Genomic DNA, 288,358 nt, shown 5'->3' with positions numbered 1-288,358 from the left:
TTCAAAGTGGGGGAGGGCCTCCTAGAAATCTACTCCTAAATTCATGACACACTCAGGCCTTTATTGCATCCAGGGCAGCGTCAGTGTCTCTACAATAATTCTACATCCTACCTACATTTTTAAACTCTCAAATAAGCTACGCATATCTTCACAAACCAATCACCCGCAGTAAAGTATGGTCAGCAAATCACTTGGTAGTAGTTTTGGCACCATGGGTTGGTGCTATATTCTGCTGGAAAAGGATGCTGGCATCACTGCATCACTGAAGCATGATGTGCACTAAATTCTGCAGCATTGACGCAGTCGACCAAGCGCCACCAACACCAGCAGATGTCATGAGACTCCAAATCATTCACTTCAATGGAAACTTCGGACGTTTTGGATTCTAGGTGTCTCCACTCTTCATCGCGATCTGGGACCTTGATTTCCACATGAAATACAACTTTTAGTGTAATCAGAAAAGAGTCCTTTGGACCGCTGAACAACACTCCTGTTCTTTTTCTCCTTGGACCAGGTAAGGAGAATAGGCTGCCTCTCAAGGTTGCATTCATTGCTTGTTCACTTTTTCCTACCACACTTTTCCCTTCCAGTCAGCTTTCCAATAATATGCTTCAATACAGCACTCTGAGAACAACCAGCCTTTTCAGCAATGACCTTCTGTGGCTTACCCTCCTTGTGGAGGGTGTCATAATCGTCATCTGAAAAACTGTCAAGGCAGCAGTTTTCCCCATGATTGTGGCTGCTTGTGCACTGAGAGAGACACACAGTATGTATATGGGTTGAACAGCATTTCACTCAAGCTCAAAATGGAATATTCTAATAATTCGAGATACTGGATATCTGATTTTCATGAGCTAAAATCATAAATGCAAACAAAACCTGAAATTTCATGTTATGTGTAATGACTATCTAATATCTGAAAGTATGCCTTTTTGAATTAATGAATGAATGAATCAATGAAATACTGAACTTGTCCACAATATTAAAGGTTCCCTTTCAGTCGATTCACTCGGTACAACACATAAGTATGGGATATCACGCCCTCGCGTGTCCTGGCTGAAGAAACCTTTATTCACGCCTTTACGGCAGATGACGTGTGATGACACGCGCAAGGCCCCGCCCGCACATATAGCCGCTGCCATCACCGTCATCCCTCAGTTCTTACGCTCTTCACCTCGCTGAGAACACCTCTGCTGAGTTGGGCTAGCTAGCTACTGCTAGTTAGCTCCGTTGTCTGCCAACTTGAACCTAGCTTAACTGCCCCTGTTGGTGTTAGCCTCCACCGCCCAGCTGGTGCGTAGGCTGCCCGCGGAGCGCTATTTTCAAGTTTTTCTTGTGCAGCGTTTCGCTTTGCGTTTTGGGAATGGACTCCAAACCGAAGCGAGCAAAGCAGAAATCTTCTGTTCGCCCCTGTCCTCAGGGATGTGGTTTCTCTTTGCACGACAGTGACCAGCACGATGCCTGCCCTGTCTGCCTGGGGATCGTCCACGCTAGGAGAGCGTTGACGGAGCCCGAAGCTTGTGCGTTTTGTCGCCAGCTCCGACGCTCGACCCTGGAAAGACGGGTGACGTTTGTGGAAAGAGTGCTGGGACGCTCGGCTGTCGCACGGCATGACCCTCTTCTTTCCGAGTCTGGAGCCCCGGCTTCGTCCGAGTCCGAAGACGAAAATTTTCAGGTCGATGTCCCCGCGATTAGCTGGGCTGACCACATGGAATACGTTGACGGGTTAGCCGATGACGGACCGGAACCATGCAGGAGCGCTGACGGGCTTCAGCCTGGGTTGAAGCCCGCCAGCGCTCCCCAGGAAGACGATGACGTGCTGGACATCGGCCTGGACATCCATGGTTTGTCGGAGGATGAGCAGGAGAGCTCATTGTCGACCCAATATGCCGCCGCTGCTGCGCCGGTCGGCCACGATGACACCTCTCTTTTCTCCCTGTTTCGCCGTGCCGCTGAGAAGCTGCAGGTGGACTGGCCCTCTCCTCCACCAGCTCGGAAGCCGTCGCGGTTTGCGGGTTTTTTCCTTCCACCGGAGCCCGCAACGGCCAAAAACTGCCTCCCCATGTTCCCAGACTTTCTCTGCGAGCTAACAGCGTCATGGGACAAACCTCTGTCTACCCGCGTCACTGTGCCCGGCTATGGACAGTACATGGAATTGGACGGCGCCGAGGGAGCTGGTTTAGCTAACCCACCCCCTATGGAGCCGTCTCTGGCTGCTTATCTGGCCCCGTCCCATAACCATGGTGTCGGTGGCCCCGCAACTCTGCCGTCCAAGCACTGCAGATTCTCGGCCTCGCAGCTGGAGAAGATTTATCGGGCTCAGGCCGGCACCGCTCGAGCCATGAGCTCCGTCACCATGCTCCAGACGTACCAAGCAATGTGCCTGGCGGAGCTTGGATCGCTGGTTCCGGAGGACAGCCCGCTGTCACCTCTTCTTAACGAGGTTAGAGTCACCACGGATTACATCCTCCGTGCGTCTCGCTGTGCAGCGCTCTCCCTGGGCAGAGGGATGGCTTCGACAGTGGTGGCGCAGAGGCACCTGTGGCTGACCCTCTCCGACGTCCCTGATAGTCTCTGTGTATCTGGACGCACCAGCGTCTGCGGCTGGGTTATTCGGACATTCACTTGAAGCCATTCAGGCTAGATTCGATCTGAGGAAGAAGCAGACGGAAGCTCTGCGCGACATCATCCCCAGACGCCAGCCCAAGCCCACTGCTAGCTCTCACAGGCCCGCCGCTCCTCTGACAGCTGGCAAGAGACCGGCGCCCACTGCTGGAGTGGGAGGGCCGCCGGCGAGAGCACGTACTCCGGCCCGAGCTCCACGCCAGTCGGCCTGGGGCAAAGGCCGGGAGACGCAGGGAGACGCTGCTCTTACCCCTCTGTTGCCGCACAAGAGGTGCCGCTTAAGTTCTGTTCAGGTTGTCAGCCCCAGAAGGCGCTGCACTTCCCTATCGCGGTCTCCCAAGCACATAACCCCTGCACACGGTTCAGATGTGTTGAATGTTCAAGCGACCACATCGAGTGTTCCCGCTGTTTTTCATTGTTATGCCCCGGAAAAGGTGCACCCAACAAAATGTATAAATGTACATGTTCCCATGTTGCAATCAATAAAGAGTGTTGTTTACTCTCAAACAATCTCAAATGCTCAACCTGCAGGCGAAACGAGCCAGGTCAGGCAGGGGATGCAGTCCCCTGCAGACACACTGGGGGGCGACGGCGCCCCGCCGTCAGTGCTGCAGGCCAGCCGGCTGGCTGCTCACTTCCCTCAGTGGCGCGCTTGCGCCCCCTCTCCGTGGGTGCTGCAAACCGTTGCCATGGGTTACCGGTTGCAGTTCCGGGTCAAGCCGCCTCGTTTCCAAAGAGTCGTGAACACGATTGTCAACCCCGAGGCAGCCTTGGTACTCAGAGAGGAAATACAGGCGCTATTACAGAAGAGAGCAATACGGGTGGTCCCCGCTTCGGAGACGGACAAAGGTTGGTACAGCCGTTATTTTGTCATTCCGAAGAAAGGGGGAGGGCTTCGTCCCATCCTCGACCTGCGAGTCTTGAACACGTACCTGCGAACGTACAGGTTCAGGATGCTAACACTCAGACAGCTCCTGAGTGCAGTCGGCCCGGGAGATTGGTTTGCGACAATCGATCTAACAGATGCTTATTTTCATGTCGCTATACACCCGAAACACAGGCAGTTTCTGAGGTTTGCGTTCGAGGGCGTAGCCTACGAATACCTAGTGCTGCCGTTCGGGCTGTCGCTCGCTCCCCGCACCTTTACGAAATGTGCCGAGGCAGCGCTAGCGCCCCTCAGGAAGAGGGGCATCCGCATCTTGGCCTACCTGGACGACTGGGCTCTCGTGGCTTGCTCCAGAGAACAGGCGGAGACGCAGCTGTCGCGGGTTCTGTCACACATTCAGACACTGGGGTTCTCTGTGAACTTTCAGAAGAGCTCGCTAATCCCAGGTCAACAGATCGCTTTTCTCGGTCTGGAAATATGCTCTCTTTCCAGCCGCGCACGGTTGTCAGAGCACAGAGTGGCCGCGTTTCATCGCTGCCTCGCTCAATTTCAGCTGGGACGCAGACTGCGTTTCCAGACGATATTGCGCTTGTTGGGCATGATGGCATCTATGATCGCCGTAGTGCCGCTTGGGCTGTTGAAAATGAGAGCGTTTCAACGCTGGACTCTCTCTCACCGTTTGTGTGCTTCGCGTCACCTCCGGAGGAGGCTGCCGGTAACTGCGTCTTGCATGCTAGCTCTCCGTCCTTGGAGGGAGCCCGGGCTACTGCACCAGGGCTCTCGGATTGGGAGGGTGTTGTTTCGCAAGGTGGTGTCCACAGATGCTTCCCTAAGTGGGTGGGGAGCGCTGTGCGAGGGTGCGTCAGTGAGAGGGATCTGGTCCGCGGCTCAGCGCCAGCTGCACATCAACCACTTAGAGCTGTTGGCAGTGTTCTTAGCTCTAAAGCGTTTCCGTCCAGTCCTGCAGGGCCAGCATGTCTTAGTCAGGACGGACAATTCAACAGTGGTGTCTTATATAAACAGGCAGGGAGGAACACGCTCTCTTCCCCTGTTGCAGCTGTCTCGCTCTCTGCTGTTATGGTGCAGTGTTCATTTTCTGACTCTAAGAGCCACCCATGTCCCGGGCCACCTGAACCTGGGGCCGGACCTTCTCTCCAGGGGGGGTCCTCTGGTGAGAGAATGGAGGTTACACCCTTCAATAGTGGCTCAGATTTGGGATCTATTTGGCGAGGCGCAAATAGATCTTTTTGCTTCCAGGGTGAATGCTCACTGCCCCCTGTACTTCTCCATAATCGACCACGATGCACCCTTGGGCTTGGACGCGCTAGCGCACCAATGGCCAGACGTGCTCCTGTATGCATTTCCCCCAGTGGAAATGATATCTCCAATTCTGGAGAGGGTGCGTCGGCATTCCCTCTCTCTGATCCTGGTGGCCCCTTGGTGGCCCGCGAAGTCGTGGTATGCAGAAATAATCAGCCTGCTTGCAGCAAGTCCTTGGCAGCTTCCTCTCCGCAGGGATCTCCTCTCTCAGGCGGGGGGGGAAGTGTTTCATCCGCGCCCGGATCTGTGGCACCTTCATGCTTACCTGCTGAGAGGTTAAACTTGGTTGCTAAGGGTCTGCCACCTAGTGTGGTAGCGACGATTCAGAGCGCCAGGGCCTCGTCTACTAGAGGCTTGTACGCTTACAAATGGCGAGCCTTCGAGCGATGGTGCCAGGACCGCCACACTCTCCCATTTCAGTGCTCTATTGTGGATGTTTTGACATTCCTGCAGGAGCTGTTGGATAAAGGCCTTTCGTTTTCAACGATCAAGGTTTATTTAGCGGCTATATCTGCTTGTCATATCGGTTTTGACGGGGTGACACCAGGTGCGCATCCCCTCGCCGTGCGTTTTCTGAAAGGGGTTCGCCGGCTGAGGCCCGTGCTTAAGTCCAGTGTCCCGGCTTGGGACTTGTCTTTGGTGCTGGAGGCCCTTTGTGGCCCTCCGTTTGAACCCGTTGAGTCGGTAGATATGAAACTTCTTTCGTATAAGACCGCATTACTTCTCGCTTTGGCCTCGGCGAAGCGAGTGGGGGACCTTCATGCGCTGTCTGTGCATCCTGCCTGCACACAGTTTTCTCCTGATGGCCGCAAGGTCGTATTGCGTCCGAATGCCGCCTATCTTCCCAAGGTCATGCCTGCATCTTATAGTTCAATGGAGTTTGAGTTGCTGAGCTTTTGCTCCCCTCCTTTTGAATCTGAGGAGCAGAGGAGGGTGCATTCTCTTTGTCCGGTGCGTGCGCTACGCACCTACATTGAGCGCACTCGGGATGTGCGTTTGTGTGACCAGTTGTTTGTCTGCTTCGCTAATCCGAATAGAGGTAGAGCTCTGTCCAGACAGAGGCTGTCCCACTGGATTGTGGAAGCTATCTCGCTGGCATACAGCACCGGAGGTTTTGCGTTGCCCCACGGGGTGGGAGCTCATTCCACCAGGGGGATGGCGACCTCATGGGCTCTTTTTAGAGGGGTGCCTGTGGCTGATATTTGTGCAGCGGCTAATTGGGCGTCGCCGCACACTTTTGTGCGGTTTTATCGGTTGGACGTTACAGCCCCTTCGGTGGCTCATGCTGTCCTTTCTGCTGGGTCTACCACTCACTAAGGATGTGGTGGTCCCGTTCCGGTTCGGTGGCTGCTCTGCGGGGCGTGTATATAGGTCCCATACTTATGTGTTGTACCGAGTGAATCGACTGAAAGGGAACGATTAGTTATGTCTATAACTTCTGTTCCCTGAAGGAGAGGAACGAGGTACAACACAGGGTGGCCCCACTGAGCAGTTGGCTCGGTGAAGAGCGGCTATCGAACTGAGGGATGACGGTGATGGCAGCGGCTATATGTGCGGGCGGGGCCTTGCGCGTGTCATCACACGTCATCTGCCGTAAAGGCGTGAATAAAGGTTTCTTCAGCCAGGACACGCGAGGGCGTGATATCCCATACTTATGTGTTGTACCTCGTTCCTCTCCTTCAGGGAACAGAAGTTATAGACATAACTAATCGTTTTTGTGATGCCCTAATATGTTATGAAGCTATGACTATAACCTATTTAGATACCCGTGCCCTGCCAAAAAACAGTCAGGTACATAAACCTCAACAGAGATTAATCAGCAATCATATTGTGTTAAGTTCTAATATGTTGACAACATTATGAGATGAGATGAGATAGCCTTTATTTGTCAGTTGCAGGTCTTTTGCCCACAACCGAGATGACAGATGATTATGGTAGCTGCATTGTCGTTCCTAGAGATAGACTTCATGTTTACCATTAATCATAGCCTTAGAAAAGTTATTTTTCAGCATCTCTAAACATAAAATTTTATCAACGCACGTCTTCTATTCATAAAAGCACTGAAGAAGAGCTCCTCATCACCCTTTGGCTTTCCTTGGAGAAACTGCCATTTGGCTTTTAGGAGCCTTTTTGCAGCAATACATTCGTACAAAAAAGACTGATTAAAGCACAAGTTCTCGTATTTACTGTAGAAGACTTGTAAGTAAGCCAACTTTACACTGCCAGGGTTTCAGTCTAAAACTGGCAATTAGAATCATTGCCTAATATGCTGGATCCTTATAGGTCTCACATTTTTCCACTTGTGGGAAAGGTGTGGCTGAACTGATCGAGACCTCTCTATGTTTGCTATAGTTCATCATGAACTCTTTTACCTGAAAACAGTTGGGGGCTACATTTGTAAAACCTGAGCTGAGTTAATAACAACTAGTGTGACAGTTAATTAACAATATCCTGAAGATTCTACGTTTCTTTTATAGTATAGGTGTCAGGTGTCATGTAAAGAAACAAATACACAAAGAAAATCGAATCTGTGAGTAATCTGTTTTTGATATTGCCATTAGTTTTGCTCTAGCTCTCTGCAGGCAGTAGAATAAAAATGTCACTGCAGCACTGACCCCCTTTAAGTGAACACAACACTAATTATGTCATTATATTTAAAGCCTGAAATCTGTTTGTAAGAACAGTTTTCTAGCGCTGTGTGTTTCATCCTGTGTTTTCTCCTGTTCTTGGATTATCAAAGATTCCTTCTCAAAAGCTATGAGAACAGCTACAGGAGGTTATGTTTTTTCTTAAATTTTAAATGCACCATTTCCTTTTCATGTATCAAATAGACCTTGAAATTGTATTTCCAGTGGGAGATGTTATGTTGATAATATAGAGTTTTTTGATTTAGTGTTTAGGTTGGATGGAGAAGGCTGCTTTAATGTTGTAAAAACAATCTCCATCACTGTATCCTCTCAAGATGTTCCTAAATTAGTGATGTGCGATACCAGTGATTTCCTTTTCGATCCGATACCAAGTAAAATTCAGGGTGGTATTGGCGATACCGATCCGATACTTTTTAACATTAAGTTTTTCTACATTGTATTTCAAATTTTAGCTTCAAATTGATTACAGAACATCAGACTACTTTTTTTTTTTACTGTTTAATAATGCAGAATTATTATATACATATAAAAAAACCTGAAGTTGTGTGCTATTTGAACACATAATTTAACATGTCATTTAACGTTTATCTTGTCTGGACATGTCAACAAAAATATTCAACATAATTTAACATGTCATTTAACGTTTATCTTGTCTGGACATGTCAACAAAAATATTCAACACAATTTAACATGTCATTTAACGTTTATCTTGTCTGGACATGTCAACAAAAATATTCAACATAATTTAACATGTCATTTAACGTTTATCTTGTCTGGACATGTCATCAAAAACATTCAACATAATTTAACATGTCATTTAACGTTTATCTTGTCTGGACATGTCAACAAAAATATTCAACATAATTTAACATGTCATTTAACGTTTATCTTGTCTGGACATGTCAACAAAAACATTCAACATAATTTAACATGTCATTTAACGTTTAACTTGTCTGGACATGTCATCAAAAACATTCAACATAATTTAACATGTCATTTAACGTTTAACTTGTCTGGACATGTCATCAAAAACATTCAACATAATTTAACATGTCATTTAACGTTTATCTTGTCTGGACATGTCAACAAAAATATTCAACATAATTTAACATGTCATTTAACATTTATCTTGTCTGGACATGTCAACAAAAACATTCAACATAATTTAACATGTCATTTAACGTTTAACTTGTCTGGACATGTCATCAAAAACATTTGACAGTAACACTTTCCCTTATTCACAGGTTTTTGTTTAGGAACAACAGCATATTTACAGTTTTCCCTCTAAGTCTGCTCCGTTTTTTGCTCACAACCTCTCCTGCTTTTGAAAAGATTCTCTCTGCAGGTACAGAAGAAGCAACAATTCCTAGGTATCTCACTACAAGTCTGCTTAGGGATGGGAAGGTTTGTTCATGTTCTTGCCACCAAACCAATGGATTCTTATCTCGGGGAATCAGTTTTTCCTCTGAGTACCGGCGTATTTCAATGAGTACATCACTGGAAGCTGACCGGTGATGTTGGCTTGACACAACCTGCATGTCAAAATCTGTCCATATCCCTCCTTTTGTTGCAGCTGGACCTGCGGGTGGAGGACTCGGGATAGACCCTGAAGTAGAAGGCCCTGAGGCAGAGCTAACAATAGGCGTTGAGCTTACAGTTAGAGTGGGAGCAGACTGTCCTGTCTGATAGACTTCTTGCATTTCAGTGTGGAGACGTTTCTTTAATACTTCAACATTGTCTTTGTCACGAAAACCAAGGTGTTTAAACCTAACATCCAGAAATGTACTTGCAGCTAGACAGTGAATGCTCTCAATACCCCTGAATCTGCGCTGGCATTGCTGTGCCAGCTGTGTGGCAAGGGAGCTGCCCTGATGTTCACAGGCTGCTACAGCCCTGTGAATGAGTGACACAAGTGGAATCACTTTGGAGACTGAAACATGTTTTTCAGATGAAACTTCCTGTGTTACTTCTTCAAACGGCCGTAGTACAACAACTGTTTCCTTGATCAGGGATAATTCTCCCGCATTTAAGCATAGTTGATTCTTCCGTAAAAGGCAGAGGGCTGTGGTCACGGCTTCATTTTGCTCACAGAGCCGCTCCAACATGTAAAAGACAGAGTTCCAGCGGGTATCTACTGACTGAATTAGCTTGTGCTCTGCCACTTTCAACTGTTGCTGAATATCCTTAAGCTTCTCAGTAGCCTTTGTGCTGTGGTGAAAAAAGGACACAATCGCACGGCATTTTTCCAGCACCTGCACCACTTCTGGGACAGCTTTTACACTGTCCTTTACAACTAAATTCAGTGTGTGCGCAAAACATGGAAAATGCCTCCATCCAGCTTTGTGCACTGCAGCAACCATATTTGCACCATTGTCTGTGACAACTGCAACCACCTTCTCAGTTATGCCCCATTCTTCTGTGATTTGCTTAAGTGCTGAGCTGATATTATCTGCTGTATGCTGCCCATGGAAAGAGTGGGTTTCCAGGACAAATTCTCTCATTTGCCAGTTTTCAATGAGATGGCATGTTACAGTCAAATATGCCTCTGTGGACACTGAGATCCACATATCAGTGGTGAGAACAACACTGGAAGCATTTTGCAAAGATGCTCTTACTTTGTCTTTACATTCATCAAACAAATTTACAAGATGAGTCTCAGTCAGTGATTTTCTTCCTGGGAGTTTATATTTTGAGTCAAGAGCGCTCACAAATCCCTGGAAACCCTGGTCCTCCACTATGGACAGAGGCTGGAGGTCCTTCACAATCATCTCTACAAGGCATCTTGTGAGTGTTGCTGCTCTTGGGGAATCATCTACAAAGAAAAGAAAATACAAAGGGCAAAACAAAAGATGGGGTATACTGCACTGAATGTTTAATCTTTTTAGAGTCATGTATGCAGTCTGTTAAAATAGCCTAAGGGGAAAGGAATTGATAGTTTACATATACTTGCTGTTTTACATAGAATGCTGTGTGAATGAAATTGTCAGTATAATACATAATTAAAGGAATAAATAAGTTTGTCAATACCTGCATTTTAAAATATTCAAATAACTCAGCCAAAAAAATTAAACTGAGTGAAAATAATAATAAAGCTAATAGATAATAATAGTATCTATAAAACGTTTCTCTTATCTATGAAATAATCTTCAACTGAATTTTTATGTTTTAAAGATTACAATGCCTGTTTTACTGCAAGTACTCTGTATATTTTAATGCGACCTAGCCTGTGTACCCAGCATTTTCCTCCTCTGTACCTGGATAGTACCTGCCTGCAGCACTAAAGGACTCCGCGAGAGACGTCTGTCTCGCCCTAGCAGCACCTGTCCCTCTCCTCTCCTCCTCTTCGGTTCGCCTCAACATGACCTGATCATATTCTGTGTTATGATTAATTCTGAGGTGTTTTACGAGGTTAGTGGTGTTGCCACAACACCTCACTGTCTTGCCACATACATCACAAACCGCGTCTTGGCTGTTTGTGGAGGTAAAATATGTCCACACATGACTTCGCTTGCGTTCGGCCATTGTTTTGAGTGCGCAAGTGCGCACGCCAAGGGGCTGCGAGACATTTATACAGCCGTATTTCGCACATGACTAAGAAAGGCGGAAGAGGAAGTAGTTCCTTCAAATGTAGATAATCCGAATGTTATAGTTTCTATCCACTGTGTTCCTGTTGATGATAAACTAGATATTTACCCTAAATTACTAAAATATCGATATTTTAATGGGAGAATCGATTCTAGAACATAAATGACTGGTATCGGAGGAATCGATATTTCAGGATCGATCCGCACATCACTATCCTAAATAGCCATCTGTGTTGCAGCACCACAAAACTGTCAGTGGTTGTTTAATCATAGAAAATTGGACGTTTTTATTAGTCAAACTCTAAATTTTGGATGACCCGGGGTGTAAGTAAAAGGTGTGAAAGTTTAAACAAGAAAAGATTGGAGCTGCTGATGCTATCGTGCATGAATGTATTACACCAAACTTCTCCTTAGATCACTGTAAATAAGTTATTGATTCCTGATTTATAAACATTGTGGAGGGAGTGAATTTTTAAAACCTCTGAAAGTGGGCATGCCAGGAAAAGTTTGGGATCAACTAAAATAATCAATGTTGATCCTCTGACCCCAGACTCTTTAAAATGTGATATGGATCGCTGTGACATTTGCTACTGATATTTTCCTCCAACAAATGATGATAAATCAAATACGCTGCAGTTATATTTGTCAAAGTGATAAAGAGATACTGGTTAAATTGGAGTAAAAATGGTGGCTTCACGGAATTTATCTATATTCAAGTAGTTGGAGTGAACAACTTTGGACTGTGATGTGATTGGACAAATCTGATGGGACCAACCTGTCTCCAAATAATGGTGGCTCTAAGACAGTTTGACCAAGGTTTGCAAATAATTTCTGTGACATGGACGTTAGCTCGAGGTTTCAACCTAGCTGGTTACAAAAATTGAGAGCTGCATCAGAAGAAATAACACCAAAACGGTGGCTTGCACCAGCAGATGTAACATCATTCACATGGAAACATGCAAGAAAAATATTTATATAATGTATTTTGTTATACAAAAGGAGTAAAACTTTTGCCAATGAACACCCTCGAGATGCATTTTGCACTCAAGCGACGCACCTGACTGTTTCTGGTTGATTGCAGGGAGCAGATATCTCGGCTAGAGGCACACTATTGTGTGAAGTGTATGCTCGAGCTCGATTTTTCCTAACCTCAGGCAAGTTAGAACCATATTTGGTGATTTAAATATACATCGAAATTGGCCTCTCAGTGCGTGGCTCTGAGATTGTGGAACCACATGGATTTTCTCTATCCAATCATTAAAGATCAGACTATGTGGCAGCTGACCAATCAGCAGTTACAGTAGATTAATTTTATGAAACATAATGTTTTAAATTTGTGCTAATAAATAAATGAAGTAAAATAAACTGCATCAGTGATTCATATGGCAACAAGATGGGCATTTCATGCATCATAAGGAAGAAAAATGTTTATAACACATATTGTATTTAACTACAGCTTTTGAACTCCCAAAGGAAAGTCAAGCTTTTCTTCTCTTATTATCACTAGATCTCTTCACTCCTCACTATTTATTTTGCATTCAAGCAATAGGCTACATGTCTGACTGTTTCTGGTTGACTGCAGTTAGCAGACATCCCAGCTAGAGGCATTCTGTGGTGTGAAGTGTATGCTCGAGCTCAATTTTTCCTAACCTGAGGCAAGTTATAACTCTTTCTTCTTTCGAGTTCCAGTGAACGTGACTTTTTATTTTGCAAAGCTGCCTTCCTAAGTCCCAGTATTTTTTGCCAAACTTTGTGCATATCCTTTATATCAGTCTTGACCTCAGCAGTGCTTGTTAAGTGAATCTTTGTCTAATATCTCTTCTTCCTAACTGTCCTCAACACACTGGAGCAGAGCAGAAAGGAATCAATTTGCTGTTGACACTACAAAGCATTCAAATTTAACTAATGTTGCCTGTTTTGTCCATGTTTGCTAATCCTTTTATCAGGTCTGAATTAAATCATCCAGTCATTTTAAACTAGAGCTGGGCGATATGAGATTTTTTTCATATCACGATATGTTTTTTTCATTTCAGGCGATAACGATATCTATCACGATATAAGCCAAATAACTATATTTGTAAGATTTAAATGTGCCGTTGCTCACAAGTAAAATGTGAAATAATCAGCAGCTTGTTTTTATTTAAATATTTATTTCCCATAATAAGTTCAACAGGGTAGATGTACTTAAGGAACATGAGACTTTTTCAGATAAATAAAGGCAAATATTACAAACTACACAAAAGGCAGCCGCTAAAGCGTTTAAGTTTCAAAATAGAACAAACGAAACAGACTAAATTGTCAATTCCACTTAGAAACAAAATATTAATTCTAAAAATAAATCTTAGTTTGTTTTACAAAAGAACAGACAAAACTGACTAACTTTTGTCAATATCAAATAAACTGAGAACTAAAAGGAAATTCTCAATCTCTCCTTGTTGTATAGCTGAGCTTTTCAAACAGTTTTAACAGTTACTTTAGTCTGACAAAAGCCGAATGACGAATTAGCGCTTCCAGTCAGAGACTGAGGCTACGTCCACACGTACACGGGTATTTTTGAAAACGGAGATTTTCCGTTTTCGTTTTAAAAAATAATCTCGTCCACACATAAAGGCAGAAATGAAGGAAAACGCTGCTATGAACATGCCAAAGCAGCAGGTGGCGCTAGATTCCTAACCGTGCAGAAATGTTGGCCAATCAGAAGTCTAGAAGCCTCGGTGGGAAAAAGTAAACAAAGCTGGGGCATAGAAGCAGAACCGAGTCGTATGTGTGGAGGGACAGTAACTGTGTGTATATGTAAGCATTTAAACACTGCAGAGAGTAGAATTAACAGTATTGTAGAAATTCATTTCACCGAAACAATAACGTGGCGCACAGTGTGACGCATGCACCAGTTTATTGTATTTCCAGACTTGCTTTCGGCACAATTTACAGTGCACGCTACTCTGTTTTTTGTCAGACTTGAAATAGCCGAAATACCTTCACCCTACGGAACTTCTATGGCTCTTCCGTTCGACAATCTCTCCGGCGTTGGAACCATCATCTGTTTTCTCTTCGGTCACGCTCGGTTGATTTTTCTAGTCGGCACACTCATTTCCTCCATTACGCGCTGGCTCCATTACCCGCTGGCTGCTTCCCAAACAAACACACGTGCGGCTTGGCACTTGTGCTGTACGTAACAAGTCACGCGACGTGACGCTGCGGCTGTGATTGGTTCAGCTCTGCGCTACTTAATTTGGATTGGCTGACCTTTTTTTTTTTTTTTTTTTAAGAGGACAAGAGCGGCGAGGTCTATCGCGATAGCTTAATTTCTCTATCGAGTAAAAGTTATATCGCGATACATATCGTTATCGTTCTATCGCCCAGCTCTATTTTAAACTTACAGGACACCAACATGGATAATTCAACAACATATACTGTATAATACCTACAGTGTATTTCTGTTAATGAAAGCCTCTTTACATCAATGATTAGAAGGGAAGCGATAAACTGAGGTGTCAAAGACCCCAGCATTGCTAGAACTTAGTGGATGGTTTGTTGATGCCTGGAAGCATTGAGTAAAAGTAGCCATTGTTTAATAAATGACCTGTTCTTTGTTTTTACTGGCAGCAATCTGTCTGGCCCTTGGCGTCTTGCTGAGGTGCCTCCAGCCTCGCCCAGGGGCTTTTTTTGTTGCTGCTCTGCCAGATTTGCACTTCTGAAAAACTTTTAATTATACTCTGTGGTATGAAAATACACCGGTGGTGGTCTAACAGTACTTGCAGGGTAAGTACCAGTTAAATATAATAACCGTGTGCTTTGGCCCATATGTCATAATTTATGCCTTTTTATTTTGAAAACAAGATTTGTTGAGGAAGCATGATTTCCTGCTCTAAACAGGTTGATTCTTGAGGTTTTATTTCATCCAAGCTCACTGGCACATCTGAAATACTCGCTGATGACTTCGAGAACAATAATATTAATGGAGTCAATGATAAATAGCTAATCAGTAGATAAAGAATGAGTGATGATAGTCATTAAAGTTTCATGACAAGGTTTTGACATTAGGAGATTTCGTCTATTGATTTCAGAGAGGTCAATGACATTAATTATGTAAAAAAAAAATCTAATGATTAAAATCACACCACCGAGCATGATAAAATTTGAATTAAACCTATATAGGTGAAATTAAATGTAGTCCAGTATGTGGTAGAGAGCGCTTAGTGTCAAGACTCTGGAATATTAAACTTGGATAACCTATAATATTCATTAAGATATTGGACAGCCAAATGCAGACAACTGATACATTTATGGAGACAAAACTAAAACCCTGAGAAAGTGTCTTAATAAGGTTCTTTCCAAAAGTTATGCCATCATTTACTGTTTATATGGTGGTGGTGGAATATGCTGTTGGTCCAAAATCCTTTCTGGTGTGCATTTAATGTGAGAAATGGCAACTGACATAGGCTAACAATATATTTTTATTACTTATGGATGAACCATTCTAAAATAAACCACTCCAATGAAGATAGAAATGTTTCCTTATAGCTGATCAGTCAGCAAAGACATGTACCCCTCACTGCAGGAGTCAAAGTGGTACATGTTTCCTTTAATTTGTCACCCATCTGTAGGTTTCATGTGCTCTTATAATTATGTTTCCTCTTGGCCTGTCATCTCTTACTGTAGCTCAGCTGTTTTTCAGTCACATGTGTTTTGCTGCCAAGACTACATTGCTCATATGGTGCACTATAGACATTTGGGTGTCTGCCTTCATAAAGCCATGGATCATAAAACTTAAGAGTCCCCTAAAACTGTGGCTGTTATTTAATTAAGATTTTTTAAAAAACAGCATTCCCCTTCGGTACAAAGAACATTGCTGCTGACACCAAATAGTCCAGACAGTTTTACCACAGATGCACTGCACTGCCATTCATTGTTAAAATAACTGTTTTTAACATTTGGTATGGGGGAATGCGTGTTTATGAGCAAAAGAAGCAAAATCAGGGTATAAGGCTTTTCGATTCACTTGAGTTAGAACTCGAGGTATTTTACCTTATTTGCAGCTCTCTTGGCAAGAAAACAGTTGCACAAATTAGATGCCATCATCACCGTGGACGGCATTGTAAATTCAGGCAACTGTGTTGGTTTACTGGAGGCTAATGACAAAACTGTGTCACTTGAAATACGTTCAGCAGCTAGGGTTCTATTATGCACCGGGTAATAAAAACAAAAGGCAATATAGCTGTTTAAACTTCATCATTTATCAATGAAGGGGCACTTATTGAAGCTTTAGGAGCAAAGTGGCACAACAAAGACACGGGGCTAAGAGTGAAGAAAAGAAGACTTCTTCAGTTACTTACTTCATTCAAAGGCATGTTCCATCATCAGCAGTGTGTGATGGAGGCAGATCTTTATGTGTGTGCATGTGTCTATTCATATAGTTCTGCCATACAGCATTGTGCAAAAATCTTGACCACACCTCTATTTTTCAGACTTTTGTAATATTTTAAAGTAGTACACCAGTAGTTCTCCAGGTTTTCTGAAGGTGTTTTAAAGTTCTTCTCTTGACGCTGGCTACTTTTTCACCCATTTTCATCCAGTCCCTGTACCAGACTATTTTCAGAGAAAAATGTAAAATGTAAAGGTTTCTTTTTGTGTGTGTGTGTGTGGGGGGGGGGCTGTGTGTGCCTGTGAATCATTCAGAAGGCACTTAATTTAAGGGATGAACCAGATTATATCTACACAGGACAAACAGCTTAGCAAAGAGCCCTTTTAAATTATGTCATTTGGCACTTTGTTCCTGATGCAAAACACATAATTTGTTCCAATGTCCTTAGTTGAATCTATGAAAAAGCAAAACTATCATCTGTAGAATGTATACACCATGTTTGACAGAAAAATAAAACTACTTTTCCACCAATGAGGTGACTTCCAAAAACGTATTAGCAGAATGCTGGCATATCTCAGAAGAGTGTGCCATGTGCCCTTAAAAAATTTGAGGAAACTGGACAAGTGGAGGACAAAAGAAGACGTGGAAGGTGTAAAAAAAACTATCTACAGCAAAAATGGGGAGAAAAAAATCCAAAGATCTAACATGGACCTAGGAAATGCATGTGGGCCTTCATTTGATTCATCTACTGTTCACTAGAGTCTCATCAGAAAGGGTCTCATTAAAGGATGACTGGCAAGAAGTTATTCTTAAGGAAGGGAAACAGGCAGAAAAGGCTGAGGTATGTCAAATTACAAAGAACTGGATTGAAAATCAGTGACAATGGGTCTTATGGTTTGATGAATACAAGTGTAAATTATATGTATTTTTACTCAAAATGTTGATAATATATATACAGGAGGTTGGGAGAGGGAGTTAGTGTTTAACAGTGAGTGTTTACAGCTATCTGTAAAACACAGTGGAGGTTCTGTCATGTTTTAGTGAAGTCTGATTGGCAACAGCTTTATTTTTCGGTATGACAACGATCCCAGACACACTGCCAACGCAGTAAAAGCACACCAGAATAGAAAAACATGCATTATTCTATATTTTTGAAAATTAAACATTAATTGAAATCTGAATAGCTAGTAGTAGTCATACTTCCTAGAGGAGCAAATAACCTATATGAAACACTTTCAATATCTAAAAGACAAAAAGACGTAAATTATGATCTGAATGTTATTCCAGATGTCTTTCCAGGCATAATTTTATAGAATTAAAGTGATCAAATGTAAGGTTTTTTTGTATCTATATTTGGGTTTTAGACTGTTGTAATTTCAGTCAGAAAATACTGGTGCTTGTTTGCGCTTTCAAAGGCTTGTAAAGGTCAGACTTTAACTTCTGAATTCAGTTTGTGGTACGCCACTCGTCTGTGTACGACACAGAGACTCACACCAGGCTCTTATCAGACTCAGTATGCAGAACTATAGCCAACAGTGTGAGGCATCCTCCCTCCTCAGAGATCAAACAGGATGTGCCTATTCCTCTATTCTTGCCTTCTGTCGGGAGGGCACATGCCTTTATCTACCCCCTCAGCAACCCAGACAAGCCGATGGGCTGTGTCTGTTGACAAATGCTTCACTTGTTATAGATAACAAAAACATGTAAACAGGAAATGGCCAACGGGCAAACCATAGAAATTCTTGAAATCTTGGATTCATTCTTAGTGTGATCGTAATGTGATTGGGTCAACAGGGAAACACTGCTTTACAACATATTTCCCAACGCAGTCGCCAATTACATGATCTGCCACTTGTTCAGAAATGCTCAGAGTCTCTGTCTGATGTTTATCAAAGAAAAATTCTTAAAATTAGCATCTTCCAAACAGATCTCGGGATGTGATGCATTTTTATGTTAGAGCATCGTGAACGGCATATCTCGAAGTTTGAACTGAACTGGAAAGACAACACTGATGTCACTTTTGGCTTTTCAGACTGTCACATTCGGCTCGTGTGAAATTCGAGCCAGTGTGTTTTAAAGTCTATTTAAAACACACTGGGTATACCTATAACATATATGCTTCTTGATATTTCAGTGTTTTTGTTAACACTATGTATCAGATGGATGGAAAATGACATACAACTAAAATACAAGCCAGGATATCTTTTTAAGTAAGGTAAAGCTGTAAATTATCCTTCTTTAATATCATGAGCCTTTGGCTGTGAATAGGTGATATTTGTGCATCCAATAAAAATAAGAAGGGCTTCATTGATCAGGTAAATAAAGTCATATTTATGTCTGCAAACAAACCAGGATTTAGTTGCATGGATATTTTAGCCTCATGTGAGAAATGACAAGTACATATTATGGTGTAGAGCTGCTCTGGCCAAAACAAACTATACGTCTTAAATTAAAATGTTATATATATTTTTGGCCAACGCACATCTGCAGTATGCTTCATAGTAGTTTTGAAGTGGGTTTGAGCAATACAACCCTGTCCCCTCGAGTCTTACTGCAGCATTGAAACTCTGGGGTTTCAATGCTGGGAGTAAAATGTAAATAACATATTTTGTATTCCTACAGAAAATCCTTTGATAGCATTTACATCAAAACCTTTTTCTTTCTTTTTTTTCCATGTCACTAGGCAATACTTAGACGTGTCATTACACAAAAGGTGGCGGCAGCCGGGTCTAGTGCTCATTGTTGCCTGAGATCAGAGAAACCTGTGACATAATGACACTGCTACAGAGAAGGGCTTAGAACACCTGGTGTCTTTGATGGAGATGATGTGATTGCTGCTACTATAATGCAGGCAGCACAATGATGGCTGCTGAACACATTAACCTTAATTAGTGGGCTGACCAGGGCTTACCGGTATAAATGAAGTAATTACAGGTGACACGGTGGTGATTAATGGTAATCAATGGTTTTAATGTGAGGCATCTGTCAAATACATTTGAAGTTCTGAGCTGCTGTGTCCTTTTTGACTACATAATTTTCCATCCCAGAAATATTCCTGCTACATATTTACGACGTGAAACAGCAAATCAAGCTTTTTATTCAGGCTGATAATCAAGTAAGGAACAACAACAGTGAAAGATGTGTGTTGGGAACAAAATTAAAATAAAGCATTTGCATACACCCCCTTGTCATATCTGGTCCTTCCACAAGACGCTGCAATAATAGTGAGAAAACCAGAACAACCAAACAACCTGCTTGAGAAAGCACTTGGTGACAGTGGGAAGGAAAAACTTCCTTTTAACAGGAAGAAACCTCCAACTTCAAGGAGGGGCAACCCTTTTTAAATAATATTATTTTTGCTGGTATTGATTCGTGCAAAGTTTGAAGCTCTTTTATAACATCTGAATTTATGTGTACACAACTCAAACGTCCTCTTCTTTTCAAGCATAGAGTTAAAAATGCATGGAGGACTTTCACACAGTCTGTTTTGATTGTAGTGTTCCTCGAGATTCTAGCCAATTTAAATGGCTAATAAATGTCGTCTGAATTTTCATCAGAATACTGAATAAATGTTTTTAAATGGGAATGATTTTAATGAAACTTTTCAAAAAAATATTTTATAAAACCTGCACAAAACACCCGACAGGCAAAAATGGCGAGTGATTCATGAATGCATTGAAGAATTTAACTGTCAGAGATCCAGATGATTCTAGTGTTGGTTAGGAGAAAAAATGTAAGGAAGGACAGAAGTAAAGAAAGTGAATACTGGACCTATATCACTCCAAATTATTATTTTTTTCCTGAATCTGTCATCAACAGTAGTTCTGTGTGGAGTTTGCATGTTCTACCAGTGTCTCCATGTGTTATCTCCAGGTTTCCTCCCACAGAAATGGTAACTTTAAACTGTTGTAGATGTGATTTCTCTTTAAATCATTATTTATGCAGATTGAGGATCAAAGACTCATTTACAGAGTAATCTGCTTCAGTCAAACCATATTTAAATTACAACAATAAAAGAAACAATAAAATGGCTAAATCAAAAACAGCCAAGTTCCCAGTGGTGATTTTACAAGGTGTGTAAGGATTGTAAGCATAAAAGCTTGTTTGTCCTCTGTGTTGGCCCTGGGATAGACTGTAGACCTGTCCTGGATGTATACCAATAAGTCAGGCTTCTGGTTCAGAAAAAAGACCCAACACGTGTGTTTGGTTTAACATTTATTGACATGACAACTAAAAAAAACAATGGTCTTACCTCCCAACTTCGGATTCCATATATTGTCATTACTATAGAGCAGGGGTCCCCAATCCCAGGTCCACGAGGGCTGGTGTCCCTGCAGGTTTTAGATGTGCCCTTGATCCATCACAGCTGATTTAAATGGATAAATGACCTCCTCAACAAGTCCTGCAGTTCTCCAGAGGCCTGGTAATGAACTAATCATGTGATTCAGGTGTGTTGACCCAGGGTGAGATCTAAAACCTGCAGGGACACCGGCCCTCGTGGACTGGGATTGGGGACCCCTGCTATAGAGTTTCCACCTTCTCTTTTACATAAACTATGTTTACTGAAATATCTGATACTATCTATCTTTTTGGGAGGTCATTCTCTACCTGAGTACATTTCCAATGAGCATTGTCCTAGCAAAATTGTGTTCTAATCAAAAATGTATTTGGCAAGAGAGATTATAGTAAGCCTGCAATAATTTTTTTCCTAGTAATCCTGCTGTCTGGGCATTTTAATTTTCTCTCTACTTTAATTGTCTCTGAATTTATTCTCGACACATAAAACATAATGATGTACAGTTAAAATTCTGCCCTCGCTGCAGAAAGAATGCAGTTATTGTCATATCATATTCAGATATGCAGGCAAAATGCTTGCGACTCGATTTTCCATGTGATGCAATAGCGGTGAAACATCGCCAGTCATGGTCGTAGTGGGTGGTTGACAGTTATGTCCATTTTGAAGTATGGCACCATTAAGAACAAAAGCTCCACTCTGCCAGAAGAGACATGACAACAGTATCGCCACAAATCTGACTGGAGCACACATCTTTCCAATGTCATCTCTGACCTCTATATCTCTTAGCTCAAGACAGATGCATTTTCATGCCTGGCTTCAGGCGCTAATAGTCAGTTGATTCATTCACAATATGGCCCAGAGCAGCCAGGTCTCTGATTATTTATTTTCCCCCTGAAAACACTCTCCCCTCTCTCTCTCTCTCTCATCTATCTTATTAAAATGTAATGGCAAACAAAACCCCAGTCTCTCTCTATCTGATGGTGCAGAGAAAAACAATTTTAAGGGATTCGTGACGGTTTATAACCCATGGCTCCAAGAGAAGAAAACACTCAGAGGTCTTTGATGAGATAGACCTCTAAATCAATCACTACCGCAAGAAGATTCCTCAGATTGATGTCGGTGCTGATTGACAGACTTCAGATTCTCAGTGGCTGTCAAACAAGCTAACCTTGACCACCTGCTTAGGCAGTCTAGACTCTGCACCCTACTGAGAGCAAGGTACTGAGGGTAGTGTGAAACATACGGTTTAGAGCTACAGTATTTATTTATTTTTTTAAATGTAGGGAGAAACAAGAAGTTAGAGTTATTATAGTATATACTCTAACTTTTACCAACCATTAATTGTGGTGTGGACAAACTTCTGTGCAATGTAAGACCATTTGAAAAGACTATTTATATCTCTGTCACAAGTTTCTGCCAAGGTCATTTTGGTCTTTTCCTTGGAATGTTACTTATATAATCAACTGGCATGTGATCTGAAAATCTAAAATGCATGGCTTTTCCAGACTACGTCTGCAGCTGGTGGTGCGGTTTAGCGTCATTATATTTAGGTGGGGAGGGGGTGATAATAGTTGACCACATTGGTAGGGGCACACCCTGGCAGTATTGAAATAACAGAGGGAAACCTGCCCCATACATTGAACGAGCACAATGTAGGGTGGAGTTATTTAATGTAATTGAAAACTTAAATTGTTCAGACAGAAAAAATTGGAATAGACTTTCATTGGCTTGAAAGTCCCGGGAGATGCATTGAGTCTGGTTATTTAGCCTCAGATGCAGTTAATGCTACAAGGAGAATTCACACAAAATTGCCACCACTGCAACCACCAAGTTGATGTGTAGCATGTAGAGAAGACCAAGGAACGATTCAGTGGAACCCTATTAGGAGGAAATATGTATACATCTGAGCCTGCATGTACCCTTTTGATGCTGTGGGGGAAATATAAAAGTACATCAATGCACCCTGGAAAGAGAATAATTCAAAGAAACCACTGGAAGCTCAAAATTACCATGACGTTCATGTCCATGATGAGTGTATGCAATACCACTACCACAAATGTAGCTATAGCAACATGGTAGTTTAAAATTAGCATATATTAAATGCCTCAGTTTTACCACTTATTTCAATTCTAATTTCAGCAGTATCAGAGCTAACCCCAATATAGATTTGATCAAAAACTACTTTAATAATACTTCTTAATTACTGTAAAATATTCACACTGCTTTGCAGTTTCTCATGTAAAATCAAACCGTTATATCCATCTCTCTGCTAATGGCACTAGATAGAAAGCTATGACAGGTAATATGATATACCATCAACCTATACTTCATTTTATAGAAAACTACTTGGAGGTTTAGTAAGTACAAATTACAGCATGTTGAGCTTTATTTAATAAGAGGGAACAAAAGTAAGTAAGTAAAATCACACGGTCAGTAAAGTTTCACTGAGCACCTTAAAACTTGCTCTAAACATCATGGAAAAGAATTACCTTTGTATCTTGTCTATCCAGCAATCACTCTGAAGTAAGAACGACAACATTAATGTGTCATTAAAGGAAACATTAGAATGCTACCAAAGACACTTTGCATATCATTAAGGTCTGTGCAGATGTGTGTTCAAAGTTTAATAGCAAAGTAATTGTGAAGGAAAAGCAGCCTAGACCAAAGTGGTGGCTGGCGAATCCCTGGAGAAACGTTTACTTACTTGACTAAGGATTATTACATACTGCTTAATTGAAATGAATGAATTAAACATGCAGTGTAGTCTATCTAAATGTGAGCACCATTAATGACGTTTACTCACTAACTGTGCTCTGGGGTTCAGAGTATATCTGGCTGTTTTTGATTACTTTTGATTTTACCTTTATATTTCACCTTTAAAAACTATTTACCTTGCATTGTTTGGTATCATTCTTTTAAGCACAATCTCCCATGTCTGAATTCAAAGTTATTTTTCCATTTAGACATTCTGTATTAAAACAGTTTATCTAAAATCACACAAAAAAAACCATTAAATCTAAGTAGGAAAATATTTTTTTACTGTAAAAACCACAAAAATATAAATTGTACATTTTAAAAACTTCCACTCAGAAACAGCTTTTACATTGCAGTCTGTCTTTGGTAGCTGTTGGACTAGCAACTGTGACATTCAGTAAGGCCCAAAATAAATGACTACACTACACAATCACTACACAAGACAGCACAACACACTAACTATACACTCCAAACATGCTACATGTCACAAGTCTCTCACATCTCAAAACACACTATTGCTATTGCTCTCCATGATTGTTCAACATTGTGCATTTTTCCACTAATAGGAAAGAGGTGTCATGTTTTTGTTGGGGTTTTTGTGAGCACTTTCCGTACTAAACGGCAGCAGTTGGGTTCCATCTGCTGCAACCCAACTGGTTACCCGGGACTCTCCACCATTTGGTCTTAGAACTGCTTCTCGGATGAGACGTAAAACATCTTAAAGAAACTTAAACAAGTCCAGTCACCTTTCTTTCCAAGCTCCTTAGATTAACATGACCCAAGAAGCTTTAAATTTAGTACAAATTTGAGGAACTTCTGGGGGGGGCAGTTTAGACAAGAAGCATGATGAATGAAAAACTCATGAAATCAAAACCAGAAGGGTACATTAACAATCGACCAAATTATTAATGGAAAAAATAACCCCAAATTTTTATCCCTAATCAATAATCAGTTTTTGTTCAAACCGTTGTTGCCATCAAATGCAGAACATTTTAAAATGAGCTTCTTGTCTTTTATCCTGTCTTCCTTCTCTCACCCCAACTGGTTGCAGCAGATGGACGCTCCCTCCTGAGCCTGGTTTGGTTGTTTTGGTTTTTCTCTTATGTATCTTTGTAGGGTCTACCTTACAATATAAAGCACCTTGAGGCTGTTGTTGTGATTTGGCGCAGTATAAATAAAACTGAACTGAGTTGAACTCCAATCATCCCTAAGGAAATTATCGGTAAATTAATAGTTTTTAATACATATGTTGTGTCAAGAACCGAAGTTCAACACACAAGCTGGACCCAGGAGCAGAACACACACACAGCGGTACGAGAGAAAAAATAAACTTTATTATAACTGAGAGTGTCCCGGGAGAGTAGAAGGGAGAAAACGCACGGAACCAGAGAAACCGAGGGACCGGGAGAAGAATCGCGCAGGAAACGCCGAGAGCGGGACCGTGGGAGGCTGAAACAGAAAAAGAAAAAAGGATTATTGGGGTGCGGGTAAACCGGCAGCATACGAGGGGAGGTAGTGTACGCGTCTTACGATGATAGCGGGGCCAAGGGAACCGGAGGGAGGGGTGAGGGTCCGTGGGGAGAAGCTCCAGAAAGGGCGAGGCGGCTGGGGTTGATCGTGATCCAAATTCTGGACAGGCAGGTGGACAGGCTGGTGACTCAAAACACGCCGAGCAGTGATCTGGGTATACAAGGCAGAGTTAGTACTAGTTCACACGGATAGGATTGCCTAAGGACTTTCCCGTAGGAAAGGACGATTACGGACTGGCGTGGAGCAGCAGGCTGGGCAGGATTAAATGGTCCACCTGGTGATCGCCTGGGATGGGATGCAGGTGTGGAGTCAGCGGCCACGCCCACGGGAGTGGGCATCCCATCAGCACCTCAGACGCCAGGCCGCGGACCATGACAGTACCCCCCCCTCAAGAGTCGCCCCCAGGCGACAGGCCGGGACCCCGCCTGCGGAGAGAAGCATGGAAAGCAGAGACGAGGCGAGGGTCCAGAACGAAGGAGCGCGGGACCCAGAGGCGGTCCTCGGGGCCGTACCCCTCCCAATCCACGAGATACTGCCAGCCGCGCCCGCGCCGGCGCGCATCCAGGACACGCCGGACCGCATAGGCCGGATGGCCGCCGACGAGCCGGGCGGGAGGAGGGGGCGCGGAAGGAGGGCACAGGGGGCTGAGGCGGACTGGTTTAAGCTGAGACACATGGAACGTGGGGTGCACACGCCGGGAGGCTGGAAGCCGAAGCCTGACCGCCACCGGGTTGATGACTCGGCCCACCTCGTATGGCCCGATGAAACGGGGAGCCAGTTTGCAGGATGTGCCCCGGAGTGGGATGTTCCCAGCAGCCAACCAAACCTTCTGTCCCGGCTGGTAGTCAGGGGCTGGGGCGCGGCGACGATCGGCGTAGTGCGCATGTCGTTCCTTCGGAGGGCGCTGCGAACGCTGCGCCATACACGTTGGCAGCGCCGAAGGTGGTGTGGAGCCGACGGGACGGAGAGAGTCAAGTCCTCTTCAGGGAAGAGCGGAGGCTGATATCCGAGAGACGCCTCGAAAGGTGATAGACCGGTGGAGGACGAGGTTAGAGTGTTGTGGGCGTACTCCACCCAGGGCAGGTAGGTAACCCAAGAGGAGGGGTTTTGACTGGCCACGCACTGTAGCATAGTCTCCAGTTCTTGATTGAGACGTTCAGTCTGTCCGTTGGATTGCGGGTGGAAGCCGGAGCTTAGGTTAACCTTGGCGCCGAGAGCGGAACAGAAGGTCTTCCACACCTGTGAGGTGAACTGGGGACCTCGATCGGAGACAATTTCCAAGGGGATTCCGTGGAGCCTGAACACATTAGCAACCAACGACTGGGCAGTCTCAGCGGCTGAGGGCAGCTTGGCTAGCGGGATGAAGTGAGCGGCCTTGGAAAACCGATCTACAACGGTGAGAATGACACGCTTTCCGGACGAGACAGGGAGACCGGTAACAAAGTCGAGGGAGATGTGAGACCAGGGCCGGTGGGGTGTAGTGAGCGGGTGGAGCTGGCCTGCGGGGCGCTGGGTGGATGACTTATTACGGGCGCAGACGGCACAGGCAGACACATAGTCCCTCACGTCCCTTATTAGCGTTTTCCACCAAAAATGTTTCTTGAGGAGGTGCGTCGTTCTGTTCACGCCTGGGTGGCACGTGAATCGTGCTGTGTGGATCCAGTGGATGACAGCTCCACGGGCGGCAGCAGGAACGAAGCGCCGTCCGGGTGGTCCGGTCCCTGGATCGGGGTCTCCCGGGAGAGCTCGGCGAATGGTCTCCTCTATTTCCCAGGTGAGGGCGCCCACCACGCAGGTGGCGGGTAGGATGGTGGCGGGGGGAGTCGCTTCGCTGTCGGAGGAGTACTGACGGGAGAGCGCATCGGGCTTGGTGTTCCGCGATCCTGGACGATAGGAGAGCGTGAAGTTGAAGCGGGCGAAGAATAGGGACCAGCGAGCTTGGCGTGGATTCAACCTCTTGGCGGTTCTCAGGTACAGGAGGTTCTTATGGTCTGTCCAGATGAGGAAGGGCTGAGCGGCCCCCTCCAGCCAGTGGCGCCATTCCTCTAAAGCGAGTTTAACGGCTAGCAGTTCCCTGTTGCCGATGTCATAATTCTTCTCTGCGGGGGTGAGTCGGCGTGAGAAGAAGGCGCATGGCCGGAGCTTATTCAGAGGCCCAGACCGCTGGGAGAGAACTGCTCCCACTCCCGCATCAGACGCGTCAACTTCTACAACAAACTGCTTAGCAGCGTCTGGGTGGGTTAGGATGGGTGTGGAAGTGAATAACCGTTTTAACTTAGCGAAGGCTGCGTGGGCTTCAGGGGACCAGGTGAAGGGCACTTTGGGTGAGGTGAGCTGGGTGAGCGGCGCTGCCACCTGGCTGTAGTTCCGGATGAAGCGGCGGTAAAAGTTCGCAAACCCCAGGAAGCTCTGAAGCTTCTTCCGTGACTCCGGAACCGGCCATTCCAACACTGCCTTGACTTTCACCGGGTCGGTCTTCACCTGCCCACCTGCTAGAATGTAGCCCAAGAAGGAGATGGATGAAACTTGGAACTCACATTTTTCCGCCTTGACGTACAACCTGTTTTCGAGCAGCCGTTGTAGTACGCTTCTCACATGGATGTGATGTTCTTCGGGTGTTTTGGAAAAGATCAGAATGTCATCTAGGTATACGAAAACAAACACATTTAGGAAGTCCCGTAACACGTCGTTGACTAGAGCTTGAAAAACCGCCGGGGCGTTGGTTAGTCCAAATGGCATCACCAGATATTCGAAATGCCCCAGTGGGGTGTTGAAGGCAGTCTTCCACTCATCACCCTCACGTATTCGAACCAGGTGATAGGCGTTCCGCAGATCCAGCTTGGTGAAGACTGTGGCTTCCTGGAGTGAGTCAAAAATAGAATTAATTAGTGGGAGGGGATATTTATTCTTGATGGTAATGTCGTTAAGACCCTGGTAATCGATGCAGGGGCGAAGCGTCCCGTCCTTCTTTCCCACAAAGAAAAAACCCGCAGCGACAGGGGAGGACGACGGCCTGATTCGTCCTGCCGCTAGCGACTCCTGGATGTAATTCTCCATGGTTTCTCTTTCGGGGCGAGACAGGTTATACAGTCTGCTAGAGGGCAGCGAAGCTCCCGGGAGTAAATCAATGGCACAGTCATAAGGACGGTGAGGAGGTAGTGAGAGCGCCTCGTCCTTACTGAACACCTGCCGAAGATCGTGATATTCGGGGGGCACGGAAGAGAGGTCCGGTGCGGGTGGCGGGGTTGAATTTCGTTTCGTTGAGGCGGAGGGAACGGCCGACCCCAAACAGTTCGCCAGACAGAACACACTCCAGCTCGCGATCCTCTTTCCGGCCCAATCGATGCGAGGGTTACGTTTCTGTAGCCAGGGGTAACCTAAGATAAGCGGGGTGTCAGGAGCGGGAAAAGTGAAAAAGGAAAGCTGCTCCTGGTGATTCCCTGATGTGACTAACTGTACGGGTGCAGTTTGGTGGGTGATATAAGCAAACACTTGATTATTCAACGTGGAAGCAGGGATGGGCGGCTCGAGTGGCGTGAGGGACACAGCTAATTTCTTAGCCAGTCTCTCATCCATAAGATTCTGTTCCACCCCGGAGTCTACCAGCGCGGAGCATGTAAAGGTCTGGTTATTAGTTACGAGGGTAACGGACAGTAGTAATCGGGGTCTAGTAGTGCTTAACGTGCTGCCCACCCGTATCCCCGGACTTACCGGTGGGCCGGGTCGTTTGGGCGGACCGGGCAGACAGCGATGCGGTGACCGGGCCTCCCACAGTACAGGCATTCTCCAGCCCGAAATCGGCGTTCCCTCTCCTCCGGAGAAAGCCGAGAGCGTCCGATCTGCATGGGTTCGGGCGGGGGAGGCGACGGAGAGCGCGCACACGCAGCCGTGGGCGGAGAAACACTGATCCCGGGGCGCAATACGGAGCCCATAGGTTTAAGCCGCCGCTCGGCATCCCTCTCCCGCAGGCGACTATCGATCCTACGGGCGAGGGAAGCCAATTCTTCGAAGGATTTAGTCTCTTCGTGAAAAGCTAGTTGGTCCTTCATCTGGTCGGTTAGTGACCGTAAAAAAAACCCACGGAGAGCTGAATCGGGCCAACCCACGGCGACCGCTCTGGTACGAAACTCGACTAGGTACTCCGCGATACTGCGCCGCCCCTGACGGAGCCCCAGCAACTTCTGTGTGGCGTCATCTTCCGAGACCGGAGGGGAGAACGTAGCCCGGAACTCCTCCAGGAAATCATCGTAATCGCAATCACGAATGGAGTGAGATGTTAAATAGGCCTCAGCCCACGTTAAAGCACGTCCCCGTAATAAACCTACAAAATAGGAGATTTTAGCTGCATCCGTGGGGAAGGCGTGTGGCGTGCGGCTGAAGAACAGGGAGCATTGAAAAAGGAACCCCCCACACAGGTCTAACTCCCCGTGGAAGGGCTCCAAAGGCGGAGGCGAAACGCCGTGGGGCACGGGATCGGGCGGCTTGGTTCGCAGCTGTTCCCGAGTGTCACTGAGCTCTTGGTAGCGGTCCTGGAGCGATTGAAGCTGCTGGTCGATACTGGCCAGTCCGTACTGTCAAGAACCGAAGTTCAACACACAAGCTGGACCCAGGAGCAGAACACACACACAGCGGTACGAGAGAAAAAATAAACTTTATTATAACTGAGAGTGTCCCGGGAGAGTAGAAGGGAGAAAACGCACGGAACCAGAGAAACTGAGGGACCGGGAGAAGAATCGCGCAGGAAACGCCGAGAGCGGGACCGTGGGAGGCTGAAACAGAAAAAGAAAAAAGGATTATTGGGGTGCGGGTAAACCGGCAGCATACGAGGGGAGGTAGTGTACGCGTCTTACGATGATAGCGGGGCCAAGGGAACCGGAGGGAGGGGTGAGGGTCCGTGGGGAGAAGCTCCAGAAAGGGCGAGGCGGCTGGGGTTGATCGTGATCCAAATTCTGGACAGGCAGGTGGACAGGCTGGTGACTCAAAACATGCCGAGCAGTGATCTGGGTATACAAGGCAGAGTTAGTACTAGTTCAGACGGATAGGATTGCCTAAGGACTTTCCCGTAGGTGTGCGTTACCGCTGAAGGACGATTACGGACTGGCGTGGAGCAGCAGGCTGGGCAGGATTAAATGGTCCACCTGGTGATCGCCTGGGATGGGATGCAGGTGTGGAGTCAGCGGCCACGCCCACGGGAGTGGGCATCCCATCAGCACCTCAGACGCCGGGCCGCGGACCATGACATGTTGGGGCCCAGGGCAAAACTTCACAGCCCTCCAGCTGGCACCAAATATTGTGTCCTGTACAACAACAGGTAAAACATTGCTTTACTTAAACACTTTTACTATAGTAAAATTTCATCTAGAAATTAAAAAAAAATACTGAGATTTTTTTTTTTTTTTTATCCTAAACATAATTTAGAAATTTATTTTTTGGTTATTTTATCTAACCTTCATGCCACTAAATGGATTAAAGACCATTTGTTAGATAAAGTTGACATTTTATTGCTGCGTTTTGAATTACAGGTTTCATATTTTATTACAATCTGCCGATTTCTGTGTGAGGATCTTGCCAAGCATGACTCCCATATGTTAAAGAAAAGTATGCCGCCTGTTCACCAGGAAAATAATAAACAAAAATAGATCCGAATTTCTACAAAGCATTAAATATTATGAAATGCAGATGGATTGTACTGGCAGCACATCAACACGTATTGGAGAAAATCCTTTTTCAGTCATTTATTTCTCTTCCAAGAGCAGTTTAGAATTCCTTTTTTCTTTTATTGCATTGATTATATTTTATATTTGAATTTTAATTAAACCTTTTAAATAAAATTTGCACCGTCAGTCCATATCTAACTGCCAATCTGTTTAGTATAATGGCAAATTCTGCTTTCTAATTACCCTTTGGGGCTGAACTTGACATTTTGCTTCATTGGATGCTCTTGCAACTGCCATGAGAAGGACAGGGCCACAGTAATGATTGTGTTCTAATAGGTCCAGGAGTGCATACGGGGTTTCTGTTTGTTCGTTTGTCTCCTTGTTTGTAACCCATTTCAGAAGAAAGGTTAACTACCATTCCATCCAATCAGAGATGTTTAAGTTGGCCAGACACACCAACAAAAAGAAAAGAAAGTATTGCTTCAATCCTAATTTCTCTCTCTTCTTTCTCTTTTACGTCTGTGGTGCGACATGATAAAAAGAAAGTACGCCCTCCTGCAATTTAAAAATGTGTCAGGATGTAATAAAAAAAAAAAAATCCAGCCCTATTTAAGGAACCAGGGCTAACTAAGAGCTTTGAGAGTGTTCGCTCTCAGTCAGTTACTGGGGTAACAGATTCTGTGAACTTGCTCACTGACTGGTTTTCTTCAACAAACTCCTGGAGCAAATTGATTTGCAGAAGTTTACTTTTTTTGCAGACATTTAAATCCTAGTTAGACATTTGTTCTTTTTTAAAGTTAACAGGAGTGTTTTTAGAATGGAGACAATGATTACACCATGTATTATCTGATCAGACTCTATATCTTTGTAATTCTGTAACTTGTTGGATAGTAATGCAGCTGCCAGGCTTTCAGCCAGTTCCCTTGCACTGGAACCAGCAGTCACTATTTAAATTAAAGTTATCTGTAGAAATATTTAGACACATAACACATTGATCAATGAGCAATCATTTGTCGTGTTGTAATTGGTCTCACTGATGGAAAAATAGGCGTATGTCTATGGACTGTGGATGTCGGAGTACCCGGACAGGACTCACGCAAACACCGGAAGAACATGCTCCACAGAAAGGCTCCAGCCAAGTGGTGGATTGGACCTTCTTGCTGTGAGGCAACAGTGCTAATCACCACACCACCATGAAGACCTTGTATGTTTGTATGTCTGTTCACTAACTCCTAACTTATTCTAAAAACAGCCAGGAAATATCAGCATCTCTATGGGTTATGGAAGTCGTCATTGTAACATTATTATCTCATGCATGTATGATAACACAACAGTAATGTTAACAGTGCCTGTAATTGTTTTATTTGACTTATACTGTGCCATAAATATGTAGCGTGCAAAGAATAAGAAAAATAAACATCATTAATAATTTGTTATTTAGATGGCAAAAAAGTCTGTTTATAATCTCACTATATACAGTGATACATAATAAATGAACATACATGTCTGTGTTTGCATAAATGAGCAAAGTGAAAAGGCTCTGCAGGCCTGGCAAAAAACTGCCCGGAGGGTGGAAATGTTCAGAGCAGAGTTGTCTGCATAGTGCATATAAAAAAGCCACTTTAAAACACGCTTTCAAAAACCTGCATTCAAAACGTTGTGTGATTCAAACGTTAAATGATGTCAAACCAACTTTTTTAAGGTGCAGTGTCTGAAAGTCAGAGCCTGAATAACAACCTATTTTCCACCAAAAATCACCTGATTTATTATCAGTGGGTCTACCCACTGACTCTGAACCCGATCAACCCAAGAGTTATAGATTCCACAATGGATCAGCAAACTTGGTCTGCGATTTGCATCATTTACCAGCTCATCCCGTCCATATCAGTTTTGAATCCATTCATGGTGGCATATTTTGTCCTTATTCAAAATATCTCATCTTTTTAAATTTATAAAGACACAGCAAAAGCTTTCTGACCAGCATATGGACAGATCTAAAAATATTTGCCTTTACTGAAACAGTTACTGTTTGTGAACTCTTACTATGAGTAGTAGCTCAGAAGACATCTCTGCTATGTCTGTGAAAAAGCCATTATCTATCAGTGAGGGCTGGTATTAGTTCAAATTATAAATGGTGAAAAACCGAAGCAGAGTTTTTCTTTAAATCTCATGAAGGATTTTTATCCAGTAATGGCTGAAACAATCAAATCGTCTATAGGAATGAGTTTGATACAGCCCATCAGTACAATAAATGTTTACCGAAATTATGGAAAAATGCGACTTGAGGGCAGATCTGCCTCTGGAGTCTTTTGCTATCCGGGTAGCCAATATGACAGGTCCATTAGTAAATGATGTGTAATCTGTTTCTCCTTATTTTTATCTCCAGTTGTTTTTTCAAATGTAAAATGAGGATTCCAGCTTCTAATGAAAACTGAAGCTGGCTATATATTGAAAAAAGACCATATAAAATAATTGTTGAAATACTTGCCAGAAAATTCTAATTTCTTGAAAATGGAAAAAAACAGAATAGCAAAATATTAATTTGCATATATGAATTTACATTAATAAATATTTTACATCAGTATTTTATTTTGTGTATGATAATTTCAGAGAGGTCCCAGCTAATTAAAATGACTCTTTTCGTCTCCTGCTGTTTCACTGTTTCATAAAGTTAAACTTTATGACCCACACTGACACACATTCATATTCCTCCCTCCACTGGCTTTACCGGTTGCTGTGGTGAATCCTGGTGTTAGAGTTCCATCGATAATGGTTTTCCTTTGCCTCTCGCGCACGTTCTTAACTCTAGGTGAACTTATTAACTTGGAGATGTCACGTTTAATCAACCCAGAATTGATTCCAGGAAGCATGTTCAACATCTCGGAGTTTAAAATCTCGGAGATGTTGAACATGCTTCCTGGAATAGTGTCCAGCTCATAAACTTTGGTAGATACAACCACAGATGAACAACAACAACACACACCACAATGATCTTAAGCTACTGCTACTCGCTGCCACACATGATGTAAGATATATTAAGCTTCATTATTTATATTTTAACATATTTTAGTACTTAAGTTTTTAAGATTTAGTTTAGTATTTTTAGTAGTTTTTTTTATAGTATTATACCTGTTGTTTGGTAAAATGTGACAATACCATAACCTACGAATCTGTGTTTCATTCACATATCAAATAGTTGAACGAAAATAAAGCTGAGTCTGAGTAGCTGCTACTTACTTTCTTAATTCACGGGTTAAATTAGTTATAAAGTCATAAGACTGTAATGTAAGACATGATTCTTTCACAAGTGAGTGTCTAACAGGAGTGAGGATGTGAATCCCTGCAGGATATGTTTTATTACTGTAGCTGTGTGTTACAATGTTGCCATGCAGCATCTATTTATTTATTTATTTATTTATTTCACTCTCCAATTTTGCATGCCCATAGGAAATATTCTCACTATGTAGAAAACAGATATTTGTTCATAAACTGGGTACAACAGAAAATATGTTTGTGGTTTTAAAACAAAGGTGATACCAAATAACACCTAGAACTAATGAGTTGACCAAGTATACAAGAAGCCCTGGCCTGCAAAAGCACCAAACAAAAAGACTTATAATAAAAATGGCCACTCTGCTCTCCTAGCTAGAGAAACGTGGTTTTATGAGTCAACATTATATACAATTTTCTATATGGCAACCTTGGTATTCCACATTCTGCAGTGAAAGGTTCAAAGGAATATTCAGTGAACAATAAACTGGCTGCCAGTTCAGGGTTATCTATGGTTATCTTGGACTATTATGGTAAATGGCCTGCATTTGTATAGCGCTTTACTCAGTCCCTAAGGACCCCAAAGCACTTTACACTACATTCAGTCATTCACCCATTCACACACACATTCACAATATTATAGGTTGGGGTAGGCGATTCAACATAACAACAAAACAAATGTAAATAAAACCTGAAAAATGCAAGAAAAATTAAATTACTTGTAATCTAAACCTGAATGTAGAATTGGGTTTTTGTTGTCAGCCTGGCTGCCAGCGGCTGGAATTACTGCTCTCCCTTTGAGACATTCTGCCTCAGGCGAATTAACTCTGCAGGACAATGTTAAGGAATACAAGAAACACAGGTGTCCACCACTGTAGGCCCCCTTCTTCATATACAAATTGCGATAAAGCGGCCACAGTAAGAAGCACCTGTTGCTAAGACCAGTTTCCTGCCTTGCAGAGAGCTGACATAAAACTTCAGTCTTCTGTAATGGAAGTAAAATTACAAACACAAAGACCTGAATACACCTAGGGCTTATTGGGACACCCGCTTTCGAGCAGACGTTGTGCTGCCGGTGGCACTTTCTCTCCTAATCAATTATCTGAACCCCCAGGTGGCTAACAACTGGGGTAAAAATGTCCTCAGGCTCGTCTGAGTGAGTTTCCTAATTTACAAGAGAGAATTTAACACTAAGGGTAATTTATCGTGTACAGTAAAAGGAAGGAAAAAAAAGAGGGCAGCAAGTAAAGGACAATAAAGCTGGCAATTTATCAAAGGTGGACCTGACTGCTCTGCCAGACCTCCTATTAATGTTAGCCCGAAGCTCAGTCCTGACAAGGATTTTGTTGGATATCAAGCCTTAAAATTGTTTAGTTTTTGCAACCCTGCAGAGGGTTATAATTACTATGGCACCATCACCATGGGAGGCAAATGGGATGTAGCTGAAGGTTAAACGTTTTTCCACATGGCTGTGCATCAGCTAACAACAAGAGATCATGACTGAAAATAACCCACATATGTAAATGATTAAAGATCAAGTTATTCACTGTCAACATACACAAATCCTAATAACGTCTTGTATGGTTGAGGGAACAGCTTCCCACCAAACTGAACAAAAGACTTTCGGGTTCTTTCAAATGGAAATATCAGTGTCTCTCTCTCGGGATTATTTCTTTCTCTGCACCCCTATTATACAATATCTATCTATCTAATTCCTAGTAGGTGGATTTAGGCAGCCCCATCCACTATAAGGACACTCACGTAATGATAAGTAAACATAATCTAAAACACCAAGATCAGCAAAGCCCTAATATACACAGTCTGGATGAAATAAAACCTGACAAATTGTTGTTCCAAGTTTTTGTGTTCATTAAAATATTCCATATCAGTGACTTTACCACCACTGGTACTGATACAAACTCACCCACTGAAAAATCAAAGCTTTTGCTTACTGACAGATTAAAACTTGCATGGCTAAAGCTCTGAATGCGACCAGCACACATGTTAGACATTGCAGAAATGCCCAGAATGTTTTCCTTTCATTGAAATTATCAAAACAAGCATTCAGGTAGTAACTTGTGCTGTGGGGGTGTATGTTAGAGTAAAGGTGGTGGAGGTGGAAACTGGTGTGGCAATGATTTCACAAAGCAGTAAGGTCCAGCAACTTAATTAAGTATAGACTTCAGCAAAGCCAGGAACCTTGAAAGGTACTTTTTTTATTATATGAGTGTGATGATTTCAAAGCTTTATTAAGCAAGGGCTCTATTGTATCAGCTGTTATGGTTCTTATTTTTATTATTATGTAAGTAAGTAAGTGCTTATAAATATAAAAATGTATCATGGGTATCCCAGTTGGAAATCCTAATGCCTTAGTGAGGCCAAAAATGCAGAAGACTGGAGGTAAACTAAAAAACAAGCAATTTATTCAGGCTAACAACAAATGACAAAATTAAAAAGAGTCCAAAAATGTAAAATTAACTAAAATCCAAAAAAACATGAGCAGTCACAGCAGAAAACTGTGAACCAGACACTTTAGAGGACAGTTTATACACAGAGGACTGAGGAAGTAAGAGTAAAGGAAACTACCTATCAGAATAAAACAGGAAGTACCCCAAAGATACTAAAGATGAAGACACATTAAAGATTAAGAGCCACATTAAACAAGAAAATAAAGAGTTAAGGAAATGAATACAGACAGAGGGAGAACGAAGCCAGGAAAAAAAATCAAGACATGAATCAAAAAAATTACAAAACCAAAGCAAAAACACTAAAGCAACTCAAAAGTCTGAAACAAAAACCAGACATCATGACAACATTTTACACTTTTGTTTATCTTTATTATTATTATTAATTTATTTTGTTGTGCAGGTAGAAAACATTGTGTGTGGAGGAATAGTGGGATCACTAGTACTGCCAACTTGTTCTTTTACATTACTGGGAATATTGCGTAGCAGTGCAGTTACTATCATGAAATATCTCCAGTAGATTACTTACATTAAGAATATTTTTCATTATATTGCAAGTTTTCTGGAACAGTATGCAAATTAAGTGTCATATAATATAACAATAAACCCTAAATTCAGCTATTCAGATTTAAAATTGTTGCCAAAGAAAATACAAAAGCCAAAAAGAGACCAAATCCATTTTTTGCCTTCTATAAAGGCTCTGAATGAGTCTCTGAATGATATATGAAAAACCTTGTTCTATAAAAGCCTTCAGGACACAAAGTGATAAAGTTTTCTTATGTAAGTGTTACAAAAGAGGAGATTTGTGGACCAAACTATGAGTAAAAACTCAATTTGAGAAAACAGCCTTAAGAGTTCTAGCACGATAGAAGAAGACAAAAAGGACAAGACAAGAAGATTTTCTCTGTACTACATGAGATGCACAATTCCCCATTCACTCGGAAGTTATATTTAACCATGGTGCTGCACAAGTCAACCAGTGACAAAAAATGTCATGTGTTAAATTAAACACCCTTTTCAGGCTGTGTTAGAGACACTTGCTGAAAACGTTCACTTTGCAGCGGGTGCACCTTCACCTTTCAGCCTGCAGGATACTGCTCCAGCATGTTGCTTGATAAGGAAGCATCTACATTTGGAGGCTGGAGGTGTTTTGGTGGCATAAATCAAATGAAGACAAGTTCAGTACTTTGCACCCCATGTACTGCCACAGTTTTAAGACTTTGTTTTTTTTGTTTGTTTGTTGTTGTTGTTTTTCATTGCTTACTGTTTGGCTTGGTTTAGGCAACCAAAAGCTTGTAGAGACACTTATACAAAGTTAACTTCTTTATTCTTCTGCCATTTGCAGCACATATCTCTGTTTTCTTCACCACTGTTAAGAGTTCTGTGTCAGAGACATTGCTAGCCTCGAATTTCTGGCTGCAGTGTCATGTCATCCATTTAAGTCACTAAAGGGCTTCTATTGAAGTCCACTGGACCATTCTTTATGTTTAAATATGATGCTAAAGGGGTACATAGTGTTTTCAAGCATGATTCCCCACCAAATGTGAAGAGTTCAGAGTGAGAGCGAGTTTGTTATACTGTGTAATTTGACTGAGAATGGTCTCCTGTTTGAGGAGCTCTTAATGAATGAGCAGCTGAAGGGATGGTTTTGCTGAGAGAGTTAATCCTTCACTACAGAGTAAGATACAGAAACACATGAACATGAGCTCAGCAAGGCAATGTGAAAGCTTCAGTAACATGAGAAGGAGTATCTGTGGTGAAGGAGTTGCGAATGTTAGAAAAATAGCAATAATTTGGTAATAGTAGAGAAAGCATGTAGAGGCTGTCTATTTATTTATATTTGGATAAAATGTTGACATATGAAGCATTATTAACGTGATGCAATAGTTTGAGGTAATACTAATTTTCTTTTCCTTTATAAAGTCCATGCTAATAAGTTTTAACTGACCAGGGACACAGGTCAAGATTTTTTTGCATGGCGCTTAAAAGCCCCAAGAAGAACTAGGTCATTCATAATCAGCTGAGCTGGTGATGTTAAGCCAGTGTGTTTAGTTAATCAAACACAGGATAATTAGTTGAGCCAAGAAGGATTCATTAATATAAGACTATAAGCTAAGGTCACAGAGATGTGCACATTTAAACATAGGATGTAGAAGGTCATTCTAAAACGTTTACTGTGACAATGATGATTTAGTTCTTTTAACAGATGGAGGGTGGATGGATGGATTAATAGATAGCTGGGTGGACTTTATTGGATACACCTGCTTACATGCTCGTTAATCCAAATATCTAATCAGCCAGTCACACGGCACAAGTTCAATAAATTTAGACATATAAACATGCTTAATATGACCTGCTGAAGTTTAAAATTAGCATCAAAATGGGGAAAAGGTGACTTTAGTGTCTTTGAACATACTGTAGGAAGGTTGTTGGCTGGTCAGGTGAATTTCAGAAACTGCTGATCTAGGATTTAGAACTGGAATCTCTAGGATTTACAGAGAATGGCTGGGGAAGGAGAAAATGTCCTGTGAGTGTCAGTTCTCTTGGATGAAAATGCCTTGTTAATGCCAGAGGTCAGATGAGAGTGGTCAGACTGCTCTGAGCTCATAGGAAGACAACCGTTGCTCAAACGAACACTCAAGGTATGCAGATCAAGGTATGTAGAAGAGCGTTTTTGAACACACTACACTTCAAACCTTGACGCGGTTGGGCTAACAGCACGAGAAGAACACATCAGGTGCTGTTTTTGTCACCTACACCTACAACAAGATACTGAGGCTACAAATCACTTGGGCTCAGCAAAACTGGACAAAAAAGAAGATTGAACAACAATTCCTGGTCTGATGAGCTTCGATTTCTGCAGCAACATTCAGATGGTAGGGTAATAAAAAGCATGAAAGCATGGATCCACTGGTCATGCTGGTGGTTTTGGTGTAATTGGGTGGGAAATATTTTCTTGGCCCATTTTTGGCACCAAATGAGCATTGTTTAAATACCACAGCCTACCTATAGTATTGGCGCTAACCATGTCCATCCTTTTATGAATACACTGTACCCATCTTCTGACAGCTAATCCCAGTAGGACAATAGACCATGTGACAAAGCTTAAATCAACTGAAATTTGAACATGAAGTGGGTCCACTGTATTCAAATACCCTCCACAGTAACCAACCCTCAATCCAATAGAGCATCTGTGGGGTGTGGTGGAATAAGAGAGTCTCATGATGCATGTGCAGCCAACAAATCTGCAGTAATGTTTTGATGCTATCATGTCAAATTCTGTGAAAAGTCTCTTTCTAGCATAATTTTATCATAATTCTGTAGGCAAAAGGAGTAAGGTATAGCTGATGCGTATATACAGGTATCAAAATTCATGATTTGCAACTCAACTGTGACTTGAAGAACATCAAATAGGAGGTTGCAGCTGAAGAGGTAGTAGAGGACTAGATGGAATTTATGAAGATGATTTGTGCTAAAGGTAATATCATCAAAAACACCAAAGAAGAGGTGGGAAAAAATTAATCTTCCAAGAAATGCATTTATTTTTAATGTGTTTTTCTACAACACAGCAATCACAGTTAAAACGGTTTAACTGTGATTGCTGTGTAAAAAGAGACGGAAAACAGAAAAAGAAGAAAACCGTGTTAGATCACTCACCAACTCAACCAGAAAAAAGAAAAGAAAATGAAAGAAAAAACAGAAATTTAAAAAAGGAAATATTAGAATCTGAGTAAAAAGAAACTGAGTGAAAAATGAGTGTCCTTTTAAGTTAACTCTGTAACTGTCTCAACCTTTGTTTGCACGCTGTGTAATGGTCTTACCATTTATATAGGCGTAGCATTTATTTCTTAACATGTGATGCTTCTTTATACTTGTTATCAAAATTAAAAATGGAAAATAGAAAAATGGGTGTGTGTTATTTGTATAATAACTATATGATAATTTTGGATAATAAGTGACACACTTAATGTTAGTTGAACCATTGAAGCAAATATGAAGAGGACAAGGAAATAAATATACAATAACTGCAGAAGGCTCAGCTATGCCAGATATCCTAGTCCCCACTGAAGAGCTGAGTATTCACCAAAATATAATCAGGTGGAACTCTTTCTCTGAGCCACTGGTGGAAAGCAGCACTGACTTCATTTCAGGTAAAGCGAGTTTGCTGAACATTCCTGCTGTTCGTGTCATCACAGACCTTCTGGTGTCATTTCTTTAGTTTATTCAGGATTGTTTTGGGGCACTGACAGATTGCTAAATAGAATTGCACACGTAAAAAATGGCAGACTGGCTGTGAGCACACAAACCCGCTGTATGGAGCGCATCCTAAAATTACATATCACCTTATCACAACAACCATGTCGAATGCAGAGTCCTAATGTTTGTTATATTGCATGCAAAAATTCCATGGCTTTGTGAATACTAATGTGCTTGGATGCCGGGGTGTTGTTACACCATGGAAATAACAGACAGCATCGCTGGCAAGGACTTTTCCTATCTGTCGGTTTTACCCATAAAAAAAAAGTGAAGTAGTAATTGTGCAAAATTGGGTAACTTAATCACATCTATGATGGGTCATTTACAAGTTACAGTTAGAAAATGGCGCTTTTCTTTTCATCATCTGAGAATAAATGCATTAAAAGTAAACCCGTCTACAAAAACAGCTTTAGAGAAATTGAAAATTTTTGACACCAAAATTGTTCTGAGTCACCCATGAGAAATTCCATATGCCCTCCAAAGAAAAATGCCACTTTCTCGGCAATAACCCTGACACGCACCACTGTTAAAATGGGAGGCCTTTAGGTCCAGCCATTGTCCTGCAAATACACTGAGATGACAGATAATGTGTTTCAGTCAATGCACTTTGACACTGACACAAAATGAAAAGGTACCGTCCTTGCCTCCAGGCGAGCAACAACAAGACGGACTGAAACTAGAAGCTTTCTAAGCACATTGTAGTTATTGTGCTAGTGTGTAGTCACATATCCAAAGGAAACCTAACACTATATCTAACGATATATGCACAAAGATACTATTTCTGTTCTGTGAGCGATTTTCCTCAAATTTGTCAGTACAGAACTGTAAAGTTTCAGTTTTGACTTAATAGCAGCTCAAGAAATGGAAAGCAGATCAGTTCACAATGGTTATGTTTCATTTCATGTTAAATGGTTGAATTATCATTACTATATTCTCCCAAAGGACACTAACTTTGATTTATCCCTTGACTTGTCATTTGGCATGAAATGTCTCGATAACATCTGGTTGCAGATTTTTATGGTGTCATGATGCAAAGATCATCAACTTCAATATCCTCTGTGATTCCTGTAACATTCCCTGTAGCATCACCATCCAGCTGACATTTATAGTATCTTGGATGAACTTCATGAAGTCTTTTATACACATTTGTGCTCCTTTCAGCCCGACTGATACTCACTTTAGCTGATTTGAAGATATATTTTTATCTAATGCCATTAGATAAAAAGCTCATATATTTCACTTTTTTACGGTCCAATACTCTGGTTTATAATCAAAAAATTATTTTCTCATCAACCTCAGTTGAATTTTAGTCTTTTTCATAAAACTAGCATGCTAAACTAAATTGTGATGGTAAACACGGTTAATTGTATGCTAAATGGTATGCTAAGGCAAAGATTTAGTTTAGTAAACTAAAATTGTTTTGTAGCAGTTTTTATAAAACCCAACTGCTTTGTTTTTGGTTATTTTCACACTGATATGAGTCAGCTGAGTTTGTAAATATAACGCTTTTCCCCCCAGTTTGGTTTCTTATCACACAGAGCACCAACATGCAACACTACAAATCATGTGAGAACATTTAGTCCACTTATTTACCAGACACACATGTACCAGATGTGTCTGGAGTGGAAGCAACAAAAGTAAATACAGGGAGAAAGTGCTGTGGTCTTTGTGTAGCAGCTAACAATTTACTCCTAGCATTCGTCTTTATCTGGGGAATATTTTAAAGTTTGTGTACTCTGAAAGGTTATGGCAGAATGGCAAAAGGCATATCTGGTTACAGGAAGGCATTCAGCTAAGCATTGCAGCACACTCCTAGTAGCTGGGATGAATTGCTGTCGGATCACGTTCTCACCATAAATGAACCTCTCTGGAGTTGACTTGGAACCAGACCCATACCACCTCCTCCAAAGGATCTATCTGCTTCCTTTAATGGTCCGCACCCCGGTGTGGTTACCATGTTCACATCTGCACACACAAAATGCACCAAGAAAGAAACCGAGGAAAGTTTAATTTAAACAGACAAAACAGTGAAACTGTGAAAATGTAGTCTAACAGAAGTTATTAATTAACTTATTTTTCTCTCTCTCATTTTTCTTCATTACTAGAAAGCAGGAATTTAAGAGCTTTTTGCTTTAGTGGAAATAGTGTTCAGATTTGCAACCTAAAGAACAGACAGTATGTGGCATTGCTTTACAATAACTGAAAATTTAACCTCTTATCAAATCCCATTTGACAGCTTTTCTTTGAAGTAGTATTTCCTTTTTCAAATCTCCTTGGTTTACAACACACACCAGTTTTTGACTTAATTGCAAAGACCCAATGGAAAACAACACATTTTCTGACTCATTTTTATGTGCAAGCCAGTATTTCTGCTGAACCAAATAGGATGAAAAGAATGTGTCTGGTACATTGGCTCACTAATGAATCTTTAATGGGTATTATATTTGCTGCAAATAACTGTACTCACACACTATTTGGGTTCCACACACTCAACCTGAACAAAAGAAAGGCTGTTTCACACACATCACCAGGTCTCTCTCTTCCAATGCACAGTGATTCATCACACTGAGTATTATGATACTCGCTCATTTGCATATTTGATGCTAATGTGGTGTTTGTTTACGGTAATGAGTACTTGTAATTGGATTTTAATTAATTACACAAGGAACGGGCTATTGGTAGAAAAGTTTTTTTTTCTTAAGTTTTTATGTCAGTGATGGCATCAATCGCAATCTCGGTGTGTTTCTTCGGCTCAGAGATGTTTATCATTTCCAGAGAGGCCTTTAACTAATCCGATATCAGTGAATGCGGTAAATGTTTTAGTAGCTGTTGAGGGTTGTCTGTGACTCAGTTCAATCAAATTGTTCAGCTCACGCGTTAAGTATGCCCCGCTTTGCGTTGAAACTCATGCGTCATTTGTAGATACAATAAACCTTTCTGTGCTGCTCAGTCGATGTAGCCAATCAGCTTCCAGCTGGTGTCAGATGAATGCCTCCACATGTGACCACCGGAGTTTCCACAGCATGGCAACAAAACCAGCAGAGATGTGTTGTTTTAAGAAAATAAAATCATTTTCTACTTTCTTTGGTCACCAAAGAAACTAAATTGTGTCATATTCAAATGAAAAAGTTTGAATATGACACAGTTTTTACTCATCTGGTATCAATTATGTGATCGAAATCATAACTGCAAAAAACAGAACAGTGAAGCAACATGTTACACTTTGGAAAACGTGCATATGTGCAGCCGGTATTCATTTTCTCTACATTTTCTACCTGAATTTTAGTGTGAAATTTTCTGCACAGACATAAAAACAGCACGAGTCTTATTTACTTTGGAGGAAAAAAAGTGATGAAAAATATCTCCTAAAGTAAGAAAATAACAGGAGAGCTCCTGATGTCCCATTTGAGAGACATCAGGTGGAGTAGGGAATAATGGTAAAAAGAAAAATGGAAAAATTATGACCTAATATTGGCATAAAAATCCAGGTCCAGGCACTCCCGGTAGGGTTGGACAAGTAATAAAAGGCCTTTATTTTAGTGGGCCAGAGACATTAATTTCCAAATATACATTGACTGCCTGGACCTGGATTTTTATGAAAGTTTTCTTGGACATATTTTTTACATTTATCTTTTTATATCTCCAAAAATGTCAGAATATTAGTCTTAAGAAAAAGTGTTGGTGCATATCATTGCTTTAGCTATTTTTATATCTTCATGTATATTTTCCTTTCATTTTCTACCAGGTCATCCTGGAGCACTTTGGCTTGATGGTGATATTTGATTCCCTGGGTGCTTTATTTTACAGTTATGCAAGAACTGAACTGTATATAACTGAGGTGCTTTTATGCTACAGCTCAAAAGTTTGGGGTCACTATGAAAATGAGTTTGAAAAGAAGTATTTGTGCTAAATTAATACAAGATTACATTGATTACAAATATGGTACAAGGCAATTAATGATTGTTCATTAATCATAAATCACTAATGGTTTTTAATGGAAATAGCCGCGTGCAAATGATTTTCAGCAGCTACTATTGTGTTCCCGTGGTACACTGTTACCTAAAGTAAGTTTATCATGTTAAAAGGCTAATTGATGATTAGAAAAAACCTTTTCCAATTATGTTAGCAGAGCTGAAAACTGTTGTGCTGATAAAAAAAGAAATACATTTGGTTAATTGAGTGTCTGGAGCACCAGCCTTTGTGGATTTGATTAGTCTCAACAAGGCAAAGAAGAAAGAAAAAAAGTTCTGAAAACTTCTTTTGAAACGTGTCGTTAGTTTGCCGCGAGCGTTCTTGAGACTGGCCAATAATGGGGAAAAAATTATGTCTTGAACAGTCGAGCCTGAGGTATTTGCATTTAGAAGACAATGATTTGGGAGAACAAAAGGAAATGCATTGAACAAATGAAAAGATGCTATCTGTGCCACCTGTCAAGAAAATTGGGGGTGATTTGGTGATCACAATTTTACAGAATAAAACGAGACTGTGAAGAAAGAAAACGTTATATCTCTATATCTATGTTGTCCTTCATCAGCTTCTCTTAGTGAAAACGTTGAATTCATTTTAAATTTTGGTTTTAGCTTTAAAGTCTTCTTTTTTTTAAATTGTCTTTATTTTTCTCTTCACAAACAAACAAGTTTCAAAACAATTTAAGATATAGAATGCAATACAATAGAATACAATAGCACAGAATAGCACTTTATTGTCATTGTACATGTACAGTGGGGCAAAAAAGTATTTAGTCAGCCACCGATTGTGCAAGTTCCCCCACCTAAAATGATGACAGAGGTCAGTAATTTGCACCAGAGGTACACTTCAACTGTGAGAGACAGAATGTGAAAAAAAAAAATCCATGAATCCACATGGTAGGATTTGTAAAGAATTTATTCGTAAATCAGGGTGGAAAATAAGTATTTGGTCAATAACAAAAATACAACTCAATACTTTGTAACATAACCTTTGTTGGCAATAACAGAGGTCAAACGTTTACTATAGGTCTTTACCAGGTTTGCACGCACAGTAGCTGGTATTTTGGCCCATTCCTCCATGCAGATCTTCTCGAGAGCAGTGATGTTTTGGGGCTGTCGCCGAGCAACACGGACTTTCAACTCCCGCCACAGATTTTCTATGGGGTTGAGGTCTGGAGACTTTCAAATGCTTCTTACGGAGCCACTCCTTTGTTGCCCGGGCGGTGTGTTTTGGATCATTGTCATGTTGGAAGACCCAGCCTCGTTTCTTCAAAGTTCTCACTGATGGAAGGAGGTTTTGGCTCAAAATCTCACGATACATGGCCCCATTCATTCTGTCCTTAACACGGATCAGTCGTCCTGTCCCCTTGGCAGAAAAACAGCCCCATAGCATGATGTTTCCACCCCCATGCTTCACAGTAGGTATGGTGTTCTTGGGATGCAACTCAGTATTCTTCTTCCTCCAAACACGACGAGTTGAGTTTAGACCAAAAAGTTCTACTTTGGTTTCATCTGACCACATGACATTCTCCCAATCCTCTGCTGTATCATCCATGTGCTCTCTGGCAAACTTCAGACGGGCCTGGACATGCACTGGCTTCAGCAGCGGAACACGTCTGGCACTGCGGGATTTGATTCCCTGCCGTTGTAGTGTGTTACTGATGGTGACCTTTGTTACTTTGGTCCCAGCTCTCTGCAGGTCATTCACCAGGTCCCCCCGTGTGGTTCTAGGATCTTTGCTCACCGTTCTCATGATCATTTTGACCCCACGGGATGAGATCTTGCGTGGAGCCCCAGATCGAGGGAGATTATCAGTGGTCTTGTATGTCTTCCATTTTCTGATGATTGCTCCCACAGTTGATTTTTTCACACCAAGCTGCTTGCCTATTGTAGATTCACTCTTCCCAGTCTGCTGCAGGTCTACAATACTTTTCCTGGTGTCCTTCGAAAGCTCTTTGGTCTTGGCCATGGCGGAGTTTGGAGTGTGACTGTTTGAGGCTGTGGACAGGTGTCTTTTATACAGATGATGAGTTCAAACGGGTGCCATTCATACAGGTAATGAGTGGGGGACAGAAAAGCTTCTTACAGAAGACGTTACAGGTTTGTGAGAGCCAGAGATTTTCCTTGTTTGAGGTGACCAAATACTTATTTTCCACCCTGATTTACGAATAAATTCTTTACAAATCCTACCATGTGAATTCATGGATTTTTTTTTCACATTCTGTCTCTCACAGTTGAAGTGTACCTCTGGTGCAAATTACTGACCTCTGTCATCATTTTAAGTGGGGGAACTTGCACAATCGGTGGCTGACTAAATACTTTTTTGCCCCACTGTACAATGAAATTGTTGTTTTTTTGTTTTATTGTTTTTTTAGAATAGAAGTGAGAAAAATGTTGATGGTGTGTTAGATACAGCAGATTACCCCCTTAAATACCAAACAAAATAATAATTTCTAAGCGTACTAAAGCTGCAACACAATTCTTTTATCTAATAGTTCACAGAATAAGATTTCACATAAAAATTTGGATGTGCTTTTAAAATAACAGACACCATTATATCTGGATCACCCAGAATAATATAATATCTCAAAGCAGCTGCACCTAGACCAGAATGACCGCTACATACACTACATGAATAAAGTCTACTGAAAGCACACAGTGTTTTGGATTCATGTGTTTTCAGTCCCATGGCCACAGGTGCATAAAGTCAAACAGCAAGCCACGCAGTCTGCCTTTACAACCTCCTATGAAAGAATGAGTCATTCAGAACAGCTCACTGAATTTTAGTCTGGTACTGTAAAAGTGTTTTCCACTGTTGCAAAATAAAAGTATTGAGGAACCACAGCAAATTATACATGAAGTGGAAGATTGTGCCATCACAAGGGTTTCCATGGCTGAGCTGCTGCTGTAGTTATAAAGTGTAAGTCACAGAGTACTTTCATGCATATTGTGTCTTATTTCAACTGTAATAATGTACAATAAGAACATTACAAAGGGCATTTTTTATGAATTATCGTACTTTAATACTTTAAACAGACTAATTAGTTATTTATTTATCACGTGAGTATTTCTTTCACTGCTGACAAACACTCGCCCTGTTGTAACCAATGGCTAGACACTCAAGTTACAAATCTGAAGAAGCTGAAAAGTAATTTATTTGAAAAGCGTGTCTTGATTTTCATTTCATAAGTTTTAAAAGAGTCGAGCAAATCCTGTTTCTAGCATGAAAAGCTGCTCAACCCAGGGCAGGATGAATTTTCTCAAAGCAGAGATGACACGTGCCGATGAAATCCACCCTTTTAAAAAATCGTAACTGGAATCAGCTTATTTGGAAAACCTCGCAGTCTCTCATAGCTCTGATCATATCTCCTGGAGGCTTGCCCACAATACGAAGCGATGCTTTTACCCCCCATTTTCAAGAGAACACAATGGTCTGAACTCCCATCCTCTTAACAAGAGTGAGCAGGAGCTCACTGGAGTGCAATATCAAACCGGCAGCTCACACTCCCAGCTCATGTTGCCATGGCGATAATGGCAGAATCCATAGTCTCCTCTTTGCCATGTCGGTAATTCGGTTATTTTAGCGTGAGAGCTAGACCTCGTCAGTGATACAGCCGAGCTGCAGAGACCACAATGAAACGGGGAATTAAATTCTAATGATGAATGTGTCCGCTTACTACATTCAGCATGATTGAAAGATACAGCGAGAGTGAAGAAGTGTAAATGAAGGAGCTTTAGAAATAATACATTTAAAACTTCATAAATCAACTTCATATCTTCTCATTATGTTCGCTCATACCGCATTTATTGCGGGTAGAAAACACGCATCTCTTCAACTCATACATTTGCAACGGCTATTCCTTCAAATCCCCTGATACAGCACAGAAAACCGTGTTAAAATGCTGAAACTAACTTCAACTTTGAGAGCAAAGTGCTCCTGTTAGAAGTGGCTGTTGTTTGTTATGCATATACACTTTCCTTAAGCAGAGTTATAAAAATAAAATCATTGCAAATGATATTATAGAGATGATTTATGTTCATTACCTTAATGAAAGCCAAACATGCATTAGTACACTGGCATGACTATCAACATGTAGCGAAATCTAATTCTGGCCCAATTATATATAACCAGCTATCTGTGTGTAATCTAATCTTGGAGTTTATCACACCAAGTGATAAACTCTTAAATGCAGCAAATTCCAACTCAGTGTTTTTTAACTGTATATATATGAGGTCTTTACTGTTGAATAACGGTGCTTCGTGATTTACAGCTCAGTATTAGAATAGTTTCATGCACTGGCTGCTTTGTCTTTGTCATTCCCCTAATTAAGAATCCTATAGTTCTGTATTTCACTGTATTCAGTAAACCATGCCAACTTTTGACCAATCGTAAGTGAAGAGTTTAAATTCAATCGCTTGTGAATCTATACAGTAGTACTCACATATTGTATATCACGCTGAAACGTGTCAGGTTATATCAAGCTCGTCTTCACTCTTAGGCTTTCTTTGCCTTCAAACATTCTACACGCTAATCGACTCTTCTGGCAGTGCATGCACATTTATGCTTGGTTTGTGTGTGATTGAGTGATATTCCTTCATCTGCAACAGCCCAACAAGGTAGTCTGTTAAACTGCATGTTCCTCTGGGCAATGCGGCATATGGGAAAGAGGAGCCCCAGCGGAGCACCATATGCCAGGAAAACAAGAAATGCTCATAAATGTTGAATGTATGGATGCAAAAGTTCTGTTTAAATCTAAATGCAGCAGCGTTGGGGCCCCACGGCTACTTCTGTCATACTGTAGATCTGTATGTGTGTGTTCTGTGAGGTACATAACCGCTGTGTGGTTGGTCTGGTCATGCAGGGTCAACATGCTGCACTGCTCAGTTATCCACAAGTCTCAGTGATTGAGAAAGGAGTCGTATTCTTGCAACACTGTAGGAATATACCATACAAGTGAAAGAATGAGAATGCTGCATCCATATATGCAAAGTTCTTGCAAACACTTGCCATGTAGTAGCCTCCCATGAGATGCCTTTGGGCACTTATTTTGGAAGCTATTTAGAGTAACTTTAATTTCAGATTATTTTAGTGCCATATCTCTTTTTTGTAATGTTTCTAATAAATTTGTACTCTCAAGAAACCATCTGACATGTCAGAAGTTTGCATTGCATTGCATTGTTGTCCCTAGTACATCCATCCACCCAACCATTATCTTCCACTTCACTAACGTTGGGGCACAATGGCAGCAGCATAAGCACACATTTTTCAGTTCCTTCTGGGCAAGCATGAGGTATTCCCAGGCTCAGGCCCAAAATATAATCTCTCCAACTGGTTCTGGGTCTTTCCTGGGGTCTCTTTCTAGTTGCTTTCTAATTACTGAGCTATTTTGACTGGCTCCTTTCGACACCCCTGTATCACCAGCTTACCGTGGTGGAGGTTTGTGCTTCCTTGTAATCCCAGGAGGTGTGTTGTCTGGGTCAGTAGCCTCTGGTAGGGTCTCAGACAAGGAGAATTCCTTTGACTTTGGTTAACCTCTCCCAGGAAACCAGAGCCCTCTGCTGGAGCCAGTCCCAGGAAGAGACACTCAATGGCAAGTATCTGGTGGCCAGGCATGTGTCTGAGGGGCGTCTTGAGGCACAGCCCAAATAATAATATGGTTCCACTGCTCTGTTGGCCTACCAACCACAGGAGCAGGTATTAGGTGCAGTGTGAGCTGGGTAACATGTGAAGACAGCGGCATGGACATGTGGACCTACAGCAACACAGACTGGTTTAAGTACAGTGCAAATAAACTGACCCACCCATGTTTTACTGTTGTAGCTCATTTGGTAACACTTAGGGGTCCCAAAGCATCCTGTAATTTCTTCTAAGAAACTGCAGCTGTGAATTCATCTGGAGGTCCTTTGGAAGAACTATGTAAAATAGTACTAATTACAAATGAATCTGGTAGATAGATAGATAGATAGATAGATAGATAGATAGATAGATAGATAGATAGATAGATAGATAGATAGATAGATAGATAGATAGATAGATAGATAGATAGATAGATAGATAGATAGATAGATAGATAGATAGATAGATAGATAGATAGATAGATAGATAGATAGATAGATAGATAGATAGATAGATAGATAGATAGATAGATAGATAGATAGATAGATAGATAGATAGATAGATAGATAGATAGATAAGATAGATAGATAGATAGATAGATAGATAGATAGATAGATAGATAGATAGATAGATAGATAGATAGATAGATAGATAGATAGATAATCCAACATTTTGAACACATGAAATAATCCAACATTTTGAACACATGATATTTTATTTTATAAGAATGCATTATATTGTCATAAGTGATAAATTGAGGTGAATACAGAGTAAATGCCTGCAATAAACCTACAATACCTGCAATAAATATCTGGCTCAGTTGCAAAATAAGATTTGAATGTAAAACATCCAACAATTGTAGGTGTATTACAAAAATCTAAACACAGTCTTTTATACTGCTAGATGTTGTTCTTACAAGCACTGACTAAAGCTGCAAAGAGAAGTGAAACACAGTAACCGAACAAAACGATAAAAAGATGTTATCACTTTCCACTTTCTTAATTTACAGTGGCAGCCCATCTAAACCAATAACCATTTCTGTTACAGGACTTGCCAGTGATGAGGCTCATTAATCTCCACTTTCCTTTCCAAAACTGTCTAGATGATTTAAATACACACTGACTGCAGATCTTACAATGAGCATTAGTATTCAGACACTTGTGTGTTAAATCTTATTTTAGCTGTACATGTGGTATTGTGGCTAGGTTCCAGATGTACATTTCATTTCCTTAAATTGAATTATAATAATTCAGTGAATGAAAAAAATTGATTTATATGTCACCAAAAACTAAACCTAAATGAATACCCTAAAATTAGTCAGCGTATCACAATTTTTACTCTACAAGTGAAATTATAAATCAAAAGTTGTGAATGAAAGATTTTGATATGAAATAGTTAGTGAAGCTGTTTGAAGTGGCCTCCTGCTGCATGCTCTACTGGCCCTGTGAAGCAGGCAGCGAAGGCAGTCCCCTTCTCCCTCGATGCACTTAAATCATCCAGCCTGATGAAGACAAAGCAGCATGGAACCTCATTGGAATTTTAAAACTGCAAGGTCCACAACCATAAACAAGGGGCATGGTACTTTTAGGGGTGTCAGTGGAGACGCTGCGTGAGCTATTACTCTAGGGTCCACCACTAACTGGCCAGCAAGTGTGGTTTCTCTTCAATTATGTTCAACCCTGAACCCTACGCTCCCAGCTGGGCGACAGCAAAGAGGATTTTACTCCAAAAGACTTAACAATAGAGTGCTTGCATACATCACCACACCATTCTTACATCGGGAGTTGGGCATTAGCAGCAGACTGCAAATGCTTCACCGGAAACCTCTGCAATTTTGATACAAGGTGCAACATTGTGATAGCAAAGAGAAGCCAACAAAGATGCTGCAAACGTGACAATCTCCATACGAAGCTGCCACCTTGACTGCACGGAATTAATGCGAAATAAATAAATAAAGCTGGTGTTTCGCTCGCAACCTCGCCCCCAAGGGACGTTATCTGTGCGACAGGCCCGGCTTCACGTTGTTCTGAAATGTCAGACACGCAGACTCCAGTGCTGTGGTCCATTCTTAATGATTCAGGACACCAATCAGGCTTGCTCTGTATCTGCCAAACTTCATATTCTTCCCCTGAAAACACACAATAGGCGTAGAGCGGCTTGCTAGCACAGGATAAAAGGAGAGAGAGTGCTAGTTTCAGAGCTGACATAAAATCTAGGAAATTGCCTCTATCCCACAGATCCCCTCAAAACAAGGAGGACCAGATGCAGACTAGGACAGCACTGTCACATGTTAAGTGCCTGCCTCTTCTCTGACATGATATGCTTTTGCAGCCCAGTCTGTGTGGTTTGAATGCATAAACAGGCAGTATGATGTAGGACTGCTAATTTGGGCAGTGTATAGAACGTCTGGGACAAAGCAGGGACAGTAATGAGAGCTGTCATAAATTGACTGAAACTAGGAGATGAAGCATGGGTTTCCTAGAGCTTTAATCATTCCAATTTGTCAAGATTGGGGTGCATCCTGCCGGATCTGTGACTCCTCTTTAATTTAGCACTATTGAAGGAAGCGCTTTTGGATGCTATTCCTGTCAGACTAAGCAGAGAGACTGCGACAGCTTGGCTCAGAAACAGCTGGATTAAAATTATGTCAGAGGGTCCTCAAAGCCTTGAAATGACCAAACTCGAGCCTTAAATCATGAATTACTCAGATGAAGCACACTTCGCTCACACCCACATGATAATTTATGCTTGCAGATGATGTGTAGCGTGGCAAGAGTGAGTGTGGTAACAGTGTGGCCTAATAATTAATGGCACAAAATCCAAAAACAGGGTCCTACTCTTTCTACTTTAGATCAATCTAGTCTAAAAGTTTAATGTCAGTGTGTGTTCTGTTAATATGACGATATCGCCAGGAAATAATCTGTTTATTATAGACGGGTCAAAAATCAGCAGCCTACCAACACGAATCTTTCTAAAAAGCTTATCGTAGCTGACGCTTGGAAAGAGCCTCATCGGTCTATGACACAGTTACTGTCGCAGACAGAAGGCAGCTTTTCTCACCAAGATCTAGACCTGTAGCCATTTTATAATCACCAACTAAATTAAATTGCATGTTTTTAGACTGTGGTAATGACAGAGAGCACTCAAGCTCCACACAGAAAAGTAGCAGGTTTGAACCCAGAATCTTTGTTCTGCTTTGTAACACAGTGCTAACCACTATGCAGTGGTGCAATAGAGTCATTTAAATAAATTATTAATATTTATCATTAAAATTATATCACTAGATTTCAGTTAGATACTTATTTGTGTATATATGTTTACATGTTTTTGCATGAAGGCATTCTACTCTAAAAAAATGTGTGTGACCTCGTTCTCACTCCTGCTTGCGTGCGCATGACCCAAGGGGAGAGGAAGAGAGGCCATGCTGCTTAATCCAGTCAGAATAGCAAACTAGCAAAGTCAGTCAACATTGTCTCAGAAAACAGTTCCAGCACAGTTTAGCTCATTTAAAGTTTATCTGTGGTCCAAGCAAGCTCATTCAGTACTCCATCGTTTCCTGTCTTCTCCTTTCAATCAGTGGCTGCAGCTAAGCTAAATAGCATGTTTTTTACCTTTGTAAAGAGACAGACTCCTGGTTGTATCGACAGACTGTGACTGACAGCTAAGGCACGCTGTGCAAACGATCGGCGCAAGTTGGGCTAAACAGCACCAACGGTGATCCAAAACAGTGTGATTCTGTTATTATTGATTTTGTCTGATGCTCTAAATAGAAAAATGATCAGATAGGCCACTTTCAGGGACTGTATGGTGCCTAATTCTAAGAAACAAGAACATTTAGGATGGCTTTGGTCAACATAGCTGATTAATGGAGGTGCATCTCCCCCACATGCCTCACTGCTCAGGCGCCTGTGTCTGTCAGCACCCCCACCACTCTCCCCAACCCCACTGTAAAACACATGTTTTCTGGTTACTGTAGCCCAAGAGATAATAACAGGACTTTGAAAAGTACCAAGCTGATTTGGGAGGCATTACATCAAAGTCATGGCAGTTGCAACTGTCTGAAACATACTTGTGTTGTTATTACTATTATATTTATATCTATGCATTTAAAATGAGGCTTTGAGAGAGGAGACATTTGGGGTTAACTTTCACCCTGCTGAAGCGCTGTTAAACATGACATTTAATTGCCTCCCTGATGTACGGCTACACTTCTGTAGCTCTTCTGACTCTTACCTCTAAAGTGCAATCTCTGCAACAAAAAGTGAAAGCGACAGGACATATTTAGCTCAACTGACTCTGCTGTTTTAAGCCATCCAAGTATACTACGACTTTACCTATCAGGACATTTACTCACCGGCATCATATCTGATACTCTGTGTGTCAGACTGGCGTTCAGATATTCTCACAATTCCCCCGTTATTATCAGAGACATTGCCAAATCTTGTTTAAAGCAAACCGCTCAGGAGGAATATATATAAATATGTCTTTAGATGAAGCAAGCGATATCTGAGTCTTTGAACATATTATATAAATAAGCAGCCTATTTTTGGAGACTGCCTTCCTCACATCATCCTTTCAGGTGCCCTCAAACAAGAATTACTTGTGAAAGTCAAAGGTATTCTCTGATAGAAGTACAAGGTGCAGTGTTCAATGAGCAAGGCGGCAAATGTTAGACGTTTGTTTATGAGAAAAAGTAGAGGAACATCAGTGGTCTTCTGCTGCCTTTGACTGCAGTATTTTTGTACTGGTACTGTGGGAGCACCGCGGTGCTGGCAGGATCAAATAAAGGGATTTTTAACATGCAGTGTGAATGGCATATTTGTGACACTTTGTGATCACACACACACCTGAAACGTAAAAGACATGACAACCCTTAACTCCTTTCCTCAAGCGTATTTTCTGCACGAGGAGTTATTTCAGGAGCTCGTTTCCCAACACAAAACACAAAGGTTGAATTCTGGCACTTTGGAATAAATGCGTCATATAAAAAGTCAACAGCGCTGCGATTTGTCTCATGCAAATGCACAATGTCAAATTAACAGTCTGCAGATAGGATTTTCCTTTTGGAAAATATGTAAATGTTTGTATTTAACACTCACACAAACATAACCGGAGATTTATGTGTATCAAATTCTGCTTCGGTACTAGCAGATCAACGCTGTGCAAAAGAGTATGTTTAAAAATTCCTCTCACACTGTCTGAGTGTAGCTTAAATTTCAAGCGCACTGTTTAGTGTGACTGTGAGACAATGCAATAAACACTGCAAGGTAAACACGTTCCAAGTCCAGAAATAAGTATTTGCAAATATCTGTTGTTTTTCTTTGTATTTTATACTTGCCTATTACTTCAGTGCAGACTCAAATGCTGCCATTGGGATGTCCACAGGCAGTAAATCTACAATCGGCCGTCTAATATACACTACAGTTGACCAGCTGGCTGCAAGATTGTCAAAGTCACTTTTTTGGCCAAACAAGACTTCTGCACTGCTTCACTCTAATCCGCCTGGCCCTTGTGTGTGCTCCTTGGCTTGAAAAATGGGCATGTTATCATTTCTCCTCAGACCGCCGACTAGCTCTGCAGTCCAATTGGAGCAGGATCCCAGGGACCAACAGTGCTCCAAGTAACGCTACTAATGAGTGTGAGGAGGCTTGGTAGCAGGGATCAATGGTCTGAGCTGTTGTGTCGAGAATCGGCTGCCCGAGTCTGACCGTCTGCCGCCCTGCATGCACCACAGCCCTGCTGACACCGGCACTGTTGAGACCTTCTGGGTGACCCTTTGGGCCTGCAGATGTGTATGCTTCTATAATCACCTGTTATCTCTCTCACAGCAGCACCTGAGCCATTGATACACTTTACAAGTAGAAAAGAGGATTTCACATACCTTCTTCTCTCAGCTCTGCTGTCATTATCTACAAAGGAAGTTGTGACACAGTTTTGTTACAGATGTACTCGAATAAGTTGTGATACTGCAGAAAGCTGACAAACCTGTCCTTTGTAAAGGATTTTGTTGTTGCTCAAAAATTGGCCGTCTTGAGTGACGACTTTAAATGGAACAAAGTTTTTGTTTTGGCAAAGTGGTGAAAGGATGCATTTGCACAAGTTAAAAGGATTTCAACCTGAATGGAAAAACTGTGTCTCCGAGCTTTTTAAATCTGCTTTGTAACACTAATTTGTCAAGAGGAAGAGGAAGTGAGACCAAAGCAAAATAACATAAAGGAAAAGAACAAAAAGGAGAAAAGGAGTTTCTAGAGTTCTGGGCTCTGTTAGAAGTGATAGTCAGGTGAGTGACGCAACTTACATATAAATATATAAGTAACAATAAAATATTTCTGCAGATAAAATTTATATATAGCTTTCAAAAAGTCTTGAACCTCCCCTGATTTCTTTAGATTTCGCTTTCAAGGAGCTAGATGTGTGTAATTTTTAAACTTGTCTTGAGCAAAAGTTCTCCAGGCCTTTTTCTTCGGATTTTGGCTTCTTTTCATACATTTTCATTTCAGTCATCGTACCTGAAAGAGAAATATGCTTTGCTGCCTGACACTGGCTTATGAATCATTTGAGAATATTAAAGGTACCTGACCTCAGGGGTGAACAGTGTTGTGTCTTAAAATAAAAGACAACTTAGCTAAGAACCTGTTTTAAATTGTATCTTTAGGCTCTTTGTTGCCAGCAGCTTGTCAGAGCTTCCATAAAAAAAATGAGAAAACTGGACACTAGACAAGAAAGATATGTACAGGTGATGAATAATATGTGAAAGTCATGTCTTTAAGAAATAGGATAAAATCCAGAAAAGACCTGATACAGGACCTGGGGGATGCATATGGACCTTTAACTGATTTATCTATTGAAGCCATTTTTAACGAAGGGAAACAGATAAAATGGCAAATTACACAAGAGCTGGACAAGAGCTGAAAAAATTCATGGCAACAGATCTCATGAAGTGATATACATTTGTAAAAAAGACATGTGGAGGCACTGTTGTGATTTAGGGCTGCATTTCAGGTAGTAGTGTTTGGAGCTCTTGAAATTATGAACAGAGAAAAACACCATGAGAGTGGCAACAGCTTCATTTTTCAGCATGACAATGATCCCAAACACCCTGTAAATGTGGCAATAACACACCTGGATTGAAAAATTATACAATGTAACACTATCAGTCATGGATTGGCCTCCACAGAACTCAAAATTTTTTAAAAGGCAGCAAACACCCAATAAGAAACTCTTTAAATGTCCTTCAAAAAGCCCGGAGAACTATTGCTGCAGAGAAATTACAAGAATTTAGATTGTGTTGTAGAATAATGGTGGTTATACCAATTATTTACTTTCAAGTTCAACAAAATTGTACACTGTTTTTTCCTCTTATTTATGTTACAATAAATGCCTGCACCTTTTTCCCATTTTTCAAGCAAAATTGGATTGTGTGATTGTAACGCTGCAGTAGAGATAACAGAGATAACAGTTTGTCGTGAGCCTCCATCTCAGGAATGCTTGCAAGTGCAAATCCATAATGCATTAAACAGAAAACCTTCATCTCTTCATATCTTCTGACAATTTTGACACAAAATCCAAAAACCTTCAGGGGAAATAAATGCACAAGGAAACAATAACCGTGCAGTGGATCTATTTTTCGTCATTGTTGCATCATGTGCTGTCCAGGGAATTTCGCACAAAACAAACAAGTGACTTTAAAGTGCAGTTTGAAATCATAAACACATAGTTGGTCACAGCATTATGTAAAAGCAGCCACTTGCATCAGGCCCAGTTTCAGAATGGATTAAAAATCTTTAAGCGCCTCTCAAAAACAGATTGTGATTTCACTGTGTAACGCCACTGAGTCATCGAGCAGCTCGAGCAGCTCACATGAGTGGGTGGACGTGGACTGCATGAGTGGACTCTCACATAGAAATGAGAGGGAGAGAAGCTTAAAACAGTGTGGAGTGATAATTGGGTTGTCAGGTCACCTTTGTTCAGAACATTTGTTTAATTGCATTATATGATGTACTTTGACATTTCTTGGCTGTATTAGTTGGATATGTTACTAACGACAGCATAAAACTCATTAGGAGATTTAGCAGAGTGGAAAACCGATCTGGATATACTGTGCTGAATCTCTTTATTGTTAACATGCTACAGATTTTGTTTTCTAACTAAATTTGATTGTTTTATTAATACATAAAAAAGTATCAAGGTTGATTAGCACACCGAATTATTTTTGTATACATTTTCTATTGTGAAGTCATCTGCACTCATCAAGAGGTGCACCACATGAGAACTGTAGACTCAGTTTCCTGTACTTAGCTGAGAGACGTGGCACAAGGTGTGGTCTTCTGCTGCTGTAGCTCATCTGCTTCAACGATCGACGTGTTGCGCATCAAGACTGGTTGAGTTACTGCTGCCTTCCAATCAGCTCAAAGCAGTCTGACCATTCTCCTCTGACATCAACCAGAGATCCGCAGCTCACTGGACAGTTTTCATTTTTTGGACTATTCTTTGTAAATCCAGGAGAAGTTAGAGTAGGACAATTTCTTAAGCTCAGCAGATTCTGAAATACTCAATCCATCCTGTCTGTCGCCAACAGAGATGTGAATTGGTAATCCGATTACTTTTTTTTCAAGTAACGAGTAAAGTAAGGGGTTACTATTGCAACAAAAAGTAATTAGATTAGTGTTACTTTCCCGTGAGCACGCTGTGTTACTGTGTTACTGCGTTACTAAACTGTTGTGATTTTGTTTGTGAGAGCGTTTCTACGGCCCGGCCCGGCCACCGAGCACGCCGCCACGGGAATGTGAAATCCACAGCGAAACCCCCCGGATCCCCCCACTGACATGACCGCTGAGGTACCTGGCAAACATCCACACGCCCCACGCTACTAAACAGGTGACAACAGATTTAAGAGCAACAGGACTCAGTGTTGCTGAATCTTTGATTTGATTGATTTTTTGCTGCGTTTAAAATAAATAAACAATTTTTTTCAAGTCAAAGACTGTTGCATAAAATGTAATTTTTGTTTGATGCAATGTGCATAAAGTTAAAAGATTAAAACTAATAAAACAAGTTTTACAAAGAGACTTTTTCATTTGATTACATTTTATATGATGGATTATGCAGAAAAAATACAGAATTGGCTGAAAGGTCTATTGCTTTATTACGTATTAAGGTTGTTTATCATGCTTTTTAAAGACTAAGTAACTAATTACTTTTGAAAATAAGTAATCAGTATATTAATGGGATTACTTTCTTGGAGGAAAAAAAAATAGTAACTAATTACTATTTTCAAGTAACTAACCAACACTGGTCACCAACAACCACGATAGAGTCACTTAAATTAGTTTTCTTCCACAGTCTGACGGTCAGAATGAACTTCAACAGGTAGATTTGATGGGTATGCACCTGATCATGTCCATCATCCATTAATTTGACATCACAACCAGTTCAATGATATATACAGGGAGTGCAGAATTATTAGGAAAGTTGTATTTTTGAGGAATAATTTTATTATTGAACAACAACCATGTTCTCAATGAACCCAAAAAACTCATTAATATCAAAGCTGAATGTTTTTGGAAGTAGTTTTTAGTTTGTTTTTAGTTTTAGCTATTTTAGGGGGATATCTGTGTGTGCAGGTGACTATTACTGTGCATAATTATTAGGCAACTTAACAAAAAACAAATATATACCCATTTCAATTATTTATTTTTACCAGTGAAACCAATATAACATCTCCACATTCACAAATATGCATTTCTGACATTCAAAAACAAAACAAAAACAAATCAGCGACCAATATAGCCACCTTTCTTTGCAAGGACACTCAAAAGCCTGCCATCCATGGATTCTGTCAGTGTTTTGATCTGTTCACCATCAACATTGTGTGCAGCAGCAACCACAGCCTCCCAGACACTGTTCAGAGAGGTGTACTGTTTTCCCTCCTTGTAAATCTCACATTTGATGATGGACCACAGGTTCTCAATGGGGTTCAGATCAGGTGAACAAGGAGGCCATGTCATTAGTTTTTCTTCTTTTATACCCTTTCTTGCCAGCCACGCTGTGGAGTACTTGGACGCGTGTGATGGAGCATTGTCCTGCATGAAAATCATGTTTTTCTTGAAGGATGCAGACTTCTTCCTGTACCACTGCTTGAAGAAGGTGTCTTCCAGAAACTGGCAGTAGGACTGGGAGTTGAGCTTGACTTCATCCTCAACCCGAAAAGGCCCCACAAGCTCATCTTTGATGATACCAGCCCAAACCAGTACTCCACCTCCACCTTGCTGGCGTCTGAGTCGGACTGGAGCTCTCTGCCCTTTACCAATCCAGCCACGGGCCCATCCATCTGGCCCATCAAGACTCACTCTCATTTCATCAGTCCATAAAACCTTAGAAAAACCAGTCTTGAGATATTTCTTGGCCCAGTCTTGACGTTTCAGCTTGTGTGTCTTGTTCAGTGGTGGTCGTCTTTCAGCCTTTCTTACCTTGGCCATGTGTCTGAGTATTGCACACATTGTGCTTTTGGGCACTCCAGTGATGTTGCAGCTCTGAAATATGGCCAAACTGGTGGCAAGTGGCATCTTGGCAGCTGCACGCTTGACTTTTCTCAGTTCATGGGCAGTTATTTTGCGCCTTGGTTTTTCCACACGCTTCTTGCGACCCTGTTGACTATTTTGAATGAAACGCTTGATTGTTCGATGATCACGCTTCAGAAGCTTTGCAATTTTGAGACTGCTGCATCCCTCTGCAAGATATCTCACTATTTTTGACTTTTCTGAGCCTGTCAAGTCCTTCTTTTGACCCATTTTGCCAAAGGAAAGGACGTTGCCTAATAAGTATGCACACCTGATATAGGGTGTTGATGTCATTAGACCACACCCCTTCTCATTACAGAGTTGCAAATCACCTAATATGCTTAATTGGTAGTAGGCTTTCGAGCCTATACAGCTTGGAGTAAGACAACATGCATGAAGAGGATGATGTGGACAAAATACTCATTTTCCTAATAATTCTGCACTCCCTGTAAATGTAGAAGCTCAGATATTTTTTTATTAACACTTCACTTTTTAGGTTCCATGTGCTTTAGTGGTAATACATACAAGCTACAATTAGCTTTGGTCATTATAGTTTATGCATTGTGACGTATTATGGTGTGTTTTTCTATTAATTCACAGTATCTCAAACCCCCTTTGGGATGGTCATATATTTTCACATAACACAAAACAGAAGTTCATCATCACCACCATCATTATCTGAATAATTATTGTGCTACAATGATGTTGTTTTTTTCCTCGAGTCTGCAAAACAATGGCATTAATTCAGTGTAATTACTGTTCAAAAAGGGAAATAGCAGATAGTTGTTAAAAGGAGCACTGACAAATAGCAAACACTCACTGCAGTCTCTGAATCTGGGCGACCAAATGGTGAGCCAGTTGAGTACATAATTGAACCAACAAGAAACTTGTATCTACATAGGCTGAAAATGTCACAAGCATCTGTGCTAGATTTGTATCAGTTTAAAAGGATAAGAACTATAAATGGGCTTTAGACATCTGCTCACACGAAACAACGTACAAGCAAATATCTAGAAAATGTCCTCCACTGTGGTAAACAGCCATGTTAGTTGACATTTCTGATCCATTGATTTCCATCATTGGTTCAACCTTTTGGATGTCTTCAGTCTGACCTACACAGGCTCTGCCGGGAGGCACAATGCCACTGAGATTTGCACAAAGCTGCCTCCTATCGATCAGCGCGAGCCTAAAAATAAAGTTAGGGCCCAGCAAAGAAAGAGGCAAGCAAAAAGCCTGTGTCTGCTAATCAATGGTGACCTAGAATGTTATGTCCCGAATCAATAGATCATGTTTTCTTTATGTTTTTTCAAATGATCTAATGATCTTCTGACCGTGTCTGTCTCTGACACTCTCAGGAACTGTGGAGACAAAAATGTCAGGTGAAAACATTAGTGATGTCTCTTGTATCAGCAGCGTTCTGACGTATGGATTTCTAGTGTGGTTCCCCAGCTGCACCAAGGCCGATCAGCAAGCACTCCAGCGGGTGGTGAAGGAAGCTGGCAGAATTATTGGAACAAGTCTGCCAGAGATCAGTAATATCTTCCCCACTCGCTGTCTGAGGAGGGTGCACAGTATCCTGCGGGACCAACATCACCCTGCGCGCCACCTTTTCCATCTGCTGCCCTCAGGGAGAAGGTACAGGTCTATACAGGCCAGAACATCCAGACTGGCCAACAGCCTGTATCCACAGGCTGTGAGGCTCCTGAACTCTCTGCCCCCCTCTCACGGACAATAACCATATCCAACTTCTTAATAGCAATGAACTGGTCTGCATTGGTGCATCATATCTTTATTCTCTTCCCCCCCTGCCCCCCCCCCCTCTTTCTTAAATAGATAACTATCATATCTGATATCATATCTCACAGTACAATAATATTGAATGGGTTGCATTGTTGTATTTTGTCATGTTTCTCAGGTCTTTGTCTGAATTTCTACGAACATTATTGCTAAGGATTGTCTTATTGCATTGGAGTCACACTGGGTTAAATATGTACACTTGGGTTTTAAGGGGTATTTATTATTTTCTTCTTTTTTTTTGGGTTGTATGGAAGCCCCAAACGCAATTTCATTGTTCTTGACAATGACAATAAATAAATAAATACTAAATACTTGTTGCAGCTTTGCCGACTTTGACAGCAAACCGTTGTGCTCCAATGTCTTTGTGAGTGTTTTAGGGACACATGAATTTCCTGAACTTTTTTGATAAAGTTGCAAAGACATGTGACCTTTTGAAGTGACATAAATATTCACGGTAAAGTGACAGATTTACAGTTTGGAGGTGTTACTCGCCTACTAGTCATTCTTTCATCCACTCATTCTTTATCTGGTCTTCAATAAATCTCTTTTTATATTCCCTCACACTCTCTATTTTTCCCAGTTTCACCCCAGCTTCCTCTCTTTCGCTATCTCTTTCTCTCTCCCTGTATCTCGCAGCAGGAGCCCTGCTCGCTCAAGGCTATGTGCTATCTCCCCATATTTCTCTCTGGTGAATATTTCATCTCGCCTTTCAAGTATCATTTTCATACCGAAACAGCGTGTGTGTGTCCTGCCGTGGTTTTTCCCGCAACCCTTCATTGTGAAACATCTCTGTTTCAGCCGAGGTGACGATCTGTTTGCGCATTTCAGGAGGGCTTTTGATCAGAGAACGCAGATACAGATTATGAATTTTTATCAAGAAGACCTCATGAAAAAGGCATGAAGCCACAGAAGATTTGGGGCTTAATTTTAAATGCTGTTCCTATTTACTAATGCCTTTGTGGTCACATAGATGAAATAGTACTAAAAAAAATCTCATTAGTTCTTCCCCTTTCTCTGCCTTTCTTTTCTCCATCTCCATCCTGTCCTTCTTTTCTGTGTCATTGCCCACAGTGACAGTGATTTAAGCTGTCAGACATTTCAAGGCTCCAAATTCTCAACTTAGTGACTCACATTTAGGATCAGGGGATTCCACTTGTTTGCATTTGACCAATTTATATCCCCAGGCTGCGTTTCCTGAATGCATGATGATAATAGTCCAATTCGTTTTTCGCAGATAGCAAAGGAGTGAAATGGAAAAAGAGATGGAAAATATGCTAACGTCAGTGTCTATGGAATAATGGGTAAGGAGAAAGGAACGGGACAAAATCTCGAGAGCAATCTATGACCTATTCACGGTTATATTTAAATCAATATATGCCTTTATTCACAAATGTTTTATTCATCCGATGCATTCTCCATGGAATCGAGGATAAGCAATAACTTGCATTTGGCAATGCTTCGACCTGTGCATTAATTCAGTTTGACACTGCACATGTGTGTTCTTCTCTATGTGTACTTGACTGCATGTTTTCATATGTCCCGCCAGGAATACATGCCAGGGCTGACGCGTGTCAGTATTGTGCGAGAGTTGATTTCACAGACATCCAGCCTCTGATCATTCATATTTCCTCTCTGGGATCACACAGGGCTTCTCAGAACTTATAGCATACATTGTTATTATCACTGAGATGACTTCTGAAGGGGAAAGCAGAAGAGACAAGCAGGGAGATCAAGACAGCAACAGAAGCAGTGACATAAATAAGATTTGGGTAAAAAAAAGAGAGAGAGAGATGGGCCATAAATCATTTAGTTTCCCACCACTCCAAGAACTGATAAATCACCCATTCAGCATTCTGTGGAGTGGCTAGCCAAGACACCAGATCTGGGTTGGGATTCAGGAGAGACCAAATCTGGGTTAGCAAGTAATTTAAAAATGCTGAAACCAGTGGAAATGGGCCTTTGATAGAATCACATGTTCAGCACTTACTGCTGGAAACTGGGATACACACATTGCCTTGCCATAAACTAAGGAGAATAAATGACCAAATAGATCATCTATTTTCATTCACACACTGACGTGTTGGGGCTGAGGTCGCCACTGTGTTAACGCTGACTTTACCTTTGGTTTGCTACAGCAATGGTTTCCAACTTTTTTCTAGTTGGCCATCTGTTGTCAGATAGACTAAAAAAAACCTTCATAACATGTGCTGTCTTAAACTGGCTCTGCACAACTTTCAGCTCAGTGCTTCTCAGTTACAGTTAGGTCAGCATTTCAATCATCCATAACTATTAGGTTTAAATTGATATAACTTTTGACTAGTATTACACTTAACCTCCAAAGTGACTAATTTCCCCCATCAATTTGATATGTTTAACTAAAATTTATGAGCATTTAGCTAATAAAGGGCAATATTTGTATATTTTAAATTAGCATTTCAACTGTTATTACATATTGTTTGTCAACAGTTTAACTGGTAGCAACAGTTATATATAATAATTTTAGGTAGCTACCAACAGCTGCTTATCTAATATGCTAATAAGCTAATAATTTAATTTATTTATCCATACTATTAGCTAATAAATTCAACTATTTCTACTTCCAGACCCTAATATTATTAAAATCATCCTCTTTTTGTGGGGGGTGGGGGGGGGCATTTAAGACATTTATTACATGAGTAAATGATGCATTTTGTTCATTAAGTGTTAGCATTTTGCCAACTGCTATAGTAGAAGTTTGAAACCAGAAGTTACCATGCTTTTTTTAAGGAGTGGGTAGAGTGCTAACCTAACTCTCAGTTAATATTTGCAAGCTGCATGCATGAACTGCAGAGATGCATTAAACAGACACGTATCTGCAAAGAAAAAGATTAATAAATTGCTAGAATTCCACTCACCAAAACAGAAGTGACAAACACGGCAGAGATCCCATTCTGTGACTCCCATGGGTGGAGACGAGGTCTGACAGCTATCAATCAAAGAAGGCATGAAATTTAAAAAATAAAATCCCTGCCTTAAAAAGTTATGTGGAAATAAAGTTTTCACAGGGCTCTGCTAGGCTTCCAGAGGAAATAAGCGCTTAAGTAGCAGCCAGGTGTCACTTATCATGTGCTTGATTAATTCATCATCACCAAGTGTGAACACTTGTTGACATTTTAGCAGTTTGCTGATCTGGTGCTTTCAGCTGCATGTTGCCACAATGCCTTCCCACGAGAGGACATTCCAGGGAATGCCCACTGTCAAATTGTGCTAATCTGATAGAATTTGCAAAAAACCCAAGAGCTACATCTCAAAATATAAAGGCCTCAGTTGTCGTGTTAATTATTAAAGTTGATAACAGTACACTCAGAAAAAGAGTGAATAAGTATGGTTTGTTTTGAAGGTTTGTCAGGAGAAAGCCTCTTCTCTGTAAAAAGAGCATGGTAGCACAGATTAGATTTGCAAAGTTGTGACTGAGCAAACCACAAGATTTCTGGAAAACCTCTGGACAGTAAGAACCAAGGTAGAGATGTCTGGCTGTGACTCGACATCTGTAGAAATCCAAGAACAGTGTATCAGCACAATCATCAAATATCAACTGTCAAGCGTGGAGGTAGAGGGGTGATGATGGGTGATGGGTTCCTCCACAATGAAGTGAGAGACTGATAAAATCATACAAAGAATAATTACTTCAATTATCAATTACAAGGTACTGAAGGTGGCAAAGTTTTTTTGTTTTGTTTGTTTGTTTGTTTGTTTGTTTGTTTTACCAGCCTATACTGGCCTATTTGTTACTCGTCTTTCCATTCATAAAGAACTACAGGACAGGAGTCATCTTTTTGCCGAAACACATTTAGAAATGTGTGTTGCTGTATTTAGAAATCTTTTCGATGTGCATGACATGACATAAAATTGCATGAAATGGAGACACAACAGTGAAGTACATTACCTCGAAGATTTTTAAGGTTTTAAAAATTCAGTATTATTAATTCCAACATTTGTCGCTCATTTAATCTAGTATGCGGCAGTCATGTTGCCATCCTGTCAGCCATGTTTTTTAGTTATGTCATGTGAATGGAAGTCTTCAGTCACATCCAATCATGCGGTTATGTGATAACTGCTGAGGCTGTGAAAACCATCAGCAGCGGCCACGCACAGACACACAAAGATTACAGCTGATATCTGCTAAAACCTGCTGCTCAACTTGACACAAATCCAATCTCTGGGCAGTTCTGTGACTGTGAGCATACACTGATGCCATCAAGCCAACCGGCAGAGCAGCCAGCCCACGCCTGATGTTCCCTGGATACAGCGTGGAGCCGGGCTGAACGGCGATGACAGATGGGTGCTGAGATACCAGAGACCTGTGAGGCAGTCACTTTCCCCCCACAGACAGTATGTGGTGAGAGCAATGAGACACTTATAAAGCAGGAGGAGGAGACGAGGGTGGGACATGTGAAAAGAGTGATTGGTGGGATGTATAGTGCTAGGCAGCAGGCTTATGATTCACCCAGGGCTATCAGTTTCATAAGTCTCAGGCAGAAGCCGACTATAAGAGATTGTGCTTGCTGAGAGTGCCCTAATGTGAGAGATTTCCCATTTTGACCTGATTAACCATCTTTTCACACTAATCAAATCTGATCAAAATCTGACTCATATTATATTACAAAGCTGCTATTTTACCTCTCAGAATCAGAGCTGAAATTGTCTTGTTATCTAAGAGCTGGTAATGATAGTTGGCCACAGGGAAATCATTGTGTGAGGTGACAAAATCATAAGGCAGCGATGTAACACAATGTTAGAACAGACTTTTCCTGTGTGCCGCGCTTGTGTCCATTTAGCTATTTTGCTGTCATCTGACAGTTCCCTTTGGGATTTGCAGTGATATACAATGTGGCGAAGAATATTATGTGTTTAACAACAAAACAATCATCTGAAAAATCAGTGGTGCATCAAAGTGAATTAACCCGATTAAGAACCAGATATTTCTGTGTTATGCTACAGTCATGCAACGGCAATCAGTTTTTGAAGACTTCGACACAAGAAGAATTATTGAGACTGCATCCAATGAACTTGGAATCATGTTGCTTATGAAATAGTTGCTCTGAGGATGGGGACAAGTCTGCAACCACTCACAGATTAGCGTTAGTGGTGATAAAATGACAGTAAGATACATGGAGTGACCTGTCAGTCTGCTCACAGTTTGCAATTGCGTGGGGTCCAGGTGCAAATTAGGCCAATGCCTAGCATAAGGTTTATGCCACAACTGCCCCAAATGAATAGTCTTGGTAACTGTCAAAATCCTTTTTTTATTTTTCTGCAATGGTTAATCCACCAGTATGTGCAAGCTCTTTAATCGAAATTACATTTTTAATGTTCCAGAAAGATCCGCCTTTACCGAACGCTGATCCTGCCCATTCTACTATACGGCACCGAGACGTGGACAATGCTCAAACACGACCTGAGCAAGCTCGAAGTTTTCCAAATGTGTTGCCTTTTGATGCGTTCTCTGCATTTCCCTTCGCGAACGTCATTTGAATGACGCCATCCTCACCAGCTGCGGCAGCCAACTAACGATCGGCGACCTAATCCAGCGCCGCCGACTCCGTTGGTTTGGCCACATTTGTCGAATGGACCCGAGCCGCTGCCCCCATGGCCTACTCTGGTTGACCCGCTCCACTGATTGGAGGATGCATCAAAATGCACCAAAGAAGACATGGATGAAACAAATTCAGGATGATTTGAAGGCCCTTCGACTTGACCTCGAGCAGGCAAGAACCATCGCCTTAGATCGAGAAGCGTGGAAGATAATCGTTGGTCAAGCAAGACAACCTGCGGCACCTACAGCAGCGTACTGGTTGCGCAGCCGACCACCGCCGCTGGACGCCCGCTAAGGACAAGAAGAATGTTCCACAAATAGTTACATCCGGTTAGCAATTTAACTGCAAAATGACTGACACTCAGCAACTTTACTTGTGTATATACTGTAGCAATACAACCAGAGTACAACCAGTTGGCAGTTAGTTGAGTCGTGACCCTATTGAACATAGATGCTTACGGCAGTCTGCATTTAACAATTATACACCAATTATTTGCCAGTGTGTCTGAGAGTGACTGCACTCAATCTGCATCAGACCACAAAAAGTTGGTCACCACAACTTAAGGTAATTGGTCACCAGTAGCAAAAGACTTCAATGTCATCACTGGGCAACCACAGAGTGTTTTTTTCCTAGTTGCAAGGACAACGCCAGAACTTGGGTGTGTGAGATTTAGAGTAATGGCTCCGTGTCAGATCCAATCAGACTTGAAGTATTACACTGTATATATTCTATTTCATGGCCACACCTAGTAATTAGTGACACCTACAGACATCAGTACAGGTTAAGTATATGATTAATTACCTCTGTCAAAGCGGTTATGTTTTTGGTAGCATTTGCGTGTGTGTCATTCTGTCTGTAAACACAATAGCTTGGAAAGTTTTGACTGTATTCTGTTAAAACTTTGAATATCAAAAAAACCACTGATTTATTTTTACAGGAAAAAATACATCTTTACAAATATATCACATCACAAATGTTTATTTCTATCTAAAAATAAAAATGCTAATTATAGCTTTCAAACACATTTAGACAAAAATTAATGACAATTTACAGCAAAACAAGTGTTAGCTTTGAGTTTTAAACAGATCTGCTTGTTAATTGGCAGAAATCGCCCAGCTCTAAGGGATTTATTGAAAACAGAGTCTTTGCACTGGCAACCGTTTACAATAAAGGTCTTGTTAAAAACAAAATACATTTCTGTCCACTAAAAATAACAAACAGTTTTACTTTTGAACATGTACTTTTGTATTTATTTAGAGTTTGTTCCCTGGAACTTCCCTAACAACACTCATGTCCTAATGAGATGTTCTGTTTGGTCCATATTGTTTACAGTTTCTTCATGTTGTGTTTTATTTAAATACAGCACAAATTAGATGACCAAAGCTATGAATGCGGTGCTTTGCTGGTCTGAAGACCTCTCACCAACCAGACGTATGTGAGCAGGCTGAAAATTAAGTCATTTTACAAAGAATCTCGAGCAATCTCATTTGTCTGTCTAATGGGTGATTCATCACTTGTTATGGTATAATGAGCATAAGACTTTAATTGCATGGACATGACCAATTGCTCTAGTCAAACATTGGCACTTAAAAATAAATGCCTGCCTCTAGTACAATAGATGCTTTGAATACAAGTCTGGTTAAATAAAGGCCTGTCATTTTTCTTCCGATGAAGAAAAAATGCCCAGGATACCATCTGAGGCAGTAAAGGAATAATTGCACTCTCGTGTGATTCTAAACCTAATTATTTTTATAATAGTGTCTGACAATACGACTTTATAGGTGTTGTTGCACTTTTAAAAACCCTTTAGTACACATTAACGATCTGAAACAATACACAAGATCGTATGTAGAAATTGCACCAACACACTGTTATTGAATTATTGAATGATTTTTTTTACAAAAGATTTTATTTGCAGTATTTTTTCAGTATTTTTGAAGGGCAGCAATATGGTGTTTTTTTTTTTTTACATTTCAGCATTTACTAACTGTGGATAAATAAGTGCATTCACGTTTCACTTTTCTCAAGAAATGTATTCCTTTTTTCTTTGTAGTCCATGCACACTGCTTGAATATGCAATGCCCTTGTGTCAGAGATATACAGTTTTTATATTGTAGTTAATGACTGGCATGTATATGAACCTGCTTTGTATGCCTGGACTCAACACTTATGCATGTAATTAACTACTATACTCTTTGTCAGTTTTTTTACCACCTAGTAGCATTTCAGTCAGGTAGGCAGTGGATGCTGCTTTCTTTTTCTTTATATTGATTTTTCTAGGTTTTGTTTGTCATCCAGTTCTGTTCTGAGTTTAAGGTTATTTTGTATCCCTGTAGTTCCCAAAGTGTTCTTGCCTTACATTCCTGTATCTGGTCAATTTGTTGCGTTACATCTGGTTATACTTTGTGTCGTTGTTTCCTGTTTTATTTTTTGGTCGTTAGTTTTGAATTCACTGTGTTTGGTTTTGCTTCCCTTGTCTTGTTTATCTTGATTTGTTGCCACTGTGTCTTCCACTTCTCTCATTGTCTTGTGAGTATTGTCACATCGTCCACTGTCCCTGTATCCTCTTTAGTGCTTTGTATTTCCTTTGTTCAGTGTTTCTCATGGTTCTTATTTCCCTCCATGTATGTATTCCCTGCTAGTGTATTTCTGTTGAACTTGTTAAGTTTCATCAGACAGCAATAAAGGCTCACCTTGTGTTCTAAACGTATGTGCTGAGTTCTGCATATTGGGTCAAAAACCTGCCTCCGGCACAGGTTGATATGCAACATATTCGTTTTGTTAGTGAGTATTTTGACAGCAATAAGCTTTGCCAAATAGAACAGTTTTATCCAGGTCTAAGACTAAAAATGGCCAGTAGTAAAAGAGACTATCAGTGCAATAAGCCAAGTAAAGCCTCAGAATTTTCTGCAATAAAAAGTCTCAAATACTCACATTGTTTTATTACACTGCACCCACCTTGCAATCCTGGACTAATCTCCAAGATCAGTTAACCACCCAAATCATACAAAGCTTATTTTTCCCTGTGCAATAACCTGTAAAAACAGCCATATTAAAATATTGATTCTTTTTTGTTTTGTGAATTGAAGCAGAAGCGCACAAAGAAACACAAAGTTTTCAGGCCATGAATGAATTTAGAAATAATCATGAGTTATTCAGTACAGACCCTGCATGGACAGCCTTCAGGTGCTTTTTTTAGATATAATAAAAATATACACTGTCTGAGGAAACAGGCTTCTGGATGAATGAGAAGGGAGGGGAGGAAGTACAGTGCATCCTAACTCTCCTATTGCAGCTTTTCATATTCCAAAGTGTCAGCAAATTCACGGTCCCAACTCCATCAGTGTGTTTTATAGCTACAAAAGCTAGAACAGATCAGTGATAGCTCATCATTACACCCCTTGAATGATTTCACAGCCCATAGATTCATTTGGTCCAGTGACTAATGCAGCTGTATGTGCAGTGGAGCCAGTAAAATTCTTGCTGAGGCACATGGTCCGACATTAGTGAAGCAGATAAAGTAGATGCAAAGTCTGTGTGTTTGTGTGTATGTGATACAAAAGCCAGGATGGAGGATGGAAGAGCGTCATATCCGCTGTGAACACAGAAAGTGTCACTATTCACTCATCAAGGTAACATGGGGGCCTTGCAATCTTGTGCCTTTAAGGATTTCAATGAGAGAGCAGGGCGTACGGTGGTGAGAGTTAGAGAGTGCTTGTTAGCCAAGATAGAAACATTTCATTACTACTGACTGGGACCACAGCTTAGACACTCCACTATTTGACACGGAGGAAGCAGTCATCATCGTGTTTATCTCTTATGAGCACACTGCTGTCTGGATTTCTGAATTCAAGGCAGCAGACACATCTCCTCCACATACGCTTAGTTTTTGACTTAAAGCAGTGTAGCATAGTTTACCGGAGCTGCTGCTTCAAGTCTTTCCATCATCAACATTTTCTACGTTTTTGACAGAACGCAGTCTACAAACAGACAAAAGCTTCACTGGCTGCTCTTCTTTGACAGCTGAGTTATGAGAAATAGTTTCTAAGCTTCTGGAGCCGTGCAAAGAAAATGTTCAAATTTTTACAACAGTAAGCTTCAGTTCTAAATATGGACATGAGTAATGCAATGTTATGTGAGCAACGGATCACATGGTGAGAAAATGATGTCTAGTAATGAGCCTATAGGGACGTATCAGCTGACAGAGCAGCTCTCCTCAACCATCTTTATGCTCGTTTCATTAATCTGAATCATGATATCACGAGTTCAGTTTAATCTCACTCTTCTTGTGTTGTTACTTTTGAGCACAGCAGCCCTAATGTCTAATAAAAAAATGCAAAAACACCTTTACTTTTTTTGCCTTGTATCACATGCCAGACATGTTACACCATTTGAACCTACAGTCAAAGCAAAGAGTGAAAGCAAAGAGAGAGAAGAGAGAGTTTATAATTTATTTGCTTCATATAAATACAGCCAGCAGCGTAATATCACTCCATGTGTAATGTGTAAACAAATGTCTAATGAGATCCCTATAAGCCTAAAGTGTGATAATCCGGTCGTTAAGTGATGACGTGACGAATCCTACTTCCGGGCCTAAAGTAGTCTGCGTTTAATATGGCTTTTGTGTTGTTAACATGTTTAATGTTTTGTATTTTCTTCTATTTAATCTCAAAAAGCTCCTAAAACAGTCAGTGATCACTGTTGACCTCCCTCAGCTTTTATTACCACTAATCATTTATTTAAGCTCAGTTTTTAAAACCTTAGGATGTAACTACAGCCCAGCCCATGCAGCAGTATATGAATGACTAACCTCGTATTGTGAATGGATTATCTCAGTTGTTCTCCTGGCTGAAGTTTGGTCCGTTTACAGCATCCTGCCATGCGATTACATTTGTTCCTGACCACTGAGAACAAAAGTTAGCTTGTTTATATTATGCTAACATAGCTGTGTCGCTAGCATTCACGTAGCACATCATTAGCTACAGCTAGCCAAACTTCAGTGACCCTACAAACGTCACTGCTGTTTAGTTTTCTGTCTTCATTTATGTTGGAAGTGATAACAGAGCTGTACGTTTTCATATGTTTCCAAAACCCCGCAGTCAGGACATGCTATATTGTATTTAGATGGAAGCTAGCGAGCTAACTTCCTGCTAACTTCTAACTCGTTAAATGTCATAAATTCCGTTTTCATGGATGCCTGGATGTTAAACTCAATTGTTACACCTGGTAGAGCAGAACGCTGATCATTTTATTAAAGATGAAAGACTTTAGACAGTTTTTCAACTCTCAGTAATGCCATAGTGATCGTTTGATATATGGACCTGCAGCGGAGTTTAGGCCCAGACACGGCTAGTGACGTCAGACTTAACGACCGGATACTAAAGGTACGCTTATACTCATTGGGCACCTGCTCAGCTGCTTTTTAATGTAGTTATCTAATCAGCCAATCACATGGAAGAAACGTAATGTTTTTAGGCATGTAGACGCAGTCAAAGCAACCTGCTGAAGTTTAACCGAGCATTAGAATGAAAAAGGAAGGTGATTTAAGTCACTCTGAAAGTGGCATCGTTGCTTTGTCTTGGTGAAGCTTAAACTTGAGTGAAGAAAAGTGAAGAGTGGCAAGGACACCACTCATCTCAGAATCAGAATCAGAATGGGGTTTATTGCCAAATGTTGAGCAGGTTTACAACATTAGGAAATTGCTGCGGTGCTTCAGTGCAAACATGCTGTCATAAATAGCACTTAAAATCTATCTATGTAATACTTCTATGTAATACTTGCTTGACAGTCATCATCACAAAGATGATGTTCTATTAAATAATACTTGAAACTAGAGGTGAAATAAGGGGTTACCTATTAGGAAAGGGTTCATATATCAAATGAACATCGGGGTCATTTTACTATAGACTTCTATACAATCAGACATCTCTTTGCAGTTGCTAATCATTGTGGAAGAAAATAATTAAAAGCAAAGTGCTTGCTCATAGGGGGTCATATGATTGTTGGGTTTTTCTCTTTATGTATTATTGTAGGGTGCACCTTACAATATAAAGCGCCTTGAGGCTTCTGCTGTTGTGATTTGGCGCTGTATAAATACAATTGAATTGAAGAATTTAATACGTTTACTTCATGTTACATGCATAATGAATAAAAGCTGCACATTTTACTCCCTGACAACGTTTAAAATAAAGAAAGGCTTTCTAACAGTTTCACTAACAAGAGTGAAAAAGCTTTTAGCTGTTAACAGGTTTGGATTTTTTCTCAACAAAAATTCAGTTAGCACTTTAAGTTTTCTTTTCCGAGCCCATTTCTATTCACTGCTTACACACAAGTTCATTTTTGCGCATTCCTCGCTTCTTTCACCTGAATTAACACCATTCCTCTGCAACTCATTCTGCTTCACTTGCCCCTTTATTTGCAGCTTTTCAAGCAATAACCAAGATCCCCCAGGAAGCAAACTGCATGTTCTTCAGAAAATAGCAGAGGTGTTTCTGTTTTTAATCAGTGTTTTAATATTTATAAATGCTTAAGATTTAGTAAATGTATTTTTATTTTAATATGTAACTTGCATGTAACCAAAAATGTGGCAATCTAAATGTGCAAATTAAACTTTACTGGCTGTGCACTCCAGTGCAGACAAACGGTGAGGTTGTGTTCAAATGCACATCAAGGACTCGCGCTTGACAACATGAGTAGTTGATTCCGGGTCATCCAGCTGAAGGTCGCCACAATCCTGTATGTCACGCTGCTGTCTGAGGAGACTCCTGGTGTGAGGTTAGAATAAACAGAAGGTTATTCAAATGTGACTTCCTCTATTTTGAAATGGTATCAGAAAGTGTCAGTCATGGTAACTGTTTAATCTTTGATCCTCTTGAGATTCCGACAGTAACTTTAATAACTGTTTATTCACATGCAAAATAGTGGCATCCCTCCTGCATGCTAATGGGCAAAGACGAGCAAGTTTTCAGATTCATTCTGATATCAGGCGCTGTTGACAGAAGCAAAAGAGATATGGTGGAATAAATTACAAGGACAAAGAGTGTGTGCGTGTGTGGGAGTGTGTCCATCTGCACTCGTGCGTCAGAGAAGCATTTTTTGAAGTTAAAGACGACAAGGTTGTCTGTTAAAAGGGAAATAAAGTAATAAAAATGTCGTTTTTCTAGAGTAATAAAAAATGCCATCCGCCATAAACAAAAGAGAAGTCTCCGTTTGTACCTGTGTGAATACAGAAGCTACGGCGCTTTCTGACCATGAAAATGGACAATTTTGCTTGTGCCACACTCAATTTAGGAAGCCATAAATCATATTAATAGTTATAAATTTGTGACTTTACACTGACTCTGCACCCCAACATTTTCCATCCGCACGGGCCACCTCACTGACAGCAACACAGCGGAGCAAACAACGTGCATATTTTTAGGAAACTGTGAAATCTATTTTAATTGGCAAACTTTAATGGGTACAGCAGGGCTGTCAGCCTTTGTTCCTGTGTCAGTAAATGATCGTAAAGACCCGATGGGAACAAGCCAAATCACATAAGATTGCTGCCTCTTGCTTGTTGCACTGAGGGAGACGACACTGGCTGAGGAAGGAGCTTTGTTCTTAGCAACCGATTTGTAGTGAAGCAAAAGGCACCTTCACAACAGCTGCTGCTCAGAGTATTGCAGTCAACTGAAAATCAAGGCAGTCTTCATATCTCTGGTGTGGTAAAGCCAAACCTAAACTTTTGACCTCTACTTTTATCGCCCCACTAGACTGTCTCATGCGGCCTGGAATCCTAGAATGTCATATGGAAAATGAATACCATCAACCTCATCCAAGGCTTTGGAGAAAACATCATTGTTTCACTGCACATTGCTGTGATGGAATCTGTTGCGTAGCTTTTCCTTCTCTGCAAAAGATCTGGACATGAGTCCACACTAAAGAAAGCACAGCTCCTGAACTGGTTTGTAGCCCTGGCTCTTCTTCTGTTTTTTATTTACATGTTTACCATTTACACACAGGCTCAAAAAATAAGCAGCTGCTTTAACCCTCTCAGGCTCAAATTAAACTTTTTGTTGCTAATGCACAACCAAGTCCTGCAGTGGTACTTCTGAGTAAAAAAAACTCATAAAATATGTATGTGGGGTAATCAGGTTGTTAGTTTTTAACTGTTGCAAATCGGCAACGCCTGCCTTGAGAGGGTTAACTAAATAAAGATGCAGCTAGCATCGTTTGTGGTCGACCATTGTTTACTCTTCTACTAAATCTAAAATATCTTAGGTATGAGAAGAACACACCCAATATTGTTTTGTTGGCTGCATGAAACTCTCAGTGATGAATGACTCTCAGTCATCCAGGTCGTGGTAGTCTTAGCCGACTGAAAAAAGAAGGCAACTGGACTTTTTTATGTTTGTAAAGACGTTTCACCAGTTCTTCAGTCATAAAAACAAAAAGGTGGACAGTCCCACATTTTTAAATCCTAGTGGGGGTGGCCACTTTGGAGGTGGTCTGTGACCCCCTATTAATCATGTGCCTAATCACATGAGCTAAGGTGTGAACACACGCATATGATCAATAGTGGGTCACTGACCACCTCCAAAAGGGGAAACTCCCCACTAGGGTTTAATGCCACGCACCAGTTGGACCTCAGCACTGTGTTCCAGTCAAAAAGTCGTGGATTCATTCATTGATAAAGACTAATATTGCTCTCATTACATGGCTGAAACTGTCATGAATCTCTATTGCATCGATACACGATCATGAGTGGGTAATATGTTTTCTAATTCAGCTGTTGACTGGGTCAGCAGAGAGAAACTTGCATCAAGGGGTTGGCAGCTTGGATGAGATGAGTTCAGGTATAGTTTAAAGATGGTAATTGATATCTGGGACTGGAGTTCTTACTTAGAGAATCCAGGACATGGGTCCATGGATAGTTGAGGCCATTGGAAGGTGAACAGGCTAATATTAAGCAGACCTTTCCAAATGCAGTGGGCCATTTTCATGGATACAGGTAAGTAAACTTTGCAGGTAGTGAGCTCTTTTGCTGTCCCAGAATTACACTCTACTATTGATAATAATCTGGTGGAAAGGGAATGCTGGACATGGTCCTTAAATTCAGGTAAGTGAAGGCAGAGGAAAAACCATGAGCCAGAATCTGAGTCGTGTACTATGAAGCAGGTTCAACCTAAAAAGGGTATCTTTCTGTTATTTGGGTTCTTACTATGAACTGACAATCAGGATAAGCAGTCACACAAAGCTGATTATCAACTTGCTATGTTAGCTCGGCTTTTCCTCTGCGTGTTCACGTGAAAGGGGCTGCCAGCAGATTGGTGCACTGGCATCAGAGCGGCTCATTTTAGAAAGGAAGATAAAACTGCTCTAAAGAGAAATTATGAAGCAGTAAACACATAAAAGAGGTTGAAAGTTGAACAGTGGCTGCAGACAAAGCAGCAATGTGAATGTGTGTGAGAGGAAAAAGCATTGTAGAGTAATCTAGTGTTAAGAGTGTGTGTTTTAAGCACTTTGGTCAATAAGAATGGAAAAGACCGACTATATTAATAAAGCTCAGTCTATTGGAAGCCACGAAGGAAAGCCAGAAGCCCCCGTGTAAGTGAACTGATTTAGCAATATCACAACTCCATCAAAACAGCAGAGCAATCTGATTATAATCAACTATTTCATTAAATTCATGTTCAAAAAGGAAGATTTTTGTTTTTATTCTTTCAGCAACAGGCGTGGTGGTGTTTTAGGGTTTCAGGTTAAAGATTAAATATAAAAACCGAAACCAAACATAGTCTCAGTCTGCATACAAATTTCATATGACATCACATCTACAGTGTGGACGTGCTGTTTGAGGATCATATATTAACATTTATGGAACAATAAAATCGTTGCTAAATTGTTTGCTCTCAACAGAAAAAACTAAGGAATAAAGTCACAGAGGTTCGTGAGATCTTTCGGGAATTTGACGCTATTTTCTTTAGATTTGATTGGTCTGTAGGAGGTGATTTCAAATCACAACATAAGTTACCATGGTGATATACCCTGCTAACAAGTGAACCACAATCAGAACAGAAAAGCCAGGGTTATCTCCAAAGTTACCTAGATAAGATGAAATCCTGCTTCTTAGTATAGAGCTCAGTACAGGAGCATGGCATGTCTACCAGCATCTTTGTCCTCTCATAAATTTTAATTCAGGATCCTTTCAGTAGTGTCCTCTCTCTTTCTCATGTCTCTGTTTTCATCTCTTTTTGTGTTTGTGGTCACCTACACTATTTTTAATTTGACTGAATACACAATAAACCTTTTGCAATTCACAAAACAATGAAATACAATGCAGTGCAAAGTCCAATAAGACTCACGTCTTAATGGGCCTTACTGCTAATTAAAGCCCATTGAGAGTCTCTAGTGAGTTCACGCATAATAACCTGCAAACCTGAGGCACGCCCACCATCATGCATGCACACATGTGACTCCTGTATCGCCGCGTTGTCTGCATATTGATCAATCATAGCAGCCTGACCCTCACAGCTATACAGTAGGAGCAACATAGGAGTGTTCTTCACAAAGAGGGCAAAAAAGGTGCTGCAGCAATTTTCAGTACAAAGAATATAAAAGCATTAAGCCTTTTGTACTACACCACCAAAACATTATTACAAAAGTGGAAATGAGTACAGTGTGATCATTTTTAATCTGGGCCACTAGTAGGCTACTTATTGTGCAAGCACTGTGCTCTGAAGCTTACATCAAGCAGTCACTTTGAGACAAAAGAGCTGCAGTGAAAACAATAGGTTAGCATTATGTTGGGAGGGGGGGGGTAGCTAGCGTTTGTTATAGCTGCATTTGAGAAAGAGAGAGAGAGAGAGTTCAGAAAACAGAGAAAAATGTAATTTACAAAGAAAGATAAATGGAACAACAGCTACAGCATTCATCATTTTGTAAGGTTGCCCACTTAATTGTATCATGCTTTATTCCACATAACACAGAGATGTGCAGCTCGGCGGTGCCAGGCTCTCCATTCTCTTTTATGTCTTCCTCTGAGACATGAATAAAATGTCAGTGTAAAGAGCAAATTCAAGGGACGGGAAAGTAGAAATGATGCTTTATTTCTTTGTTAAAGTCAAATTTAACCAGAGAGTTACAGCGTTTACCATTTGAGGAAAAACAACTTGCTCTGACAGTATGATTACTGCTATTAAAGTGGATCCGCTTATTCTTGAGCTATGATTCAATGGCATTTATTTTAAGTTGGAAATTATGTCTTCAAATCTGACTCTCAGACCCTCTGTGATGGATTTCAGATTGAAATTCATTGACAGATGAGACAAAAAGGACAGCTGATTACAAACTGCCTGTGTCTCTAATGCCTGCTGATATCCTATGTTCATATTTTTAAGGCAAAGACAGATGCCATCTGTTTCCCTTTCTGTCTCATGTTGCTGTCAGAAAAAGCTGAGTGATAAAAAAAAAAAATGGTGCAGCAGAGGACTCTCTCTAACAGGCAATGCTGGCTCTCAGCTCCCTGTTCTTTGCCTGTGACAAATGTAGCCTCTAAGTGGATGTGGCAGGCTGTGATCCTGTAGGACCCTTGATGTTGCGTATGAGCGTTACATTTCTTTCATTAACTCCAGGTGTTCCATCCCATCTTTTCCTCCTCTGTCATCTATGGCCAGAGCTGAGATGCACTGCCCGCACCGAGCAACGCTTTCACTTTCCGCTCTGTTTAAACCGAGAGCAGAAGGGCGGAAACGCATGACAGACAATCTCTGTCCTATATGCAGCTACAACACATGGGCACAAACATCAGAGAAATGCATAGGACTGAAACCACAGAAGAGAACCCACTTAGGGAAAAAAACAAGGCTGAGGGCCAGTTCTGAATATGCCTGTGACTGTCCTTGACAAACCTCCGGGCCAGATACTCCTGGGTGGTCCAAGCAGTGTGGAGCACTGAGAAGATTTATCTGGATTGTTGACAACTTCTGCAGCACTTATCCAGCCCGCTCATGTCTCCAAAGAGAGTGTGTGTCACGGCTTTAAAAGTAAAGCTAGTTGACAATGACATGTGGGGTTGTTTCATCTGGTTTTTCACTTTAATTTGGAAAAGTTTTGAGGAAGCACACTTGGAGCGTTGAGGTTTCTTCTCTGCCGAGCTGCAGATTTTCCAGTTCAAGCTACCGTTTTGTTTGTTTAAATACCCATTATTACAGCAGCTATTCTTTCAGAGAGCAATAAAAATATATAAGCGGCAAATGACTAGTATGTAATGAAAATGTGACACTCAGCCACCGAACTTACGACACTTGAACAGCTGAAATGAATGCTGAAAGCATTCTCATAAAACTTTTGCACAGCCTCTGATGTAAATAAATAACTACATGATGGAAGAAGGCAAATATTTAAATGTATCAATATGAAAAGCTTCACACATCTGCTACAAATGTATCAATATAAATAAGCTTCTCTTTTCATTTACATATACAAAGTAACATAAAATGAAGAAATTCAATAATGGGTGAAAGTCCAAGCCAGACTTTTTTTTAAATACATTTTAAACCATAGTTCTCCAGGCTTTCAGAAGGTTTTTCCTTGTATCCGACCATTTTCAGGGGAATCATTTGGTTTGTTTGTTAAGACCTTTTGGAATGATCTATGAATTATTCAAACATAAAAAACGGTGTGTAACTCAAGGGATGAATCATTGTTGTGTTTACATAGAACAATTCGCTACTAACAGTGTTTCACAAAAACACAATTTGTTCCCATCTGTTTAGTTGAATGTCTGAAAAATGCCAAAGATAACAGAAATAAAATATTTTTTGGGAATCAAGTGGAAAAAAAGAGTTATTAGCCAAAAACTTGGACTGTTTAGTCCAAGTTTCATGCTGTTAGTGTGTCCTTGGAAAAATTGAAGAAACTGAACAAGTGGAGGACAAAAGAAGTGACAAACCTAAAAAATATATCTAGACCAAATGAACAGTATATGAAACTCATGCCCTCAAGAAATAGGACAAAATCTAACAAAAAACTGGCACAGGACCTGAGAGATGCATCTGATCATTCACCTGGTCCATCTAATGTTCACTTAAGCTTTATAAGAAATGCTCTCAGTGGAAGGTTGGCTCTCAAAAGGCCATTTCTTAACAAAGTGAAACAGTCAGAAAAGGCTGAGGTATACCAAATCACACAAGAACTGGACTGAAAAGCAGCAGCAACAGGTCTTATGGAGTGAGTAATCCAAAATGTTGTATGCAGAGAGGAGGTCAAGAGGGAGTGAGTGTCAGTGAGTGTCTACACCCATCTGAAAAACACGATGGAGGTTCTGTCATGATTTCTGGATCAGGTCAAAATTGAAAAAATGATGAACGCAGAAAAGTACAGTCAGAGTTTGATCCATCATGCAATACCATCTGAAAAGCCTTGTAATTGGCAATCGTTTCTATTTTCAGGATGGCAGTGACTGAAAAACACAATGCCAAGCAGCAATTTTAACAGAGGATGGAACAAAAGGAGCCGACGTCCACATCGCACATTTTTCAAAAAAAAAATCAAAAAATTATAAATTATAAAATTATAAATAATTTTCTATTTTCCTAGCAAAACAAGAAATAATGAGTGGCAAAGATCTTTACACACTACTGTAAGATCATCTAAAATATGTAAAACTGTCTTCTTAACATCTTGTGTGAATAAAAAAAATTAAAAAAAACATTTTTTAATTAATGTTTTACCAATATTTATATTTAATTACTCATCCTCAAACATTTGATTTATCTTCCTCCTTGTGAAACAGTTTAACAGTTATTTTGGTTTCTTATGTAAGATCGAGATATACCAGTCGCACCTTAAAAATGAGTCGGGGACCATTTTATTCAGGTACTTTATTTCACACCGATCATTTAAGGCTCCTTTAGTATTTTGTCCTTGGAATATTTTTCCCACAGTCAACAAATACTGAAGACGTTTTTCAGCATAGCCTCATGCAATAAAAGTAATTCAGTGCATTACAACCCAGAAGCCCCAAGGAGTCTGTTAGACTTTGTTGTTGTGGTCCTTACAAACAGTAATAATCCTTGGGCCTCATTATTGCTTGTTTTGAATGCGTTCCTAAGCCATCTACTATCAACAAAAATGCATTTTAAGAGATTAGTTTGTACCTCTAGGTCATTTTAAACCAAATAACTCCTCACAATTATGTTTCCCTAATTATGATCATTTCATGATTACATTGCAGAGCTCCCTCGCCATAGAAAACACAACATGGTCCTGAGGCTACTGAGGAAGAGAGGTGACAGTGTCACTGAAAGCAATTAAAAAGCTATCAGAGGGAGCTGAAAAGGAAACATTTCCTATTAGGTTGCAAAGTTAACCACTGGCCTGGGCCAAATGTGACCACAAGAGCAATAAGATGTTATTACTCTCTGTAGGCTCTATGTGGCTATTCCTCTGTGGTGCTGGATGCTAAAGTGGACTCAGTAATGACCACTAACAGCATTTTGTGTCGCTCTTCCAAAGACTAGCACATCAGGAGCAGTTGTCTGTACTTGACTTGTCATTGTTCACATCAGATCTCAAAGGCATCTGGTAAGTTTTAAATGCTTGATTTTTCTCTGGTGCCGCACTGATGTAGGGGTTTCTGCAGAGCACCATAGTTGGGATAGTGGGCTGTTTATTGTGCTCATTTCTAGCTACATATTTTTATTCCTGGATTCTGAAATCAAAGCCTATTACGAAACTGATACACCAGGTGTGTGGGAGTGCAGTGCAAAGACATTTCTCAAATCCCAAATCTAGGTGTATTAAACATTGCAATGACACTGGAAAAGTGCCTAAAGCTTGAGCATTTGGCACACATGGGTTTTACAGTCATTCAGTCCTTGACCTTTAAAATCTTGGACATGTTTGTCATGAACATGAATAAAATAACAAAATTGTTTGCATTCAACAACTCATTAAAAGCAATGAAGTACTTATGAAGAGAATAAATATAGAAGCCTGCTCTTTCAAGCTGCCTGTTATTGCAGTTAATCATACAGAACAACTCAGATAAGTGCATTTCCTCCTCAATAGACTAAAAAGATTCGGATTATCCTTTGAACACTCTTTTGGAAGGCTCCTCTGTGTACAAAGCTTTATCATAACTATCTATATAACTATCTATATTGTCTATTGTTGCACATTAGTTCTCCAACAAATAATGACATTTACAAGAGAGCAACTAATAGGAAAGTAGTGCGTACAGCTGAGGTCAGATGTTTAGATACAGTACACACTCATCACGGGCATGAATGTTGTGGTAAACCTGGGACTTTCATGATTTGTTTGAACTGTTCGTTTTCCAGTGTGGCATTGTTGTACAGCATACATGTTTAATGATTTTTAAAAACCAGAACAGGATGCAGAATTTGGAAACTATTTTGGATTTTCTCTAATCCACACAGGCTCGAACATATACATGCACCCTCATTAAGTTTGGTCCTTTGGCAAATTGCACTTCAACTAGACGTTTTTGCCTTCTGGCATAATTCTGGTTGAATAATCGACCACCCTTCTTAATGAAATTGGTAGAGTTCATTTAAATTATTTGGTTTCCTGGCAAAACAGCCCCAGAGCATGACGCTACCACCACCGTGCTTGAGAGTTGGTACAGTAATCTTAAGTTTAAAAACATGACCTTTATCCCTCTAAATATCCCTCTTGTGCATAAATAGCTCAATAATTGTCTGAACATTTTGGCAGCTACAGATTTCAGTCAAGCCTGACTCTCAGGCCATGGCCATGTAAAATTCACTTCAGGCAAGCTTGAGACTTGGTGGTTCCTGGGTTGTTCATGAACATTCAAATCAATTTCCTCTAATCCAGAAATGACAATTTGGATCTTCTTCCAGATCTGGTCGCAGATGCCAACAGACTTAATAAACTGATCCGTAAGGCCAGCAATGTTGTGGGGATGGAGCTGGACTCCCTCAAGGTGGTGTCGGAGAGGCGGATGCTGTCCAAGATAAAGACAATGTTGGATAACACCTCCCACCCACTCCATGACATGTTGGTCAGTCACAGGAGCTCGTTCAGTGAGAGACTGAGATTACCGAAAAGCACCACTGAACGACACAGGAAATCATTCCTGCCTGTGGCCATCTCCCTGTACAACGCATCCACTTAACACACTGTTTGCTGCTACAACTACACATGTTTCTTTTCCAAATATTTATTTATAAGTGACTTATGTATGTATGTATATATATGTATATATTGTACTATTCTTAGTTAGCGTATTGTCTGTCTTGTCTTAATGTTGGTTTAAAATGGAGCACTGTAACAAAAAATAATTTCCCCCAGGGATCAATAAAGTATTCTGATTCTGATTCTGATTCTGATCTTGGCAACGTATTGACACATTAGAATAATTTGTACTCGTGCACTTGACTAAACTGATAGTCCTGGAATTGGCAGTTGATTAGAAATGCCCCGTTAAGTTTCTATAATGGATTTCCCTTGGCCCAACCTCAAACATATTGTAAAGCAAACATAAGCAAAGCAAATCAAGTCATTTAGGTTTGTTTTGCTGAGATGGAAATATTCGTAATCTTTCGATGAAACAGTCCTGAATACATGTGTGAATCCATGTATTGTATTCTCCATATATATATAGCTACTTCTTTCTCCTCAGCTATTGAACCCACCCATTCGAAATGTTCTAGGCATGCCTGTGAAAGGATTATCATGCAAAAGCCCTTAACTTAAATAAATCCCACTTTCTTTACAGAGTATAGCACTTAGCTTCTTATACCCGGGTAGTATTTTCTGAGATATCCGGTTTTTAAGAGTTAAAGGGATTCAAAGACTGCTCCCACAAGCTTCCTCCAGGTTGTTGCCTGAGCTTCAGAAAGTCCCACATAAAGTGTGTGTGCGTGTGTGTGTGTGTGTGTGTGTGTGTGTGTGTGTGTGTGTGTGTGTGCGCGCAGTAAGGAAGAGTGCATGAGTGTGGAAGTGTTGTTGACTGTACCATCATTGACACCCAGCTGGCTACAGTCACTATAAGGGGGCTTAGAAGTAAGCTCTGGACCCAGCAGTCGAGACACATAACGTCCCTGAACATCTGTGTGAAGTAGCGCAGATTAAACACACAAAGGCTGGGACACACATATACGCACACACTGCTTGCACTCATTCATCTGTTGATGAACCTGTTTTGCGCCTTGAATGTGAAGGCTGATTTTTAAGTTCTCTCGATAATCAGGTTGGAGGACGGAAAGGAGCCTGTGGCAGCGGTTGGAGTGACAGCATTCACAGCTACATTTGGGCACATGTCACCTCCTCCAGAAACAGCTGCATCTCAGGTACTGTAAGTCACCAAGACCACCCTGAGGGGACAGGTCCCTTCAGTAAATGATCACGACCCAGGAAACATCATTAGGCAACTGCTGTGTGGCAGTGGCCCATTGGTAGAGCGATAAGGAGAAAAACACCACTGGGAAACGCTTACAGTGCTCTTGGCAGGGGATAATATGCACTTGTTATTCTCAGCAGAGATGTGCATCATTTCAGCAATAAATAAAAAATTGTCACAAACTGGAATACGGAAAGAAGTTGATTTATTTGTCACGATTTTAAATGGACCATTTTTCCAACAGCGACTGCACATGGCAGGTCTGTTAAGCTTTAAATCTCTCCACCTTATAGAGGGGCGCATGTGGCTCTAGCAAGAGCAGCATTTAAAAAACATCATTTACAGGTGCAAAACTGGCCTGATATCAGACCAAACTGTCAGGCTGTCATACTCTGCTTCCATTTGTGGAATCGATTTAAAGGTATGGCAAGAGCAAAGCAGCAATCATCAGCGTGCACGTCTAAACGCCAAACAGTTTTTAGTATTTAGGGCTTATGTCTCATGTCAGTAGGCAAGTGTGAACTTATCTGAATGTAGAGAAGGTTATACTCCAGCAGCTTTGGCCAAACGCATTGCTTATATTCATTCAAAGATGGGAGTGGATCAGCATGGACTCTGAACAGAATAAAGGGTTTTATGTTTGATAAAAATACTTAATAGAAAATGTCAAATTTGCCTTTTCATTTAAATCTTTGTAATAACTCACCTGTTGAAGCCCTGTTAAGGCTTACACTGCTGTCTGGCTTCTTTGTACATGATTAGCCTACTGCTAGCTATCTGCTAGCTATCTGCTAGGAATCACCTCAGCTAACTTCTATCAATTTTTGTGGTTTCGCCTTTTGGACAATATTTCATGCAATTATTATTGAGTTAACTGTACTAACAGTCTGTCCAATGTATCTATATGTTAATAAGTAAATATCTGTGCCTGTAAAATGCATCCATACAGTTTGAAAATGAATCTTTGTAGCATGCTGGCATTAGCCGACAACTTAGCACTCCACTCTCTAGTCTGTGTACGGTCATTTATAGCTCCAAAAAGAATAAAATGTAAGCAGACATAACGCTGAATGTAGAGGCTTCAAAATGTTAAAATAAAGAATTAAAGTTGTTTTTGTTTATAGATTTTGAAGAAATATAGCAAATCAAAATATCTGTTGTGGGATGGACACCCAAACACTGACTCTAGTTCTTGATAACCTACTTTAACTTCATACAGAGCACCTTGTTTATTAGCTTCCTGTTAGCTGGAGAGAATAGGAACCTTAGGATGGCACATATAAAGAACTGAGGAACATGGGAGCCTTTGATGGGACATTTGAATAATCAAAGTGACCATGAATCTAAATCCAGTGTCCAAATGAATCACTTATGAAATAATACAACCCCCGCCCCCAGCTGTAGTTTATTGCATAGCCATGGATTTACCTTTTTTTTATTCCAGAAGATGCTGCTTAGTCAACCATCATGGACTGCAACAATAAAATACCAAATTTTAGATTAAAAATAAACACCCGAGCAGAGAAAACAGAGCTTGTGGAGCACAGGATGCAGAGGTAGCACACGCGTCCATCAGGTTGAACATGAAATAATAATAATATAATAATAAATGTAGTTTAAAAGTTATTTGGGTACTGTTTTTGATACAGCTCTTAAATAGTTTGTGTACAAGAACATTCTGTGATCTTTCAACGCATACTTGTACACCTGTTCAACTGTTTGTTAATGCAAATATCTGTAGTCTGAAGGATGACCTGCATCTCAGATGAGAACAAAGGTAATTTTAAGTGGCTTTGAATATGACATTATTGTTTGTGCCAGATGAGCTGTTTAACTATTTCAGAAACTGCTGATCTACTGGGATTTTACTGCACAGCCATCCCTGGGTTTTACTGAGAATGGTTTGAAAATAAGAAAATATCCAGTGAGCTGCAGTTCTCTGGGGACAAAAGCAGCTTGCTTATTTAAGAGATTAAAGTAGACTGGCCAGACTGCTTTGAGCAAAAAAAAAAAAAAAAAAAGCAACAGTAACTGAAATAATCACTTGTTACAACCAAGGTATGCAGAAGAGCATCTCTGAACATTGAAGCAAGTGGGCTATAGCAGCAGAAGACCACACCAAGTGCCACTCCTGTCAGATAAGAACATGAAACCAAGGCTTCACACAGGCTCACAGAACTGAACAAAAGAAGATTGATAGAAGAAAAACATTGCCTGGTCTGATGAGTCTCGAAACTGGATGGAACCGTCCGGCTTTGTGTGAGCAAATGCCAGCGCTGCTGTTGGTGTTGAGGATATTTTCTTGGCACGCTTTCGGCCCCTCAAGCATGTTTTAAATACCACAACCCACCTGAGTATTGTTGCTGACCACATCTATCCCTTTTGAGACCACAGTGTACTCATTTTCTGATGGTTGCTTCCAGCAGGATAATGCATGGTGTCACAAAGCTCAGATCATCTAGAACTAGTTTCTTGAGCATGACAACAACTTGGTGGCTGTGACTGTGAGATCAAGAGGAATGTTTGAAGTATGTTGTTGAATCTATGCCACAAAGCAGTTTCAATTCAAAAAGGAATCCAATCCATCAATAACAAGGTGCAACTAATGAAGTGGCCAGTAAGTGTAGAGTATGTGGAATAGACGGACTTAAGGAAGAAAAAGGCACACGTGCATAAGTGGGTTGAAATCTTTGTGATGATTCTGTACCATAATGGGTGAGATCTAATAGTGTTCAGACATCACAAACTAAACATAGTTTCTTTACCACGTCCTGTGTGTTTCAAAAACAGGGTGTGTTTGCTGCTCTAATGCGGAGTTCTTATCTCAGCTTCTATCTGCAGTTACCATCCCCTGCAGGAGTTTGCCTACTTGATGCTTTTTATTGCAGGAGAAGTTGTAACAGCATTGATGGGCAGCAACCATCTTTGCAGAATCATTTTCACACAAGCCCTGAAGAAAAGTTTGCCAAATTGTCAGAGTGCACAGAAGAAAACGGCAGCAACGAGCACTGTCTATCGACTGACAGGCTGACAAGTGCCTATTAAGCCCAGTTGAACTGTTGAGGTAAAGTCGGATCCCCAAAAATAGTCATAGACAGGGCTATGAGAAAGGATGTAACAGCTGATGATTGAACGAAATAAACGTGCACACACACACACACACACACACACACACACACCGATTCACTGAGAGGAGGTGAGATATCTCAAAAGGGCAGATTTGCCTACATTGTTTGTGTAATTAGGCATTGAGGTATTTTTCTATAGTGGCAGCAAACAGATGGAATCGGGCAGCTGCAGCCATCTATCAACCATACAAAAATAAATGAATAAATAAATAAAATACTCTTGTTTCTAACAGGATTTGCAAAGACTCACAGAGAACAAGTGTGGGCTGGTTTCCATGGTGAGCAAAGTTAATCAGCTATTTCTCATCTTGCTACTGATTGACACCAACTGAGCTCAGACTACACTCGACATGGAGGGTTGAAGCATTAATGGAAATAACCATCTATCTTTCCTTCTTTTTTATTTTTTGCTTTGACCTTACATGTGAACCTAAACCATTAAACACCTCCCATGTGAGTCAGAAATGAGATGATTACTATCTCGCCTTAATTTGCCATTCCAACATAAGACAGACGTCAGAACGAGCTTCAGTGTGTAATTGCCCTTGTCTAGCGCGCCAGACTGTTGGTACTTTGGGAAAAAAAGAGAGAGAGAGAGAGACACCAGGCCTCCTTCATTTAGCACACGATGAAACTCATTCTCAGAATATAGCGCGAGGTAATTGAGCGATGAATTACTTTTTGCATCAGCACCACTCAATGACACTGATTCTGATGTAGTAATATATTATCTCCCCCTATGTGGTAATTTGTCCCCAAAAAGACATCCGCTGGAAAATTCTCTGACTTTATCAGACTTGAAAACAACCAATCAAACTTTACGAAAAGCAACACTTTTTTTCCCCCTCTCAAATCATGTGAGGGAAGTATGCTGACGGTGTGCTTTTTCATTATGTAAAGTCACGTTTCTGAGTTTGACTTGAGAATGTCGTCTTTCCCTAAAGAGAAGAAATAAATGAGTTTCACATCAAGGAAAGCAATCAGCCCTGGTTAAACCTAGATCTCCAAAAATGTGATTATATCTGCCATATGTGAGTACACACCTCTGCCAAGGATTATAATGGTGGAAGTGGGGGGAAGAAAAAAAAAAACACATTTGTCTGTGTGATAATTGAAGCTTGGCAGAGAACTATAGTGTGCAAAAGTCTTGAAGCAGCCTTCATTTCTTTATGTTTTTCAAAGATCGTGGCTATCGTGGCGATCGTGGCTCAAGAGTTGGGAGTTCGCCTTGTAATCGGAAGGTTGCCGGTTTGAGCCCCGGCTTGAACAGTCTCGGTCGTTGTGTCCTTGGGCAAGACACTTCACCCGTTGCCTACTGGTGGTGGTCAGAGGGCCCGGTGGCGCCAGTGTCCGGCAGCCTCGCCTCTGTCAGTGCGCCCCAGGGTGGCCGTGGCTACAATGTAGCTGCCATCACCAGTGTGTGGATGACTGGATATGTAAAGCGCTTTGGGGTCCTTAGGGACTAGTAAAGCGCTATATAAATACAGGCCATTTACCATTTACCAAAGAAAATACGTGCAGTGATTTATTCATTAGTACAGAAGGAAATACAGAACATAAGGAGTTTGTATTATTCTACCAGGGTTTAAAGTCAGAAGCAACACCTGCTGCCATTTCTTTTTCAGTGTAGATGTGTTGTGATTTGCCAATTGTTGATTAATAACTCTTTGGGAATCACTTTGTTTGTACAAAATTACTATTTTATGTCTGTCAGATTCTGTCATCTTTGGCATTTTTCATACATGCAGATAAAGATATTCAGTGTGTTTTTCTGACAACCTGCTACTAACAAAGCACCTACAACTGTTTTTTGTCTGGTATGTGTTGGTGTAGACCTGGCACTGGTTCATTCTTTGAGTTAGGAGCCTTGTTAACCGTAACAGGTCAGTTACATAGCTTACCAAACAAAATCATTATACTGAAATACTGTGATACTGCTACCCCTCAGCCACCTATAGTATCAATTACAAAATCCTACATCATCTTGTTATTGCATACACAAGATGGTCAGAAAACTTACTTTTGCTTTCAGATCAAGGTCCCTGAGACACATCCAAAATTTTTAGGACATTCACCAATGGCATTAACTGAAAATCTTACTGTGTTCTCAGTGAAATTTACCTCTGACTTTGAGGTCTAGGTCACTGAGTTTTAATCCTGTCCAAGGCTTTTAGTAGATACACCTTTGGTATCAACTTGAAGCTCCTATTTCACCTCATTCTCGAGTTACCAAATTCACAAACTCAATGTCCACGCCGCCTACCCACACTGCTGAGGGGAAAAGGCATCATGTCCAAGATCTTCAAAAAGCCCAGAGAACTACTGCTCACAACCACTTTTTAAAAATTTAAAGTAACTCTGGCGCTTGGAAGTAAAACAAAGATGTGAGGACCGGCTCAAGACTTTTGCACAGCACGGTAGCTGGAAGATTGACAGACCTAAAAGAAAAAACAAAAAAGGAAACCTAACAACCCGACATTACATGATGAAAAAAAGAAAGAAATTCCAATGAGCAAGAAAAAAAGATGACCATCTTTATTTCAATCTTTCAAACCTGTAATAAAATGTGACAAACTCAATTCAAACCCTAACGGGAAGTTTGGCAGATAGTGGTAGGCAACTACAGACCAGAAGGCAAGGCGAGGGCATGGCTCCTTTAGCGCAGCTTCACAGTAAACCACAGATAATAACAATTTTCTTTTAAAAGAGAAAAGGTGTGCTTATATTGAGTCGAATGGGTTACTGAACTAGAACCGAATGGTGAAATTACTGTTATTCCTGCTTTTTAAAGGAGCTCTGAGGCAGCTCTTTGGACAGAGCCGGGCGAGCGCGGCCCCAGTTTCGTCTTTATGCTATAAGCTGCCTACCTGCTGACGTAGACACATGTCAGCAGCATCAACCATGTCCTCTAACTCTTGGCAAAAAACAAGAACATTAAAGAAAATCTTATATTGAAGAAAATTGATCTTTATTGGAAAAGGTGGACGCCACGTAACTCGCCGTACCAGCTGAGAGTAAGAATCTATTTTACAGATATTCAAGTTGTGTTTTCAGATGCTTTGAGGTCTCTGCCTCATTGCACCCTAAATCCAGTAAGGTACACTGTACTGTGGAATTTTCATGAAAATGTTATTACACTGGGTGTAGAGGATTTTGGGAACACTCTGTCTTTTTATGAAATAGATTGGTCTGGTGAATTAAGGAGGAATCCATTATCCCTACTTGATTTCAGCTATTACACACACTTTAGTCACAAGGAGAGGGTATACAGGATCTCTATGCCTTGAGACCAACAAAGAAAAAAAAAAAAAGAACAACAACAACTCAGCAGCATAAAGACAATCCTAACGTTCTACATGCTCTGTGTACATCTCAGGGCATTGGGATGTAAACTTCAAATGTCAAATGAATTGAATATAGAAACCGGTGATGGGGGATAGCCTGAAATATGGAAACAGACAGAGCTTGTCTGTCTGAGGAATATGACTTGTTAAGATCCACAGGAGCTACTGGTGCATGTTATGGCTTTTGCTAGACAGGTACAACCTGTCTATATAAGGATATTTTTTATTTGTTTTTACCCAGTTGGTCATGTTGGAAGGAAATGGGTTAAAAATGTCCATCTGCCGTGTGTCGGTATCACAGCGAGTGATCCCGATTATTGTCCCCAGTCTTTCTTAATGACAGCAGATGGCTGACAGAGAAATGCGGTGAAGTGCAGAACTGTCTGGGCACTTTGTAACCCTTTATAAGAAGAAATATTTTTAGGCAATAACACAGAATTAAAAACAAAAACTGCACATTTCAACGATGGCAGATTTTCCTTGTTGGGCACTTCTTTTTCATTCTACACGCGTCAATAACAATACACAAGCCTACACAATGGATTGAGGGCAAATTTAAAGGCAACATCAATCAGTTTCTACTACTGTAGGATAATATAGAAAATGAGAATTAAAATGAAAAATAGTTCGGTATGCGACAAAAAAAAAGTGGTTTCAAGACACTGACCTATGAAATCAGGGTGTCACACGTCACATGGAATTAACCACTGGTTGGTTGGTTGGAATCATAATAAATAAGATGGTATGTTTGGTTCGCAGCCATCCCTTCTTCATGTGAACAGTGTTTACACTCCATCATTAAAGAGGCTGTTTGCTTTCAACATAATTCAGTGGCTTCGCCAAGCAGCCGACCTTACACGCAGACAAAGAACTCAAAGATGGAAGAATAGTCTGTGCTAGAGGGGCTCTGAGGGGAAGTGAGATGAAAAACAAAGCACAACAGTAACACATTGATATGTCTTTGAGTTTCATGTCACTGCATTTGACTAGGCCTATGATCCTCTATCCAGCAGGTGCCCCTGTGTTAATCGGTTTTCTTCTCTTCAGGATCCTTCTCTCCAACGTCCTCATCCTCTTCTTCTGGGCCCTCCAGCGCCGCAGCACGTTGCCTCTCCTCCTCCTCCTCTTCCTCCTCCTCGTCAGTCAGGCCCTCTCTCTTCGGCGCATCTATGTCATCCGAACCGTCATCAGACTCAGCTGTGCAGATGCCATAGCACATCAGGCTAATTACGCCCAGCGGTAGGCCAAACAGGAAGCAGCCCAGCAGTGGAGAGCTGCGAAACACCGACTGATGAGGGAAAGAAGACAGCGAAAGATGAAAGGAAAATTAAGAACGCGAAGCACGAGGGGTGAGGGAGAGTATAGGGAGACAAATTTGTAAAAGACACTAATACAGTAACTTGAGGAAAACACTGAAATAATCCAGTGAGAAAATACAAGAGAAAAATATATAACCTTAGTTTTATCTTTCAGCAACCAAACACCACTTTAAACACCATTAACTGCAAATAAAAGATTGATGAATATCTATGAGGGAAGAAAGTTCACAAAATAACTTTTCGCAATAGTGGCATCCTCTTATGGTACCACACTCAAACTCTGTTAGCGCATTAGGATTACCCTTCCTCCACAAATGTTTGTAAAAGCAGACAGCATGGCCAAGAGCTCGATTTTATACCCCTGTGGCAACAGGTCGAAAAGCAACTGGATTCAGTGATTTAGAGGTGTGGCCCAATACTTGTATCCATACAGCATACCTTAAACTTGCATTGTTTCTAACAGCTGGGGGGGCAACTCTCTGGTTTCGAAAGGTCTCACAGAACAGAAGTCCACGAGGAAGTGATCATTGTTTGTCATTTGATTTAAAAATTTGAGTGAGAATTATTTCCAGATAGGTTTCTAATTACTCAATCGCTATTTCCAGTGTTGTTTAATATATTGTGAAGTTAATATGGAAAATTAAATTATGCTGAAGTGTCTTGAACGTGCACCAGATGGCGACAGCTGTGGTTGCAAATAGAGTCCTGGCCCTATAGAAGTCTATATATAAAAAAAAATCTGTCTTGATGTCTGTGAACACTTTCAGTCACCCATTTATGGTCATGCTGAATAAAAACTAATTTTTAGTGTGTAGATTTGGTTCAAATCTACACACTCATTGGCGAACGACTTGTCATTAATGGTCTCATCCATCACCATGCTCTTGATCTATCTGTATGTCTGTCTGTCAGTCAAAACATTTATGTGCAAACAATAATATTATCCAAGAAATCTGATTTTTTCTTCCTTCACTAACTGATCATCGTTCACAGGATTAATTTTGTTTTCCTTTCTATGGGGAAAAAAATCTGAAATCCAGCTAGCTTCTCAGCAAGATCCACGCATGACACAGACAAGAAAATGGGGAGTAAAAATTAAAATGAATACATCTGTACACAGTAATCTGAGGTCATTCGCAGAAATAACCAGCTACACTACTAGCAAATGGTAATAAAAGGAAAGTAAAAGGGATGTCAAGTGAGTATGAGGACTGCTTAAGACAAAACAATCTGCTAACAAGAGGTAAATGTCAGGCTAAATCAATATCCAGCAAAATGTCAATTCGGTCCGATTGTCTGTCTACCACGACTAACAGCTAGTAGGAGTGATGGTTAGTTTATGAGCTCGGGGCAAAATATAATGAAACTGCCACATGTACTTTGACATGTGCACACATTATCGGAGACTACAAGGGAGGAAATATGATAAATAAGACCCTAAAGCTCAGTTGTGGTCCAGAGGTCCCACAATGAGTCAGTGCTGCAGTTTCTTAAATTCACACACTGAGACTTGCTTACTTGTAACACAACCTGTTCAGTCCAGTCCCATAAAAGCATCACATTGCTCTCAACAACCAGTGTTTGTAGTAGCAAAGAGCCTGCCTTTAGCTGCAGAAAGTTAAGCAAATTCAAATCAGATCTGCAGATCAAAACACTTTTTCGCCAAGTTTGTAACTTATTCATGTATTCTATCATTTACACTACATGTTGTGTAAGTTTTTAAAAAGCTGGTCTTGAAACATTTCCATACACTCACGCAGGGTTTAATGTTTTAGTATTAATTCCACTTGTGTCCTGTAATTTTCAGATGCTTATAGTGTGTTAAACTATTTGTATCGTCTGCTGTGCCGCTTGTTTTGTTTTACACCAAATGACCATATTGGAGAGCGTTGGCCTTCAATCGAACATCCTTCATGTTTCTTTTACTTTCTCATTTTACAAACTCAACTAAGATGAATAAAGAAAAATCAAACACGAGCACAGGCCCACCGTTACGCACTAGTCTTTCTGAAGATACTGCCTGCACACACACTGCCCTGCTTATTACGGGCTCACCTCCCACCTCCCTCGGCTTTAGTGCGTGCGAGCACATTAAAGCCGAAATTATGCTTCCATGAATATGAATGTAAATCTCTGCAGACCTGCACAGAGCATGATGCTATAGGTAACTACAGGTCACAAGCTGGCTAATCTCGCTTATGAGACGAAGATGAAACGGAAATGAGCAAAAAGCTGCTGGAGGAACGTGACGCAAACCTCTGTGGACGCTACATTTGTCGAGACTGTGCTTTCCATCCTAATTACAACCTTTTCATTTTAAATTAAACCAGCGTTAGTGACAAATTTGCACATTTATAACAACTACATTTATCCTTGAGGATCACTTAAGAGAAAAATCAAAGTAAACACGCAGAGCCAACAAGTTGCTCTCTGGTAATAATTAAGGCACCCCTCATTTCACATCCATGTTTTCCACTTTGATACAATTTATTTCTAATATTTCTTAAGCACTCCAGTGTAATTAAATCTGTTTTTTTTTTCCTTTCAGGAACACGTGAAGCACAATTCAGATGATCTTAATGTAGCAAACTGCATCAGAGAGAATCCACCTAAAAGGGCACATTCGGTCCCAACTCCTGCCAGCCACTGAGCTGAGAAGAAGAGAAACACTCACGTTCCCTTCAGTCGTTGCCACAGGAAGAGGAATGGTAATTGCCGGTGCTCTGTGATGCTGGATGAGGGAAAGGATGGGCATGCTATGCTAACACAGCTGGCTATGACTCATTGGGCTTAATGCGCTTGCTTCTTCATGCTCCTGTCAGACATGAATTTAAATAGGCTCTCTAGGGGCAAGGTGATGGCTGTTGCCTATCTCCTCTATATTATATCATGTCACTGTAAGCAAAACTAGACTGGTGATACTTCCAGCTTGCTAAATTTAGGAAAGCACAAGTCTCACATTTCATTTCTCTTACAGATGTAAGTCAGACCCTTGACACAAGATTTTTACTTTTAAGCAGCCAATAGAAGAAGTCAAATAAAGATCCTGCATTGTTGCTTTTTTAGCTCAAAGAAATACAGCTTTTCTTTTGCACTGAAACGTTTACCCATTGCTCATCTGGCTTACTTTATCACTGATTTCATTTAATAACCCGAGAGTCAAGCCTGATCTGACGCACGAAGAATTAAACCTTCAATTAATATCTTGTTAAAAGGCTCTCGTTTGAGCTTTAAGTCAAACCCTTTACTTCAATCTAACATTAAAGCATGCGATTCTCATTTAGACATGCTCCACATGGCTTTAAGGACACTGTTATGGGCGGAGCAGAGTGTTAGTCGTGGTTAAAGTTCAACCATGCCTGCTGAGAGGTATTATTCACAGCTGTATTTACATTCCTATCACACCCTTGGTAAAATAAACACTAGTTCTCCCAAAAGAACCAACTACTTAGAGTAAAAGAAGGAGGAGAAGTTCAGCCGCCTGACCCTCTCCTCCCTCAACACTCCACCTCCATCTGCTCTGCTGTTTTTCCCCCCCTCTCCCTACGGACTGTTTACTGCCTGTACTGCATATTCTCAGTTGTACATCCAATCTTGTCCTCTAAATGTTGTTTTTCCTCAAAGAGGAAAAGTGGAGTGCACAGGGGCATTTGTTTGACATTGTTGCAGAGCAGCTTGAACACAGAGCATTAACCCTAATTTAGCAAACGCAGTCAAGGTGAAGCACATTTTGAAACACAGCAAGAATATTATTCCATAACAGGGGCAATTTGATATTGTGCAGCACGATAATGCTGCGCTTTAATTGTAGAGGTGAAGCCTGGTATCCTTAAACAGGAGAGCGTCCTCTGAGTAGCATGTCGCATAGTAAAATTACCCTGAAGTAATATTAGCTTGAAAGCTAGATTGGATAATCATCTGCAATACTCTTATTTGACAAACAGTAAGTGTTGTATGTAATGTGAGAACCCACAGAACATTGTTCCAACTGTATACAAGCCATTAGTTAATAGTTACAATTAGCTGGTGAACACAGAAAAACACATTTCCCCATGAAGGTGGTGGAGACCAAAACAGAACCAAAGCAGTGCAAATATTGAACTTTTGGCCACTGTATGCTTAAGTCAACTTTAATACAAATCTACGATACCGTCTGTCAAAACTGAGAAAATTTGTCAAAAGGTTGTTTAAATCTCAGAAATGTATTGTTATTTATTAAATAAACTGAATTACCAGTTTTATACCCAAATTTCAGCCGGCATACTGAGTCCCTCTGAGAGGTCAGCATAATAATGAAGCATAACATTCAACCACTTAAATTCATTTTTAGGAATGCAACTATGCAACGAAATAATAACAACAATAATAATAATAATAATAATAATATAGTTTTGGAGCTTGATTCTTCATGAACAGGGCACAAAAAAGACATGATTGAATTTTAGTCATATTGTTTCTTCAGTCCTGAGGAACACTTGATGCAGACATCCTGCAGACTGAATTATTTTACGCTCTTTTGTACATATTTATTGCTTTTTGGTGGAAATCTTAGATGATGTTTTGTATTTCATTTCACTTTGAACTTGAGCTACATCCTGCTTAGGCAATATTCTCTGATTGAAATCTCACCAACTTACCATAATGGTGGACCTGGCATCAAAGGCAACACGTTTGATCCTCTGAATGATGCCGTCACCTCCATATGCCTGCAGGAAGACAGAGTTTAATGGACACAGATAAGCTACTACGTGTAGTCTATCCCAGTTCTATAGGACATGCGCAGGGTTTCATGCACTCTTCAGCTTGGCAACAACAATTTGATGCAGTTACCTGGAAGCATTCCCTAAACCACAAAACAATCAATAAATCAATAAAAACTTTGCAAACAGCAACACATACTATACACAGACTGAAATATCCAGGTTTCAGTTCTCCAGTCATGTGCTTAGTACATTTCAGACATTTTAAATAATGTTTAATTAACCGCTTCCTTGCACAAAATTATCTAATGTGCCTGACTCTAGTTTGCTCACAGTGCAGCAGTTCTGCTCCATCTGAGCTCATTTATTGGCAAAAAGCACCGGGGCAGCCAATGAGTGATTTGTCCTGATGCTAATTCATCAGGATGGCCAATTAGTGAGCTCCAACTAAGCAGGACTTCTGGAAATAAGCTGAAGGTGGGGTATGAGACAATCTTTGTGGATGCAGCTGCTGAACAGACTAAGCACAAATTGCATGACAACTACGCAAGGTATCAGACATCCTTATGCAAAAACAACATATAAAGAAGTTGTAGCTTTTTCTTCTTAATTGAAACGAAGCAAAGGAACGAGGACTTAAATATGGCAGCAGTGAGTTTAAAAAAATAAAATAATTATTCCATGAAAACCAGGTGTAGCGATGTGACAGACTGCTAAGGTAACTCTGTTCTTGAGGCTGGTTCATGCTTCACAGGAGGCGAATTCCACAAAAAACACACCCAGTTTTCATGTTTTTTATACTTCCATTGAAAAAGCATTAAAGATTCACAAAACTTGATCATGCTTGGAGCAAAAAAGCTCCCTACACTCCACAAGAAAATCCTTGAAATCCACTTCTATTCTATGGTAACATTTTTTGTGGGGCAAAAACTTTATTTGGTGCATTTCTACATGAAGGACAAACGGGCCCTGAGACACCACATGGCTGAGATTACGAGCCTGACGTGTAGAGGCTGAAACTGTCCGGGGCTTGGCTAAAACTGGACTGCAGAAACATGGTGGTTTCTGTTGCTGTTTATTTGGTGGGAGGGTGGTTTGTTTTGCCAGGCGAAAAATAGCCCAGACCATTCTCGGAAAAAGGAAAAAGACCTTTGGGTGTTTGGCTTATGGTTTCATACATCTGGTGACTTTAGCGTAGAGTAGAGAGAACGATGACATTTATTTTCCAGATTAGTGCGCACACTACAATACAAAGTCATGTAGTAATCTCAGTGTTTGGCTCAGAACATAGAATTATTGCAGATAATCTATTCAAAAGGGAATGCAATATGAAATCTAAACATGCAAAAAGGAGATTGGAAAAATATCTCATCTGATAAAAAAAAAAATTTTCTGAGTGGGGACTTAAAATGCAAGGCAACATGCTTGATTAATGAAGATTTGGTGTGATTACAACAGTACAACATAAGGTGAAGGGGAGCGAAGGCTACACCAGGCTGAATACATAAACAGAAAGCAGGAAAGGGAGGCAAGGGAGGGGAGAGGGAAGGATTTGGACCTGTGCAGAACCGTTCAGAACACTGCTGATGAATTGGACCAGCTGCTCCATGCTTTCGATCGGCTCACTGGGCAGGAAGTACTGCTCGTTGGATGTGTTGAGGATGATAACGGAGGGAACTGTCACCTCGCTGAGGAAAAAAACAGGAAACACGGCTTTTAATCTTCTTAACCCCCACACCTCAGACTGCCATTATCAAAGAGCATCATTAGATGGGAACAAATTGTAGTCTTAAAGAATAAATTGCAACACAGAGAATACAATAGTGAGATAAACAAACCCTTTGTACTCTGAGCAACCCAACTTTTCCCATGGGTTTTCTTTCAAACAGAGACTTTTTCTTTCCCAAGGAAAAAGGCGATGCAGTGTGGCCCATTTCAGAGTGGCATTTCTTCCATCTTTTATACAAAGAGTGTGCAACTCAGGGGTTTTATGGGTCTGTGCCGGTCACAGTTAAAGAGACCTTTACAAACTAAAACTGACAAGTGAAGCCCAGGGAGTCCAGAGGAAGGCAGCTCTGCATCCACACCGAGACACGTACAAAACATATACTAACTACTCCAGTGATCTTACAGGCTTTGTTTTAACAGAAAACACAGAAACAGTGACACGCTGTACGCTGCCAAGCCGGCTCATTTCGACAAATCAGCAGAGGAATTACAAAACTCAGTGAGATAGGGAATAAGGTCATACAAACAACCGATCCCTCTTCCACACGTCTCGCACAACACCAAAGCCTGGCTTAGATAAGGTATCCTAGTGCTTAGATACACACATGCACACAGGCGCACAAACAGTCCATCACGGCGCTGCCACCTTACATCCCCGCGGTGTTACTCAACCCAGCAACAAATTGCACACACACGCACGCATATCCATCACTGTCCCAATCCACCACCCCGCTGAAATCAGGAGTGCAAACATATACGCCTGTGCGGTAGAGTCATCAGTGCCTCACTACTCTGTCCAGCTGAGTTCTGCAATCTCTCTCTCTCACACACACACAACCACACACACATTATGAATGGGTATTTCCATCTGACATCCAGCCTACTCCAACAGATGGCACCCATTTAAAATAAATATGGATTAGCCTAGGTGCCTCAGTTAGTGGGACTACTGGGGGTTCGCCACCATAATTAAGGGTCATATATTCTACCATTTGCACACATTCTTCTTCTACTGCAAAAAATGGTTTCTATGCAATTAGGGCCAGTGGTTTTGTTGTTGTTTTTCTTTTATGTACCATCCTACAAGATCTGTACAAACTGCTAAAGGAATTAAAGTAATAGTGAGCTAATTTCTAGTCTAGCCAAAATTCACTATTCAAGTAATAACTCGGGATTTGGGGGAATTTGCATATTAGATAGAAAGTTAGACGATAAGATACCATTACATGTCTTTGGATTCACTATGGAGCAGGAGCTGAGAAACTATTGGTATTCATTAGAACTAACACAAGAAGCACAGACTACATGTAGGGATGGGTAGATGTGCTCGGTGCTCGGTCTTGCAGCAAGCTATCAAATATGGTGATTTCTCGGCTTTTAAAAAAAGGCTATGCGTCGCCAGGTGTTTCATCAGATTCGAGGTGTTACCTCCTTTGCACAGTATCACCTTAAAGCACTTGTTGCTGCTGAGTTTGCATCTTTTGCTGTGAAGTACAGCCAGACTTTTGACCGCTTCGCCTTGGGCATTTTTAATCTGTAGCTCTGCTCTAAAAGAGCATACGTACCTGGGCCCGCCTACTATCCTTGGAAAGGTAAAATGATTGGCTAGAATCCAAAGTGTATGACATCTCAGGAAAAAAAGCACTGAAATAAAGCACTGAAATAAAGCACCGAAATGTGCGCTGCTTTTCGGTCTGGTTACTACCGTTTATGTCAGAACCGGTGCCATAATGACACTGGATACCGGTACCCATCCCTAACTACATGAGAGTCCCATCTTGAAGACTTGAGCCAAGTTTTTTGTTCGTCAGCGTATTGGAGCCACTCTACAGGCAGTCTGCTAACAACCAAAGCAATCACAAGGAGGTTTTTGGTACCTCTTTACGACTGCCAGCAACTATTCGTCATTCCTCCTTTCTCTGGAGGCTGGTCAGTGCTGGGGGGTGACTGACCAGTCTCGATGCCTGCCTGATTAAAGCTTTAGCAATCAATTAAACAATGACTTCTACCTCCAACCTCCAGCAACCACTAACCAACAGTTGTCTAATACTGATTTATCAGAAGCTGTTCCTTATATTCTGAACAGGGTTGTTGTTCATTAAAAATTCAGCAAATGAATTTTAACAAACTAGTTATTAATTTACTGTGAATACAACCAAAGACTTCACAACTGTCTGCTCAGCTTTAGCATGTACTCGCCTACATGTGCTGCAGCTCAAGCTGCTCTGCTGGGCACAATGTGATTACACAATTTCTAAATTATGCAATTTTCGGCATGTCTTGTGCTTTCCCATTGACCCTTTGTGCACATTGGACAACATATATATTAATACATTTTTGAAATATTGACTTTAATGCACTAATGTTAGTTGGTGTTAAAAAATGAAAATAGAAGTGAACAAATTGTGCACAAATTATGTGCAGTTTACACATTTGAGGGCTTCATGTTATTTTATTTCTTTTTTTTTTTTAACAGGACTCATTAGCAACAGTTCATCAGTTCGTTTTTCTCAAAGTTTCCTTTTGCGCTTTGTTACCAGAAGCATTTTCTGAGCATTAATTATTGTAAGAAGGCCTAATTACTAATCCCAGCTGTAAACTATGATAATCATTATCACAGTATGTCCAGAATATACATTTAGGATGCGTGCCAACATAAAATCTGGATAAATATCAATTTAAAGTTATCAGAAAATGATGTTTGCTGACATCAGGAGGTCGTTCATTTGGATGTCCAACTGGAGAAATGCCTTTCGTAATCATTCCCATTCCGATTACAAGTCCTCCCTCGATATTGCCAGTTTTCAGTCAGCTCACTTCTTTTCACGTTTTTCACAGCCTACAATGCATCCCATATAAGGGGTTAGAGATAATCCTACATTTAAACAGAAACAAAGACGACCTCAGACTTTGAGTGGTTCTCATCTGGTATGTGTGTATTCCTGAGTGTGTTTGTGTGCCTCTGGTGAAAGCAGAAGCAGCCTTACGCCAGACAGACTGCTGCCAGAACACAGTAATCGCTGTGATGACAGAAAGAGGAATAAAAAGCCATCAGATTTATTTCCATGGCCCTCCTAAGGGAAAGGATTAGTGGACATTGACAGGCCAGGATTTTATTCCTCAAAGGAGGGCAATTAATCCTGCGCTACAGCAGCTAAATTCAGTCCCCTAAAACCCAGGAAAAATACATATTGTATGTGCTCATACAAAATTAGGAAGGCTAATCACCTCTTTTATCCTTAAATATAAACACCGCCTATTTTCAACTGTGCACCAGAAGCCTGCTGGTTCAATGTAGTTATATTTCAAGCCATAACTTCTACTGTACTCAGTGACACACTGACTAAATTACACAGGACTTGGGACACCATGTCTGCTATAATCTTGCTCATACAAACAATAACATGCTCAAATTAAAATAACATCCTGCCGCGGTCGTTTTACGCATGCAGATTCTCACACAAAATTATACAGACACACATAATTAGATGCTGTACGTTAGTAGACACAAAACAGACATGCCGACTGCGACGGCCATCCTGGTCGTAGTGGGGTTCTGCCTAATTAAAAGGAAGGGATGTCAGTTTCAAGGCCTCCCTAAGCATGACACCCTAACAGCCAGCCTCAGCTTGGGCACAAAGTTGCTGCAGCAAAGGGTCTAACTGCATCATTAGCGTTGCTCTTTGGCAAGCTATTAGAAAAATACATGACCGCTATAGATTTAATCCACGCACAGCCCGCTTTCCCTAAACTCCTCACATATTCATCTCAATAGGCTGCACTTTCACAACCAGATTTGCATGAGCTTGTGGATCTTTGTGCTTTTCCTGGGTGTATGCTGGATGTAGAGGGGGGGAAAGGGGGGTTTAAAGTTTCCAAGAGCACTAAAAAAGAAATGACAGTCTGTGTAATTGACTTCTCCACAAGAGAGCATCTTTAATGGCAGAGGCTGGCATTACAAGTCAGTGCAGACCTGGATAAGTAGCTGACAGAAGGTAAAATGAAGCTGAGAACGAGGAGGATGACACGAGAAGAGAGAGGGAGGCTGAATGTGAGACACTTACCCCATAATGAGGCTGTTAATGTAGTCATTCCCGTCCATGTGGCCAAACTGGAAGTCTCTGGAGATGCAAGAGAAATCAGTGGCATGAGAAAGCGAAACATTGCATCCAAAAAAAGCTGAGTGAAATGAACTCTTTTTCCTGTCTCGGTGGACTGCATGACACTAGCACAAACTGGGACACAAACTTCAACGCACAATAGTATACAGCTATGAAAACTTGGTGAATGAAATTACATGTTCTTGCTATTGGAAACTGGAGAACGCTTTAACAGAGGAGGGGGGGGGAATATCCCCAAAGCTCCATTCTGTGCCATCTCCTGTTTCTCCTCATCTTTTCTAGCACAGAAAAGACTCAGGTGATTTATCTAAACGATAAGGTAGGAGGAGGAATTCAATTTGTATCTCATTGTGCTGCACAATGTCTGAGCAAAGTGTATTGTGGGCAGACTAGGAAAGGGGGTTGCACAAGTCCAGGAAAACTAGGAACTTTCTCTGAATGACTGATTGTGGAGGCCTCTAGATATATATTATATTCATTCTGAATCACAGCAACATCTAGGGCATTGGTCCCCTGGGTGCTAAACAATACTGCTTGTGCTTGACATGATTATGAAGAAACTGAACTGTATAATATAACCACTGGATGCAATATAAAAATCAGTCTGGGTTACTGATAATCTTGCTGACAATAGTGGGCCTGACTGGGAATAAAGCTCATCAAAAAGTCAGCTTATAACTTCAATGCTATAAGACACAGATCAGGCACTGTTAGAAACGATCCAGATCTCAAAGACTGGCAAAACAACCACTGAGATACGAGACTGAGGCACAGAAAATATTAAATTAAATTCCATTCCAGTTTTACTTTGCTATTATTAGTACTTTTCAGATCCGATAAATTAAACATTTACAAGTCTCTTCACCATGTATGTATATCTTTCCACTGACTCTCCTGGCTGGAGGAATCATGGAGCACACTGGCCAAAATAGTGAGTAACCTACCGAGAGCCTTGTATATGTGAGAGTAGAACAAACTGAAGGTAAGTGTGTCCAAACTGTTTGCGTTTTTATAAAATATTCCCTTTGTGGCAAGGTTTTCTAATAAACTTTTTTTAAAATCCTGGTTGTCTATATTGACTTTATCTGCAGTTCTCACTGAGTATTTTCAAAAGTCAGAGCACAACCAAAAAAAAAGAAATTCCAAGTAAGGTGGGCGTATTTTTTCACCTATCTAAACTCATCATTCTGACCATCATTATACTTGGAGCCAAATCCCAGAGGGTGTTTTTATGCTAGGTAATGAGTAATCATAAAATAATCTTGTGGCCCCGTCATCTCATGGCACACAGTTCTTAGAAATGCTTTAAAAACAAAATGTTTCTGTGGGCTGAAATTAAAAGATGGGACAAGCAGTCAGGGTTAAAAAACAAAAAACAAACAACAGTGAATTCATTCTGGATCAGAAGCTCCACCCACCTTCAAAGCGTTCTGCTTGTTTGAGCAGCCAATCAGAAGACAGCTGGCTTTAAAGGAAAGGGGAAGGGAGCTCAAACAGCTTGTTGCAGAGAGTGGATGAACTGAGGTGCTGCACCAACACCCAGTGCAAGGTCAACAAGGATTATTTTCAACAGTTACCATGAAGCGTATGTGCAAGTTCAAGAAGGAAGATCTGTAATCACTCAGCCGCCTGCTTTCCCGGGTACTCGGCTGCTAGTCTATTCCTTTACATCACTTCCACTTTCTCACGCTGTCAAACTTAATGATGACATCATCGAGGCTGTCCAATCATCTTCTTGCCTGCATTTTGCGTACTTTAAATCTCTGTGCTTTTATGTCTTTCTGCCTTTTGTACAACCCACCTCCTCCCCATCACCATCTTCATCTTCACCACCGCCAGCTTCTAGACTTCAAGGGGTCCTTCACTCCTATCATAGTCTAATTGCCAAACAGTCTGACTGAATTCTGTATCTCAATAAAATCATGTTAATTTCTTCCAACTGATTCCTACTTATTGAACAGAATAGTTCGCCTAACAAGCAAAAGACCCCATTTCGATTGAGAAAAGAGACACAAATCCCTTGGAGGTTTTGTCAGGAAGGACATCCCGCATAAAAATGTGCCAAATCAAACATGCAGTGCTGCCCGCTGTGGCGACCCCTTAAGAATAAGGGAGCAGCTGAAAGAAGCCACACAAATCAACTCTAGTAGAATGAAATAATAAAAATACAGGCTGCAAATGAGCATAACAGGGTCACTTTTAATACATTCTTATTATGTGATTATACTAAATGTGTATGAGTAAATGTTTTCATCTGTCATTACATTCGCAGTTCAGATGAGGGTTTAAGAGGTAGGATGAACTGCTGTTTACTATGGTCTTTTTTGAAGACCTTTTTTTAAAAATTCATAATACTTGCATTAATTTAGTTTTGCCTATTTACACCAACTATTCATAAGTACTAACCTGGATGTGTTTCTGCTCTCCTAGTGAATTAAAGATCAATGCTTACTTCCGTTTTAGTTTCTTCTGCAGCTAAATTCTGCTCTGCGCTTTCTAGTAAATAACTTGTGCTACGTCGCTGTGGTTTGTGACAGTCAAAAGAGTGACACTTCAGAGTTGGTCATTTTCACATTATTTTTAACAGCAGGGTTTCTTGAAATTAGAGCTGGGCGATATGAGATTTTTTCATATCACGATATGTTTTTTTCATTTCAGGCGATAACGATATCTATCACGATATAAGCCAAATAACTATATTTGTAAGATTTAAATGTGCCGTTGCTCACAAGTAAAATGTGAAATAATCAGCAGCTTCTTTTTAAATATTTATTTCCCATAATAAGTTCAACAGGGTAGATGTACTTAAGGAACATGAGACTTTTTCAGCTAAATAAAGGCAAATATTGCAAACTACACAAAAGGCAGCCGCTAAAGCGTTTAAGTTTCAAAATAGAACAAATGAAACAGACTAAATTGTCAATTCCACTTAGAAACAAAATATTAATTCTAAAAATAAATCTTAGTTTGTTTTACAGAAGAACAGACAAAACTGACTAACTTTTGTCAATATCAAATAAACTGAGAACTAAAAGGAAATTCTCAATCTCTCCTTGTTGTATAGCTGAGCTTTTCAAACAGTTTTAACAGTTACTTTAGTCTGACAAAAGCCGAATGATGAATTAGCGCTTCCAGTCAGAGACTGAGGCTACGTCCACACGTACACGGGTATTTTTGAAAACGGAGATTTTCCGTTTTCGTTTTGAAAAATAATCCCGTCCACACATAAAGGCAGAAATGAAGGAAAACGCTGCTATGAACATGCCAAAGCAGCAGGTGGCGCTAGATTCCTAACCGTGCAGAAATGTTGGCCAATCAGAAGTCTAGAAGCCTCGGTGGGAAAAAGTAAACAAAGCTGGGGCATAGAAGCAGAACCGAGTCGTATGTGTGGAGGGACAGTAACTGTGTGTATATGTAAGCATTTAAACACTGCAGAGAGTAGAATTAACAGTATTGTAGAAATTCATTTCACCGAAACAATAACGTGGCGCACAGTGTGACGCATGCACCAGTTTATTGTATTTCCAGACTTGCTTTCGGCACAATTTACAGTGCACGCTACTCTGTTTTTTGTCAGACTTGAAATAGCCGAAATACCTTCACACTACGGAACTTCTATGGCTCTTCCGTTCGACAATCTCTCCGGCGTTGGAACCATCATCTGTTTTCTCTTCGGTCACGCTCGGTTGATTTTTCTAGTCGGCACACTCATTTCCTCCATTACCCGCTGGCTGCTTCCCAAACAAACACACGTGCGGCTTGGCACTTGTGCTGTACGTAACAAGTCACGCGACGTGACGCTGCGGCTGTGATTGGTTCGGCTCTGCGCTACTTAATTTGGATCGGCTGACCTTTTTTTTTTTTTTTTTTTTTTAAAGAGGACAAGAGCGGCGGGGTCTATCACGATAGCGTAATTTCTCTATCGAGTAAAAGTTATATCGCGATACATATCGTTATCGTTCTATCGCCCAGCTCTACTTGAAATGTTGCAAAAGTTTCCTTTAAAAAAAAAAAAAAAAAAAAAAAGGAGCGCACAGAGTCGTTTTTGGATAAAAACCTCCAGTTGAGGCAGACATTGTGACATTGCTTGTCATCTTGTCATGAGTGCTGTAAAATATAAAGGCATACACAATGACTGGTGTAGAGTGACAACCCAGCCTACACGCCCATCAAAGTGACAAAAATCAAACTCCGCCACACAAACGTGGGCACGAGTCCTCCACTGCCCCACACCAACATTTCAAACGGCACCAACTCATTCAAATGTCAGTCACCCCCTATGCTCTGTTGACTCTGTATGCTGGCTCCACCCACTAACAGGGGCAACACTCGGCAGCTTGTAATTACAAGTACCGTTTAGGTGTGTCTGAACGCGGCAGGCAGCTCTGATCTCAGTAGGGATCTCAGACTCTGAAGCCTTCAAAAACAGCGCTGAGTAGTGTGGCAGACAGTAGTATAACAGATGATAGGGATCTGTGTAATTCAATCAGTCTTAATGGGCATGCCTGCAGAGTGAGAAGCACTTTTATCATTACGGTTTGAGACACACCTCTTCATTCAAAAGCAGAAATGTATCTGATGAAGCAACGCGGTCAATGACAGGACACAGCGAGGAACTAAAGCACTGCATCATTATGCAAATGTATTGGACTTTTTTTTTTTTTAACTAATCTTTTGTGGCAATCCACCTGGTGACTGACTCCCTGCTGACAGTGATCAGAAATGAGGGTCACATAAAGAACAGCAACCTTTGAGCTCATTTTACCTGAAGCCACTTCAGCAAAAAACCCCGTTTGCTTCCACCTGGGTGCTGTAGGGGAAGGATGACCTGCCAACTATAGCGCACTTGAGCAAAAATAACAATAGTGGCAGTGTGAAATTATGCATTCAAGTGTTTTTTTATCCTTTCATTTGCCTTGTTACGCTGGCTCCTCTCCTGTAAAAGAACAGGTCGAGCAGCACAGCGCGTAACATAAATACCCCATCTCCAGTTGTTATCGCACAATTGGAGGCAGAGAAAACAGAAAATTATGCATTAATACAAGCCGAGTTGTGTTTCTGAGTGACAGCTGAAAAGAACACCTATATTTGGAATCTGACATTTTGCATAATTACGTTCCTACTGAACCTCAACAAAAACAGACGTGCCCTGACAAAGGTATAACTTGCTTGTGAGTAGACAGGCAGCGTTCCCCAGTGAGCGCAACATCCTAGAATAAATGTATAAATTGGATCTCCGTCTTTGACCTCATCATTTACCCGTGCCTTACCTGTTAAAGTGTTCCCGGTATTCCTTTGCCACCCTCTGCATCAAGGTCTTTAATCTAAAAGCAAATTAGAAGACAGAGAAATACCACACGAGTTGGAGTCTAACCTTTTTTTAGCTGTTGGCTGCAATTTGTAGGCAGATGCAAACAATAATGGTCTTATCTGTATTTGAAAGCCATGCACTTAAGCTCAATTATTGTGGTGAGAGTGGGAGTAATTTATAAGAGTCATGCTTTTTAATTTCAGTGTTCTTTTGTACCTGCCACTCTCCTCTGTGGGGTCCTTCTCATCGATGATTGCAATTGCCACCAGTTTGCCTGAGGTGGAAGACAAGGATTACAAATCAGTCAGACACACAAAAAGGACGGTGAAAAGACAATGGTGGGAGGGTAAGAGGTTCCGGAGGAGATCTATCACCTCTCAATAGGGGAAGAAGAAAGGAAGGGACACGGCGAGCACTTTGCTCATTCATCACTCAAACATTAAGCTAGCTTAGGCTTTCTGCTCGGCTGAATAGGAAACAAGTGGTCACTTTGTGGTGGGAGAGCTATTTCAGTGCCATTCAAAACCCAAACCCACAACAAATAGATCTGCTTAAAAAGCACAACAAAAAACTGTTACACAACTTTAAAGGTTTGTTCTCGGCCTGATATGCTTTGATGCTACACGTCCCTTGCTGCTTGGGTGAGAGTGCCAGCCTGCCCCCTGGTGGTCACTCACTTTGATTAGATGCCAAGAATGAGGTTATATAAAGAAAGTTGCCAGCTTTGCATCAGGAGAAGGAATAATATTTAACATGTATATTCAGTGAAATTATACTGTATATCTAAATAACTTTGATTGCAGATTTTCTGTAACTGCTGGTGGAAACAGAAAATCAGAGAGGAAAAAATGTTAATTTATGGTTCAGTTGGTGTTTTTATTCTTCATGGGAATACAACCTGTGGAAATGTGTATAATTAACTCTGTGCTGTGTTTGAGCATGAGCACAGCAGCATCATTCATCTGTGTATTTCCAGGAAGATTAGATGGATTCTGCACAACTCAAGTTGGAAAAGGACAAATTAAGTTTTACACTAAAATTGCACTACCATGCAAGTATTATTTAGACATTTATGGAGTATTTTTAACAATGTAGCCAATTTAATAATAATTTACTATGGCAAATAAAGCCACTCAAGTGCAGCAGTGTTCAAAACCTCTTTGTTTTTCAATCCTCTACATGTGGCAATTTCACTAGTTACATATGCTGATAAGCATCATAGGCTTCTTATTTTCTATGAAGGTGACAACAAGGTGTAGTAAGTGCAATTATAAAAGTGAGTGCATTCAAGTGATTAATGAGGGATTTCTTCACATAAATATCAAGTCTGCAGATTTAAAAGGAAAACAGTTAATAAATTGACTTTTGGTTCAGAAGCCTTGCGGCTCTTTCCAGAGGATCGGATGTCAAACATCAGATTATCCGAAAGGGTCTGTGGGGTTAATTAAAGAGCTAAAAAGACTAATCCTATGTGAAAGGTGGGTTTTTCACAATCTGGCAACTTAAAAAAGCTGAGCTTGTGACCTACTCATAATTGATCCAGAATGCATTAAATAGATCTAATATTAATAAACGTATTAGTGAAAACTTACAACCGGCACACCCATCGAACATTATATTTACCGTGTTTGCACTGTGTCGTTATTTATTCAACCACTTTTTGAAACCACTGATGTTTCTCAGCCTGCTACCCTCTGGCATCAAAGCCCCTCGTTCTGTGAATTTAGTTGTAATTTTTGACCCACAGATGAAATGAAGAACCACTGGTGTTATTTTCTACAGCTTCGACATCCAATACTTCCAAGCTCTGTGATCATAGGGTTGTTATTATATCTTTTAAACAATCTCCAAGCAAAAAGATCAAAGCATAGAAAAGATATTTTTCATGGCTTACATGTAGACAGAATTTCTGAATCCCTTACTGCTCAAGTCTCAAGTCCTTTAAATTCCAAGATTTTGTAATAATAGCTTTAAAAAAAAGAATTCACATATTCTAAAATGTCGTATTACATTTCTATCAGGTTTCTATTCATGTTTGACCTGCAGAAGTTGTTTATTCACTAGTTCACTGCCTCCATCCAATAACGTGTGAAGCAAGTTGGATTCTAATGGGTTAAATTAGAAAATCTGCAAATTAACCGCACTATGAAAGCGCTTGCTTACTATTTATCTTCTATCCCCAAAGAAAAACCTTCAATGTTTCTTTACACCGCAAAGAAATCCAAACTGCTGCCTTTTAATTTTAAAATCCATGTGTTGCATGTTTTTTTGCTTTCAGTATGCTACCAATATAGGTCTCATGTGCTCTAAATCTTAGCCCATAAATTACAGTTTCAAACTTTTCAATGGTTTGGTCACACTGGGGCTGTCGCGGGTACCAAGTTCTGTGTCAGTGTGACTTACGATGTGTTGGAGCAGGGATTTTACAGCATGAAATGTCACTCCTACAGCTCCGCTGAGCCCAAGAGCGTGAAATCTGATGCTTTGTTGAAAAGGCTTCAAAGACAAGGCTGGCAAATTCACAGATACACATCAAACTTAACAATGTAGCCTTTAATCAGTTACAGTGTTTATCCAATTAAGATGCTATGGAGACCGTGTTATATGCAGAACTGTTAAAACTAACTGGAAAGCCTGCTATATGGATGGGCCAGAAACTAAAACTGCACACAGTAACACATTTAAGCAACATTCAACTGTTGAGCATCACTGATCTCAGCAACATCAGCATAAAGGAGGAAAACACTGTATCTAATATTAGAAAGCACAGCTTTCTCTGCACAGACCATCAATTTACTGCCGTTTAAGAGGCAGTTTGTATTTCACTCTTGAGCTTAAATTTCCTTTTAGAGGAGAAGTGTATGTACATTTAAACAAGCAGAACATGGGCTATATCTGGAGGGAAGGGATACTCTTTGCTACCTTAGCCCTGGATATTTTTACTGGATTTTTTAAAAACAGCAGCTCTATGTTGTTTGATTCTTAAATATAAAGTTGTTAAGTGGAAGACATGTTTAGAGATTCTAAAATATTAAGGGGTTTTACAATGTAATAAAATGAGGCAGGCAGTCTGAGCAAAGCCATGTATAAAGTGCTGATGCAGTTCAAATGATATAAGCTGGTATTCAATCTGTAATCACTTTGGTTCCACAGTCATAAAGATTAAAAAGGACACACACATAAAAAAAACACATTAAAAGTCCCACATCTTAGGCTCACAATTAACAAAATACAGCCCTTTAAAAAACAGTCATTCTGCAGAAAATTGATCTGTATCTATTCTGATAATAAAGCAAAGACATAAAATGTCCCAGTGCTGGGTTTTTAAAAGTGATCATTGGCTGCATGTCTTGTTTTCCATGAAAGGAAACTGAATATTTTGAGGTTTTCGGTTCATTCTTCTATTTCTCAGTGAAATTTCAGCAATTAATCTACTAACCAAAAAAACAAATGAAACTAGACCCAGAAACTCACGATTCCATACATTTTGAAGCAGGATATTACAGTACTGTGCAAAAGTCTTGAGCCACCTGTCATTTTTGTAAACTTTGCTTCTAAGGAGCAAGACTTTCTCCAAATCAGTTTTAAAGTCCTCTCATGCAATAGTTCTTCAGGTTTTCTGATTATTATTGTTACGTCCCTCTGCAGCCTCTAATCTGCTCAGTGTGTTCAGCTGGTGCTAATTGGCCACACCTAGTCAGGTGTGGATAAAAGCATACCTGAGGCAAGCTTCCCAGGGAGCTCACTAGTCTTTGCCCTGGTGGCACCAGCCATTTTAGCCAACCTGATAGTCCATTTTAAGATAAAACCTCTTTTCACCTACACGCTGGTATTCGTCTCCTTTGTTATGTTGCGGCTTTTGAGCCGGGTCGTAACATAAGTGGGGGCTCGTCCGGGATATTTGGACATTTTAATGGAGACTGAATGTCAGTTTGTTTTGCTTTTAAGTGGGTGAGTGATGGTGTTCACTGTAATTGAGCAAACTCCCTTTTAGTAAGTGTGTTTCAGCTGGGTGGCTGTGCTGCCCTTCCAGCGAAGCACTTGTTTGTTGTTTTGCCTTGTTGTTTTAATTTGTGTTTGGTGGCTATCCTGGATGGGGGTACGCTTCAGAGTTTGGTAGGAGACTATATTTCTGGTCTGCTGCCTGCTCTCGAGCCCCCCTTTAAAGTTGCCTCGAGCCTGGTACACCACTGAAGACTAGGGTAGGTAAAGTTAGGGTTTTGTTGTTGTTGTTTTTTTTGTTGTTGTTTTGTTGTGTTTTAGGCTGGGAGTTGCACATAGTAAATCAGTGGCCCCAAACTTGGTAGGGGGTTTGAGACCATTCATGATTATGGTCTGTAGCTGAGGCAGGTAGGCTGTTTTTAAGTTGGCATTGAGTGTACACCATGTGTGTGCATATGTCAGTGTTGATGGATGCTAATGAGATCCTCATGAGGTGAGTGTTTTGTGCTGTGACCTTTAGTGTTGTGGGGAATATGGCTATTTTGTTGGATCACTTTCGAGTGTTGTTGGCCAGGTGATGGCAATAACACTGTGGGGTGCTGAGCCACCCTTGATGTGATCATTGTGTGGCCATAGCTCTCCATTTTGTGGTTGGTCACTAGTGTGCTTGATTTACTGAACTTTGTGGATTAAGTAACTTGTTGTGGTATAGGGCCACTGTATGTGACTGTTTGTGTGGTGGAGACAACAGATCACTTAGTTGTGATTATTTGTTGCTACTTTTGGTTTTGTGTTGTAGCAGATCAGGTAATCATTTTGGGTTTGACTGTGCTCCTTCGTGTTGGTCACATGTTACTTTTTGTGTGTTCAGTGTGGCAACTTCAAATCCTCATGCCCATCCATGCTTAGAGATGCCAACTATAATGTGAACACTGTGCTTCTGTTAGCTGTAACTTTTATTTCAGGTTTGTGGGTCAAGGACCTGAAGGCTTCAGAGGGGCTTTTAATAAATTTAGGGGTCTTAAAGGAACCCTTTTAAGGGAGGAGGTATTACGTCCCTCTGCAGCCTCTAATCTGCTCAGCTCAGCTGGTGCTAATTGGCCACACCTAATCAGGTGTGGATAAAAGCATACCTGAGGCAAGCTTCCCAGGGAGCTCACTAGTCTTTGCCTTGGTGGCACCAGCCATTTTAGCCAACCTGAGTCCATTTTAAGATAAAACCTCTTTTCACCTACACGCTGGTATTAGTCTCCTTTTTTATGTTGCAGCTTTTGAGCCGGGTCGTAACAATTATTCAGAGGAATGATTGTTTGTTAAGCTCAAAGCCCTAACATATAAATAATTCAGGCATAAAAAGGCCACCTAACTCAAGGGTCTACATATGACAGTTAACTTGGCAGGGAATCTTAACTGTATTTTCATTATCTTCACAGGTTTCAATAGATCACTGCATCTATTTCTCATTTTCTTAGCAAAATCTAAAGAAATTAGGGGTGGCTCAAGCCTTTTGGACAGTATTCTATTATAAACCCTAACTAAAGTAAAAACAATGTGCAAAGGAAAATGAAATTCAGGAATAAATACGTTATATATTGAAAAAGAGCATACGCCACCTGTTTCCCCCAGCTCATACAACGTAAAGCCATCAATCTGAAGGTATCCTTGGAAGCGCTCCTTGTTCACCCACAATGATAAGCTACTGTCCTCGTACTCTGCAACACAGACAGGTAAAATCTTTCAGAAACAGAAGCACAGAGCTAATCAACATTCAGCCCAAAGACTGCCTATAATAAAAAGGGAAAGCAGAAGAGTGTATTGATGGCTGGAATGTAAGAAGATCAGCGTTTGCCACCTGTATGCATTCTTGGGGAACAAAGAGCAAGACAGAAGCTGAGCAGTCACAGCCATAGGTCAGATAAACAATGACCAGAAACTGTTTTGACAGCCAGCTGCCTCTGGCTTAACAGTCAGGCAGGGTATTCAAGATCTGAAGCAGCACAATGATCTATGACTCAGAGCGAACAGATTGGCAATCGATGGAGATGTAAACAATCAAACGCAACAGATGGCCAAGTCATAAATCAAATAACAGTTTGTTTAGCCTTGACTGTTCACAGTCACATTTCCAGATTAATTACTATTTATCAAATAGATGGCTGTCAAGAACATTAAGAGGAAAAATACTGTAATTTTCATTCACAATTGATGCCTTTTCCCCCAAAATGCTGGCTAACCTGACCTAATTTTAACAGCTAAGGAAAGAAAAACATCACATTTGGTTTGTAAATGATTCTGCAACCATACATTTATTTTTAACACATCTGGAGCAAATGTATAATTCAACAGATGCAACAAGAGAAGAAAAAAAATCCTATCAAATGCACCATATAAATAAAAAAAAATAAACAAAGACAGAAAAATAAAAAATTACTTCCTGAATGCGAGCCACATGTTGTTGCTCCTCTAACATCTGGAGGCAACACGCAAACAGGAAGCAGAGAATGTCCCTGAAGGGTATAAATAGGGTGTAACGAAGCTGCTTAAACAACACCGTTTTCTCCAGCTGAGAGGCTACAGGACGCTCATAATTGATGTCAAATGTAGCCGGGACCTTATTATGACACGTTAATAAGTTACCGTGACCTTTCGCTACCATCATAGTAATTACAAGAACACTGATGACTTTTAACATGATTCTCATCCTGCAGGGCTCCAAGTGAGCTGGAAGCATAATACTAAACATGACAAGCTAAAACCTGGAACACACTTTTAAACCCCCCCCAAGGTCGTAGCTTACAGTAGTATTAGAAACTATTCCTCAGTGATTATACTGTGCAAAGGGAGCGGAGCCTTGCTGTTAAGACTGCTGAGTCAGTGGATAGGGCAGACATTCCAGAGAGTTCTTTCCACAGATGTTCTGGCTTTACAGACAGCATGCAGCTTCCCAACTTTACCCCAGAAGCAAAAGAAAGCTCGGAGGCCCCATACTGGGGTTGTACAGCCTGATCCACCTCTACACCGACTGAACCTGCTTCACCTTGAAACAAATTAGAACTGCTTTCTTCCCGGGCGCCACCCTCACAATCTCCATACTGCCCTACAGGAGCCCTTCAGCCCAGAGTTCACACAGTGGGAGGTGAGAGAGAAAGATGAGGGGGAATATAAACAGACAGTGGGTGGAGTGAGGATGATCCAGTGTCAGAGTTTGGAGCAGAGGGAGGAGGCAGCTCTGACACATTTCAAGGATGAAGGTTAATGGCACAGAAGACCTCCAAGACAATGCAAAAAGTGTAGAAACAGAACCACAGGGGGAAACGCATAGAGAGGGGAGGAAGCTGCTTCATAAAGATAACTCAGACAGCGTACGATCCAGGAGAATGACGTGTTGAAATGTGACACAAAGCTCGGTGTAATGATGGGTAATTTGCTATTATAAAAAAGAACACATAAGGTTTAACAAAGAAGATGCGTTGGCTCAACTGCTAAAAGGAAATAGGAATACAACAACAAATAAAAAGAGTGTGATATAAAAATATTTTATGTATTGCTCAGTTATAGGATCGGGTAAAGATAAAGAAAAAAAATGATGCTGTCAGTAGCTAGCAGCTCATATTCATGTAAGGTAATGCTTGAGCAATCAAATCAAACAAAGCTATATCGGTTATAGTTAGTTATATTATTTATAGTGAAGAAGAAGCCACTGTTGGTGACAAATGCCACATGAATAAAAAAATATAGAAAAGTGGACAAGAGCCATGTAGTAAGTAGACTTACTACTAAAGTAAATTCACTGAAGTACTTCACTGTATTCCTACTTTAATTACTCCACTGTAATTTGCATGCAACTGCAGAATGTGGAACCCCGACTTACGAATACCCCATTTAACGAAAAATTCAAGTTATGTAGGCACCATGCCCGCATAACGAAATCCGCTGGCTCTGTTTGGCTGAGCCCAGAATGCCTACAATGCCTTCCGGATCATGTGAGAACCCCCTTGGCTTTCGTACTTGCGCTTCGCTATTCCACTTAAACGGTGTATTGTTGTTGCAGTTAGCAATTAGCCAATAGCCTATCGGTCACTCAAAAGGCGCGATGGGTGCTTCGACTTAAGAAAATTTTCGACTTACGAAAGACCCTTGGGAACGAATTAATTTCGTAAGTCGGGGTTCCACTCTACATTATGTACTTATAGCTCAGCAATAAATTAGTAATTAAACATTACACCAGCAGCTGGAACAATAATTTGATCATTTTGACCTAATAATTTGACAATAATTAAACATTTGACTTATGTTAATCATGTCTAAATACTTTTGTCCACTTTCCAAAAACAATTATCCAAAATAAGATCGTGAAATCCACGGTCACAATTTACATGCAGCATCTCTGCCTTTTTTGCACTTCATACCCCATCTCCCACCCACCACTCCTCTGTCCAAACAAAGTAAAAACAACAACCAGTTTCCATCAATGTCATTCACGCTGACCTTGCCAACACTGCAGATTGCAATAACCAGTGAAATGAAGGCTGACCGTGTGCGCTGTACCAAAATGTCATCATTGTGTTATCACCTGTTTAAGTGTGATCTTTTCTGTCATCACATTCACAAACTGTTAATCATCCTGTCATTTACATGATCCCAATAAACATATGCAAACACATTCGGCCTCACAGCTGGCAGCATTATGAATGTTTCCATACAAGGAGTGGAAAGGCCAAACCATTAACCACTGAGTCAGATTAACAGGAAGCCTTATGTGGAGCTCTGAGCATTAGGAGGACTCAAAGACCCAAAAACGTGTCTAAAGACTGTTGGCAAGTGAAACAGTTACAAATGCCATACTGTGCATGCTGACATATATGCTAATTATATTTTTCTGCTTTCTTACATGTTGCCCAGTAGCTTTCAATGCAGCTACACAATGATCAAAACCACTTGGCCTTTGAAGCACAATAGCAGAGCAGACCTGTATAACTGTATGAAACAGAGGATTTGGATAATTAAATATGTATGAGCTTCTGTGTTCTACTATATCTTAACAGTGCTCTTCAAAGGGGATGCCGCTATTTGTGATGCGCACTAAAGCAATCAAAGCTAAACAATAACATGTCAAATATCATTTTACACAAAGCGAGAGCTTGTGTTTGGACAGTGTGGTTGTGCTCAGTGGGACCCGTTCTTTAAAAACAAGAGTGCACAGCAAGAACAGCAAGTGTGCAGTGAATTTCTAATGAGTACTTTGAATCTGTGTATTCGGAAAATACATATGAAAGCAAATAGTTGGCGGGGGGGCATGATCAAAGTCGTTAGAATATCTTGGCAGCTGTCGGCCTCTAAAGCTAGAAGATAAACAACAATGCAGCAAAAAAAGAACGTGTCAGTTTCACAGTATAATACTCACACGCTTGACTAAACGTCACAGCCTGCCATAAAACAGTGTCACTAGGTGCCTATGCAAATGGGCTCATAAGTTTAGCCATATAAAATTTTCTGACTGAACACCATGCAAAGTGAGGGCAACAGCAAACCATATGAGGTGTGGTTGACTCATTTATTCCTTCATCCAACATTTAGCCAGAAGACCTTCAGGGAGACTAGAAGCATACTACAGCAGATGGACAGAAAGCCGAGGCTGAAGGCTATAAGTCTTTAAAAAAGCGAGGCAAACCACTTTCTTAAATTTCTCTTTTGCTATCACTTGAGGTAAGTGTCTAATGCTTAATGACTCAGTTTCTGTGTTACTATACTAAATAATCAAAGTTTTTTTCTTCTGCAGTTTCCGAACGACTGAAGAGGACAAAGAAAGGAAGGACACAACCATGTCATTTTGCCATGCTGCTCCTCTCCTCAGTCCTTGACAAGTTTAACACACCGTCACCATGGCAATGCTACAGATTCATCACATCCTCCGTATCAGAGTCCTAGAGGACTCTGCAGAGTGTGGAGTTTTTGTGGTTAACATCTACTGTGGCGAGCCTCTTCTGCTGAGATTCTGGTGCGTGAAGCCCGCCTTCCGAAATGGTCAGGTGGAGCAGATGGATGCAAACGCACAGACCGCAACGCAGATGGATTTTGTTCTCCGGGTCACACACCGTGCGCCTGACCTCCCTAACAGCCACTACTGGGGTCCGTTTGTGTTGTCGCTGTGCCTCGACGCTCTTCGCTTCCGGTTCCGCCTGCCAACTCAGGCCCAAAGCGGCAGAGAAATACAAGAGATCATGGAGGAATGCGGTGAACTCATGTTACTGCGCTGAAAGCTTTCAATTATGACCTGAAAAAGCAGATCCTCTAAAGCTTTTACGCATCGCAAATGTGATTTTCTTTTTTGTCTGCTTTGACTCGATGGCTGATGCAGCGATTCACCTCTTGGCTTTGACTGTATACACACTACCAGCTCTGCGCTCTTCTTTGGTCGAATCTGCGGTCTCGCACGCCCACTCAAGCCAGTTCATCCACCCTGGCCTGCTATGTATGTCCGCCCAGAGACAAACTGCCACAACATCACTGGCCTAACCACACACACAATAGTGGGCAGAGCCTGGGGTGCTTTATGATGGGCCAGGCACACCATAACTCAGTGTGGTGAGGATGAAAGAGCAGCGGCAGGAACGGGAAAACTACATGAAGACAGCTCTGGTTACAAAGTTTATGTGAGAGGCGAGAAGGAGGAGGGAATAGCAGGCGGGAGCAGGAGACAGCATGGCACCCTACTGCCCTCTAGTTAAGCTATTAAACTAAACCAATTGAAAAAAACAAGACAACAGTAGTGGACAAAGCCTAAAGAAAATAAAATACTTACCATCATAGGTAAAGTAGCCTCCATCTTTAAAGACTACGACAGCAGGAAGCTCTGGCAAAGATACTGACTGTTGAAAACACAAAAACACCACTTTAGACAAAGATCCATAAATCATATAAAATATGTGAAAAACTCTTTGTACTGGGAAAAAAAAACATCAGAGCTTGTAACGTGTGCAATCCCAGGGCAAGAGACATGCTCAAAGAATCTAAATACATTATCTCAAACTAGGAAAATATAACTGCATGTGTCATTCCCAAGTGCATTAATGACATGTTTGTGAGTGTATCTTTGTGAAATTAATTTCATACTTTCTAAAGACGAAAGATGATCGCCTATTCAAAGCATTACCTCTGGCAAGGCTTCCTCTGAAGCAGAGAAGAAGTAAGTATAGACGATGAGCTCAGAGGCAGCGTCGTTGTACTTCTCCTGCAATAGCAAAAAAAGAAGGAAAAAAAAAAAAGGCTTTCGGTATTCAAAGATTGTAAATTATCACTTGAAGGTATTGCATAGAATTAATTCTTTCTTATATTATGTCAATGCTGCAGCATAGCATTGCCCCTATGATGCAGACTTTTGTGTGGTTGCTAAAGAATAAAAGAATGAAAGTGTATTGATGTAGGTTGCTTACTTTGAGAGGAGAATCCCCACCAACATACACAAAAAGCACATCGTGCCGTTTCATCATGTGCTCAAACATCTGCTTGCTGGGAAGGGCTCGGACGGCTGGTCTGATGGAATAAAGAACAAACAAACAAACAAACAAACAAACAAACAAACAAAACATAGACAGGAGTTCATTTTGATAAGTATTTAAACCTCACAGAGTACAACAGTGATGTGTAACGTCCTAATCTTGGTTTCTGTGCTGCTAGCACCACCCAGTGGCAGTTCAAAAAACCACTGCAGTCCTCAACCCGTCTCCGAGCCAAGCTTTTGATCAGCCCCTCTGTCACGGATCTAGTTTGATTTCCCTCAAGGAGGGGAGAAATCTGTCAGGCTCACTTGATACAGTGGTTTAAAGTGGAGCATCAGAGGCAGAAATCCATTGAGCTATGAAACAAATATGGCCTGGGTTGATAAGCTGCCTTAGATGGTTTTCATTTAGCTTGGCATGTCTTCCTGTGAAATAAGGGAAGTTCTACTCGGCTCTCAGTTTCTCCTCATGTTGATTTCCAAGTGTTGTTTGAACCCTGTAACTTACCCTGCCACCCTGTTGGCAAACTCTACAATATCATCTTTTGTCCTCGGTCCCTTGTAATTGTAGGCAAGATCACCCTTTAACCTGAAAATAATAAGAAAAAATAGTGAAAGACTGAATATTTCATTGAAAACCCATTCAACACCTTTCACTGTTTTGTGCCAACAGAATGACACCGCTTGCATATTTATGTGAAACTGAATAAAACGGGAATTAACTGCTTGGCAGTCATGCATTCAGGATTTGTATGAAAAAAGAATATTATGCAAGAGGTGTACGTCGAACTAAATTTTCTGATTGGACCGCTCTTTTGACATTTTAGAGTAGATTATTTTTGCTGTTTAAGCAACACAAATATTTTTTTCCTTCTACTGGTTCTTCCTCATTTTATATAGCAGGTGCCAATTTTTTGTATGCTTTTCTAATGTAGTGTTGGACCCACCTTTGCCCACTTAAAAAATCCTAAATTAATTGGTGGCATAGATTCAGTATAATATTGGAAACATTCCTTACAGATTGTTTACCATGTTCATATAAAACCAGTACACGATGCTACAGAATTGCTGGCTGTACGGCTCTCCCTTTCAACCTCATCCCAAAGGGGGTTTTGGTCGAGAGCCGAGGCGAATGGAACATACAAAACCCGCTGGCATGTCGATGGAACCGGCTTCAGATCATGTGTGCTTTGTGAAATGGCGCCTTACCCTGCTGGCAGTGGCTATCAAGAGATGCACACGGTCAGCAACAATACTCGGCTCGGCAATGGCATTCGAATGATGTTCAGTTGGTATTAAGGGCCTTAATATGCGCCAGGGAAAAGCATTCCCCACGCAATTTTACCACTAACCCAGCCTGAAGCGTTGACACAAGGCAGCTGGATGCCAAATCGTGACCCTACCATCTGCGCATTACAGCAGAAATCTAAAGTCATCGTACCAAGACATGCTTTTCCACACTTCAGTTTTGGTGAGTCACAGGGAGTGAAGCCTGGTTTGGTCTGGCCAATCAAGTTTCAGCGTGTTACGCATACTGAGATACTGATCTGCAAAGCAATCATGCTCAAAATAGTTGCAGTCACTTTTCTTTTTTGGGGGGGGGGGCCTTAACCAATCAAGCAGTTCTCCTCTGACCTCTGTCATTGACAAGAACAGCCCATCACTGGATGTTTTTGTTTTTTATATCTAATTTTGTAAACTATGGAGACAGCTATTGTAAGTTAACAGGAGTTAGCAATTTTTGAGAAACCATTGCAATAAGCAGTTTTATAAATCCACCTGTTCCCTTTCATGTTATAGGTGTCTCATATGTTATACATTGAATATAAGATATGTGGTATATGATGTGAAAAGAAAACAAATTGAAAACCTAGAATTTAATGCCAGATTAAGCCTTTCTTTTACAGACGTTTCCATCATAATTTTGAAACTCTGCCCATGTTTTATATTAACATCATACCTTTACATATGAAATGAATGCCTTTAACAATAAAAAGCAAATTATCTCACTTAAAAGTCTGTGACCAACATCTGAACTTAAAAACAACAACCTGTCATACAAACAGCATGTTCTGGTGAAACAGCACCTACCAGGAAAACCCTGTTCACCGCAAAGGTCAACTTAATCTAAATCATTACACCTCCAATAGGGGAAAAAAAAAAGACAAATGACTTTACCTAATTGAGTTCCAGCCGAGAAAACTGCTCGAGTCGAGCTCTTACAACAAGCAAAATGCATTAAGGATTGCTAAGGTTGCATCAGCCCACGGCGCTTAATGAACTCAGGGGGAAACAGAACTCTAAATCAAGTCTCCTTCTGTCACCAAGGGAGGTATCTCGTGTTCTTCGATGGATGTTTCATCACTTGCTTGGTTTAATGTTATGAACCCTGCAGTGATCTTGTGGCACTTTCCCAAATGAGCTTGATGAAACTAAATGGGGAGCCCATTATGTTAGTGTGCTGATAAATGATTCAGCTTCATATAAATGGAGGGAACTCTGCTAAGTTGCAAGATCATTTATCTCATGTCAACATGAGCCCTGCCGTTAAGCAGCTGGTGTCTACCTAAATTCATTCATTTTATAATAAAAAAAATGGCACTTGAATTTTAAGAAATGATTTGAAATAAATTAAATGGAAAGTATGCGCTAAAACATTTGGACAACTGCATTTGTAGTTTCACAGGTACACTCAGATATACTGTAAGAAAGGCATACGAGTGAAATCAAGAAGCTATTGCTAATTCCAATGATTAAAGGGAGTTTTGCACAATCATCCCACAAGAAATGTGTAATTAACAGCACTCTGAAGTGCCAAACTAATATAATTTTTTTTCAAAATGTGTGAACTGACTTTGTTACTTGGTTATGCCTTAAGGAGAAAGCAACAACACCTTATTCCCTCTTGAATAATTTATCTAAGGGCATCTCCAAAGGCAAGGCAACAAGGGAAAAAGCATCTTTATAATGACACAAAATACACGCAGGTACACTTAGATACAGGAGGTTACAGTGGGGGTGGGGTGGCTGAAGCAATAGCTAGAGTATAAAATATAAATAATGCAACAGCCACATAACAAATTACAGTCCAAAATTACTACATGTTGGTGAAAAAAAACGCTCCTCTGATTAAATAGTGAAAGGAAAATTACTGAAGCTTCACAAAGACAGTGTTACCTGCAAAACAACTTTAATGGAATAATTAAATATTGTGTTCAAATTTAATTAACCTTTTAATAGCATATTACTTTTTCTAAGCGCTCAAGTATAATAACTTGTTTTTAAAAGACTGCTTGGCATTACTTCCCATAAAGTCTATAATGAGTGTGGGATATATTCAAATCATTTAACTTCATCTTGCATCTATACCAAACTAAAGAGTGGTACTTACAGTTTTATTGTGGGGTAACCACGAACACCAAACTCTGATGCCATTCCTGCAACACAGAAAACAATACAAATCATACTTGCTTTTTTTGAAAGGCTTAATCTCCACATCTTGAAAGACGTCTCTCTCTTTGAAAGATTTTAATACCCTCTTGTAATCGTCTTAAAGGATTCAAATGCTCTCCTAATTTAATCTCACTGCAAAAATTAAGTATATCTCTCTGAAGCATTACAGATTCAAAAAGAAAGATGCTTTCCTGTGGCTGGAGAATACGTGTCCATAGATTAATCTTGCAGTTAGCAGCTGCTTAATAAGACACAGAACTGTTGCATTTGTAGAGGTATAATTTTTACTCTAACACACTTGTAATATTGCTGTACCAACATCCCTACACGTCACACAAATGTCACAGTAACTGGCATTAATACTCTAATGTTTATATTGAAAGCATCATGATGTTGAACAACATGGTCCATTACAGAGAAATGTTGTCTCTAGCACATAAAGTAATCACCTGGGGGCACGCAAGCTCCAGGGGAAGACATTAAACTGCTACATGATTTACTCACCAGAGTAAGCCGTAGCATCCATCTTTCCCACACGAACCGGCGACCCTGAGCTCTTCAGCTCAGCTCCTACCTCATGCCATATTGGCTCTAGTTTTTTACAATAGCCGCACCACGGAGCATAGAACTGAAAGAGACCACAAGAATTTTAAAAAAGCATTCTTTAGATCATGTACAACCTACTGTGAAGTCTTTCATATAATCATAAACTATATTAATAGCGACCTTAATATTGCGCTGTCAAGATTCACCCCATTGTTGAAAGGACAAACACAGCTGAGTTAAAGCATTATTGTGTGGATGCTTTAAGCATCCACACTATTGAGTTCCTGTTTCTCTTTATACTTTATTATTCTTCAAGTTGCTCGTTTTTCGTCCGCTAACTACTTCCACAATTTTCAGCCGATTTTCACCGTTCAAATTTTAAACTATTCTGCTATTTTTGCTAATTCCTGCTATGACTTTTGCTATTTTTTGCTATTATACTTTTTAAAATATTAAGCTTTTTTCCTTTAATTTGTCCCATTGAAATGAATGGGAAACTTCCAAAATTCTGCTAAATTTTGCTTGTTTTTGAAACTTAACTACTTCCTCATACTTTCACCTAGAACAACCATTCAAACTTTAAAATGTTCTCAAATTATTGGGCTATTCAGGTATAAAGCAGCTTTTTCAAATCTTTTACCGTTTTACTTTTATGCCCCTTAAAGTTTTGAGTTTCAAAATTATGATTTTTCACAAAATACATGCGTTGTTATGGTTGCTATGCTCTTGGCTTCCAGTGTGTCACTAAAGGTTTTGCAATTTTCACTTCATGTCCGAACAACTTCTTGCTACTTGCTCAATTTTCACTCAACTTCCACAAATTATACATCAAAACGTAGGTATTTTTGCTGGCTTTCAGAAAATGTCACTATCGTTGTTGTGGGATTTATAGAATTTTGGCAAATCTCCTCAGACCAACACAAGGTCTCAAAACTCTCCATATAAAGTCAATGGAGAGTTTGTTCAAAATCACCGCTGCATTTCTGTAATGAGAGGCATATTCGAATCGTCATATCTCCTTAACGAAGCAAAGTTAAGACATGAGGCTTGTCCCGGTATATCTTCAGACACTCCTGACGCTCACAATTCAAGAATTTCTTTCTCAACTATTAACGTTCTGAAATGAGTTGGACTTGTTTGAGGGTAGGAAATTCGTCCGTCGCTCAGATTTCTTCAGATTTCAAACTGTGGAAATGAACCACTTTTTTCTCTCGTCATAACTTTTTGTTGGATTTCCACAGAGACCTGAAAATTTCCATGATTGTTCACCAAAGCCTGCTGTCTCTTACGGTGAAAGAATGATATCGATACTCCAAATAGATTTCAAGTCACAAAGCGTTGTTTGAGGGCAAGTCAAGGCAGTTTTTGCTTCGCTCTACTCAGTTATGGTGCATTAGAAGTCAAATATCTTTAATAATTCATATTTTAATGATAAATTGTAAACACTGGAAGATTCCCCCATCTCTTCTGAACAAAACGGTGTAAGAATGACCGCTCTAGCCCCTACGGTTTGGAAATTATGGTCATTTGTTTGAGGGGAGTCCTCACTATGAGAAATAGGCTGCAATAATCCTGTGCCTCTCTGTGCTGCGTGTGTAAAAAGAGGCACATGTTTTGGCGGGAAAAAGTACACAGGCTCTCTGATTGGTGGATTCAAATTCAGCAGCTCCCAGGCTGACCTAGAAACTTACTTCTCTCTCCCTGTGCATTTTTTTGCTGATTTTTTCATTTAACAAGTATATTTGAGGGACCCTCAGCATGTTCAGCATTTTTTCAGCTGTCCATTTTGCTTTTCCAATTTTTCTATTTAACTTATTACTATTGTGCTAAATCATACTGTTTCTGCTATTTTATAAGATTTGTGCTTAATATAGTATTTCTGCTTTTAATAGGATTTGTGCTTAATATAGTATTTCTGCTTTTTATAGAATTTGTGCTTAATATAGTATTTCTGCTTTTTATAGAATTTGTGCTTAATATAGTATTTCTGCTTTTTATAGGATTTGTGCTTAATATAGTATTTCTGCTAAATTATAGTATTTCTGCTTTTTATAGTATTTGTGCTAAAACATAGTATTTCTACTAAATGTAGTATTTATGCTTAATCATAGTATTTCTATATATTTCTGCCAGGTCCCCAGGCAGCCAATCCTCTGTGAGGACTTAGACATTCAAATTTTCAAATCAGGGCCTGCACGGTTTCCCAGCCAATCATATATGTGTCCTGAGGCATTCAAATTTGCATATTGGGGCCTTCATGGCTTCTAAGCCAGCCAATCATATCTGAGGGCTGAGGAATTCAAATCCACAAATCAGGGCCTGCACGGCTTCCCAGCCAGCCAATCATATATGTGGCCTCAGGCATTCAAATTTGCATATTGGGGGAATTCGTGGCTTCTAAGTCAACAAGTCATCCATGTCGTATATCTCTAAAAATTCACATTTTAATGATAAATTGTTAACACTGGAAGATTCCCCCATCTCTTCTGAACAAAACGGTGTAAGAATGACCGCTCTAGCCCCTACGGTTAGGAAATTATGGTCATTTGTTTGAGGGGAGTCCTCACTATGAGAAATAGGCTGCAATAATCCTGTGCCTCTCTCTGCTGCGTGTGTAAAAAGATGCACCTGTTTTGGCGGGAAAAAGTACACAGGCTCTCTGATTGGTGGATTCAAATTCAGCAGCTCCCAGGCTGACCTAGAAACTTACTTCTCTCTCCCTGTGCATTTTTATGCTGATTTTTTCATTTAACAAGTATATTTGAGGGACCCTCAGCATGTTCAGCATTTTTTCAGCTGTCCATTTTGCTTTTCCAATTTTTCTGTTTAACTTATTACTATTGTGCTAAATCATACTGTTTCTGCTATTTCATAAGATTTGTGCTTAATCATAGTATTTCTATATATTTCTGCCTGGTCCCCAGGCAGCCAATCCTCTGTGAGGACTTAGACATTCAAATTTTCAAATCAGGTCCTGCACGGTTTCCCAGCCAATCATATATGTGTCCTGAGGCATTCAAATTTGCATATTGGGGACTTCATGGCTTCTAAGCCAGCCAATCATATCTGAGGGCTGAGGAATTCAAATCCACAAATCAGGGCCTGCACAGCTTCCCAGCCAGCCAATCATGTATGTGGGCTCCAGGTATTCAAATTTGCATATTGGGGAATTCGTGGCTTCTAAGTCAACAAGTCATCCGTGTCATATATCTCTAAAAATTCATATTTTAATGATAAATTGTCAACACTTGAAGATTCCCCCATCTCTTCTGAACAAAACGGTGTAAGAATGACCGTTCTAGCTCCTACGGTTAGGAAATTATGGTCATTTGTTTGAGGGGAGTCATCATTATGAGAAATAGACTGCAATGATCCTGTGTCTCTCTGTGCTGCGTGTGTAAAAAGGATGCACCTGTTTTGGAGGGAAAGAGTGCACAGGCTCTCTGATTGGTGGATTCAAATTCAGCAGCTCCCAGGCTGACCTAGAAACTCACTTTTCTCTCCCTGTGTGTGTGTGTGTGTGTGTGTGTGTGTGTGTGTGTGTGTGTGTGTGTGTGTGTGTGTGTGTGTGTGTGTGTGACAGAGAGAGAGAGAGAGAGAGAGAAAGGCTTTTAATGGGATGATCTCATTCTAAGATTCAAATTCAATATATTTAGACTGGTTGACTGAATTGGATCTTGTGTGTGTGTCTCTCTGTGCATGTGTGTTTTCTTATGTGTACATATTTGTGATTGTGTGGCTGTTATAGATTTTTTTGCTGATTTTTTTCATTTAACAAGTATAGTTGAGGGACCTTCAGCATGTTCATCATTTTTTCAGCTGTCCATTTTTGCTTTTCCAATTTTTCTGTTTAAGTTATTACTATTGTGCTAAATCATACTATTTCTGCTATTTTATAAGATTTGTGCCAAATACCGTATTTCTGCCAAATATAGTATTTCTGATTAATTATAGTTTTTTCTACCAAATCATAGTACAGTATTTCTGCTTTTTATAGGGTTTGTGCTTAATATAGTATTTCTGCTAAATTATAGTATTTCTGCTTTTTATAGTATTTGTGCTAAATTATAGTATTTCTGCCAAATTATAATATTTGTGCTAAAACATAGTCTTAATTTAAAATTACAATATTCATAGTTCATCACAGTGTCTCTGGTAAATCACAATATTTCTGCTCTGTTGTACTATTTTTCTAAATCATAGTGTTTCTGTAATGTTTAAGTATTTTTGGCTAAATATATTCTTTCTGTTATCTTATACTATTTCTCCTAAATTCTTGTATTTTTGAGAAGTTATCATGTTTCTGGTAAGTTACAATATTTCTGCTAAATTCTGCTATGCTATTGTATTTCTGCCAAGTATTATGTTTCCTCTAAGATATTGCAGTTCTGCTAAGTTATTCCATTTTAGCAAACTTCTTTTGCTTCTGCAAAGTTTTTACAATTTCTGCAACTTTTCAGCTTTTTCAGCTAGTTTTTGCATACAGCTTCAGCTTTAAGCATCCACACTGCATTTTCGCAGGAAATGCAAATTTTTCTAGTTGGTAATTAACAGCAGATAAAAAAGGAAGAACAATTGCAGTTGTTTAATTTTAAGCTAAGCTTGAAATAGTGGTTCAAGAACTGTACTCATGTCATCCCATTTTCAAAGAACAGAGAAAAGAGAAGGTGCTTTCAGCTGGTCCTTTATTTCCCAACGGTTCACCACAGAGGATGGATCCGCATATTTGATTTGACACAGATTTTATGTCGGCAGTCCTTCCTGATCCATCCCTCCCATTTATCAGGGTTTGGGACGCTAGTATATTTTCATATTTTCTACATTGCAGAAGTCTGAACTTCATGATGTCACATTAACAGTACAGATGCAGTGTCTTTAGTACCGGGGCAAAACAAAGGCAGAGTTGTGGTAAAAAAAAAAGGCACACCCTGCTTTTACTAATCAAATGCACTGGTCATTAGCAAATGTGAGCACTGCCATAGAAACAGACGTTTTTCCTGTCTGGAGCACTGACACTTGTTTGCCAGGAAGGAACGACATCTGCAATGCAGTGTCTAACTGTTCTTAGAGAAGGAAAAGCTGCTGTCCATCTGTGTTGGAGAGGCTATATGACCATTTCCAAATAATTAAAAGTGCATCATTCTACAGTGAGAACATGGAAAATTCAAGACAATTGTTAATCTTGCCAGAAGTGGACATCGCGGCAAGTTCACCCCCAGAGCATCTCAGACTCTACAGGCCTCAGTTAGCATCTTAGATCTTAACATTAGTTAACAGGCTGAAGTATGGCTAGTCGTTCTACAAGCTAGTAAATCAGTAGACACTGGGGTGTACTTAATTTTTCCACAAACTGCTTCTGCATTTTCATGATTTACTGATAATGACACTGTGTGATATGTCACGTGCTGCTGTCCATCTAAGGTTATATTTACCAAATTTTAAGACTTGGTAAGGAGAGCATTACTTCTATTATGTCCCAATATAAAAAATGTAGAATTGGCAAAAGGTCTAACTTTCTTTTTGCCATGACGACACATTAGCTACCTCTAAGGGAGACTATAATTAAATGTTAAACTCTCTCTTTTTTAATATCTGTCTGTTTGCTGGTAAGATTTATAATACATCAAGGGTTAATGAAATATCCACAGATAATCCTTATGTACCCATATGTCTTCAAAATAAAAGCTGTTCTAACATTTTCAGCACATTTATAGAAATATGTCAAGGTAAAATATATGCAAAGGTACAGGACTTTTAATTTAACTGATTGAGGAAAGGTTGAGTTTATGTGAACAATGTAATGAAGTCTTAAGAGCTTGAAAAGAAGGCCACTGGACTTCTTTTATTGAAATGTTATTACAAGTCTATTATATTATATGTGTGACTATTACATGTCTTATGTAACTGGTTACGATTCTTTGTATACTTAAAACACTGGTTTGTATCTGCTCTCTTGTGCAAGTTATTTTTATGGCTTTTTCGGTTACACCATATTTTTCCTGTACTAATTTTACACATTGGTGCTTTATTGTTGATTTAATGGCTAACCTAACATGTGACCATGGGTAACAGTTACAGTGGTCTTTCTCCACTGAAAGCCAAAAGGATTACAAAACAGTTATTATGGCAATAAAAGACAAAGATTCAGTGTTAAGCAGAACTTGTTGACTAATTTTACGTAAAAGCCTTTTGCTCCAGTGATTGTCTGGTTTGTTTGAATTTCTTTTTAGGAGCTTAGTTTCCACAAATTACACAACATATAACAATTTCATCAGTATAAGAAAACAACACAAAAATAAAACTAATGTCACAATTCACCATGGAGCCCATAACGCGCAGCAAAAGCAACTTTTGCTACTTTGGGTGTCGACACAAACCCTGCTTTAAAGCTCTCAGAGCCCCCCGGCTTTGCCGTGCATGCATGACTTCTCATTCACTAATCACAGGGGACTGTTTGCACGACCCCCTCCCTTATGACATCCCACCCAGACTCCCATTGTTTCCGCAAGGGATGATTCAGACAGTGGCGTGCTGGATATGAAGTAAACCATAGCTCAATGGACCCAGATTAGAGTGTGTGTTTGTGTGGGTCCATAATGTCAAACTCACATCAACCAGCCAGACGTCATTCACTCTGGTGTCTTTAAATCTATGGAATAGAGAAAAAACATAGTTGTAACCATTCAGCTGAGACTAGACAGAAATGACAAGTTCTGACAATCAAATAAATCACATTAAAATTAATGAATAATAAAATCAAATGAAATACCACAAAAGACTGTGAGTATACCATATGGGTAAATCTCCCCACAGCAATCCAAACTCATATTTAACGTAAGAATCATATTCTCACATTTAAACTGCTGACATCTGGGGGCCTGAAAAAATCAATTAAAGCCTGTGGCGTGCAGACTACTCTCTGCCCATTGATGAGCTAATGTTTAAATTGTCATTGGCAAAATCATGAAAAATGTTCCAATACAAAGACAGGCTTATTACACACAAGAGAGATAATCTACAGAGACTTTTCACCACAGGCATCCAATTAAAAAAAAATAAAGCACTGTGCAACTAGAAAGAGAGGAAATCAGCATCACCACCATGTATTTTTTTCTGCTAATGCAACCACTGCAATGTGGGCACTTTTTACCATACAGGGTTTAGAGCATTGCTAAAGTACAGGAAGTAGGAGCAGTGAGCCACTTTGCATCCACACGGAGCATGATTTCTAAACTCGGAAGTTGCCGTAGCAGGAAGCTGAATTGGTGAATCAGTGAAGGGGGAAAAGCACATAGTAGTGCATCACTTACGTGTCATCTAGGTCTTCAACAAATGCAAGCACCGCTGAACTCAGGAAAGCCGCTATAACTGTGACGGTAAAAGAAAACACTGAAATCAGACAAGGTGTTTATCTCAATGTGAAGCTTTACAGCTTTAAGGTTTCTTTTCCTCCCCAGCATTAAACCTCATGACTGCTGGGGAAGCATCACCAGCTAAAGCTGTCGCCCCTCCGGCTAACTGTGCTTCAGTTTGAGCCGCATTTTCACCAACGGCAGCTGCTAGGGGCCTTTAAACTGATGCTGGGATAGCGTGTGTGGTCCACTGTTATTCATACAGGAAATACAAAAGCTGAACATACCTCCACAAGCCAGGGAAGCTTTTACTTCTGCCATTGCTTCGAGTGGAAACAGCAAGCAGGAAACAACCGCTAAATCGACCTCCCTCCGCGCATGCGCCGGGTTGCGCAGCCTCCTGAAGGGGTTACCAAACAAAACGGTTCCTCCTTTAGCTTTTTTTTGTAGTTTAATTTTGTTTTAATAGTATTTAAATCACTTTTGATCTGTACCACTTACTACATTTTTTACAGAAGATTTTCATCGACGTTTACGCCATGTTTACGGTCTATTTTTTCCACTTTATGAACGTACACAAATGCAAAAATATAAGTATTTATACTAATGAAACTGCAAGTCAAGGTTTGTGATGCAGGTCGTCCTAATAAACAGGTGGTTAATAACAAATAATTAATGAATATTTATTGTGTTATGTTCAATTTAGTTTTTTCTTTTTACATTCCGTTGATAGAACATTTTTTCCACAGTTAAATAGAATAACAAAGATTATCTAATGAAAACAACACAAGATATTGATGTTGATCTTTCTGTTTGTTACGGGGGGCCTGGTTGCTGTAATTATTTACTTCATCTTGTTGCAGTTTCTTATTTTACAGTTTTCCCCCTTTTTTTAAATCAGCAACCTTTTAACTGTACTGAATTTTGAAGAAGCGACACTGATGATGACTACCTGTACCCACCATCAGGTGTCGCTCTAAGATAACGGGCAGCGGGCCAAGCACCTCAATGCCTGTGTACTTCCATAGAATAAAGTGATCATATACAATAAATATCATCAATATTACCATACATCTCTGTCTTCACTTTCTTTTTAGTAGCATCTTAAATACATAAACATTAAAATACTACCAGAATAAGAGAATTTTCCAGTGATTGCCGTCCAAATTTGTGCACTGCTTCCAATAAGGCTCCAGCAACTTGGAATATTTGCTTCTGATATTCATATTTACAAATCATGATTTCCCAACCAAATATTCTCCACTTCTTTGAGTTTGTGGATGAGTATTGTGCACTTATCACTGAATGCCTCTGAATCTCATATCCAACACTAATGATTGTAGCCACCTTGCTTCTCAAGTTACCCACAGTCTACATCTGCCGTTCTATGACCCTAAGGTCCAATCACTTTGTGCACAAAAGACATCACAGGACCATTTGTTTTATTGAAAACGTTTATTTGTTTTGAGAAGGTTTTTTGAATAATAATTTGTAACCAATACTGAATATCTTTAAGGTTATCAAACATGTTTGCACATAAACTTCATCTTAGAAGTTTATAATTAAGATTCATATTTACAAACCAAAGGTTCATCTCACGTATGACGCACACAAGTAAATATACAATACATTACAAGGCATAGAATGGTTGGCTTCACAGAATGTGGCTGAAATTTACAAAATAAATAAGAATATTTTGTGTAACTTTATTTTCCTATTGTCTTCACTTGTCTCTCTTCAAACCTCTGGCTGGCACACCAGGCATGTAGCTTTGTTTCAGAGTTTCACTGGCACTGGAGTACCAGCGTTGTGTTTTTCCTCATTGCATTGAATGCGTTGAGTACCATTTCAGAACTTCATATTCAAAATAAACTGAATGCCATAAGCTTGCAAAAGAGTCGTAAAGAAGGCAGAGGTCTTGCTGGAGTTTTCATTATTAAATATGAACGCCTATGCTCGTTCATCAATATCAGACAATTTCATGTAGAACAAAATCTTGGTCCAGAAATTTTAGTGGGAAATTCCAGTTTTTTTTCGCACCTTAGACAGAAATGCTTATATACAAAATCAGCACGTCATTCTTGTTCAAAAAACAAGAAGAGAAAGCATGAAATACTTTTGTATCCTGTGAAAGAGCTGTACTTTCTCACGGGGTGAATAGTGATCATGACTGTGTTACTAAACAGATTCATGTGGAGGATCGCCATGCTGACGGCTCATGTGCCAAGTTTGTGGAGGGCTGAATGCCTTTGTATTTGGAAGGGCAGGAACCTGGACACAAGCTGTTAAGTTACATTGTAAGGCCACGGTGACTCCTGCAGTGACAAAACCGCTGAAGCAAAGACAGCTAACACAACACAAATATACATTTTTAGCATTTGGGTCACATTCAAAGCCTCTGCAATGCACCACTGAGTTCTCAGTTTCAGAAGTAAAAGTGCCCTCCTTATAGTACAAACATACAAAGGCGTGAATTTTAACCAATTGTTTGCCTTGCTTCACAACTTTTCCTATAGAAACTTGTAGTACAGCAAAGTTGTTTGTCTTCTTTACATAAAGAGAGGACTTGTTCTGTAGACTCCCACACTCAGCTGTCTGACTGAACCCACTCATGTCATCTTACAAAAGTGACCTCAATGGAGCCTTTAAACAAAGCTTTCTTTGCCCCATTTTATCACTCATCAGAAAACAACAGCAGAGACATGATTCTGTTTTCCACAGGCTACACTCACTCTTGACACCAAATTATTCCTTTATGGGCAAAAAAAATGAGCATTTTTATGAAGCTACATGTCTAACATCACAATTCATAATTCAGACAAAACTAATACAAAAAACGTCTCATCAACATCAAACTCGGCAGCATTTATCTGAACACAAAGCAACAACATAACAACCAAACTTTGTATTTTCTTTATATTATTTTAACTGACAGCAGTCCAAGGCCCAACTGAAGCATGAAAAGGAATCTCCTGCTGATGTTTATGCTGCTGGAGGATAAGATAACATAATTCTTGCTCAATTCACCATCATAATCAAAACCTCTGTGGTTCAGTCCTGGGACAGATGCAAAATTGAAAACCTTGCCCCCCAGTTTGTGGACTGGTGTTTGCTTTGACTGGTCAAATAGGACTCAAAAAGCACTGCGCACACTTCAGTGCCTTTAATTTAGCAATTGCAACAATTTGTCACAGGTAACATCTCCAAGACTAGCTAAATTCCACAAGTGTCTATCATCAGAGCCCATGTTTTCTAGTTTCATTCAGCTTTCAGTGTACTGTCATACCAAAGATCCTGCTGCATGACACAGCAACAAAATCAGAGTTTTCCTGTGAGTTTTAAGCTTTTACAAAAAACTTAATGCAGGTGGAAACTGCACCACACAACAACAACAACAAAAAAATCCTATAAAAATCTCCTTAACTGTTTTTTGTTTTTGTCTTTTTTCCTAAGTGGCATCACTTCAGGGATCAGAGAACATGATAAACCTTAAAGATCCATCTCTTAGGTCCATGAGAGAAAATCATGAATGTTTCCATAAATTACTTTTGCTTCTTAATTTCCACTGTTGCGTAGTCGCCACTACAATCACACCCCAACCTACAGATTTTAGTTCTTTTAAGTTGCCAAACAGCACGTTAAAAGTGTCACTGAGGATCTATACTGTGTGGCTGCCTCAGGTACATCATCTGAAAGCCTTTTGAAGTGGGAAAAAAAAGTAAGGCTCTGGATGAGGCACATCGGTGATGTCACATAAAGTGGATGAAAACAAAGGCGTGCTGCTGTAGCGCTCCTCTAATACTACTGTGCAAACTGTACACCCAGCCAACTCCAAAATGACCAATGCTTATTTAAAAAGTTCTTAAAGTCGCTGGAATAAGCAGCAGCTACGTGGTGTGCAGCATTGCATAGTTGAGTTCCACTGAGGACTACATATTACAGCGTGACAAGCCATCATCGACAAGCATCTGGTAGATCAATGCTCATTCCAGGATGTCTGTTTCAAATGGGACCAGATGGTAGTAGGAGAGGTTGGTGACATATGCTTCTGTTTCTTCATCACACACATCTGTTTCCAATGGCAAAAACTCTGTTCCATCTTCATACCTGGCAATAAAATGAAAGACATACTGGGTTAACCCAGGCCTGTGTAGTTTACCCCAGGAATCAAAGGTGTGATGTAAGTGTCAACATCAAAACACTGACAAAACCTTAGAACTGTGCTGCCATTTATGGGTGATTTACATTGTTTTTGTGTTTCTGTGAAGTACCGAGAGGAATGTGTTCCTCTTTTGCTTTCTACACACACCCAGGGAAGGAAGAGCTGCACAGACACACTTCCTGTGCTATGTGAAGCGGGTGGAGGGTCCTGGGGTAGGTTCACATTCTAGGACCTCTTTACTCACCAAAGCATTTATTGTATACACTCAAAGGCAAGCATGGAAATCCTCACATTTGTGAGAAGGCAAGTAGGTAGTTTCTTACTCTGAAGTGGCCTTCAAACCTACAACTGTGTTAAACTCACTCTGGCCCTTAATGTGATTTTAAACATAGCTTTCTTGCTCAGTAACATATGCAAAGGCAGATAGAATTAATGACTGAGCGATCCTTATACTCACGTATGTTCTACAGAGTCGGTCGATGAAGGTCTCTCTTTTTCTTCGGGGATACTGTGATCGAACACGATGGTTTCTGTGTTGGCCAGACAAAATCCATTGGACCGCATGATTTCTGGAAAATGCAGAGAGGAATATTACATCATCCTTAAAGAAATCATGAAAAATAACTGAAATGTAGTTATATTCACATTAAATAAGTATATGAACCTGATATCTTGATTGGACTGTCAAAGCATGGCTGGATTCTGTGGACTTTGTCGTTCCTTAGCACCTGATCCAGGGGCGACCGCTCAAAGAAAGTCAGCATCACCTCTGATCTGGAATACTAAAGAAAGAGGTTTTTGAGTACAGAGCTGATGTGCTCATGTAAGAAGCTTTTATAAGTCTATATGACATGCCATCAGATGAAATACCAACCTTGCATGGCATGTTGATTGCATTCTTCAGTAGCCTTTCCACTTCGTTTAACTTCTCCTCGATGTCGGTCGCTTCTTTGATTTTCACCAGCCCTGAAAGAAACAAAAAGAACTCTAAATGATTGCGGTACGCTGGATTTGGCTGCTGATTTGAATTGCTGTCAGTGAAATAAAGCTCTATTAACTTGATTCCTTCGATTTAAAACCATCCACTGGATCTCCATGAAGTGTTTTACATCCGTTCATGTCACAGGCCGCCGAGGCAGACCATGTGTGGGTTAGCGTTGAGGACCCAGGAGCAGACAGAGGCGAGGGGATGAAACTTTAAAGCCCAAAAATAACCTTTATTTTGCTAGTTGCAGGTGATAACATACAGAGTTAACTGAGAAAATACCGAGTCAAATAAGACCTAGAACTACAACTTAAACTGCGACAATAAACTATGATCAGACATGGGGTAAGAAACACAGACAACACGACGCTGAACACAGGAAGACTGAAGACTTAAATACACACATGAGGTGATCAGGAGAAGTGGAGACACATGAGGACACAGCTGACTCGAATGAAACATAATGACAACACAGGGGAAAATTACACAGGACACACTAACATGAGACACGGACCTTCAAAGTAAAACAGGAAACATGACAGGCACAGACTAGACACTGAACTAAACCTAAGAACAAACCCTTAACCAGAATAACACTGAAACTTAGGATTATAATGTTCAAAACAGGACAACTAAAGAATCAGAAAACAAACCATAATACAGAAAAAACACCAAAATACAAGAAACTGAAAATACTGGGTCAAAATGACGCAGAACCATGACAGTTCAAGAGCCCTGGATGATAAATAGTCTTGCTTTTAGCCTTTGAGCTTCCTTTGGGGTCAAACATTTTCCTTAAAAGCATTGCATTATTATGACCTATTCAATGTTACTCACTTCACCTGTCAGTCTTTTTAATGTTGTAAAAAGTGTATCGCAACAACTCTAAGACACAGTGAAATTTGACGCAGCGGTGCCTTTAGTATAGATGTTTTTGGTGAGCCCTTATCATTTGTACATAGAGACGGATGTACAAAGAAACTTTCCCTCCATGAAAAGGCCAAGTGTAACTATTTCTGCACCTAGAAAATGAAAGAGGGCAAGCTCTACGACCTTTACAGCCATCACTGTGTTAGCTTTCTGTAGGTCAAAACACAAAAGCCAGACAGATTTTAATTCATCCCAACTCTTGAAAAAGACTGGCTCAAATGCAAGAGTCCTTTTTATTTCGGTAACCTTTTTCCTCACAATGCCCCATGATATTTACCTCTCGTAGGAGGAGAGAAAAACAGACCACATACCATTGTCCTTAGAGCAAGAGCAGGGTGCACACTAACACTGTAAAACTGCCACCGCAATTGCTGGCATTTGTATAACAGCAGTAATAACAGAGGAAAGTAATAATAGGTGGTGGAGTGGCTGTAGAACAATGTCTGTGATAGCACGCTAATCCTGCATAAAACTAGGAATGCAATTTAAGAGGCAGTGGGAGCGTAAAATCAGCACATTTGGTAATAGAAGGCTACCGCCGATATGAGTGAGCAAGTCAGCAGAGCATCATTTACAGCCAGCCTGCTGACAAAGGGATGTGGTGAGGAGAATAATGATGAAGACTGCAGCCACAGGGATGTGGCTCTGTCTGAACTGACTGGGACAGATGAAATGTAGTCACACAGTGGTTACATGGAAGCACTGAGTAAGACGACCTCTATGCACACTCACAGGCTCATCCATTTATAATGACCCACAGTGATGACATCACATCCTGGGGGATGTGAAGAGTGATGCGGCAGTTGAATCATGACTAGGTGCCCAATCTGAAGCTTGTGTTGTGCCCTCCTCCTGTTTAACTTGCAAAGTCCTTTCGATATCCGTTTGCCAGAGCGCGGTGCAAGAACAGATACGAGTTTTAGGGGAAGGATGTCAAACTCATTTTATATCGTACAGCCCACTTTGATCCTAAGTAATGAAACTCCTGTTTCTGTTAGTGTAAAGAAGCTTAATTACACATTTATTCTCTGAAATATCTCAATATAAGGAAGTGAAGTACAATTTCAATCCTACGTCTCAATTTTTCTTCGCGATAAAGAAATGCAAACAAAATCTGTCAGCATCTTTGGACTCAAATTGTAAGAAATAAATGTGCAATAATACAGAAAAATTCTGGTAGTGCATTGCCCAGCCTGACTTGTGATTATAAAACAGAAAGTTTTTGTTCATTCACAGAAAGTTATTTTAAACTAAAACAGAAATTTCCATCCATTCGCTTCCGCTTATCCTTTTTTTCAGGGTCGCGGGGGGTGCTGGAGCCTATCCCAGCTGTCATAGGGCGAGAGGCAGGGTACACCCTGGACAGGTCGCCAGTCTGTCGCAGGGCCAACACACAGGGACAGACAACCATTCACACTCACATTCATTCGCACATTCACACCTAGTGACAATTTGGATTTTCCAATTAACCTATCCCCACAAGCTTTAAAACAGAAATTTCTGTTGTAAATAGACACATCGGCCATTTAATTGTTTCTCACTTAGTTACATTGGTATGGTATGAATGGCCATAGGGGTGTTCTTTTTAAGTAGAGTTAAAATGTGTTCTTGACATTTTAGTTCACTAATTTTCTTCATAGTTTTCTTCAACGATCTTTTTTGTTCTTGATAAAAACAAGACGATACCTAAATAAGTACTAACGCACAAGGAAAAAGCAATGATGAAGTTTATCTACACTTTTGTCAAATAAAAAGAAGAAAATGTTCAAGAGAGACAAGATCCAACCAGAACTAATTAAGATGTGTAGAAAGGCGGGGCAAGTTTGGAAGTGATTCAATCAGAAGTAAACTCCTTATGCAGTTAGGTTAGACACACACACACAATTTGATCTGGCCCCGGGAAACAGGGTGGGAACAGGGGTTCAGCTAACTCCCGTGCTCCCTGTTTCTCATGAAAATGTGACAAAATGTCAATGTTAAAAGTAGACAAATAGACATATTACAAATTTAGATGCACTTTAAGATGTTTTACTACTAAAGCTAGTGATAGGTTTGTGTCAATATTCAGTGTTGTAAACATGCAAAAATTAGATAAATGTGTTACAGATTGGTCCACTCGACCAGAAAAATCAGGGAGTAGTGTCAGTAAATAAAAGCAGCTCTATGGAGAGCAAGTAAAAATTGTTTAAAATATGTAGCTGAAGTCAGAAAATAACCTCTTGGATTAAACAAGACAAGCTTCACAATGTTGGAAATGTGTCCATAAAGTTCATTAGGTTGTGTTACAGTTGTTCATATTAATTCAAAACCTCGGGAGGTTTCAAGTGTGAGTCAGCAGTCAGCAGTTAACATCTTAAACGGAAACAAAGCCTGGATGACAACGTCACTGCGGAGACTTCAAACCACACCCTGTCTTGTTAGTTGTTATCCTCGGGGACAGATTTCAAAGTTTGTGTCCACTGATGTAGTGCAGTAATGTTATAAATTAAATGAAAAGAAATACACTTTATTGCATGCATGCACGCAGTCCATCAAGGAATGAATTATGAGGAATAAATCATAAGCATTTAATCTTAGAGATTTGGAGCGATCAAGCTCACAAATTGCTGTTCTTTTCTTCACAGTCTGATCTTGGCTGTGTCTTTGCACATAAATATTTTCAAAGTGGGAACTAGTGGGTAGGGGTGACAACGATGGGACGTTTTTCACTGCATAATCTGGAAGACTGCGTATAACACCAAGACTCAAACGTGTGTGATGTGCCAAAGAGAAGTGTGTGCGTTTCTGCCAGTTGTGCAAGTTGTAACCACTGTTAATCTGGTGTGTGTAGCTTGATTATGTGTCTAATTAGAGAGTGAAAATTTCAGCACGCAACTGCTGCTATCAGTTGGCTTCATACGGTGTTAATCAGTCATAAGGCCCAATGTCGTGTAAGCATGTTATTGTAGATGACAAATACTGATTAATGTTAATTTTAAATCACACAGCAAAACTTTTGGATGAGAAAAAAAATATTCATTAAAGAAAGTTTGGGGATTTTTCGGGAGCGGATTTTGTGCCATAGCTTTGGAAATCACTCTAACACATCAATATTAGAGTGCTTCGCTAGATTACTGACATGTGTCTCATGAGTTTAACCCAGGATGTCTAATTTTCTGTGTTGGCTAGAATTACATGGTTGTAAACTGATTTTTCTGCTTGGACTTTCTGGTTACAGTGGTCCATGCACTATAAATAATTAAACAACGCTGTCATTGGTGGTATAGAGCAAATTATTCTACAGTGAAACCATTTTCACTTTACCCTACAGTGACCTCACAACCAGCCATTTTGGCTCTTTTTAGTTGTCTCTTAGTAGCTTTCACTTTTGATTACTGTACTTCTATTTTTAAGAAGAACATGTGACTGTTTATTTACCTGGGGCTGCTAGTTGGTAAAATGTGATCAGTAGCACTAATTGTAGTCATTATAAAGGTAGATTATTATAAAATGCCATGGTGACGAGAAGCTCTGTAATATTACAAAAAATAGAAGCATGTGTACAACAGGAACTCAGCCGTCCCCACGTCTTCCTCATGCACATTATCTAGTCATCCTATGTTGTAAGAGCCACATTTCACAGTTATCTTCTGCAGGGATCTGATAAGCTGCAGTCAGCAGCACAGTACTTAATCATTCAACCACTAACATGCCGCAGTTTGTCAACACATTATTCCCGAATACTTCTGTCATCAAGCCCCAGGCATGGTCAGAAAGAAGATGTTACTTTTATTAGCAAGAAGTTGGCCTGCAGCAACAACTTGGTGCAGGCCATTTTAATCTTTACACATGCACACTATATTTCCTGTAAAATCTCTATTTGCAGCCGCTACGTGTATGCTGCCATTTGTTTGGTTTCACAAAGCTGCTTTGTGAAAAGCTGAAATGGCTCAGCTTGATTCAGCTGTCGTTAAGCTGGAAGTTAAAAGAAGACTTTGGCATTTCGAGGAATTTCGTTTCTTGAGTTATGCTTGATGTTGATAGTGTTGCACGTCCAAAGCTCACCTGCCCCTCCGAGATCATTGATAAATGCAGCAATGTTGTTTTGTATTGAGTTTTCTTGATTAGATTAAACAACTATGTTAAATAGCGACGTTTACAGATGACATGAGAGCAGATCGTGTACCTTTGAAAGGTGCTAGGTTAGGTGAATTCTCCTGTCTGTAACCATTCTGAGCACATTAATGATCAAATTGCCTATTTTCTTCACTCTCATCTCTCATCTAATGCAAATTTTGAACAGACAATGCATGCACATCCCATTTTAAATGTCAAATTGCATGAAAGTGATGTGCACATATTCCTTTTGCATTATAGGTAGTCTGCCAATTTAATAGCCTCTCCACAGTGTCAAAGTGTCACCTTCGCTGCCTACAGAGTAAAAATTGAGGTTGTATTATATTGTTTAGCATTCATATATTACTGTTAAAAAAAAAAGCCTAAAATAGAGAAACTGCTTGAGTAGGCAACAGAAGCTGACAGTTTGTAAGAGTGATTTCAACGCTGTCTGCGTCTACATTCCTTGATCATATCTAGCTCACATGGAATGTGAGCAATCGCTCGCTGTCTGTATGCTCATGGGGTCACATGTAAGGTAAGTGTGATGAGGCCCTGGCAGACCAGCGGTACTAAATATGGGAAGTCCACTCCTCCGCAGTCGCCCTCTTTCTCATCATGACATAAGTCTGAAAAGCTCTGCACGCCTTCCTTGTTGCCTAGACGCAGCACAGAAACAGGAAAACATGACCAGAGCCAGAAATTGTGGCAAAATAGACTGAGAAAGGGCAGACCTATGGTTTTGTGTATTTTCTCCCCTCAAGATCTTCAATCAGGGCAGCGATTAGATGGCATGCAAAGGAAATATTAAAAAGGGATAGGAATTCAGGAATTCCTCAATTTCTTTTAACCCTGTGGCTCACAATCCGTCAATGAAATGCTCAAACCAGTTTCAAACACTAAAATGGTCTTGATGTCTCCTTCAGCTTCATTTATCATTGAGCTATAATCAGCATGAGAGTGACAGACGGAATAAAGAAGTGAAAAGTGAGTCATGAGATCAAAAATGTCTCGTCCCAAAATGCATTCCACACTGCACTGGCTGAGGCGAAGCAGCTAGCTGTCAACAACTCTGTCAGCTATTTTAGTGCCTGAGCAGGAAGCCAGCCTTTCCAGTCCCAGCTAAAGGGATGTCTCCAAAACACTGGTATAAGCTCAGCAAGTAGACACGAAAGCAAAGTGCCGAGGGGGGGGGGGGGGGGGGGGGGGGTCCTCTCTCACACAGGAGAGGCTGGGAGTTTTGCCAAATTTGTGACAGTTGTGGGGTATCCAAATCCTGAATGCTGGAGGTTCACACATAGTATACCAAAAGACTGCCGTCTGCAAAGCACTGCCTTATATTTTACTGTTTAAATTACCTGATATCAGTAGCACAAAATCTTTCACATTCAGTTTTGGACGAACGTTTTAGTTATATTTACTCAAAATTAAGTGAAGTAATTTAAAAAACAAAAAACAAAACAAACAAGTTATTTCTGCAGTAGTTTGTGGCTGGATGGCTCTCCCGCACTTCCATTTAAAAATAAATAAATAAAAATAGAAAGTGGAAAAGAGTGCGGGAAAACCACTAAAAAGACCCCTGGATTAAGCCAGACACAGGTGGTTTAAAGTGACTATGAAAGGCAAATATTGCAACATGGTCAAAGACAACGTAAACAGTATGCTTTGGTTGGATGCTCAGACACAGTAAAGCCAAGCTTTAACTTGAATACCCCGCTTGCTTTTGAAGGAAAAACCTTCACTTTCATATCTTTAAAAGAATCACCAAATCTGGAGACATGCGATGGCAAAATAGTGTGTCAAATAACTGATGTTAACCTAAAATGCTACCATCTGGACTAACTGTTTATATCTCAACAAGTTTATATTTCAGCACCCATCTTCTGCAAAACTGTGTACTTTTTATCCCTCATAATAAAAAATGTGCATAAGCAATAGAAATATTTTTGCCGTGGCCTTTGATCCAAGTTTTAAGCTACCAGAAAAGACTTGCTCCAGCAGCAAGCTTGTGATGTAAGATGTAAAGAACAGATTTCCACACTGAAAGTCTGCATTGGTACTTAAGGATCCCCATAGGGAATCCAGCTCCCACAGAGTCATGGCAACAAATCTTACACATAGTGTGTCCAGTCTTTTAGGTCCTAAATATTGACATAGATTAGAAACATGCTGTCAGCACAGACTTCTATTGATGTGACATCCTAAAGAGCACAATGTTAATTATTAACCTCCAAGGCTCTGAAGCCTTTCAAATTAGAACCAAGCCTTTGCTGATTAAGCTCAATATTTTTCGTGTATTCTGCTTTGTTAATCACCAGCACTTTAATCAGCCCTATGGTGTCAATGGATCATTTGCAGATCTGGATCTGACTGCAATGCACAAAGACAACAACTTCTGTACCAGCTCTTGCAAAATGTAAACAGGAATATAATCTGCAGGAGGATTTCCTTTAGGGAGTCCACCGCAAACTCCAAGACAAACTTTTCAATTAGTTAAAAAAAAGTGGTCAGTGCTGATTTAGTTCGAGGTAGCTTCATATTGCTGAAAAATGCTGCAAAAGTCTGGTAAATAGTAGAAAACTGAGCTTCAATTATTTCACTAATTACATAGAAATGCCATCTGCAAGTTTAATTGCTTGAAATGCCAAAATTAGTTTTCTTTGTTTCGGGACTTCAGAGTAAATATTTCTCTTCTGGAATCTGAAACTCGTAGTGCTAAAGAGGACAGGGTGGCCAACTTACTTCCTACACTTACAGTATAAATGCAATACGCTCCTGAACGGGAATATAATAATAGAAATGAGTTATTTCTGATACTGCTCGATCATCGCTTCCTGCCTTGTAGATTAGTAACTGTCACATGTTATCCGCTGTCACACCAACCTTCTATCAGTGGAGATTTGGACAGATCTCGTCTGTCCTCCGGAAAAGACTCCACCAGTCTCCTAAACAGCCGCCCGAGATCAGAGTAACTGCGATGCAAGTATAAAATGTTCCTGTCAGACCACTCGGTCCTGATCTCGAAAAACTCCTCTTCCTCTCCGCTCTGACTGATAATAAGTCTCCGGATCCCGTTAACCCAGCAGTCCCGGACGAACATGTTGACCAGGGACGTCCCTTCAAACACAGCCGATGCCATTCCTCCAAGCCGTCAGTCCAGCATGCTGCGGCGGGCCCGGTGAACAGCAGAATGAGGTGTTCGCGATGACAATGTCAAATACATAAACAAATAAAAGGCAAGGCAACTTTGGTAACTTTTCGACCAGCCTCTGTGTCTGAGCGGCAGTCTGAGCGGCAGCAGAGTGTGAGCGAGAGGAGGATGATGGCTCAGCCCATCACAGGCGTAATCTCAAACGTGGCATGACTTAGAAAAAAAAAAATAGACTTTAGAGCCAGAGATAACGCCCCTGAAAAACTGATTTGGTAATATTGATCCAAGTGCGGGTTTTTTTCGTCAATTATTGACCAAAAAAAAGAGAGAAAGAAAAGATCCAACACTAAACCCACACCTCTCAGAATAAGACACTGCTCCCTCCCTCTTTGCGCTTCCAGAGCATTTAACCTCACACTTGGATCAGCAGTTGCTTTTCTTTCAGCGCAGTTTCCTCCCCTCTCCCTCCTTTCTTCCTTCCTCCCTCCTTGACAACAGGCTATTATTATGCAGGGAATGCAAAGGGCTGTGAGGACAAAACTGTCCATCTCCTTGTGTATAATCGGGATCGACAGGTTCAATCATTCATTTTCTTTTGCACACTGTCAACTAGTTATTGGTGACCCTGCATGTGAGGTCGCTGCTGTGTATTTCCATAAAAATCAGCACTCCTAATCTTGAAATGAGATGTTTGGAATGAACCACAGGGAGAAAAATGCCCAGAAAGGAGTCCAAAAACAACTTTTGAATGGACTAAAGGTCCTAGTTCTTGGCAGTGAGAAACTTTGTGTGTTTTCTTGCAGTTGTTTGTGTGTCTTTGTGGTCTTTGCATCTCCATGAGGTCCTGTTATGGCTTTGGGGAACTGGTTTGTATTTCTGTGGTCATTTTGCATCTGTCTGCAAAAAGTTTGTGTCTCTTTTCATTTTACGCTCCTCTCTGCAGTCATTTGATTACATTACACAGAGAACAAGCCCTTACTGTCTGAATCTAGTGAAGCAGGCAGAAACACGGGAGGGCAATGAAATTGTGCTTCTCCAAGATTCTTCATTTCAAACTATTTTATAACTCCCGTCTTCACAAAGTACTGGTATTTTTTGCCAATATGTAACCACAGCAAAATGATGCGCTGCTCCATGATGTTGATCTTGGGAGAGAATAACCTAAAGAGCTGATTTTCTCTGCATTGCTCACTGATGTTTAGCTGAGTAGCGAGACTGGTTAAAAGAGGCTTTGCAGGAAGTCAAAAAGTGGCGAATCAGCTGTACTAAAAGACAGTGGGGGAAAGGACTGTCTGCAAACACTTTTCTGGTAAGCAATTCATAAATTCCACGCAGGAAATAGCATGTTAATAGCTGGTAAAAGCAAGCTGTAAAACACCCCTTACAGTACAGGAACACAATTGCACCTGCACACGTAACAGGAATCATTACAGAAAAAATGAGAATTGTTCTGTTGAGATTGGTGAAAGAAATTCTGAGATGTGTAATGTGCACATCACGTTTTATGAGACAGAGCAGGTGGTTGGTGCAGAGTCCGCCTTTGTGCCCCGTTTGTTGCTCACAATTGTACCTTTGTGAGTGACTTAGGATCATAATGGCAAACACGAGCACTCCCAACAAGGAAATCGAGCCAGTTGTGAAAGTATAAAGTTTCAATTTGCCACATTGAAGCTGTCCGAAGAGGATCCCTTCATATTTAACAGTTTAATATCAAGCTGTTTCATAGTTCCTCGCTGCCAGTGAGCACTCTTCATTATCATACTGTCTGCACAGAAAGGCTGCTATGGAAAAAGACTCGAGGGATTCCCACTTCACTGGAGGTCCAACATTGTCAACCACAGATAGAATTTCATTTTGCACTTCCCATGAAACATTTTTCCCCTCTAATTTACAGTTTTATTATCTTGAAGTCTACTTACTGAAAGTGATTTCCACAAATACGAATAGCCGTCTCTTTGAAAGTAAGTAGCAGAGTTACAGTCCCTGGTCATAAAGACGCTGCAATCTCCTTATAATGTATAATACTGGGTAGCCAACAAGTGTCCTATAGAGGTGGCCAATTATTGATTTGTAAGAATATTGTTTAAAATAATATAAAGACTGAAACTAACCTGGTTTAAACCCCATTTCAGTTTTCCACTCTATGATTCAGATGCTTTTTGGGGTACTTGGATCCTCATAGTACTTTGTTTTGTTTGTACAACTGCACATCCCTCCATACATCTGGTATGGAAACATATTACATGTCCAAAAGAAAGCATTAGAAATGTTACGGAGCATCGCACGAGGCATACAAAATTAGATGATCGCTTGCGTCGCTGGTTGTTTACGCCAAGAACTGGGATAAAACACTGTTCTCTCAGATTGCTAGTCACACAGTACCAACCATTAACCTGCATCATAGCTGTAGCCGAAATTACAGAGTGGAAAGAAAATGACTGTCATTTAATATCATAGTCGCTCTGACAAGCACTGGATGTTGAATTGTCACGTGGAGGCGTGCCATGTTGTTTCATCTATAAGTGTTCACAAAGGCATCCTGAAATGTAACAGTCTCAGTTAGCCATCTCTTTAGCTTTTTAGAGGCCAGACATTAATATGAAGGTTATGTTGCACACCTCTAATGTCTGATCGTGTTTAAATAACCAGACAGACGTGTCCAAATTCACGCTCACACACACCAAATAGACATGAAATAGAGGGAAATTTACAAAAAAAAAAAAAAAAAAAAAGTGCCAGTGTAAAAACACTGATACCAGGCTGTCATGTAGGGAGAAAAACACCTGCTCTTGGCCTCCTTTACTCGGTGCTCATAGGACAGACCCATCAGCAGAACCCAGTCTTTATTATGAGGAGAGTTTGTTTTGCATGACTACAGCACTATTGTGTTGCAGAAATCTATCCACAGACGGGGTTACCTTGTGTCAGAATGACACATGCAAAACACACAGGAATCAATAAGAGCCAAGTTGTCATTGCTGATAACCAGTGGACAGCAGAGGCGAAAGATGAGAGGAACATTTCACCTATTAGCCTGGGTGGTATTTCAAGTAGATACATTCTGTCTCCTTGAATGTCAACCCACTTTTTACATTTGTATTAGTTGGTTTAGTGATATTAACTTTTTTGCCATTTTTAAAAACATTTCATATTTGTGTCCATCATTTTTTGCTTTGATTACTTCTATACAAAACCAAAAGTGAGTTGCAGTAAAACAAGAGTCTGCAGACAAGCCATCAGTTCTTTCACATCCAAATGCTACTATAGGCAAAAACACCTATATGCTAAGATGCAAGTTAGGATGCTCATCACAGTTTAGCATTTTAACTTCATTTGGGATGAACGTTGAGCACCTAAACCAGGTTCAACTGGGCTGTTTTGCCTTTTACTATTGCAAATTAGCTAAAAATATATTCTTAGCAAATAGCCCAACCTATTAAGATTGGAAATGACTAAAAACAAAATGTTTCAAAAGTTAAAAATAAATCAGAGAACATGTCAGACTTTTAATTTGTTAGAAAACAACTCGCTGTGCTGCCATTCTGTCAAGTTTCCTACTGAAAAAGAGTTTAGGGGTTTCTTTTCTCAGCTATAAGCCAAGTGTGGAGATGCTACGAGCTACATATTTCATTTTAAGCACGAATGATTATATTACTTGAATAAACCACCTCGGTATAATCAGAAAGCCCCTTCTCCCCTTGTGTAATAATGGGATACGTCTGTTTTGAGCAGGGCTTCAATCTGTGGTTTGGCCACATTTATAGAGTCAGCACATTCTACCCCAATACCTCGCTCCAATATACGAAATTCCTCTGAAAGCATAAACTTTAAATGGAAAAATAGATTTGCCTACTCACTCTTACAGACCGTTTAAGCCACGTTCTAGCACATTTGTCTCCCATTACAGTCATGAGAATGCCAAAGCTCTGTGAGGGAAGCCGCAGGAGGGATTGATCGGCTTTGGTTTATCTGATGCATGGGTCCCCAACTGCAGGCCTCAAGGGCTGGTGTCCTGCAGTTTTTAGATGTGTCCCTGATCCAACACAGCTGATTCAAATGGCTAAATGACCTCCTCAACATGTCCTGAAGTTCTCCAGAAGCCTGGTAATGAACTAATCATTTGATTCAGGTGTGTAGACCCAGGGTAAGATCTAAAACCTGCAGGACACCGGCCCTCGAGGCCTGGAGTTGGGGACCCCTGGTCTGATGCATGAATGACATATCATCGGTATGTTTGTGTTTCAGTGTCCTCACAGGACAAAAAGGTTTGAACAAAGCTGTTTTTTTTCCTTTCTTGAAATCATTTAGACAAGAATATTGAGATGAAATCGCTCCATTAAATATAATCACAGTGTAATTATAGCTGGAGCCAGGAAACAGTGATAGGGAATCAACTAGTCTGTCCACACTATGTTAATTCTGGTTAAAGCCTGGCTTTCTGTTTCTCTTTGCTTCCAGTCTGATCTAGGGAGACAGTAGCAATGATTATACAAGGTAATCTCAGTGTTTTTAACAGTTTAAAACTACACGGTAAAAACAAAGAGCATCATTTGTCAGCTCTAAGATTTTGCAAACGAGGGCATAAAAAAACTGTCAAGGCTTTGAAATTGGGTAACTTCAACCTGAGGTGAACAAAGACGTTATTTTTCACGCTCTGCTTCATTTGGCTTGGTTTTTGTTTAATAAATAATGACATGGTGTAATCGATTGATCTGAGGGTGTACTTTAGTTTTACCATGTCTGTGTTGTATCTAATGCGTGTACGCGCCCTTAATGAAAAGGAGCTTGTGATTGCAACCTTTTTAAATGATGATCACACCCAATAAATACAAGTTTAGGTTCAAAAGAATTCACATGAATTAGGCAGTATTATAAGATACAGTACACTAGTTCCACTTTGTAACCTGGGTGGTTTTACACTGTTTATTTTGTGACGCAGCTGTTGGACCTACAGCACTGCTTAAATATCGCCATTACAGGCTTTGACTGTCACCCATATGCAATTTTACAGCTATGCTTAACTAAGCACTTGAGAGGAGTAAAATTAAGGGTTTCTGCAACTCCTGTTTTCTAATTTGTTAGCTCTTCACAGACATTCTCCTCTCTGCCACACCCTGCACCCACAATGATGGTCTTAACGTCCACAATTAACTTCAAGTCACCGCCCAGTCTGGCTGAAGGTACAAGACTTTCTTGATTTTAATTTAAATTAGTATAAACCTAAAAATGAAACCAATGATGAATAACACTGTTCCTTCTGTTTCAATCCAGTAGGCTCCTGGTATTCATGTGGATGTCTTTTTGACACATGCCACCCACCTAAACACTGCAAAGTAAGCACCCCACACCATGGAAATGGCACTCCACCCAAAACGGCACAAAAAATCTGATTCCAAGATTTCCAGATCCCAGTACTGATCAGGCATTAATTGCAGTGCACAGTGGAACACACCTAATGTCCATTGCCCCAACTGGTCTGAGCTGTTTTTGATTTCAGAAGGGGGTTTTCTGGTTGTTCTCATCCTTTAAAGCAAACATCAACTGAATATGCTTAGCTCATACTCCCAAACCCACTTCTTTGCCCTTGTAAATTGCATGTCAGCCCTTATTCTCTCAGAAAAGTAAACAAAAGAGGCTCGTAAAGCAAAACTGTTAAGAAGACGAGAAAGAAAAAATATGGATACATCTGTCAGGCAACAAATGACATCTGCTTGATAGGAGCAGGCGTTCTTCTTTTATTTAGAAGAGCTGCCTAAGCTTCACATTGAGGAAGTCATTCTGAGCTATAACTCTATCTTTGTCTGCAGCAGCAGCAGACAAAACCCAGTGAAGAGTGCAAAGGCTAGGGTGACAGCAGGTTAGCAAACTGCCTGAGTGTCTTTAACAGGCTCTATAATGGACTGCGGTTGTCTTCAGCGAGCATCTGTTGGACCCCATGTTTTATGGCTCCGTCCTTATTGTGTCTCCAGTAAAGCCCAACGAGCAGAGATCTGAACAGTCAAGGTAGACTTAATGTCTGCTTGGGGTTTTTTTCTCAGGGAAATACGAGTTGCAGTCATGAATCAGATCTACCGTGTCAGTGTGCCTTTATTTGTGAAATGTCCATTCATCAGTAATGTGGCTGCAGATCTTAAAGCACAGTGATTGTATAACTGTGCAAAGGTGCAGTTTTTACCCATGCTAACAATTCAATTCAATTTTATTTATACAGCGTGAAATCACAACAACTATTGCCTCATGGCGCTTTATATTGTAAGGTAAACCCTACAATAATACATACAGAGAAAAACCCAACAATCATATGACCCCCTATGAGCAAGCACTTTGGCAACAGTGGGAAGGAAAAACTCCCTTTTAACAGGAAGAAACCTCTGGCAGAACCAGGCTCAGGGAGGGGCGGGGCCATCTGCTGTGAGCGGCTGAAGTGAGAGAAGGAAGACAGGATAAAGACAGGCTGTGGAAGAGAGCCAGAGAATAATACAGGTAACAACACGTCCATGTATCAGTATGTGGTTGATCAGCCCATATGTGCATTATGACCTTTTAAACAAGTATTCTCACAAGATGAAACACATTTTTCATCAGCAGCTTGTTTTGCATATGTTGTTCTCTGTAATCACAATGATGCTGATCAAATAGCATCAAAATGCTAATAAAAAGCATCCCTAGAAAAATGAAGACTGGAGCTTTAAAAGACATAATCACTAAATATGAAGGAAAACAAATTTGGTATAAATGAACTGGTTCAACTTAGGTTCTTAGGATTTTGACATATACTGCAGCTAGCCACTGGGGAACATTCACAATATCTTGGCTTTGCCTCTGGGTAGCTGGCATGTTCACAGCCCTATCCAATCTGGCTCTAACTCTGTGACAAATGTTCTGATTAAGGGTCTCATCATTTATGGGTATGGATCGAAATATAGCAGCAATCACCAGGACGCTTCGGACTTTCTCGACTTGAAACAGGATCTTGAGATCAGCACCTTCTCTCAAAGTATGTAATCATTACTTATGCTTCTAGCATTACAGCTTACTGCTGCTATTATTCAACACTTGTGCCATATGTTCTATATGCTCTCATTAAAGTCAGATTTATTCTAGATTTACAGTTGTACAGATGTAAAATTTAAGCAGATTTTTAACCTAAAATAAGGAAATAGGAAATGTTAAAATAAAGTTTCCTGCATCTGAACAAGGCCTGACAACATAGTTTTATGGACACTCTGGTATCTTAAAACTAAATGTTCTTAAGCTGCTTTGTTAAGTCAAATGAATACAGTAAAAAAAGATAAATGATATTGATGAAACGCAGGTGTCAGAAATTATTTTAGGCAAGAACTTCAAGCTTTACACAATATAAGTAGTTACACACCTCATAAATCATACAATGTAAGACAGACTGGTCTTTAGATTGCACGGCAGAATGGAGTATACAACATTTGCCTCGTACTGTATACTGCCATGATTTACTGGGCACACTGGGATGGGGCTGTGAACTAATGGAATATCTAATGTCTCTGTGAAAGAGACTTTAATCAGTTGTGAGACCTCCAGCTTGCAACTTTACCATATAAATCTGAGATAGGCTGCACGGCAGAAGGCCCAGGCTGTGAGTTACATCCCGAGGCTCTGTGTGTTTATACTCTGTACATACAGTGTGGATTTACGTGAGAGGGGTTCCAGTAAAACTCAAGTCGCGTTGGGTATTTTTCGGTATATGCTTGTTGTACTTGTAAACAAAATCTCAGAGTACTCAAACATACACAAATCAAGATGTCATCAAACACATGATGATAATAGTACCATCTGCAGTATCATCATTTGCCAGAAAATCTCATCCCATCTGCCAGGATGTCAGCATTAATGCCGTTATGTCTTCATGCTTCCATTACTTCGTCACTGTTGTGGAGCAGCCACAGGTGTCTCACAATACCACAATTTACTGCTTGATATAAAACTGTCACAAGTGGATAATGCCCAGCCCTTGAATGGGCTTGCATCCGTGAAAGTCATGCGGTTTCACAGAGCTGTGCGCCGAACAGCTCGCAACTTTTTGTGTTGCGAACATGATGTCTCAGATCTGTCTGACCTTATTTTGCATTTTGTATGAGGCAACACGATAAAGCAGATGTGGTGTTTGGTGTTTTTTTTTAACTCTGTCTTTCAGAGTCACATGCTGTTTTTCCCCTTTTCAGAAGGATTACCACTTTCTGAAACTGGACTTGTTCTTGTTTTTCCAGGTCTGATGACTACCATAAGAAAAAGGCTATTTATAGAAGTGTGTAGAAGTGTTGAACCGCTGAACATTTCTGTATTGTTTGCTAGGATGTATGGAAATATCTTTGCTAAGTTGTCTGTCATGTGTAGGCACTATACTGGTTCATCCCTTGTGCTATGTGTCTTTTTATGTTTGGATGATTCGTAGGTCAGTGTTAAGTGGCTTAACAAGCTCACACAAAAAGCACATTCCTCTAAGGTACAAGAACCTGACCAATGACCTGAGGATACTGTAAATAAAAGGCAATGAAGTTCAGGCAAAGAACTCAAGTATCACACAGTGACACGCTTTTACTTGTTCTATTTTTACCACAATAATACTAAGTAACTTCCGCAAAATCATTGCTGTTAAAATGTTGCACTGGAGATAAAACTGTAATCATTCATGTGTCATTCTGTTGAATATTGGCGCACACTGAGGTGCGCAATCATGATGCGCACGAGGGGTTTTCAGCAACCACATGAACCACTACAGATGATCCACCTGTAATTAACCTCGTGAGCCATCGTGTGGTAAAAGCAGACCGAACAGGCTCCAACATCATGTCCTTTGCACGACTATGTTTTCAGTCTTTCTATAGCCAATGTGGTCATTTAAAATCCTGTATCCAAGTCTTCAGGTCGCCCATCTATTTATACAGAAAAAATACGAAAATTCAAATAAGATCAAGGACATCGTGGGGTATTTGTTATACATTTGTCTTTATTATCCTTTATTTATCCAGGTGAGATTTAAATCTAATTTCCAAGAAAGGCCTGGCCAATAGGGCAGCAAAAGCTAATACGACACATAATAATATAACAAGTAAAAAACAAATACTATATTGCATACAGACAAGTGAGCACAAACGTGTGAATAATACAAAATAGCAGATCATTAAAAGCCACATTTAAAAACAGTCACACTGGCTAAAAGAGCTATTCTCTCGCTTTAAATATACATACAGGACAACACATACAGTACACAAACAGTAAATATAAATTTAGAGTAACGCACCTTAAAATTTCTGGTTAATCACTTAATATCTTGAATTGCGTATCTCAGAACACTATCTTACTCTGCAATTTTTCCATTTGTACGTTAGCATTTCGACATTTTAAGATAATAACACGAAATTTCAACATTTGCAACTTAAAAACTTTGGTTAATAATTTTACATTTCAAATTGCTTATTACAATTTTTTCACTCAGAAATAATTTGAAATTTCGAGATACTTAGTAGGTGAAAAATTTGACATAATTACCAAAAATTTATAAATATTTTAATTTGGCAGTTGTTCGGGCAGGGGATGTCTGTGTGTAATGTAAGTGGCTAATCTCCAAAAGTTGATTCTGTTCATCTGGACGTAGCGTTTTGTGGGAGAAACGTTTCGTCACTCATCCAAGTGACTTCTTCGAAGAAGTCACTTACTTAGGTAAACGTTACTTACCTGGATGATTGAGCATGCATCAAGACGTAAGTGGCTAATATGAAAATTTCAAGTTACACGAGCACACACTCTAGTGGACAAAGAACAGACTTCAGTGCACAAATTCTGACTGCGATGCGCCGCCAAAACACCAGAGGAACGTGTCAGTATTTTGATATCATTGTACCCATGTGGAGAAAGTAGCCGAAGAAGAAAAAGCCCCCTCAGCTGAGGAAAATGGCCGACGTTGAGATGGAGATCTCGTCCAGGAGAATGAATAATGGCAACGAGCACGTGTAAGTTATTAAATTACAGATACTTAAAGTTTGTGGCAGTAAGTTATAGGCCTCTTTCAGGTCGAATATGAAGGGAAGTGTTATCATTGCCGGGGCTAACGGAGTAGCAAGTTCACGTTGTTGCCGGGGCATGCTCACGATAGGCTAACGTTCTTGGCTAGCTAGCTAATGTTCTTCAGCGCGGCTAGCACTAAGTTTCGGTGATAGCATGTAGAAGTGTACCTCATCCGCGTTTGTGTGTATTTGCCTCAATAAAGTGTACCTGCTAAGCCACACGCAGTGTAAGGTTTGTACTCGCTCCCAAGCAGCTATCATGTAATGTAAGTTAGCATAGCAAAAATTATTCAGTGGATGTAGCTGCTTAGCACTAACTTTGCTAAAGACGGTTAGCATGTCAGAGCTAATGAGTGAAAATCATCTTGGCGGTCTCGCTCGGAGAAAGAGGGAGCAAGTGAAGGTTACACGGGGATTTACCGAGTGTCACTCTCTCATCAACGAGCGATTCTGATCAGTGTTTCTACAGCTTCATGCTAAACTGACCACGTTATATAATCCCGGTATGCCCGATGTTAAACACCTTACGCTTACCTAAAATGGTACACTTCGGGCGATGATGGGTTAAACTCGGAAATGAATGTTGTATAAGCTATGAACTGATTTTTAGACTAAATGTTCACAACGACTGCAAGTTACCTCGAGGAAAGAATAGCTATCTTTATGATCTTTTTATGTACATGTATTAAAATTAAAACTACTGATCACGTTGTATGATGTTTGTTACTGTAAATCGTGTTCACTTCATTGTGTATTAAAGAAATAATAATTGGACAGAGTTTCCTATTTTTCCAGATTTAAAGGGGAAAAAATAATAGTGCCACAAGAAGATTTGATGTGTAACTGAAATTTTTAGTTGATTATCATAGTGTTTTATATCCCAGACACTTAAACTTAAGCGCCTGTCAGTATTTTGGACAGATGGCAGAACTCTGTGCGTCTCATTTTATGGGATGTTATCAGTTGCATTCAGGGTCAGGCATTGCTATGGCCGTGTGTTCCTACTACCAGTCCAAAAACAATATTTGACACAGTTGTGTCTATTTTTTAGACCTTTGTTTCCTTTTGACTTCAGTCAGCCAAATAATTTAGCACTAAAGCAATTAAATATTTTTTTTTGGAAACAGGAAGCAAGATCTGGAAAGCCATGAACGAAGTGGAAATGAGGACAGCGGCGACATATCTGAAGAGGAGGAGGAGGAGGTAGGGCTTGACAATGTGAGGACCTAAATGCCATCAAGTGGTGTCATCTCTTTTAACACAAAACTCAGACTATACCAAACTGTGCTACTATAACTTGCTGTAGGATCAACTTTTACCAAAATTTAGTAACACTTTTTGTCTACATCAGTCATTCTGAATACAGTCTAGGTTGGTTAGGTGGTAAAAACTCAAAGAAAACAAGATTATATCTGTTTACACCATAACTAAGAATTACAGAGATCATCTGTCAACTAAATTGATTGTTATCCTGGTATGTTCACATCCTAGGAGGAGGCTGAAACTAATGGCGAGAAGACAGAGGAGGGGTCCAAACATCACAGCAGTAGCGGTAAACACAAGCGGAAAAAACACAAGCATCGCAGTAAGCACAAAAAGCACAAACATGCCTCTGATGAGGACAAGGACCGCAAACGCAAGCATCGTCACAAACATAGGAAACACAAACGCAAAGAGGGCTCCTCTCCCTCTGCCGCTGTCCTCTTTGGCTCCTCTACTCATAGAAAAGCTGAATCTTCTCCTTCTTCTGGAAATCCAAGTCTGGATGACAGGGCCTTGCTGGAGGATTTGGAGAAACAGAGGGCCATGATCAAAGCTGAACTTGACAGCCAGTTGATGGAGGGAAAAGTTCAGTCTGGCATGGGTTTGATCCTTCAGGGGTATAACTCTGGATCTGAAGAGGATGGAGATGCAAGGTTCAGAAATGGAGAACCACGACAAAGGGGCAGCTCAGGTAAACCTATATCACCCAGAGGAAAAAGTGGCAAATCTAGACGGGACTCAACAGAGGGCAGTAAGTCTAGCTCCAAACGCCGTAGTCGGAGTAAGTCTGCAGACAAGCTAGCCAAGGAGTCTAAGCAGGACAAGGTGACCAAAAGCACCAAGGACACGGGTGTAAAAGACAGAGGGCGAGGAAGGAGCAGGTCAAAAGACAGGAAGGGTTCACACAGCACTGATAGGTCCAAGGAGAGAAGGAAGTCCAACTCTCCTTCCAGCTTCAGGGGAGAGCAGAAAGTCGGCCGCACTGATAAACGGTCCTCTCCGCAGCGGGATGACAGACCCAACCAGGAAAGAGTGAGCCGACGGTCCAGATCGCCTGGACGAGAACGGCCAAGTCGCTCAGACGCTGACCGGGACAAACGGCCAGCCAAGTCACCATCCAAGGACACTTCTTTAGGAAAGGAAAACCGCTCCCCTCATAGACGAGGGGCTCACAGCCCTGCAAGGAAACGCAGCGCTTCCCCTCGCCATAGAGATGCCCGCTACCCTTCGGCTAGTGCCTCAGAAAGGATATCAAAACAGAGCCACTCTCCATCCAGAACTAGGTTCTCGCCCCAGAGACGCCGTAGCCGCTCACTAGAGGTCAGGAGGCGAGATGCTGAGAGACAGGAGTCACCACTGAGGTTAGTGCACACCTCTGGCTTTTCCAACGTTTCCCATAATAAGCTGATTGTGACAGATGACAGAATTGTCTTTCAGTTTAAGATGAATAAAAGTGAGTTTGCAAAAATGTAAAATATTTGAGTGTTCATTTATAAAAGCTAAAGATTTATTTATTTATTAATTTTTTTGTAAACTGGAAGATAATGATATATTTAACTTAGTTTAAATGCTGATCCAAAGTTGCGGAGAAAAAAAAGTCTTGAAGGCGCAAAAGTAAAGTTATGACAGATTTTGAAATATTATTTTTTATGTTCTTCCAGGAAGCGCTCTCGGGCAGATGTTGGACCAGGCAGAGACCGATCGCGTGATACCAGTCCGAGATCATCGTCTCGCCGCAGGATGAGTCGCTCGCCTCTAAGACGACGGTCCCCATCGCCACGCCGCCGCTCCCGCTCTTCCCCCCGCAGACGGAGCAGGTCTCCACTGAGACGGAGGTGATGGCCGCTCACTTTTCACTCAACTTGTCTACATGTGACAGAAGACATTATCCCAAGTCACAACAAAGCAGTTCTCAAAAGTCGCTGGAGAACTCTTGTGTTTCTCTAATTAGTTTTTGGTGGTCCAACAGTTGTTTAGATATGAATTCTGTTTATATCCCTGTCTGCTAGTACCTTTCCCCCCTCTTTTCTTTTTGAAGTAAATAATGATTCCTGTCATCACGTCTGTGCCTCACAGGTCTGGGGAGAGAGACCGATATGGTCGACTCCGACAGTATCGACGCTCAATGTCCCGCGATCGGGAAAGAAGACGACGCAACAGAGATGAAGACAAGTTCAAGGGAAGTCTCTCAGAAGGCATGAAAGTCGATCAGGAGTCCTCAGAGGAAGAAGTGTAAGTAAAAGTGATATAAAAACTAAGATCCGATCGGGTTCGCCATACAGAGTTCAAATTTGCTGTGAAACGGTGTGGTACGTCTCTGCAGCCATTCATATCAACCGCTTTTGGTGAATTAATGCTGGCACTAATAAATCAAAACAAAGTTGAGTCCTTAGCATTTGTAGATATTGATTAGAAATAAGACAATTTTTACCATCTCGTCTTTGAGGACGTCCATGATCTGTAGCTGATATCATATCCTGTTTCACATTAATGCATCAGGGCACGATTTGTTGCTTAGTCGTTAACAGGAAAGTGTTTCCTTTGTAATTTTAATTTCTGGCATGTTTTTGCAGTTTGGAGGATTTTGATGGTGAGGAGATAGATGAAGAAGCTCTCATTGAGCAGCGCCGCCAACAGCGCATGGCCATCGTCCAGGTCTGTTTATACCCACGCTAATTCATGTCTGGAATTTTTGTAACTTCTATAAGTGGATTTGATGAGTGACCTTCTTACATCAGCTGTTCTTTCCACTTTACAGAAGTACAAAATCGTGAACGAGGACACCAATCAGACGTCAGAGCCCAGCAGCCCCCAGAGCAGCACACGTAGCCGTTCGCCCTCACCCGATGACATCTTGGAGCGAGTAGCCGCAGACGTGAAGGAGTACGAGCGCGAGAACGTTAACACCTTCGAGGCCAGCATCAAAGCCAAGCACAACCTCATCGCCCAGGAGAAAGATGGTAATGTTCCAATCAGAATGATGACTGTTAGCATACAAGGCCAACTGAATGAACCACACTGTCAGCTGTGAGCATCCTGGTTGGCTGCAAATTCAGGGGATCTCTTTAAAATAGTCTAATGGATTATAGGAGGATGCAGATATGTTCTCTTCCTTCTCCTTGTTAGCATGGAGAAGGACTTGAATCTCTTAAAGACTCTTGTATGTTACCCTATTACCTGCTTGTCACAATAAGAGCAAGCAGAAGCCTTTGAGAGTTTTTTTTTAAATTGTTATTAGTATTTTATTTATGTTTTTTAGCTGAAATGTTATTTCCAGAACTACTGCAGAGGTTGAAATCTACTTTTTCGCACCTGACACTGGCAGGTGTTTTGGCTGATCTTAGCATAAGTGGACAGCTTATGCACAGAAGTGAATGCATTCAGGACACAGTAATGTCTGATTGCTTGAACTGCAGGAGGTCTGGGTGTGTTAGAGCCACTTGTTTTTAGCAGCGTGTTCTTTGATGTGTCCTTGGCCATACTACATCACTGCATACTGACCTGACATCCTACAAAGTATACTCTCTTCCTTTATGTGCTCCTGAATTTTATTATAAAGTTAAACAGGCAGAATGAATGAATTAAAAGTGGGAGACCCCATCTGTATTGTTTTGATTCTGCCATAGCTAACATATGAAATGCATTGCATTTCCCACCAGTTTAAATCAACGCATTTGGTCTTTGCGACTGTTTGTTTTTTGTTTTGCATATGAAGCAGAAGAATCCAAATTTAAATACCAGTGACCGCTGAAAACACATAACAAACACAGAGCTCGTTTAAAATGGTCAGTTTTAGGCCAAATACAAACGTGCCTTCATGTGTTATCTTAGCAAAAAGGAGACAGCTTGACCCAGGTAACGACAGACTGTTCTGCGCTGTCCTTCCTTTACTTCCACCCCTCACTTAAGCCTTTGAAATTTTTCTGAAAAGAGATTTGAGTCGCTGCCTGTGCCCACTTGATCACTGAAGAGCACAGTCTTCTGTGAGCATGGCGGAGAGATGAAACCTAACAGTTAAAAGCTCCTTCTGTCAGAGATGGCAATCTTTTGGACAGCCTGTTCCCAGTTTTCTGGCTGTGATTTTTGTTGAAAGCAAAATGGCACTTTTCAGTTTTTTTTGTTTTTTTTTTTCTTTCTTTCTTTTGGTTTTGTCACGGTCCCTTCAGCAGAAATGAATCAAATCAAGTTTATAAACGTGAAATGTGATTAAAAAGCGTTTTTACATTACTTGAAATTGGAGCTAGGACGCTGCATTAATATTGCTTCCCTGCAGTTTGGAACAATTTGGTATTTTCATTTTAACACAGGGGCATGTTAAAAAACGTCCAGTACAGGAAGTACACATGTCTAAAAGGGTATTTGGTGGCTCGTTTGTGTGAGAAATGCAGCGTTTTGTGATGCAGGGATTTTAATTTTGTTTCTTTCTGTCATGTGTTCATTCAGTTGCTGGCTTGTAATCCAAAGCCTGGTGTCTCTGCCACCTGCAGCATGTTTTGATCTCTGCAGAGTATGTGAATCAAACACAAGTTCCAGATATACTGTTTTTTACAACATGCTGAATGAGCAGAAACTCATCTTTTGCTGGTATAATTTTGTTGTTGTTGTTGTTGTGTGTCTCAGGATCTAACCCGAAGAAGCCTTCAGCTCCAGACATGTTTACCGAGTCAGATGACATGTTTGCTGCAGACTTTGACGTAAGTATTTAAATACTGAGCTCAGTAGGGCATCTTAAAATCTTCACTTATTTTTAATTTGTGTCTTTGTGTCGTTCTTCAGAAGAGTGTAAATTATTGAGGCACACCAGTGAATTACTGACCTCTGTTTTTTTTCATGCTGTTTCTGCAGAGTGCCAGGATGAGAGCAGCAGGTGTAGGAAAGGACTTCAAGGAGAACCCCAACCTCAGGGACAACTGGACTGATGCTGAGGGTTACTACCGTAAGTGTTTCCTTTCTGTTAACTGTAGGTTAAGGTGACATTTTATGCTTGTTTAATGTCACCAGGAATGAAGGTTGTAGCCTGTTTGCGTTCGTCGCACATCAAAGTTTGTTTTTAAGTGCAACGAGAGACTTCGTCTCAGTCATTTTACACATTTGTAAATTGTGTTGTTGTTTAGGAGTGAACATCGGGGAGACGCTGGACAAACGTTACGACGTGTATGGCTACACTGGACAAGGTGTGTTCAGCAATGTGATCAGAGCCAGAGACACTGCCAGAGCCGGCCAGGAGGTGGCAATCAAGATCATCCGAAACAACGAGCTCATGTGAGTCTTCCCATGAATGCCAGCATTTCATATGTGAAAGTTATTGATCTGTTTAAATACCGTAATGGCTTCACTCCTGACAAGATGTATGTTTGAACAGGCACAAGACCGGATTAAAAGAGCTGGAATTCCTCAAGAAGCTGAATGACGCTGATCCCGATGACAAGTTCCACTGCCTGCGCCTTTTCAGGCACTTTTACCACAAGCAGCATCTTTGTTTGGTGTTTGAGCCTCTAAGGTACTCGGAGAGAGGACATCACATTCATTTTCATCATATTTTGAAAGGTGTGCTTTTCATCAATTACCTCAGCATAATTCATGAGTTTGTAAATTTTTCATTTGTAGCATGAATTTGCGAGAGGTGCTGAAGAAGTACGGTAAAGATGTTGGGCTTCACATCAAAGCTGTGCGTTCCTACAGCCAGCAGCTCTTCTTGGCTCTCAAGCTGCTCAAACGATGCAACATCCTCCACGCCGACATCAAGCCAGATAATATCCTGGTATGACTCAAATGCTCAGTCATCTTAAATCGGCTCACAGAATGACCAAAGTAGTTGTGCCACGTGTGATTTCTATTCATGTCTTTAAAAGGTGAATGAGTCAAAGACCATCCTGAAGCTGTGTGACTTTGGTTCGGCGTCACATGTTGCTGACAATGACATCACACCATATCTGGTCAGCAGATTTTACAGGGCTCCAGAAATTAGTAAGTACCACTATTTATTCTTTTCTTTAAATATTCACCATTAATCAGCTCGTTTTAAATTTGAAGTTTGCTCATAATTTCTTCCTCAGTCATAGGAAAGCCGTACGACTATGGCATCGACATGTGGTCCGTCGGCTGCACTCTGTACGAGCTTTACACAGGCAAAATCCTGCTTCCTGGATCTTCCAACAATCACATGCTCAAGCTGGCTATGGACCTCAAGGGCAAGATGCCCAACAAGGTGAAATTGCATCATATAATTTCAGTTCCTTTAGTGATTGTTTCCCCTTTTCTAGATGAAGGGAGATGTGTTGCTCTACTGTGCACTGTTCAAGAAGACTGATGCAATGTTTTGGATTCTTTCCACAGATGATCCGTAAAGGATTGTTCAAAGACCAGCACTTCGATCAGAATTTGAACTTCTTGTACATTGAAGTAGACAAAGTGACTGAAAGGGTAAGGTGTTCTTTCTTGCCTCTAAACCATTCTTTTTCTTTTTTTTTTACATGTCCCTCTATTTTAATAGCAGTTTTAAAAGTTTTATATTTTTGTTGCTCAACGCCTTTAGGAGAAGGTGACAGTGATGAGCACCATCAACCCCACCAAAGACCTGCTGGCAGACATGATAGGAGGCCAGCGGCTGCCTGAGGACCAGAGGAAGAAGGTAATGCAGCTGAAGGACCTGCTGGATGGAACGCTGATGCTGGACCCAGCCAAGCGCATCAGTATCAACCAGGCTCTGCAGCACCCCTTTATCCAGGAGAAGATCTGAAACGCTGAACACCATACACTCCCAGAGCAACACAGACAGAGCCAACCACTAAACCTGCTCTGACGGGAACTCTGCAGTGAGGCAGACAACTCACAGACTGTTCAGAATGTCATGGATTTTTTTTTTTTTTTCGTCCTCAGCTTCATTTTGTTTATGGATGCATAATTGTGTTTTATTGTAAATAGATCATTGAAATGGTAGCCATTCTTGAAAACATAGGTTTGTTTTTTTTTCTTCAATTGTCACTGTAAACTTTTCCCTGATATCCAATGAGTTACAGTTTCTTTTTTTAATTTAACTGGCATCGGAGAAACAGATGTTTAAAAGAAAAATATGATTCCTGTAAATACTGTGTATGTCTATTGCATTAACAATCTCGAGCAGCAGACAGTTGAATTTTGTCGTAGTTGCAGACGTCCTAACATAAACACACCTTTCCTCTTTTATAACCACATTGCTCATTGTGGGGCGATGCATGCTTTTGAATGTGCACCCTTTGTGCTATAGATTTGCGTGGTGCAGGCCTGTAAAAATGCTCTGTATGTGCATCAGTGTCCCACATGTGACGACGACAACCTCCCCGCTCCACCACTAACCAGTCCTCGGGTCTCGAGGTCTGAGCTGAAGGAATAGATGCATATTATGGACTCCTTACAAAAAGTTTTTGTTTTGTTTTTTCTTAATTTTTAAAGCAGGTAGTCATTGTTTTCTGTTGCCGGTCGATTCCATTTTTAACCTTCCTCTCCCTCCAGCACTCTGGCTAGGTCGTGGCTCTTAAGGCTCTCACATTCAAGTGCCTCCTGTACGAGCCTAGTGTGTTAAAACACCAAACAATGCTGGCCGATTGAAGCCAACCCCACCTCTCTTCCACTGTTGTATATAGTCCATAGTTACTGTCATTTCATGTATGATTTGTTTTGTTTCAAGTAAGTGGTTAAAAAAAAAAAAAATCTTGTGATTTCAATAAAGAATAGTTGTGGAAACGCTGCTGAAAGAGCACCTTCAGTATAAGAAGTTTTTAGTAATAAAATGTTTCCTATTGTATACCAAACACCCTTTCTTCATTTGAATGTGATGTAGCACTGTTCAGCTTGTTTATCCATAATTTTAATGGCTTTTCTGGTGTAGAGATGCATGAACAGAATTGAGAATGGAGAGGGGGGGGGTGTCTTACTTCACAGGATCCTCCGTCTCCGCTAAGTGAACTCTTAAGGATGCAAAGGGGGTGTTGGAAAAGGTGGCAAGCTTTTTTTTTTTGAGAGGGAAGGAAAAAATTGTTGAGACAGCCGCAGCCTCTGAGCATCAAAAGTAAAAGCGCTCCATCTTGTATCCCATTGGAACAATTTAAAGGTCTCTTGCTCTCCCTCTCCGCAGTCTTAACTGTAGCCTTCGTTCTCGTTGTATGATTGCACTTGTGTCGAGCTCCTTAAAAGCATAATGGGAGTCTCGCTTAGAAAAGACTCCGATTTTTTTTTTTCTCGCTCTGGAAAGTCAGGCGGGGAGAGAGGGGGGGGGTGGAAGTGATGCAAGATCTCACTGTGCTCACACTAAAAGGACTTCTGATTGGAGCTGATGGGCTGTCAGCTTTAAGGGGCCTGTAAATAGACGTGGGCTATAGACCTGCTGGCTTTAATCTCAACATAGATGAGGACGTGACTGCTTTTAATGTGAATATGTAACCAAACATGTAATTTATATCCATCAACTTCATGAGCTCCAACCTTACAGTGTAGTCTCTGTTGATGATCAAAAGAGGGCATCAGGAACACTCGCGCTTCTCTGAATGAATTTACTCATGTTGGAACATTGTGTTTACTTTTAATGGCAGAATATTTCCACACAGTAGTCTGAAGTAGCATCAGACTATTTTATTTTGTATCTTGCAGTCTTTTTCTTCTTTTTTTTAAATAAACTTGCACAATATTGTTCCTTTTAGTGACTTTGATTTATAGTAAATTGAGGTGGATGTGTGCAGAGTTGCTGAAGTAGCTCGGTTTCTTATCTTGGGTTTGTGTCTTTATGAAAACAGGCACAGAGTTCAAAGCAATATGTTTCATATAATATCAAAACCGCAGTATAAAGAAGGGAAGACACTTAAAATATAATTTCCATTTTTATTAAAACCATACAAACATTTGTAGTCAGTTATAAAAGAGCAAAGTGGCTCTTCTGGCGGAGGGGCAGCGCTGGGCACTTGAAGCTCCGCTCTGAGCCAGATCTGCCTGGCCTCTGCCCAGGGCCTGGGAATCCCTGCTATCAAAGTCAGTTCTGTATTGGCCCAGGATATCCCCTGCCCTAGTTCCTCTGCTAAAACTACAGCATGAGTAATGTATTTACAATATATATATATATATATATATATGTATATATATATATATATATATATATATATAAAAGCACAATAAATGTGAAAACAACAACGGAAAAAAAAAAAGAAAAGTAGAATGCATTTCGCAAATCTCAACTTTTCTGATATCCAGACTTTTCTTATATAAATGTTCTGTGATTTTTCTCTTTTTTTCAGACCCCACAAGACACTTTACATGTTTACTTTTTATTCTTTTCATAATTCACAATGGAAGATTGGCAGTGATCTCTTTCTTTTCTGACAGGCAGATACATATAAGGCACATACCTCTGAAATTTCCTTCTTTCAAAGGGAAATGATTTCTACTTCTTTGAAAAAATGAAGAAGAAAAAAAAAACACACAACAAAACCAAAGAAAGTAAACACCATCAATGCACAGCTACAAAAATGACCAAAAAAGTACCAAAAAACAATAAAACAGTTTGTACCTCACCGCTTTGATGCAGAGTAAAAGGTAAACTACTCGATATTCTGTGTGCAGTCACACAAGACTGCAAGGCAATACTAACACTGTTGACAAAGTCACTGCAATACTTAATGGCAGTACACATTCTGAATTTAAGAGCTTTGGAGAGAACGATACGCATGATTTCCTATAAAACAAAACACGTCACTGTACAGCACTTTTCATTGGGAGCGGAAAACGCTGTGTGCTGTGGACCGCCATCAGTTATTAAGACAATTCAAAACCATAGAAAGTACTCAAATCAATCCATGTAAGCATCTTTTGTTTTTTGTTATTTCTTTTGTTTTTCTTTAAAAAAAAAGCACCAAATCAAGGAGAGAAAGTCCATTTACACATCAGCTTCGAACAACCGTGCAATCCAACGTCAACAAAACAAACAGAATATAAAAACAGTTATATACACTTGTGAGTACCTTACCAGACTAACAAAATCAAGCCATTTAGATATTAAGTAGACAACAATCTACGGCGCCTTGAAGACTCGGATGTGTGGTCCGCGTTTTGGACTCGATACCGTGTCGAGGAAAAACACCACTTGGCAAAACTTGGTAGAAGCACTGAAACATTTACAGCTTCGCAAAAGGAACGTACAAACAAAAACGTAACAACAAATGTAAATATACCACTTGTTAAAACCTATGATATATAAAGTTGCTTTCGGGGCCTGTTGAATTCATGACCCGTGTCTCACTTCCTATGATGACAATGGATTCATCTGCTTTGTACCAGTGGGAGCGGTGCACGACTGATACGTGGGCACGTGGGCTAGTCTATGCACTCGTATAGACAGTGTTAAATGTTTCACTTGAGTACATGCATTTATTTTATTTATTTTTTTACCGACAGGGCGTACAGCAAAAACAGTAACAATACACAGAATACTGATTCAAGGGCGTGAGCTTTTGCTCACCATCACGTAGTTTTACAAAGAGAAGGGCTTCCAAAAATAGCCTTCATTCCAGAAAAGGAATATAACTATTTATTTATACACAATTTTTGACACATCCCGTTTCTTTGTAGGATGACATTTTTACAAAATAAAAAAGCAAGGGCTTGGCAACTGCCTGTTTCAGAACACTTCTAAGTACATAAAGTTCTCATAATTACCGCTTTTAACTTTGTCTTCACATACACCAGAGTTTTTCCTCTTCCTTTTCCTTTATTTTTCTACGGGAGGAGAAAGCAGAGAGCAGCTACTGTATTATAGCCAAGAACTTGCTCTCCTCAGCAAGGGTGGTGAGGAGAGAGCTCATATCTCCGATGGCCATGTTGTTTAGGCCAGGGACCACACTGTGGAAGGCAGCAGATGCCCGAGGGGTGGTGAGGCGTGAGGAGGTCCTGGACAGACCCTGGAAGACGGAGGGACTCAACGCTCCTGAGACCAAGCTGCCCTGGTCATAGCCATCCTCCAGCATGGCACCGAAGTCCAGACTTACCCCTTCATCTAATACACCGGGAACACTACCGTCCACTGTGCTGGTCACCTGATCTGCACCAGGGGAGAGAAGAGCAACCGAAACCCCGTTGCCGCTTCCACCACCTTGTCCCTCAGATGCAGCTATGGAGTCCAACAAGCACTGATCTTCCAGAACATGGAATGTGGAGGTCTTATGATCTGCTGGTTCGTAAGAGGGGCAGTCAACAAAGCCCTGCTCTAAGTATCCATGATCCTGGGACTCCAGCTTCAGCCCAGAAACTTGATTCGCAAGGGAGCAGCTCTCGCCACTCCTCTGCAGTTGTGCTTGTTGAGTGACGCAAGATTCGTTTTCATTGGTGCTCCCGGGACTGAGGTATTGCTGGGTTCTGCCCAAGTTCCTGTTGATTGGTGGATGAGGAACATGTACCGGGCGATTGTGATGAAGAGCAGACCCCTGGGAGAGGCTGGGGAGGTAATCCATGGAGGCTCTGCTAAGGATTAGGTTGTTTCCTACCTGGCAAGAGCTGCTGTTGTGCTTCTGATGGAAGTGGCTCTGTTTTTGAAATCCGTTGGAGGCCTGCTCTCTGAAGCCCTGGGGAAAAGGTCCATTGCTGATCTGTGTAAAATTAGACCTATTAAAGTTGTTTGTAGAGTTTTGACCAGTACCTCTCATTTCCAAGCAGGAGTTAGGTGATGTCTCTAGCTTCACTCCAGGGTTTACGCAGCAAGCACTTTGAGACTGATTAGCTTGGGCGCAACTGTTCTGGAAATCAACGGGTACTTGCTGCTGAATAACCATGTTTCCAAACCTGCCAAAAGGTGCAGACACAGGCCCGTGTTCTGTGCTAGGCCACCTTCTACACTGCGAATGGTGGTTTTGATCCCTTGGAGGACACTTGTCAGCACTCCCAGAGCTCACTTCATTCCATTGGATGGGAAGTTTACTGGGGCTCTTCCTCTCTCGTAACTGTTGCTGCTGCTGCTGAAGACTATGGGACCCAGGGAAGGCCGTATTTGACCCCGGAGTTTGGATCTGGTCTATCTCCTCCATAGATAGGTGGGAGGTGTCCCTTTGGCTAGAAGCTATTTGGTCCTCATTGTGCATGTGGGAGCCATTGTCCAACTGAACTTGGGAGTGGAGATACTGCACCAGATCATCTGGTAATATATCCTCATCCCCAAGCAACAGCTCAGCCTCCCCATTGTCCTCCATTGCCAGAGCTTCTAAGGCCGCTTGTTCCGCAATGCTAGGGGTGTATGGTGAGTGCTGCAGGCCTCTGTGCAGGTTGCCTTCTGAGCGCGTGTAGTTCTGTAGGTTCAAATTTCGAGACTCAGGCGTACAGTGCAGAGCAAGAGGCGGAAGAGGGTGGAGGTTATTAAGGCTGCTGAAGCGCTGCACCGGAGGGAAACTACAAGTTTCAGGAGCCTGCGTCCGCACTGGGTCGCTAGCCCTCCGGTTTCCACTCAGTGGTCCCTCACCAGGGTAGAAGACCCTCCTCCTATTACCTGCATGTCCCGTGTAGCCATTGCTGTACCCACTGGTGGCGTCACTGCAGCGAGGTGGCCTGACTAGAGGTGGCAAACAGTGGTTGCTACCACCCTCATCCATCATGGCCATGCGGGTCTTCAAGCTCATGCGCTCCATGTTGGGTAGAGGCGTAGGAGGCGGGCCACCTGTTGCTGCTGCATACTTGGCTTTAAGGTGATAGTGCTGGGCTGGGGTTAAATTGAGCATCCCTCGTGATCCCCCTCCTCCTCCCCCAATGCCTACTACTCCCCCACCTCCACAGCCCCCAACTGAGAACACCCCTCCACCCCCTCCTCCCACCCCACCTCCATACTGGCTAGCTTCACTGGACCGACGGGAGGCATCGGTGGAGATGGGGTCGTAAGAGTCGGTGGAACTGAGGTTGTGGTGGCGGCGGTGGTGGGCGGCTGCTGCCGTGCCCTCGCTCTGGGAAGCCTGGCTAGAGCGACGGCTGGAGAAGCAGGGGGAGATGCCGGAGGAGCGCCGGCTGCTGCTCAGGTAGGCTGAACTGGTGGCGCTGCCGCTGCTGTCACGCCGGTCTCTGAGCAAGTTGAGCACTGTTAGCTCTGTGCTGCCCAGCTCAGCATGAGCAGGTGGCTGAGGGGCAGACACCCCCCACTGCCTGCCCAGACAGGTTCCTGGGGAGACACGCAGACAAAGAGATGGGAATGAGAAAAGTTTGGACACGATAAAGAGAAACGAGGGGAGGGGGGGGAAAAGTGTGGTGAAAACGGGATATTAGTCAAAGATGATGAGAAGAAGCCAAATAAGTTAAGTGTAAGTGTGGAGAGATCTTTCAAACAGATGTTACCACAGACAACTGGCAGCAGTTGGGCCATGAAACATCACATTACATGCTATTCTCTCCGATATGATTTACAGCTTGATATGGTCTTGATACCATTTTCCAGCAGAACAGTAAATTTTAAGCATTTGTTTTGCCTGAATCCTTCAGCCAGAAGATGAAATTCAGGATAATTTATCTCTGTGATTTGTGTGCACGGTCATGGTGAGGTGTGAATTCTGTTTACAGGTGCTTTTTAACTACCATGTCTTTAAACCATTCCATTATAAGAGGGGTTTTTTAATCTTCACAATCCCATTTGAGCTTCAAATAAAATGGACAAAATGACATTTAAAAATGTAAAAGTTTCCCTTACCCTTCCCCAACATGTTGGGTACTGCAGAAGCTTTGGGGGGCGGTGTAGGGGACAGGGGCCCCAGCCTGGGCAGCGCTCCATTCACCTGCTTCAGCCTCTCCATCTTGATGTGCTCCATCCATCGCAGAGGGCGGCCGATACTTCGCCTCGCCTGGAGGGTCAGCATGGCCGCGGTAGCTGTGGAGACAGTGGAGTCCATGATGGGGGCTGGCTCACCCTCACACTCCTCCTCTACTTCCTCTTCGTTTTCCTCTTTCTCTTCGTCCTCCTCCAGCCCCTCCCCTGGCGAGCGTCCGGCGCTCACAGCAAGCTGGACTCCACTGCTGGGATAGGTGCTGATGGGGGACTGGTCACTGCTGCATGTAGACTGACCGCCAGGGCTTGGCTGAGACGTCTGATGCACGCCAGGAAAGAAAGAGAAGAATAAGAATAGGAGAAGAGAAGTGAGAAAAAAAATCAATATATTAGTTAAATAGTTAGAAACAATGACTCCAGGTTACACAGGTGAAGATATAAAGCGTTACAAATGATAACAAATGAGCATGCACTCTAAAATGTTGGACAATGATCATTATTCATGAAAACGAACCATTATGAAACACAACTGTAGTCGTGTGTGTGTGTAATGATTGTGTGAAAGTTACTTTTAATCTTTTGGGGAAAAAAACCTTTAGTTTATTTAAGTCTATAGAAAGTTGGACCTTAAGTCATACAACCTAAAAACTTTCAGTGTATAAAATCTCCACTGTCTATAGTACTGTGCAAAAGTCTTGTATATTTGTATAAAAAAGCATTTTTGCCCCCAACAAGTTGATTCGTAAAAAGTTATTAGGCAAAAACTTATATCAGCATATCTCAGCATGGTGTGCAGGATAAAAGAAAATGTGCCAGTTCTAAAAAAACAGTACACGAAAGTATACAGAAAAGTACCATCAGATTCTGTTTGACCACGCAATAACATCTGGAAAGCATCTGCTTGGTAACTGTTTCATTGTTCCGCATGCCAGTGACTGAAAAACACACTGCCAATGCAGCATGTTGTAAGTGAATGGGACAAAAGGAAACCAACATTCAAAGACGAGCCTTGAATGCTCTTCAAGAAGTCTGGAAAATTACCTGAGAGAGTTCAGGTTGTGTTGAAGAATATCTGTGGTCTGTTTTTGCCCTGTATACTGTATTTCCATGTTTACATGCACCTATTTTCACTTCCATAGAAAAATATAAAAAAATTAGAGGAAACTTAAGACTTTTGTATATATTAGCCGATAGTTGTACAGATGCAAAATGTTAGACGTATATTGAAAACAGAACATCACCGAGTCATTGTTTATTTTCTGTTCAGAAATCTATTAGAATACTTGTGACCACATCTACTGGACCCTAACACGGTCTGCTCAGCTGTGGTGCTGCATGAGAAGCAGACGAGTATTGTACACATGGAACAGAAATCACCACCATCACATAGTCTGTGGATCACCAAGCATCTTTTTTGTAACAGAGGTCGAATCAAAAACTCCTCTCATATGACCACATCTGGATAAAATAGTCAAATATCTTTTTGAGCTACTGTTTTTTGATTTTATTTAATGGAATGTTACAGATTACATTGCAGATGGGAATAATGAGATCCTTTTTTTTGGCATCAAGTTGAAATAGTGTTTAGTGCTTTTGATCCTGTTTACTAGTGATTAAGTTTGGCTGCACAGTGCAGCCCTGAGCAGTATCAAGCTTACTTTCAGTGCCCTTGCAGTTCTCCCCAAAGGCATGCTCTCAGCTTATAGTAACACAATGTCTTTGGTCAATATCAAAGTGTCGTACAATGCAATAAGAACAACAGTCTTTTTATGAATTTAAGGGATGAGAGAAACCAGGAATGGGAACCCATCTGGCATGTTTTAAAGTCAACAAGTGGAGCAGTTGTGACAGGATGTTAAACGTTTGATGGGAAATAGGACGATGAGCAAAGAACATGAGAATATTTTACAAATAAAATATAAAGTGATACCTATCTCACCTGATTACCCACTGTCCTTAGAAAGGCAAGGAGAGAAATGCCGAAGCATTGGATAGAAGGAAACATGTACTCATTAGAAGATTATGGTGTTAAACGTGCATGGCCCCTATTAAATGCTACATCAAACCTAAATACTAGGCATTCATTCACTAAGTTTAAGTAAATAGTAGTCAGAATGTTAGAAAGTTAAAGTGCAGGAATCAAAATGAAGTTAAACACATGCGAGTCGGCAAGAAGGATACAAAAGCTGAAGTCTTACCATGGGCTTCTCTGTCTTGACAGACTTGACCTGCAGACAATCGTCCTGTTTTGAGGTAGAGTGGTTGTACTCCCTTTGGTCCGTATACCCGCCCAGCGGAAGTTGCCCTGGCGAGCGACCCTGGCCGTTCCCCCCAGGCTCCCGGGGCTGGGGCGGCGGGCGCGGGTAATCGCCCCGCTGTTTCTTGGTAATGTGCGCCTCCGGCCCGTGTACCGTCTTAACATGCTTCCGTAAGGAGCTTGGATCTGTGTAGCGTTTTGTGCATCCCGGGATTTTACACACATACGGTTTCTAAGAGAGAGACGAGAGACGAACATTGAGTTTGTTTGTTTTTCTTTGTTTTTTTTGGCATGTTGAATGTGTGAAAGAACCTGTTGGCACCTCATTTGAGTGTGTTCGATTCTGATGTTTCGCCCGGTCTGATGCATTGGAGAAAGCCTTGTTACAGCCTTCGTGTTCACACACGTACGGTTTCTCTCCGGTGTGGGAGCGTAAGTGAGTCTTCAGGTTTTCCAGACGAGAGTAGGCCTTGGTGCAGCCTTCAAACTGAGGAGGCGAAGACAGTTTCACTCACACATCACATTCTTTTACCACAAACGTCGCAATAATGTGACATCAGCTGAGTCTATCTGAGCGTCCCTTACTGTGCACTTGTGCGGTTTTTCCCCGGTATGCCTGCGCATGTGGACCACCAGCATGTACTGTGCCTTGAAGGGCTTCTGCTCTCGAGAGCATTCCTCCCACCGGCACACAAACTCCTTCTTCTCTCCGTGGATGTGGTCATTGTTGATGTGCTGCAAAAGAAGATGAGAGAATTTAAAACGGGACCGCTCTCATGAGAAGTGGAACGTCACTTTGCGTCGAGCGTATTTGTTTTTCAGCTTGAGCAATTTTTTTCCCCTCTGCAACACATAGGGGGAAATATAATATTTCCTTTGGCAAATCTCCATTTAATTTCTTCAGTCTCCTTCCTCTACAGTCTTTCTCTTTTTCACAGTGTATTGAAATCTGCATAAAAGCAGGCAAAGAAAAGGCAGACGTGTGAGTCTCGGTGTCCGATCTGAACGGGATTTTCAAATAAAACCCTGTCACTTCGCATCACACTGGGCTCGCGCCCCTCCATGACAAGTGCTGACAGTTGTGCTGCCGTGGCAACTTCCAATCTGAGGCTTAGGAAGACGGGGGAGGTGGGAGCGAGGTGAGGGGATAGGGAAAGAAATCAAAAGTTCAGTCGAGGCGTTTGAAATGCGAGGGCTTTACAACTCCAGCCAAGCATTATATCTGCAAGTACCACCTTTCCCTTGCTCCATCCCCTTCTCTCTTCCCTTTTACTCCATTTTTTTTCTTTTTCCTCACAAACTGTCTTCTAAAATGGGATAAGTGGCCTAAGTTACAGAGGAATGAAAGAGAAAAGGCGAGGCGGGGGGGATGTGAAGATGTAGACGCTCTGGGGAAGAAGTCAACATCTGGCTCTCTTTCAGAGACAACAGTGTGTGGTGGCCTCTGAAGTGTCTATCCGAGAGCAATTTAAACCCACAGAGACAGACAATATCCTGACTGAAAGAAACCAGTATTATTACATTCCTGAGCAGCAGAGAGGACTCTTTATACCTTTAGGGTGAACGAGGAGGGACAGAGGAAGGGAGATGAATACATACTTGACTTTGAACGCTCTTAAATCTCTGGGAAATCCAAGATTGTCGAGCTATAAAACATGCAGGACCAAAGCAGATAAAGTACCCAGGGTCATTTACCCTCCAGGCATGAAGCTGCCCTGACAATGTCATCTTTGTACCTTCTCAGTTCCTCGCTCACTGGCTAGATCATGACCCCAAGCGCAAGCGTGACCATGACATCAGAGAGACGCCGCGCTTCTTAAAATCATTCTTTTATTCTGACCCCAAGCCTTTCCCTTCCCAGCAATACTAAAGGATGAGTACCAACAAATGAGTGAAAACAGTAACAGCAGAGCGCAAAAGCAAAGAGTAAAATTGACACTAATATATCGGCAAGGAACCGCCATTATTCTCACTTGACAGTTTTTAATTTTAAAGTGACAAAACAAGACTAATTCCAGGGGAAATGATTGGAGCCTGATTGACCATGGACGTTAGCGAAGTTTCCCCAAGATTGATCTTCTCCCCCACCTTGGTCCGAGCTTCGGAAAAACCTGACTCGTCTTCTCTTTTTCTTCCTCTCCGTGAGGGAACCCCGGTGGCAAGCGATCGGTCTGTTGTGACCAGCGTTCAATATCAGCCGGCTGAGAGCGATGAGGAGAAGGGCCGCGGCGCTGGATCATGCCGGTGGATGGCACGGCGCAGTGCGCGCTCGCACACACGGATGGATACGCAGTCACACTCTGTTTGTACAAAACGAAGGAGGTCGTTGACGGGCGTGATGCATGAGCCTCCGGGCTGACAAAAAGGGGGACAGGCAGCACGGGGGAGAAGGGCCGCCGAGAAACCTAATGGCAAGATCTAATGGCAATTCTTATTGAATCAATAATCTCCATGCTGAGCAGACAGGTCCCGTTGGCCGGCTAAATCGACAAACAGGTGCTGATAGCGCCGGCGCAGCAGGTTATTCATCTTCCCCCTGCCAGCTTATCGGCCAACAACTGTAAAAACGCCACCAAGATGGATTTAGGAGGGAGTCGCACAACGGGGAACGCAAGGGACACGGACACAGGGGACAGTGAAGCCGTCTGTGACATATGAGGTGCACGCGCACACACACAGAGGTGCAGGCACTGTTTTCTTGGTCCATATCCTTGTTTGGTTCAAACAACTGTTTAAAATAAACATAAATAACCCGAAAATACACAATTGCTTTACACTCCAATTCATGTAAACAAAATATGTAAAATAACTAATATATATATAAAATAAAATAAATTAAAAAAGCATGATTTGTTTCCATAAAATACTCAAATGCTCATGTCTTATATGCATTACTAAAACACAGGATCAAGCCACTCTCTCTTTTTTTTTTCCTTGCATTTTTTGCCGTTCCCCACTTCAGTATCCATCTCCATGTCTCCTTATCAAACCCTCTCTGGGACATAGCCTCCACGCATTAGAATGCATGCGTGCATGAAAAGAGGGCCTGTTTACAAGGCAATTTCACTAAGCTGTGGGACCCGCAACACCGTTTAGCTTTATCAAGCGCCGCCTAATAAATCATATGTTCCTTTGTGATGTCAGTTGGTGAAGTGCATTGTGTAAAGAGAGGGGGGGGGGGGGGGGGGGGGGAGCGAGAACGAAAAAGGCAAAGAAGGGAGGGAAGGAGGGAGGAAGTAAATGGGAAGTGAGGGGGGTGGGAATGAGTGAGTGAAGGAAGGGAAGAGAGTAAGTGAGGGAGCCAGATTTGGCATGTGTAATTCAGCACACTCTTTTCATCTTAGAGTATGATACTCTAGACAGATAAGGGGCCTAATCCTTCTCCTGATCAAAAAAAATCTGCATTTTACCAATTAAAGGCCTGCGCCAGCAGGCGGGAGAGGGTGTGTGGGGGACTGCCTTCAGACTGCGCCTGCGTTTATCTCCCTTTAACACTGGGGAGGCGCGCAGCAGTCACCTCAGCGAGGGTGCACACCAGCTGACCAAAGGCAGCTCCCCATCTAAGAACAAGGACATCACAGCGCCACCTATGAAGCTGACCTGGAACATAACAGTAGGCTCTGGAGGATGCAAAAGGCTTTATTAGCTCAAAAAAAAAAAAATTGCATGCATGCAGACCACCAACTTCTTCAGACACCCCAGTTTAAAGTCTGTCATATCTTCCAAAACAAGCCTGCTATTTGTGCCTGCCTGCAATACTGAGAGAGAAATAATTCAGAAGCCACAATTGGTTTAAGTACTGATATCCAGCATCACCTATTTTTTTCACGTAATTCTAAAATAAACAGGCTTTGAATAGGGAAAAAAGCTGAAGGGTAAAAAAATGAATCATCGAGTAAAACTGCATTATATGCAAGTACCTTAAAGCCACTTTTTTCAACATCTTTTCAGTGTTAAATTGCGGCAACAAGGTAGAGTTTGATTTTAGACTTCTCATTGGTGAAGGATCGGTAATAGATCAATGAAAAAATAAAAGATTGTTCAGCAAGGCCATATTAGGGAATTTTGGGAGTGTGGGGTTCACATCTCCGGCGACAAACCCCAGCGAAAAAAGCCTACTTCAAGAGAGACATTAAAGAAGCCACCAGGCCTTATCTTTAAAAGTACTCCCTCTGAGGGGGAAAGAGGGGAGGCAGAGAAAATGAAAGAGAAAATGAGAGAGGGAGAGGTTTGTGTCACCCCCACCCTCAAAAAAAAAAAAAAATGGGGAAGCAAAAGAATGTGTAGCTGAGGGGAGAGTGAGATGGGAGAGGTACAAAAGAGTTGAAATGTAATAAATGAAATAAATACAGCAAACGAAAATTGACGCCCGCCTCGCTTTTGCTGACTGGGTAGGCCAGATAAGTGAGCCAAATTGCACAGATCTGATGTTTATCTTATCGGCGGCACCGAGAGTGCTTAAACGCAGATGATAAAGGAACGCTGTGGCGTGTCATGGTGAAAGCACGTTTGAGAGTGTAAAAATATGCATCAAGAGCACGGCAGGAGTGCTTTTGAACAAGGTGGAGAGCAATGAGGGTGGTGCAAAGGCTTAATTCTAAAATTAGGCCAACCACAAAGAAAAAGGAGGGAGGGGGGATTGGAATCAGTGAAGCCGCCAGTTTTAAAACTTAAAAGGCGTTTATGGTATGACGGCGACTCTTAACACAGTCGCTGTAGAAAGTTTGTGTTGGTTGAAAGAGTTACAACCAAGGAGAAAAAGGCTTTTTTCCCCCTCATCATGTTTTTTTTCCCCAAAGCCATTTCAGAAGACAAGTACAGGGGGAAGGGACGCTCCATTGTTTAGTTATATGGAAATCCCCCCCTCCACCCCCAGCCCCCAAACCCCTCCCCAATGTGTGAGAAGAGCCACTGTGGTCCAAATACTGTACTTATCCTATTACTGAGGGGGGTGGGGGTGCGGAGAGATAAGAGCATTTTCCCGTCCGCTCTGCTGAATTAGAGGGCAGGGATTCTGTAGGCGAAGACTTTTATTGGCATCTCTCAGCATATCTGCATGTGCATAGAAAATGAGAAATAAAACGTAATATCAAAAAGTCAAACGCTGGAGAGGCGGATGGAAAAATGGAAAACTAATAAGGATTTTGTTAGCGTGTGTCTACACGGCGATCTGATAATAAGAGCGGTTTGGCGGGGTTAGGCCGGATAGTATATGTGGAGGAATGAGAGGACACGGCTTTGTTCGAGTGGCCACCTGGTGTGACTAAAGAAGGTGGGTGGATGTGGGCAAGGTTTTCTAATAATCGGCCATTCTCACCTCCTCTCCCACCACCTCCGCTCGCCCCCCGCCCCCTGAAACACGGGGCAAGAAGTTGTCAAGATCCTCAACCTTTGAGCTGAGCCCTTCAAACACGGGAGGCAGCCCATTCCGTGCTGAGGATATCAATTATAGATAGGGGTTACCACCGCGGCTGAGGATTGCAATGTCAAGACGGCAAGTAGACAGCTGTGGAGAGCTGAGGATCTTTCTATCAGATGTGTGTCTCGTGCGCACACGCACACCGTCCCCTTCTATTGTTGTAATTTCATCGCTCGCTCTGAACTTCTGCTTCCTCGACTTAGCTGATGGCCGAGCTGTTCACGGGCCAAAGCTAATGGTGCCAGTGTGAGCAGCCATGGCGGGGGTGACACAGCCGTGATGTCATTAATATTTAGCTTTACAGCGAACCCTCGGGCACAAGACGATGAGAGCCATCCATCTCCCGGGCTGTGTGAGAGTTCAGATAACAGACCGGAGGGCTGGGTGGGGGGGTTCGGCCAAGTCAGTGTAATACACAAAGCTCACTCTGGAAGGCTTAGCCCTCCAAATCAGTTTGCACCGTTCAGCTGTGTGATGTGCTTTTCAGCTTCTGAGCCCATTACCACCGTCCACGGATCTCCAAAAGCATTATCCAGCGGCAGCAACAGCCGATGCCCGCAGCTCCGACCCTGCTGCAGCTGCTGCTGGTGTTCAAACACGCAGGCAGAAGTTGTTGGCTGATAGCAGGCGTTGTCCAAAATAGCACAGCTTCTGTAGATTGTGCTAGGACGTACTGAGCTTGAGAAAAGGGAAAGCAAAAACCTCTCACAGCATAGAAAACAAAAAAGCAGACTGGTGGTGGTAGCTCTGCTGCGTCTTACAGATGCAAACACCCTGTTGTGTCTCGCTGTTTGTTACCTGCAAGACAAGCTGCTCCTGTCAGAGAAGTGCAGAAACTTCTCTCCCAATAGTAAGCCATGAATGACACCTGAGTGCAATAGCAGCCATTTGCTTAACAGCAGCAAGAAAAAAAAGTGGTGAAGTGACTGAAAGCAAATATTCTGAGCACAGTTTAGTGACATTATGTGTAATTTATGGAACTGCAAATATTTGCGTATGGATTTCTGTACAGACAGGATACAAAGAGGGATTTTCACCCATTACAAACATACTCCCGTGCTGCTGGAGGAGGATGGCCTGGTCGAATGCTGATGGGTTAAAATAAAAATCCAAAAACGAAGCATGAAATGTACAGACAGTGGCGGCAATGGTCACTTTTCACAGTTTGTGTTATAAAATCGCTCTTCTCTGCCACTGGCTGACGGACCAACAACAGTCTATGCAAGTCCAAGGATGCAGGTGGATGGGCAGTTTCAAATGACAATGAAATTTTCTCCAGTGAAGCCACAACATTGACATATGAACACTTTTTTAGTTGATATGACGAAATACTAAACATTTTTGGGACTAAGTTGCTTAGTTGCGTGTCCAGGAGTTATGTGCAATCCAAGCAGCAACTTCCAGGCCTGCAGTTTCTTGAATGGCCACTAGAGGTGGGCCCCAAATATGAATACCTATGCAACGCTATCCTGTGTTACCATGAAAAAGGCATCACCTCAGCTACTTCAAGTTGTAAGATAATACTTTTGAAGTATTTTTAAGGGAAGTGTCTAACAAAAACTAGGGAATCTGTTCACTAGTCTGCTGGGTTCTGTTTCCATCTGCTTATCCAATGCATTTTGCACACATGCCAACTCTCTTTTACGTTCTCTATGGACAGAAGCCAGAAAGCTTCCAATAATAAAAATCTTGTCCTTTGTCCACATACTGTACATACTCATATTCATACATCTGCTTACAGGCATTACCTGTCAAATAATATGACAGTCTACAAAAGTCTGTGAGTGACATTGTAGCATTTATTTCTGTTACTAAATACTAATTATCAGGTATCTTACACAAATAGCTTTCCACGTTTGGTTAAAATGCTAAGCTGATTTTTTCCTGAACTCATGACCCTTTTGTTGTGACTCAAACTGACAGTATGAGCACAGTGAGACTGCAACGAAAAATTGTTTTCATATTAGGTCATTTATAGTTATTTTGTTGAACACTTCTTGTGACTGTTAGTGGGTTTTAAAATCTACTCACTTGTACTAGCTGCTCCTGCGTGTCAAACTCACGGCAGCAGTTTTCCCAGTGGCAGTTTGTCTCGTAAACTACCTCTGGCTCCTGTTTGCTCTCATCCTTGTCCCCTTCCTCCTTCACCAAAGTCATACCGTCGGGATTGTCCTGAGGAAAACAAGTTTTAGCACAACAATCAGTATCACCGGCACAACATGCTGAGATAAAAGTTAGAAAGCAAAAGTAACCGTTTCCTCTTCCTGACATCCGTCCATGTAAACCTGTCACAAAAGCCATTTTTCACATGAAAGGCACAGCCTTGAAGGTTATTGGTTAGTGGTGTAGCCGCAGTGCCCCCGCACAGCTGACCTCACCTGGCTGCCTGGGAGAAAAGAGTACAGGGCGGAAATGTAGCGCTGAAAGCCCCTCTCTGTTTTGGTGGTTTTTATACGACAAGACTGGGGTGAGTATTTGAGGAATCTAACCCCCTCTTCCTTCCCTAGGCTGCTCTATTAGCCCAGACATATTTCACTGTCACAGCTAGATGCCGGAGTAGAGCAGGGAGTTGGAGACGGCTTTAAAGGAGAGCCCGGGCTTCCACTGCACACCTCAGGCTCTTTCTTCTGCCTGAGAATCGACCCCCGTAAGATTTTTCCTCCAGATGCAGACACTTACTCTTATCACACTTCTCTTTCTTTACCCCAGCCATTTAAATTCAGATTAAACCAAAGCAAAAACAATTTCCTACCAGTGTCCCGAAGATCAATGAATAGTTTTGCTTCGGAAACTGAAACTGATTAGAGGGGGAAAAAAGGGAAAATCAGCCAGATGCAGGTAAATAAACACTAAACTGTGGCTGTTAGGCTTGCCTATTGTTGTAGCCATGTTGGCAGGTGACCAGCAGCTATATGGGCTTGCTATATGGGGGGGGGGTCTAAAAATAAAATCAAGCTGGTGGGATTTTGCAGTAATTTGCTTCCTTTTTTCCCCAGAATGTGTGGAGTTCTCATATAAGTGAAAAATACCTATTGAGTCAGTAAATGAAAGCTAATTTTGATGTTTGCAGTTAGTGCGGGTGACTCCCACCTGTATGCTCACCACGCCCGGGCTTGGCAATTCTTCCTCTGGTTTCATTTTGGAACGTTTGTGGTGCATCGGGTCTCCTGTGCTGCTCACAGCGGATTCACTCGTTGGTTTGGCCTGTGAAGAAATATTTGAATATTTACATGATTACATTATTAGATTGTATTTCTTTGAGCCTAAAGTGTCACTGTCTCGACTATAAAGACTATACTGTACAAAAATCTGATCAGACTTTTTTAAACTGGCCACGAGCAGTAGCTCTCCAGACTTTCTGAAGGTCTCTCAAAGCCTTTCTTTGGACATTGGCTGCTTTTTCACTGATTTTCAGTCCAGTCCTTGTGCCTGACCATTTTCAGTGGTTTTTTTTTCTTTGTTTAGCCACTAGGTGCCAAACTAAAAGAATGAGCCACTGTTGTGTCTACACATTACAGACAGCTTAGCAAAGACACATGAAGCCTCAAGAGAAATGAGGAATCGTGGCTTTCTAGAAGTCAGTCTTGAAGTCTTGAGGAAGTAAAACGGGGGGGAGAGGAGGGGGGAGCCTGAGGTTTGTCATATTACACAACAACTGGACTGAAAATCAGTACAAACAGGTTTTATGTAATTTTTTTGTTCAAATCATTGCTATTATGTATGGAAGAGATTTAACAAATGGTTCAGTATCTACAGCCATCTGTAAAACACAGTGGCAGCTCTGTCTGTATTTCAATCAGTGGTGTTAGGGAGCAGGAATTATGCCTGTCAGTATGACAATAATGCTAAACACACTGAGAGTGCAGTGAAGCATACCTGAATAGAAAAACACCTGGCGAAACACTATCAGTCATGGATTGGCCTCCCCAGAGCCCAAACCTCAACATTACTGTGAAATTATCTCATCAGAGAACAGAACAAGAGGCATCCACCATCCAAAGAAGAGCCTTGAATTACTTTCCAGAAGCCTGAAGAACTACTCCTGAAGACTACTTAAAGAAATCACAATAAAGCTTGCTAAAGTGAGCTCAGGCTGTGTCGAAGGATAAAAGCTCATTAGAATTGTATAAATCGTGTTCTTGCCTGGAATACTCTATTTCCATGTGTGTTTGCATATATATTTAGTTAAATAATTGCACCTATTTACCATTTTCTTAGCAAAACAAAGAAAATGAGGGGGGGGCTGGCTTAAGACTTTTGCACAGTACTGTATATTTTTCCATTTCCTCATATATATTTTTTTGTTTTATTCTTTATGGTATTATTAAAAATGTATGCGATGCTTATAAGTCAATCAGTCATTTACTTAATCAGCCTGAAAAAAAAAAACAACCGTGGTTGAACCTTAACGATTCCTGCAAGTCCCAGACAAGAGCTTTAACCGAGCTAATGAAAAGCAATGCAATTCAGTGTATCACATTAGCTACCCTAATCATTGCAATTAAAAAAAAACACATGAACCAATTCAACCAATGAATGACCTGACTTTGGCCCTGGCTTAAATATGCCCTAGAGGGAATTCTTGTTACATATCAAGCTAGAAGAAATAAAAGAATTAACAAAGAGTTTTTAAACTTCTGGTGGAAAAAAACAGGCAAGTTCTTCTTTGACTTTCTATTCCTGAAAATGTTTTTTCCCATAATTTGGAGTGTTTTACAGAACTCTCCGTTCTCTCAGTCTCCTCAGCATTTGTCCAATATTTGATATTCAGCTGTGGCCTCAAAGCAATATTCTGTTGACTCTAGCAAAAGGGAAAAGGCAATTTTGGTGTGCCCGATTTGAATGAGGCCTCATTTGTGATAACATACCGGTAAAATTCGAGGCATGGGACACAGCAGGGAGGATGGGTAATAAACACTGAATATTCACTTCAAATGCAGGCCCGCACATACAGTAAGGGCTGAGGAATGAGAGGAAAAAGTCCCTTTGGATCCATCCATCCATGTCAATATTCCCTCTCTATATTCTTGTTCTCTCTCTAGTGATTAATGGAGTCAGCAGTGGGATTCTATGCTAACAAGCCCCTTGTTGTTTGCTGCAGGCGGGTTCTGGGCCACGCTCGGCAGTCTAAAAACAAGAGACAACACAAGTAGGAGGAAACTCCCAGGAGAGGCACACATGGAGGGGGGGATCCTGCCTATACCACCTTAGCTCGCTGCATTTCCCTCAGATGTGGCTGGCATAGACGCTGCTATCTATTACCTGCAATGATGAATCGCAGAGGCACTAGCCATCGCTCTCACCTGCGAGGAGTCGTTGGAGATGACTGAGCGCTCGCTGGCACTGAGTCCAGATGGTGGGATGCCAGGCATGGGTCGCTGGGTGGCAAAGGCTGGTGTTGGGTGGATGAGAGGTGGACTGTGGCCAAAGGCAGAGCCAACAATGCCCGGCTGACGGCCCATCAGCTGCTGGTGCACATGCAAAGCCACCGGGGTCGGAGGGTAGGCGAAACTTAATGCTGGGCTGGAGAGAGCACGGGGAAACAAAAAAATCCTCACTAAACTACTTCACTAAAAAAATCAGCTGTAAAAGAAATGAGGCACAAAAGGGGGAAAGATAGTGAGTAAATGGATTGTTCTGGATAGCGCCTCAATCCCTGAGGACAATCTGACAGGAGACGGTGCGGTAATGCTGGAACCACAGGACCGTCGACAAATCCCTGCCAATGAATGTTCAGCTTGTTAACACAGTGAATTATCATGTGGTCTGTGTAAGGCAGTATGTCATTCTTCCACCAGGCAAATGATACACACGATAAATAATCTGAGGTGTATCTTATAGCCATGTAAATTATTTTTTATCTACTGCAGCAGAGTTAGTTTTTTTCCCCTCTGTAGCTTCTTAACCTGCAACCTGAGCTAACTTTTTGTGGATGATAAAAATGCCAGAAGCGACCCAGAACCTCTCCTGGGGTCTGTATAACCACGGACGGACCTCCAAATCAACACAGATCTGTGTGGCTCCGAGCACAGGCCTCCATTCATCCTGCGCTCTGACGCTTTGCTCTCGCTGCGACCCATATTTCTGCTGATCTTATTACGAGCCGAGTGGAAATCAATGAGCCGAGACACATTTGGGGGCCCATCCGCTTGTCATATCACTCATCAGTCTGTTGGCTTTGGTTATTTGGGCCCTGACACTTGGACAGTGGCTGAGTGTGCAGCGTGATTGATCAGGCTCTTCTTACAGATTGCTGATCAATGGCTGTGGGTGGGGCGATGGATCTTTCCTTTTCCCTTCTCTACTCTGCTCTTTCACTTCCCTTTGCTAGTCTCGGTTACAGAGGCGTGATGTATGTGATGTTTCCGTGAGGTGCACCGGATGACTGACACGAGCCGCCGGGGAGGCAGGCTGACTGGCTGGCTGGGAGATCGTCACCCACGCGGGGCCTTGACATGGACGATACGTACACACTTATTTCCCCACCACCCCACACTTCTGGTACACTTTTGTTGTACACACTGATCCTATTGAACTTTATGGAGTTTTACTATGAGCATCGATGGCATCGGAAACACCACGTACAGCATTAATCCTCCCCCTGGGGAGAGTCAGCTGTTCCATCCATTCATTCATTATTGACACATGTTAGTTCCAGAATGACCACCTTGAAAGAACCAAATGCACAAAGCCCTTCTTCAAAAGTGACTCACAACTGAGTGATTTACTTTTAAAGTAATGGTCAAAATCTTTAGTCCCTATTATGGGTCAATCCCACAATTCCTTTCATGGGAGTCAATCAATGTAGGCCAAGAGTATAGTAGCTTGTCTACTAGTTTGATCCCTCCTAACTGCATGTCGAAGTATCCTTGGGTAAGATACTGAACCCTGAGTCAGCCCAATGCATCTATCAGAGTTTGAATGTTGGGTTAAAATAGGGGAAAAGCACTTGTGAATCGGGCTTGTATGAAAGCACTTTGTGTGTTACAACTGAATAGAAAAGCACTATAACTTCCACTTGTCCTTAATTAGACTTCCCTTTCCTCTTCACCATCCACATTGTCCACACAAATACACACAATACAAAGATATCAGACCATTCAAAATTCTAATAACAAATAAAACGATTAATCAGGAGCCATAAGAACATTCAGGGCAGTTTTTACCTGATGGCCCCAGCCGAGAGGTGACCGTAAGAGCCGCTGGTAGACGAGCTGGAGCGGGAATTGTTGAGCATGGTGACGAGGGAGTTGGGCGAGTTGCGGATCATGGTCTGCAGGTCAAAGCTGTGCTCAGAGAGGGGTGAGATGGGCAGAGGGCGTTTCCTGCTGGGTCGCGACGGAAGCCTCGGGCTCGGGAAACGAGAGCCTGCGGGGGATGAGGAAAGAGGTGGAGATTGAGCGCCAAGTATCTGGGTTTAGAAAGACCGGTACACTTAAAAATACACCCATATCCGAGCATCAGTTAAACTCTGAAAATGTTTGAAATGAAACGAGCATTTGCTGGTTTTTACACTTTTTTTTGCATCCAAACTCTAACCTAATCTAACCCCAACAGATGACATTTTTGTCAATCATCAGACAAAAGGCTCATCTGAACGAGTATTCGGCTGTCACTTGATGCACTGCTTGCATTTCATCTATGAGAAAACATGCCTTTTATGTTGGAGAAATGCTCCGACTGTGTATGGTAATATTTAATCAAGTCCAATTTGACTCGTTATTCAAATGCAATCAGTGTTGACTGGAAATACGAAAAAGGGGGTTTGAAAAGGTAAAAGGCGGAAACGGCGCAACCATTCTCTGCGCACATACAATGAGCCACGGGTAGAGATTAAAACATGACTTTTGTTGTCTTTTCACATGGAGATGTCACAAACAAGACAGAGAAAAACAGGGGGAGATGGAAGGAGGGGGAGAAAAAAAAAGCGCTGAGGGGATGTCGTGCTTTGTGCGTGAACTGACACAATGACTTTGTGACTCAAGATTTGGAAATAAAACATTTTGAGTTATTTTATAAAGGCAAACAAAACCAGCTTAGGCAGCCCCGATAACCCCCCTCCATATTTACGTCCCCCACAATCCATCCATCTCCCAAATGTAAATGCTCCATCTCTCGTTTGACACATCCAGCGATTACAGAACGCTCCATTCACATGGTAATCACAGTGTGTGTGTGTGTGTGTGTGCGCGTGTGTGTGTGTGGATGCTGCTCCAGTGGCAGCAGTGGTGTTCTGGCAAACACAGGCCACGTAAGGAGAGCAACGCTGCCTTAATAATGTCACTGTATGGAAAAGCCATCTTTTTTATGTGTTTCTGACGGGGGTCCTTCACATTGTTAAACACAGCGAGGAACACCGCATGGCACATCTGATTTTGCACAACTTTGCGCGTCCTAAATTTGACACCAGCTGACACTCCACGCAAGCAAGAGCGGCGAGCAAGAGGGAAAGCGTCTACTTGTGGTGAATTAGGTGAAGGGGTGGGTGGTGGTGTTTGGTGGTGGTGGGGGGGAATACAGCTGATGAGATGGGTCTGTGTCCCAACACTGCAAAATCTCATGGGAGTGGTATTTATTAATGCACAGCCCAAATGATAAATCAGCCAACCGGGGAAGACCGAGACAGAAACGTGCTGGCTCGTTGCGGGACTGTCCCTCTAATTTCCTCTTGATTTATGGACGGGATGGCTGGTTAGTTGCCCCGTCATTAATTCTCACGGCCAGAGAGGGTTCAGACGGGCAAGACTGACTGGCGGTGGAAATAAAACGTGGCTCCGAAGCTGTGCTTGAACCGTCTCGAACACACCTGAGGGCCACATGAGAGGGATTTTATGAATATAGACTTTTTAGTGTGATATAAACTTGATTTTAGAGATCCAAGGACGCTGATATAAACGAGTAATCTGGTCAAAATCTCTTTGTTTGTGAACAGCTGTTTGCTAAAACTACATTTTTACTTTATATTTTCTCCATCATTTCTCATAAATAAGCGGTATATTAATATTTAATACACAGTTTACAGTAAACAGTAATGTAGCTTTAGACAGCTAGAGTGTAAAGGACATTAAAAGGTTTAATAATTTTCACCGCGTCAGACATCATAACTTTTTCTAAGATGTATTTTATATTTAAAAAGCTGTTTTCATTGTTATTCATCTGTTTACACACACGTTTCCACTTAAAGGTGCCTATTGGAGAGTTATAGCAGTAATATAACAGTAAATATGTTTGTATGCTTACAGCTACCTTTTAATGTATTATTAATATTTATGAAATGTTTATACTGCTTATGAATTCCAAACAGGAAGTCTTAACGTGCTACCATATAATTAATAGCTACAATTAATCAGGTTACATAAAACAGCTCTGGTGTTAAAAATGCTAAAATGCTGCTAAAAGCAAGCCTGTTTATAAGAAAAACAGCCAGCTGTTAGTGGAGAATAGCAAGGAGATTAAAGTCAGCTAATAAAGACCACAAATAAAGACTTTATGGCAGTGTAGACTTTAGTTTTAGTAATCTATGAGAGCTATGGTGCTAATTAGGCAGTATGAGCATAGACAATAGCCCATTAGAGCACAAACAGGCAGGACAGGCCCATTGTTTCATTAGCAGAGCGCTCTCTGAAGGTAATTAAACTGATTTGAAATTGACTAAAATAGCTGCAGTGTCGTACTAGCCCAGATTATCAGCGAAAGCCTCTTGACAGACGCCGCTCTTTGTATGTGTTTTTTTTTTCTCTGAAATCCAACCAAAGCTTTAAAGTGTTAATATTTCAGGCGCAGGAACACACATTGTTGAAACATGATGAGTTATTACCAGCAATGATCACAGGCGATTTTTTTTAAAAGTGAGGAGCGCCGCATCTCTACTTAAATTTGGCCCTAATTGTTTTGTTTCAGTCTATTAATCTTAAAAAGTGACACAGAAGAAAGGATTTCTGCAGTGATGAATGGTGGGACATTCCAATTCCCACTTAATAGCAATTAATTTTCTGATACCCGCACAAGTTTGGCTAGTTTTAATTAGTTTGTTCTGAGGAATCGGGGGGAACTTCACCCCGGATTTCCATGAAAGCGGCGTCTGACTGACTAAATACATTCTCATCAAAGGGAACGGGGTGAGGCTGTCCGACCTTTCTAAGATTCAGTGTGCATTTAATTTCCTATTTACACTTTAAAATAACTCATTAGCATAAGTCCTCTGCACACAGACCTGAGCCGAACACATTAAGACAATAGCTCATTTAAATCATGTCAGAGGAAAAAGTTGCAGATACCTCCTCGCCGTGGTTGATCTATATATAGTACAAGATAGGTGAATTATGAAAGTGCAGTTTTAAGGGTTGAATTCCCACTGGGGCCACTCATGCTTAAATGTGCAGGTATGTAGGGATGAATGTGGTAGGCGTCTATTCACTTACGTTGTAAATGTCCAGTTTTGGTGCCTAGTACAGTTGACATATAATTCCCAATAAACTCAGAGCCACTGTAAATCACAGAGGTTATACTCTTAATATCAATAAGGAGTCTTTGAACTTTTACTTTTATCTGCTGGTTTAGTGTTTTAATCGCTAAGAATGGAAACCGCCTCAGCACCATTGGTAACACCTGCTTTAAAATCCTGGTGGTCGGGCAGAGAGATTTAGATAAAGAACAATTATTAAAAACATTATTAACCACCCTGATTATGTTCTGTCATCTGAGTTTAGTAAGCTGTTCCCACCAGTACCCCAGTGCAGAACAAATAGACACTTAAAATCCTTCATTTCCTCCGCTTTTAGATCACTTACCTCTAGATTAACCTTTAGATTTCTTAAATCATTTTTAATGTCTTTGTCAATCTGTCTGTTTATTTTATGTATTTTTTCATGTATTTTACTATTTATTGCAATTTTATCTCTTGACTTCATTCTTTGTTGATCTGTGCCTTCAAGTGCAACACTGTAGGTGACTAGAGTTTAGTGTGATTGTGTGAGTAGGTTGTGTGGATGAAGTACAAAGCTGCCCCTTTTGGGGGGAGTCTGAGTGATATTCAGTGGTGTAAAACCTTTCACTTTTTAACTATATTTAATCAGGGTTTTAACTTTGTGAACTGCAAAGCAGATAAAATGTGCTTAAGTGGATGAATAAAAGCCAAAAAAGAAAAAGCTGTCTATATTATTGACTATTTTTTATAATGGAAGTTCATGAAATCCAGTATTTCTTATGGACGCAAAACAACAAAAAAAAAGAGATCAAACAAGTTTTGGATGTATGTAATGGGGAATGTGTGTGAGGCAGTGTTTTAGTGTAATCCTAGAATTATTAGATATTTATTTGTTGTTTTATATATGAGACACCTCTGAGCGCACACTTACTGTCGATCGCCTGCAGATACTCCATGTGCAGGGCGCTGGCACTGCTAGCCCCAGCGGCGGATGCCACTGACGGTAGGAGGTCAGACGTGTAAGGGCTGCGGTGGCCCGCCAGCAGAGCCATCTGGTGGTAGTACTCAGCTGTGGTCAGACCTGTGTGAGGGGCTGGAGGAGAAGAAAACAAAGTAACCAAAACATAAACTGATCTGCACCCACGGAAGAAACACTTAAAAGAAAAAAAAAAAGGCTGGGTAGAGGCGGAAGAGGAAAAGAGAGAGATGCAAAAGGAAGGGGAAAAATTATTAGCGAGTTAGAAAAACATGACAGGCTGAGCACCTGCACTGCGTTTTAAGTCTGCATTCATTTACATTAGATGATAATCAGCTCAGCAGAACAGTAATGAGCACATTAGCAACACCATCAAGTTTAGCAAAACAGCTGCACAGGGAGCATCACCTGAAGTGGGGAGCCTCACTGGGGATTACCGGATGCTTGCTCAGAGATTACAGTGAGTGTGCATTAGTGTTTGATTGATGCATTCGTGTTGTGAACACCAGAACCGATCGCCTTACAATACAATGCAGTTTTTAAACAGCCTTCGCTCTTCGTGCCGATCACCCGGAGAAAGGGCATGAGCGTGTACATGAATATATATATTTACTGTATGTGTGTGTGGTAAGATTATGTGGGCTGGTGCATCCTTTGCCAAACACGGCGCTTGTGCTGTGCGCATGGGGGCTGCAGATGCAGATATGCAACCTGCTCCTCGACTCTGCACATTTAAACTCTGCAGGAAACAAAAGGCCTAAATCTGCCCAGATAGATCTGCGTGCTACAATGTCTCTCTTTTTCAAGTCATTCCCTTAGTTATAGAGTACTGTAAGTCCTTGAACCATAGCCTAAAAATAAACATCTGGTGGTGGGCTTCCGTATGCAAATATTCTAAGAAAGAGAGAGGAAAAGACTAACACTGTGGTTTTGGATGCAAATATGGAATCGGTTCAGACCACTGAGTGCTGCAGATCTTTTTTTCTCCCCCAATTGAAGAAATAAAGAGAAAATAAATAAAGAAACAGTGTATGAGGAGATTTCCTCTTAAGGCTGGCCTGTATGCCTGCAGAACACATCCATGATTGGTTAAATGAATGGCAGAAAAAAATTCTAAATTAATTCGATCTGGCTTTTATGTCTTCAGTGGAAGGGGGGAGTTTCTTAATTGTCTCCAGTGTTCCGCCTTAGCTTTGCTTTTGCATTCAACCATAATGTGTCCCATTCAGGAGCCGTGCGCAGAAAAGAGCTTTGCAGAATTTCTAAATCAGAAACGCTGGCATCCGAGTGCGATCCTCGGGGCAAAATGGGGGAGTGGGGGAAGGCTGTCGGTGTGGCACTCAATGTAGGGAAGGCAGAGACATGCCTCAGGACTCCGTGAGCCACCGGGTGCTCCAGCATAACAATAGGAACAGGGGCGAGCCTAACTCTGAACTCGGTCTCATATAGAAAAGAGAGAAATATTGAAGGCGGGAGGGGGGCACAAAAAAAGAGATGTGAAAGCAAATGTGTGGCAGCAAGAGGGTGGCACTAAATCCCACCCACTTTAAATCTCCATTAGATTCTGTTAATTAATTCATCATTATTCAAATGTACTTTTTGCTGGGAAAAAAAAAATCTTTGCATATTGAAGGAGGCTCCCTGTAAGCGCGGTGATATACTAACAACACAAAAGCTGATGGGTTAATTAATCACCGGATTGATTAAAGGAGTAATTAGGTGCCTCATTCACAATTCACAGCATTATGGAGTGAAAAGGGGATCATGTGGTAGGTTGGAGAAACTATTTTGATTTAAAGCAATCCGAGACCGGCGCACATTATTTTGCGGTAATGGAAAATTGGAGGGTAGAGAGTCGGAGCTTCGGTATATCGCTCTAGTGCACGAAAAGGAGCAAGGGGGGGAGGGGGGGGGGACTCTTGGTCGTTACTTAGCCACAGCTTTCAACAGACCTGGATGAGAAGAGGTCGAATGCACGGGTGCAGAGGAAATGTCCCAGCTATTTGCCATTTCAGAAATACACTTCAGTGCAAGGTTGTGGGCTAAAGTGGGTCTCTGCTGCTGCTGAAGTACCAAAAGGCTGATGGCTGAGAAGGTGAGGGCCATAAATGATTATTGGGACATTTGGAGCTCTATGAGGTGAATGTAGATGTTTGGCAAATAAGATCTTACATAAAAATAAAAGATATTGTTTTTTTAATTAAAATATGACCAAAATCATGATGAAAATAACTCAATATGTTTATTATTAATTTAAAAAGTTTTGTTCTTTCTCTAAGTTGCTAAGACTTATTTTATATATTTATAAAATAAGGTATAAAATAAATGAACTGCTACACATCAGATCAATTGACTTCCCAATTAAAATCCATATTAAGATGTAAAATTGCTCTCAGTAGGATGCGATACGAATCACCCCCCTTTACACCACCAAACTGTGAACTTGAGCCCGACCCTCCCTCCGTGTGCACGGTGTAACTGTACGTGACCCTGCCGCTCACTGATGCATCCTCCAGAGGTCTCCGACATGACTCACAGATCAAAAGGATTAGCCTCCCTCCAATCTGAGCCCCCACCCACACGGATGGCGCTACACTCATAATACTCCCATCTACCCGCTCCCCTCACTCAGATAGCATCTCGCCAACCCCTGGGTCTTAATAGAGATGGATCTGGTTGCCTCTCACCTGACCTCTTTTGATCTCGAACAGGAATTAAACGGATACACACAACCGAGATTCCCCCTAATAGCAATCGAACCTCCGTAATCAATTCCAGCCGTTATTTTTAAGGGTCTTCTGAGGCCTTATCACCCTCTGCTGGGGTTGTGTGCAGCTGAGTGTGTGAGTGTGCACGCGTCATGCGTTGTGTGTGCGTGTATCAGTTTATGTTTCATTTTACTCACCATCTGCAGGGCTGAGGCCCCGGGTGGCTGACAGAACGGAGATGGAGGGGCTGCTGTGGAGAGAGCGGATGTAGTCCATGTATGGGTTGATGTAGGGGTGTGGATGGTGGAAGGGCGACTCAGCCCCCACAGACGGGTTCCGCTGGGGCGAGATCCGGATGAGGGAGATGTCGGAGAAAGCTGGACTGCCCGCCAGAGCAGGAGGCCTGCAGAGAAGAAAATATTAAGATAACATGACACATATGATACAAGCTCAAATCACAGGTTTTCACTAAAGGCGTCACATAAAGGGGGGTGGTATCGTGCTTTTCTTTATTTTCTGCCATTTGAACGCTCTTAGAGGGGTTCCAGTGATACAATAAGGGATGAAGTAGTCGCTTAGTATGATGTAATAATGAGGAAATATCATTAAACTGTTGATCTTAGCCACAAATCTCTGGCCATCTGCACAGAAACCTGCACCCACCAACCTGCTTTAAAAAACATCTGTTTATGAGGGGCAGCCAATCAGATTAAAAGCTGACTTAAAATGAGAAGAACAAGGTTGAGATGAATACGGATTATTTGAAACTGTGACTCATGCAAAGCTACTCAAGAACCAAAGTATGGAGCTAGAAATTTCGGCATATTTTTTTTTTCTTTACAGGAAATTTTTTTGAATAATAAAAAATATATGTGTAGAAAGGAATATTAAAAACACACTGTTTAACAAATGTTTATCATTTTTTTAATATATATTTATATATATTTGAAAAGTCACATATAAACTTGATATTACAAAACTGAATGAAAAAATAAAAATAAACTAAAGGAGGCTTTCTGTAAAGAATTGAGTTGAATTGAATTTATTTATTTTTATTATTTCTTATATTTTTGGGGCTATCCTGGTACATATTACTTATTTTACTCTTTTTTGTGCACAGTGCTTTGTGACCGTTTGTCTGTAAAAAGCATTTAATAAGTAAACAACTTATTTTTCTTTTGGTATTTTTAACCTGATCTAAAAAGTTCAGCAGAAATTAGTCAGCTGTTAATTTGATGGATATATGGAGCTGATATTAACAGCAAATGGGGGGGAAGTAAAAAGCCTTCTTTTTATGTATCTATAAATAAAAGTAATATTTTAAAAAAAAATATTTATTTAAAAATTAAATTTAAAAATTAATAAAATTAAGAACATTTTTTCTTCTTGGGAGTGATTTCTTTAAAGTGGCCCTAATATCTCTTCAATCTTTGACTTATAAATGAACTTACTTCAATATTGCTGTCACAGACTCCCTCTATCTGACACCATTTAGAGACCAGTTAGCCCATTAAAGCCAACATGTGTACAAGAATAAGATCTTTTGATTCCACTATGTTGTCATTTTTGAGTAAATTAAACATAAATAAGTCAGTTTCGCCACAGTTGAACCAGGGACATCAGGCTTGTTTCAGCCTGAACATCCAGATGTTAATTCGATTGGCAGACTGGCAGTGGCGAGACCAAACAAATAGACTGTGACACTATCTCTCTCCCTCCATCTGCAAAGCAGAGAGGAGAGTGCTGCATTCCAACTGCTCCCTACGCAGACATTTCCTCAGATCAAAGGCAGCTTTCACCACTGCGTCTTAATCAGAGGGAAACGTTAGACCGAGCTCACCGCTAGCCAGGGCCAGACAAGCAACGCTGCGCCGCAACGCTACATTGCTCAGATGGCTTCGAACTTGGCTTGGAGATGAAACCGTGTACAGAATTGCACATGACGGATACAATTTTGTACAAAATCCACTGGCAAGTCTCATACAAATTCTCATTCTTTAAATAGAAAATGTGAGCGCTATCAAGCTTCACTTTATCAGAAACCTTTACTATCAAATTTCTCTTTTCTGCGAGATGTGAAATAAAGTTGAGAACAATCAGGAAAACTTCTTAGCAGCAGAGTTTGAGATTAACTAATTTGTGCCCACTTCTTATAATTGGTTAGGAGCGCCTGGAAACTTCATAATGATGGCCTACACCACAAAGGCCTTCCCCTGAGGATGTGGAGAAAGCCCCATATCAGGCAGACATTAACGGGCTAAAAGATTAGACTGAATTAGCCCCTCTGCTTCTCTGGGGCTCCCCGATGGACTGGTCTACTGTGACAAAAGACCCCAGGAGTAGGAAAGGATGAGCGAAAAGAGGGAGAGGAAAAAGTCTGGCCCAACGTTTGTTTCGCAGTGACCTTGAGCAAGGCCAGAGGGAGTGGAACAGCCCAATTACGACCTCTGCCCCATCCCCTGTTCCCCTCCTGGCCCCTTCGTCCCTCCACTTCACAGCCCCCCTAATGAAAGAGCTCAGGCCAGGGTCAATAATGAGCACTGAGGAGTGGAAACGACACACACACCCACTGAGGAGCAGACCCAGAAACACACAGTCACACGTGAACTTCTTCATCTTCAGAAGCCTTTCTGTAATTAGACCAAAAAGGGGCTATGGGGCAATTTTAAAGGCCTGCACTGCGGTCGACAGTGTGACAACATGTCTCGCGACGCTGAAGCAGGTGGACGGGAAAAAGACGCCGGTGCTCTCCGGAGGAAGAAGAGAAATCCTGAGCAAAACCTTTTCTGTTTGAAGTGCGCAAAGGTGGCGACTTTCAGGCTCATACCTGACATTGCAACACAAACGGTCGTGGAATTTTTCTCCACCTCCACATGATTGGTGTCTTTTTGCACGTCAGCTGGAAGAAATCTCCTCCTCGCCGAGAAAGCCATCGTGAGAGCAAACGGGCACTTCAAAACAGGTGTGCGAACGAAAGAACGTGCTCACGATAAGCAAGTCATGTGCCCCCACGCCACCATCATATGCCTCATTTGCAGAGATCACAACATAGCTGCAGGGTGATGTTTGCTTTCTTGTCACATGGCAGACCTTGAAGCTCGTACACGTACGCACTCGGGGGAAATATGTAGCACGGGGGAAACTGAAAAAACCTGCTCTGTCAGTCATTAAAGAAGAGAAACGGACATGCAAACACACATTTTTAACCATTACCTGCAAAAAAAGGCATTTGGTTAGCAGCAAAGTAAGCACAACTAATATCTCTGGAAGCATTTTTCACATTTTCTGTGTTGAAATAAAAACCCAGGAGGAAGAGCAGAGGAATTTCATGGCCTGTTTGAGGGAAGCCAGACATCCACTCTGGCTGCCATGACACTGATTAAACCTGTCATGTGTTGGCTGCGTCCCCGTACGCCGGCCTAAGCTAAATGCCTCTACCTTTACTTAGTTTTTTCCAATTAATTAAAAATAAGATCAGAGCAATCGCCTGAATGGCAGGAATACTGGTGGGAAAATCGTGACAAATGGAAGAGATGACTGTGAACAGTAGTCTCAGGGAGGGGAAGGAGGGAGTATGTGAACATATGACCTATGAATTTGGGAGGGAAGGGTGGACAGGGAAGAGTTAGGGCAGAGGGGGAGTTGGACAAGGAGGGAAGGGGGGGAAAAAAGACGTCTCAAGGGGTCCGCAGCCAGGTGTGAGGGGATTTAAGGAGGACAGCGGAGAGATTGATAGTTCTGAGGAGGTTCGGCGCGTCTTTAAAAGAAAATGCAAGCGAGTGGCCGATCCTCCGTGCTCAGCTGCTCTCTGTAGGGCCGTGATCATCTCAGCATCTGCCAGCATGCATTAATCAACATGACAAAAGGAAGCAGTCTGACAATGTGCAGCGTGTGTTTGCAGGAATGTTCGCCCTGTGTGTGCGCCAATGTGAGAGTAGGTGTGTGGGTGCGGAGAAGTAGCGTCTCGGATACACCTGATTTGAGATTTACATCAAAGTTGTCCTGCAGGGTTTTACATACTTCTTCTTAGAAGAGAAAAACTTCACTCTTCTGCGTCCTTCACAGGTTTATAAATTCCTATTAACCCTTAAAGAAGACGTCCTGCAAAACGGGCAAAAGGAAAGCCTGAGCTCCTGACATATGGAAGCTATTTCCTTTCACGTGGCCTTTCTTAAACCAGCCAGCTCCTCTTTAAGGCATCGCATGTTTACACGGGGCGGTCTGTGGATTTTAAACTGTCGTCTTATTTCACCCAATGAATATACACTTGCCAAGTGTAAATATGTCCCCAAAAGATTTTGAGTTTTTGTAGAGTGGGAGTGTCGAGACCTTGAATCTTTGTTTGGAACAAGATTATATCAACACTAATAATTTTTTTTTTTTTGGAGTGGGGAGAAAGCGACAGAAACATGCATTTGCGGTGAAGGCTGATGACTTCACTTAGGCACACAAGGTATCATTGTGGTGCAGCAGCCTGACCTGGTGGTATTGACATAGCGGTGTGCTAAAATAGGAACCGGGCTCTGTAAAATACTTTTAGCTCAAGCATGAAATCGTTGCGCATGAAAGAAAAAAAGATGAACATTTCTTCATGTGTTCTTTGGTGACCAGCACAGGAAATTGGCGAGTCCAAATCCAATAACCCAACAACTGTATTCATGGACCTTCAAATTTTCATCTGTGAGCTGCCAGTCTACTCCCACAGAGAGTCGCGAAAGAAAAAAAAAGGCACTGAAGCCAGCAGTCATGACCCTGCCGAATTGAGAGGAAGTCTTACTAAAACCAGTCTGTACACTGCAACGGTTCATGAGTGCTGGAAAATGTAGCTTTTCCATGACACAGGCCAACAATTACATTGATTCGATGTCACATTTACAGGGGAACTAATGAATATGAAATAGCATAGATGCATCTCATGTTCACACTTAACTACTGCCTGTAGCTGCAGCTATGAATAATAGTATACTGTAGCTAGCTGTAGCTCAGGAGGTAGTGCAGGTCACCCACTAATTGGTAGGTTTGTGGTGCTGATCCAATCTGTATGCAAAAGTGTCCTTGGGCACGATACTGAATCCCAAGTTGCTTCAAAGTGTGAAAGTGTGAATGTCTATAGATAGAAAGCACTTAACCATAGAAAAAGTGCTTGTATGTATGTGGGCAAAGTATCAAAGTGCTACATAAGAACCAGTCCATTTAGCATTTAGCTATTATTACATATACATTACATATTATTACATAGTCCGGTGTCATTAACTTGATAACAAGGTTTTTTCTTCTCTCTTTACACTCGTAAATGCAAATTATAAGCAGCCAAGTGCGTGGAAGAAGCTCAAGCTAAAGTTAGTGATGGCTAATGCTCTAGACTTGTAGACAATCAGTATTAGGGGCAACAAAGAACTGCAGTTCCCTATAAGAACACTTGGTGGGCTGGCTCCAAAAGTCAGTACATTCCCACACACTCACCTGCTAAAATGTCCACTTCTAGACATCTTCTAAACATTTTAGCTGTAGCCTAACTGTAGCCTTTTTAATGAGTATGCTAACTTTCATAGGGATGCTATGGTTAGCAGCTTCGCCTCACACAATAGAAGGCAACTGGTTCAAATCCCAGCTGACGCCATTCTGTGAGGATGTGAGGTAGATAAAGTGCTACATGAATGAGTATAATACATTTCTTTTTTTAAAGATAGGTGCTTTGTTTAATTATGTTAACAGTATCTGTAGCAGTTTAGTATGATAGTATGTAGTATGCTAATAGATAGCAGCTACCTTGGTCTGTGCTATTGCTAGCACTACACTGGCTCCAAAAACCCCTGACTGTGATTACTCTAAGCACCTGATTGATGGTAAGATGGGAAAATATTGCTTTAATATGTTATAAGGATGGAACTTTATTCACCATATATCAAAACCTGAGCATGTTTCCTATCCATATGCTCCCCTACTGTCAAGGAGTGCTGCCGCAGTCAGTCTGAACAAGGCCTAACCCATCACAAAGGTCTCTGTGATTCTATTATTTTCTCTGTTTGACACAAAAACATTGCAGTACTGTGAACTGACAGTTTTTTGTTCTCTCTTTTTTTTTTTTGCTAACAATATTTAGTAGCAGATGGATGATTTAGTAACAGAACACTGCACAGGACTTCATATTAGTGAAAAATAAAGAAGCAGTTTACACACACGTGGCCACAAGGGGCTGAGTGAGGTGGGAACTGAGAGTTTTAGAGGGAATTGGGATCTGTCAGGTGTCAGTACCTCTCCTGACCGAGGCTGACAGCATCACATGCCCACCTCCCCCCCTCAAACCTCACCTCAATCTCACCACCTCATAGAAGCCGGCACTCCCACCCCCCTCACCCCACCCACTCTCAACCCTCTAACCCACCCAGCCACGGCACAGCACTGCCACCGCTCTGAAAGCCTAAACCAGAGAGGTGGAAGAGAGAGGCTCCTGACAGCGGAAACACAAGCACTTTAAAGCTCCAAACCCTTTCACTGAGATCAAAGGGCCATAGGAACTGAGCCAGCTGAGACCCAAGGAGAGAGGAGAGGGAGCTGAGACAAGGGGAGAGAGAGAAGACAGAAAGAGACTGAGAGACACAAACAGAGGAAAGAGAATTCAGGGGTTCCTTCATTAAGACTTCATTAAGACCTGCAGCTAACACACATTCCAGTGCAAACTGGACTCCCTCTTCCACAGCAATCCTTCATGGCCTTTGTGACAAACCATTTTTCTTGGGATGACGAACAGAATAATAAAAAGAATTTTCTCCACACTGCGCCAGTAAGAGTCGTGCAGTGTTTTGTCTTAACTTTATTCTATTGGTGCCTTTTAGGCAAATATCTGAGAAAAAAAGGGCTTTTTATGCAGTAAATTTTACTAACACCCCTTCAAAGAAATGTGTTCTCCACTTTTTTTGCTTTTGAAATGCTCATTATTATCTTAATTGCCCCATATTAAAGAGAAGGACCTGTACAGGTTGTATCCCACCTTTTCCTCTATGGTTGCAGTAATAGACTCCTTTAACCCCAATGACCATGAACAGGATAAGCAGTCAAGAAGATTAATTGCTGGAAATAACAGTCGTATGCAGTGTATGGATGCACCTAAGCTCCAGACTGGTCACCTCGTCAAATGTTGAAGTTTAGAAACTTCAAAAATCAAATGAGTGATTCATCAAATAAGGCTGAAAAACTCATTCTTTGGCCTTTACTGTCAGCACCATCTAATCTGAATTTCCTCGTTGCAGTCCAGCAGCAGTGTCTGCTTTAAGCTTTTCTTCTGGGCAATGCAGGCGGCAGAGCTAGCAGGGTATGGTGAGGTTGCCAGGCATTCGGGGTAAATATGTTCCCCGAACGCTGCGAGGGCTCTGCGTGACCCTCAGACATCAAAGGCCTGGGTGGGTCCGAGGGGTGGGAAGGATTTCTATTCATGGTCACATCAAGCAGGATTCCCTCTCTGCGGGATACCTCTGGGGGCGTGCCAGACATTCCCATACACTGCGTCGTCAGTTCACACATACTCTCTGTGCAGTTCAATTCCCAGCAGTCTCCTTCAATCCCCCCCAACTCCTACAAGTGTGCGTTACAGTCACATTCACACGCAAGCAGAAGATACACACTCGTTCTGCCAGAACGGCATATAGCTCATCTCTGTGAGCACGTATCACTCCACGCCGCTGGAGCGGTAAGACATGTTTATTAGCAGGAGTCAGAGAGTGTGACAGGGTTGAGTCATAACACACGGGTCCAGGTGTCAGCGGCTCTGGTTGAATCTGCCACCTCTGTGAACTCCAGAGGAGTCATGAACCTTAAAAGTTGAGTCACACGTGAAAAATGCTTCTTGTTCGAGATCAAGGCGAAATGCTCAGAAAGAAAGGGACTGGGCTTTATCGAGAAAAAACAAAAACACAAGACAGATTCAAATCTTCTCACCACTCGTGCTGGTTTCAAAATGTGACTGAAAACAGTCGTCGTTTTTGAAAAGTTTATATTTGGCTTTGCCACGCAGCAGGGTTGGTTTTTTTGTGTTTGCTTTGTGTTTTTTTATTTTGTTCACAGGCAGTTTTAAAGCCTTTTTTTTTTCAACGAACTGCAATTAAACGTAATTTCAGCCATCGCGATAAGAACGTCTACCAAAACGAATCAACTAAGTATACGGCGAGAAAATGAAAACATGAAAGTGAAATTGCACAAAATGAGCCAGGCCTTTTTTCCTGTAATTTCAAGGGGGCTGGAATCAGGGAACAAACATGAGCTCAGGGGAAAAAAACAAGAAAAAAAAGAGGATTTTCTTGTTTCTTTTTGGTCGTCTCCCATGCTTGATTTTGCTCTTTTACAAGTAGAACACCTTCATCTCTGTGCGCAACCAATTACGTACTTGATTGCTGTTTTTTTCCCCTGCTTTTCTCTTTTTTTTCAAAGCGAGAGAGTGAGTACAGGTGGAATTAGCTCTCAGTCAGTGTTTTGAGTTCCTCTGGCATGCCTCGGGCAAGAGTGAAGACAGGAGGGGGACTCCTGGGTGTTAAAGTGTTAAACTTCTGAAAACATGGAGGAAACACATCTACCTTTCTTTTCCCTCTCAAGCCGTGTCTCGATGGCCCCGATGCCTTTACACAGAAACTCAGCTGACGCCTGCAGCTAAACAGGGTTCAGGGTTCCACACCCCATCGCCCTAGCTACCCGACGAGTCAGGTAATGAGCATGCGTGCCTGCGTGTACGGCCCACAGGTGAGGGGCGGTGTTGGAGAATGAGTGTGGCCCAGGGGCTGCGAGGAGCCTCGTGGATCCGTGAGACAGCTCCGCACGATCCCCTCGCAATTCGACACGTCACACTGGGCTGCCGAAATGAGCAGCCGCACGGATGGGCCTGAGCAAATCACAAACAATACACAGCGCTACAAGACAGCAGAGACACACTGCTGGAGATGGTTAATCCTTCAGACAGAGATCTGAGGTAGAACAACAGAAAAAAAAAAAAGGTGGGGGTCAGGAGGATGAGGAAGGGAGGGAAAGCCGAGACACAGAGGAAGAAGAGGAAGAAGCAGAGCGGGAGCATCAGGTAAGAGACAGAAATATGTGTTTCCTCCTTGGCACTAAAAATCTCCTTTTCAGAGCGAAATCCATCACGTTTTCCTAATACATACTTCATGCAGAGGAAGGGAGAGAAAAGAAAAGCCGGACAGAAGAAAGGCAAGCGCTGGTGGGAAAGTGAACAGACACAGCCTACTTTATTCTGCCCATTTCATCCATCTTGTTGGGCTAATAAAATGTCAAGTGGAGTTCCTTGATATTTAATCATGAAGGGGCCGAATGCGTGGCGGTGCCAAGCGCAGGCTCGATGAAGCTTTGGGAAGCTTAAACACAGACCTGAGGAAATTTTGGATAAACCCAAAGAGAGGGAGGACGTTTCACAAACCTCGCTACCCAAATGAAGCAAAACTGTTAAGAAATAGGAGATCCTAATAAGGGAAACTTTTTTTTACTTCCTTTGGCTCCAGGAACAAGTTTCCCAGCTTTACTCCATCCCCTTGAAAAAAAGTTAATTCCTAATTTAGTCAAATCGGTCAGAGAAATGATGAAAATGTGACAAAAAAAGAAGAAAAAAAACCTTGCTCTGTCTTATAAGCACCCTGCAGCTGCGTGCATGACTCTGCATATTTGCGAGCAGCTCCCGCCGGACACTCGCCATGAAAACATAAATAAATAAATGAAAGAACTTCACAAGCTGACGCCCTCTCAAAGAAAAGAGAGGCACCATGGGAGACAGAAATAGCAACGGGCTTCTCTTTTGACCCGCGTTGCAAACTGCACTATTAGAGGAAACCATCCTATCGGGCTATCAGATGTAATGGACGCCACATCTGATAAGGGAGATAAGGAAGGGCTGAGAGAAAAGAAATCGCTTTATGTGATATGAATTAATTTTCACTGGTGAGGAAAGTGTAAAAGAAGCGATTTAAGAAGAAAAAAATGCGATTCAGAAGATAAACAAATAGAGAAAGGGAGGGGAGGAGGTCCAGAAGCTGTAATGAACTCATTTCCTCCCAGCATTAAAACTTTCATTGGTCTTTAGCACAATGACTAAAAGCATTCTTGTAACCGACATGTGGGAATGTTTTGCATTGTTGCGTTTGGGTTCCCTTCAATCATTTACCCAAGGCTCGACCAGGAGAGTCGGAGGCGAAGGAGAGAGGGAAGAAAGGAAAGGAGGGACTGAGAGAGGATGGAAAATGAGGAGAGTTGGCGAGGATTTATGACCCTGTTCCCTTGGTCTCGTTACTTGCTATAACTGGCCCCCAGAGTGGGATCGCAGGGTCTGGAGCTCAGAGCCCAGAGATCAGAGTAATGGAAATTCCACATTTCTACACTGCTACAGCGTGACGGCTTTAGGGCACAGGTTGATTCGAAAAAAGAAGAAGAAAAAAGAAAGAAAAAAGAAGCTGAAAACTGACTCTCAATTTTTTAAAATCTGGAAGCAGAATTGATTTTTCTGCATTAGGTAAGAAGCAGCCTTTCTGAAGCTCGGTGATTCCTCAAACGCAGCAAAGGTGCGCTTAAGTGATGGCTTCTTCTGCCGGGAGGCTCTTTTAAACGCGACTTATATGTGCGGAGCAGACACCAGCCTGAGGTCGGGGAGGCGATGTGAGGCGGCACGCCATCTGTGCTGGGGTTGTATCTCGGGCCCCGCCAATGAGAGGAGGGTCTCGTAAAAGTGACACTCGGCCACACCCACCAAATAAGCCACTGCGTTTACTTCTCTACTCCGCATGCACCATAGCACGTCATGCAAAAAACTGATTTTTTTCAGAGATTACTCGATTAATCAGACGACTTACACAAAATTAATCAGCATGCTTTTTCTTTACGCAATTTCTTAACTATGCTTCTTATTTTTCAAGCTAAAATACCATAAAGTGGAATTTTTGTTACAGTTGCATTCTGAATATTTGGTGTTTCATCATATCTAATGAATGCATTCCACAATAGTGACAGAGACTACTAAAATACAGTTAGCGCTGTTATTTGTATATAAATGCTTTAATAGACGCCTTATTTTGCAGACGATAAATTGTCAGACGTCTGAACAATGTGGTGCGGACAATGAAACCGGTTAGCGGCAAACACAACAAAGAGCAGGAGTTTAGTCTCAATATCATATTAAGGAGGACAATAAAAGTTGACGGATGGCGATCAAAATAACAACAAAAAATGGCAGCGGAATAAATGCTAAAATTATTTCCAAGCACGCGTCTATCTGCGTGTGCGAGCACGGCGGCACCAGCGCACACACACGCGCGTCCAAACACACACACAGCTGTTGGCACCTGCCTGTTATCTCTTCCCCTCAGACCTGGTTTTTCATTGTGCTCCTTGGGAGAGCTACAAATTGAGATCTCAAACATGAAGAGGGGGCAAATGACTTGTGTACGGGAAATCAAATCCACTAATGTGTTACATGTGCAAATTCGCAGGCCCCTCGTATTAGAGATTCATGTATTCCTGCTTTATCAGAATGTACCTTTTTCAGAGCCGTTTTCAATGGAGCCTCAAATTAAATTCAACCAAACACAGAAGAGAATATAATTAATAGGGAATATTTGTCGAAAGGATAACCAGACAGGAACTGATTTGCATTAATAAAATGCTCGTGAAAGGGATCAGACTGGAAATGCTGTAAATTCTTTGACAATTCCCGTTTGCCTGAAAGACGTATTAAACCAGTAATGAACTATTTAAAGAGGATTAAAAACATTTAAAAGAAATGCACGTGATATTTAATAACCAGGGAGACATACAAATATACACACAGCAGCAGTAGCAGCAGCCCTGGCAGCAGTGGCCCCAGCATAAGTAATCCTAGCCTGGTAAGTAGAGTTTTGGAACATGTCTTAACAGATCTCCACAAGTAATGACTCAACCCTAAAACCTTTACAGGCCTTGTCAAATATCTGCTGTGCCAAACTCGTTTTTTCCCCCCTCTTTTTTTTTCTCTCTCAACCTGCTGGATCCATCATTCTCAAACTACACAGGTGCCTTCAAAATATCACGGTCCTGTGCACAGGGTGAAGGAGGGGATGGGAGGCAGGCTACACTGCCCATTTAGGGTTCTGAAACTAGTGTATTACAAAAAAAATAGATATACTGTAACTTCAATCTGCCCACATTTCTGCTTAGGCATTTATCTCCTTTCTCTCTAAATCCTGAAATTGCCTCAGAAAAAAAAGGAAAAAAAAGAGGGGGGTATTTTCCTCCTTTCTTGCACATTTTCAGAGTGGCGCGCAACTTTCTTTCTTCCCCTGCTCTTTTTTTTCTCCCCCTCCTGTGAAAATTGAAGAGGCTTTATGTCAAATACGGCTAAAGCCAGCCTCTCCATATCAAACAACGCAGCGCGAAAATTACTGTGGCGATGATAAGGCTGCCAGATAGAGTGGGAGAAAGAGAGCAAGGGGTGGAGTGGTGGGGGGGGGGACTGAAAGGAAGTGACTCTACTCAATTATACTGCAAAATTGGTATGACTGAATATTTTTCATTCAGGTGACTGATAGTATCAGTGAAACTGCAATGCAGATAAATAAAGGAGCCTTCTGTCAAGAATAAACACCATTAATCATGAAGCCAGCTACTGCGTGACCGCCTGTCCCCCCGACTTACTCCACTGAGAAAGTATTAAAGAAGGGGTGGGGGGATTGTGTGCATGTGTGGGGGGGGGGGGGGGACTAAGGAAGGGGGCGGGCCGGTATTGGTGACTCCACCAGAAAGGGGTGACCTATGAAGTCACACAGAATGGGTTTTTTGGACAGTTAAGAGAGGAAGATGAAAAAGCAGCCTTCATCTTTCAGCCACTGCTTCCTGGTGACAGAAGCACATCTGGATGGAGATTATCAGATGTGATGGTGGAGCGGTCATTTACACCGGATGCAATTTATGGCTACCCTTCTCATTCTATGTTAGTCGAAAACAGATTCAAAAGTGAATAATCATAAAAAAATCTTTACATATATTATTTTTCTGTAGAAAATCTGGACTGTATTTTTAGAAAGTGGCTGAAAAGAACATTTTAATGATTAAACGAGGCCTCAAATCGCACTGTAAGTAACGCTCCGTTTCCACCAGCTTCTAGAAAAGATACGCCAGGTCCTTTTTTGTCTTTTTATTGTTGATTGTGTTATTGTTATGCTGCTTGTGTGCACATCTGTGTGTGTGTGTGTGTGTGTGTGTGTGTGTGTGTGTGTGTGTGTGTGTGTGTGTGTGTGTGTGTGTGTGTGTGTGTGTGCAACGTATTGCGATGCTCGCTCTCATCCCGTCTGGAAGGAGGTGTTGAGATAAGGCCGTGGTCTTTATGCAAAGCAACACTCGGCTCCTCCGTGAGCAGATTGGGCGCTCTGACAACAGTTTATGTAAATAACAAAAGGAACTCGGCGCACATCTTAAAGAAAACAACAAAAACCCATGCGGGCGCGCTCAGTGAGGAAAGCGGGGAGGAAGAAGTGCGTATGGGGCGATGCGTCCGAACTCTTGCGTTTTACTTCTGAGCTGATTGGATTTAGAGGGTAACAAGGTGACTCAGTCAAGTTGGTGCCATGTTTAAATGAAACAAAGCTTGAGAAGCAACAGCTCACGCAGCCCTGGAGCCAATTAATTCCTCCCTGCTTCATCGTTTCTGAGCTGAGGTTTTGTTGTGATGACAGAGATGTGCCACAACTCTCCCCCCACACCCTCCCCGGTCCTCCAGAATACCTTCTAGTCAGCCCTGCAGCTGAACAAACACTGGTCATGAATGAAATAACCACACAGGCCGGGAACATGGAAACACACCCGCAAAGCCCCCCACCTGTACCCTAACTCCACATATAGAGAAAAATAAACCGCTTTACTTTATTTATGAGACACATGAGTCCTTAAGGTCTGTTAATATCTTGAGAATAGAGAAAACTGACAGCATCTGAGCTAATTTTGCATTTTTTGGGGGGGTTGGACGTATACAGTGGGGAATATATATGCATGTTTTACTTTATAGGAAGGGAAAGCAATTTAAAGTAATAGTTACCACAAAGAAAACCTTTCATGAAAAAAATCTCTTTAGAGTGCTCGTTTACTTTTACAGCTTTATAGACTCTTTAATTGACTCCGCTGGCTTGACTAATTCTTTTTTAAATCCACATACGGTAAATGAGCGAAAGGTTGTGAGTCAATTGCTTATCCCCTAAGAATGTTTTGTCGTTTTAGTGGCCCCCCATTCACAGCACGAGGGCCCGGGACTCCAGAGTAAATTCTGATGCCGATAATTGACTTGTGACGAATACCTCTGTTTGTTCTGCACGGTCTCCGGGTGACCCAGAGCCGGCGTTGAGCTGCATGAGAGGGCTGTTTTGTTTTTCTGTGTACCGCGGTCAGGCAATAAAGCTGGAATGAAAGGAGTGGTCTCTTCTGTTGGAGCTGGCCTCACCCCCACACCCCCCACCCCACCACCAAACTCCCATTAAGCCAAACCAGCACAAAGGGGACCAAAGCTCCCATGGAGAGCCTGCTCTTCACAGATCAATGTGTTTATTTAGGCAGGAAAGACTCTTTCTCTCTTTGCTAAGTCTGGAGTTAAGCTGGTTCCAGACCAGAGACACACACAGACACACAGAAAACTGGCCAAGTTTAAAGGAGGAAAAGACTCCAGCTGATCCCGGATCAGTGCAGGACAGTAAAGTTTAGGTTACTTCAGATAAAAAAGAAAGAAACCTGTTAAACGCTTCTTGTTGGTTGTTGGGATTAGCTTCAACTCAGACTGAGATTGTTGAAACTCTTGTTAAGTGCTGTTCTTGCACGTGAATATAAATTTCTCAGTAAAGAGAAATTGCCCCCCACCCCCCACCTCCTCTCCTGACCCCGAGGCGTTAATATTGAATGGCACATTGGTACCTTCCCCACAAGAATTCATAAACTAAACGATTAGCCTCTGTCTGTAATTGCACTCTCCCTTGCCTAATAGGGGCGGTGAGGTAAAGAGGCGAGAGAGAAAAAAACAAAGGACAGTTAATTTGTGATTTCCTCTGCTCATTTGAAGGCAAATTAAGTGTCAAACAGCTAATACGGAGCATATTTCATTTTATGAGCTTTTAATTTAATTCCACCGCCTCATATCACTGGAGCCCGTTAGCTGCGCTGCTAACGCCCGCTCCTCGTCTGAAAACGAGGGCCATAAATAAACACGTTTCAATTAGGCCCTTCACAGTAATAGGATATGATTCTGTTCATTTGCCACGTACGGATGGTGTATGTGTCATTGTGGCACAGAGGAAACAAGCTGCCGGGCGCTCGTGGTGTTTTTCTCCGGCCACGGATGCCCGGTGGTGGCTGGCTTGTGTGCATGGCGGGGGGAAGCCGGCTGGATTGATGGAACTGCCGCAGGGCCAACCCAACTGTAATTACAGGCCCTAATGAGAGGTTGCATGGGGAAGTACTGCAATAATAGTCCCTGTGTACTTAGGCATATCTTTGAGGGGGCTAATAACGATTAATTCTGCTCACCGAGGAGAACTTGTCTTAAAACAATTCAATATTTCTCCATAAGCCGCCTCCTGTCCTCCATTTCCCCCGAGCGACAGCTATACGTTGACTGCCTCGCGTGGGCTGCCTACAAGCAGCATTACCGAGCAGAATGCATCGCTTAAATCCTGGCAGAGATTTACGCTTTTGCGGTAGTTTCACAGTCGTAAAGTTTAGTTGCTGAAACTCGCTCAAAACCTAAAATCTGGGAGTGTAATTAACTCCAATTTGCCATCAGGTGGTTGGACGCAGCTGTAATACCACAAGTGATGAGCGCATCTTCCCACCAAGGAATTCAGGGCTGCTTTTTTAATCAAGCAGGCAATATTGCTGCTTCCCTGTGCAAAAGAATCCAAAGTAGATGAGAACAATTTCTGCATGAAACCCACGTAGGGCCCGCAGATAATGCGCATGACAGTGAGCTCACAAGACTTTATTTAAATAAGGCTGGCCACTCAACAGCTGTTTTATAATCATGACAAATAGTTTCCCTCAGCGCAGCGTGTCATATTAAACAGCTCCACGTCTAATGGTTTGGATAAACAGGCCCTAAGTAGCGTGGCAGGAGCATGGCCGTGTCTCCAGTGACAGCAAACCAAGCGCGCAGATAACTCCCGTCCGGACAGAGTGACTGAAGACACCGTTGCTGCGTAACTTCTCCCCCTTAATTCAATTCTTCAGCTCCGTGTTGTCCCTCTAACCCCCCCCCCCCCCCCCCCGCCTGCTTCCTCATTTTTCTCCTCCTCCCTAACCTGCTGCTCCGCTTCGTACCAAAGCGCTCCTGACGGATAACAAGCCCGGCTGTTTGTTTGAGCTTATGTTGCCTGAGCGTGTTCGCCCCATTATCTGCGCATAAGCTAAATGCTAAATTATATTTGCCATTTTGTTTGCAGTGACACGAGGCATCAATCACCTCCCCTTGTTTTTTTTATTTCCTCGCCTCGACCCCCCCTTCCTCCTCTGAGCAGGAGACGAGGGGTTGAGAGGTGGGGTGGGCCGGAGACGGGGGTGGGGGGGGACATAAAAAATTCATTACGCTTAGTGGCACATCAGCAAGGGAGAGATATGACTCCTGAGGAGGAGAAAGGGGGGAGTTGATAATGATGAAGAATATCAAACATAATGCGGCCCAAGTAGCTGCCCCATCCAATTTGTCCTCGTCGCACGCTGATCGCTTCCTCCGTGTCGGCGGGTAGGAAACAAGCGCCACAAGGACGAGGACTCCTGCACTGTTTGGATGCAAAGAATACAAATGACCGAGAGAGTAGAAGAGAAGGTAGTGACTAATAGTGAGGAGAAAGGAGCAATTTGTGCATGCGAGCGAGCTCGCTGAGCACTTTGAAGTTCTCTGCTGACCTGGCAGGCACCATCGGACCCACTCCACAGGGGCAGACTAAAGCAATAAGAGTTACCCTGTTTATAATAACTTACCACTGGAGAGCTGAGATGGCCTCGCTTTTACTTCGCTTCAAAACGAATCGAATGCACACAAATGCGATTGGAAGAGGCAGGGAGGTTACTTGTACACAGTTCATGTGTCAGGAGCTCATCTGTGTCTGTCAGAGATGGGTAGATGTCAGCAGAGGCATTGCTTCCTTCTCTTGACAGGGCTTGATCACTGCTCTTATGAGAATTGCGCGCTCCCAGGCTTCCCTCGCCCTGCTCTCATTTCCCTGTCTCTGACACATGTTCATTTGCGTGTCTCTGACATGCGGATCATGTTGCGCACGTACGGGGCCGTGGCCTTTGATCCTGAAAAGGCAAAGAGAGGCGCCCCGGCACCCATGAGGAGGATGCTCCACGCCCACAGGCGGAAGGAAGTTTCTAAGCTCGATTTGTATCGCCGCTAGTAGCGGACCATGCGGCTGAGTCAAATGTGTTCTCCTGTGTTATGATCAGCAAAATTGAAGTCTGCGGTTTTGTGCTTGAGTGCGAGACACTTACACGTGAAGAGGGGGCACAGGCGAAGGATCGTAGATGTACCGTCCCTGGGTATGTCTGTCGTCGATTGGCACAGGAGGGTGGAAGGTGGGGAAGAACTGTGGAGCAGCTGTGCGGGACAGAAAAGATAAGAAACATGAGCTGTTTTTCTTTACAGTTTATAAAAGTCCCAGTTCTCCTAAAATACGTCTGCAAGTGGATCCATTCCCTCCTCGGCTAATCTAAATAGCAGCAGTAATGAAAGGCAGTGGTTGATGGCTATCTTTCAGCGGACCCACCCAAATGAGACCTCATTAAACGCGCCGAGCTAAAAGCTGCGCCGCTCGAAAAATGTTAGCTGAGGAAGTCTTTGTACATGTCTCAAGGCTGAGAGAACTCAAAATAAACAGGGATAAATAAGCGTAGGAAAAGCAGCCAAATGGCACATTTCTCACCGTGCCAAGCATAATATGGTTTTGTACAAAGGATAACATTTGAGTACAACCACTGAAACGAACAAAATGGGAAACAAAAACATCCTTTTCCATCTTGGTGTTTTATCACAGAGAATCCAGAGGCTTCTTTCACTCTCTCACCCCCCCCCCCCCCACCTCCAGATAAAACATTAAAATATTTGTATTATATGAGTTTTCAAGCCTTTTCTTTACTTTTACCCTCTCTATTTTAATTTTTACAGCAGAAATTGAAACTGCCACAACCAGGCTGACTTTGCACACGTACGCACTCATCGTCGAACCCTGACTTGCACTCGTTGTTATATAGTTGTAACTTGAAGCTGAATTTGTGTGTCGCAACCGTGCACCCACTGTTGGACGAGTCGAAACAAGCAACCAAAAGGTGCCTGCTTAAGTTTTGACACGTTAGGTTAAAGTGTGTATATCAAGGCAGAAACAGCAAATGACCATTGCGCACGGATTAACTGCATCTCACTGCTAGAACATTAGCCACTTTATTACCTGTGTTACTGAGACCAGTGCCAAGTTGCATTATCATCCCCCCGAGGCTAAGCATGTGTCAACATCTGTATAACGTCACGCAGCAAGTCTCTGAGGCTGCTAGCTATATATATATATATATTTATTTTTATTTTTTTTATGGTTGTAAACATTTGGAAGCGTGAGCCAAAAGGGCACATTGCCAAACGGTGAGGTGCCCAACAGCTCCACGAGTGTTGAGCCATGACAGATTCAGCTGCATCGTTGGGCAATACACCAGGTGTTGATCTCGGGTCTCTGCTTACCTCATGGCTCATTTATTTACTGGGTTAATCACTGCCAGCTTGGGGCAACAGCTACAATTGAGAGGTGGTCACTTTAGTTTTGCTTAGGCTTACAGCTTTGCAATGTATTGAGTCTTAATAAGAGAAATGAAGCAGCAGAAACCAAGCGAGAGAAAAATCTAGATCCTAAACTAAGTGTCAAAGATCTTTTTTTTCCTGGGAAGCTCCAGAGCTTCAGTGATGATCAACACAAACAACCTGGAGCTTTAGCCTGCTTTAGTCTGTCTGAAGCAGGAGAGCAAGGCTTTCCGTTCAGTTCCAATCATTTATCTATATCTGGCTACAAATCAGAACAACAGTCATCTCAATGCGAGACTCAAGGTGCTCTATAGTGTAAGGTAAAAACCCTACAATAACATAGAGAAACCCCAACAATCAGACAATACCCTTTGAGCAAGCACTATTCCCAACAGTGGGAAGGAAGAAAGCTCAACCAGAAGCAGGCTCAGGGAGAGGCAGCCATCTGACGTGAACGTTGAGGAGTGAGGGAAGGGAGACAGGGCTAGAGGTGAGTGAAGAAGTGCGTCATGGGAAGGCCCAAGCAGTCTAGGGTCACCTGATCCAGCCCATAATGGCATGCTTTAACAAAAAGGAAAGCTTCAAGCCAAACTAGAAGACGGCTCCACAGAAGAGGGGCCTGAAAGCTGATGGCTCTACCTCCCATTCTACTTTTAAATACACTAGAAACCACGCTTAAGCCCATTAGAGACGTGCTCTAATGGGGTGGTTCATCTGTGGAGACGCACAAGTTGTTTTTTAAGAAAAGAAAGTTGCTAAAACTGAGGGCAAAGTTGCAAAGTTTGCACCCCTGCAATGATGAGTGAGAAGGATGCCAGTCAGACTTCAGGATGAAATTGTATATATTTACCCCGTGTCCAAACAGCTCTTAAATCCAAGTCATAAGTCAACTTCTGCATCATGCTGTATAACAGTACGCTATAAAGTTCTCCAGTTTCACAGAAAATTTGTTCAACAAGTGAAGAGAAAACTTAGGCAAACTTCTAGAAAGCACTCGTGGGTTTTCATCCTGTTTTTCACAATAGCAGAGATAAGTGGTAAAAGCCTCCTCCATGCAGCTCTGGCAAGTATCTGACCACTCCGTCTCTGTCTGTTTGATAGTTCTCTCCTGATGACTCAGTTTTGGCTTGGCTCACCTCAGCTGATTCCAGAGCTGCTGAGGGCGGGAGGGATGAGGGGATGCTGGGATGAAGGGATGGGCTGCTGGTAGACAAGAGCAGAATCTGCTTTGTTTACTCTCCACAGCTCCACTCCCGGGCTGTCGGCCCTTGGCTGTCAGACTCGGAAATGAAGCATCAGGTTTACCAGCGTCTATGGGAGTAAAAGCTTCATGTTCTCTAATCTTACTCATCCCTGCCCACATAGCAGGAACTTTATTATAGCCTCTGTCATGTTGTGCAATAACAGACAGCTACTGAGGTTAAAAAAATGTGCTATCAATTTAAATACTCCACCCCTTCACCGCTGCAACGTACACCTTCATTCCTACATCCGCCGCTCCTCGTTGAATTACCCAGATCCCCCTTTTGTTTATGTCTCTGGAGCCACTCACTCAGCACAGCCCTGTACTGAAACAAGAGCCTTTTTCTCACTCCTTCCCTCCCTTCCTTCCTACTCTTTCTGCTGCCCACGACTTTACAGCATGGCAAACCATTCCGCTGAGGTTTATTTAAATCCAAGTCTGAAGTTTACTTTACCACGGCCCTATCTAAATAGAGCCTGCCACCTCTTTTACACCAAGCACAGCTCCCCATTAGCAAGGCAAACCGACCCGTGTCACTACAGGGAATGTATACAGTCACGAAGAACAGAGAGCAGAGAAAAAGAGGGGAGAGCCTCCATCCTGCAATCTATCTCCAGTGTTTCCTGTAGGGACTCCTTACTGTTTACTCCCAAACTAAATTGCCCCTGCTTCTCTGGATATTCCGGGTATTCTCTTTGTCAAATACAGAATACAGCTGGAAGGCACACGGGAAGCCAAAACACATGTCACAGTTTTTACCTTCCCACTGTGGCCACACACACCACGGCCGCTCGAGCATTCCTAAAGAAAGTGTAATCCTAACGGTTTTTCTCCCTGTTACGTATAGTTAAGTTAATTATGTTTTTAAAGCATGTCAGCCAATCAAATACTGAGAATCAGGAACTTTTTGTAGTAGCATCTTTCATAACTTTCAACTAATTCATTAGCTCTTCAGAGCTCCTCTCGAACATTTTAATGACCTCTGTGCAACTTTTCAGAGCAGCAGTGTTCATTTTTGTTTTGCCCCCCTCTTTTTTCAGTCTTTTAGGAGAAAGGATGGAAGGTATTAAGACATGATCACAAATGGGTCTTAATGAAAGGGCAATTAGAAGCAAACTTTGACCAGGCTCATTAATTCTAATTCACACAAACACTCTGTACTCAGGACCAAAAGCCAGCTTCCACCTCATTAAAGAGAGGATGGTAATTGACTTGTCCTTTATTGGACACTTGAATAATTTCAAAAGAATGGGGTGGGGGGTGGGGGTGAGGACGAGGGGAGGATAAAGCCTAAAGCACATCATTTGCAATATCCTTATTGGTTAATCTCCTTTCATAGTGGAAGCTTTGGCACAAAGCGTCTTAAACGTGCTCCGGAACAAGCGTGAGCTGATACTTTTGCAGAATTTGAGCTGTCACTTGCAATTCTGATTTGGGTGTTGATAATACAAACAATTTCCCCTTGTTGCTCTTTTGTTGTCAACTCAGCATTGTGAGTTTATTGTCTTGACGGCAAAAACCTGGGCTCCTCCTCTCCCGCGGTGAGGGTTCACTGACTCTGCTCGCACAGAGTGTCACCCGCAGCCAAGGACGAAACACTCCACCATAAACGCTGCACTTCTCATCGACGCTCCACTGCGAGAGCACAAAGAGCCAGTGACAGTTTGTCATAAGCGACTAAGGCGGAGTGAGAAAAGGGCTGCTGGGGCCTGCTCCAGAGGTTTGTGAATTGCTAATGTGGAACATATGAAGCCTGTGCCGGGGCCGCGAGTGCCAGATTTCATTATGCCACCTCTTTCCTCGCTCGTGATCTCACTGTTCAGGCATGCTCGTCTGCAGCAGGGCCCACAGTTAGAACCCAACTCTGCAACACTTTGCAGCGCGTCAAAGATGCTCAAGACTTTGTGTATTTGCACGTTTAATAGCGCACGTGTGTGCCGCTCCTTTCTGGAAGTAAGTACAAGTGGAAAAGAAGACAGAGAGTGTTATACTCACTCCTGCTACATTGTGACTTCTAGAAATAGATGATGTGAAACCCAGACAGTGCTTTCTTCGATTGGTCCATTTGAATAACTTTTCAAGCTAAAGGAAATGAATGTGTTTAAAGGAGAGACTACAGTGGTCAGGTCTTTGTACAGCTGTTTTTCCAGCTTTCTTCCATTCCATCTTTTTATGGAATAAAGTCATCTATAACTGATTTGTCTAATAGCGTAACCCCACAAAAGTCCCCATATTAGGAACTGCTACAATAGCTGTGGTTAACTCTTAGCTTTTTACTTTTTGAAATAAACTGAGCACAGGAAAATGCATTTGTGGGTTTGCAGGAATGCATTTCCTTACATCTGTGCTAAAATTATATGTTTATTTATTTAAAATAAATGTATTTAAAAGGAGAGGCTGTGAAGCCAAATTATTCTAATGTATTGGTCAACGGCTAACAAGTCGTGAGTTTAAAATTCAATGGAATTTTATTGCTAATAAATCAGTCGACAAAGTCCAGCTCAGCAACATTCCTGACAGATTGGTCGATCCGATGCTATTTCGATGCTATTTAAGACTGCCTACAGTTGCTGCATATCTGCAAGCCACTTTGCAACCCCATCTCCACCCCCAGCTTCTTTCATGGTGTGCTCCTCAAGCTTTGATTATGCAGCACATGGACACATACAGCTGGAGACACCACGTTTCTCTTATACTTTTTCTTAAAAGTCTGCTTGAACTTTTGGGTGGATGAGTCTGTACGGTCACAAAAATTAGGCGTTCATCCGGACGTCCACGGGGACCCTTGCACTCACTGTTTGATTGCAAGCAGACGCTAAAAGACTCACTGACTTTTTTTTTTTTGCACAGACACAGAGCAGGAACAGGGTTTGTTGAATACAGGGCTGAACCTGTAATCGATATCACAGAGATTCTTAGTATTGTTTTAACTAAGCTAACCTTACAAGATTTACTTGCGACATTTGGTGCTTGCCAGGTGTTATTTTCGAACCCTGCTTCCAATATATAAAATTGTAAGAGTATTACACCATATTTTCCTCTTTATGGCATATCTGCAGACAAGCTTTACCGTGAGTACTCAGAGTCTGCTCGAACTATTACATGATTGGTGCGTTTAACACTTCTGATCACACTTGCTTCCAGAGATGTGACGCTGAGCCTCTCATCATTATCAGGCCGGCCAGAGATTGAAAAAAAAAGCCTTCAACAGACTATCAGCAGACATAGTTTGGAAGCTGCCTCTAAATTCCCCCTGTGATCAATCCTTTCACACCCCGCCTCTCATCATGTTTGCTTACACTGAGACCTCAAGCTGTTTGGACATGTAAATAACACTTTTGGAGACTGTTTAGCTAAGCTCAATGGGAGTTGCTGTTGACTTTTGGAGCGCTTTGCTTAATTACAGGTCCCAGATTGTTTCAGGTCTAATGGCCTAATTACCGCTGTATAAATTAGCCTAATGTTCGTGCTGTGCAGAGCTTTCTCCGCTGTATGTAATGCTCGGGCACGAGAATAGAGAAAGATAAAAACAAGCCTTTATTCAGCAAAGACCAACAGTGAGAGTGAGGCAGAAGAAAGAAAGCAGAGAGGTTAAATAAAAGAAAAATGTTAAGTGTTGGCTTGCCAATCTCTCTGCCATTCATCATATGTACGAGGCTGGCAGATCACACTCTGCCCTTCCTCTGTAAGTCAATAGATTTTTTTTTTTTATCTTCTCTGCTGTTCGTGCTTTCTCTGTCTCTCTTGCTCAGTTGCTCTCACACCATTAAACACAAGCAGTCTTTCTTTTGGTAAAAAGCAATTAACACAGCGGAAAAGAAAAACAAGGCAGAGAACGGAACACGAGCGTGAAAGAGAGAAACGTCTGCACGATAACAGGCTTTCTGTTTGAGCATACATTCCATCGCTACTCGCTGTCAGATGTCGACTGAACAAGTCAGTCAGTGCCCGCAAGTCTGTGCATATTTGCTCTGAGACTTAATGTTCAAACAGATTATTTATTTGTTAAGTACTGGGTCTTTTTATTTTTTCCCTCCAGGGGTTTACTTTGCTCATACACCACCTGCAGGACATGCAACAATTCCCTGCCAGACTTTATCTCATATTTTTAGAGGATTTACAGATGACTACCCATTAAAATATGTATCCAATTGCAGGACATTTAGACATAAGTTACACAAATAACTCAGCAGAGCTCCACAGCTGTAAAACATTTACGAACCAGAGTCGTAATCTTAACAAATTGCACTCCAATCTAAGGATTTTTTAATGCTAGAGAGTGGAGCTAAGCACGCACACATCTCTGCCAGGGGCCCCCAGCACTACCCAACCTCAGCAATGCACCCTCTTTTTTTCTCTTCCCCTGTATCCTAGTAAGGTTATTTCACTGGGCCTCTCTGGAGCACCCATCTATCTCTTACATTTCCCGAATTTCTCCAGATTGGGATAAGCCCGGGAGTAGAACAAAGAGCTACGCGTTGGCCCTCTCCCCTCACTCCCGCACCCTCTCTGCCCTACTCCACCCTCCAGCCTCCTCTCCCCGACTCGGCTGAGAAAAGACGCAGCAGTTTACCAGCTAAAACTCCACACTACACCTCTCTCTCCCTCCACCTCCTCCTCTGTATCTCTTGCATCTGTCTATCTCCTTTTCGCCAAACAATGACGACTCAGATAAAAGGGAGTCGATTTAAACCTCAGGTTAACTAAGCAGGACTTGGCTACATTTATTTTGCTTCAGCTGCATGATTTATTCCACTCAAATTCAAGGCCAATACTGGGCTTGGAATTTTTTGAGATCTTTATTTAGAAAAGAGTCCACTGATGCATTTAAATGCCTGTATTAGAGAAAATGCACGATAAACTACTCTGATACAAGCCGAGGTCGTATTAGAGAGTGTGTTCACGACTGTCCATGCTGCATCAGGCTACCAGGACAGTCTGACCCTCTATGCGGTTCAGTGTCACATCACATCCTCAGGCCTCTATATGCAGGTGATACCAAAACTGCATGTGGCTGTGTGACAGTGACTGCGAGGTTAACACACCTGCATTCTAATAACACACAGACTGGACGCCGCCGCCTGGGGAAAATGGACGACTATTCAATTTTGACTCACGCTGAGAGGCCACTGACCGCAGCAAGCAATGTTAATGTAGTTTGTTCGCTAAATGCATTTGCTGGTAGCCATTGTTGCTGTTAGTTCACCTCTGGGTCTTGATTAAAATTATAAATCCCTCACAGTGAGTGAGAAAAGCCCGATAATGTGACTTAAAGTGGGAAATACAATCTGAGAGAGCTTTAAGTATGAGCAGACAAAATGCATCACATTACTTAACCGCAAAACACTCTGTTCCACTTCATTTTTTTCAAAACATGACCTGGAATCTTTTCAATGTTCTTCTTCCTCAATAATCTTCAATTTTCAAATCCATGATATTATATAAATGCTGGTGTCAAAGAAATGCGTAGCAGTCCTGTGGCACCTGTGTCTTGACTTATTGCTGGATGCCAGGAGATAACACTGCGTGTTTAAACCTGCCTCTTTTTCTGCTCATGGAAAAATTATACTTTCACATACGTTTTAATGGAACACTTTCAAGAAGAACGTGCTAAATATAGTGTATGTGATGAGCTGGAAATGAGAACTGTCTCACTACTGACATAAACCTGGCACCGAGGCCACGGGCCACCATGCATATTTGTGATATGCCGGCAGCTTTGACTGCAAGGTATTTGACGCCCTGGGAATGAAAACAAGCTGGCAAGTCGAAAGCCAACGTGAGTTAATTTTCATGCATTTTTCATGCTGTGAAACCAGCAGCTAGAACATGTGAATTAAATCTAACTAATCATCCATTTTCATAACCACTTATCCAGTGCAGGCTATCCCTGCTGACACAGGGCGAAAGGCAGCGTATGACCTGAACAGCCATCGTAGGACTAACAGAGAGACAGATAACTCACATTTGGGATCCCCATTAACCTAACATGCACATCTTTGGACTGTGGGAGGAAGACGGGAGTTCCCAGAGAGAACCCATACACTCAAACTCCACACAGAAAGGCTCCAGCTGGCAGGCGGTTTCAACCCCATGGCCTTCTTTCTGTGAGGCACAAGTGCTAACCAATGCAGCACCACTTGATTGCCCAAATCTTTTATCACCATAAACATTCAAAACTACCAGTGCAGTCCTTTAAATATCTAGCTCAGAAATGGCTTTTTCTCCCTGGGCTGAGTGGCTGTTGCTCTATCTTCCACTGAATCCAGACATTAGACAAAGTCTGCTCAGGTCTCTAGAGGTATGTGGCCATTATTTGAGGCGGGTGGAAGGAAACTACGTGTCACAGAGTAAAGACAAAGCCCAGTGTTACAACAATCAGACAAATGGCTCCTGGGCTCTGTAAGACCAAATACAGTTTGATGCCTCTGGACCATTTGGGTCTTATGAGTAAAACACCATCTGTAACTCTGAGTCTCCTTCCTCTTCACTCTTTGTACAGTGTGCTTTGCTGTCACCTTACCCTCTCTTTCACCCTCTCACTCTTGCATTGTATTCCTAATTCCTTCAGTTAATCCCAGTTTCTGTCTATCTCTGTTTCTTTGCCTCTCTCGTTATTCAAAGCACATCCTCCCCGATCTCTCCCTCTTTCCCTCCTCACAGCATCCCTAAACAAGGACAAAGTTGTAATCCATTTACTACACTGCTGTCAACAGATTCCACCCAAATAATCCTAAAAGACTCAGAACCAGGCCTAGGTACTATCAAGGGAATGGCAGGAACAAGGAGGCAGAATGCACAGGGGACGGATGCAGGAAAAGAGGGAGGAGTGAGAAGAACATACAAGGGGTGTGGAGGAGTACAGACGGAGGGAAGTTGTGTCACAGTGATTTGAGTCTTTGTCACGCAGGTGGCGCCCAGGGGTTCCCTCAGTCTGGGCAGAGAGACAAACGGAGGCCCATGTAAACCTTAAAGAGGATTAACCCTGCCGGAGCGCTTTAATGAGACCTGAAAGTGCCGGGCACCGGAGAGCCCCGCTGATTGAGCCGCGCTCCAGTCGGATCCCAACGGTCCGCCGGCCCAGTGGCCCAGCAGCGCTGCTGCAGCCCCGTGGCCTACAGCTGCCCGCTCACACTGAGCCACATCAAAGCGGCCCGTCTGGGAGAACCCCGAGATGGGAGGGAGGGGGGGGGGGGTGGGCATGAGGGAGGTGGGGTGTGTGCGTGTGTGCACGCAGGAGAGGTGGGAGGAGGGTGCCTGGATGGAGGAATCCCTTATCTCGTCCTGAGAGGATGCTGCTCTGTGGTGCGAGATTGTCTGGAGCTGCCACCTGTCCCAGGCATCTTTGAAGGCAACACTAAAGCCTGTGATGGGCCTGACCTCCTTGAGCTCCCATTCTTTTATGTCTCTCTTCATTTTCTGCTTTGTTACACCCCCCCACCCCCTACACTCTCTACTGCTCTTCTCTCTACTTCTTAGCCCTCTGTCTCACTTACACCCTCATACTCAGCCGTGCCTCCCTTTCCGTCTTTCTCCTCTCTCCAGCGATATCTTCCACTTCACCACGCCGTTAGAAACATTTTAATTATACTATGTTCATCAGCCTCTTCTTCATGTAGAACAATATATACTTGTGACCCTCCAGAGACAAGAGCAAGATACGGGTTGTTGGTTGGAGGGATAAGGGTGCTTATCTTTGGCACTATGTGAGAGGAATGCAAATGAAAAAAAAAGTGATGAGATATGGATTCAGAAGAAACATGTCGGACTCTATCATACTGGTGAATACGGGGTAACTCAAAGCGGAGAGGAAAATCTTGTGATATTGTGGCTTTAACCGGAGAGCTGAGGAGAAGCCCTCATGGGTATTTAGTCTTCTTCTTTTCATAATTTGGTGCTTAATGTAAGCAGGAGGGAGTGTTTATTCTCCTTTTGGATGGACAAGACACAACAAATCTTCATTTTTAAGCTTTCCCGTCGACAAAGCGCCATTGTTCCTATTTGCATCTGCGACTCGATTAACCAATCACATTGGAAAAGAGGGTAAACACACTGGCAGATGATGCTACAACGGCACTGAGAAACACTGAGAACATCTTCAGTCCTCTAGAAATTCTTCTTAATTCTTCTTAGCTCCTTCACATTTAATCTCGTCATTGTTAATAGGAACTGCTACTGTTCAGAGATATGCCGTTTTCACACACACACACACACACACACACACATCAGCTTTGTGGTAAAAGCGCCGCATGACCTTAAGATGGTATGAAAGTGCATTCTTGAAGCACTTCAAACTCCGCTTAACCCTCTTAAATCATCAAGAACTACAAAGAGGCACATGCATGCGAGAATACTGCCTATCTTACGGTGCGAGATGCCTCTAATAAGCTGTATAAAAGGGGATCATCTGATTATCCCTGGTGTGCTGGACCAAGGGGCCACGGCAGAGCACAGGCCCATGTTGTTCTTTTTTGATGAAAGGAGGTGGATGGAAGGGATCCCTTTCCATCGCCTGCAGTGTGCCCCAGGCTTCTCTGTGCCGGCACACCACTGGGGGACTGCACCATGCCACCACGCTCAAAAAGCCAATATTGAAACAATCACAAAGACAAACACTTACCCTTGAAACAGGCACGTGTCCTCTCACCCCAGGCTCTCCTCAGTTGTTTGAGGGGGGGGATGTTTGAACCTGCATCCAAGCCGGTTGTCACATTTAAACCAACAAGAGATCAGAAAGTTTGTTCGGTGAGAGCACTCTGCTACTTTTTTCTCCTCGTACACATGCACACACTTTATACTTTACATTATACATAGCGCACAGTGCTTCCTCTCTCTGCCACGTATAGAAAGGCCCTGTGCAGTCCATACGAAGTGAGCGACCAAGGACTGTAATTAACTGTAGCGAGGCCAGGGCCATTGTTGTGTGGATCACGTACAGTTTGATGACAGCTAATTCAGTTCAGTGGTCAGCTGCATTTTGATATAGAGGCAGACAGAATGACGCCGGGGCAGCGGCCGGCGTGCTACGGCCGAGTAGACCTGAGATCAGCTTGGCGCAGCGGTTCAGAGTTTAACCCCTGTGACTGGACACCCACCCCCCTCTCCCTATAACCATAAAATCGTGGAACAGGTTTTACACCACGGCTCAGCGTTCCCGGTAGCTTTCCCCAAACACAGGGCCAGTATGATCCATGCAGTCACCTTTGACCAGGATCAGAGAGCAGGATTCCTCCGGCCAAAAGATCCATACCTCCACCGCCTGTGCGTAGCTCAATTGGTTTCTGAGATCAGTCAAGGACAGCAAGGCTTTGGTGTGTGGGGATTAAGCCCTTGCAGCCAGATCTAGGCTAGATTTTTAAGGAGCTAAACCGAAGACTATTGAACTGATAGTTATCCATCACAGCCTGAAGATACTTGCTGTGCCTGCTCTGCCCAGACTAGATATAACACAGCAACAAAACTTCTCACTTCAGGGACGAAATTCTTTAGCATCATCTCTAAAGCTTTGCAAATTTACTGGTTGCATTCATCAACCATTCAGAGTAGTTTCAACATTTGTAAGAAAGCCATTGAAAAGCACGCGATTTAAGTCCCTCCATAGATGTGTTTAGGCTGGCAAAGAAGGGAAAGATGAGAAACTTTAAAAAAGAAAAAAAAGAGGATCCCTTTGGAGGAAGCAGAGATGCGTCGCCAGCAAGTGGGCTCACTGTTGCTGCACGACCACTGACCGGCTAATCAGCACACAATGTAGACAGATGTCAGCGCACAGCGTCGCATTCACACTTCTACACAATTAAAGATCTTAAAAAAAAAGACTTCTCCCTCATTAATCCTCATCTCAATCCTTTCTCCTTATCCTGCAGCAAAGCCTCATGTATTAGCGTTGTGGTAAGAAGGATATGGACTCTTATCCAGTGTTTGCCCAAGAAAAGCGGCTAAGACTCAGGCATCACCACGATTAGCTAATGCTAACAATAGGAGCAATGTTTCCTTGGTGCCTCCTCTTTTCTGCGCTGAAGTGGGTGTTAAAACCAGAGTAAACAGAGACTTAGGCCAAGGACATAAGAAGAGTGGGAGATCACAAGTCTGGGTGAATAGCGCAGATTTACTCAGAGCGCGAGGCCCTGAAGATAAACCCCTCTTTCGGTCTCTTGTGGTTGCTCGACTCCCACACCTCCCAGAGCTTCGCCACCATGTTAACGACCCATCGGCCAGGTGTGGTGAGGCTGCAGGTGCCATCGCATTTAGGCACATTAAGCACTGACACACACTAGCGGTAAGAGTAATCGGATTTACCTGGCTGTCTGCTGCATGGCGTGGAGCGCTGTGCAAGCGCAGCACAACGGCTTAGGGCCCCCTCTCCATCACACGCACGCACACACCTGGGATGAATTAAGGAGGTGACAAAGCCCTCATAGAGAGGGACTGCCACAGGAGAATTAAGTGTGTGTGTGTGTGTGTGTGTGTGTATGTGCAAAATATGTGTGCTCAATTGTGTACTGAACCAGAAACCAGAACAGGAGCCCGTAGCTTTTTACACCTTGTGGTGCAGGAGTGGCGACAGATGCTATAGGCTCCTGGTTCAAAGCAGCCGAAGAGCAGGGGTTGGGGAGGGGGTGGCAGAGGTTTAAGGGGGACCCCTTTCGATCTGCTGACCCTCAGATCGTCAGAGCTCATGGGGATTGAGCTCTGGTACTGGGTTCAATCAGACAGAATGGGACCGCTGCCTTTAGGAACTCCCCATGTCCTCAACACCTGGGGCCAGAAGGAGGTGTTTTACACAGCAATGCTCTCATCTCAAATCATAAGTCTTCCTGAGCGAAGGAGAGATCATAGAAACATCAATGAAAAACACCAGAAGTCACTGACACCGACCTTGTTGGTGTTTTCATTCTTCCCTGAACACCGGGAATCAACTTTTTGTGTAATTCTTAAATGTTTGTGTTGTTTTTCTTATTTAGTTTATTAATATTTTCATCATGCCTGTGATAATTTGGCAGATCCCAACATGATATGTAAATTGTTTGTTTTTCCTGGTCGACACCAGAAAAGAGAGAAACATAGTAAATCCTTGTCTTGAAAAACCAAAAACTACAAGAACCTTGCTGCAGATGTCTGTGCATCATGCCTACACGTGCCTACACATCCCAGCATCACTGCTATCACAGTCCTCTACTCCTGTCTGCTCCATACGTCTGCAGTCTTCCACCCTCTCAAGTCCTCGTGCACGAAGAATTCCTCTTGAAGCTCTACAGCCCTTTTGACTTTTCCTGCTGCTTTTGAACTCTCCATTTCAAGACTGTGACTTTTCCACATGACCCCAAGCCTCAGACTTAACCCCCCCCCCCCAACCCCCACCCCTCCAACCTTCCTGACTCCTACCCCGAGGCTTCAGTGGTCTGGAACCACCAGAGTTCCTTCACACATACCCACACACATACATAAAATGAGAAGTGGCAGTGTTGCTGAGTTAGGTCAGGATGTAATGGGCAGTAATGTTCTGCCCTCGAGGGTTCTGTCCAGAGAACTGCCTGGTTTTAAGTAACCTTTACCTTAAAGAGGCACCTTGATGACTCTCAGGCACCCAACCACGATGGAGAAGCAGTTAATGAAGTGGCTGAATAAATAGAGTTACAGTATAAGGTTGGGGTCCACTGGACTTTCATTACTGCCGCTGGATTAAAATCCTTCTGGCGCACTCCTCCTGCTCCCTTTCAGCACCAGTATAACCAAACTAAACAAGCTATCACATCAAATCCTTGTCTGCAGTTAAAGTCCTGGCCACCAGATTAACTTCCAAATCAGCCCCTTTGCTCTCCAAACACCCTTCTCCAGCATTTCTTTTACTTAACCGCCGCTATGTGTCTCACCTTTTCTTGGAATTATCTTTGCCAGCTTCCTTCCTTCACCCGATTCTCTCGGGCTTTGTCTCTGTGAGTCTCTCTCGCACTCTCTCCCTCTCTGTGTCTTCCTCTGCCTTTCTCTCATACAGTCTCTGAGTCCCAGAGAGACCGAGAGGCAGAGTAGGGGGTGGTGAGGTTTGACTCTGCGTTGCTTTTGGACTTTGAAGTGTGTGTTGATGAGAGAAAGCTGAGTACTGTGTTCAGACAGGCCCCTAATGAGGGAATTAAGAAGCTACGCTGGCCGTTCCCCATACTAACTTCCCAAGCGCAACACAAGGCGAGAGTGCGTGCGTGCGTTCACAAGTGTGTGTGCCTGTATCTGTGTGCAGAGGAGAGACGGAGTGTAAGAGAAGGGCTAATCTGTCAGACTTAATCAAGCATCTGGCGGCCCTGCCTCTCACCTACAGTAAAAAGGGAAACTTGGCTTCAGCATTACGGGTTCTGCAAGCATGTCCTTGAGCTGTGTAGCTTCTCAACTTTACACGTTAAAGTTTCAAGTTTACCATTTTAAAATGAAGTGAGCGGCTCTTGTGTTTGTGGCTCGCGGACTTACGATAGTGCGAGTCTAGGTAGCCGTTGCGAGGGTCCATTGCAAACAGCGTGCCCCGGTATGGAAGTGCATGGTCAGCCAGATGTGGCAGGGAACCGTGCTGCTCCTTCTTGAGCAAGGAAGGGCGTTCCTCCGTAGACGTAGAGGGCTCCTCATTTATGCTTCTGTCAGGGACCTGAGAGCTGATGGCGTTGCGTCTCTCACGGTGGTAAGGCGTGCCTGAACTCTCGTCCTCTGCGTGGACATGAAGACAGAAAGACAGGAGAAGAATCCAGTGTTATAAATTTGGAAGGGCAACACATTTTTCTTTTAAACAGATATCAGAATAAAAGCTGTAGCTATGAACGCTGCTCATGTAGTGGGGGAGCTCATAAAAGGAGGAGCTGCTTTGCACACCTGAAACCTACGGTAAATCTGCCTTCCTTCAGCCCCTGGATATGAGAGTTCAGAAGCAGTCAGCGTATGAGCAAACGGACACCATGGAGGAAAAAATTCCAAACATCTGAACAAGTGTTTAAATTCACATCTGTCTTCTCTTTTTATATAAAAATAAATTCTCATGAAGAAAACAACTCAGGCGTTCAGTCAGCATTCAAAGATGCCCGTTAGCAAGCATCACTGGCTACACCAACCCCACCCTGCTTCAGTCTCCAACCAACCCCCACCTTTCACTCTTAAACTAAATCTTTTTCTCTTTTTCTATCTGTGTCTAAGGGGGAAATTAGGAGGCCCTCTGGAGAAAGCTGCTTGGCATGCTGTATAAAGCGGATAAATGTGGAGCTGAGTTCAAGGGCTAAGCTCCACCAGAAAGACCTGACCTCTGACCCCTTGGCTTGACCTCTGAGATGACATATATAAGGGTCAGTTATCCTCGTGACCTGGTATTAGCCCTTTCTGTAGTCTGATACCACAGAGACTAACTCAGAAAGAAACATGCCATCAAAAGTATGTCATTTTTTTTCAACTGGGTTGATTTAATCTTTAAAACAGGAGGACATAAATCCTGCCTGATGATTTAGGCCCGGACGTCATGATGCTCAGGGGCAGACTGAACTGGGATATTTTAGTGAACAGTACTTTAATGTGTTTGTGGGAAATTCTGCAAAATCACTGGTGACATGCTAACTAGATAGGCAGGCCAGACCTTAAAAGAGTGTGATTGTTTGTACGTGGCCTATTTTAAGAATTATTTTTGTTTTTATATATTTTGACATTTTGCACTATCAAAAGGGTCAAAACATGAATTCCAAATGATCTTCAATAACACGTGATCTTAGGGACTTGGGTACTTTCTTAGGTTTTGCTTTGAACTGAGACATCTGTATGTTATAGATTCAAAAAAATCATCATTTGTCAAGAGCAAGCCCTTGCTTTTTTGCCCTGAGCCAAATCCTTCAGTTCCAGCTTGTGTTGCCCGCAGGTCTCCATGTTCAGCCCGGGTTATATGCAATTATGAGTTCACCACTAAGGCTGCTGGTCATCAGTACACTCCAATGTTCTTTCTTGTATTAACGCTTCTCACCGGGAACCTGGCAAAATACCGTTGTGCTGGCGCCAGAGGTACTGCAGTATTAGCAGCCTAACAGCGTGAGCAGCTCCCCCACTATGTGCCGCAACCCAACAGCATCCAACTGCCAATTAAGAAACAGAGGCGAGGGCCAGATTAAAGAGCGCACTACCTTAAGCACTGAAGAGTGCTGCTATAGAGCTGTAGCACTTCACAGAAGAAGAGAAGCGATCAGAAAGGAGGAGGTTAAGAGAGAAAAACAGAGAGGGAGAATGAGATTGAGAGAGGCGAAGAGAGCGAGAGAGCAGGAGGAGCAACCCAAGGGTCCTGCTTTTATTCCCTTCACTCTCCCACATCCATTACCTGCGTTTGGACCAGCGTGCCCTCGTGCAGCACTGGCAGCAGTTTCAAGGATTCTTAACGCGGAACTGACAACCAGAGAAGCAAGGCGCTCTCATCCCCGGGAAATGACAGTGTCAGTTATGATATAAGTATTTAATCCTATACTGCACAGCCAGTGATCTTATTAAGGGAATAATGCAACTTATACGGTTAAAGCTGGATTAATAGGTCTGCGCTTGCAAAGCGCAATATTAACATAAAGGGATTTCAGAATTGGGTTCATCTCCTGACATGAATTGAGGAAGTCGAGACTGTAAACTATGCGGGGAGCGAGCGATGCTAAGGGCAGAGCGTGTGGCTGTGTGCAGCTCCGGCTCCTACTGTGCACGCTCAATTCTTTAACATCCAGAAAAATCTAGCATTACATCTGGGAAAGTAGAAACTTTCTACATATTCATGAGCTTGTTTTTGTACTTTCATACATATATTTGATGTTTTATAAATACATTCATCACTGGGGCTTGACATGGTGTAGCGTGAAGTTATGAAAAACTACAAAGGAGACTCAAGCGTTTACTTTTTTAAAAAAAAAATCTATACTTTACATTTCTATTTGCCAACTATTTCAGTGAGCACTACTCTTCTTGTCCTCAATCTTTCGTGTTCTGTCTTTTTCTTTCCTTTTACTTTCTCGGTGACCCCCACCGCTATTCAGATGTGTCTTTCTCCCTAAAGGGAGGTCAAGCGACTAATAGTTCAATCACAGCACTGTCACAGTACCACCATCCCCCCTCCAGTCACCCCAGCAAGCCCTGGGTGGGTTTCATCATTCTACCATATACCACCTAGAGGGAGTTCATTACATCAGTTCATAGGACCTTAAAGAGTTAAACAAACACTCTGCAGCACAAGGGTCAATTGACTCCTTGACTCCTCAGTGGAGGAAAGAGAGTCTCTGGTAAGGTTTTTCTTCTATGCTGCTTGTACCTGGCGAGTGGAAACTTTTTACATCCTTCTAACGTGTTGAGCATCTGTCAAGAAATGAGGTAATGAAGACAGAGAAGACACAGGTAAACACATGCAACTTTGAAAAGTTCAACCCTGCAACACTTCTCCAACTCTGACCATCAGCCCAGCAGACCCTTTCCCCTTTTCCCTCCCTCATTTTTCATTCCTCTTTTATTTCCCTCTCTTTTCCCATGGTTGCCGCATCCAGTCCTCTACCAGTTTGCAGGTCTATTCAGCCCAACACAAAAGCAGCAGGCCGGTCCTCTGTGGACCAGAGGAAAAGCATGCCTCTCAAAAAAACAGAAAAAAGAACTATCCCGCTCTCTCTATGGTGATTGAATTTCTTAACATCTTTTCAAAAAGCGCTTAAATGCCTGGAGGCGAGAGGAAGAAACAAGCTAATGGTGGATGGGGAGCACTGAACAAATTTCAGAGCCCTTTCCTGCTCGCGTTTGAGGTTGAAAGCGAGCTCCTGCCTTTCAAGTTTCAAAGTCCTCCTTCCTCCCGCAGTGTCACTGAAGGATTTGAAAAGAAGGTAATTGTGCTCACTGCCGTCCTGATCAGAGCACACGCCCCAGCTCTAGTATTTCAGGAGCTTTCTCTGCCACTATAATGGTACCTGGTGCTCCATTCCTGCATTCTTCCTCCCTTACTACTCTTTCTCCTCCTTCTCTCTCTCTCTCTCTGACCCTCTACAAATGCACTCTGTATTGCTCTCACTCACTTGGTTTCTATCCTTCTTTCACCCCCAGCAAGCCGCTCATTAAATCCTAAAACCCAGGTTTCTCCCTTTTTTCCTCTTGTCTGGGGTGTCTATTGTAGGATTCTGGTTCAAATACCTTTCAAGAAAACCCTATGCATGGCCTTTAATATGGCAGTATAAAAGACAGCGTGGATGCAATGACAAAATGAAATTTTGAAAGAGATAATGAGATATGGAGTGGGGCCAGTACCTCTTAGAACTGGGCCCTGGGACAAGAGGGGGGCTAAAGTTAAGGATGCCCAGCCAATTCAAAGAAACAGCAAGTGAAACAAAACGCTCAGCTTGTTGTTTTTGAAGGCATTTTCTAGAGGCGCAGGTTAAGAACGAGGACTGTTGTTCCTCCACATGCCAATCGGTCCCTCACTCCCAACCGTCTGATTCGCCTTCTGGCCTGAACTCAGTCAGAGTCTCCAAAGTTGGGACATGCATGTTGTACAAAGGGCCATTGCGCACCATAGTTTCCCCCATCCCCAGTTACCACTTTTTCTAAAAGCTCAAAATATCAGAAGGGGTGTTCTTGTACCTCTGAGCCAAAGCCAGACATGCGCTGTATTCCACCTTCGAACTTCTCAAAGCGCTGTTTGTCAGTGGCACAAACACGTTTTGGCTGGGGAGCACATGGAGAGCGAACAAGGAGAAGAGGAGTGGAGGATATGCGGTGAAATCACAAAACACTTCTTCAAAGCTCCTCTCCTCCTGTGCAATAATCTCTTGCTCCCTTTTTCTTTCTCTTGCAAATCAACTCCCGGGAAAGACTCAAGACTCCCCAATTAACAATGAGAGGGGGAAGAAAAATTCCAGCAGCTGGCTAGAGTTTAATAAGACTACCTCTCCAAGCAGCTTAGGCTTATGTACCTGATTCACCGGCCCTGGCATTGGAGCTAAAGACAGAGGGAATCATTCACGATTAGTGCAGGCTGAAATACGAGGGAGAGAGCGAGAGACCGTTCAAGCTCTACCAAACCCAACAGCAAGCGCGTAGGGGATTACTGCAATTGTGTGAGGTATTTTTCTGATCAACTTCTTGGCTGATAGGCTCAATGCCACAAGGAGCTCGGGGCCTTCCACAGAACAAGGTTCAGTTATGCATTATGTGAAGGTTAGCGAGCCTTGATGTATCTGACTAAAAAGGTTGACTTTTGAACAACTTCCTTAACAAAGACATCTAAATGTCAGAAGGCAGAATGAGGTCATTACTCTGATATCTGTGGGCAGGATAGTTAGCAATCCCCCAGTCTAAACGTCTGGGGAACTTCAGCAAATATAAAAGTTAGCTCCCTCTCACTCTGCACTCGTGTTTGATTCTGTCTCTGCAGAGTGAACCCGCTGTGGTACATTATTTAACTATCAGTGCCTGATTGATGCTTGGACGAATTGCAGAGAGAGGTCAGGATGTTCCCTCTCCTGGTTAGCAGTCTATTGTCGGCGGCTGATTTCCCACACAGCGTCCGCAAATGCCCTCTTCAATATTCATCTAGGCAAATTTGACGACTCCCACATCTCAATTTGGCTCTCGGCAGCCTACGCCCCAGCCCCCTGCTCCACCACTCGCGGTCCCAGCTTGCTCTCTCTGCCGCCGGGGGTCTTCTGGGACGCACCCAGAGCCTCAGCATCTCACAGTCCCAGCCTCCAGGCCCCGGGGCTGGGGAGGGGCAAATCAAAGCCTGCTTGGCTCCTTTCTCTTTCCTTGCGCTCACCTCAAATCAGCCTCACAGCAGGGTTGTGTCGTGCCAAGCCTCCGCCTGCCCTAAGCTACCCCTTATTCACCCATTAGGGGCACAGGCCCACCGTAGAGCTGCCCGAAACCCCACTACCATTTCATCAGGGCCACATTGTGAGGGAGCAATGAGCATCGCAGTGAGAGAGCTGAAAGCCCTGACTGTAAAAAGCACACTGATGCCTTTTTGACCACAGATAGTTACAGCTTTTAAGGTTTTTCACTCAAAGGGCACCTTGGCCTGTATTCTTTGAGGAATCAAACACCAAGAGATGCATTTGATCAAGGCTTCAAAGCAAAAAGATGCCATTTAGTGCTCTGATTGGCTCATAGACTGTATTAGCATTGCTTCAGACTGTCACAAGCCAGCTATCATCAGCCATAACCTGTTAGACCTTTGTAATGTCCTCCGCAACAATATAAAATGATTATGTGCTAGGGCAGATGAGGGCATAGTCATGTCCGCATGGGATAGTTTGTCTTCGAGGGTGGATCTGGGCACACTGCCCACCAGACCAGAGTGGGCCAGCTTTCCACTGGGCCATAGCACTGGAATCCCGCTTCTGACACCACAGTGATCCGGACCAAGTCTGTGGCACTCAGATTAGGGACGGCTCGCCAAGAGAAATGAATATCCAGCCAAAGAAATGCAGAGCCAACAGTTGGGATAAAATTATAAAAAAAAATAATACAGTAATTTCAAGCACATCAAACATGATCCAAAATTCCACTGTGGCTATATCTCACCTTTTAGTATAGAATAAGAATTTATAAAGCTCTAAGCATGAATAATCAGCTTTTATTAGCGCAAACCTTGTGCATTTATAATTCAAATCCTTTCATGTAAACAAAATGAGTTTTTACGTAGAGAAACACATCCACACATTGGGGTAAAGGTTTGTAAGAGCCTTTTAGTGCATTGCATTGAGACATTGAGAACCCCATTAAGATAGTTTGCCCACACTTACTGGGAGTTGGATAATTAGACACTTCAAAGGCACCTGCCCGCCCTCCCAGGGGAGACAGAAATCGCCGCCCCACGACCCGTTTAAAAGCATGTTAACTCGTATCTGAGGCTAGCAGGCTAATTTAACTTTTGACATTTGATATCTGAGGAATGAGAGAGATCAGCCATTTAGCTGGAACAGGATTACCCCCCCGTACACACCCCTCCTCCTCTCCCACCCGTTCCAACCAAACCCCCCCCGCTCCACCAGTCAGGCCGGATTCATTAATTTTCTTGCTGCTAAGCACTTTATCAATGACTAGTGAACATCTAAGTCCAGAGTGGACTCTCTCCCTCCCTCACTCACTCCTCCATGGTGATTAAGCCCGTGGATGTTCAGATCTGTCTGTCTAATTCACTGCCTGTGCTGTTGCTGCTGATCTCTTCTCACACCTGCAAAGCAGCTAAGTAAACAGAGGTGAAACTTTTTTGAGAGTCAAGCTTGAACATCATTCATACCGCATCCAATTTAAACAGCATCTGACGAGGTCAAAATGCCAGAAACACTTGTACAAATAGTACAGCTCTATTGCTACTCAAACACATGTCAGCTCGTGGTTTTTATCATGGTTATGACCGTTTCCTCTTTTACTATGCACCTTATAAATAGGTGAAGTCGTTCCAGAAGCCTCTACTTTGGAAACTGTATTTAAAAAGCACTTCCCAAATGATTTAAAAATGCTGTAACAGTAGGAAGAAGGCTGATCGCCTTCATCCTATTTCAGTGACTGAGTAGACCATTTTCCACCGCACAAATTATCGTGCAGTTTTAGGGTGGGTCGCAGCTTTGTGCACGTTCCCTACTGCAGGATGCACAGTACTTCTTTCAGAAAAAAGAAAAAACTGCTGGGGCTCTATGGGGATTCATTTAGGTTGAAAGCAACCAGTTTTTTATTTATAAATTTAAAGAAAATAGCAGTAGCAAGAAAAAAAGAGATGGCAAAGAAAGGTTTGTTGGCTTCTCATGAATTGAATGCGGGGAGATGTCAAGAGAAATCAAGAAGAATAGGTATACCTTACTTCAAAAAAGGACTATAAACATCCTTAGGATCACAACCTCAAGCTCTCCAGATTAGGAAACTACCACATGTTACAGTTACAGCAATACAGCGACAAATGCTGCGTTACATTTGCCTCAGGAGTCGGATGCTGAAGCTGGGAATGACTTAATTGCGGAATTGAGCTCCTCGGAAAGGTAGAACATTCATCCACCACAAGAAATACAGAACAAAGCTTTTTTTTTCTTACACTTAGCACCCCTGCAGCACACTCATGAATAGACCCTCATTAATGCTCTTCTTTAAAAGTTTAAGGACTAAACATACCAGCGCATTACGCGAGCACAAAACTGGATTTTAGCATTTTTTTAAAAGTACTGTCAATATTTACGTAGCAAGCACATTGTATTTTGAGAATTTTGTAACTGACCTGTTGCGTATGTATTTTGCAGAGTTTTTCTTGTCAGCATGCAAAGAAAATATTTAAATCAATCATTTATTAACGTGAGCAACAAACAGTTTAGTGCTAAGTTTGTCAATATTTAATGCAAGAAAGAAGCGTGTCTTATTTTTTGCGCTTGATATTTTAATTAACTAATAACCTTGTTTCCAAAACGATGTAACTTTTGTAAATGACCCGTAAAACTAACCACACCTATAAGCACTATTTGGGGATTGCTTAACCACGCTCAGCCTTGCTTAATAAACCCTTACAGTTTTAGTGTTTACTGTTCTACAGCCGCCATCTTGGCTTACTTAGTCATGTTGGTGGGGTTGTTCCAACTTTCTGTCTTGAAAATTCTGACTTCCGACTTCAACCGGAATGCAGTGAAAGCTGCTAGTGTCGATGCTTAGCATACAGCAGGGGATAGCATCACAGCAAGCAGTCTGGAGATACACCCTGAAGGGCAAATGACTGACTAAATACTGTTTTATCAAGAGTTTGCTTCACATAGCATACAGCACAAGCAAGCTAGTCACCGCATCGGTACATTTCTAAAGGTGGTTTACTGGCCTGTATTTAAACACACAGCAAACATTCTTTCCTCCAAAGTACGCTTTGTTGTGTTCAGGCTAAGCTTGTTGAGAAGCATAAGGTTTGGACGTAATTCAAGTTTCTTATCTTAGTTTGTACAAACTGTTAGCTGACTTTTGTTTAGCTTGCTAATGTTGCATGCTACATAACAAGCAATCAACCATTGCAATGCAATTTAGCAGGCCAGTGGAGTAGATTCAGTTTTGGACTCATGCAGGTTTCTCACGGAGTAGCTCGTGATTTAGTTTATCTCACCAAACACCTCATGCGAATACCCTTTTTCTGCCTCCTCCTGCTTTCTGTCATCACTTTCCCCAATCACAATTCAGCTGTCGCAGTTAAATCATTTTCTGTTTAAGCTGCAAGATGAATGAACTGCTGATTTCAAACTTGTCATACCTGTGAAACTGAACAGTCAACCAACGTAAGTGAAACAAACCTACAGGGATACATTTACTTGTGTTTATTTAAAGTACCTCTCCAAATATATTTAAATTTAGCTAGCAATCATTGACATATCACAGTTTGGGAGTTTTGAGGGGAGTTAATTTGCAACCATAAATCTGCATTAGTCCCAGTCTCATGCTTTCTGCTGAATGTCTACATTACAGGTTGAATCGGGGGCTACATGTGAGTGTGACGGATCTGGGTTAAACGAACAGCATGCCTGCAGCTTTGATGCTGCAGCTGGTAATGCTTACAGTTTCTAACCCATCACATTTAAACGCAAAGGTCTTTTTTTTCAGAGACCATGACAATCAGAATTCCAAACTACAAGCCAAATGCCATAAAAATAAAACAACTCAACAGACTCACTTCACTGTGCTCCCACAATGAGGGGCTGTTCTTTGGCACGCACGTTAATCCACCCTGGCTTCAAAAAAGTGAATCAACACTTTACTTTTGCAACTCTAATTATCTAAAATAACATTGGCCCATTTTCCAGTTTAATCGTCAAGACTGAGCAGCTAACAGTTCACTTCATAAAGATTTTCCAACATGCTGTCATTTTATGACGCTTAATAGTCAGGCCACATTTCCTACAGAAGACCTGACCCTCACCTGCCCCCAATGTGTGATATCAGCGGGAGTGCCGGCTTAATAACAGAGGGTAGTTTAGCCCTCTCCTTCTCAAAATAAAGGTGAGATGTGGACAACTTCATTATAGTGTCTGCTGCAGGCAGGGAAAGCCCTGCAGATTAGAGGATCTGCCATGTTGGCCAAACAGACTTAACCACTGTCTGTTGGGAAGGGGCTGAAGGTTGGAGGTGAGCGAGGAAATGAAAAAGCACAAGATTTCTATGTGATTAGATAAATGCCTCTGTAATGCGAGAGAAAGCACAATACACAGTGAAACTTGCAGGTGTGGACAATTTATGGGACTAGCTGCTGGAGAAATGGTCTCATATGTCACAGGTTAGATCAGACAGGATGCGTAAAGTATGACTGAGGGGCTATATGCTCGTTTAACGTAAAGTGTAGTATGGAGTATAGGGAATGTTTATCTGAGAGGATCCTGGAAGTTAAAGATTGTTTGTACATGTCACTCTTGAGTGACATGTACAAACACAAAAACCATAATTTTAAAGTCCACGACTTTAAAATTTAAATCCACTTCAGACGAGTACAGTCAAAGCAATGTTGTGGGTGAACTGAGACATTGTGGAAAAACTGTATTGTTACTTGTTCTAGAGAAATATGCAATATGAATAAATCTGCTCCAAAGGACCATCTGCCAAGTTTAGCTGCAGTAATATTTAGAGCACCAAAACTTTAATATTTATATGTGAAGGACTCACTTCTCATGGAGCAAGTCAGGTTTGTTTTTTGAGGACGATGAAGGGGATGCAAATACAAATACTTAAAATGTGAAAAGTGGAGCAAGCATCTTTGGCCACATTGTTACAAAAATAAACTTTTTAATGGATACTTAGCTTTTCTTAAAATGAAACTATGATGTCAGACTGATAACTGACCCAGATTTAGCATCACCTATCAAATGCATATATATTTGTTTAAAAAATATCCTAAAATCTATAAATCGAAGCCTTTACCATTCCCTGTACCGTTCCACATTCTTCTATTTGACCAGATGTATTGCAGTCTGTCCTTGTGTTTGTTTTCTCGACCTTTTCACTCCTCGTTTTTTCCTCATCAAATCTCCTCCGTCTACACTGCGTCCATTTACCTCACTTCCCATTTCCCCGACTATTCCCCCCTGCATCTCCCCTTCCTGTGGATGTCCCTGCTCAGTAATAAGCTCCTCTCATGTATGACCTCTCCTGTCATTCCCACCACTGGAATCCTCCTTCTCTAATCTCTGCATTACTTTTACATTAATCCCACACTCGGCCGTTGGAGCTCATGTGACACATTGCCATCATAAACCGCTGCTCGAACTGGAATGAATTGGTGTGATGAGGTAAAGCTGACTTAAAATGCTTAAGGCTACCACAGGATTCACCTGTAGCCTGTTGCTTTTCTTTTTCTTCTCCATCCTTAAGTCCCCCAATTTTCCCTCTCAACGCCCCAACTCCTTCAGTGCATTTTCACTCACTCCTGGCCTTCAGCTCACACTCCAAGCCTACTTCCTGTTCCCATGTCTTCCCCAAATCTTCTCAGTCTTCCTCCATCTCCTCTCATCCCTTTCCCCTTGCATTTTCTGCCTCTCTTCATCCACTACCTCCCAGCACCTCCATCCTTCTCCCTCTCCCCTTTGGGCCGCAGTGGGACTGTTGGACTCACGCAGCCACATGCTGAGCTCCTCCAGAGCCAAGCCAGAACAAAGAGCCCATTGAGCCGAGCAGAGACATAATGGGCCGCCTCTGACAGCACCGAAGATGAAGTCATGAGGTCGCCAAACAGTTAATAACGACGACCCCATCCTCCAGCTGCACCAAATGTGCGTGTACAGTTTTGGTGCCGCTGAGAAAAGTGAGAGAAAACGAGGGTGTCTGCAAGCACGCATGACTGAGTTTCCACAGTCTGCAACGCGTGTGTACATATCTTAGAGCATGTGGACGGACAAAAAGCTTTTAAGGGCGTAATGAGATACTCCATGACACCCAAAAATGTGCTCAATCACTGCGTAAATACCACAGAGGAGAGACAAAACCATCAGAGAATTGCACTTTTAGTTTTGGCCTCGCTCCAGCTGCAATGCAGAACACCCACCCCACCACCACCACCACAACCACCTCCCCCCCTTCTTCCTCATTGGAGTCTGTCTGGCGCAAAGTCTGACATGAGACACATCTCCCCGGGACCGGAGCTGTCGCTGCAAGGCCCACACTCTGAACATCATTAGACTCACAGCTCCAGGTGAGATCATGCAGGGTAGCAAAGACCGGAAGATCCAAGTGTATTTGTGTCTGTGCAAAAGCACGCATGCTGGAGATCTGGTTCAAGCATTCATCTCCATGCCACTGAATGACCGTGGCCTATTAAAATGCCTTTACAGGACCACTTGCTTGTCAAGAGGCCTCCGGGCTGAGTTGTGCGCGGGATAGGGGAGGGAGGCAGAGCGGGCGGGAGGCGGGAATGGTGAAAGACAGCTATGCAATTGATTAACATTAGAAGGACTTGCTCAAGTTCAAATTGCACGACCTCCTCTGCTGTAAGCTACAGACGTTTGTTTCCCCGCAAGTAGAAAGCTTCTTTCAAACCCTGTCTGTGCTACACATCTGAGTTCAATTCTCCGCATGCCCTCACTCTGAAAATCAATTCCTCCTCCTCTCCTCTGCTCTTTTCCTCCAGGTCTGCGAACAGACCAGGGCGAAGGGATTACACTGTCCCTCCCCAGATCCGAGCAAGACAACAAATGGTTCTTATCAACTGACACCCCCTCTGCCGTCCAGAAAGAAAAGGCAGAAAAACTGGCCAAGCCGCTTCAGCACGGATGTGTTCTCTGGGTTCTGTCTGCCAATCGTGGCAACTCTTTTCACACTTAAAGCCTGAGCTATTTACGAGAGCCCTGGGAGAATACGTGCACAGCACCGGAGGGTGGGAAGAACTGAGGGGAGAGAGTTGCTGCTTCTCAACCTCTGCTTCTAATCAATCACCAGAAATCACTGCCATGGTTTATGGCCTTTGATCCTAGCTCCTCTTTCGCACTGGAAGGGAGAGAGTTGGGCAGAGAAAGGGGAGGGAAAGCACAGGGAAGGGTGAGAGTCAAGGCCCAGAGGGTGTAGAGGTCAGGGGAGAGAGATTAGGGAGTACAGAGCCTTTTGCGCTCTCAAATCTGAAAGCATGTCTTGATTTAATCCAGTGAGTTTAGAGCGCAGAGCAGCAAATGGCCTGGAAATATCTTTCATGCAAAAAGCTAATTATAAAAGGCAGTAAGTACCTCACAAAGGTAAAAAATATAAAATATATTTAAAAAAAACTGACTCTAGCTCTTTGTGCACATAACATATGATTTCACAACTCTATAATATATTAATAATTTTATATTTTTTGGCTTATTTATGTATTTATTTTGCAGAAAACAAAGAATCCACAGGTTATTCATAAGCCAACTAGCTGGTATTATTTCTGAAAATGTTTCACTGTGCATAATAAATACATCTTTGTAAATAAAATCAAACTATACAGACAATATCGAAGCCTATTTTTCTTTTATATAAAATCCAACCCTGGTGGCAAGGCCACTAGTTGCCCCTTCATCCAAAGAGAAGAGAGCAAACAAACCAAACAGAGAAAAACACGCCACAATAAATCCTCCCGGTCGGGTCGTGACACTCCTGCTTTGTTCCTCCTGGCAGGTGGGAGGCCACTGATGCCTCCCGACAAATGGGCAGAATGGTAGAATAATCAACTACTGTTTCCCCACTTTATTGGTTTATGGGTTTACGGGTTTACGAGGCCGCCGGCCTCGCTCTCTGAGGGGAGCAGCAGGAGCCAGCAGGACCTTAGATACAGCAGATTGAAGCTGGTCAATACGCACCAATCCTCTCTCATGAGACAAGCTGATCTGTCATTAAACGGCTGGTCATTGGTTTAGACTTGCATGACCTTTGACCCCTGGGCCTTTCTGGTAAAAATGACCTCGGGTTTGTTTTTGTTTTTTTAAGGAGCCGCTGTGACACGAACTCTCACAACATATTAAAAATCTAAGACTTGAGATGTATGCATGCCATGAATTCGAAATCATTTAACTACAATTTGTTTTAGTATCTAAAGATACACACACATAAAAAAATACCCCACAGAATTCAGCATCATTGCTGAAAGACAACATTAACGTTAAAAACAATACTGAGATTTTTAACAAAAGCTGAGATTGCCAAACTTACTCGAAGATAAGGAAAAGGGGTAACCTTATCTAATACGGTTTGCAGACTTCCTGGTTTAGACTATTGCTGTGCATTCACTCAGTTTCCTTTGCAAATCGGTAAAAACATGTGGCTTATTCAGAGATGCTTCTATTGATTATCATTTCCTGTTTTTGTTTTTTGCCCTGTCTCTTGTCTTTGTGGTGGATCTCAGCAGTTGCTATATTAAGTCCAGTGTTGTTGTAACAGCTGGCTAGCACAAAAAGAAGATCTACATTGTAATTAAGTTGATTTTTGTTCTATCTACAACAAGTAGCACTAAGTGGAAAAAAAAAAAAAAGATGCAATTCCACTACAGCTAAATTGTGGTGGCACCACTGCAGTGTTCAGAAGTCTTGAGGCGGCGGCTTATATGCATCCTCCAGCAGTGAGGGAGCAGCGAAGCCCCAGCAGGCAGATCTGGGCAGGCAGAAGTGTGCCAGACGAGAGAGGCCAGGCAACGCTGGAGTGGGTTGGGCTGCTGAGGTTCCCCTCCGCCCTGAGTAGCAGCGAGGCTAAGCTAATCCTGCGCCTCAGGCCCCTGTGAGGTGGCTCTGCCAAAGTCTGTCCTCCTGCTGCTGCAGGAAATTGCCTTCAGTGCAGAAGTCCATGAAATGGCTATGGCTCACCAGTGAAGGCAAAGCACATCCGCCTCGTGTGCACATGGTGATTTTACAACTCTACAGGTAGCTTCAATATTTATCTTTGAAAGCTCATAATGTACTATCATATGGTTACATTTTGTCACCTTCTATGTATACCTTCTAATTCTAACACAATGTGTTTTTATGCATTTCTATGTATTATGCATGTAGCATACAGCGGTCGTTTGACACTTAAAGCCACTTTTCCTGTGTGGGGCTGCATGTCAGGGTCTATAACGCCTCCTCCATTGTGCTGTTTGACCCACGGGCCAGGCAGCGCTCCCATGAGGTCCCTTATCCCTCCATCAGTTCTTTCTCATTAGCTCCCACAGGCAGAGCCCCCAGCAGGATAACATGAAGAGGCCCCTGCCTTCCTCTTTGGTCCCCATAAAAAAAACATATAGCACAAATACAGATGACACAGATCACCTTTTAGGAAAAGAAAAAAAAACAACAGTTCAAGAAAACAGCACTTAAAATATTTAAGGAATCAATCCTCCCGTTAGATCTCCTCATTATGCTGAGTCATCTGATAACAGTTATAGTCAGGCTGTGTTTGAGTGTTCCTATTAAATTTATGCATTCATGAATAACTTTCCTTTATGGTAGGTATTGTTCTTTCTGTGTGTGTGTGTGAGTTTGTGTGTGTGTGTGTGTGGGGGGGGGGGGGGGGGGGGGATAAGCAGCAGGGACAAAAAAGTGGAAAGCAGAGGTGACAGCATGAGGAGGGAGGAGGAGGGGGAGGAGATGGGGCAGGACACAGTGGAGAAACAGTTGATTATGAGTCCCATCAAGTGATCAATGATTTCATTAATAAGACGGATCATGCGGCTGTCATAGCTGTGACAAGGGCTGAGGGATGATCCGCTCCCAGTGCTCCATTTCAAGCCTCCCTCCCTCCCTGTCCTTCCAATATTGCCTCCCTCTGCCAACGACAAGGGAACGCCAAGGAAAGAAAAAAAAGGGGGGCTGGGTGTTCGTGGGGATGGAGGGAGGAGGGGGTTAGTCATGAGGGAGGGAGCAAATGGAGAGGGGGGAGAAGAGGGAGGAAGAAAAGTGAAAATCCATTTTGAAACCCATTTTCAATTAGGGGTCCACAAGCTGTTATCACAGGTGTCCCAGAATGGGGGCCCGTAAGTGAAAATGTCTCCTATCCGTTTCTGAAATGAAACCTTATCTGGGAGGCACAAAGATGGCGGGGACAGCGTATCTGTAAATTACTTTCCATCCCTGCTGTTAACGGGAACTTTATTTCTGTCAGATGACATTCCCCTCTATTTACTGTTGATCATTTAAATGGCTGCCTAAAAAGAAGGAGGCCCCTCACTCTTCCTCTATCACCCCCCCTCCTCACCCATCTCTCTGTATCATTCAACCTTGTCTGCCCATCTCAAGATTTTTTTCCTTTTTTTTCAGTGTAGTCAAGTGCTCCTTTTCTTCTTTAAACACTTTAGCCACGCTCTCCATTTGCTTGGGGATTTCTGCAGTAACCTACACGAAAGCCTAACATTTGTTGCCCTTTAAGGCTTAACTTGTTTGCCTTCTGAGACCCTCACTCTCTCACCCTTTTAAGCACGCCCATTAAAGCATCCCAACTCGCCCACTTAATAACATGCTTTGCAGAGGCTCTGCAGTCGAAGCGGCGTTCACTGACAATCTTCTAAACTGAGCCCGCTTTTTCAATTCCCATCCTATTATTTACACTCGCTCCCTCTCCTTCCCTGGATCGGCAGCACTCATATCATAAACGTCCAACCAACCAGAAACTTTTACTATTCTTTTTCTCCTTTGCAAATAACCAGTCCTTTAGCTCCCCCACCCTGTTATTTATTTTATTTTTTTTATTAGCAAATTATCCCATGACGACAGGATTTATCCAACCAAGGAGCATGGACATCTTTTTTTTAATCGTAGGACCTAACAAAAGAATCAAGGGACTTTGTGGTCCACCTGCCTGCTGAATGATGAGGATTGGCGGGGAGAGACACCCCCCCCCCCCACCCCCCTTCATCCCCACCCCCCCCTCATCTCCAAACCCCTCCTAAAGAGCACCAATCACAGCATTGTTGTGGCACAGTCGGCTCTTTTGAGCTGTCACTGCTAAAAGGAGGGGACACAGAGATGAATGGTACACAGGATGAAGCCACCATTTAGCTAACCATGTGGGAACGCTCTACCAAGACTCAATAATTACTCCGGGGCCTGTTCATCCCGGACAAACCCAACTATGGAGAAGAGAGCAAAGGAGCAAGGAATGCTTAAGTTGGGAATTATCGCTGCAGTGCACACGAAGGGAGGATTTTGCAGCTTAAGGTTATCATCACTAATAAGCTCTGATCAGATCAATACCCGTTTCCGAGCTGATTCACGGTCACAGAAGACGTCTGTGCTTCCTGGTAGCAGAGATATCTTTGGAAACATGCGCACTAACCAGTCCACCTGCCCTCCCTAATTGTTTTCCACTTTTCACAACTTATCATAGCACGCTATTGCCAGGCACTCCGTGGGGGTTTCTGCTGTGCTGAGATCAGGGGCCGCTACTCTGCCTGACGGGGGGAAATATTTTGCCGGCCCTTCATAAGATGAACCAGTCACTGGGGTTCCACAGCTGCTCACAATTACCTTTTGTTTGGATGGATGCATTGGGGCAAGGGCTACGAGGGTTAAAGTTGAGGCGAGTGTAGGGTTACACCTGATAAGAGGTTATGAGTTCTGGGGCCGAATGGGGAATGTGCTGTAATTATAACCACACAAAGAATGTGTAAGCTATCTTATGATTCAAAGAGAGAGATTGAGATCTAAAAGGGACCTTTCTCTACAGATAAGTATCATCCCTCCCCTCGTCAAGTGAGTTATGGGACTACTGTATTTTAGGGAGTGCAAAGTCGTAGCACGCCCTGTGACGTGGCAAACGGGAGATTTTTAAGACAAAGCTTGCGCCGTTTAGAGCTGTAATTATCAGCACATTACTAAGAAAAATCCACAATCACGGTTCCAAATTACAGCCATGCTTTTTCCGTAGTAAACTTTTTCTTACTGTCCCTTTAATGAATGAAACAGAGCCAGCCATCTGGGAATGAGTAAGAGTGAGAGTGTTCCCAAGATGCTTCAGGATGCATTAGCTTACCTACTTCCTGTGATAACTTCCATATGGAGAGCAAGTCACAGCGACTTATTTACCCCTTCCTAGACTGTTTGTCTTCCGTTCACACTTGGAATGATCATGTTTGACATCAGCAGAATGAAGAGGAAGTCACAAAACACTCTATCAGGCCACCAGCTCTGCCTCCGAGAGTCAAATCTCCATACCCCCAAAAACCTTCCAAATCCTCTCACTGCTAATGAGCGCAGCTGCAGCTTAGGCCATGGTGATCTCAGCTCCGATTTTGTTATGACTTTCATTTGAACAAAAGAAAAAGTCTAATATTTCTACTCCAAGGCTCAGAACTGGGAATGAAAGGCTGAATGACGACAAGCTTAATTAAGCGCAAGCTCCGTGCAGCTTTTAATAGCAAGTGTTAAAGACATTGCTAAGTAAACATGTCAAAGTTGCTACCAGTGAGCATTGTATTTGACTCACTGTTAGCCATGAAAATAAAGAAAGAGTTATGTCAAAAAAACAGTGGGTGTCTAAATCTTTAGATGGTCGTTTAAGTCCTATAATACTCGTTGGACTGCCGGTTAGTTCAGTGGCCCTACAGCTCGAACATGTTGAGTGATGGTCGCTGATACATATAGACTGTAGATAGAAGATGGATGTAGACACCATCACGTCACCCTTTGTGGACTTTATTGTGACCTTGCAGCAGTCATTGTTGTGATTTCATGGACCAATATGTGATCGTATGTCTTTGTTATTAGCTAGTACAAGCTAGCTTGTTAGCAAAGTGCATCCATTGCCTGAAAGGATGCATCACACAGAAACAGATACCTGCTAACTAATGCTAAGTTAGATACAAATAAAATACATGCATAAAAACTGGAACACTGACTACTTTGTTGGCCTGTTAGTACAAGTAGCTTCATTTATGACTAGCAGACAGGTAGCGGATACATAGTGGCCTAGCGGGAAAGTGGTAAAGAAATCAAATATGGGAGTGAAAACAAAAGTCATCCAAAGGTTTTGCACCGTCAAAGGCAGCTGCGGGTGCCTTTGGTTTCAGACTATAATACTGGACCTTTTTTTCTACGAAGGTTTGAACTTTGAGAGTATTTAAACAAGAGAGAAAAGCGTGAAAATGTTCATGCCTGTCTGAGAAAAGTTTATAAAGTGTGTAGTGAGGGGTTTTACAGCCTTAAAACATCATTCCTGTAGCACTTCACTTCCTGCGGCGCATGCATTGTAATGTAAATTTTGCTGACAAGTCTGCAAAGTCATAAAAAACAGACATCTTCACAGACCCTCATGCTAACTATCTGATGATGAAATGTACATCATGCAGACCCAAGTGGATCCTATTGGATCCTAGTGAACTTGTGGATGCGGAAAGCATAATCCCAGTATAAGTATTCAAAATGTTAGGCCGTGACACAATTAGAACCAAACCCAACGCTTGCAGTACCTTTTGATACAAACATTCAGAGGTTCTTGTTTCTTTAAGTGTAGTGTATGTAATGAGGCTGCCTGTCAGCAGCAGTCCATTTTAAGTATATGCACTGCCACACTATGCCTATGACTTAAATGACTTCTTAATAAGGAAGTTTATATTTAAGTTCATCAATCATTTTGGGGTTGTTTGTTTTGTTTTTTTACCTTTACCGGGGCATCAAATTTATTATTGAGAACCAAATTTCTCTTTTCCCAAGTACATATCCATATTTCTGCTGTAAAACCCGGTCTTGTAAGTCTAAGACAACTGTAAACCAGTTACAGTTTGGAGCTGGTGGCTATTTTTGGAACTGCAGGCTTTGGCACTTAATTTTTCAGCCAGGAAGTGACATATTGTAACCAAACTCACAGAGGTCTGAAATTCATCTGACCAAAAAATGCTGAATAACAAAAGCTTTTGTGACTCTAGCAAAATAAAACATGAAAATGGATAGGAAATTTTCATTCAGTAGTATGTTCATGCACACATTAGGATAGCATTTGTTATCTGATCTGGTTAACCTGAATGCACTTTTTATTTTCAGTCGTCCCAGCTGAAAAAACAACACCTTAATATAAGTTGTGTGCATTGCATTCCTTCAATTGTGGACTTTTATTACTCAAAGAGTAATCTGACTAATGGGGCGGCTTGTGGCTATATTACGAAAGATCAAAAGGTTATTGGCATAAATTACTGCAGCTCAGTTAGAGGTGACTTGTACCGTTTGAGGTGGTGCTGGAGGCCACTGCTTTCTCACTGATGTCACTTCGTGCTAATGAGCCCTTGGTAGCCACGATGGTCTCCACCCTCTTCTTCTTCTCAGCTGCTGAACTGGCCTGGGACTGGGTTTCCATGACGATTGTTCATTCCTCAAGACCTCATGGAGACGGGATAACTAATGGAGAAAAAACAGAAGATAAACCCGGTGAATGCAAAGATTAAGTTTATATTTAGAAGATTAATAAGTTAGCAATAAGTTTACTTTTTCTAATGTTATCTGTAGAATGCTTCAGAAATAGACTGTGAACCCTGTGAGGAAAACTTCAGATCCAGTCCTCCCTTTTCATGGTGCCCAGAGCACACTGAGGGTCAATCCAGGAGCTCACACTGATTTATTTTAACTCAAACCTGCTGGGCTCTGATCTGCTTGTCAGGGGCCTGATTTCCTTCCTCGCTAACTGCGGTTAAATATCCAAAACCAAAATTTAGTGCGACTGTTTTCAGCTGTCACGCTAAACTTCTGACATCTTGTCAAAAACACAACAACTCTATAAACAGAGTGCGGCAGGACATCCCGACTAGGTTTTATATCTCAGAATAGAAGTAAAGGCAGCTTGTGGATATACTGATAATCCCACTCTAGCAGTCTTTCCAAAGAGAAAGGAGAAACCTTAAGGGGATACCACAGAGAGAGAAACATTCACAGTCCTGAAAAAACAAGGGTTGTTTGAAGGCCCTTTTGGGAATATCATGGTGCCGGGCAATTTTTCTTTCAAAGAATAAAGGTGGTTCAAGTTAATACTGTCTGTGGGTTTAGAAGGGGTTCAGCCAACAGTCTAGCAGACATGCTGCTCAGTTCAGCACCTCAGAGGCTGTCTACAAGCTCAACTGTATCTAGGTCATGGAGGTCTCTGATTATGGAGACAACATGGTGATACACCACAACCACTCATTTACACAAAGTATAGGACAGTTTCATTTGGTCCGTTACAAAGCCTTTACTTAGACCCCGTAATTCTTGGATAATTACTGGAAATATTTAGTCTGACTGATTTTCTTTACAATAAAGAGCAGCTAATTACCCAACTGTACTATTTAATTGTCCTCCTCTCTGTAAACACGCATGGATACAAAGGCAGTAAAGTCAGCTGTGATGCAAAGAGAGTAGTGCTGCTCAAAGAAAGAGGGGGGCGAGCTGATTTTTACCAACTCCCCAAGGAAGGAAGGCAAGGGGGAAGTGGTGAGGGGTAAACTTCAGACAAACACTGTGCGCTTTGTTTGTTTTTTTCCCCACCCCCTGAAAAACCAGAGTCTGTCATCCATTCTGACCCGACAACAACATCTGTAAGCAATTGCTGCCTTACAAAAAAAAAGGAGAGGAAAAAAAACACAATGCAATTACACCACTACCAATCAAAACAGAATTAAACAAGAGCTTGTCCTCTAATCACTCCCACATGAATACATGCGTAGCCGTCATCTCCAACCAAAGACATTTTTGTCCTACTTGAACTGATATCATCTCAAATCACTGCTGCATGTGTTTGATAGAGTGAATGCTTTCATTTCTGGGGTGGGGGTTAAGCAGCCTGAGCGAGTTATAATCATTAGAGCGTGTGCAATACATGTACAGTGCTATGACAAGGTATGTTCCTCTTTCCTGATTTCTTAGTTCTTTGCATATTCGTCACACTTATGTGTTTCAGATCGTCAAGCAACGTTTTATATTAAGTAACTTAAGTAAAAATTCAGGTTTTAGATGATGATGATTTTATCCAAACCAAACTGGCTCTGTGTGAAAAAGTAATTGCCCCCTAAACCTAATAACTGGTTGTGCCACCCTTGGCAGCAAGAACTGCAATCAAGAATTACGTTAACTGGCAATGAGTCTTTCACATTACCGTGGAGTAATTTTGGTCCGCTGTTCTTTGTAGAATTGTTTTAATCAGCCACATTAGAGGGTTTTGAGCATGAACAGCTCGTTTTGAGGTTGTGCCAAAGGATCTCAATCTGATTTAACTCAAACTCTCCTGAGGTCACTCCAAAAACTTCACTTTGTTCTGTTTTTTTTGTTTGTTTTTTGTGATATTCAGAGGTGGACTAATCTAAATGCTCTTGAGCTTTCGAGACACAAACTGCTGGCCAGATATTCTCCGGGAGCAGAATCCATGTTTCCATCAATTACAGGAAGTCCTGAAGCAGCAAAGCAGCACCAGGCCATCACACTACCACCACCATGTTTGATTGTTGGTGTGATAATATTTTTTATTAAATGCTGTGTTAGTTTGATCCCAAATGGAGTGGAATCAAAACCTTCCAACGAGTTCAGCGTTCGTCTTGTCATTCCACAGAACATTTTCCCACATTTTTCTTGGAAATCATCAAGATGTTTTTGGCAGACTTCGTGTTTGTTTTTGTCAGCAGTGGTTGTTTCTCTGGAATCTCCCATGGATGCCATTTTTCCCCAGTTTCTTTCTTATTGAATCATGAACTTTGACCTTAACTGAGAGACGTGAGGCCTGCAGTTTGTTAGATGTTGTTCTTGGTTCTTTTGTGACCTCCTGGTTGAGTCGTCGATATTAAATTTTGGTAGGTTTCACCATTGTTTCAAGTTTTCTTCATTTGTGAAGTATACTTGAGAGCCATGATGTTATGATTTTTGAGATCTTTTAAACAACTTTACTTTCTCACACAGGTTCTGTTTAAATGAGTTCTTGATCAACAGGTGTGGGGTTAATCAGGTCTGAGACTGGCTAGTGAATTTGAAGTCTTTCTTTCTAAAAAATGTGGTTAATCTCACTTAATTCATGATTTAACAAAGTGAGATAATTACTTTTTCACATAAGCTCAGGTAGGTTTGGACAGAAAAAACAGTATTTTGTATTTACTCAGGTTATCTTCGTCGAATATAAAATTTGTTTGTTGATCTGAAACATTTAAGTGTGAGAACTGTGCAAAAGACATCAGGAAGGGGCAAGTACTTTTTCGTGGCACTGTGCATTCATATTAAGTTCGTGGGTGCCACTCGTTCACTTCATCAGCATAAAGTCAAACAAGAGCACGGTGAGAGAAAACTTCACCATTGCCCCGGTGAAACTGTCATTACATCATCTGTACAGCTGAACTTGGGTAAAATCAGTGAAGGAGAAAAGAACAAGAGGAGTCCTGAGCTCCCGACATGCTCGTGTGCCTAGCTCACATAAACATGTGTGTATTCCTATCACACCCCAGGTGAGTCAGACCAAAGCAAATGAGCTGAAAGTGCAGTAAATATGAGGTTCTGGATTGGGGATCATACCAGAAGGGGGGTGGCTGAGGAGAAAGCGGGGCATTCCACTGGTCGGGCAAATATTCACAAGTCCAAGCCACTGAAGCGTGTCTGACGGGCCTTTTGTGCTCCACAAGGCAGGCCACAGTTCCAAAGCAGCAATTAAAAGCAGGACCTTTTCACCCATAATCCCTCTGACCTGGACGCCCACACCCAGTCGTGCAGATGTTGCTGTCTGTGCCCTCGTTTTTCGTGCTTGCTCATTTTTACCCCATCCACAAACACTCAAAATCATACCCTCACATAGACACATCAGTCTATGTTTAGAGAAAATTTACAGCTTTTTTTTCCCTTAACGTAAAATGTCAAAAGAAGTTTTAATTTGCCATTTGGCCCTTTGACCCCCTCGCAAGAAATCACGTTGCTACATTTACACTGTGCATCACAGAGATAATCACCTGTACGTGGACTTTCTTACAGCCCCACAGTTGTCTCCACAGATCCCTGGCACATACAGAATGACTCACAAGTAGGCGCTGGATGCCGTTGTTAGTCAGAATAAATCTTAATTTCACATTAATGTTTCTGCCATTGAAATGTCCTACACCCAATTAGAAAAACGAGGGTGTATCATTATTTGCGTTCAACTGTAATCCCTCCGCACAGAAAGGGAGGCGATTAAACAGGTTTAAAATGCCACAATTCAAAGTGTTCCCTCTGAAAAAAATGAAAAAAAAATCTTATTTTATAAGCACATTAAGCAAATCAATTTAACATAAATTATACGCTTCGGTGAAAAAGGCACTGAGTTGAAAGTCATCTGCAAATTGTACACATCAAAGTGAAACACTAAAATAAACTTTTGCCTTTGATAGAAAAAAAACTGTTTGCTTTCTTTCACGCAGGCTTAAACGAGCACTAATGCTATCAAAAAATCACCGCTGTTTGTTATTTAAAGCCTGCAACTTCACAAGTTTAATTTTATAAAGCTGCTTTAGGTGTACCTGCGTGCTCTCATCAGGAACACATTTGCAATTGCATGGCACACGCACTTACACATGCACGCACACAATCAAAAACTGGAGGACATTTATATATAAACTCTTGAAGTGTCTTCTTAGATTTGGCAACACCCCCCCCCCTCACAGACAGGGTACTGTATTTGTGTTCATTTCATTAGGGCGACTGTTCAGTGTCGAGGGCCCCCCGAGGGGGAGACTGGCAGCACCGCAGCATTCATCATCATTACATCAGCGACCACCGAGATCTGCTATCTTAGGCTTATCAACACTGCACAAACGCACCGCGGCGCAGCGAGTTAGAGGGGAGAGATGGGAGATGGAGACGATTGAGGGAGATTGTGAGCAAAAGTGGGATAAGGGAGAAAATGAATGGAGAAAGGGAGGAGTGTGAGACTGAGACTATACGTGCACGTGTGTACGGGTGTTCACGTATGCACGCATGCGTCCGTGTGCACCTCACTGCGCCCCTGCGTGCCTGCACATGTTTTCCTGCATGCACAATGTGTGTTTTGCACGTCGCGCAGCTATGCCAACAATATTAAAAGCTCCTTCACAGCTGGAACAACTAAAACACTGAGGGGCGAAGAAGAAGAGGGAGGAGGAGGAGTGTGAGCCCTTCGGCGAGATTAGCTGAATCTAGCAATAAAACAAAGTGTGCTTCCTATGGACTGCACGTGTTTGCATTGGATCAGGTCAGTGTGAGGGGATGAGATGCCTTAAGGAGACTGTAGAGGTTCTCGGTGGTGGTTAGAGGACCTGTAATGGGTTCAAAACCCCTACTGAGGAGGCGCAATAGCTTCACATGCTTAGGCCTCGTGTTCAATACTGCACTTTTACAGCATGCCCTTGGCCCTGAAGGGCAAAGGGGAAGGGGCTGGGGGGGGATTTGGGGGCTGGGGCTCTCATTCACCAGCAAAAACTTAACATTGTGCCCAGATGGCACTAAGTCTGGCCTACAGCTGATGGGGACCAGACTCTCAAGTAAGGGCCATTTAGCAAGAATTAGTCACACCCTGACACACACACACACACACATATCCAATCCCAGATACACACATGCAAACTGGTTTAGTGCTTGATCTTCTCACCCTTTTTGTGCAGTGTGGCATGTCTGAGTCATTAAGTTTGTTAGTCATTTACACGTTACTGTGTCACGTGTGAGTTCAGCTTTTTCTAGTTACACTGCAAAGCTTTATTGAGACTACTTATGAATGACAATTTGATGTTTTTGTACATTTTAAACATACTGATGTTCATGATTTATCTTTATATTAAAGATACGTGGTCTTAAAAGCATCCCATCAGCAAAAAAACAGCTTTCTACCACAAGTGTATTGCACAACAATTAGAAAATGGAAAGCCTGTTTCAAATGAAGACTGATTTTATTTGTATTTTATTTCCAAGGACAAACAGTGCAACAACACAGAGCATCAGTAGCTTTCACCACAGTTAATAAGATTATCCTCGCATGCGTCTTGGTCCCTCAGACCTCTCCATTTAAGATGCTTTGGAGGGCTGGTGAGGGACCTTGTGTGTTGCACAGCAGAATGAGCCGAGCGCATCTTACATTCCTGGGTAACAAACCCACACGATGTAATCACGACGCTTACACGACGCCTCTTTTGCGCTCGCTACCCAGTAGATAAGGGGCAAATAAAGCGAGCGCCACAATGGAAGCCTTGCTCCTTTTCCCCACAGCCCCATGCTTATTAGATTGTTTATTTATATATTTTTGACTTTGCATTTGTTCACGAACCACTTGTTTCAGGGCAAGTGGGGCTGTGACAACTGAGACAATGGATAATACGGGCAGCTTTGATGCTGCGGTGGCCCAGTTATGCAGTATCGGTTTCCCTTGTTCCTACTTTATCCATTTTCTTCCCATGCTAAAACACAGAGCCTTTGTTTGATCAGACACTTTTTCTGATTCTTAAGGAAAAGGAAAAGATGCTTGTTCAGCCGATTACTGAAGCCTTTCGCAGACAATGCAAACTAATACTTCAGCAAAATATCCCAAAGGTCCTTGAAAAGAAGAGAAAATGCTAGACTTGTTTTTTTTTTTACTGCACACCTTATTTTTTATCTAAAGTTTTCAAACTAATTGTTGCCAACTGCAGCAGCCCGCTACACTCTTAGCTAAGTTTTCCATTCAATTAGCCCGTGCACATGGCAGATATTTTAAAGCACAGGAGAACGGGCCTCCAAACTGCAGCGAGAACAGCTCTGTGTCTGTGGAGGCATTCTTCATACATGTCATTAAAAGGCACTCTACGCTATGCCACAACCAGAGACGCAAGAACAGCATCCTTCGCTGTGCTTTCACAGCAAAAAAAAAAAAAAGTAAATGTTAAACAGCGGCTGTATGTAACCCATGTGTATGTGAACACGGCACGGGAGGAAAAGAGGAAATGTTTCGAGTAGATTTGACAGTATGCGAGACCGGCTGTGTAACAGTATGTATGGACGTGGATGCATATGTTTCTCTACATCCCTTTCAATATGCAAGCGCAATCACTGTGTGTAGAACATGAGCAAGAGAGGGGGGGTGCCCAAGGGAGGGGATGAGTGGAGGAAGTGAAATTCCTCCTCACACACATCTTTCTCTCTGCCTCTGTGCTCAGAGGAGGATCAAGCAGATGGAGGGTCCTGTGTAAGTGGAGTGGCAGCACGTATGATTTTGACAGTAGATCTTCCACTTAGCCCAGGGGACTGTAGAATACACTCCTCTTATCCTCTGCACCCCAGACAGAAGTCAAACCAGCGCTGTTTGCAGCAGCTGAACTACCGAGTGCAATCCGATGGCTGTACAGCTACAGGTTAGAGTGTTATTGTGAAGCTGTCCTGCCCACTCGGACTTGAATTTCCTCCTCTTTTCAGTTCAGTTTTCCTCCTTTCTCATTTTGCTCGCACTCCCTTTCTTTCCCTCCCTCCTTGCTTTCCTTCATTCCACTGTGTCATTGGAATAAGTGTTGAAGTGGAATGAGTCAGTGCCGCAATGTGATTAATGACGTGCTCTGGCGTCTCCGGGGCCGAACGCTAAAAACAGCCAGGGGGCAGCGTGATAATGCACAATAATAAAGCCAGCAGACAATCAGCCAGGCAAAGCAAGGCCTATTAGCTAGCCCCATCAGGACGGCTAAGTGAGAAATTAGCCCTTCCCAAGCTTCGCCGCAATTCATCAATTGCCGCGCCTGAATCCCCCCTCAAGAAGTCATAATGTTTACTTAAAGACTGGCCTCGATGCCCCAGCGGCGAGCTTTATTGGCTCTTATTAATTCCCGCCCTGGCCCTCGCGGCCATGCCATTTAAACCGAATTAAAGGGGTGAAAATTGGATGAGATGAAGTTGTCTTGGTGTTGGGCTCTCGTATGATAAAGCCGGACGTTAACGGAGGAAGACTTGGAAAAAAAAAATAAGGAGGGAGGGAGAGAGGGAGGGCAAACAAATCGGCATGTAAAGGAATGCTGAATGAGGCTGTCCAGAAATGTGCCACAGTCAGTCAAAGGAATGCATGGAGAAAAGGAGGAGCACTGCTTTAATGCTAGACTTCCTGTGTAGATGGGAAGTGATCCAAAAGGGTAGCACTGAGTTACATATTCCACAGATGGAGAAAATTATTAGGATTTTTTTTGTTTGTTTGCTTGTTTGTGGCTTTGCATTTATCTTCCATCACAAGTCATTAAAAAATACCTTAAAATAGGGTCAGCACTTCAACCTTAATTCAACATGTCAGTAATAGACAGGAAAAAAGAGGCGAGGGAATGAACTCATATGTGCAGGCTTAAACTAGCAGGACTCTTAAGCACGCTACCTTTGTCATTACTGATTACACCATAGTTGAGAATATCTTATTTAAAAAAAACCATGCATGCTAAATCTGTGAGTCTAGATCCTTAAAAGTTTGCATTACAGACTCCTTATCAGACAGGATGAGCAATATGAGGAGTCCTCCTGATTTTTAAAAACTTTCCCAAACTTTACACACTACCCGAGTAATTAATACATCCTAAAAAAATTAATAAATAAATAACCAGTGTAGTCTCTATTGTCATATATTTCTCTGACAGTTGCTGCTTGCAAAGTTTCCACCTCAGTTTTTTAAGTGCAGTTGCACTGAGCCCTGCGTTGCCGTAAGTGCAAGTATACAAGTTAAGAGTCTCATCTATGCGAGCTGTGAGTCTGTGTTGCTGGATCGGCGGCAGGTGAGGGTGTTCTATAGAGCAGTGTGGAGTGTACCGCAGCGGAGGTGTGAGATCAAAGACAGCTGAAGCTCAGAGGGAGTCCCAAAGACTTCTAGCTCCCTGACGGCTCTCCCCACGGCAGCGTCGGGAGACAACTCTCTCCCTTCACTTTCATATCAGCCACAGATTCCCCACCACCACCACTACCTCTCCCTGCACGGGCTCATAGGCTCCACACATGCACACACACACACACATACACACACACACACACACAGGCAGTCTCCGAGGATTTGCTAGTGCTGCCAAACCTGTATCCCACCACCTACAGCAACACTCCTACACACGGAAGCGCGCACGCACACTGCTGCGCGCCAGAAACCCGTGCATCAAAAACACACAGGATTTTGAAACACCGAGTTCGGAAGAAACTCTCAGCCCAGTGAGAAAGACTCACGCAACTCAAATACCAAGGCAATATCACACGGCACGACGCCGGGATGAGATGCCTTAACCTAACAGTACTGCCGAGTGTTCGTGGAAATAAAACTTCCCATAAACTCCAAAGAGAGCAGGCACAAAATGGCCCCCTGAAAATCCCCAGCATAGAAACCGAGGAACAAGACTTGTCGTTAGACAGACAGCCCCCCCCCCCCCCCCCCCCACCGCCTGCCAACTTGATTGTGAAGAAGCCAAACATCTGGGTGTATTTACTTCATTCAGCTGTTAGCAACCCCACCTCAAATAAATCTGGGAGCTATAACGCCATTTCTCAGGACAGCTCCTAAACAAACACACTCGGCTCGCTCACCGCCGCATGTTCGAGCGTCTCCAGCAGCCCGGCAAACGCAGGCAAATACATTTGCGAGGAGGAGGAGGAGGCCTTAATTGGAGCGTTTGACGGGCGCCTGGGGTTAATTGGGAAGCATGGAGAGCAGCTGGCTCCACCGTGGAAGTTGAGACAGGGATAATAAGTTCACCCTTTGCAGGAGAGACAGTTAGTGATGAATCAGATCAGAGGAACAGTGTACTGTAATCATCCTCACATCTCCCCTCCTCCACCTTGCACTCCTGACAAGCAGAGACAACCTGGCTCCCAGCTACGCAATCTGGCACCTATCACACAGGACTGGCAGTCGCAAGGAGATCACCCAGCAATGCTTCACACACACACACCCGCGTGCCCGCACACACACACCTACTCTAACCCGGGGTTCATTCAGCTAATCACTCACACACACAATAATTCTTACCTCTAGGACACGGAACCTAGTTTATCACTTCACCGGTCGATGTATGTAAATCTCTGCAACAATGTGTGTACTAATGGCTTATTACCCTGCGTTAGCTGGTTTGCATTGATCTCTATGCCAGAGGGAGATGGAGAAACTAGAGCAGTTCGCTGCTCATATGTACCAAGCAGGACTATAATCACATTCCAGCTTGTTTCAATAAAAGACAAACATTAACATAAAGCATCTCAAAAAACACGCTAAATAAAAAAAACCTTCACCCCATCAGTGTGTGCAAGAAAAAAGGGATGGGGAAAAAACTTTCCTGGATTACAGGGTAATCAGGGCCATATGGGATGGTTCTGGGTAACTGTGTGTTGCTCTGAAGTGCACGACTTGTGTTTGTCTTTGCACATTATGACTTTCTGAATAAGAAAACTTTTTTGTTTTTTACAGAGGATGAAAATGCTCAGCGATTGCACATAAAGAAAAAGAAAGTAGCAGCAGCAGCAGATAAAGGGTTTAGCTTTAACACCAAACTCAGTTCCTTCGGCTGGGAGGGTGGCTGAGGGAGCATTTGGAGCTGAAGGAAGCCCAGGTAGAGTCATAGGCAGTAATGGGAGGAGACAGGGACTTAGGGCGCCACACAAAAGCCAGGCTTTATAAATAATTCCAAAAGCTAACAGGATCCCTTGTATGTGTGAATCTGTGAAATACATTCACACGTGAATGCACACACACCCACAGACACACACACACACACAAACACTGCCACCAGGGGGAATAGGTTATTCACACCGCTCCACTGGGGCTGTTGAGCGTCTGACCTGTCTGGATTGGTAAATTTGACCAAATCTTTTTTGCATAGATGATGCAAAGAAGAAAATAAGTCAGGGAATAGAAAAACAGAAAGGCCCATTTTTCCAAGTCAAACACACACACACACATTTACACACTCACTCATAATGCAGGGCAGCAAAGCACACCGGAGACCTGTCTTGTAAATCTCTTTGTGAAAGCAGCTTTGGGGGGTAGACAGGGGCTTACATACTGAACCCTGAGGTAGAGCTACAGACTCCACTCCCTCTAACCCCCCCACGGTCTTTCTCCCTCTCCCACACACATACTCTGAGCTCCCATGTTCTCTTTTCCTCACTTTCCATCTACCCCACATTTCCTCCACTTTTCTTGCCCTTCTTTCACCTTTTTCACTTGTTCCCTCCCTCCTTCCCTCCCACCGTTCTTCCTTCTCCCCTCTCTCCTCCCCTCTGTCCGACTCGGGCTCCAGAGCGCTGGTCCTTAGCCCCCGCAGGCTCCCGTGGCGTTGCAGTGACTAATGTCCTGCCTTTGCTCAGACAATGAGTTTGAGACTGAGCCGGGAAAGTGTTGAGGAGGGGAAAAAGACTCTTGCACCTTTGACAAATGGAACCCTTCGCACTCCCATGCCCACTGAGGGAGCTTTTACAATGTTGCGCTCCACGCTCCACGTCCTCCAAGGGACGACTGCGACCCACAAAGCCGCATCTGGGGGAACATAATGAATTCTTTGGGAAGTCTAACCTGGCTTTCTTCATGAATAAGATATATTTCCAAAGCATGTCGACCCCTCTTAATAAAAACACCAGTCTGGCAGGAATAGCCAAAGCCGTTTTAGGGCCCCATGTACACGTTAATATTTCTGTTTCTCGATAAATTTTCTCAGGCCTGCTTCTTTCCAGGCCTGTCACTGCAAGGCCAGCCCAACAAATTCCCTGGAAAGTAGAGAGGCCACAGTGACAAACTGTCATTAAAAACGGCTCGAGTCCATCTCTTTCAAGGAACTCAAACTCTTGCTCGCTCCCTCCTTTTCTCCACGCACCCTACCCCCCATGCAAAACTGAAAGGAACCGGGCTTTGTCTGAGGAGCAAAGGAGAGAGGAATCCCCCCCCACCCCTCTTCTCTACAACCCTACCTCCCCTCCCAGAACCCTGTTCCTCACTCCCTGCGGAGTATTGTTAAAACACAGCCCCCTCTCTTTCCGTGGCCCGGGCTCTTAAAACAGCGTGCTTTGCATGAGAAAAAACGATTAGTCTTCAAATGCTGCGCTGTCAAAGGAGGGCTCTTTCAGGTTCGGGTAGAAATTTGCTCAGATAGTAGAGTTCCCCTTTTGTTTTTCCAAGATGAGGCATTATTAGAGCCAGAGTCTGTTAGCATTCATTACTGAAAAGAACACACTAAAGGGGTTTATTTGGGATACCCGCCCCACACGCCCCTCCTTTTCCAACTTGCCCCAAGTCCACGGCAGACGGAAACGAAGGCGGCAGAGCGGGTAAAGAGGTACTCATCTAAAACATGTTTGGAGAGCAAAGAGAATGTCTGGGCCTGCTCTTCTTTCAGGTATTAACCTTGGGATTTATATGTGACACCCAAACAACAGACACCCCCTTGACCTCCACTCGGGGACTCACCAAAGCTCGGCGATAACTCCCACTGAAAGACAACTACAAGCAGCACGGGGCTGCAAACACACAGCGCGAGCATCGTTGCATGACAACACATAACTTAATTACTGCTGTGAGTGCAGGTGTTTTGTGCAACAAAATGCACTACACAGGGCTCAGTTTAAACAGTTATGGCAGAGGGAAAAAAATTAGTGCCCAAACTGATGCCTCGGTGCAGCCTAGCCCCACACGTCAAGAAGCAGCGGTACGTGACGGATCATTGTTCACAGCAAGCGGCCAGTTCATCTGTCTCCCAATCGCCACCCTTGACAGGAAAGCACAGACCCCCTCACGGATGCCACAACCGGCTCCCATCAAAGCTGACACAATGCCACATCTGCACTAAGAAAGAGCCCCCACCAAACCCGCCACCGCCCCGGAGCCCCAGGAAACTGTCTCTTTAGGCGCACAAACTTTACACACAAACAAATGGGCCCCCGGACTAAAAGCACTTCAACTCTCGCTGCTACACTTCACACGGCGGACTTAAAGACATTTTTACAGCAGCTACAGCAAACAGAGGAGGAGATGAGCAGCAGTCACACGCAGGCGTGACCTGTCCGCTTCTCTTCCAAAGTGTGCGAGAAAAGAAAACACCAGTCACGAGCTGGCACACCACTGGATCCTCGCACACAAGCCCGCGTTTCTGCCGCAATAAAATTTACCGTCTCCTACAGCAGGCTTTATGTCGAGCTGTCAAACACAGCTTCATCTACCGTAAATCCGAACCACTTGATTCAAATTTATGTGAATGTTTCCCCACCCCCACCATTTTTTTTTATTGCCGTTTTCTTCACCTCACTCTGGGAGGCAAATTGTCAGGTGCAAATGGACTTTCCAAAGGACGAAAGCTATAGCAAAAAAAAACTTTTCCAACTTTTTTTTCCTTTTTATTTTTCATGCAGTTAAAAGACGAAAAAAAGACAGTAAGAAAGAGAACAGCACACACACAAAAACAAAAAACTGTATGAATGAGAGAACAAGAAAGAGAAATAAGAGTGTGAATGAGCACGAGAATGCATGTGCACTCAGAGTACGACTGTTTTTGCTGGCTAGCAAACACCCAAGTGAATTACAATCCCTGAATGCGAGTCATATACATATGTGAAATTACATTTTTCCCTTCTCGAGTCTCATATCGCCTTCATCACTATTTTCCCTCCCCGCCATACGCCTTATCCAAAGACATCACCCCTTGGCTTGAAAGGTGCCTTTAGCAGACTCCTTGAAACAGCGAGTGAGGGTCCCGCTCTGGGACAATGATGGTTGAGGTGGAGGGGAGCCGGGGGAGCAGGAACACATAGCATATTAAATCTGCTGGCGGAGCTGGGTCGTCCACGCACAGAGCCAGAGAGCCAGATCTGAGGCATGCCCTGAAGGGATGGCTGGGCCTGGGGATTAGGAGGCCAAGGAGAAGCCCTCGCACACCCGAAGACCCCTTCTTGTCTCTGCTCATACGCAAATGCATCCAGACATTTTGACGCTCCTCAGGTTTGCTGTCTCAGCCCAAGTTTTCAGAGCACTCCTCCGTGCCTCACAAACTGCACTTACACACACACACACACACACACATTTCCACCCGCTCTCATGAACAGCCTTTTTTTCCCCTCAATCACTACCTCTGTCTGACTTGTCCTCTTTCTTTCCCCACTGTGTCTGTTTCATTTGATGTCAACATATCAAAGTACCAAATCATCAAAGTAAGAGAGTAAGAGATTTCTTTTGGGGGCCATCTATTCAACTACGCCAGCCGTATGCAAGGAAAGCAACAGCTAATCACAATGTGAGCTGATTTTTATTATTACATAAAATGAAACTGTCAGTTTTATCCTCTCAGGAAGTTTTAGGAAAAGTACAAAAAAGCGAGGGAAAAAAAATCAACGAACCAACAGCAACCTGCAGGAAAACCCACAAAGTGAGCACGATTACACAAAACCCTCACATCTGTGCTCATTATCTAAAGGATAATCAACTTCCCTCACATTACCCTCGTTTTAACAAAACATTTGCCACCTCTTTGAGTGCTTCAGGTCGTGGCATTAGCACAACAAAACAGCTCATTAGGGCTTCTTGCATACAAACCTGATAACAGGTATACTTCCAACAGGGCAAAAAAGGCCTGAGGACACAAACTGCCTGTAACTGTGAATGTAAGGCCCTTACAAAGAGGAGCAGGCCATACCTCAAAAGCTAATAGCACATCATCTCCCTGCATTAACATGACATCCCCTATTCTGCCAGGTCACCAGGTCACAGGTGTCCTCGGCCAACGTCCCCATGCATAAAAGAGAAATTTTTAAAGTTGAGATAAAGCAGCACGCTGCTGCCGCCGCCGCTGATATCTGACGGACCGATTCCTGCAGAGGGAAACGTTATCCGCCTTTTCCTCGCGCGTGGAGTTATGAAGCACAGAGCGGCAACGATACATCTTTCCTGGCTACAGTAAGCGAATGGCTCTAAGTTGTGCATCTCATTCCAGAAGATTAGCATCTTAAACAGTGCTGCATTCATCCTTGCTGCTGCATTGTAATGAGACAAAGTCCTTTATTTGGAAAAGGTGCACCACTTTCAGATAGTATCGTGCGAAAGCAGAAGCAGCAAAATTAGATATACACACAGACAGTGTGCAGATTTATCTTTTACAATTTTTCACAAGGTGGACTTCCTTTCTTATGATTTATTATTTATTAGATATTTGGAAAATATATATTACATACATTAGATTATTGTGTAACTATAGAAATTGAAGCCATTATTTTTTAATTGATTTAACCATTTAAAAATGTTACATATTTTGATCTATCAGCACTGAATTGTTGATTAATCGTCAAATTTAAATGTGATGTCTTATACTGAAAATAAAATGACAAGGGCCTCCTATGATGATATACAGGGAACAATATTTATCGGTGTAATTTTTTTAATTACCAGTATCATCTCAAAATGCTTAATTAAGAAGTCACACGCCATAAAAATGCATAAATACATGCAAACAAAATTTAATTACAAATTGTCCTCAAGTTGTCATTTTAAAAATAAAGCTTAGGCCTAAAATTTTCAGATTTTTAAGGCCTGACTTGTCTGCTTTTATTTTTTTAACTGAGTGCAGTGGTAAATTTTCCAGCTTCAGCCCTGCGAATGTTATTTTGTTATTATCAATAAAATAGAATGGGGGAAATATTAAATGACAGTTTATGTGACAGTGCCTATTTTATTTTATTGGACAAATGTTACCAAGACCTGCAAAAGCCCCGCTCAAAGCCAAATGCTCAGACAAGATGAACGATGAGAGCAACCTTATAAAAAAAACACCCAAAAGGAGATTTTTTTTTTTTTTATCTGTGTGTCCTGTTAAACATCTTATTTCGTATCGCTGCTCCGTCTCAAGGCAGCCAAACCTCCGTTAATAATTTGCCATGTGCCAAAAAAAAGAAAAAAGAAAACCCACACACACATACACAACACTCACAAAAAAAGGGAGGATTTGAGCTGCACCGCATGGCTGAGCACCTCGGACCCTCGTCGTCTGTATGAAACCCGAGAGCAGAGGAGCAGATAAAATGTGGAACAGCTGGCGAGGAACAGGAGGGAAAGTTTCAAACAAATATCTGCACATGTGGAGGCTCGAGGGTGGGGGGGGGGCTCCCAAACGTTTTCATGTCCTGGACCCCCAAAATGAACACACCAGACTTCTGTTCCCCTGTTCCCACATTTTTTTTAAATCTGCACAAGCCCATGTGAGAGCTTTCTATTCTTCTTCTTCTTCTTCCTATAATTATTATTATTGATGTAACTTTTTAAATGACACCTTGCATGTGAAGTATATCCATCACTTTTTAAATACTAACAAACTCTAATCAACTAAAATACAGAGGATTTATGCTTTATTTAATTTTGCTTGGGTCCCCCATAAAACCTCCCCCATGGACCCCTGCAGGGCCACAGACCTCAGTGTAATGGGCTTAAATTTCTCTGAGCACATGCGCATGCCTTCAAACACACTGTGATGTACGCTTAAATATGTTCTTTCTTAAGGGGAAGAACATCATTTTAAAAATTTTCCAATGCAAATCAAATTGACAGAAGCTCTGGAGAGTCTCTTTAACTACGTCAGGTTAGCGGATGCTGACAGGGAAAACAAAGATTTATATGAAATCATCCAAATACTTTAATTTTCTCCGTTTTTATAACTAAAAATAATTTCATGAGGAAATTTAATGTTATAATTTATTGTCAATTTTTTTTTGAGTTTTTCCAATTTTAAGTCTCGGCTAATTAAATATTACAAAACTATAAATGACTAGGTGCTCGATAGTGAAGCAAGGGGAGGTCAAAGGTCAAGGGGAGGGTCAGCCACAGGTTTTGGGTGGATTGAAATAAAAAGTTGAACATGTATGCCGTCACTAAGTGTTTCCCCGAGTCTCTCGCTTGTTAAAGCAAATCAATAACAGATCCTGAAATATGATCACAAATGCACATAAATATGACCCCCCCCCCCCCCCCCGTCTCATCCCACGCCACTATACACCACACCCCCGCGCGCGCTTATTTGAGGTCCAATAAAGTTTCACTTCCAAACTCTAAGAGTGTTTTTTCCCCTCTCTCTGTCTTATTAAACTTTACAAAAACACGTTTTTCATTAATGTGAAAGTTTATGCAACTGGTTTGAAAATGCACATCTGTCTGCGGTGGATACTTGTTAAGTCTGCCATCCGGGGGTTTCTAACAACCGACGCTTCTTTCACAGATTAAATCACAGCCGGGCCGAGCGTAAAACAGACAGTGGTGCATTTACGCTGTTTCTTTTTTCTTTCTTCTTTTTTTGGAGGGGGGAGTCCCTGATCGAGGCTTTCTTCGCTAGTTTCATAAACTGTTCTCGCAGTTGGTGCACTTCACCTCTACATCTGAACTTGTATGAAATTCCATCGTTTTGAAATATGAAACCTCCGCTGCTTCACAAACTCTGAGTGGCTTTCTCAACTTTAAAAGCAGACAAACGAGCGCAACAATGTTCAGAAAGAAAAAGAAAGTGTATTTGTGTGCGGTGTGTGCGAGCTTTCAGCAGATTACTTACTTCTCTCTGGGTGAATTCCCCTCTAATTCTCGACTTTAAAAAAAATCTTCTCAGGCGAAAAAAGAAAAAAATATATAGATGTGTCTTCTTTCCTCTTCTCCTCCTCTTCCTAACTTGCAGATGTGCCTCTAGAGTTGCCTGGGAGTTTTTTTTTCTTTTTTCTTTTTTTACGCTGCAACTCCAACTCCAAAACGGCGCTGCCAGACTTTTTCCTCTTGTCTGTCTTTCTCCTCCTTCTCACAGTTTGCTGTGTTCAACCACCGCCGGACTAACACCATCAGCCTGCCGATAATATCTGCCGATAGCAGACCGCAGATGTGCGTAAAAACAACATAAGCGTCAGAGAAGCGCATGGAGAGTTGTTATTACATTTAGAGCGGTTTTTTTTTTCGGGAAGAGGGAGAGAGAGAGAGAGAGAGAGAGTGAGGGCGAAGTGTGGGACTCCAGCTGCTCCTTCCCTCGCTTGACTCCTCCCTTCGGATTGCTCCCTCCTTTACTCACTGCCTACTCCTTTTTTATTTTGTGCAGGCTACCCCTTTCTTTCTCTTTCTTTCTTTCTTAGTAAGCATTTTAAAGACTTGTTCCTCAGTAGTACTATTTCTGTAGTAGAAATAAACCTAGAGGGGAGAAAGAACAAAATAAAACTGAAGTTTCAGTCCTTACACCACAAAGAAGAGGAAAACAGGTCCAGGTTAAGCATGAATGACTGCATTTTAGGGACCAAGAGTTAATTGGATCCAAGCTTTAACTAAAATAGCTGAAATAATCTCATAGATCTCAGTTGAAAACACCCACTTTTTAATGTAGAAACTCATACATACATTTAACTGCAGATTTATGAGAGCCTCCTGGGCTCAGCCTTCAGAGTCATACCTACTAATGCTTCAGCAGAGGGAAGCCCTCCTGTAGGGTTAGGTGTAATCAATATACATAATCAATATACAGGGAAATTATGTGGTAAGAGAGGTCTTTAGGGTGCAGTTTCAATCAATGAAGAGGTGGGAGTTTGGGAAGGAAAATCAACCGTTTAACCAGCATTTGAATGTGTGTGTGTGGCCGAGAGGTCAGGTCCGTCAAGTCTATTTGTTCCTCATTGTAACACACATCCAATCGGCTGCTGTGACAAATGACTAAACCGTTTGATTTAAAGACAAATATCCGTCTTTTAAGGCTGCCTTATAATCACTTTCCTGACACTTATTATGCTGATAAAGTCAGCAATGACTAATTACCGCCCAATCAATCAGAGCTCAGGATCTTCTGTCACAACTGTCAACGTCTTTGTCATCGTTATAAGTGTCGGGATTTTGACTTTGTCGCAATGTGAAGATGGATTTCGGATGTCAGTTAGAAGCAAGGTGACAAAACTGTAAACTGTGATGAGTGTGTGAACGACTATATTGGTTTTCATGGGTGTGAAGTTTCTTTGGCATCCATAAATTTTTTTAAAAGATATTTATGTTTAGTTATTATTTTAAGGGGAAACAGACAAAATAAACAAGGTTAAGAGGTCATAAAACTAAATATAGAAGTGTTCCACGTGCACAAGAATGGAGTATGAGAATATGAATAGAAAACGCTCACGTCTGTAGCTACAGGAAATCGGGCCGAGAGAGGAGACAGTCAAAGGTGCTCTGTAAGACAGCCGCTAATTCTCCTGTCAGTTTGTCAGGCGGTGCTCATCTGGCCCGGACTACACAGAGATAAAGTCCTTGTTATGAATCTCTCAAAGAGAATCCAAGGAACGTGGTAGTAGAGGTGGGAGGCTGGGGGAGGTGAAGGGTGGAAAGAGGATCGGGGCGAGGTAGGGGAGAACAAGAGGGTAAAGGAGGAGGGAGGAGGTGCACATGGGCATCAGTGGGGTTAGCGGCTCCCGAAAGTATTTCATCAAAGAGGGCCAGGATCCTGGGGATTGAGATTCTGCCTGGAGGCAAGTAACCAACGGTCTCCCAAGAACATATTCCAAAGTAGGACTCACAGAGCCAAAGCACACATCAAAAGCGCCTCTGTAGCCAAAGCGATTCTGGAGGAGAAAGAAAGGGGTTCAGGTCCCTTCTTGGCCCTCTTTAAGCCCCAGATCTCACCCCAATTAAGAAGGAACTACTGTTTGTTCCAGACCCTGAGATCTACAGACAGGGAGGTGCGCTCACTAAGGTGGACGCTCGGGCGTGCTCACAAACAGGCACACAAACACACACCGACACACACGCGGGATGCAGACATCTTATCCCTGCGCACCCAGTCTTACTTTTCACCAGCTCACAATCGAGAAGGAGCGCCGTGCGTTTAAGATCAGCATCTGGGCTCATTTCTCAAATAATCACCAACCCCGCAGAGCGTGTTCCCAGTTTCAGATGATCTCACTGAAATAAAATGTAGCGCTCGGTTTGTCCGCGTACTGTATGTTACACATGTAACAGTAAATCAATACTTGGCAGAGTGTTGCGTAGGCATTTGGATTATTTTTTTTTTTTTGCCTTTAATTCTTCTCTGGTGGACAGATGTCACAGTGAAATGGATACAGCAGAATAAGCATATTATATCCACACAGATGTGACCGCTGGAAATGGAGCGGCTGCATGAAACAGAGGAATGACAGGGGCGACTGTACTGTTTGCTGCAAAATGGATAAGTTGTATTCAGATTACAGAGTTTTTGAAGTGTTTTCGGCTGTAGACAAACACAGGCCGAAAGTAGTGAGGAGCTGAATGTGAGTCAAGTTGTCAGTAAGTTTTTACTAAGCAACCAAGTCTCAGCTGATCTCTGCCTTTACATGACACAAATTGCAGGTTATTAAATCTGTTTATGCTCACAAAGTAGTATTTTAATCTTCTCGATTGGAAATAAGAGCTAGCAATTTTAAAACTAAACTCCAAGACTTAGGCATTTGGTGGCTGCTTGGTTACAAAACTTACTATTCAGTTCTGACTCCATGCCCAGGCTTTCCCAGGGGTTTATGTCTAAAAAAATGTTGTACATAATATAAGAAAATAATCACAAAAAGAGTGAAATTTTAAAATATACATCTTATAAAACATGTTGATATTAACCAGTCACCATCGTTTTTTGTCAATTTTATCATTATAAGAAGAGAACACTGCACTTTCTGGAAAAATATTTAATTGCAGATATTAAAGGGAAAGCAATAAGCCATTAGCAGTGTAGTTTAAGACAAACATCATTCACAGTATATAGTGCCAGCTCGATATATTGGGTACCCTATATGTCCTTCAAAGTATTGGAGTTCAGTGCACTGTTATTCTGTATTGAGGAGCCATATAAAAGCGAAATGTGTGTGTGTGGACACGTACCTTAACATACAAATGAGCAAAAACACAGATTTCCTTTGCTTTGAGGGGCCTGACCTTTTAACCTGTGACTCCAGAAGCTTAGGATAGTTTGATAAAATCCTGCAAAAATGTTCAAAACTTCTAAAAACTCCCAGCAGAGAAAATCGACCTTGCTTCAGCGTTGCTTTGACAACTCGTTTGACTTTGCACAAGATTTTCTTTGTAACAAGAAACAGAAAAAGAAGACTTTTCAATCCGTAAACATGAACACCTTATCCCTCGTGACTTAATAATTACATATATTTCATTAGTTAAAGGTTAAATTAAAGGTTTGTTTGCCCATATATTTCCTGCCTCGTGTTTCTTCCCTGTGTAGTGTCTGTCTAATACAGGCCCTAATGGATTTAGTCAAAGTGTTCGCTTTCCTCAAGACCACAAATCTGCCGAACCACAAACGACGGGAGCAATCTGACATCTGCTCTGTTTGCCAGGGAAGATCTGGCGGCCGCAAAGGAGAGCGCCAGCAGCCCCTAATCTACCGTCAGGAGCATGTTACTTTGTTCAGAAGTCTCCGCTTTCAATCGCTCTTTGTGTTGTTGTTTTTCCTGCTTTCAGTTTCCTCACATGTCCTGTGCCTGTGCACACTTGTACACTTAGGACACACTCAAACGCAGCACTCCCAAACCCCCCCACCCTCACACCCGTCTTCTCCTCTCAGCATCCCTCCTTTTTCCCCCCTGCCGGAAGGTATCGGGTGGCTTGAGTGGGCCATTAGTGTGAATGACTGATAAGACTCTTAGCCCCCAATAATCAGGGGGAAAAAAATGATATTTGCAGTTATTTTGAATCCGTCAGAAATAATAAACCCAAAACTATATCCACTTGGGCTACTTAAGCAATTTCCCTGTGATAACATCCCGTGGGGATTTCATGTGGATTCCAAATGACGACATAATAAAACCACGACGCCTGCACCCCCTTATCAGGCTGGATTAAAAGGGAATAATGAAACAGAGAGAGGTTTTTGAGCCTTGTGTGGTATGAATATGATTATCTAATGGACTCCAATGGAAAGGCATGTTAATGCTACTTTAACGCGAGACCTTTCCCAGACTATCTCCTGCCCCTGGCTCCTCCAAAGACCCTGTCTTTCCTCCCCCCCACTCGACCCGTTTCTCTGCCTCTTTCTCCTCTTCCTTTAAGTTTAAATAATCGTTCTGCTATTTCCACAGAAGTCATTATGCTCCGCCGTCTATCTGTGCATGGACGTAGGCATGGGAGTGATAAATCCTCGTTTTTCACACTCTTTTCCAGGCTGATTGGGCTTCGTTGGCCTCTTAACTTTCAAACAAAAGCACTCTAGGCAATTTATCAACATTCAAATTTTTTCCTTTTTTCCCGACGTTGTTGCTTTAAGAATATGGGTCACTTTCATACGAGCTTATAGCAAACTTTCCGAGCATCCAGTCGGATATTACACGATGCTTGCTTTGAATAAGTATTTGAATGCTCGGCCAAAACAGCCTCAGTGTGAATAATCCCCGGCTATTTAAAAACAGTTTTCCAACACCGTTATTCAGTTTTAATTGTGCGCTCACTGCATGCACATCTGAAGCTGTTGCACCTTTGTTTCAAGGGCAAACAATTACCCGTCCATCACCAAATGAAGATTTACGTTGTGCAGGTTTGCTGTCAAGCTTCTGTTTAGATGTCAGACACATATCAGCGGTGTATGTATTTTGCAATGGGTGCCGACTGATTAAATGCACCTGTTCTTTTGATCAGTAGAAGAAGCCCCTGACCAATTCAGGCCCAGAGTGGGGGGTCATCATCGGGCCCATTAGGGCCGATAACACTCCTTGAGCTCCACGGTCAAGTCTGTTCTCATACAGCCGAGCACGCAGCAGTATTGTGGATCAGCGCACACATCCTAAGAGCAGACTGAGCTCCCACAGGACACAGTTAAAAAAAAAGCATCAATATTTCATCAAACTACTCTCTCTTTCTGGTCCAGATCAAAGCCTCGACTCCCACAGTCCTACAGGTAGAGATGGCTCTTTTGTTTTTGCTCCTCAGGTAGAGCAGCAGTCAGACTCTGTTCGCTTTTGGAAATCTTGCAACGCTCAGCCCATCCATCTCGCCGCTTGCTGCCTCGTTTTTGGAAGAGGTGGTAAAAGGCACGAGTAGAGACTGTGAGGGTGAAAACATGTTCCAGAGATGTCCAGAGATTGAACTTCTTGGCCTTGTAGTGCTTTATTATTTCCTGTTTTTTTCCTTTTTCCACTTTTGCCCATAGTGAGACTAATAGTAAAAACAATGCTGTTGTAATTCATCTTTTAGAAAGGCTTCCCAGCTTCGGTACTCACTGATACCTGAACCATCATCCTTTTCCACTGTTTTAGTGCATGATTCCTATTGAAAACGCTATAATTACAGGGCTGGCATTTGTAATAAATTACAAAGTTTTGCATAACTAATCAAATTGGTCCAAAGTACAGTAATGTAACAAGTTACTGCTCTTACTCTTACTTCTCTTTTATTTTTGAGATATATTATAAAGTGCTGCCAGTGCTGGCTTCATTCTCACCAAAATATGTTTATGCAATATTCTCCTTTCTGTTGGATTTGTGCAAATTCTCGATTAAAGAGTACAGCAGAAACATCTTTTGCATGCCCGCCATATGAATATAGAGATTAGTGCTGCTATTTAGGCATGTGTACGGTTTAAAGCTACATAACTGATAATATATCTTCCATAATTTTGGTTTATAGCAAACATAGTTTTACAATCAGATCAGATGTTTTCAATCAGATGTTTTCCAGATGTTATTGCATGGTGGATCAAAACCTGATGGTGCATTTCTGTATTTATACATCCATCAGTTTTTATCTACTGATGATCTACAACACTGCTGGCTGAAATCCGAACCATAACAGAGCCCCCACCATGTTTTACAGATGGCTCCACAAACACTGATGACAGGTGGAATCCAAATTTTTTCCATAAGACTTGTTGCCACTGATTTTCAGTGCGGTTCTTGTGTAGTTTTACACACTTCAGCCTTTTCTCCCTGATCCTCTTCCTTAAGAATGGCTTCCTGACAGCCACCCTCTCACTGAGACAATTTGTTATGAGGCTTCAGTGAACAGCAGATGGATCAACTGAAGAGCCAGATGCATCTCTCAGGTCCTGTGTCAGGTCTTTGCCGGATTTTTTCCCCCTGTTACTTAAGGACAAGACTTTCAGATGCTTGTCGTCTGCTGCAGATAGTTTTTTTAAGGACAGACATTTTTCTTTTGTCTTCCATTTGTCCGGTTTCCTCAAACATTTTAAGGACAAACTGCACACCATGCAGAGATATGCCAAGTCTGGGAATCCCCTTATGGGCATTCTTCATGGATTGAGCTAAGGCGATGTCAGTAACAAAATGTCAAAAGATGCATTTTTTTGTTTCTTTTACTCATCTATTGGTCCATTTGTTGAGTGTAATGCTTTTGTTGTGCTCAAAAGACTCACAACTCAGTGTTAAGTGGTTTAGCAAGGACTGGACTTAAAATGAGATTGCCCAAAGAAAAATGTTGAAGGACTCAGAAAGCCTGGAGAACTACTCCTCAAAACCTCCTTAAAAATGACAAGAAATCCTGGCTCGGTGGAAATTAAATATAAAGAAATGAGGGTGGCTCAAGATAGACGTTTGCACAGCGCTGCAGTAATCAAGCATACATGTGCACAAAGTAAAAAGTACAAAACAGTTAACTGTACAATTTTATATTTCGACTTTTCTTTTTGTTTAAGACTCAAATGAGACACAAATCTTTGGGTTTGTGTCAGGAAGGGTATATGGTGTAAAAAGCCTGCCAAAGCAAACATACAGAGCTACCCTGAGTCATGACTCCCTTGTAAATAAGAGAGCAGTCAAAGTAGCGGCTAAAGTCAGCAGATTCTAACGATAAAGCAAAGAAGCTCACAAGTGCACTTGCTGTACTAAATTCTAACCAAACTACAACCTATTTTGTTCTTCAGGGCTAACCCATTACAGTCTGTGTTCATTTTTAATATACATATTCCCCCTGTCTGCAAAAAGAGTGCAAAAGTGAATATTAAAGTGGCAGCTGTTAGAAACGATGTGAAACAGAATCAATGCGTAAAAAAAATGCGTTGGGTTCACACTCAGCACCCTCACAGCAGGCAGCTCTTTTCAGTGAAAATGCTCCGAAACTGTGCTGTTCACCACAGAGGCATCAAACAGCACGCACAATAGCTAGATAGCTAGATTCTAAATAAAAGCTGTTGTTGTTGCACAAGCGCTTGAAGTTTAAATGAGCACCTGGTTACTAAGTTCAACACAAAAAGCATTAAATATGTCAATTTTCTGCTTTCAATTTGCACCTGCTGCCTCCAGAAAACCCACTTTCAACTAAACTGGAGCCTAAAAAGGTAAACAAAACAGACATGTAAGAGCTGTACTCACTGTATAGTGAGTTTGCCATTCGATAGTATTATCCAAATGTTTAATATACATTATTACCTATAAAGTGCACTCAAAGTACCCAACAATGCTTTAAAAAAAGAAGTGTGCTACATTACAGCGCATTACAACACAACCTGCTAGTAAGGAGGTTTTCTTTAATAACTGATTGTTATAATATGTATTTTTTCAATAATTAATGGATATAAGGATATAATATAAGGATAAGTGCAAGAAAATAGAAGGATGAATGTTAGTATTTACTGCTGTTGTCTGTCAGCTTTAAACTGTGTGACAGCAACAATGCTATGAGTGGCAAATGCTGGAAACAACATTATTTTTCAATTATAAGATTTTAAGAATATAGGACATAATAAAAAAAATATTCTGATCCTTAAAAGGTCTTAAAATGAATGAAATACAACCTCAGATCAACTACAAAACATTGCATGTGCCTAAATTAAAGCCTCCAAACCTCAAATAAAAGCAAAGGTGTGAAGACTTGTGGGCCAAAAATCCTCCATAATAATGTGAGAGACTGATAAAGTCATACAGACAACCTTCTGCTAAAGGTTCTACAAGATACTGAATCATGAGCCGTACTGTATGTAGCATGGTTTAAGTGCCTTTATAAGCAGTAGTGAACAATAATTTATTTAAAAAAACTGATTTCAACAAACTCACCTCAGCAAACACAGAAAATGCAACCATTTCAGGCATGAATGCTCGGGCTAGTTGTTATTTATCTAAACAGAAAACAGTTTTTTCAGGGGACACGGCAGATCTGTGTTCAGCGTTTCTTGGAGGACGTCAGATCTTCTGTGCTGTCGCACTTGCTCTTCAGTAGTGGTGAGATCAGAGCTGCGAAATGTACCTAAACACAACTCATCTCTCTCCATACTACCTTTGCTGTGGCAGATGTTTCGACGCAGACTTGAGCCCAGGTGTAGACGCTTACCACATCCTCACTGCATCTCTTACACCTTCTGCACGGTGGAGGCCAGTTTTCCTCATGACCAGCAGCACAGGAGCTGGTAACTAAAACGATGACCGAAATGCATTTATTTTATTCGTGAAAAGTCAAATTGCACGTGAAGATAAGGATGTAGGTGTTACCACTGTATATATATAACATATAAAATAAAAGAAGAAGGAAAAGAAAACCTGTCTGTGTTGCACTACAAAATTAGATGTTTATTCCCAGACGCTAAACAGCGGCATGCATTTACACTACAATTTCATTTGTGAGATACTTCTATTATTACTTGAGGAACAGTGGATAGGTTTTCCTCTCCACACAGAGGATAATATCAGAACGTATGTGGTAACAACAACTGGCATGTGCATGAGCCCTCAACATAGACTCATAAAAATTTACATAGGTGAAGCATTATGACGAAAAAGCTAATTTCTGCAATAACAGGGTGCTAAATATTTTTTGCTGCAGGGCCAGATTTGTTTCCCGCCCCAATGTGGACATAAAATGTTGATTAGAAATCACTATAATAAGGTTCCAGTTGCATTGTATCCTGTAACAAACTTTGCAGCAAGCAAGAGTAATAAAGGAGTCGATACTTAGAGTTAATGCAGAATTAGTTGGATTGTTCCTCCACAGGATTCTGTAAATTTAGGGTGGAAAATATTTAAAATGCACTTAATTAGAAAAATTGGATGTTTAGCTCTAAAAACTGAAAATGATCCATGTTTTCTTTCTTAAACCAAAATTTTACTGGTAAAAAAAAAGAGAGCTTTGTCTTTCCTATTCCTGCATTTTATGTCAGATTATGTTACCAAACAGGTAGATCAGTTATTAAATTGATACATTTAATTTATTATAATAAAGAAGTGTAACTGGTAGTAATTGTTCACCATTAAAAAGAATGGCAGATTTTATTTATGAGAGCCAAGAATTATGCAAAGCGTGATTTTGCAAATAAATGCACCTTGTCGTGCACTGAGTGTCTACACATGGCTTTGTGTTCATCATTATAAGTGTGCAAATGTCTTTTCTCCCCTCCACCCACTCCCACCCCTGCATCAACCCCGGTTTTCTCTGTCGTCCCTGAACACACCGGGCCCTCTCCTCCTCATCATCAGCGTCAATCTGTGGCTGTCACTCGGAGCCGGACAGTGACTAACGACACTCCCAGTCAGTCAAACACTTATCACCACACAGGTAACACACAGGCCTGGAAATGACTGACATGAAATGGAAACGTCTCTCATTCTGTGGGCCCGGGAGCTGAAGTGAAATATTAGCTGTGGGAGAGATGGCGGATGATAAGCGGCTCCTTGTTTGGGCTGGAATTGCGGAGGTCCAAGTTCTATTACATTTCTTCTGTGTGTGTGTGAAGCTGCTTCTTGCTTTCCTCATGAACCAGTTTACAGCAACAAGCTTTGAATTTAACAATGAACCTAACTTCCAGCATAAGCTTATTTGTGACTTTCTCTAGCAGTAAATGGAGCTCAGAGCCGGTGGGTCACTGCTGATATGTAAGCCATTGTCCCTGCAGCTTTCGGATGTCCATAAGAAACAGACCGCAGTCTGCTCAATGTCAGTGGGTCACATATGTTTCCACTGTCTCTCCTATTACTCACAGACTCCACAGTATCCTCCCTCCATCCCTCTTTTTTCTTTCTCACTCACCTCTCCTTTATGCACACACGCACGCAATTCCCCCTGTGCAGAAAGATGGATGGGATGTTCCCAACCACAGGTGCTGCTCTACTTGTGAGTCTTTTTGCATTCTTCACTGCACGATCCAGTCCTGCTTTTAGAGTTATGTATGGCAGTGAGTTCAGTCTGTTTGTAGCTCAGTGGGAATGGGCTGATGTTCAAAAACAAAGAAAAACTCACTGACTTCATATTTAACCCCGCTTTCCCAGACTTGGTCTCCCAACCAAAATCGCCACTAGATGGGGTTGATTTCTTTTCCAACTTGTCTGTTTGCTGTTGACCCTATTGAAACCTAAACTAGGAGCTTTCTGCTGTGCACATCACACCACCTTGTGGCTGATATTAGTAGCAGCCTGAAATAAAACAATATAGCAAAGCTTTTGCTGTATACACTAGCAGTTTGGTACTTTTATGGCAGTAATTCCCAACAAAAGGCCTGTCCATACAAAGAGTTGAGGGTGTTGTAATGTTCAGTGTGTTTGTAAGACAAATATATGCACAAATGGGAATATAAATTAGTGTTATTCAGTAGTTCAGTAGGTTTAAGATTACAGTTTTTTCTGATTGCTTACAGTTTTTTCTGAATGCTTAAACCCTAACTGTGATTCCTGTAGCACAATCTCTAAAACTAGTCAGACTTATAGCAAAACCACTCACTGAGTTTGCAAAACTAAAAGCACAAAAACTGCTTTGCACTCAGTTTGCAATTTTGTAACACACTTTGCAAAACTGTAGGCACAATTCACTGCACAACACTCAATTACCAAATTTCCAACACACTCCTAGCAAAAGTATACACATGTATGGCTATCATTAACACTAACTTGCCAACTGTCTGGCACACTTTCACATGTGAAAACTTTTTTAGATAATTCGTTCACTTTGCAATCAGCCTAAGCACTATAATACAGGTAAGCTGTGTGTGCGGAGTACAATGGAGGGAGCAGAAAGAGTGAGAAGTAGAGGAGGCCGAGGAAGAGGACGTGGAGGTGAAGAAGTAGGATGAAGAGGACGACAAGGACAAGGAGGAGCAAGAGGAAGATGAGGAGGGGGGAGAGGAAAATGAGGAGGGGGGGAGAGGAAAATGAGGAGGGGGGAGAGGAAGGGTAGGAAGAGTAAGAAATAGAATTGCTGATGACATCAGAGCTACAATAGTGGACCATGTAATCAACCGTGGAATGACCCTGAGGGTAGCTGGCCAACGGGTCCAGCCTAACTCGAGCCGCTACACTGTAGCAAGTACCATAGGGACATCTTGAAATGAGAATCGGTTAGTACAGTCACTTCGCACAAAGATTTGTAGCACTGCCATATGCCAATGAGAAACACACCAATACCATTGATGTAAAAATACTGAAATTGTTACTTTACAGAATTGCTAGATGACCAGATGCTGGGGGCAGAGGAAGCATGTTCACTGCAGACCAAGTAACCCATATAGTCATTATGGCGATTGCAAATAATCCTATACTTGGAAATAAACACTTGTGTTTGTTTTGATGTGTTTGAATAAACAGGAGAACTTGAAGTTTGGATCCCTCTATGCTTATGGATCTATGACAGAAGTATGAGCTCAAACTGACATAGCCTACCTTGTGCACAGAGAAAGCAAAAGCCAGATGTGTTTTGTATTCATACCATCAGTGTGCAGTTGGCGCATTGTGTGCTTAGTAGATGATGGCTTGTGTGTACTGTTTGATACGGAAACACCACTTTTACGAAGGTGTGAAGAGTTAGTCTAGCTGTGTTTGCTTTTGCAAGAGAACTACAATGTTTTGATGATTGGGTGACAGGTTTTCTTATTTGTGTGAAGAGTTTTGCAAAATTAGCCAATAGTTACAAAAAATGTGCTTAAACAATCAGAAAAAACTGTAAGCACATTTTTTGTAACTATTGGCTAATTTTGCAAAACTCTTCACACAAATAAGAAAACCTGTCACCCAATCATCAAAACATTGTAGTTCTCTTGCAAAAGCAAACACAGCTAGATTAACTCTTCACACCTTCGTAAAAGTGGTGTTTCCGTATCAAACAGTACACACAAGCCATCATCTACTAAGCACACAATGCGCCAACTGCACACTGATGGTATGAATACAAAACACATCTGGCTTTTGCTTTCTCTGTGCACAAGGTAGGCTATGTCAGTTTGAGCTCATACTTCTGTCATAGATCCATAAGCATGGAGGGATCCAAACTTCAAGTACTGGTGTTTAGTCAAACACATCAAAACAAACACAAGTGTTTATTTCCAAGTATAGGATTATTTGCAATCGCCATAATGACTATATGGGTTACGTGGTCTGCAGTGAACATGCTTCCTCTCCCCCCTCCTCGTCTTCCTCTTGCTCCTCCTTGTCCTTGTCGTCCTCTTCATCCTACTTCTTCACCTCCACGTCCTCTTCCTCGGCCTCCTCTACTTCTCACTCTTTCTGCTCCCACCATTGTACTCCGCACACACAGCTTACCTGTATTATAGTGCTTAGGCAGATTGCAAAGTGAACGAATTATCTAAGAAAGTTTTCACATGTGAAAGTGTGCCAGACAGTTGGCAAATTAGTGTTAATGATAGCCATACATGTGTATACTTTTGCTAGGAGTGTGTTGGAAATTTGGAAATTGAGTGTTGTGCAGTGAATTGTGCCTACAGTCTTGCAAAGTGTGTGTTACAAAATTGCAAACTGAGTGCAAAGCAGTTTTTGTGCTTTTAGTTTTGCAAACTCAGTGAGTGGTTTTGCTATAAGTCTGACTAGTTTTAGAAATTGTGCTACAGGATTCACAGTTAGTGTTTAGGCATTCGGTAAAAACTGTAATTCTTTTCTCTTCTCACACTAACTGGCTGACCCTCTCAGATATATCAGTAAACCTTTGGAAGATCAGGGTTTTGCAACATCAACTGGTAAGAATGTATGAACGCTATGAAGGAAAAAAGACATGAAGCCTAAAAACATGCAAATCCCTGACAGGCACTCACCAGCCCCTTTGTTAGGTACAGCTGTTCAGCTGCTTGTTGACACAAATGTCTAATCATCCATCACATGGCAGCAACTTAGAGTACGTACACATGTAAACGTGGTCGAGACGAGCTGCTGAAACTAAGCTTGAGAATGGGGGAAGAAAGGTGATTTAAATTGCTGTCAGTGTGCTGTGGTTGTTGGTGACAAACTGGTTTATTTCAGAAACTGTTAATCTGCTGGGATTTTCCCACAAAGCCATCTCTAGGGTTTAGAGAGAATGGTCCGAAAAAGAGGAAATATCCAGCGACAATTCTCTGTTTGAAAATATCAGGAGAGAGTGATTAGATGACATTGAGCTGATAGGAAGGTAGCAGTAACTCAAATAATTGCCTGTTACAACCAAGGTACGCAGAAGAGCATCTCTGAACGCACAACATATAAAACACTGAAGTAGATCGCCTACAGCTGCAGAAGGTGCTACTCCTGTCAGCTAAAAACAGGAAACCAAGGCTACAGCAACACTCATCAAAACTGGACAATGGAAGATTGGAAAAATGTTGCCTGGTCTGCTGAGCCTTGAATTCTGCTACAATATTTAGATGGTGATGGGTCAGAATTTCCTATAAACAACATGCAAGCATGCCTTGTATGAGTGGTTCAGGTGGTGGTGTAATGGTGTCGGGGGAAATATTTTCTTTGCACATTTTGACCCCATAGTGTCCCCATCTTCTGTTGGCTGTTTCCTCTTGGATAAAGCAGCATGACACAAAGTTCAAATCATCTCAAACTGGTTTCTGCAACATGTCAGCGTGATAACTGGCCTCCACAGCCATCACAGGTCGATCCAATAGAGCATCTTTAAGATGTGGTGGTTCGGGAGATTCACAACATGGATGTGCGGCACCTTGTTGAATCTGTGTCGGAATAACTTTACGTTGCAGGGTGTGCGTAATAAAGTGGATAGTGAGGGTAGACTAACATGTACAGTCAGCACATCCTATGTTAGCTCTGCAGTTTTGTTTAAATCAGTAACAGGAAACTAAAACAGGGCATTTAAGCCCATCTAATGCCATTTCATTGTGCGTGTGTATGCATTAGATGTTACCTTAATAAGCTATAACAACTATTTTTCCTTGTAACCCAAAGCCCAGTGTAATCTTTCACTGGATCAGTTATGAAATAAAAACACTGATGCAAAAAACAGATCTTCACTTCTGCTTCTAAGACAAACCGTGGGACTGACCCCGACTTGAGAAACTGAAAAACCTATAACGAAGCACTTCATCTTACCACAGTGCTGCGCGCCCCTTCGGTTATTGCGTAACATTTTTTTTCCCTTGAATTCATATGACCGGGACATTGAGGACATCTGTAGGGAGGCCTCAGCTCTGCATTTAAGCGGGAACATCTTGTTGTTGACTTGACTGATGGTTTCCTGTCGTGAGATGAAGAAACAGCACAAAAGAGGCACTTGAAAGAACGTGTCTGTGGTCTCACCTGAATCCAGCAGGTATGTAACTATGCAGCAGTCTCTGTGGTCACCTTGGTGACCACAAAAACACCTCATATTTTGTTTCCTGCAGCTAACAGGTACTTTGTGGTGTGCTTTGCTTCTACCACCTGTCTCTTGTTTTTGTCTTCCAGCACAGGAATTTGTATTGTATTGGTTAAAAATTTAAGATCAGGTTATCTGACATCTGCTGCTTCTGATTGTGGGCGCCGGGAAGAGTAAACAAACCTCTCGTAGCTCATCAGCAGCAAATTTAAATGCCAGCTTACTGATACTTGAATGACTTGATGTTTTCAGGCCAGATAAGTTAGAAACAAGCACTACTATGCAGGGATTGACTTGCACGTGCCATTAAAAACTGCGCATATGTGTATTTAGTGCACCCTGCTGAAACGTTACCTTTTGCATGAGAGTGGAGCTGCAGTAGAATTGGAAAGTTTTTCAAGCTGTGACACCTGCCTGCACGGATGTCTGTCACCTGTCTGAGCTACAGCCGTTGTGAGACCGCTGTGGGAAATGTTTTTCATGGCAGTATGAATGGCTAACGTTAGCTTTCGCTGTGAAACTGCCAAGTCATACCCAAACAAGGTTCAATCATAAAACAGTGTCAGCAGACAGGATGGCATAGACTTTTAATATGAGGATGTGTACTCAGATCGAAAACAGTGAACTTGCCACATTCGAGTATGTTTCCCACCACACTAAATACGTTATACTAGTGAAAGCATTTAAATACTTCCCCAGGTATAAACTGCTGATCTCATCACTTAGCCCCTGCAGAAAGGGGTACTTGAACCGACCGTTGAAGACTCATCCTGTTTGTTGTTGTGCGGTGAAGTATTGAACATAAGCAGCATAAACTGGAGTATGAATCGTTTTTTTAATGTTTCGTAGTCATTTAAAGCAGCACACAGCAAATACATGATGGAACAAATGTTTAAAAAAAATACAAACAGTATTTACAGTAATGTACAGTTTTTACAGTAATTTCAGATAAAAATGTGCCTGTTACTGTCAGTATGTGGTTGAAATTAATGTAAAGGCTTTTTTTTTTTTTAATTGTTGTTACTTTTGAAGTTGCAAATGCCATTGTTGCTCCTCTAATGTGGAGTAATGCATGAAGAACATAGGGGAAAACATGAATTGGGCTCAGATCTCAGGTACGGTTAGGGAAAATGGGCAGTTATATGGAAAGGGCAGGAGTAGTATCAGTGTCTGACATGAGAGAGGGGCGTTTGGGAACTGCCTGCATTTTACTGAGCCCTCCTTTGCTCACACCTCCAATGCAAGTCCTCACCATCCTTTGCAGGTCTTGTCTGAACCGAACTCCAATGAAGACGTAGAGGAAGGGGTTGAGGCAAGCGTGTGTATATGCCAAACTTTTGGCAACCTGTCCAGCTATATCAAAATTAATTACAGTGTCACAATCTGTGTAAGTCATATTAGTTGCCTGTCTGGCTTCCACAATCAGCAGGCTATTGTAAGGCAGTTGAGAGAGGACAAAAACAAACACCACAGCAAGGATGACACGGAGGGCCTTGTGCTTTTCAAAGCTCTTGGCCTGCATAAGTGTGCGAATGATGACAGAATAACAAAAGAACATGACTAGTAGAGGAATGCAGAAGCCCATGCAAATCTGCAGGGACAGCACGAGGATCTTTGTATGATTGTTTACATTGTTCCAGTAGACCATAGTACAAAATTGCATTTCTTGAGATATCTTCACCTCGGCGAAGATAAACTCAGGGAGTGTGAGGAGAGCAGAGACAAACCAGACACCAAGGCAAGCAAGTTTGCTGTAGAACAGCCTCTTTTTCTTTAGGTTTTGGGCCTTAATAACTTGAACAATAGCAATGTATCGGTCCACACTAATGCAGGTGAGAAGAAACATGCTGCTGAAGAAGTTGATCTTATAGACAGCGGACACTATTTTGCAGAGAGTGATGCCAAAATCCCAGCCTTTAATGGCATCGACTGCCCAGAATGGAAGCATGCACAGGAAAAGGAGATCAGCCACTGCCAGATTTAGCAGATACACATCGGTCATTGTTTTCAGGCGGTTGCGCACAGTGGTGTAGATCCAAACCACCAGCAGGTTACCCACAGCACCCAGGATGAAGATGATCCAGAAGAGCGGCGGCTCGTACTGCCCACGAAACTCTCTGACCCAGGTTCTGTCACACATGCCTGATTCGTCAGTTGGCAGAGAATAGTCCTCGGTCTGAAATCAGAAAGCAGGTTTTCTCGTGAGGTATTAAAGACAACTGTTTGCAACAGATGCACTGTCTTTTTGTCTTGCTTTGAGTTTCCTGTCATGCATTTTTTTTTTATCTCTCTCTCTCTCTCTCTCGTTGAAACCCAACTCACTCTCTCTTGGTTACTCGTTGGTGGTTACATAAGATAACATGTTTACAATGGGAATACAGTGAAATTACATCAAACACTGTCTGTGACGTGCAAGCTAACCAGAGTATGCACAAAAAACTGCCGTCAGGTGCAGGTGCCGTGTCTGTACTGGAGAAACCACACTACTGCACAGTTTCCTGCTGCTATCCAACCCTGAGGCGAAGGGGGGGGGAGTGCGAACGATCCCGAGGGGCTCCAGAAAGGGGCCCCCTGCAGAACTCAGGACCCCCAGAAGCATGGCATTTAGATATAGGGCAAAGATAAAAAGCGGCGTCTTGGTGTTGAGATACAATGGAAAATTTGATGCGAACTACAGCCGTGGCTCTCTGTGGTAATTTAGTATTCTAGAGATGTCTGCTTTAGATAACTCGACTACACTTGGGTCACTAAATGGATTCTTTTACACTTTCAATAAAGATATATAATGGCAAATAAACAAACTCAGGTTTTGTGTACATACAGATTTTTAAACAGCATCTTAAATTAAGTTTTACGGTATTTTTGAATACTTTAAATACAGCAAAACAATACAAAATGTCACTTAAGCACTCCATGTGTAAGCAGGCAATACTAAGAATGGCAAGTCTACTATATATAGAATACAGACATTAGTGTTTATGAGTTTTTTCAAAGTAATACTCACTGGAGAATATGTTGTTTCATTGAAATCACTGAAATCCTCCATGATTGCTACAAAGGAACCAGAAAATGTTCAAATTAAAAACAAGATTAAAAACAAGATTAAAAAAATAGATTGCAAAAATAAAATAAAAAGTAAAAAATAAATAAATAAAATAAACATTAAATAGAACAAACTAAATATAACCTGGAGCTGAACTAAATGTTAAATGGAAACATCTTTTCAGCAGACCAACAAATTACTTACCCGCTCAGTAAGGCCGTAGTAAGCAACTTCACAGTCACAGGGTTGTCACTTTTACCAAGCACGACTCATCTTCACTAACTTATATGGTTTCTCTGCAACCACAGAATCACGTGACGATATCAGTTCATTTCCCCTCTAGGCCTTTGTTGATGCACGCGCATGTCTTTATTACAGCTAGCAGTACTTCAAAAACTAGCATCAGACATGCATGGTTTCAAACACTGACAACGTTGCACCAGTTTAAAGGAGAAGTTGTGATTTTTAGGCTGCACCATCTGAACCCTGACCATCAGGCTGGAACCAAAGCACATTCTCTCCACAGCTGATTGGGTTTGATCGAGTCGTGGCCCATTTTGTACACACAGGTGTGGAGCACTTAGAGCAGGAGATGAGTGATGCGTGAAACTGAAAACCAAAGTGCGATTAAAGCCTAAAGCTAAAAGATCGTGGGCGCTGCTGTTTCTTTGCAGTTTCAGTGGTCTGAAATTCAGACGATGTGGGCTTGTGTCAAAATAACAGTATGTGTAAGCCTTCTTGTTTCTTATTAGCATGTGCTCTTACTTAGTAAACAACTCATTGTCTGCATGAGAGAAACCGTGATTTCCCTTTGAAGTATGAGGAAATCAAATCTGGGAAGTAAAAAGTTCGTTTGGTAATGCCTAGACTAGGCTAAAGGGAGTTTAATAAAAAACATGATCATGCTGGATGCTGACCACAGTGGTGCAAAACAAATGAAGAAGAAAGTCCCTGACATACCACCTGACATCCAAACAAAACTGAAAACATAAAGTCATCTTGTGACCCGGGATGGAAGATGATGATCACACTGTGACACACTCATCAAGAGCCTGACACACTTTGAAAATGATTATAGATCAAATTATTGAAATAGTTCATCTGTTTTTGCTTCCTTATAGGGTTCTCTTGGGGGGCTATTTTGACCTCTCAGAAGGCCCTCCGTATGACTGAGTGTGTTGTATTCTCAAAGTTTCACTTCCTGGCCTGGATTCCTTAGCACTTGAATCAAGAGGATGAGCGTGCGAGCCATTACCTCTTCAAATTTCTACCAATTGCTCACTGGTTGCGTTTCTCGGTTTTGATCGGCGTGAGGCACGAGGAAATGAATATGTCATGATCAGTATTTACCTTCTGGGAACAGACTGTTGAAAGTGTAGCAGCCTGAGAGGTTTCACTCACTACTTGCCATCTACCAACTGTCAAAGTGCGGCTAATTGCATGGCTTTGATCTGTGGGAATGAAAAGCACCATAGCAGAGAGACCATTACATACCGTCAAACGGAAAGTTTCGTTGGCATCGGTTGATGACGGCGCCACATCAGGCTCCAAATTGAAGATGAGATCACCTTTCGAATCTTTGATGCAGTGGCTTTATTGGGAACTTTCTATGAAAAACAAACCAGTGGACATAATAAGTGCGTAATCAAAGTTTAGTGCCCTTTCAGTATCAGTATCAGGGTCAAAATGGCGAAGTCATACATGGCGAAGTCATACATCGCAATCCATCAATCTCCAATAGCTGTCATAGAGTGAGAGACAGGGTACAGGTAAGGTCAACACAAAGACGCAGACAACCATTTAACAAGTGCAGTCAACTTAGCTTTGCTAGTTAACCTACTCGTGTTTTTGGACTGCGGGAGGAAGTGGGAGTAAACAGAGAGAACCTATGTAGATGCATGAAGAACACGTAAAGTCTGTGTCATAAATGTTGTTTGATTCAAACTCGGGACCTTTCTGCCTTGATGCAAAACTGCTAACCACTGCGCCACTATATGAACCACAAATCACATACATGGATAATAAAAACAAAAAACTTGCTTTGAGAGTCTTTTCACTCCCCCCGAAAAATGCTGCATAGAATGACAACGCAATCATGCAGTGTTTCAGTGTTCCATGCAGCTGTTGTAGATTGTAACCACGGTTATGCATATTTAAAGGTGACTAAACGAGGTAGTTTACCCAACACGACTGCAGACTGCCGCCTGAATGACACACTTTAAGGCTTCATGCATCTCATGACATCTTATGACATAGCTCTCACTGCTGCTGTAGCCATGGGCGTGCTTTGTGTTTTCGTTGTTGTGTAACACGTGTGTGTGTGTGTGTGTGTGTGTGTGTGTGTGTGTGTGTGTGTGTGTGTGTGTTGTTGAAGGTTTTGTTCACTGAGGCCCATGCTCTTCAACCTGTGTGGTGTGTTGATAGTAATGTCTGTCATAAAGGAACCGTTGCGCTGAGCCGTTAGCTGTGGATTACAAGAGTCTTTTAAAACAATAAATAAAATAATAAATTAATAAAAAGCAAGTTTCCTGATTAATTAAACTGTATTTGTATTTTTTGTGCTTGGACTGAACCAATAAATCAAACTATTTAATGCACATGAAATGCAAAGGAGATTTTGATTTTAAAAGTCCAGGAAAAACCAATAAAACTAACAGATCTGTTTCTGAACATTAAGGATGAATTTCGATGGCACAAAATAAGAATTATGAACCTTCTCCATGCTCTGTTTTCAGGCTTTAGAAAATCTAACCTGTGACGGCACACTTCGCCCAATCACACATCTTTTCAGCCGTATCAGGTGTGATGTGGTGGCACTGCGGTTCAGGCAGAGGTCTTCCAGCTGTGTGTGTGTGTGGTGGCATTTGTTCAGGCCAACCGTCAGTACTGACCTGCTTTTGAAACACACACAAATGGAAAGGAGAAACCTCCAAGGCTGACTTTCAGTGGTGTGCTGAATATAGGAGCAACCAGCAGCTGCCAGCTCAGCCTTACCTGTGCCAATCTGAGCCACTGAGCTGGATTTCTCATCCATGTTTTCACTTGCGGAGTATTTTATCCAAAATGATCAGAGAAACATTTGTGTTTTAGTTTTAGTGATTGATAAAACTGAAGTTATTGTACTGGGCCCTAAAAAATCAGCTTCCAGGCCGCTCTCTTTGGAACCAGCTCCCAGACTGGATTTCAGAGACAGACACTTCTCGACTTTTAAGGCCCAGTCTGCTGGGGGGTTCCCATGAGGCACTGAGTGTTTCTTCTTCACTTACCTTTTTCACTTTCTATTCGTTTACACATTACTCTGCATTTCCTTATTAGTTATTATCCATCTCTGGCTCTCTTCCACAGTGTGCCTTCTTTTCTGTCTTCCTTCCATCACCCAACTGCTCATGGCTGCCCCTCCTTGGGTCTAGTTCTGCTGGAGGAGCTTTTACTTCTCACTGTCACCAAGCGTTTGCTCATGTGTCTGCATATTGCACCAACACAGCGCATCACTTCCTCATTCATATGTGGTCACTTGCAATTCCAAACAACAAAAAACCCACATGCCAAAACGCTGAGGCTCTGAGATGTGCCTAGAAGTCAACTGCTGATGTCATGCTGCAGTCTGTGGGATATTCCCATCATCATCTGGTGGGAGAGGCGTAGAACAGAAAACCAGACGTGGCATATTCTGCTACCTTTTCTAAATCTCCAACTCTGAAGAATATAAAGCAGGGAAAACACCCTGGAATGACCATGTATACAACCTGAAACAAAAAAATACTAGATCTCTCAACCCAATCATCCCTTGTGGGAATAAAAGACTTTGAACATGTTGTTTTGATACCTATTCATGTCAACATAACAAAAAGGCATGAAAAATCACAGAAAGTCCAGAAACAAAGGATTGTCCCATTTGTAAAAGCAAAGTAAACAGTGTAGTTTCTGTGTTAAGTTTTGTAGCGTGAAATGAATTTCCACTGTGATAGACAAAGTCACAAAACATAAGCAACAGATTCATATGACAACCTGACTTCTCTCTGATTGATGGGGGAGATTAGTCAACAGAATGAACAAGAGGGGGAAAAACCTCCCAATCACTTCAGCTAAACCCGGATTATGTGTGTTACACTTACAACTGGAGATCCTCGTAGCACAGAGAGGCAAACTTTGAGTCGTTTTGTGAACTCAGCATGTATGTGCCATTTTATTTCACAGAAAAAGCAAGATAAAAAACAACTGCGTTAAGCAGTTATTCTCAGAAGTGACTAAAAGCTGCTTCCAGTATCTCTTTGTTGTCATCTGTCTCATCTCTTAGCAACTGCCAGTTACTGAGTGACATCGAGCGGGCCCGGGAAGCTGAGATATGCAGGCCTAACCTTTTTACAACAATGTTCCCACAGTGATAGTGAGGTAGCCGGCGTCACAGAGATAAAGGCAGAGACAAAGGATATGAGAGAAGGGAACCAACCTGGAAGCAGCAGTTGATGTAACAATGTCAAATAAAACATACCTACTGGTTCCACGGTGTTATGATTCTGCCACATTATGGTTACTGGGGCGATTCAGAAATCTTGAGAGACGGCAGCGTTGTTGAGTTTGTCTTTTGTTTAATGAATCCAAGCAACATGGATGGATTAACAGACAAATGTAATATCTCAGCTATCAATACACTGCCATACACCTTTACACTTACATTAACATCACCTGCAGGACAAATAGTGATCAAATATGGCTTGTGATACGTGACTGCTAAATCACCCTAGTACAAGTTCAGGGCAAGATTGAACAGGAATGTTACACTGCTCTGTAGTTACTGAATGCCATGTGGGTGTAAATATGCCAGCGCTAACATCGAAACCTGAGATTAGCGTAGATTGCCGCAGTCTTTTCTTCCACTAAAAGTCCAACCATCTTTGTTTTAGGACATTTACAGTCTGAAACTCTCCCCACCAGCACCAGCAAATGTCTGCTTCATGATTCTGTAGAAAACCAGAAGCTTCTGCGTTGCTAGTGAAACTGAGAAAACCCCTTTGATGCCTTGTCAGTGAGCAGGAAGCTGTTCTTCACCAGCTTTACTACTCTGAATTAACTATTGCCCCATACTGTGGGAAAGTGCTGTGACTTCTCTCAGCAGTGCAAGAGACTCTGCTTGGTACATACAAGTCACCACTTCCTGTGCCTGCTGCTGTGATTTATTGTCAGTCTGTTGTACAGCAGCTTAGCTTGTGCATCCTATCCGAACCAACCAGCGGTTCTCAATCCCCGTCTTGTTTACTCTTTAGCTGCACCACAAGCACGCGACTACATGCAAATATAGGGCAAGGATTTATTTATTTTTTTGCTAAACACAACTTTCATTAGGTGGTGGAGAAGAAATAATGTAGATGGCATCTTTCTGAATCAGAGCTAATGGGTTTTAAAGCATCATCATTGTTATGAGTTTACAGCTCGTATAAGCACGTAGTGTGTTTCTCACCTACTCCCTCCTTCAACACGTATGAAAGGAGGACCACCTCATGTGCATAAGTTCTGTGCAAGATGCATAACTCACATGAGTTTAATTCAGGACGCTGTGGCTTTTAAGGGTTTCAGTGAAAACAAAAAGGGTTTGACGGTTGACTTGCTGGTGACCACTGTTTCTTATTTTGGTGCTATCTTGGTCTACTTTGGTTAGGAGAAACAGGGAAACAAAACACATGTTTCTCAAGATAAGCAAAGCAGATTAGATATGGTAAACTCTACAACAACAGCAATTCTTTTGTGCAAATAATATCAGTCAGCACTATTATTACGAGTATCATCAGAGAGATTTACCTCATGGTCCTTTTACCCCCCGGAATCTTCTTAACAGGTAATTTTTTTTTATTTATTTTTTTGGTGGTACTTTACTAAAACCCCTTGCTGATTTAGCATGAAATAATACAGAATCCATAAACATAATAATACTCCTGCCCACAGATTTGTAGTTAAAAACATGTAGTTTTGTGCTTTGTTGTTCCTGGGTGTCTTAGTGTGGCAGCATTAGCATCTAGTCTTACTTACTGGCCTGAAAAAAACATACATGGGTCAACACACAAAACACAATTGCATCTGTAACTTGAAAAAAGGGAAAAGAAAAAATATTTTAGGTACTTGTGAGTAACCAGTGCAGTGACAACCGGCTGCAAAGTCACTGACATCAAGCACCTGTTGCCCAAACTGAGTTTTTTCAAGGTTATAATGAGATACATTTATTTGTGCATGTGTATTTTTGTATTACTGCATTGTGGCGCCCCCTGGTACAGATTACACAAACGTGCCGTGTGTGTGGCATGGCATTCACTACATCGACTTTTTTTTTGTTTTAAATGAATAGGGTGAGTATTTTTAATCAAACACACTCAACTCCCACGTTGTTAGGTGGACCTATTCAACAGTTTGTTAAGGGGAATCTCTAATCATCAAATCTGATTTTCAGAAACTGCTGATTTACTGGGATTTTTCCACTCCCGTTAACAAAGGAAAAAAAATAAAAAGAGAAAATATACAGTGAGTCCCAGTCAGACAAAAATTCCCAGATGCTTTGAGCTGAAAGGAAGGTAAGTTACTCAAATAACAAAATATGTAGAAGAGCATTTCTGAATGCAGCACACATCAAACGTCGAAGCAAATGGGCTAAAGTTGGCATTCCTGTTAGTTAAATGACAGAACACCAAGGCTGTAATTGACATAGCACGACCAAGATTGGACAGCAGAAAAACAGAAAAATGTTGCCGGGTAGGATGATCCTCTACAATATTCGGATGGTGGGGTCATAATTTAGTATAAACAACATGAAAGCATGGATCCGACCTACTTGTATCAGTGGTTCAGGCTTCTGGTGGTGGTGTAATGGTGTGGGGGATATTGAATTGGCACACTTTGGGCTCCCTAATATTAACTGAGCATCATTTAGATGCCACAGCCTACCTGAGTATTGTTGCTGACCATGTCAATCCTTTTACGACCACAGACATCAGTGTACCACAAAGCTCCAGTGATCTTAAACTGGTTTATTGAGCGTGACACTGAGTTCACTGTGCTCAAATGGTTTCCAGTCACCAGACCTCAATCCAGTAGAGCATCTTTGGGATGTGGTGGAACCAGATAGTCACATCATGTATATGAACCAAAATCTCTGAGGAATGTTTCCAGTATCGTGCTGAATCTGTGCCATGAAGAATTATGCAGTTCTGAAGGCAAAACGAGGGTCAGGTTACTAGTGCACTAGAAACATGTTCATGCAGTAAAGTGTCTGTTTAGTGTATGATATCAGCTGAAGTTAAATGTGAAGAAGATACTTTCATAAAACCGACGACATATTTTAGTACCAGCTTTTATTACCCCATACTTTGCACAATACAAACAAACACACATCTAGTGTAATATAGGGTAGATGTGTCATACTCTACAAGAGCATTACTTCATGAACATCATGTAAATATATATTTTTTTCCTCTTACACTCCATCGCCCACAGCAATACGAAAAGTACATGGATAGAGATTCCACACAAAAATATTCTATGCGATTTTGAAGGGGAAGTAGGGAAATCACTGTAAATCATTATTCATGTCATTTAATAGGCAAGAGCAGAAAAGTAAAAGCTCCGGGTTTTCACGCATTGGGAAAAAAAAACAAAAAAAAGAAACACTGTAGGTATTTGGTGTGAAATACTATTAAATGCTTAGGTAACAAATCAGATGAACCGCAACAGATCAATAAACTTTTTTCTGTGGCTTGGATTTGCTTGAAACTGCATGTAACTCAAAAGCGATGCCAAGTTCACTAGAAAACGGGGCTGCTGAGATTAAGACTAATCAGCAGGATATCAGTAATCACCTGATGCATGAATGCCAAATATTTTAACCTATGATCACACAATAATAAGACTGCAAAGCTTCCGGCAGACAAAAACGTATCTGTAAAATTCAGCAAACAGACAAGGCCTCTTCAAACTGGGACGTGTTGGTAATTGCATAGAGCACAGAGGGAAGTCTGCTAGCTACTGTAAGTGAGCTCTGAATTGAGACACGGAAAAAGAAAGCTCGGCCATCACTACTACATTTGTGTGTGTGTGTGTGTGCTTCCAGCTCCTACTCTTTACTAAAGCCGATTACTAGTGAAAATGCCAGACAAAGCGTGAATAACAGTTTCCTTGTGGAAGAGCTTTTTTTCTGTCTCTCTTGTCTTACAGCAAAAGATCAGATGGTTTCGTATCCAAACCACAGTCGTAAATCTTGGTCCCACTTTATACCCGCAAACATCTGTTAAACCAGCTGTCCGGGGTGGAGCTCACTCATTAGGCTCATATCTGAAACAGAGAGCAAAATCTGAAATTAGTCAAACATGAACAAGAGAAGGAAAATCTCACAATTAGCTTATTAGTATTATATATTATGACTACACTGGGATGCCGTATGATTTTATTTTCAAGGGTGCTGATTCATTTTTACCTACTAGATTTGGATAATCTCACAATCATAGACTCACCTCTGCAATCGTTTCCTAATCTCTTTGATCTGCTCGTTCTTCTTGGTTAGAATCTCCTTCATGTTGCGGTAGGCCGCAGTTTGCTGGAACTTCTTCTCCAGCTCCTGCACGCAACACACACACACACACACACACACAAACGCACACACACACACATTCAAACGTGAGAAAAACAGCACAGATTGCTCAGTGCACCTGACCAACTGACCCAATGGCATCAGGCGGCGAGTACAACATTCAATTGCATGACCTTTTGCTTAGAAACTCATGACAGGAAAGTGAACATGAAAAAACGTTTGCTTCCGCAGTGCCACTTGCAAAATAGGAACTGGCTGATGAAGAGCAAG

The 288,358-nt window shown here is 41.9% G+C and overlaps 6 protein-coding genes and 3 long non-coding RNA genes across 19 annotated transcripts in view; 3 read left to right on the top strand and 6 right to left on the bottom strand.

Moving 5' to 3' along the window:
• Positions 1 to 29,586: 29,586 nt before the first annotated feature.
• Positions 29,587 to 30,283, bottom strand: LOC113029870 (uncharacterized). Its single transcript, XR_003273512.1, has 3 exons — positions 30,087 to 30,283; positions 29,860 to 30,009; positions 29,587 to 29,778 (listed from the first exon to the last, which is right to left on the bottom strand). It is a non-coding gene; the product is annotated as an uncharacterized LOC113029870 (long non-coding RNA).
• Positions 30,284 to 98,049: 67,766 nt separating this feature from the next.
• tmx3b (thioredoxin related transmembrane protein 3b) lies at positions 98,050 to 132,370 on the bottom strand. The gene is made up of 14 exons (XM_026179963.1): positions 132,276 to 132,370; positions 131,947 to 132,004; positions 131,246 to 131,285; positions 124,595 to 124,718; positions 124,029 to 124,074; positions 121,146 to 121,226; positions 120,573 to 120,672; positions 120,293 to 120,370; positions 119,942 to 120,008; positions 114,753 to 114,851; positions 109,414 to 109,471; positions 109,157 to 109,210; positions 103,830 to 103,886; positions 98,050 to 99,725 (listed from the first exon to the last, which is right to left on the bottom strand). Exons 1-14 carry the CDS (start codon positions 132,307 to 132,309, stop codon positions 99,524 to 99,526), a joined length of 1,098 nt encoding a protein of 365 aa, XP_026035748.1. The 5' UTR covers positions 132,310 to 132,370; the 3' UTR covers positions 98,050 to 99,523.
• A 1,147-nt stretch (positions 132,371 to 133,517) lies between these two features.
• On the bottom strand, positions 133,518 to 145,692 carry pxdc1b (PX domain containing 1b). Its single transcript, XM_026180222.1, has 5 exons — positions 145,044 to 145,692; positions 137,025 to 137,116; positions 136,815 to 136,932; positions 136,608 to 136,719; positions 133,518 to 136,095 (listed from the first exon to the last, which is right to left on the bottom strand). The coding sequence occupies exons 1-5, from the start codon at positions 145,297 to 145,299 to the stop codon at positions 135,972 to 135,974; spliced, it is 702 nt and encodes a 233-aa protein (XP_026036007.1). The 5' UTR covers positions 145,300 to 145,692; the 3' UTR covers positions 133,518 to 135,971.
• A 3,788-nt stretch (positions 145,693 to 149,480) lies between these two features.
• On the top strand, positions 149,481 to 151,714 carry LOC113029791 (uncharacterized). 7 transcript variants are annotated; one of them, XR_003273498.1, is made up of 5 exons: positions 149,481 to 149,539; positions 150,394 to 150,491; positions 150,583 to 150,644; positions 151,523 to 151,568; positions 151,673 to 151,701. It is a non-coding gene; the product is annotated as an uncharacterized LOC113029791 (long non-coding RNA). The 7 variants fall into 7 exon arrangements; XR_003273500.1 differs by lacking the exon at positions 151,523 to 151,568 and having other exon boundaries at positions 151,690 to 151,714; XR_003273499.1 differs by lacking the exon at positions 151,523 to 151,568 and having other exon boundaries at positions 151,673 to 151,705.
• A 48-nt stretch (positions 151,715 to 151,762) lies between these two features.
• Positions 151,763 to 153,979, top strand: LOC113029777 (uncharacterized). The gene is made up of 3 exons (XR_003273496.1): positions 151,763 to 151,794; positions 152,203 to 152,308; positions 153,555 to 153,979. It is a non-coding gene; the product is annotated as an uncharacterized LOC113029777 (long non-coding RNA).
• A 1,125-nt stretch (positions 153,980 to 155,104) lies between these two features.
• prpf4bb (pre-mRNA processing factor 4Bb) lies at positions 155,105 to 164,404 on the top strand. Of its 2 annotated transcripts, none has more exons than XM_026180046.1 (16): positions 155,105 to 155,297; positions 156,479 to 156,569; positions 156,843 to 157,975; positions 158,276 to 158,449; positions 158,691 to 158,846; positions 159,188 to 159,269; positions 159,373 to 159,574; positions 161,235 to 161,308; positions 161,460 to 161,550; positions 161,729 to 161,876; positions 161,977 to 162,114; positions 162,222 to 162,375; positions 162,467 to 162,581; positions 162,671 to 162,822; positions 162,951 to 163,037; positions 163,150 to 164,404. In XM_026180046.1, exons 1-16 carry the CDS (start codon positions 155,239 to 155,241, stop codon positions 163,351 to 163,353), a joined length of 3,060 nt encoding a protein of 1,019 aa, XP_026035831.1. In that variant the 5' UTR covers positions 155,105 to 155,238; the 3' UTR covers positions 163,354 to 164,404. The 2 variants fall into 2 exon arrangements, with proteins under 2 accessions (XP_026035831.1, XP_026035832.1); XM_026180047.1 differs by having other exon boundaries at positions 155,106 to 155,297; positions 156,479 to 156,554.
• Positions 164,405 to 165,756: 1,352 nt separating this feature from the next.
• On the bottom strand, positions 165,757 to 261,946 carry gli3 (GLI family zinc finger 3). Of its 2 annotated transcripts, XM_026179958.1 has the most exons (15): positions 261,529 to 261,946; positions 244,271 to 244,444; positions 224,631 to 224,861; positions 209,638 to 209,743; positions 192,351 to 192,556; positions 189,401 to 189,562; positions 185,210 to 185,411; positions 183,347 to 183,566; positions 181,134 to 181,247; positions 180,075 to 180,215; positions 173,210 to 173,359; positions 172,947 to 173,111; positions 172,566 to 172,856; positions 170,293 to 170,686; positions 165,757 to 169,770 (listed from the first exon to the last, which is right to left on the bottom strand). In XM_026179958.1, the coding sequence occupies exons 2-15, from the start codon at positions 244,401 to 244,403 to the stop codon at positions 167,381 to 167,383; spliced, it is 4,905 nt and encodes a 1,634-aa protein (XP_026035743.1). In that variant the 5' UTR covers positions 244,404 to 244,444; positions 261,529 to 261,946; the 3' UTR covers positions 165,757 to 167,380. The 2 variants fall into 2 exon arrangements, with proteins under 2 accessions (XP_026035743.1, XP_026035744.1); XM_026179959.1 differs by lacking the exons at positions 209,638 to 209,743; positions 224,631 to 224,861; positions 244,271 to 244,444; positions 261,529 to 261,946 and adding an exon at positions 209,125 to 209,625.
• Positions 261,947 to 277,297: 15,351 nt separating this feature from the next.
• Positions 277,298 to 281,039, bottom strand: LOC113029120 (C-C chemokine receptor type 9-like). The gene is made up of 4 exons (XM_026179775.1): positions 281,014 to 281,039; positions 279,724 to 279,815; positions 279,481 to 279,527; positions 277,298 to 278,652 (listed from the first exon to the last, which is right to left on the bottom strand). The coding sequence occupies exons 3-4, from the start codon at positions 279,520 to 279,522 to the stop codon at positions 277,615 to 277,617; spliced, it is 1,080 nt and encodes a 359-aa protein (XP_026035560.1). The 5' UTR covers positions 279,523 to 279,527; positions 279,724 to 279,815; positions 281,014 to 281,039; the 3' UTR covers positions 277,298 to 277,614.
• Positions 281,040 to 286,841: 5,802 nt separating this feature from the next.
• lztfl1 (leucine zipper transcription factor-like 1) overlaps positions 286,842 to 288,358 on the bottom strand; it is a 7,623-nt gene continuing 6,106 nt past the window's right edge. For all 3 annotated transcript variants that reach the window (XM_026180847.1, XM_026180848.1, XM_026180849.1), the window contains exons 9-10: positions 288,012 to 288,115; positions 286,842 to 287,832 (exon numbers count right to left, since the gene is read on the bottom strand). In XM_026180847.1, coding sequence (XP_026036632.1) covers positions 287,814 to 287,832; positions 288,012 to 288,115 — 123 coding nt within the window. In that variant the 3' untranslated portion in view covers positions 286,842 to 287,813. The remainder of the gene's footprint in view (positions 287,833 to 288,011; positions 288,116 to 288,358) is intronic.

Source organism: Astatotilapia calliptera, chromosome 9 (assembly GCF_900246225.1).
Source record: "Astatotilapia calliptera chromosome 9, fAstCal1.2, whole genome shotgun sequence".
Taxonomy (NCBI): domain Eukaryota; kingdom Metazoa; phylum Chordata; class Actinopteri; order Cichliformes; family Cichlidae; genus Astatotilapia; species Astatotilapia calliptera.
Note: the sequence above shows the minus strand (reverse complement) of the source record. Positions and strands in the feature narration are given on the sequence as shown.

What these genes read in the sequence shown, in the direction of transcription:
- tmx3b (XM_026179963.1), bottom strand. Translation starts at nt 132,309, where the DNA reads ATGGCAGAAGTAAAAGCTTCCCTGGCTTGTGGAG. An exon ending in AGGCTACTTTACCTATGATG is followed by an intron (nt 114,852 to 119,941) that starts GTAAGTATTTTA and finishes TCTGTGTTGCAG; the next exon opens with AGTACGAGGACAGTAGCTTA. An exon ending in TACCGGGAACACTTTAACAG is followed by an intron (nt 103,887 to 109,156) that starts GTAAGGCACGGG and finishes TTGCATCTCCAG; the next exon opens with AGACTTCCAGTTTGGCCACA.
- LOC113029120 (XM_026179775.1), bottom strand. Translation starts at nt 279,522, where the DNA reads ATGGAGGATTTCAGTGATTTCAATGAAACAACATATTCTCCA. An exon ending in ATGAAACAACATATTCTCCA is followed by an intron (nt 278,653 to 279,480) that starts GTGAGTATTACT and finishes TTCTGATTTCAG; the next exon opens with ACCGAGGACTATTCTCTGCC.
- prpf4bb (XM_026180046.1), top strand. Translation starts at nt 155,239, where the DNA reads ATGGCCGACGTTGAGATGGAGATCTCGTCCAGGAGAATGAATAATGGC. An exon ending in TGTTTGCTGCAGACTTTGAC is followed by an intron (nt 161,309 to 161,459) that starts GTAAGTATTTAA and finishes CTGTTTCTGCAG; the next exon opens with AGTGCCAGGATGAGAGCAGC. An exon ending in AGGGCAAGATGCCCAACAAG is followed by an intron (nt 162,823 to 162,950) that starts GTGAAATTGCAT and finishes TTCTTTCCACAG; the next exon opens with ATGATCCGTAAAGGATTGTT.
- pxdc1b (XM_026180222.1), bottom strand. Translation starts at nt 145,299, where the DNA reads ATGGCATCGGCTGTGTTTGAAGGGACGTCCCTGGTCAACATGTTCGTC. An exon ending in CAGTCCAATCAAGATATCAG is followed by an intron (nt 136,720 to 136,814) that starts GTTCATATACTT and finishes TGCATTTTCCAG; the next exon opens with AAATCATGCGGTCCAATGGA. An exon ending in ACCGACTCTGTAGAACATAC is followed by an intron (nt 136,096 to 136,607) that starts GTGAGTATAAGG and finishes TTTTATTGCCAG; the next exon opens with GTATGAAGATGGAACAGAGT.
- gli3 (XM_026179958.1), bottom strand. Translation starts at nt 244,403, where the DNA reads ATGGAAACCCAGTCCCAGGCCAGTTCAGCAGCTGAGAAGAAGAAGAGG. An exon ending in CCTGTGCCCCCTCTTCACGT is followed by an intron (nt 192,557 to 209,637) that starts GTAAGTGTCTCG and finishes TCTTCTCTGCAG; the next exon opens with GCCTCCTGCTCTGGCGGGCA. An exon ending in AAAAACCGCACAAGTGCACA is followed by an intron (nt 173,112 to 173,209) that starts GTAAGGGACGCT and finishes TCGCCTCCTCAG; the next exon opens with TTTGAAGGCTGCACCAAGGC.